This window comes from Lonchura striata, chromosome 25 (assembly GCF_046129695.1).
Source record: "Lonchura striata isolate bLonStr1 chromosome 25, bLonStr1.mat, whole genome shotgun sequence".
NCBI lineage: Eukaryota > Metazoa > Chordata > Aves > Passeriformes > Estrildidae > Lonchura > Lonchura striata.
The window spans coordinates 1,867,286-2,145,038 of NC_134627.1; the positions used below are offsets into that span (position 1 = coordinate 1,867,286).

At 54.7% G+C, this 277,753-nt stretch overlaps 10 protein-coding genes across 16 annotated transcripts; 6 read left to right on the forward strand and 4 right to left on the reverse strand.

Moving 5' to 3' along the window:
• Positions 1-6,792: 6,792 nt before the first annotated feature.
• Positions 6,793-21,582, forward strand: SMARCD2 (SWI/SNF related BAF chromatin remodeling complex subunit D2). 4 transcript variants are annotated; one of them, XM_021546956.3, is made up of 13 exons: positions 6,793-6,893; positions 13,335-13,519; positions 15,885-15,927; positions 16,387-16,509; positions 16,844-16,963; positions 17,474-17,569; positions 18,418-18,519; positions 18,972-19,133; positions 19,321-19,418; positions 19,766-19,901; positions 19,979-20,101; positions 20,439-20,540; positions 20,639-20,806. In XM_021546956.3, the coding sequence occupies exons 1-13, from the start codon at positions 6,867-6,869 to the stop codon at positions 20,690-20,692; spliced, it is 1,371 nt and encodes a 456-aa protein (XP_021402631.1). In that variant the 5' UTR covers positions 6,793-6,866; the 3' UTR covers positions 20,693-20,806. The 4 variants fall into 4 exon arrangements, with proteins under 4 accessions (XP_021402631.1, XP_077644380.1, XP_021402630.1 ...); XM_021546955.3 differs by having other exon boundaries at positions 6,841-6,893; positions 13,332-13,519; XM_077788254.1 differs by having other exon boundaries at positions 6,817-6,893; positions 20,439-21,582.
• Positions 21,136-25,040, reverse strand: PSMC5 (proteasome 26S subunit, ATPase 5). The gene is made up of 13 exons (XM_021546957.3): positions 24,908-25,040; positions 24,391-24,462; positions 23,842-23,911; positions 23,621-23,718; positions 23,322-23,378; positions 23,020-23,250; positions 22,805-22,931; positions 22,538-22,728; positions 22,363-22,461; positions 22,157-22,267; positions 21,996-22,082; positions 21,714-21,769; positions 21,136-21,240 (listed from the first exon to the last, which is right to left on the reverse strand). The coding sequence occupies exons 1-12, from the start codon at positions 24,944-24,946 to the stop codon at positions 21,716-21,718; spliced, it is 1,236 nt and encodes a 411-aa protein (XP_021402632.1). The 5' UTR covers positions 24,947-25,040; the 3' UTR covers positions 21,136-21,240; positions 21,714-21,715.
• A 13-nt stretch (positions 25,041-25,053) lies between these two features.
• Positions 25,054-32,935, forward strand: FTSJ3 (FtsJ RNA 2'-O-methyltransferase 3). Of its 2 annotated transcripts, XM_077788252.1 has the most exons (23): positions 25,054-25,090; positions 25,217-25,309; positions 26,347-26,473; positions 26,553-26,658; positions 26,808-26,854; positions 26,996-27,075; positions 27,175-27,274; positions 27,530-27,724; positions 27,987-28,102; positions 28,632-28,736; positions 28,813-28,913; positions 28,990-29,070; positions 29,181-29,333; positions 29,576-29,711; positions 29,789-29,985; positions 30,084-30,213; positions 30,360-30,453; positions 30,750-30,900; positions 30,989-31,065; positions 31,276-31,372; positions 31,465-31,648; positions 31,818-31,912; positions 32,103-32,935. In XM_077788252.1, the coding sequence occupies exons 3-23, from the start codon at positions 26,407-26,409 to the stop codon at positions 32,290-32,292; spliced, it is 2,502 nt and encodes an 833-aa protein (XP_077644378.1). In that variant the 5' UTR covers positions 25,054-25,090; positions 25,217-25,309; positions 26,347-26,406; the 3' UTR covers positions 32,293-32,935. The 2 variants fall into 2 exon arrangements, with proteins under 2 accessions (XP_077644378.1, XP_031362926.2); XM_031507066.2 differs by lacking the exon at positions 25,054-25,090 and having other exon boundaries at positions 25,297-25,351.
• Position 32,936: 1 nt separating this feature from the next.
• Positions 32,937-44,837, reverse strand: LOC110479568 (alpha-2-macroglobulin-like protein 1). Of its 3 annotated transcripts, XM_021546950.3 has the most exons (36): positions 44,649-44,837; positions 43,897-44,086; positions 43,447-43,609; positions 43,132-43,184; positions 42,539-42,559; positions 42,269-42,422; positions 42,064-42,148; positions 41,871-41,979; positions 41,675-41,789; positions 41,011-41,120; positions 40,715-40,879; positions 40,358-40,588; positions 39,982-40,039; positions 39,581-39,726; positions 39,238-39,387; positions 38,973-39,077; positions 38,660-38,747; positions 38,276-38,447; positions 37,910-38,135; positions 37,651-37,777; positions 37,299-37,420; positions 37,081-37,132; positions 36,813-36,887; positions 36,497-36,673; positions 36,297-36,378; positions 36,051-36,207; positions 35,869-35,943; positions 35,544-35,700; positions 35,229-35,446; positions 34,923-35,138; positions 34,728-34,846; positions 34,536-34,626; positions 34,327-34,395; positions 34,142-34,244; positions 33,955-33,996; positions 32,937-33,555 (listed from the first exon to the last, which is right to left on the reverse strand). In XM_021546950.3, the coding sequence occupies exons 1-36, from the start codon at positions 44,711-44,713 to the stop codon at positions 33,539-33,541; spliced, it is 4,305 nt and encodes a 1,434-aa protein (XP_021402625.2). In that variant the 5' UTR covers positions 44,714-44,837; the 3' UTR covers positions 32,937-33,538. The 3 variants fall into 3 exon arrangements, with proteins under 3 accessions (XP_021402625.2, XP_021402626.2, XP_021402627.2); XM_021546951.3 differs by lacking the exon at positions 34,923-35,138; XM_021546952.3 differs by lacking the exons at positions 32,937-33,555; positions 33,955-33,996; positions 34,923-35,138 and having other exon boundaries at positions 34,144-34,244; positions 34,728-34,811.
• Positions 44,838-48,372: 3,535 nt separating this feature from the next.
• LOC110479566 (1-acyl-sn-glycerol-3-phosphate acyltransferase alpha) lies at positions 48,373-53,922 on the reverse strand. The gene is made up of 6 exons (XM_021546949.2): positions 53,603-53,922; positions 50,996-51,129; positions 50,306-50,481; positions 49,275-49,370; positions 48,778-48,850; positions 48,373-48,596 (listed from the first exon to the last, which is right to left on the reverse strand). Exons 1-6 carry the CDS (start codon positions 53,920-53,922, stop codon positions 48,373-48,375), a joined length of 1,023 nt encoding a protein of 340 aa, XP_021402624.2.
• A 2,734-nt stretch (positions 53,923-56,656) lies between these two features.
• PRR29 (proline rich 29) lies at positions 56,657-57,923 on the reverse strand (the record flags this gene model as incomplete). Its single annotated transcript, XM_077788267.1, has 3 exons — positions 57,754-57,923; positions 56,946-57,073; positions 56,657-56,846 (listed from the first exon to the last, which is right to left on the reverse strand). Coding segments are annotated over exons 1-3 (429 nt in total), but the record flags the coding sequence as incomplete, so codon positions are not given.
• A 10,841-nt stretch (positions 57,924-68,764) lies between these two features.
• Positions 68,765-76,566, forward strand: LOC110479564 (vasoactive intestinal polypeptide receptor 1). Its single transcript, XM_021546947.2, has 12 exons — positions 68,765-68,954; positions 71,908-72,015; positions 72,799-72,908; positions 73,222-73,319; positions 73,733-73,865; positions 74,462-74,615; positions 75,085-75,145; positions 75,408-75,474; positions 75,578-75,669; positions 75,865-75,994; positions 76,256-76,297; positions 76,474-76,566. Exons 1-12 carry the CDS (start codon positions 68,765-68,767, stop codon positions 76,564-76,566), a joined length of 1,278 nt encoding a protein of 425 aa, XP_021402622.2.
• Positions 76,567-81,979: 5,413 nt separating this feature from the next.
• Positions 81,980-125,490, forward strand: SCN4A (sodium voltage-gated channel alpha subunit 4). Its single transcript, XM_021546946.2, has 26 exons — positions 81,980-82,057; positions 93,285-93,583; positions 93,867-93,985; positions 94,925-95,014; positions 95,646-95,774; positions 95,873-95,964; positions 97,468-97,773; positions 99,429-99,492; positions 99,950-100,091; positions 100,828-101,040; positions 103,248-103,403; positions 103,616-103,739; positions 104,859-105,097; positions 106,796-106,969; positions 107,242-107,598; positions 110,711-111,142; positions 115,344-115,482; positions 115,796-115,950; positions 117,073-117,246; positions 117,902-118,024; positions 118,257-118,535; positions 119,775-119,828; positions 121,258-121,395; positions 121,933-122,037; positions 122,709-122,979; positions 123,757-125,490. Exons 2-26 carry the CDS (start codon positions 93,320-93,322, stop codon positions 124,944-124,946), a joined length of 5,529 nt encoding a protein of 1,842 aa, XP_021402621.1. The 5' UTR covers positions 81,980-82,057; positions 93,285-93,319; the 3' UTR covers positions 124,947-125,490.
• Positions 125,491-129,523: 4,033 nt separating this feature from the next.
• On the forward strand, positions 129,524-134,557 carry CD79B (CD79b molecule). The gene is made up of 6 exons (XM_031507058.2): positions 129,524-129,664; positions 131,493-131,531; positions 132,843-133,151; positions 133,655-133,773; positions 134,047-134,088; positions 134,459-134,557. The coding sequence occupies exons 1-6, from the start codon at positions 129,598-129,600 to the stop codon at positions 134,555-134,557; spliced, it is 675 nt and encodes a 224-aa protein (XP_031362918.1). The 5' UTR covers positions 129,524-129,597.
• Positions 134,558-139,487: 4,930 nt separating this feature from the next.
• Positions 139,488-143,631, forward strand: LOC110479562 (somatotropin). The gene is made up of 5 exons (XM_021546944.2): positions 139,488-139,497; positions 140,365-140,528; positions 141,268-141,384; positions 141,724-141,885; positions 143,431-143,631. Exons 1-5 carry the CDS (start codon positions 139,488-139,490, stop codon positions 143,629-143,631), a joined length of 654 nt encoding a protein of 217 aa, XP_021402619.2.
• Positions 143,632-277,753: the final 134,122 nt, after the last annotated feature.

Consider the following 277,753-nt stretch of genomic DNA (forward strand, 5'->3'; position numbering starts at 1 on the left):
CCAATGGATCCAGCCCCTGATTCCCACTGGCTCCACCCCCTGATTCCCACTGGCTCCATCCCCTGATTCCCAATGGATCCAGGTCCTGATTCCCAATGGATCCAGCCCCTGATTCCCACTGGCTCCAGCCCCTGATTCCCAATGGATCCAGCCCCTGATTCCCAATGGCTCCAGGTCCTGATTCCCAATGGTCCAACCCCTGATTCCCAATGGATCCAACCCTGGCCGGGTTGGGAGTGAAGGGGATTTTGCTCTGCAGATGTTTGACCTCAAAGCCCACAAATCCCGAGGAGTTTGATTGGTTTTCTCTGGTCCCAGCCCCAGAAATCCCAGCTGTGCTCGGGCTCCCCTCAGTTAAGGGGATGCAGCTCCAGGGAAGGGCCCGGGATGGACACGGATTCCATGGGGTGGGGCGGGGGCAGTCCCGGGATGTGTCTGCTCTGCTCTGAGCCCAGAGGAAGGGGCAGAAGGGACTTCGTAGCTCCCGACCATTGTGGTGTTTCAGGGCCCTCTTGTGCCCAAATTTACAGAGAGGCTGAGCCCAGAATGCATCTCCTCGATGGTTTTGGGAAAAGGGAAGAAGCTTTTCCATTGAGACCAACCCCTCAGCGTGATCCTTAAACTCTGAAGATATAAAACCCCACAAAAAAAAAAAAAAAAAAATTGGTTTAATGCTTTAAACACTGGGAGCTCTGGGCACGAAGGGTCCCCCATGGCTGAGAGGGAAGAGGGGACTCGTGATGCCTCCCAGTGACAATCGGGGTATGGGAGGAAGCAACAGGGCTGGAATTGGTGCCAGGAATGTGCCAGGAGACCCAGCTGCCCTGGCAGAGTGGGTGCAGCGTCCTGGCACGGGGTACCCAGGATTTGGGGTTGGGCCATTAGCAGGTGATTGAAGGTTCTGCTTCTTTTCCCTTCAGAACCTCTTGGCTCAGCAGGAAAATCCATCCCAGTCCTGTTCCAGGGCACCAAACGTTGCCCACCCCAAGCCCCGACGCAGGGGATGGAGGGGACAGGGAGGGGCTGTCCCCCCTCTCCAGCCAACACAACCCAGCACACACGGATGGAGGCTGGGAGGCTCCAGAGCCACTCTGCAGGCTGCCAGGGCCCAAGGACAGCCCAGTGGGGAGAAGACAAACTCAGAGGGATTCAGGAGATGAATTCCCAACATCCCTCTGACTCTCCCTGACAGGAATTCCTTCCCTGCCCCAGGGAATAATTTAAAACCTGAGTTACCAGGGTGGCAACCCAAAGTTTTATCACATGCCTTGTGTGAGAACTGTGTCCCAGCCTGGACCAGCTGCAGCTGGGACAGACTGGGATAGACTGGGGTAGGTTGGATGGAGATTGTGCATCAGCCAGGCTGGGGATGGATGAAAAACAGGGAATTTCCTTCCCAAATGAGGAGCACACCTGCCCAGGAGAGGGGAGTGATGTGCTCTGAGCTTGGAATCAGCTCCACACCCCTGGGAGAATGGAATGTTTTGGGCTGGGAGAGCTTGAAACCCACCCAGTACCACCAGGGACACCTCCCGCTGCCCCAGGCTGCTCCAAGCCCTGTCCAGGGATCCAGGGGCAGCACAGCTGCTCCGGGAATTCCATCCCAGCCGCTTCCCACCTCTCTCATGGAGACACATCCAAGGCTTGCACTCATCCAGCTGCTCCAAGAAATGAAGCCTGCCATGGCATCTGCAGACCCAGGCTGTGGTGGTGGCTCCACAGTGTCCCTCACCCTCCCTCTGGAGCACAGCTTTGTCTGGAATCTCTGCAGGGCTCCGGCCCTTCCTTGGCAGCACCATCACCAAACCATCGTGGTCCTGCTGCTTTCCTCCTCCCCACCTGGGGCAGTTTTCCAGCCCTAGGAGTGTTTTTGTGGAATATCCCCTTCCACCCCAAGGTATGGAGTGGCCATGGGCACAGATTTAAATGAAAAATATGCACAGGATGTTCCTGGTTTTCCATCCAGAGGTGAAGATTCCCTGCTCCCTGCAGACAGCCAGGAGCAAGCACCTTCCCAGGCAAGCACTGAGCCTCACCTAGGCTGATTAACAGGGTCTGGTTAATTGGGTTTCAGCCAAATGATGGAGGAGAAGGAAGAGTAATCACCTTTAACCACCACAGTGCAGATCCTTTAGTCAGCATCCTCTGGGTTTATCCTGAGCTGGCACCTGCTGGCTGCTGGGAAAGTTCCTCAATTCCAGAGGAATTCCAGCAAAGCCATTCATTGCTGGGGTCTCCAAGTCTTGGAAAATGTCTCAGGAGGAGGGGACTGAAACCAGCACCTGAAGAAGGGAGAGGATGGAGCCTGGTGTTCCTGGGAGCTCCAGGGGCTGCAGGGAGGGAAAAGGGGAAGGAGGCTTTACTAAAACGTCTGATGAGCCCTGGAGGTGGAGTGGAGCAGGGAGGTGCTGCAGGCAGCACATCAAAAACACCCTGCTGAGGACTGGGAATACTTCCAGAGGTGTTTTCCTGCTGGGAAAATGGAGCTGTGGTTCCTTGAGAGCATTTGCCCCGGGCAGGGGAAGCTCCTGCTGGCAGCAGCACTTTGGGATGGAGCAGTTCCCACTCCAGCAGGGTGAGGAACACTGAGGAGAGAGGGAAAAAGGGGGAAAGAGCAACTTCCTGAAGGTCATTCAGCCAGGCAGGGATGGGAGGAGGACCTGATGTCCTGAGGTGTCCCCAGGCCTTGCGACTTTCCATGGGCTCAGGTAAGACAACAGGAATAACAACAGAGCTGGAAAAGCAATAAAGCCCTAATCCTCACAATCCCTGCCTGATTTCCCTGCAATCCCATCCCTTCTGCATCCCAGAGGGATGGCTGGGACCTGCCTGGAGACAGAAATCAGGCTCAGCTCAAGCCTTGTCCTTGCCCACCTGTTTTCCAGTTTATTTTGAATTGGAAACATTGCCTCCATTTCAGTAAAAGCAAAAAATCCATGAGGAGAGGCTTCTCCAGTTCAGATTTTTTCTTACCTATGAGTGGGAAAAGGAGCTCCAGATCCTGGAAAATTGTTTTCCTATGGGAAAGAGTGCCCAGCACAGTCCTCTCTGAAGGAAGATGGAAAATCATCTCAGTGACTGAAGAGCAGAGCCCTGGGTGTCCCCCAGGGAATGAACACTTGTCCCCACTGCTGTCCCACAGAGCCACCAGGAACGAGACTGGGACAAATCCCACTGAGAGCTTGAGCCCTGTAAGGGGGAAAGGAGCCTTTTCCAACCTTTAATACTCAGGAATTCTGCTCGGGGGAGGGCCTTCAGTGACACCCACGGGGTGAGGAGGCTCAGCTGTCACCTGTGCCCTGTGCCTGGGGTCTTGTGGTGAAGCCACTGCAGGGGAACGTCACTGTCACTCCTCCTGCCCATCCTTGTCCCTGGACAAACAGGGACTAGGCAGGACACAGACTGCCTCAAAATCCTGGAAACCTCCCCAAAACCATGGGAACACTTGCAACTACACCTGCAGTGAGGGTGTGATGCCAGCCTGGGATAGACCCAGCACGTGAGGAATTCCTGGGCACGGGGCGGGCTCTGAGCATCTCTGAGTGCCCTGTGGCAGCGCCCAGAAATTCCAGCCTTTCCCGGGATTTCCCTGAGGGTTATCAGCGGCTCAGATCGCCCCCGGACAGGGTTTGGTTCCCTTTATTGAGGTGTCAGCCCTTCCCAAGGGTTTTGGTGGTGCTTCAAGCGCGCTGTGGGAGCGTCCAGGTGTGGCTATAGAGCAGGAGGGTTTGGAAACACAGCCCTGAAGCGCCGTTCAGAGGATCCCTGCCCGGATTTACGGGAATTTGGGGAATTTTGGGCATTTCGGGGATTTTGTTCCGACAGCGGAGCGCGACCCTCCAGCGCCCCCTGGCGGCCACGCCGCGGAACAGCCGCGACCCCCGGGAACACCGGGAATACCGGGAACACCGGGAACAACGGGAACACCGGGAATATGGGGAATATGGGGAATATCGGGAACACCGGGAATATGGGGAATACCGGGAACAGCGGGAATACCGGGAACACTGGGAACACCTGGAATACCGGGAATACTGGTAATATGGGGAATATGGGGAATACTGGGAATACCGGGAACACCGGGAACACCGGGAACACCGGGAATACCGGGAACACCAGGAACACTGGAACACCAAGACCACCGGGAATACCGGGAACACCGAGAACATTGAGAACACTGGGAACACCAGGAATACCGGGAACACTGAGAACATTGAGAACACCGGGAACACCAAGAACACCGGGACTGCTGAGAACACCGGGAACAGTGAAACACCAGGAACACGGAGAATACTGGGACCACTGGGATCACCAGGATCGCTGAGAACATCAGGAACACCGGGAACACCGGGAACACTGAGACACCCACGGCCTCCTGACTCCCGGGACCACCACAACCCCCGAGATCCCCACGACCCCGAGACATTCCAAACTCAGTGTGCGACTGTGAGCCCCGAGATCGCCGTGAGCCCCGAATCACTGAGAGCCCCAAATCACTGAGAGCCCCGAGATCACTGAGATCCCTGAGATCACTGAGCCCCGAATCACTGAGAGCCCCAAATCACTGAGAGCCCCAAATCGCCGAGAGCCCCGAGATCTCTGCGTTGTGAGCCCCACAGTCCCCGGGGCTGCTGAGAGCCCAGGGACGCCCCCGAGCCCCGAGATCCCCGGACCGCCGAGCTTCCCGCAGGTGCCGCGCTGCCCGCAGCCGCCCCAGGTGTGCGGGACCCCCGGCTCCTTCGCCCAGAGCCGAGCGCCGCCCGTCCCGCGGGACCCCCGTGCCCACATCTTGCACCGGCACACACGCGTGTGCAAACACGCGAGGCACCAACATAGAGCCCCCACGTTAGGTGTGCAAACAAACACCCCCGCACACCTGTGTCACACACACACACCTGTGTCACACACACATCTGTGTCACACACACACCTGTCACTCACACACCTGTGTCACACACACACCCATGTCATACCGACACCTGTGTCAGACCTACACCTGTCACACACACACCTGTGTCACACACACACCTGCGCCATACCTACACCTGTGTCACACAGAAACACCTGTGTCACACACACACCTGCGCCATACCTACACCTGTGTCACACAGAAACACCTGTGTCACACACACACACCTGTGTCACACACATATCTGTGTCACACACACACCTGTGTCACACACACACCTGTGTCACACACACACACCTGTCACACACACACACCTGTCACACACACACCTGTGTCACACAGAAACACCTGTGTCACACACACACACCTGTGTCACACACACACCTGTATCACTCACACACCTGTGTCACTCACAAACGCCTGTATCAATGCACACACACACCCCCACTCGTGATGAACCTGCACACCTTCTTGGGTTCATGCTACAGACACACGTGTGTTCATACACAGGTGCTCACACACACCTACACACACACACAGATGTTCACGCCTGCACACACACTCACGTGCACACACACACACACACAGGTGCACAGTCACATACACACAGGTGCACACACACACAGAGGTGCACACACACACACACAGCTTTTCACACACACACATGTTCACACACACACAGCTGTTCACACAAACAGCTGTTCAAACACAGGTGCACACACACACACACATACAGCTGTTCACACACAAACACAGAGCTGTTTACACACACACACAGCTGTTCACACACACACACACAGCTGTTCACACACACACATATACAGCTGTTCACACACACACAGGTGCACACACACACACACAGAGCTGTTCACACACACATACACAGCTGTTCACACACACACAGGTGCACACACACACACACACACACACACACACAGCTGTTCACACACACACACACACACACACAGAGGTGCACACAGAGCTGTTCTCACATACACACACACACAGGTGCACACACAGACACGCTGTTCTCACACGCACACACGCACACACACACACACACAGGTGCACACACAGACACGCTGTTCTCACACACACACACGCACACACACACACACACAGGTGCACACACAGACACGCTGTTCTCACACACACACACACACGCACGCGCACACACACACGCTGTTCTCTCTCACACACACACATACACGAACACACACACGCTGCTCTCTCACACACACACGCACACACGCGCATACACACACTGTTCTCTCACACGCACACACACACACGAACACGCACACGCACACACACACACGCTGTTCTCTCACACACACACACACACACATGAACACACACATACATACACGCTGTTCTCTCTCACACTCACACACACACACGAACACACACACACACACACACACGCTGTTCTCACTCACACTCACACTCACACACACACACGCTGTTCTCTCTCTCTCTCACACACACACACACACGCACACGCACACGCACACACAGGTGCCCACGCGCGTGCGTTACGCACGCACGCACGCTGACGTCACTCACGCACGCTTACGTCACTCACGCACGTCCCGCCCGGGGCTGGGGGTGGAGCCTGTGCCGGAGTGGGCGGAGCTCCCGGGTGCGCGCGCGGCACGGGGGCGGGACCGGGGCGGGGCCGGGGCTGTCCGGGGGGCGGGGCCTGAGGCGGCGGGCGCGGAGCCGTTCCCGGTCCCGGTCCCGGTCCTGGTCCTGTTCCCGGTCCGGCGCCGCCGCTCGGAGCCGCCGCCGGGGCCTCCCCGCCCCGTCCCGTCCGCTGCGGCCCCGCCATGGCCGGGCGCGGCGCCTTCCCGCTGAGCCCGCTGCCGCCGTCCGCCGCCCCGCCGGCCCCGGGGCCCGGCACCGCCCTGCTGCGCGGCCCCAGCCCCGCGCCCGCCGCCGCCCCGGGCTACCGCGCCATGGGCCCGGCCGCCGCGCAGTACCAGGTGAGAGCCCGGGGCGGCGGGAGGGCGGCGGGGCCCGGGCGGGCCGGCGGGGCCTTCCCGGGGCAGGCGGCGGGCCCGGCCGGCATCGCCCGGAGCGGGCCCGGCAGCCCCGGGGCGGCCGCTCTGCGCCGCCGTTAGCCGGGGCTCCTCCCTCGTCCCGGCTCACACTTTGCGCCCTCCCAGCCCGCGGGAAGTTGGGCCGGGCCCGGCCCCGGCCCCTCCGAGCTCCGGGCCGGGCCGGGCCGGGGTCGCTGCCGGGGCCCGGGCCGGTCCCTCCGCAGCCGTCCCGGCCCGGCCCCGCGCGGAGCCGCCGGGAGCGCGTTCGTGCCCTGGCAGAGGCAGCGCGTGGTGCGCGGATGTAACCTCGGAGTATCCTCGGAGTATCCTCGGAGTGTCCTCCGGAAGGACCGGGGCTTGCTTAGTGGTGGGGGAGGAGAGCGGGCGCTCGGTAGCGTTGGGGAAAGTAAACCCAAACAACCAGCAGCCCTCCAAAAGAAATTAAATCACTCGTTTTTCAGCCTGGCATCTTTTACGAGTAAATTCAGGAAGTAAGAACTGTGTTTACAAGCGCCTGGAGGGACAGGACCCAGGGAATGGCTCCCACTGCCATTGGGCAGGGATGGATGGGAGATTGGGAATTGGGAATTGTTCCCTGGCAGGGTGGGCAGGCCCTGGCACAGGGTGTCCAGAGCAGCTGTGGTGCCCCTGGATCCCTGGCAGTGCCCAAGGCCAGGCTGGACAGGGCTGGAGCAGCCTGGGACAGTGGGAGGTGTCCCTGCCATGGCAGGGGTGGATTTAAGGTCCCTTCCCACCCAAACCACTGCATATTTCTCTATTATTCCAGCAGTTAGAAGTATATCCTGACACACTTTCCTGCTCCCCCTTGCACACTTGGCTTCTCAGTTCACTCCCAAGTTTGTGCTGATTATTTCGGGAATGAGTTTTCAGATATAAAGCTCAGTTTTCGAGGCAGGCTGGAAATGGAGGCGCCCAGTTGTGCAACACATTCTCCTGGGCCGCCGCTGCCTCCTCCAGAGCTGTGCCTGATTTGCATGATTTAAAACTCAGGAAATAAACCAAGCGCAGGGAAATTCCGGCTCCTTAACACAGGAGAAGGAAACAACTTCCTCCTGCAGCCTTCAAAACGCCAGAAAATGGTGTTGGAAGCTGAGCTGGCCGGGTGTGAGCCGCTGGTAACTCGAGGCGGGAGCACTGCCTGACCTTCCGTGTGCAGGGTGCAAAATCCAGCTGGGAGGCTGGAGCCAGCTGGAGCAGCCGGGTAAACAGGCTGGCAGATGCTGCTTCCCCAGGCTGGGCTGGCAGCAGGTGTCGGGGGCAGGGGGCGATGGCCCCGCGGTGCTGTGCTGGCCCCGCGGTGATGTCCCCACACACACAGCGGGATCCGCCCCGGGGCTGGTGTTGAGTGGCCTCTCCCTGAGCCCGGGAGAGGATCCAGGCGGGTCTGCCCTTTGTTTTGCAATTCCCAGGCTGAGGAAAACAACCCCTCCCATCTCTGCCATCCCCCCAGGGCTTGGTTCTGTCCCAGTTTTAGGAAGAGCTGTGTTGTTTGGGCACCAGGAGACAGAAAAGGCCGAGGCCAGGCCAGTGAGGGCTTAGGAGCTCTAATCTCGGGATTATTAAACATATGTTCGTCCTTTGGACATCCTTGTGTGCCTGCTGGGGATTTCCTGGCAGCCCAGGCAGGGAGTCCAGGGGGCTCCTTTGGTGGGAGCTGATGTTTCTGGAGCAGCCAGGGGCCAGTGCCATGCCTGGAGCAGGAAGGAGAGGCCTTTTCCAGGAGCAGGAGCATCAGGCGTGGTAGGGGGTGTGGGCAGATCCCCCACCCTGATCCCTCTCCCCAGGATGCCCAGGCTGAGCCCCAGCAGCCAGGTTTCATGGAAGTTCAGTGGGAAGGAGCCTTCCTGCTTTTTCAGGTGCTGGCTTCAGGTGTAGGAGAGTTTTTCCCATGTTTTGGGATTAACACCGTGGCCTGGAGCAGCGTGAATCAGTGTGGGATGAGACCTTGGAATTCAGCGCTCTGGCCCTGCTGATGCTTCCCTGGTGCAGAATTAGGTCCCCATTAAATGGATTTTATTGGCACGTGTTGGGAAGACAGAGCCTGGATTCCCTGGCCAGGAGGCTGCTGCAGGCTGAGAACTCCCAAGCCTGGAAGCAGCTCTGTGATCCTGTCCCTGGGCAGATGGCAGTGGGAAGGGAAGTTGGGCTTCATGGAGAAATCCTTGGAGCAGCTGAAGAAGTGTGGAATGTTGTGCCACGTGAAAGTGGCCTGGAGAGGGTGCAGTGTGGGAGAAATCCACCCCTTGGGGAGCAGGGAGAACAGTGTTCCTGCTCATGCAGTGGTGGGGACTGGCTTGGAGGGGGCCAGGGGCCAGCAGCCAGGCCTAGAGCTGTTCCATAAGGCTGCTTGTGCTGGATAACCCCACCCTTCCCCAGGGAGAGGCTTTCCAAGTCAGGTTTCATCAGAGCCCGAGCCTGGAGCTGCTTCCAGCCTGATCCAAAGCAGATGGACACTGTCCTTTGGAGCAGGGGAGGAGGGCAGAGCAGAGCCCAAGCACGCTCTGCTGCTCCTGGGAAACGTGACAGGGAAGGGGGAACAGCAACACCTCCAGCCCTGCTGCTCCCTCTGCTTCCACAGCGCCTTCCCGGGAACCCTCCAGAAAGTTTGGCCCTGCAGGAACACCACGGGCAGGGTTTGTGCCAAGCCCATCTCCCCAGGAGGAGCCTGGGATTGAACAGAAATTCCCTTTGTTCCTTGTTCCTGCCCCTGTGGGATCTGAGTCCCTGTGACCTCTCCTTTCCCTGCCCTGGAACATTCAGGGCTCCAGCTGCAGGGCTGTGGACGGGCAGGTTTGTCCAGCCCAGACAGCTCTGCTGCTGCTGGAGACATTCCAGGATGTGTGCTGGGTCTGCTGGGGGCTGTGCCTGTGCTGTGCCCTTCTCCCTTTGATTTACCACTTCCTCATGTCAGCTGTACAGCTGAGATCTGGCTCCTGGAGCTCCTCCTGTGTCAAACACAGAGCTTTTCCAAGTGTGGGGAATCTGGGGGCTTGCAGGGAGCTGCAGCAGAGTTTGCAGCAGCAGCAGCATCTCCATCCCAGCAGCACCTCCCAGCTGAAGGTCTGTGCCAGCACCAGCCCAGGCTCTCCCTGGCACCCTCCCAAGAGGGATTTGCTCACAGATAAAGAGGAACAAAGTGGAAAATCACTCTTCTGGGGTGTGCAGGGGGCTCATGATCCCAATCCACGCAAAGCCCTGGGCAGCAGAGCTCTCCTGGAGCCCAGCCTGATGTGGAGCTGGAGCCTTGTTTGAACAGGGATTGTTTCTCTATCCCGGTGGGAAGTGCTGCTGCCTGGGCACGAGGGGAGGAACTTGCAGGAAGAGCTCTTGGTGCTGGGCCAGGCTGTGCTGCAGAGCCTGGGGAGGATGGCCGTGGGCTCTGGCTGCCTGGTTCCCTGTCAGTGTGCAGAGCTGGATCCTGAGCAGGACAGGACCCGGTGGGGAGGAGCCTTGCCTTCCTCCCTGGCTGGGGAGGTGCAGGGAAGAGCCTGGAAGGGTCCTGGAAGGGACACGAAGAGGCTCTGGAACTGTTTGCAAAATTCCTGCTTTGCCTCAAGTTCTCTCTCCAGCCCAGCTTCTTCCTGCAGATCCATCCTGGGATTTATTGCTTCTCCTTCCTGCTACCAGCCCCTGATTTCTGGGCTGCCCTTCCTCGAGAAGGGGCCTTTGGCAGGCTCAGAGGCTCCTGCCATGCCAGCAAACATCCCTCAGGAGCCCTGCCAGCCTCCTGCTGGATTCAGCCAGGGCCGGTTCCGGGCAGAGCTGCCCCAGGCCCGTGGGCTGAGTGGTGCCCTGGGATGAACCCCGAGCACAGCCCCGTCCCTGGCAGGGAGCAGACACGAGCTGCTCACTGTCCCATTTCCAGAGGCTCTGCAGGGAGCACTGGATGGGATCCAGGCTGTTCCTCCTGCTGAGCTTGCAGGGTTTGCCCTTTATCTGCCCCTCTGAGGGGAGGGGACGGGGCGGGCCCTGGGGGTGGCACAGGGACTGGGGGTGCTGGGCAGGAATGAGCTCCTGCTTGGAGCTGGTTTAATCAAATTTCCTGAGTTTAAGCCCTCTGCATCCTGGGAATTTCCTGGCTTTCCAAGAGGGGCTGGAGACAGGCTTCACCCTGGGGCTGTGGTGCTGCTTTCTGACTCAGCTGAAGGTTTTAGGCTGGGCTTGTGTGAGAAGGGATTGGGAGTCTTTGGGGCAAGTCTGCTCCAGGTACTGGTTGAGCCAAGAGCCTTCTCTGTTATAAATTTGAAAATCCTGAGAGTAAACTGAGAGGAAAATTCCATGTGGAGGGTTCTGCCCTCCCCTTTTTGCTCATCCAGGCAATCCAGTGTGAGTCCTTGGTGGGCTGGAAGTCATTCCCTGGCAGCTGAGCTGTGGCTGATGGTTGTCAGATGGTTTGGGAGGTGATGGTGAAGTTAAGGTGTGACCAGTCTGTGTATCCTTGTGCTGAACCTCTCCCTGCCAATGGAATTGTCTCAGTAGAGCCCTGGAAAGAGCAGCTGGACACACAAGAGACCTTGCCCAGGATGTGGAGCTGTCAAAGACTCTCTGAAGCCTCCAAATCTCTCACTTCAGGGATAGATCTGAAATGTGCTCCATGGAGTGGCAGAGGGAGGGAGGAGAGACCTCAGGGCTGCTCTGACTGAAGGACAGGAGCTGGGCATGGCTGGGTCAGCTCCAAGCAAGCTCCTGACAGCATTCCCAGGGCAGGGAATGTCTCTGGAGCTGTGGAACCTCCCTGGCCTTCCAGGCACTGAAAAACACCCGGGGCAGGGTTTCCCTGAGAGCCTTTTCCTGCTCCTGGTGCTCCAGGGAATGCAGGCTCTGCTTCCAGCCTGGGCTCTGCACTCAGCTGCTCCAGGGGCCCAGGAATTTCAAATTAAAAGTTTCCCAGCTCTTCTGGGGGTTTTTCTGCTTTTCTGTGTGTCAGTACAGGTTTGGGTTCCACAGGGGTTCCACAGTCCTGCTGGAACTGAACTGCAGGCCAACATTTTCTGTGGTCTGTTGTGTTTCACAGGCTGTGGATCCACCCGGCCCTGCCACAACGGATTTCTTGATAAACCCAAAGAAACTGGGGCCTGGCCTTGTGGTTTTGGCAGAGAGAGGTGCTGCTGGCCCTACTCGCCCCCAGAGTCACGAGGAGCTGCACAAATGGGGCTGAGCAGGAGGAGAGGAACATCTGGGAGCAGGAAAATGGAGCCTCCTGCCCTGGGGAAGGGAGGGTCAGAGCCCTGGCTCTGGGCTCGCTGCTTCAAAGGCTCCGGAGCCTTGTGGTTGTGTGTGTTGTGTAACGGGCTCAGCCTGGCCTGGGGGTTTGAGCTTCCACGTGCAGCGCTAATCCTGGGGCCCTGCTGCTGCCCTGACCCTGCCTGGAACACTCCTCCTCTCGGGATCTGCTGCTGGCAGAGGCACCAGGGGCAGCTCAAACTCTTGGCTTTGTGTCTATCAGCTTTTCACAGAGGTGGGGGTGTTTTTTAGGGTTTTTTTTGGCTGCAGATCCATCAAACCAACCCCAGCTACAGCTCTGAGCTGTGGAGGGCAGGCCAGCTGCATCCCATATTCCCAACCCTGCATCCAGGGTTTGCTCCCAGATGTATCCCTGTGTGCAGGGAATGAGGTGTTTCCTTGGCTCCCTGCCCTGCAGGGCTGTGGGGATGTCCTGGCATGTCAGGAGCCTGCGGCAGGGCAGAAATGTTGCTCTGCTGGCTCTCCCAGCTCCCAGCTTGGCAGGGGGAGCTGAGGATCAGAGGATCCTGGGAAGCTGCTGGATCAGCCCCAAGGTGGAGCAGGGAGGAGCAGGAGGGGTGACTGCTGGGTCCTGGGGGGCACAACCTGGTGGCACCTGAGGCACCAGTGGGTGCTGCCAAATCAGTAGTCTGAGGGTCCAGAAGGGCTGCCAGGGCTGGGACCCCTCAGGGTTTTGTTGTGGCTCCCAAATTCCCTGTGTGTGTCCCTGGAAGGGGAAGGACGGGAGCTGGCTTCTGACAGGGAGGAGCTGCTGCTTCCTCCATCCCTCACCTCCTTCCTGCCTGGGGGAGGAAGTGGGATTGCCCTGCTCCCCCCTCCTGTGCTGCTTTCCAGAGAGGAGTCCACGAGGTCGCCAGGGTGGGGACATTGCCGGCAGTGTCCTCGTGCTGCTGCAGCTGGGGGTGGTGGGACAGGGCCACCAGCCTGGCTTTGGCTGCAGTGCTGCCAGGCCAGGCTTCCCTGCACTCCTTGGCTTCTCCTGTTCCCGCTTTCCCATCTCTTGCTGCAGCTGCTGCTGGCATTCCCTGCGCTGGCCCGGGATGCGCCCTTGGGAGGAGGGGGCTCCCGGGGGTGCAGCGTGGCCAGGCGCTGTCTAACCGCTGTCCTGTTGTCCAGCAGCGCCCCGGGATGCCCCCCGGGGGCAGGATGCCCATGGCAGGGCTGCAGGTGGGACCCCCGGGAGCCCCCCCGTACGGAGCAGCGACCCCGCTGCGGCCCGGCCTGCCCCAGGCCATGATGGATCCCTTCAGGAAGCGCCTGCTGACCCCCCAGGCACAGCCACCCATGGCCACCCCCCGCAGAGGGTAAGGCTGGCGTGTCCCATCCGCGAGGGATCCCCGCGGGAGGATGGGGGGGTCTTGCTGCCTGCTGGCTGCACTTTGGAACATCACAGAGTGGGGGTGGGGGGAAGGAAGGACCTCAGAGCCCACCCAGTCCCACCCCAGGGCACCTTCCACTCTACCAGGGATCAGCTCCTTGAACGTTCCCAGCACTACCACACTAATCCTTGCTGACAGGGAGCTGCATCCCTGCTTCTCAGTGCATCCAGGCTGTGTTTCACCTCCTGTTTTCCACCTGAGCTGAGCCAGGAGCTGCTTGGTTCAAAGCAGGCACAATAATTCATTCCCAACAGGATTTTCTGCTGGGAAACTTCTCCAGAGCAGAGGAGAGGAGAGCCCTGTTCTGGAAATACCTATACAAACAGAAATAATATCTAATATCAGTGAGATGTCACTGCAGATACAGAGCTGTAAAAAGATGGATATAATTCCATTCAGGACGGGGATCCCAGGGCTGTGTTCAGTCAGTGTTCGACTGTCTTTGAGACCCCAAAGCCTCTCCAGGACTCCATTCACATGTCACATCATGCAGAGAGCCACAGCTCCTGTCCTGCTGCAGAGGAGGGGACCAGCAGGGTTTTCCTCCAGCCTGGCACCTGCCAGAGCTTGGGAATGGGATGTTTTGGGATGGAGGCAGCGATTCCTCAGTTTGCAGCTTCCTCTCACTCTCTCCTCTGCACCAGGAACAAGAGAGCCTCGTGGGGTCCCCAGCAGCAGCTCCTGGGGGTCTTCTTCATCCTCTCAGGGGTCCCCGATGTCTCTGACAGGCACAGATGTGGCTGGAAGTGTGGGATGGGCCTGGCAGATTTTAGGGATGCTCCCTGGAGCTGCAGTCAAGGCAGGACTCTTTGTTTGGTCTCTGCCAGCAGCTCCTCACTGGTTCCCAGCCCTGCTGATCCCTCTCTGTGGGGGCTGTTTGGCTCCTAGAGTCTCCAGGCAGGATCCCTTTGTGCTCATGGATGCTCGGGTCCCATTCCCTTCCCTGGCAGCTCCATTGGCTTCCTGATCCCTCCTGGGCCATCCCAGCACTGCACAGCTGGAGCAAGCTGGGGGCTGGGGACAGGGAGCAGCCTGGCACCCACAGGGACATCAGAGCATCCCATCAGGACTGGGGACTGGGATCAGGGATCAGCCAGGCTCCTGGCTGGGCATTCCCTGCTCCCAGCCGCCAGATCAAGGGATTAGGAGCTTCCAGATGCTCTGGGGTGACCAGACCCTGTGGGCAGGGGGGTTGGATGAGGCAGGCATTGCTCCACAGCAGGGCTGTGACCTCTCCTGGAGTGTTCTTCTGGAGCTGCAGTGTCCCCCAGGCCCCTCCCATGTGATCCTGCTGCTCCAGGTGCAGCTGGAGAAACAGCAATTCCCTGTGCTGCTGGAGCCTGCCCCATCTCCCGGGCAGGAAAGCAGGAGAGCATTCCCTGCTGTGCCCAGGCTGAGCAGGAGCTGGCTGGGCACTGGGATGGGCTCAGGGTGATGGGAATCTGCAGTGGGCAGGGCTGGATCCAGCCGAGCTGGATTTTCCCAGGATTCCAGCCCCACCACAGTAGGGTTTGGTTTGAGCTGGGTTTGAGGGAGTTCCTGGCAGTGCCTTTGGTTTGGAGCACTGGGAGAATGGGCTGGCTGCTTTCAGAGGGGAAATTTGGGAATTCTGTGCTGCAGCACTGCCTTTGCCTTGTTAGCACCTTTGCTTTCTCCAGCATTTCCTGGATTTCCTTCCCTGGTGTCAGGCTGCAGCATCCAACACCTTCCCCCCAGGAGTATCCTGAGTGGGAATGTGAAATCCTCACTCCCGCAGCTCCCCAGAGTTACCAGACTAGCCCAGATCTGAGAGGGCTTTGGGGGGGATATTCCAGGGGCAAGGCAAAAGATTCCAAAAGAGGCTCTAACCCCTGATGTGGTCCAAGACTTTATTCCAGGGGAGAAAGAGGGAAAGAGGATGAAGAAGGAAGAGCAGAGCTTATCTAGAGTCCTGCTCAGGAAAAGATACTTGGCTCTGAGCCAGTTGGGTCAAGAAAGGAAGGAAGGGTTAAACTAACAAGGTCACAGCTACAGGGGTCTCTGGGGAGGGAAGAACCATTCCCCAGAGCAATCCAACAGGAATGGACCCCAGTCCCACCCCTGGCCCAGACCCCCCAACATCCCACCCTGGGCACCCCTGGCAGCGCTGTCCAAACCCTCCTGGAGCTCTGGCAGCCTCGGGGCTGTGCCCATTCCCTGGGGAGCCTGGGCAGTTCCAGCACCTCTGGGGGAAGAGCCTTTCCCAGTGTCCATCCCCAGTGGGCAGGCAGCAGGGTGTCCTCTGGGAGCTGTAATTTTTCCTGTTTCCCAGGGTGAAGAGGAGGAAGATGGCTGACAAGGTGCTGCCACAGAGGGTGAGTGTCACCTCAGCCTGGGGTACAGTGCTGAGCTGCTGCAGGGGATGGGGGTCCCCAAAAAGGGAGGATCTCCCCGAGTTCCCTCCTGCCCATTGGGAATTTCTGTTCAATCCCAAACCACCCTGGAATGTTTCTGTCTCTCCCTCTGGCACGGCAGGAGAGGGTTGGGGCGGGGTTGGACTCTGAGCAGGCAAGGAGCAGGAATGGGGTGGGATGGAGATCTCAGGAGGTCCCTAAGAGTCCCTCTTGAGATTCCAGGGTTCCGTTCCATGCAGGAATGCTGCTGGGAACAGCGATAGGCTCCAGATGGTTTGGGCAGAGCTTTGCAGGGCTCCAGGCTGGGTTTAAAATAAAAGCTGGATGCTGGACTTGTCACCTGGTATCTCCTGGCTGCTGAGGCTGTGGGAGGGATCCAGCCCATGCCAGCACCCTGGGATTGACCGTTCCTGTGTCCAGATCCGGGAGCTGGTCCCAGAATCCCAGGCCTACATGGACCTCCTGGCCTTCGAGCGCAAGCTGGACCAAACCATTGCTCGGAAGAGGATGGAGATCCAGGAGGCCATCAAGAAACCCCTGACAGTGAGCTGGGGGACTGGGAGGGGGGCTGGAAATCATGTAATCATGGGAAACTTAAGGTTGGAAAAATCCTCTGAGGTCATCCAGTCCAGCCATCACCCTAAGCTGTGTCCCCAGGTGGGATATCCACACCTTTCTGGGACACTTCAGGGACGGGGGATTCCACCTCTGCCCAGGGCAGCCCTTTCCAATGTTCTACAGCCCTTTCTGTGGATAAATGTTCCCTAATATCCAAGCTAAAATTCCCCTGAGGCCATTTCCTCTCATGCTGGCATGGAGATGGGTGCTGCAGTCCCCTCTCATTCCATCCATCCCTGTATCTGTTCCCATTCCACAGCAAAAGCGGAAGCTCAGGATTTACATCTCCAACACCTTCACCCCGGCCAAGGAGGAGGGAGAGGGGGGAGAGCGTGTGGCCTCCTGGGAGCTCCGTGTGGAGGGGAAACTGCTGGAGGATGTGAGGATCCAGTGGGGCTGGAGGGGTGGCAGGAGGAGCTCTGGTCCATCAGGAGCATCCAGAGGGAGGGAGGGAGGAGCTGGTCTGTCAGGATCCAGGAGGGAAGGAGTTATGGTGGGAGGAGGAGCTGGTCCATGAGGAGCATCCAGGAGGGATGAGGAGGTGGGAGGAGGAGCTGGTCCATCAGGATCATCCAGGATGGATGAAGATGTGGGAGAAGGAGCACTGGTCCATAACAATCCAAGATGGATGAGGAGGTGGTGGGAACACTGGTCCATCAGGATCCAGGAGGGAAGGAGTTATGGTGGGAGGAGGAGCTGGTCCATGAGGAGCATCCAGGAGGGATGAGGAGGTGGGAGGAGGAGCTGGTTCATCAGGATCACCCAGGAGGGATGAGGAGGTGCTGGGAACACTGGTGCTGTGCTGAAAGCTCAGCTGGGGCAGCACCTGCCCCGCTCTGGGGTCTGGGGCTGGATTTGGGATCAGGAATCTCTGCTGCCCTGTCTGCAGCCCAGCAAGCAGAAGAGGAAGTTCTCCTCCTTCTTCAAGAGCCTCGTGATCGAGCTGGACAAGGAGCTCTACGGGCCGGACAATCACCTGGTGGAGGTGAGGTGGGAGGGGATCCCAGAGGGGAATGGGGGCACAGCCCTGCTGCTCCCCCTCTGGATGCTCGGCTCCCAGGCCGGGGCCTGTCCTGCTGGGAGAGGGGCCTGAGCAGGTTTTTGGGGCTGGGGGCAGTGCCAGGCCCTCCATGGGGACCACACTCGTGCTTTCCCAGGTCAGCTTTGGGGATGCCTTTTCTCCCCTGGCAGAGCTCGGCTCCGAGCCCTCACAGCCCAGGTCCTGAGGCAGCGCTGGAGCTGTGGGGTGTGGGGAAGGGATGTGGCCCCAGAGGCAGCTTAGCTGCCCCCCAGCCTGGCACAGAGGGTCCCCACGGGGTGCTGATCCCACAGGAGGCTCACCCCCATGCCCTGTGGGAAGAGGGGTTTGCCCTCCTGCCTGTCACTGAGCTGGAGGGTCCTTGGGGGTTTAAGCCATGCCTGGCAGAGGGCTCAGACCTTTTTTGGGTGCTCCTGCTTGGAGCTCTCCCTGCACCCAGCTTATGTTTTTGCCCTGGGAGATTTTGTGGAGAGGCTGAATCCCCTTCCAGGGGAAGCTGGGAGCAGCTCTAATGCACATTCCTGCAGGATTGATCTGGGAGCTGTGGGAGCCCTGCACCCCAAGCACTCGGGGCTGGAACTGCCCCAGTCCATCCCAGGGCTGGAGCACAGCCCGGGATCGGATGGAGCGGGAGAGCTCTGAGCTGACCCCTGGGATCAGGAGCTGCCAGGGGTGCCCCAGGCTGGGTGGCTGTGCCAGCGCAGAGCCCCAGCCCAGCTCTGCAGACACAAGCCCTGCTGGCAGGGCTGGTTCCAAGGCCCTGTTCTCAGCAGTGTCCCCGTTGTCCCTCGCAGTGGCACCGGATGCCCACGACCCAGGAGACCGACGGCTTCCAGGTGAAGCGTCCCGGGGATGTCAATGTGAAGTGCACCCTGCTGCTCATGTTGGACCACCAGGTACGGCCTGGGGCCACCCAGGGGTGGGGGTGGGCTGGGACGGGGCTTCAGATGAGGGTTTGGGCATGTAGGGATTGAAAGGAGCACGGGGAGCTCCAGGCATGGACCTGCAGTGACACAGGGGCTGTGGGGGACTCCAGAGACCCCCCTCTCCCTCTCCTTTGGGCAGCAGGAGGAATTCCTGTGTGGAAAGGTAGTTAAAAACTGGGACAGGGCCTTGGATGAGGATTTGGGGCATGCAGGGATCGAAAGGTGCACAGGGAGCTCTGGGAAAGGAAGTTAAAAACTGGGACAAGCTGCCCAGAGTGCTGGAGTCCCCATCCCTCCAGGTGTCCCAGGAGCGCTCGGTGCTCTGGGCTGGGGACAGGACAGGGGTGGGTCAAGCTGGGCTCTGCTCTGGGGGGGTTTTCCGGCCTGGCTGCTCCCATGGCTGACCCCCGCTGTCCCCACAGCCCCCCCAGTACAAGCTGGACCCACGGCTGGCCCGGCTGCTGGGGGTGCACACCCAGACCAGGGCCAGCATCATGCAGGCCCTGTGGCTCTACATCAAACACAACAAACTGCAGGACAGCCACGAGAAGGAGTTCATCAACTGCAACCGCTACTTCCGCCAGGTACCTGCACATTCCCACCTCATCCAGCTGGGAAAAGCCTCTCACCAGCTCCCACAGCCCTTCCAGGCTCTGGTTGTGCCCTTCCCTGGGCTCTGGCTTGCACCAGCAGCTTGGGGATGCCCCACCTGGCTGCACAGGTGAGGGGAGACCCTGCCATGGGTGCCAAAGGCTCTGCTTCACCCCCTAGATCTTCAACTGTGTCCGCATGCGCTTCTCCGAGATCCCCATGAAGCTGGCAGGGCTCCTGCAGCACCCGGACCCCATCATCATCAACCACACCATCAGGTGGGGCACAGCATGGGCACGGCCCTGAGGGGCTCTGGGTGGACACTGGGTGGGCAAGGTGGGCAATGGTTCCAGGGCTGAAGGGGCTCCATGGGATGGGGAGTGTCCCCGGGACTGGGGGGGGCTCAGTGGGGTGGGGACTGAGCCAAGCAGTGTCCCCAGGGCTGGGGCGCTCCCTGGGCTGGGCCCACTTTGAGGTCTCCATCCTGAAGGACCAGCACAAGTCACCTGGGAGGGGAAGAACCACCAAATTCGAGGCTTCTTGGGGCACTGGTGTTGTTGTTGTGGGTCCATGCACCCCCAGCCAGGTGGGGGCTCAGCAGGTCCCCCCAACCCCATTCCCCCAGTGTGGATCCCAATGACCAGAAGAAGACGGCCTGCTATGACATCGACGTGGAGGTGGACGATCCCCTCAAAGCCCAGATGAGCAATTTCCTGGCCTCCACCACCAACCAGCAGGAAATTGCCTCCCTGGATGCCAAGGTGGGAGGGGACACTGCCGGGGGGCAGCCGTGTCCTGGGGGGGAGCAGAGCTCCTCTGACCCCTGTCACCTGCCTAGATCCATGAGACCATCGAGTCCATCAACCAGCTGAAGACACAGAGGGATTTCATGCTGAGCTTCAGCAACAACCCCCAGGATTTCATCCAGGAATGGATCAAATCCCAGAGGAGGGACCTCAAGGTACAGGGGAACAATTGCTAGGGAGGTTTAGGTTGGGTATTGGGAAAAGTTTCTTCCTGGAAGGGGTTGTCAGCACTGGCACAGCTGCTGAGGGGAGTGGTGGAGTCCCCATCCTTGGAGGGGTTCAGAACCATGGATGTAGCCCTTGGGGACATGGCTCAGTGGTTTGGGGTAAGGGTTGAAGGTCTCTTCCCAACCCTAACAATTCCATGATTCTGAAGCCCTGGGGCTGGGCAGAGTGGGGGGCTGGGAGGGGTCTGGGTCCCTCCTGGAGCTCACAGAGGGGTCTGGGTCCCTCTGCATCCCTCACCATGGTGCCCCCTCCCCGTTGGGTCAGATCATCACGGATGTGATCGGGAACCCCGAGGAGGAGCGGCGGGCCGAATTCTACCAACAGCCCTGGGCGCAGGAGGCCGTGGGCAGACACATCTTTGCCAAGGTGAGCTGGGGTGGGCACGGAGTTGGGATGGCTGTGGCAGAGCCCTGGGAGCCCGGGCAGCGTGCCCTGTCCCTCGCTGACCGCCGCGGTGCCCCCAGGTGCAGCAGCGCCGGCAGGAACTGGAACAAGTGCTCGGGATCCGCCTCACCTAAGGCGGGCGGGCCCGGCGGCGCTCCCGCCGCGCTGCCTGAGCCGCACGGTACCGACTGGAAGCCACAGCACTTGCACAGACCCGATGTGCCTGGAGGGACGGGAGCTCCCCGGGGCTCCTCGGGCCGAGCACAGCGGAGTCCCCGCTCCCCCAGGCCCCCGCAGCGCCTCCTCCGCTTTGCATCGCGCCCTCCCCGCGCAGCCCCGCGGGCTCCCCGCTCCCCTCCCGTTCCAAAATCCCCCCGGAGCCGGGGAGCGCTGCCCGTGCCCGTGGGGAGCAGCTGCCAGCCCCACCCCGAGCCCCGCAGGCCCCGCCCTGCCCCTCTTCAACCAAAGTTCATCATTCCAAACGCCAGCTCCCCCCGATGTTTTGCACTATTTTTGTGAACAGGTTTTATATAAAAAAAAAAACCAAAAAATACGAAAAAACAAAAAAAAGGCAGCGTTTTGTACAGTGGGTTTGTATTTGATTAATTAATTAATATATTGATTGAGTTCCTCTTCCTGCACTGGGCTCCTGCAGGGCCTCAGGGAGGCTCCCCGGGCTGCTCTGGGGATACGGAACCAAGAGCTGAGGTTCAGTTTGTGACAATCAGTTTATTCCTTACCCCACTCCCACTGTTTTACATAATTCCATCATTAACCACTTGTCTTGACGAGGTTTGGGGGCAGAGGCGCACCAAGAACTGGAGATACTGGGGAGGAGGGAGGGGACCATGGGGGCAGTGCCACCACTGCCACCCCCACTGAAGTGCCTTTGCCCCCCTGCAGGCTCTGAGGTGGGGGGGCGTTTACAGATTCCCAGGGTTGGGCTCAGGGGTTCCTGCTCTGCCTCTTGTGTAACCAGTTTTTGTCTATTTTGGATCTTTTCTAATAAAAGCAGTCAGCAGCAGCTCTGTGGGGTGTGTGCTGTGTCCTGCAGCCCCCACCCCATCCCCAAACCAGTCCCCAGCTCAGTGCCCGGGCCTGGCCACAGTAGCTCTTTATTAACAGCACCGAGGGAGGGAGCAGCTCCAGCCTCACCGTTACTTCCACAGCTTCTTGATAGACATGTTCTTCTCACTGTCCTTCTGCATCACCTGGGGGACAGGACAGGGATGGGTCCAACATTCATCGTCCAAATTGGGTGTTAATTACCCCAAAAACACCCCCAGACTGAGTGTCAGCCCTGCACAGGGAAGGTTTAGCAGCCTCTGCCATGTCACTCACACATTAACACCCCTTTGTTTGTGCTCCTGGCAAACGCCACCCAGGACACTGTGTGCCCCCATCAGCCCCCACTGTCACCTCTCCCCTGGCACCCACCTTGGCCACGGCCATCTCGAAGTCCTCCTGTGTGACGTGCACTCTCCTCTCCCTCAGTGCATACATCCCTGCCTCTGTGCACACACCCTGAGGGGACAGGAGGGGAACATCAGCCAGTGCCCCCCTTGGCAGCACCCCTGTCCCCAGAGCCCCCAGCTCACCTTCACCTCAGCCCCCGAGGCCCCCGGCATCAGCTCCGCGATTTTGCGCAGGTTGATGCCCCGGGTCAGGTTCATCTTCCGGGAGTGGATCTTGAGGATGTCCAGGCGGGCCTGGAGCAGGGCACAGGGAGGGTTGGAGCCCAGGAATGGCTCCCAGGGAGGGTAGGGACAGCAGGGACAGGGCCAGCTGGGGGTGGCTCTGGTACCTCCTCGTTGGGAGGGGGGAACTCAATTTTCCTGTCGATGCGGCCGGGGCGCAGCAGGGCAGAGTCCAGGATGTCGATCCTGTTGGTGGCCATGATCACCTGTGCAGGGGGACAGCTGTCACCACCCTGTGCACCGAGGGGCTGGCAGGACCCCGGGCAGGGCCGGCCCCTCTACCTTGATGTTCTTGGTGGCCTCGAAGCCGTCGAGCTGGTTGAGGAGCTCGAGCATGGTGCGCTGCACCTCGCTGTCGCCGCCAGAGCCGCCCTCCAGGCGGGAAGAGCCGATGGAGTCGATCTCGTCCATGAAGATGATGGAGGGCGCGTGCTCCCGCGCCATCACAAACAGCTCCCGTACCATGCGGGCCCCTGCGGGCAGCGGGCTCAGCCTGGCCCCGAGCCCAGCCGGCCCCGAGGAGCCCCGGAGCCACCCCCGCCCCGTTACCTTCCCCGATGAACTTCTGCACCAGCTCGGAGCCCGACACGCGGATGAAGGTGCAGTCGGTGTGGTGGGCCACGGCCCTGGCCAGCAGCGTCTTCCCCGTGCCGGGGGGGCCGTAGAGCAGCACCCCCTGCAATGGCCACGCCGCCCTCAGAGCCCGCCGGGGGACACGGCGCGGCCCTGGGGCTCCCCAGAGCTCCCCGAGCTCCTCCACTTGCCTTGGGCTGGGCGATGCCCAGTGCCTCGAAGAGCTCTGGGTGCTTCACGGGCAGCTCGATGACCTCTTTGATCTCCTTGATCTGCTTGTCCAGGCCCCCGATCATCTCGTAGGTGGAGTCTGGGACCTTCTCCACCATCATGAGGGACACAAGCGGGTCCACCTTGTTGGGCAGGATCTTGTGCAGGGTGTAGCTGTCATTGCGCAGGGCCACACGGCAGTTCGGGGTCACCTGTGGGGACAGCACGGGGGGCTAGGTGTCTCTGCCTGCCCTGGGGACCCCCACAGCCCCGGGGCACTCACATCATTGATGTCAATGTTCTTGTCCACATCCACCACAAACTTCCCCTCTGGGTGCACCTGTAAAGGAGCAAAGACCCCCGGGAATTCTTTCCCTGGGAATTCGCTGCTGAGGAACATCCCCATGGCCTGGGAGGAGCAGGAGCCAGGAGCTCCAACCCCACTGGCCACCCAGGGTAGCCCCAGGCCCAGCAGAGCCAAACCAAAGAGCTCCTCTGCACAAGGAGCTCCCACCCCACATCCCTGAGCTGTCCCACAGCCCCAGCCCAGCCCCGGCACCTGGGGGCAGCTCAGCCTCGTACCTTGACCAGCACCTTCTTCTTGTCCATGGCTCTCACCACCTCTCCCACATAGGATCCCTGCTCCTGCAGCAGCTGCAGCTCCTCCCGCAGCAGCCGCACTGGGGCAGGGACAGCTCAGCATCAGCCCTGGGCCTGAGGGCTGCCACACCCCCAGGCCCAGAGCCCCCAGAGCCCTCAGGCCCGGCCCAGCCCAGGAGAGCAGGAGTTGCTCCAGGCCGTACCCTTGGCGTTGAGCTCGTTCCTCTGCGCCTGCAGCCGCCGCAGGTTCTGGCTCTTCTCATTCACGATGAGCTGAAGGGAAAGGCTTTGCTGAGCGGCCTGGGGCTCAGCCACACCCAGCACATGGCTTCCAGCATGGAATTATAGAAGGGTTTGCATTGGAAAAGATTTCAGAGCTTGTCTCATCCCACCCCTGCCATAGCAGGGACACCTTCCACTATCCCAGGCTGTTCCACGTCCCCTCCAGCCTGGCCTTAGGCACTGCCAGGGCTCTGGGGGCACCACAGCTGCTCTGGGCACCCTGTGCCAGGGCCTGCCCACCCTCCCAGGGAACAATTCCATCTCAATATCCCACCCATCCCTGCCCTCTGGCAGCTGGGACAGGAGCAGCCCCTCAGCCAGGGCGCAGCAGCCCCAGCTCAGGGCACAGCCCCACCTCGTGTCCCCAGCGCCCCAGGGAGAGCCCTGCCTGCCCACAGCGCTGGGACAGGGGCCGGGACACGGCCACAGCATCCCGACAGCGGCCCGGTGTGCCCCGCGGCTGTGCTCACCTGCAGCTCCTCGATCTTGGACAGGTAATACTGCCGGAGCCCCGAGCCGCCCTTGCCGTCGTCCATCTCCATCTGGGGCAGCAGAGCTGAGCGACCGCCGGCACCCGCCGCGCCCCGCCGGGCCCGACTGCCCAGCACCACCGCGCCCGGGCCCCGGCTCCCCTTCCCCTCTCCCGGGTGTCCCTCCCCTCCCCGCACTGCCTGCCCGGCACCCCCCAGCCGAGTCCGGGTCCCCCGTGTCCCGTCCTGCCCACAGCAGCCCCGGCTCCCGCGCCCTGCGAGTGCCCCGGGCCCGGTCCCATCCGATCCTGACCCCGGTCCCGATCACATCCCGATCCCGATGCCGGTCCCGGTCCCGTCCCGCCGCTCAGGCTCCGCCGCCTTCCCCGAGACCCGCCGAGTCACGACGCTGCCGGGCCCGAGCAGCCGCGGCCGCAGCACACCGCTCGGGCAGCAGGACGCGCCCCCGTCCCTCCCCAGCCCCGCTGCTCCCCCGCCCAGTCACGGCCGGCCGCACCTGCTCGGGCCCGTCCAGCGCCATCTTCTCCGCCGGCATCGGCTCCGCCGGAGATGGCGCCGCGCCCCGCCGCCGGCCTGTGGCGTCACTTCCGGCTCCGGGAACACAGCGGGCGGCCCAGCGCGCATGCGCAGTGTGGGCCCCTCGTGTCGGCACCGCGCTGCCAGCTCGGAGCGGCCAGAGGTGCTGTGTCCGTGTGGGAAAGCGCCGGAGGGGAAGGACAGGCCCGTGACCGCATCACCGAGCGGGCCCGGTACTGTGCCCGCACCTCCGAGCTGTCCGCTATCCTTCTCCTTCTGCCGCCCGCAGGCTGCGGAGGAGGGCTGCGCCGCTCCTGAAATGTCGGCCAGGGCGGGAGGAAGCGGAAGCTAAGGGGTTCGCGCAGGGCACGCCGGGAAGGCGGTGCGGGCACGCGGCGGGACCGGGAGCAGGAACAGGAGCAGGGTCGGGATCGGGGCCTGGGGCTGGATCGGGGCCTGGGGCTGGATCAGGATCGGGGCCTGGGGCTGGATCGAGGTCTGGGGCTGGATCGGGGCCTGGGGCTGGATCAGGATCGGGGCCTGGGGCTGGATCGAGGTCTGGGGCTGGATCGGGGCCTGGGGCTGGATCAGGATCGGGGCCTGGGGCTGGATCGAGGTCTGGGGCTGGATCGGGGCCTGGGGCTGGATCAGGATCGGGGCCTGGGGCTGGATCGAGGTCTGGGGCTGGATCGGGGCCTGGGGCTGGATCGAGGTCTGGGTCTGGTGCTGGCTCGGGGTCTGGGTCTGGGGCTGGATCGGGGCCTGGGGCTGGGTTGGGGTCTGGGTCTGGGGCTGCATCGAGGTCTGGGGCTGGGGCTGCATCGGGTCCTGGGGCTGCATCGAGCTCTGGGTCTGGGGTTGGATCGGGGCCTGGGGCTGGATCGGGATTGGGGTCTGGGTCTGGGGTTGGATCGGGGCCTGGGGCTGTATCGCTGTCTGGGTGGCGGTCTGGGTCGGGGGCGGGGGCTGGGGCTGGGTCGGGGCCTGGGCCTGGGGCTGGGTCTGGACCGGGATCGGGATCTGGACCGGGGTCTGGGTTTGGGTCTGGGTCGGGGCCTGGGGTTGGATCGGGGCCTGGGTCTGGGTCGGGTCAGTGTCTGGGGGCGGTGGCTTGGGCTGGGGGAGGGGGTTCGGGGGTGTCAGGGCGAGGGGTGTGGAGCTCGGGTGATCCGAGGCCTCAGGGGGACAACGGGGCCGAAACGTGCCTCGGCTGGGCCTGAGGGGCAGGGCCGGGAGCAGTGAGGGGGCGCTGGGGGGCCCTGGGAGGGCAGTGAGGGAGGAACCGGAGGGGCACTGGGAGGGGTAAGGCAGGGAGAGAGCTGGAGGGACTCAGGGGGCAGCGACGGAGGCCGGTCTCCCCTGCAGTGCCTCGAGTGCCTCGGGGGCCCAGGCCACCCCTCAGCCCCGTTTCCCCCCCAGGCTTGAGCCCTTGGCTGGCAGCACATCCCAGCCCCCCCAAGGGGCCTCCCCGCCTCCACCATGGGCAAGAAAAGCAAACTGGGCAAGAGCCGGCGGGACAAGTTCTACCACCTGGCCAAGGAGACGGGTGAGGGCCGAGCCCAGTGCCGGGGGCAGGGGGCTGTGGTCCCGGGCACCCCCAGAACCACCCTCCTGCTGTCCCCCAGGCTTCCGCTCCCGCTCCTCCTTCAAGCTGCTGCAGCTCAATCGGAAGTTCCAGTTCCTGCAGAAGGCCCGGGCCTTGCTGGACCTGTGTGCGGCTCCCGGCGGCTGGTGAGTGGGGACAGCCACCCCCAGTGCCACCAGCCGCCGGGGGTCTGTGCTGTGGGACCCCTGTGCTGCACACCGAGCCCTGGGAGCGCAGTCCTGGCTGAGCTCCCCTGGGCTGCTGCTGCAGCTTTGCTCCTCTCTGTGCTTCCCAGGCTTCAGGTGGCTTCCAAGTTCATGCCGGTGTCCAGCCTGATCATCGGTGAGCACTGATCTGTCCCCACAGCTGGGACAGTCCCTGGGTGTGACAAAGGGCGTCCAGGGAGGAGGAGGGGCTGGGTGGGGAAGCCACTTGGCATGGGCTGGGTCCCTTTTGAGGGGATTTGCTGTGTTTCTTCAACAGGGGTGGACTTGGTGCCTATCAAGCCCATTCCCAACGTGGTGACGCTGCAGGAGGACATCACCACCGAGAAGTGCCGCCAGGTACTGGCCTGGGGCTGCAGGTGCCCTTGGTGGCAGGGGGGTCACAGGGGATGGGCTGGGGTCCTCAGAGAGGGACGAATGTGTGTCCCTGTCCCACAGGCCCTGCGCAAGGAGCTGCAGACGTGGAAGGTGGACGTGGTGCTGAACGATGGAGCGCCCAACGTGGGAGCCAGCTGGGTGCACGACGCCTACTCACAGGGTGGGGACACTGGGACAGCTCACTGCCCTTACAGGGTCCTAGGCTGCTGTGGGTTGGGAGGGACCTTAAAGCCCATTCAGTGCCAGCTCCAGCCCCGTGCTGGGACATCTTCCCCTGTCACAGGGTGCTCCAAGCCCCATCCAGCCAGGCCTTTGGGATGGGGCAGCCACGGCTTCTCTGGGAAACCCATTCCAGCCTGTCTCCACCCTCCCAGGGAAGGGTCATTCCCTCACTCCCTGCTCTCTCCTGCTGCAGCCAACCTGACCCTCATGGCCCTGAAGTTGGCCTGTGAGTTCCTGTGCAAGGGTGGCTGGTTCATCACCAAGGTTTTCCGCTCCCGGGATTACCAGTCCCTGCTGTGGATCTTCCAGCAGTTCTTCCAGAAGGTCCAGGCCACCAAGCCCCAGGCCTCCCGCAACGAGTCTGCCGAGATCTTTGTGGTGTGCCAGGGTGAGCATCCAGGGGCATCTGGAGTGGCTGGGGTGGGGCTGGGGGAATATGCTGTTGGCTGTAATTACTCCATCCCAGGAGGAATGTTTTTGATGGATCTGATTTCTCCTGGGACAGTGGAATGGCTCTGAGCCCTCTCCCCAGAGAAGTAGCTCTGATTCCTCCATTCCAGCAGGAGTGGTTCTGATTCCTTCATTCTGGCTGGCTCTGATCCCTCTGTCCCAGAGGAATGTTTCTCATGGCTCTCATCTCTTCATCCCAGGTTATCAGGCTCCAGACAAAATTGACAGCAAGTTTTTTGACCCCAAATACGCCTTTAAGGATGTGGAGGTTGCCACCAAGTCTGTCAGTGAGCTGGTCAGCAAAAAGAAGCCCAAGGTATGAGCAAGGCCAGATATAAAGGGGACTGGGCCTGAAGAGGTTGTGAGAATTAGGATTATTCAGGAGAATGCAAGATTTTGGGAGGGAAATTGTTGGAAAAACCAGATTGGGGGAGGTTTGGAGCCCTAAAGTCACTGAAGTGCTGAAGTGGTGACTGTGAGGCTGGAGCTGGGTGAGTTAAACCCTACAGGGGTTGAGCACCAGGTTTGTGCCTCTGAGGTGGATTTAGGACAGTCAGTCTGTGCCAGGTGGTCTTAGCTGAGCATGGAGCTGACACAAACCTGCCATTGTCAGCTCTGGTGTCTGAGGTGGGGCTGGGAGCTGCTGCTGGGCTGGGGCTGGCGACTTCTAGCTCAGGCTGAGGTGGGAAACAATTTCTGAAATACCCGAGAACAAGCCACAGGAAAACTTACGTGGCCACTGCAGCAAGGCACAATTTAGGTGACCCCATCCACATTCAGGGCTGGTGGTATCTGCCTGTATGCCTGTACCCTTCCCTGGCTGCCACAGCCCCTTTTCCCCCCAGGCTGAAGGCTACGCTGAGGGTGACACCACCCTGTACCACCGCTTCACTCTCATGGACTTCCTCAAGGCTCCCAACCCTGTGGACTTCCTCTCCAAGGCCAACGAGGTGACTGCATGGAAGGACTCTCTGTCCTGTGGAGGGGAGGCTGGGATTCAAATTTAAATCACTTTTCTTGTGCTAGATCACTCTGGGGGATGGGGAACTGGAGAATCACAGCTCCACCACGGAGGAGCTGCGCCAGTGCTGCAGGGACATCCGAGTGCTGGGCCGCAAGGAGCTCAGGTGCTGGGGGACACTGGGACAGCCACACCCCCAGCTGGCCCTGCTGGCTGTCCCTAACAGCTGCCACCCCACCCAGGGCCCTGCTCAACTGGAGGACAAAGCTGCGGCGGTTTCTGGCCAAGAAGCTGAAGGAGCAGGCGAAGGAGTTGGATATCAAGTAGGGCCAGGGAGCAGGGCTGACCCCGGGCTGGGGTGGGCTGTGTCCGGGCTGGAGGCTGGGGTGGGCTGTCCTTAGCACAGCTTCTCTGAGCTCCTTCCTTTTGGCAGCCTGAGCTCCGGTGAGGAGGAAGAGGGCAGGGAGGAGGAGAAGAAAGAGAAGATGGAGGCGAAAGCTGCAGCTGCTGAAGAGGCGAAGGAGCAAGAGGAGGTGGAGCTGGCCTTGGCAGAGATGAAGGCCAAGGAGCTGGCGGAGCTGAAGAGGTAGAAAGGAGAAGAGAAATAGGCTTGCAGTCATGGAGGCAGAGGGTGGTAGTGTCAGCCTGTCCCTCTGCTGAGGGGGCTTGGGGTCCTTGGGCTCCTCTGCTCCTCCAAGCAGGTGTTCCAGGCTGACCCAGCACTGGGGACCCCTCACAAGGGGTTGGCAGTGCTGTGGCAGGGGCTGAGCTTTTGGGGTGTTTGTGTGTGATGGGGACAGTGTGGTCTCATTCCTTTGCCTCCTCCAGGAAGAAGAAGAAGATCCTGAAGGAGCAGAGGAAGCAGCGGGAGCGTGTGGAGCTGCAGATGGACCTGCCTGGAGTGTCCATCGCTGACGATGGTGACACCAGCATGTTCTCCCTGAAGAGCATCCACAGGACCCCGGTGGGTGGGGACAGCGGGGTGAGACAGGGCCTGGCTTGTCACTTGTGTCACCTGTGTGACTCTGAGGTGTGTCACAGCTGCTGGATGAGCTGTCCCGCGGGGACATGGCCTCGGCCGATGCCCTGCTGGAGAACGGCCCTGGGGACGATGACATTTACGTGTCGGATCACGACGAAGAGGACGACGTGTCCCTGGCCAGCGACCTGGACCCGGAGGAGCTGCTGGAGATCGAGGCCCGGCAGCGGAAGCTGCAGCGGGAGCAGAGGGGGAAGAGGTGAGAGGGGAGAGGCTTCCTGGGCAGGGGCTGCCCTGGGAGCAGCTCCAGGACGCAGCCAGGGCTGGGGACACTGATCCTGCTGCTCTGGCTCTCAGGGCGAAGTTTAAGCAGAAGGAAGAGGAGGAGGATGATGATGAAGGGCAGGATGTGGAGAATCCCCTGCTGGTGCCCCTGGAGGAGAAGTCGGTGCTGGAGGAGCGACAAACCAGCCTGTGGTTTGGGAAGGTGAGTCCCACTTGTGGGACAGGAATGATGGAGCAGCCTCAGCCCCAGCAGCTTCTCCAGACTGTCCTGAGGCTGACCCTGCCCTCCCTGGGGCTGGCCCCTCCCCAGGCTGGCCCTGGGGCTGACCCCACTGTTCCCCATGCCAGGACGCCTTCGCTGGCATCGAGGATGATGCAGATGAGGAGCTGGAGCTGGGCCAGGCCCAGATGTTGGCTGAGAGGCAGCGTGAGGCTCAGAGAGGTGAGGGGACACAGAGGAACAGTCCCACAGTCTCCTGTGGGGCACTGGGTCCAGCGTCAATGGGGATGCTCCCTGAGCAGCAGCATGGAATGGTTTGGGTTGGAAAGTTGCTCAAAGAGCGTTCAATTCCAAGCTTGGCCATGGGCAGGAAGACCTGCCCCTAGACCAGAGAGTGTTCCCAGCCTGTGTTACTAACGAGCTGCCATTAGTGCAGTGTTAATGAGCAGGATCTCTAGAGGAGGATCTGCGGCAGGGTCTGCCTTTGCTGTGTCTCAGCCAGTGCTTCCCATTCCCAGACAAAACAACAAAGAAAGGGCAGAAGAAGAAGAAGGTGGCCCAGGAGGAGGTTCCAGCCGAGCCCACCCCTACAGCAGCTGCAGCTCCCGATGCCAGTGAAGCTCAGGAGGAGCAGAGCAGTGACGATGACAGCAGCAGTGAAGATGAGAGGTGAGGGCTGAGGGCGGTCTGGGTGTCCCTTCACCTCCACAGTCCTGGAGAGCTGAGGGACCCCAGCCCTGCCCACTCCTCTCCACAGGCCACTGGCACCGGTGGGGAGGAAGCGGGGCCGTGTCGAGCCCTGTGGCTTTGAGGTGGTGCCTATTGAGAACCCAGGTGAGTGGGGGGCCTTGGGGATCCCTCAGGAGGGACAGGAGACAGGGACAGACCTGCGGGTCCCTCGGGAAGGACAGGAGATGGGGGCAGGGACAGACCTGGAGGTCCCTCAGGAGGGACAGGAGATGGGGACAAGGATGGACCATGCTCCCTAGGGCTGCTCCCTGGCTCTTGGGCTGCAGCCAGGCCAAGCTGTCCCATGTCCCACAGTGAAAAGAGTCCTGGATGCAGAGGGCCTGGCCCTAGGCTCTGTCATTGCCACCTCCAAAAAGGCCCGGCGGGACCTCATCGACGACTCCTTCAACAGGTACCAGCTGGGGGCTGCAGGGTTTGCTCCTTGGCAGGGACAGGTGTGGTGGGGCCCCGTGTCCTGCTCACAGGTCACCTGGGCCCCTGCAGGTACTCCTACAATGAGGAGGAGGGGGAGCTGCCCGAGTGGTTCACGGAGGAGGAGCGGCAGCACCGGCGCCGGCAGCTGCCCGTGGACAAGCAGACGGTCGAGGCCTATCGGCAGCGCTGGAAGGAGATCAACGCCCGCCCCATCAAGAAGGTGGCGGAGGCCAAGGCCCGCAAGAAGCGGAGGGTGAGTGGGGGTGGGCTCCCAGGGGTGCCCTGACTCCTCTCCCAGGGCCTCAGCCCCCCTTTGACCACCCTGTCCCTTCTCCAATGCCCCTGTCCCAGCTCTGATACCCCATTCTTTTCTGATACCCTGTCCCTCCTCTGACCCGATGTGCCCCCCGGCTGTCCCTCAGATGCTGAAGAAGCTGGAGCAGATGAAGAAAAAGGCCGAGGCTGTGGTGAGCACCGTGGACATCTCGGAGCGGGAGAAGGTGGCCCAGCTGCGCCGGTGAGTGGCCAAGCCAGGATCCAGCTCATCCCTTTGTGGCTGGGCTGGCTGGTGGGACCGTGTCCCTGCAGCCACTGGGACAGCTCTTTGTTCCCAGCCAGGCTGATCCAGGGGTGGCACAGCTAGAAGAGGGGTGGGACCCGATGTTGTCCTGCCCAAACTCACTCTGATTTTTGTCCTTCTCTTGCAGCATCTACAAGAAGGCCGGGCTGGCCAAGGAGAAGCGCCAGGTCACCTACCTGGTGGCCAAGAAGGGTGTGGGACGCCGGGTACGGCGTCCCCCCGGCGTCAAGGGCCAGTTCAAGGTGGTCGACAGCCGCCTCAAGAAGGACGTGAGGGCTCAGAAGCGCAAAGAGCAGAAGAAAAAGCGCCACAAGTGAGGTGGGAGAGGCTCCATCCCCAGCTAGGGACTCGGCTTGGGGCACAGGGCTGGCTCCTGTGCTCCACTGCCACCTCAGGAGCCCTGGGGACAGGGTGGGGCTTGGCCACACCTTGCTTAGTCGTGCCTTGCTGTGACAGTGCCCTGTGCCCTCCCGTGGGGCACAGGGGAGGTCATCTGGCCCCAGAGCTGCAGCCCCAGCCCCTGGCCACAGCTCCAGGTGTCACCAGGTCTGCTGGGTGACTCCTCCTGGGGACATCACAGGAGCATCAAGTGAGCCCCAGCTGTCCCCAGGGAGGGTGTGGCTCTGGGGGACACCCCTGGGCCAGATTTGGTGTCTCTGCCTGGAGCAGCTGCTCAGGACAGTAGAGTTTAACCCATCTGAGGCTGCCCAGGGCTGTGTCACGCACCTGGGTGAGGTGAGGGACCCGTGCTGGCACTGCCATGTCCCCTTGTGGCATATCACAGGCAGAGAGGGCACTGCTGGGTGTGTTCTGCTCATGCCTCAAGAGTCTACCCAGCTTTGTCTGACAGGGATTGACTTTCCTGACCTTTATCTGCTGCCCCAAGCCACAGCAGCCACCCTGTCCACACCCCATTCTGGGGTGGGACCCTCAAGGAAAAGAAAGACCAAGCTTAAAGAAGTGCTTGACTGTATGGCTTTATTTAGACCCAGGGCAGGGCCTGGGGTCCACCAGGACCTAGCTTCTCTCCAAGAGGCACCTGACTGGTTTGTGCTGGGATGGCAGTGTCTCCAGGTCCCTCGTGGTGACACTGGCATCGTTGTCAGTGCTGGGGAGGGGGCTGGGGTGGCACTGTGGATCCCAGGAGGGGTGAGGGGTGGTGGGGACCCACCAGGGAAGCTCTGGCACGAGGGAGGAGCTCTGGGTCCCCTTCAGGTGATGTGGGGAGGGGAGAGGCCAGAGCTGGCACCCCAGAGCCCCTGTGCAGGGTTGGCAGGAGGTGGCCCGGGGGTGTCCCTGTGTCTGTGTCCTCACTGTGGCTGGCTGGAGAAGCCATGTGTGTCCTTGGGCCTGCAGGAGCCCCTTGGCTGCAGATCCTGGTGGGGAGCTGTGGCTCCATCCAGAGGGGCCCTGCTGGAGGCCAGTGCTGCTGGGAGGGTCTCTGGGCCACCTCCTGCCCCCATGGAGAGTCAGGACCATGGCCAGGGTGGGAGCAGAGACTTCAGCTCTCCCTGTCCTTGGCAGGTGCTGGGGCAGGGATGGGCTGCCAGGCTCCAGGCCGAGTTAGATGTTTTCCTTCTCTTCAAAAGGAAATATGGGGGTGCCATGAGAGGAGAGTCCCCAGCATCCCCCACCACTGCCCTTGCTTCCCTTGACCCTCTGGCTGAGCCCCATCCCCTGTGTGAGCCCAGAGCCCTACGTGGGGAACTCCAGGGGGTTCCTGGAGGAAGGCTGGGGCTGATGGGGGCTGAGCCCCCTCAAAGAGGCACAGCATCTCCTGCACACCTGGGCAGGCTGCCAGTGCCAGTCTCGGACCTCTGCCCCTGAGCTCTGGTCAGCAAATACCCAACAATCAGGGCAGGACTCTGGGATGGGCTCCTGTGCCCCCACTGCCTGCCCTGTTTCCCCTGGGGCCCTCCAGGTCCCCATCAGGGTCCCAAGGGTGGGGTGACCCCTGGCCTGGCAGGCTCAGCCCCTACCTGAGCTGGGGGGTGCAGTGTAGGCCACATCCACACGGTCACCTGCAATGGGAGAAGTGGTGACCAGGGGCTGGGAGGAGCTGCTCCCTTAACGAGCCAAAGCTCATCAGTGTGATCAGCCAGACCCCACTGAGCCCCTGGGGCTGCAGGGCTGGCACAGGGCCAGGGGACACCCTGCAGGGCTCACCTGTCTCATAGTAGTCATACAGGGACACGGTGGCCGGCTGGAGGTTGCTCACCAGGAAGTCCTGCTGGGCTCGGAAGGAAAAGGTCTGCTCCTCCTTGTTCAGCTGTGGAGACAGCCCGGGGGGGAGGTGTAGCCACCCACCATGGGGGAACCCCCCACATCCCCAGGCTCCTGCCCCATCTCACCTGGTCTAGGTAAATGGTCACCTGGTCAGGCTGCACCTCCACTTTCTTCACCAGGTTCTGCCTCTTCAGCTGCAGGGACATGGCTCAGGAGGGGCCATAGCTGCTCTGTGGGTGCCCAGCACCCCGAGCAGCTGTCCCTCTGTGTCCTGCAGCCCCAGGCAGGGACCTGTGGGATGGGGTATCCCAAAGGTGGGCAGGGGGCTCCTCACCTCCACCATGGATTTCTTGTCGGGGCTGTAGCCCGATGGCAGCTTGGCCTCGATGACAACCATGTTGGTGGCAGGGCGCTTCCCGCTGTACCTGCAAGGGCAGAGCCCCAGTGTGGGCTATGGGATTCCCTCTCTCCCTGGCTGCTGCTGTCCTCCCCCAACCCGGGGCAGCGGGACGGCCCCAGTCCCTACCGTGCCCAGAGGCGGAGCAGGAGCTGCGGGTTCGGTGAGCCCGGCAGCGGCTCTGCCTCCACGCGCAGCTCGAACGCCCCCGGGCTGGGAGGGGGAGGCACGTTATAGCGCAGGGTCACCTGGGGGACAGCACAGGGTGAGCCCAGCGAGGGCACCGGGACAGGGCCACGGACAGGGAGCCCGGGCTGTACCCACCTGCACCAGCGCACAGCCCTGCCCGCGGGCTCGCAGCCCGTAGGTGCCCGGCAGCTCGGGCAGGGCTGCCCGCTGCAGCACCAGCCGGTTGCTGCTGTCCAGCACAAAGTCCTGCACCGTCCCCATGGGCAATGTCACCGTCACTGTGATGTCCCCGTTGCTGCCATACGTCAGGGCAGCGTATTTGGCCAGCGCTTGCAGGGCCACTACAGTGTCCTGTGCATGGGGACGGCACCAGGGTCACCCCCAAGCATGGCTCCCAGGAGGGACCAGTTTAGAGCAGCCCCTGGAGCCCAGGGCCAGTACCTGTGTGGAGGCAAAGCCCCCATAGGGGTTCTGCTGCTTGCAGAGCCAGCGGACGATCTGGGATGCTGTCCCCAGGTCAGCAGGGGACACTGAGGGCTGGGACAGGTAGGCCAGCAGGACATAAGCTGTCATCTCCACCTCGGCTGGCGCAGCCGCGGCCCAGGACAGCTCTGAGGGCTTCTGAGCCTGCCCCCTCCTCTGCCAGTAGAGCAGCCCCTCTGCAGGAGAAGGGGCAGCAGCTCAGCCCCTGCTGCGGGCTGGGCTGGGGTCTCTCCCAGAGGTGGCACTGCCCCCAGTGCCCTGCCCGGGCAGTACCTGCGCTGACGCTGTGCTGGGCCAGGCGCTGCAGCTGCGCCTGCTGCTGCTCCCGCAGCCCCGCCAGCCCGAACACATAGGCGAGCAGGGCCTGTGTGTAGGGGTCGTCCGTGGGAGAAGCCTCCAGGCACTTGAGGGCTGAGCTCACCACCGGCTCCTGGCGTGGCAGCAGAGTCAGGAGCCAGCCCAGGGCATGCGACTCGCTCAGTGCTGCCCAGTACGGCCAGCTGTGCCCAGTTTGCACTGCGAGGTGGCCTGGAATGGCCTATCCCAGCAGCTGTCCCCATCCCACCAGTCCCTGCGGGGAAGAAGGGTCCATCCTCACCAGCGTGGGCAGTCCCAGCTCCAGCATCGCTGCAGTCACATATGCTGAGAGCGAGAGCTCATCCGAGACACCGCCCTGCACGGGGACAGGAGGACACGGGTCTGGCTGGGCTGTGACACCAACACAGGGACACCCCCACTGCCCAGACCACACTCTGGGTCCCCACCCCAGCCCTGCCCCACCTGCAGGGCGTTGTTGAAGAGTTTGCCCATGCTCTGAAAGCAGCCGCTCTTCTTCTGACGCTGCTGCAGCCACCGCAGCGCGTCCATGATGTGCCGCTCCTCAATGGCCACGTAGGCTCGGGCCTGCCCGAAGGACTTGAGGACAAATGCTGTCAGCCTGGAGCCAGGGAGACATCGGAGGGCTGCAGGTCAGCACCGGGTCCCTGGGTGGCAGGAGGAGCCCTGGATGCGGTGCAGAGCCCTCACCAGGTATTGCCCGTGGAATCGCTCTTCCCAAAGGCGCTGTAGGAGCCATCGTGGTGTTTGTACAGCAGCTCCCGCTGGTACCCTGCGGGAGGACATGGGGACAGAGCACTCTTTCTGTGCCCAGGGGAGCCGGGTGGCGTGAGGAGGGTGCTGTGGGACAGTGGTGCCCCCCCCAGGCAGGCAGTCGGGGTCCCACTGACCGCTCTGCAGGAACCCCTGTGCCTTGGTGCGGATGTCTGGCAGCAGCTGCCCAGTCTTCTCTAGGTACTGCTGGATGTAGATGTTGGGGGCAAAGCGAACCATGTTCTGCTCCCCACAGCCGTAGGGCATGGCCAGGAGACTGTCCAGGTTCTGCAGGGCATTGCCCAGGATGTCACCTGTGCCAGGGGGACACATCATCAGCTGTGCCCCTCCCACCAGCACCCGTCTGGGTGGTCTCACGTCCTGCTGAGCCTGGGGACCTCTGCACCCACCCTGTCCCCCGTGGTCCCCGGGCTCCCTTAGCCTGTCCCTTACCCATCACAGTGATGTGGGCTCTCTGAGAGCTCTCCAGGATGTTTGCAGGAATCTCCAAGGACACTTCTTCAGCACCTGTGGGGATAGAGGGTCATGACAGTGGGAGTGCCCGACTCTTCCCAGCCTGTCCCGTGGCAGCCTCATCCACCCTGTTCCTGCCCAGGTACCCTGACCCTGGCCTCCTCTGGACCGGTGGCCTTTGTGACCAGTGGCCCACACCCCTGGCCCACATCCCACAGCGCTGCCCAACACCCCTGGCCAGTCCTACCTTCCTGGCAGAGCAAGGAGCTGTGAGTCTTCTCCACCAGGATCCCCCCCGGCTGTGGGGAAGCAGAACCAGCGTCAGTCAAGAGTAGGGACCTGTCTGTCCCCCAGTCCCCTTGGTCACCCCTGCCTTCATGTCTGGGCGCTCTCCCACTGCCCCCGAGGGCTCTTTGCACCCTGCTCCCACATCCATCCCGTTTTCCCCCTCCACAGCCCTCTCACCTGCACCAGCAGGGGCTTTATCACGGTGTCCGCACGGCCCTGGGCTGGGACCAGGGGCAGCTCGTTGCCACAGGGCTCAGTGGAGCTGAGGGCCTCGGTGCTCACAGTGATGTTCACCTCCCCTGAAGGTGCAAACATGGCCCTCAGTCACCAGGGAACCCCCAAACCTGAGCACAGCCCCCTGGACTTGGGGTGGGGCTGGCTGGACTAGGCTGGGGGTCCCCAGGAAGGGTGAGAGTGGAGCGAGGTAGAACTCCAGAGGTGCTGTGGGGTTCCTGCCCTCCCTGCCCACCCAACCCCATCCCCTGAGGGGGTCCCTGGGCAGCAGGGTGGGGTGGTGACAGCTCTGTACCCAGGCTGGTGGCTCGCACACCCCACTGGAAAGTCTTGGATTCATCTGCACAGACACAGCTGCTGTAGGTGTCCCCAGCACTCAGTGACACCTCCAGCTCTGGCGACTCTGCCAGCGTCACCTGAACCTGCAAGGCACGGCCATGGTTCCATCAGCCCTGGAGCCGGGGTCACCTCCCGGCCTCACCTGAACCTGCCAGAGCACGGCACAGCTCCATCAGCCCCGCCACAGCCCGGGGTCCCTGCCCGTGCCCACTCACCCGCAGGCACTGGCGCAGGTAGTTGAAGACTGTGGCCCTGAGGGTGAAGGTCTCGTGGCGCACCACGGCGTAGGGCAGCGCCAGCTCCACGAAGAATGGCTGGAAGGCCGTGAGAGTGACAGCAGGGGACAGCCCCAGGCCCTGCGGGGCCGCACAGAACATCCCGGCCTCCCACTCCGTGATGGCGTCGGGCACTGTCACTGTCAGCTCGGCAGAGCCGCCCTCCCTGCATGGAGAACATCATGAGGCCACCCCACCATGGCTGGTGGCATTGCCTGAGTGGCACCGCTGTGACACTGCTGGTGCCGGCCCACGGGGAGAAGGAGTCCTGAGGTCCCCAACTCTCCTTGGGAGCTGTCCTCTCACCCCACAGGCACCAGGTCCCATAGCCACGTCTCTGGGAAGTAAGTCCGGGGTGCCTGGGATCCTTGATGTACATCAAGTACATCCTCGATGCCTGGGATGGCTTGGCTGTGTGCTGTCATAATTTCTGGATCAATATTGCTTCCTCCCACTATACGGGATGGGTAACGCTCTCCTGGAAAAGGCAGAGCAGAACCTGGAGGCCTCAGGTTTCAGCTGGACCTTGCCTGCAGCCAGCACAAGGGCGAGCAAAATCCTTTTCCATCCTCTTCCACCCTCTTTGGTGGCCCTTTGTGTTTTCTGGGTGGCTCCAAGTCCCCCCGAGAGCACAGCAGCCAGAACTGGCCACCAGCTCTTTGCTCTTTTCAGCACAAGGGCTGTGCTCACCTCTAGGAGTAATAATTTCAACAACAGTGGGCCTGGGCGGGCAATGGTCCCTGGTCTTGGCATTGGTGAAGAGCTTCAGTGCTGCAGCCTGTGAAAAAGCAGAGGGTGTCCAGCCCCCACAGCCAGCAGGTGGAATATCCCTATTCCAGCAGTGAGTACTCCCAGGGCTACGGAAAACAAGTGGAGAAGGAGCCTGGGCTCTGCAGGAAAGGGAAGTCCTTTGCCACGGTGTGGCTTTCCCAGCACTTGTGAGGAGCACGGGTGGCTCCTGGATGGGGAGGAACCGGGAGGCCCAGGTTGGCAGGGGCTTCACCTGGAATAATTTGTAGGTTTCCATCTTGGAGTGGTGCCGGTAAAAGCCACATGGTTCATCCTGGATGCTGCGGGGGTAGTTGAATTCAGGCAGTGCTTTGTAGACCTGGGAGTAAAAACATACAAACCCCTCATTTTCAGAGCACAGGGCTCTGCCCACCACAGCACTGGGTCCATCTGAGGGACACTTGAGCCAATATCATCCCACCCCCAGCCCAGGCTGCTCCTGGGGCTGCATGGGGACCCCAGGCAGGGCCAGCACTCACAGCCTCGGCGTTGAGCTCAGCCTCAGGCTTCAGAAGCAGCACGCTGCGATCCACGGCTCGGACAGCGCACAGGGAGCCCGGGGCAGCCCCCAGCTGCAGCCTGAGCCCTGCCCCAGGCAGCGCCCTGGCCTCGGAAAATGCCATCTTCACCTGCACGGGGACACCAGGGGACAGGGCCAGAGAGCATCACCTCCTGTGGAGGGCAGGACCGAGCCCCAGGTAGGGAAGGCTCTTCTCGGAGGGTTTGGGGAGCAGGGAAGGGGTTGGGAGACTGACACTGCGATGCCCCTGGAGTGGGATGGATCCCAAGGCAGGCAGCCATGGACAACCCAACTCCTCTCACCTGGTTGGGGAAGCACTTGGCCACGTGGAGCTCAGTGAAATCAGCCACCATCTCACCATTGGGCAGCACCACATAGACCAGAAGCCTGGCCATGGGTGCCAGCTCCTGCCCGATGGGCAGCTCCAGGGAGAGGGAGGCTCTCTGTCCTGACCGTGGAAAAGGGAGGGATGTTATTCAGAGAAACCAGAGAAACTGCGGCTGCTCCAGCTATGGAAGTGTCCAAGGCCAGGCTGGACAGCGCTTGGAACACCCTGGGAGAGTGCAAGGTGTCCCTACCAGGGCTGGGGGATGGAACGGGATGGGCTTGGAGGCCCCTTCTAACCCAAACCATTCCATGGTTCTGTGAGGAGCAGGCACAGGGAGCAGAGCCCTGCACAGCCTCTCCATGCCATGGGACGTACCGGGCTCTGCAGCGACCTCTTTCCTGAAGATGCTGGTAATGGTCCCCTTGGCCAGCACCTGCACAGGAGGGGGTGAAAACAAAACAGGTGCTGAGTGTGGAATCAAAGTGCCCTGGTGGAGCACGCACCCACAATGAGAGTTCTGGGATGATTTTTGACCATGCCCAGTCTCCAGTCCTGCAACAGCTCCCATCGGGGTGCAGGCTCAGCAGTGGCAGTAGCCACCTCCTCTGACATGTCCCTCGGTCTCTCCAGGGCAGATTGCTCATTGTCCTGTCCCTGGGGACAGCACCATGAACAGCATGTGTGGAGATGTGACCCTTCCCACACAACCCACCTGATTCCTGCTGCCCTCCCGCCCTGGGCTGGGGCTCACCATGAAAACCAGATCCAGGTTCTGCAGCTCACTGCCTAAAGCCTCCTTGCCAAAGATGGAATCCACATGGACCTGCAGGGATTGGCCGCAGGGCAGGTCCCGCTCTGGGTCACGGATGTGCAGGAAGCTCCCGCTCGTGGACCAGTAGGGCATGATTGTCAGAAAGGCACCTTGGGACCTGAGTCTTGCTGGGCGCTGCTCCTGCTTCTCAGCTGTCCTGCTGACTTTAGCCTGAGGTGGGAATCAGGGTGAATCCACCAGCAGCCCCCGAGGCTGGTGCAGTTGCAAGGCCCCACCACACTGGAGGAAGCAGCTCCGGGACCCCCAAGGAGGGGGGGACAAGGGTGGGGCACTCACATTTAAGGAGACCAAGTCACTCCAGCCAGAGGCGTCCAGCTGGAAGGAGGCTCTCCCTGAGCTGTCGGTCAGGAAGCTTTGTGTCCTCACTTTATCCTGGTTCCTGACTGAGAGCAGGACCTGCCTCTGGGGCAGCCCAGAGCCGTCGGCTCTCTGCAGCCAGATCTGTGCGGGAGGGAAGGGGGGATGCGCGACTGGGGCTGCAGCTGGGGCAGAACAGGGCTGGGGTGGGCAGGAGCAGGGCTGGGAGCAGCAGGGGCAGGCGAGCCCCATGGGGAGAGGGGATGCTCCGGTACCGTCCCGGTGTAGGGGAGGCCCTGCTTGTAGACGTGATCGGGGTTCTCAAAGGTGACCGTGACTGTTCTGGGGAAAACCTTGCAGCTCTTGGTGCTCTTCATCTCCAGCCCTGTGGAGAGCGAGCGGGGAGCTCAGGGTGTGCAGGACACAGCTTAGCTCCAGCCAGTGCCCCTGTCCCCATGCAGAAAAGGTCCCTGGACATTTGGGCTTTCCTTCTGCAGCTCCCAGCATGGTTTGCATCTCCTACAAGAGCAGCACAAGCCCCATGGAATATTTCAGACCTAAAGCCAGGGTGCAGCTGGGGGCAGACACTTCAGAAAAGGCTCCTCAAGCCCTACTCTCCTCTCTCCAGCCAGGCTGGGCACTCCCAGTGTGCTGAGTGAGGGATGAGCTGGGAGGCAAAGCCACCCCACCAACCTGGCTGATCCCAACCTCTCCGCACTGCCAGGACTCGGCTCCCAGCACTGCCAGAGCTGCTGGATCTTTGAATGGCGTTTTTCCTCTGCTTGGAATTCCAAGTCTTGCTAGGCTGACCTGTCTCACACCCGCACCCAAACCCCATCGCTGCATGTGCTTCCCTAAATCCCAGCAGCACTTTTGGGTGTTCCTGGGGAGCACTAATCCCTTGGGAGCACGTGAGGACGGGCACACCCCCATCCCCACCTGTCCCATCCTCCACCAGCGATGCCTCGACTTCGAGTTCCTTCCTAAACGACAAAGCCATCTTTTGTAAGGCGGCCAGTGAAACCTCTGTGGAAAAGCAGCCGTTCTTCTCCGTCTGGAAGGAAGATCAACCTCGTCAGCAGCATTCCTGGGAAGGAGCCACCCCAGTGACACCCCCAGTCCCAGCCACACTCACCTGCCCGGTAACCTGGGTGCAGGTCTTCTCCCCATGGCGAGGCCAGGGTTTCTGGCTGAGGCACAAGTCAGCCTGGACCTTGCCCTGGACAGGCTTCCCGTAGGTGTAGCTGTGTGGGGACAGGGAGAGGCTGTGCTGGGGTCCCCACCCTGCTGGACCCCCCCATCCCCCCCGTTCCCCGTTCCCATCTCACCGCCCGCAAATCTCCACCGGGAACTTTTCGTCCTGCTCCCACAGCACGCTGGGGAGATGAATGGTTACCTCGAACTTGGGCAGCACTAGGGGACAGGCACAAGGACGCAGGGTGGTCACTCCCAGGACAGTGACAACATCTGGGTGGCTGCAGGGGGTCGAGACCTGCTGCCCATGGTGGGTCCCACTTCCCAGTGCCCATGTACCATACTCCTCCACGCTGAAGGAATGGCTCTTCCCCTCCACGCTGATGGTGTAGGTGCCCAGGGCGGGCTCCGAGGCCAGCGGGAGGGACAAATCCACGATTCCCTGCCGAGGGCTCAGCTCCCGCCACTGTGCAATGCGATTCCCGCTGGGATCCTGACAGGACACGCGGGATCAGCGCCCGGGGGGCCAGCAAACAGCCCCTGGCTGTGCCCAGTGTCCCCTCTCCTGGCCCCCCGAGCCCACCCCACCCCCTGGGGTCCCAAACTGACCTTCAGGAACACCAGGGGCAGCTGGAAGGCAAAGAGAGGATGGTCAGAGGAGCAATTCCATTCCTTGGGGTCTCAGTGGGGTGGGCACAGCCGTGGGTGGGGCAGAGCGAGGGTGGGATGCTGTGAGCTTCCCAGCCCTCAGGATGTTTTGGGATGGATTTTGAGCCTGGCTCTGGCAGGGTTGAGCCGAGGGCACTGCCAGCATGGCACAGAGGGGTGGCATCTCCCAGTGCCTTAGGAAGGGTCCAGAACCCCTTTAATCTGGGAACATGCTGCACTTCCAGGGGCCCCAGTGATTGCTCAGGGGTGCCAGAGGCTGAGCCTGCCTGCCGGTATTGCTGGTGTCTGGTGCCTTGATGGATATCAGCACATTCCCCGCTTCCCACTCAGCAGGGCTGCATCCCTAACCGGGAGCTGGCGTGGGCACATTCCAGTGTCACGCGTGCCCTCTGCTTTCTCCTGATCCTGCACAGGGCATCCCTGCCCCGGGGCAGCATTCCGAGGGGAAAGGTGACTCCCACACCTCTCCCACGGCCGGCTGGGACACTGCAGGGAGCCCTTGGCACCTCCCCACGCCTCAGCTCTGCTCTCACCTTCTGCAGGCTGGGGGTCAGATCTTTATCCAAAGAGACAACTCGGAACTTCACTGGGAAAGGAAATGGAGATGGAGGAGCAGCTTCATCCGCAGGGAGGGGATTCCCCGTGGGAAGGTGGATGGAAACCCACCCTGAGCCCTGCACTGCCCCTCAGCAGCACGGCCCCCAGCGAGGCCTGGCACTGCCCTGTGCCCGTGCTGGGCATCCCAGGACATCCCGGGATAACCCCTCCGGTTTCCAGGCAGTGCAGGAGCAAGGCTCGGCCCCCTCACCCCTCTCCTCACACCCGGGGTGTCCCTCCTGCCCCCTCACCTTCCTGCCCAGGCTTGTAGACAGCCTTGTCCGTCTGGATGAAGATCCCGGGGCTCAGTGCTCTCAGCATCACCTTCTTTGACTCGGAGACATTCAGGGAATCTCCTTGGATGGAGACGTGCAGGGCCACGATTTCCTCCTTCCCTCTGGCAGGGGCTGGAGCCTGCAGGGGGATCAGCAGGCTCGGGGAGAGGACAAGGACGGTGCCCGGGGGACCCAGAGCACCCCCAGCCCCAGGAGCCCCCCACAGCCAGGGTCCCCCAGCACCCTGCAGCCTGCAGGCAGGATCATTCCAGCCGGGATAACCGGCTGAGCCTGGCTTTGTCAGTGCCAGGGGTGAGACCCTGCCACGAGATGGCGAAGTCACATCTGTCCCCAGTCCTGATGGAAATGGCCTGGAGGCCACCCAGGCCCACTGCCTGCTCCCGGCTGCTTTGGGGTGACACTCACCGGAAAGGTGACGTTCAGGTGCAGATGAGGCTCCAGGACCTTTCTCCTCAGCAGGGTGGTGGGAGGGGTCCTGCTGTCCCCCTGCAGCTGGACATGGACCTGGACGGGCCCCTGGAGGTCACTGAGGTGCACCCAGAGCGTGGCAGGGTGAGGGTGGTACAGCACGGCCGGGGACACCACCACGAAACTCCTGGCAGGGACAAGGGACAGGAGAGCCCTGGGGGTGAGGCACATCCAGCACGGCCCCACAGAGACCTGGAAAAGCCCCACGGAGCACAGGAACCCCTCCAGCCACCCCTCTCTGCTTCTGGGCTGCCCTGGGCTCCTCAGCTCAGCTCTGCAGGTGAGGGCACAACAGCTCCCGAGAGCCACCAGAGCCGCCAGGGCCACCGGGGCCACCAGGGCCACCAGGGCTGGGTCCTCAGTGCTCCTGGGCAGGGAGACTGAGCAGCTGGGACACCCTGGGCAGCAACCAGGGCACAGGAGGGATCGAATCCCACCAGGAACTGCAAGGAGCCACGGTTAAACCACCCCAGCAGGCACAGGACGGATTGAATCCCACCAGGAACTGCAAGGAGCCAAGGTTAAACCACCCCAGCAGGCACAGGAGGGATTGAATCCCACCAGGAACTGCAAGGAGCCAAGGTTAAACCACCCCAGCAGGCACAGGAGGGATTGAATCCCACCAGGAACTACAAGGAGCCACAGTTAAACCACCCCAGCAGACACAGCTGGACACAGAGGGGACTCACGGTGCTCCAGAGACCCCGGCTGAGAGGAGCAGGATGGTGAAGAGAGTGGGAAGGGCTGGAGACATCGTGTCCCCAGCTGGATGTGGATGTTGGGAACAGCCACAGCCTCCCCCTGCAGCTCTTGGATCACTCTGGATTTGTGTCTGACCCGCTGCAGGCTCTGAAATGGGGTCCTTGTGTCCCACCCACTGAGGAGAGAGGGGCTGGCAGAGGAGCCCTGGGCACCTGCAGATAAAGTCCAGGCAGTGTTTGCCCTCTGCCCACGGCCTCTGGGGGTCAGTGACTCCAGGGATGTTTGCAATACTGGGAAAGGTCCCTGGAGTTTCAGTCTGGGCCAGGACTCCACACAGATTTGCTGGGAAATGAAGTCAGAAGTCTGCAGGAGCACACAGAAATGAAAACAGGGAGCACAACCTGAGGAGGGGCTGGGAGCTGGGGGTGATTTCTCAGAAACGAGAAATGTAAAGGTATTTCAAGTTTAACCAGATTTGGGCAGATCACATGTCCCAAGTTTTTGGGACAGTGATCTGTTTGCCCAGTTCCTTTCAGTCTGAGCAGAGGAACAGGACAGTGTGGGGATGTGGAATTGCTCATCTGCTCCCATTCCACTCATGGGAGATGGACACCTGCCAGGGCAGGGCCAAGCTACTTCCTGTGGATTCCTCTCTTCTTTTTTCTGTTAAGGTTGGGATTAAATGCACAAGACAAAATTTTTTGTTCAAACCCAAATGTTTATTAGTTCTTATCTATGTTACAGTCTCACAAACCATGACTTCTACAGCACTTAACTCTAACAAGATGGAAATGAAGTTCTATCTCTCTTTCTACAAGGCCTTTTAAGGATAAAATGTCCAATTAAGAAATGACACCTAAGTTGTTTTCACTTTTAACCCAGTAACCAACCACCCATGCCCGCAATGTGGACTTTTTTATACAATTACACAAAACCACCCAAACCCATGGAGAAGAAGGTGAAGAAGAAGGAGAAGGACCAGCCTCCAGCCTAAAACGTCCATCTTGCTACGTATATATTACTGTATTCTAAACCCTTAAACTCTGAATTTCCCACCCTGTGATATCACACATTTCTATTCAAGATCCAATCCCAGTTCTACCATTCCATTTTGGAAGCTTTTCCACGGCCTCAGGTCAGTGCAGTGTTCTCCTGGGGGTCAGTGCCTGGCAGCACAGAAAGACTGAAATTCTCATTTTCCAGGGTTCCAAGAGCTTCCCTCTGTCCTCTTGGGACTGTGGGATGGTTGAGGAGCTCCACGACAGCCCCACAGTGTCCTGAGCACATCCCCTGTCTAGGGCCTTGCAGTTCCCTTCCCTTTGAGGCTGTGGGAGCCATGGAATCATGGAATGGTTTGGGTTGGAAGGGACCTTAAAGCACTTTCACCACTGCCATGGCAGGGACACCTCCCACTGTCCCAGGCTGCTCCAGCCCTGTCCAGCCTGGCCCTGGGCACTGCCAGGGCTCCAGGGGCACCACAGCTGCTCTGGGAATCTGTGCAGGGCCTTACAGGAAGCCATGGATGGGGCTGAGCTTTTCCATGGGGTCTCAGATGACCACGGCTCCGTGCCCACCTCCCCACCCTCTGGAGCAGCCCCAGTGGCTGTAGGTGGCCGGAGGGGGCTGGACCTGCCACCCCCAAGGACACGAAGCAGGACCACGGCCCAGGTTCATCTAGTCCTGCCAGGAAGTGGGCAGGGGTCAGTGCCCTGCCAGACAGCCCAGATGGACGAGGAGCTCACGGCTCCCACAGCACGGCCAAGGTCACCGTGCCCCCTGTCCCCATGTGCCACATCCGCAGGGCTGTGAAACCCCTCCTGGGATGGGGACCCAGCACTGCCCTGGGCAGCTCTGCCAGGGCTGGGTACCCAGAGCAGCCAGGCAGGGCAGGCCTCGGAGAACCAGAAAAAGCAAGGTGTTCTTAGAGCCCCCATGCCAAGGTTTTTTCCTCTCCTCAAGTTTTCTTCTCCCACTGACAGTGGAAAATCCAGGGAGGGCTCTGGCTGGGCCCCGGCCCTCCAGGCAGGACAAGGGTTTGTCCAGAGCAGCTGTGGTGCCCCTGGAGCCCTGGCAGTGCTCAAGGCCAGGTTGGAGGGTGCTTGGAGCACACTGGGACAGTGGAAGGTGTCCCTGCTCATGGCAGAACTGGATGGGCTTTATGGTTCCTCCCACCCGAACCATTCCATGATTCCATTGATGCTCAAACCCCCAAACCCAAACTTTGGGCAGGCAAACCACCCCCAGTGTGGGGGTGTGGTGGGACCCCCAGGCCAGCTCAGAGCTGACAGACTATGCCACATGTTGGGAATCCTGGGAAGCAGGAAAGGATTAAAGGGGTTTTCTGAGACATGGGACCTTCCTGTGCCCTTGGCCATGTCCATGTGACATCTCCTGATCCCATGGGTTGTTTCTCATGGGAAGCCTCTTTGCTGTTTGGTGTCGGATGATTGCAACAGATTTGAAGGATTTCCTCCATAATCAGCTCTCCTGAGAGCAGGACTGGTGCCAAACCGGAGCTCTGTGCCCGTGGTTTGCACCTTTTATCCCAGTATGGGAGGGGAAGCCTTGCCCTTCCTGCTCCCCACAAGGGGACAACCACACCCTGCCCTGTCCCTGCCCTGCTGCCACCCTGGGGTGCTGGCACAGGAGCTGCTCAGCTGGGTAGGAGCCAGGAGATCCCAAATCCCTGCCTGGCTGCAGGGAACCATCCAGCTGTCAGATGGGTCATGGTCCAGAGTCCATGGAGAGGAACCTCCAGGTGGGATTGTGTCCAGGTGGGTACGATCCAGGTATTGCTGGAAATTTGAGGCTTCAATGGGTGCTCTTCTTGTGCACTTACTGCACAGGGAGAGCTCTGCCTCAGGGGCAGACCCAGGCCTGGGTAACCCTCACCCTGCCGTGTGCTCCTCACACCATCCCTGGGGTGGAGATGATCCCTGCAGAGTGCTCTGTGCACAGGGTGTTCCATGTGCAGGGTGTTCCCTGTGCAGGGTGCTCTGTGTCCAGGGTGCTCCATGTCCAGGGTGCTTCGTGTGCAGGGTGCTCCGTGTGCAGGGTGTTCCCTGTGCAGGGTGCTCCGTGTGCAGAGTTGAAGTCTCCCTGGGAGATGGATTCCCCCTCAGCCCCCTCAGCACAGCCAGGACACAGCACCAGCTCCAGTCTCTTTAATGTCCCACCCTTGGCTCACAGCTCAGCACCAAGGATGCTCTTCTCCCCCCGTGGGATGCTCTCCCCACCTGGAAACCTCCCCTGGACCTTGTGTCCCCCCCAGGCCACACACTCTGGGCCCCTCCCCTGAGCTGGCTGCAGCCAAAGAGCATTTCCAGCTTGTAGGAGCCTCTGGAAGGAGAATCCATGGGGAACCCAACAATCAGGAGTGAAAAATGGGGCTGTGGACCCCCAGCCCTGTCTGGAGCATCCCTGCCCTGCCCAGCGAGCAGGCGGGAGCCATCCTGGGGGACAGCCACAGCTCCAGGTCTGGCAGAGGGACAGCCAGGGGATGCACAGTCACAACGAGGGGTTTTAGGGGGCACCTTACTCTGTTTTGGGGGGCACTTTGCTCTGTTTTGGGGATGCTACCTGGTCCCCATCCTGCCTTGCTCTGCTCCCCTTAGGACACCGTCCTGCTGGGGCGGTGGCAGGGCTGCAGGACACCTCCTCAGGGGACAAGGGACACCTCCCTAGTGTCCCCGAGGGACTCACTCCCTCTGCCTATTTCCTGCTCCTGGCTGTGTCCCCCTGGCCCTGGGGGCTGCCCCTGTCCTCCCCTGGCCCCAGCAGAGGCTGCTCCATGTCCTGGTCCCTGTGGTCACTCATGGACATCTCGGCCAGGGCCTCAGCCATGGCCTGGCGAACACTCTCAGTCAGTTTGGGGACATCCTTTGGGCTCAGGCCCAACGTTTCCACCCTGGGGAGGACTCGGATGGTGCAGGTCCCTGGGAGAGGAGGGAAAAGCCAGGGATGTGTTAGAGGATTCCACCAAGAACTGGGAATTCTCCCAGGCATCTTCCACCCCAGCTGCCTCTCCATCCCTTAGCGTCCCTCAGACACCCCCAGGCGCCCCATGCCCAGTGCCAGCCCTGCCCTCTGCTGTGGAAATTCCTGTCCATCCCTTACCAGAGGTGAATCTCTTCTCCTCGGGGCTGAAGAAGTCCCAGTACGGAGAGATCACAATGGGGACAATGGGAACCTGCAAGACATGGAAAGTCAGGGGGACCCCAGAGAGAGGTGAGACTCCTGCTCCTCCCTGTCCCTGCCTGGTGCTGCCTAGCACCATGGCTATCCCTGGGATCCAAATCCCTGCAGCCCTGGGGACCAAATCCCTGCATGCCCGGAGACCAAATCCCCCCATCCCTGGGGACCAAATCCTGCATCCCTGGGGACCAAATCCCCCCATCCCTGGGGACCAAATCCCCCCATCCCTGGGGACTAAATCCCTGCATCCCTGGGGAATAAACCTCCCCATCCCTGGGGATCAAACCCCCCATCCCTTTGCCCCAGGGTTCACACCCACCCCGCTCCATCCAGGGTGAGCCAAAGGGGAAGGAATGATTTTGGAAAAGGCCTCTAAGACCATTGAGTCCAACATTTGATTGAAATAAGGGTGCCCTTACCTGGGCCTGCACGGCCAGGTGGAAAGCCCCACGCTTGAAGGGCAGCATGGATTTGCCTGGGTTCCGGGTGCCCTCTGGGAAAACCCACACACTGAGCTGCAGGGGACAGGGACAGAGGTGACCCCGTGTCTTAGGTCACAAGATGTGTCTGGGGTGTGTATCCATTGCCACCTGTCAGAGCTGGGGCAGGTCCCTGCTGTTCTTTGGGCACTTTTCTTTATCTCTCCCACAGCCAATCCTCCCTCCAGGAGATCTCTGCTGTCCATGGCCACTGAGTGTCCCTGCCTGGCTGAGAAAATTCCATCATCCATGGGGAGATGCTCTGCCCAGGGGAGGAGCCAAGCATTCCTACTTGGACCCAATCTGACCTGGGAACAGCACAGCAGCCTCTGCCCCCTGCATTCCCAGAGGAGCAGCTTTCTTCCCCCTGCATTCCCAGAGGAGCAGCTTTCTTCCCACTGCATTCCCAGAGGAGCAGCTTCCTTCCCCCTGCATTCCCAGAGGAGCAGCTTCCTTCCCCTGCATTCCCAGAGGAGCAGCTTTCTTCCCACTGCATTCCCAGAGGAGCAGATTTCTTCCCCCTGCATTCCCAGAGGAGCCCAGGCCCATCTCCCCCAGCCCTGGAGCTCCAGAGGAAAACTCCCCCCTTGTGCAGATCCTGCTCCAGCAGAAGCACAGCTGGCACTGCAGGAGGGCTGAGCCCCCCTGGGATGGGGCTGAGCCACCTCCCTGACCCACAGGGGCTCAGCACCTGTTCTGACTCTGGCACTGTTGGTTTTCTTTTCTAGTACTATTGCATTTTTAATTTTCCTATTAAAGAACTGTTATTCCTATTCCCACATCTTTGCCTGAGAGCCCCTTAATTCCAAAATTATAACAATTTGGAGGGAGGGGGTTTGCATTTTCCATTTCAGGGGAGGCTCCTGCCTCCCTCAGCAGACACCTGGCTGTTCAGACCAAGACAGCCCGACCTCGGCCGGGTCAGTGGTGCCCACAGCCGCTCCCCCGTTCCCCCAGCCCGTTTCCCTCACGTTCTCCTGCCGCATGGCGCTGGCGGTGCGGGCGATGACCTCGATGGCCGCGTCCCGGCGGCAGCGGTCGATGAAGATGATGCCGCTGAGCCAGCAGGCCCAGCCCACCGTGCCCAGGTACAGCAGCTCCCGCTTGGCGATGGGCACGCAGCGCTCGGGAATCACCTCCACCATCCCTGGGGCACAGACAACGCCCGTTAACACCTTCCCAACCCCTGGCAGTGGCAGCAGAAAAATCACCTGGGAAAACTGCTCGTAAGCGGAACCCCAGGTTGGACAAACCAGCTGGATATCAGCAATAAATTTTGCAGCTCAGCCAGTCCTGAGAGGTGATAACTGCAGAGAGGAGCTCTCTGGAGAGGCCAAGTTACATCCGTGCACAGATTAACTGATAATTTATACCCTAATATAATTTATACTCTAATGAATCATTCATACCCTAATATAGGGCCAGGTTGGGGTTGTTTTAGCCTTGACTTAATGGACTTTAAGCTGTCCCCAGTCTCAGTACCACCCTGTGGCATCACCTCCCGTTGTCCCTCCTCTCCCTGCAGCACAGCCCTGTCCCAAAAGCTCTCCTGGTCCGCTCCCACCATGCCCGCCCTAATCCCGGTGCTGACTCCCCAGAGCGATCCTGGTGCGCCCTGGAGCCCCCAGAGGCGCCGGGACCCCCACGCCGCCCCCACGCACCCATGAGGTCCAGGGAAGCCTGGTGGTTGCAGACGATCACGAAGGGCCCCGGCAGCCGCAGCAGCTCGGAGTCCCTCACCCGCATCCTGATGCCGTAGAGGCGCTTGAGGGGCAGGAGCGCAGCCCGCAGGAGCCTGCCGGAGACAAGGGACGAGATAAGGGACGAGACAAGGGACGAGATGAAGCGGAGGGACCCTGTGGGAGCGGCTCTGTACCCGCCTGGGAGGGCTGGGTTAGGCTGGGCTGCGCTGCCGGGGCCGCGCTCAGGCTCAGCGGGGCTCGGAGCTCTCACACATTTGCGGCCGGTGAGGCTCGGAACTCGCCCGGCTCCCACCTGAGCTGGGCCCAGCTCCTGGCTCAGAGCAGAGGGAGCTGCTGAGGACGAGAGTGGCCAGCACGAGGTGGTGGCAGGGAAGAAATGGGACTTTGATGCCCAGGGATGATGGGAAAGCAAAAAGAGAAGGGGATGGAGATGGGGAAGTGATGCCATCAAGGCAGGACGGAATGAAATTACTCTACTTCAGAAGGTGAGAGAGTAGAACTTTGATTTATTTCAAATACACTGCTCTTTTTATAGAGAGCTTCAGTTTAGACCAATTCTCTTGATCCTGAAGTAAAAACATCTCTCACCATTGGTATGCAGTGAATAATGCTCAGTGGCAGAATTTATCTATAAACAATGTGAACAACAAGACAGATAAAGAATTATTTACATTATTTCCCAGTTTCTCAGGCTTCTGCCTGGTTAGAAACCTTTGTTTTCTCTCTGCCTGAACTGAGAATACCCACAGGGAAGGGGACAGGGATGGGATTTCACATCCCAGGGAGGACAATCTGTCTCTGCCCGGGGGAGGCTCCCCAGGGGCCCAGCTGGAAATCCAGATCCCAGAGGCAGATTCCAGCCGAGAGGAGCTGAGCTGGGCATGGATGAGCCCTGGGGATGGATGCCAGAGGGACAGGCAGATCCCCAGGGACGTGGGGGACCCCAGGCACTGCCCCTGCTCTGCTTTGTGGGTCAGGAGGAAGGGAAAACCAGCCCAATCCACAGCTATGGGGAATCACAAATCTCCACCAGATCCGCAGTGTCGGGAAGAGATGGATCTGAGCCAAAAAGTGGTGTCACATCCCGGGAGGGCTGGACAGGAGGAGGAATATCGGGATGGCAGCAGTGGGTGATGCTCAGTATGGGAATAATGAGAGGAGTGGAGGAAGGAGGGAGCACCAGGGATTCCAGCAGCCGTGCAGATAAAATCCTGGGACACGTCGGTGTTGGAATGGGGCACTGTCCAACCCACAGAGGGTCTGTGCCAGGGTCCCCACATCTGTCATTGCCCCCAGGGGACAGCGCAGGGCGCAGGGAAGGACTCAGCACCAGGCAGGGTGAGAGGAGAGAAGGAGGCACAGGGCCCGTGGTATCTCCCCCATCCCTCGGGAGCCGCAGGCTCGGAGATCCCTGAGGATCCGAGGAGAAACAGTGCCCCAAAGCCAGGACTAATGACAGAGAAGCGCCCGGTGGGACAAGATAAGGCAGCGCTGATAAGGCAGGTGAGTCACAGCCTCCCTCGGGGGTTTCCACTGAGCCGGAAGAGCAGCCCGGGATGCGCCCAGCGTTCCTGCCGGGAGGGACCCGGGAGAGGCTGCGGCACCTCCGGCACCACCGAACCTCGGACCGGCACCACCGAACCTCGGACCACGCTCCCGCCGCGGGCCGGGGTCCCTCGGCACAAATCCTCAGCGAGTTTCTCAAGCTGGGATATTTTCCCTGTGTAATTACATCCTCCTGGTGTGCTCATCCTGCCCGGGAATCCAGCAACGCGACTGCAACACCCTGAGAGCTCCCAAACCTTCCTCGGGTGTTGCACAGCGATGTTATCTCCCCGGTGTTATCTCCCTGCTTCCACCCTCGGGAGCAGAGTCAGGACGTGGCTGTGATCAGGACATGGCGTGATGGGGACAGGGCTGTGCCCCTGCCAGGTGATGGCACCAAGACATGCCAAAAACATAAAAACATGGAATAGTTTGTGTTGGAAAGGGCCTTAAACCCAGCCAGTATCACCCCCAGCCATGGGCAGGGACACCTCCCACTGTCCAGGGCTGCTCCAAGCCCCAACCAGCATGGCCTGGGACACTTCCAGAGAAGAGGCAGCCATGGAGGGCCTCTCCACCCTCAATCCCTCTGGCAAAGTGCTGTTCCTGGGTCTCTCATGGGCAAAACCAGAGCCAGCAACACAGAACTGGGCATGAATTTGCCCCCTGCCTTGACGGTACCTCCAAACCCCCCTGTTATCCACCCAAGTGATGACCCCAACATTGTCATGGCCAGGAATGATCCCATTTATGTTATTTCATACCTCAGAGACCACAGATCCCAACTCCAGCGTGGCCTGACCCTCCCTGGGTACAGCCAGAACCTCTCACACCACGAGCTGCACTTCACTGCCCCACGGATGTGACCACAGCCCTGGCCTTGGCCCCAGGGCTCCGCCGCCAGCTGTGGCCCAGCTGTGGCTCCAGCCAGGGCAGGGCAGAGCCTGTGGCCACAAACGACGGGATTTCCTCAGCTGAGCCGAGCCCCAGCCAGCTCTCCCCACCCCAGCCCGCACTCACCTCATGTTCTCCACGGAGCGTCCCCGGAGGGCGGCCACGGGGGACAGCAGGGTGGCCAAGGCCACGATCCAGCAGTTGAAAAAGGCCACCTTGCAGAGGAACTGGAAGGGGGGGCTGTGCCTGTAGAGCAGCAGCGCTGCCAGGGGCAGCAGCAGCAGCCCGTGCAGCAGCAGCAGCAGCAGCAGCGGGTCCATGGTGCTCCCCGAGCGCAGCCCGGGCCGGGAGCGGGGCAGGTGAAGCAGGAGGATCCTGCGTGGGCGGCCGGGGCTGGCCCTGGGAGGGTTCCCTGTGGATCCCGTCCCCAGGATGGAGTGGCTCATGGAACCAGGACACCCACCCGAGGGTGGAGAGTGGCTGTGAGTCACTCGGGGACCCTGAGTCACCCGAGCTGTCACCGCTGTCACCTCCTGGGCTATTGAAAGCCATTGCAGTGACTCCTGAGCGGTAAGCTCAGACCTGCTGCTCACAAGTGTCCCTGCCCCGGGAATCTCTCCTGGCCACGGGGCTGCCAGCCCTGGGAAAGGGAGTCTCAGCTGGTGGGGACAGCAGGAGCTGTCCTGGTCCATGGCCATCGCCCCAGCCGGGCTGGGCACAGTCACCTGCTGGCACCCAAACCTCACCCTGCAGAGCACCAGAGTATTGGAAGACATCTCCCACCTGGAATGACAGCAGGAATGTGGCACCACTGCTCCCCATCCCTTGCTCAGTTTGGGCAGCAGGAGCCCCTCTGTCCTTCCCCTCCCAAAGCCCAGCATCTGTCCCCAGGGCCCCACAGTGCCTGGGGTGCCAGGCTCTGCCACCCCCGGCTGCCAGCCCAGCCTGCGGGAGGTGCCAGCCCTTGACCCAGTTGGCAGCCAGGAGTTGTGTTGCATGAGGTGTTTTCACAAGTGTAATTAGCACAGGCTGTAATTAACCTCTCCTCCTGCTCTGGTGCCTTGCAGGATCCAGGCCAGCCCCCTGGAAACTCCTGGAACCAAGTCCTTGTCACAGCAGGGACACTGGGCTGGTGTCAGCCCCCAGCAGCCTCTCCCAGCCCCGCTGGTCCATGGCCCAGATCAGGGAATCCCAGAATTCCAGGAGGGTTTGGGTGGAAAGGACCTCACAGCCCATCCAGTGCCACCCCTGCCATGGCACGGACACCTTCCACCATCCCAGGGTGCTCCAAGCCCCATCCCAGCCGGCCTGGACACCTCCAGGGCTGGGGAAGGAGGGACACACCTGCATCCCTGCCCCCCTGCATCCCTGCATCCCTGCCCCCCTGCCCCCCTGCATCCCTCCCTCCCTGTGCTGCTGCCCAGAGCCCTCAGCTCAGCCCTGACCTCGGGCCAGGAGCTGGGAGCAGCGAGATCCCCTCGTGCCTCCCCACAGAGCCCCAGCGGGGTCTCGGGGGTCTCCCAGTCCCCCAGGCCCCTCCTGGGCAGGCGTCAGCTCTGCTGGGACCCTCCCAGCCTCAGCCCAGCCTCTGCACGGCTGCCCCGCTGTGCCCAGGGCTGCCCTTCCACGCCTGCCCCTGTCCCTGGAGGTGACAGAGATGTCCCCAGGCTCTGCCCGTGCTGGAGGGTGCCCCAGTTTGACCAGTAACCCCGGGGTTACATCCACCAGGAGTGTTGCAATGCCCATTGCTTCACCCTCCCATTCCTCTCATTGTTCTCATATTAAAGCAAAGATTGGGTCACATTTCGAGCCCACCCTTCCTGTCCAGCCCATTCCAGGTGACTCCTCACCTCCTCCTTCCCATCCTGTGTCCACGGGGGAATCTTTGGGCACCAGCCTGGTCTCCCATCAAACCCAGCTTTGCTTTTAGATGCTTCCTTCAGTCCCTCCCAGCTGGAGGAGCTGGGCCTTCCTGAGGGAATCCAGCATGATCCTCCTGCTCCACATTTGAGAGCTCCTCCAGGGGCCAGCCTGGGGAAGATCTGCCCATTCCAGAGCACAGGGAAGGTAAATCCTGCCTTCCACTGGGCAGAGGAGAGGCAGGACAGTCCAAGGAGGGGGTTTAAGGTGCCTTTCTGCATCCTCAGAGCTCCAGACCACTGGCCCCAAGGTCTCCTGCCAGGAGCTCTGCTCCAGGGAAAAGCCTGGAACCCACCTAGGGCACAGCAGGGCTGGCACCTCTCCATGGGGCTGGCGAGGTGGCACAGGCAGGGGACAGCTCCCAGCACCCAAAAGCCTTCACTCCCCACTTCCCCCTGCTTCCTGGAGTGCAGAGGGGCTGCTGAATCCTGGGAAACTCCAGGATTTCCCTCTCAGCCTGCTCTCCAGACCACATCCCCACCAAGACCCAGCTCTGCCTGTGCTCAGCCAGATCTCACCCTGGAGCTCCAGCACCCCCTCACCCCCGAGACCTGACAGACCCCCAGGACTCCTCTCAGCCCCCCCAGACCTGACAGACCCCCAGGACTCCTCTCAGCCCCCCCAGACCTGACAGACCCCCAGGACTCCTCTCAGGCCCCCAAGCACTGACAGACCCCCCAGCACCCCCAGGCACTGCCAGACCCCCTCCCCCCATGGCTCTGGGTGCCCCCAGCCCTGAGGGAGCCCCTGCACTCAGGCACGGAGCCACCAGCCCATGTAATTACAGATGCTTAATTAGCGACAGCAGGGCTCTCTCTTAACAAAGCAAATTAATTACAGGCAACGCTGCATTGAGAGCTGGAGGGACTAATGAAGGCTGGGAGCATCGTCTGTGCCCACCCCGGCACTCAGCACAGCCTGTGCCACCCCGGCCTGGTGGCTCGGTGGGGACACAGGGCCCGGCTGGCACCGGGGCTGTGACAGGGCGGTGGCACCCCTGCCCTGGCACCGCCATGAGCCACGGGAAGCGTGGAGCATCCATCCAGGACCGGGGGATCGAGGGAGGCAGAGCTCACAGCCCCCGCTCCTCCACACTGTAGTACTCTGTGGGACAAGGAGGGATGGGATGGGATGGGATGGGATGGGATGGGATGGGATGGGATGGGATGGGATGGGATGGGATGGGATGGGATGGGATGGGATGGGATGGGATGGGATGGGATGGGATGGGATGGGATGGGATGGGATGGGATGGGATGGGGTGGGGTGGGGTGGGGTGGGATGGAGACAGGGAGCAGGAAGCTCAGCCCGGGGTGATGGAAGCTTGAGGAAAGCTGCTCCAGTTGGGGCCCGTGGGGACAATGTCCCCAGGCTGTCCTTACCCGCTGCTGGGGGAACGCCGGGTCCCACTGTCCCGGTGGCACTGGGGGGCGGCGGCGGGGGCACAGCTCTGCTGGAGAGGGGCGAGGACAGGTCAGTGCCAGATGGATGGTGTCCCCTGGAGGTGCTGCCACACCGGGGTGGCACCGAGCCCCAGCCCGGCACTCACCGCCCGTCCCCAGGTGAGGAGCGCAGGAACCGCACGGGCGCCGGGCCGGGCGCGGGCCAGGGGATGTAGTGATGGTGGAAAACCATGGCCTCCTCTTCCTCCTCGCCCTGCGAAGGCCCCGCCAGCGCCTGCGGGGGGGACGCAGGCAGGGCTGGGCTGGGGGCTCCCAAAGCGCCGTTTGCCGGGATCGCCCTGGCCGCTCCGCTGGGTGGGCTCCGTCCCACACAACGCCGTGGGAACGCGGCTGCCGGGGACACGGCGGGGTGGCAGCCCCACAGATGGCACCGAATCCCCGTGGGAAGAGCCCTTTGATCTGTCTGAGAGCCGTTTGAGCAGGCAGGGTCCAGTCCTGACTGGCCCCGCACTGGTGGCACTGGGAGGGGGGGTGAGTGCCAGGAGCTGCCAGCTGGCCGCGAGCTCAGCAGCTGCCAGAGCCCAGCCCTGCCCCAAAAGCTGCATTGTTCCCCCCAGGGAGATGAAATGTTTGATACGCTTTTGGTTGGAGATGGATTTTTAAATGGCAGCCCCTGCAGAGCCTCCCTGCTGGGTTGGGCTGCGCTTCCAGAGGCTCCCGGCTCTCCCCAGCTGGGCTGAACCTCTGCCCAAGGCCGGGCTGGGGTCTGAGCTGTCAGAGCTGGGGCCCAAACCAAGCCCCAAAACCCCAAAGGGCTGCTCTGAGCTGGGCTGAGACCACCAGGCGCCGCTGGCAGAGGGGCCCCAGCAGCACGGGGTGATCCCGAGGAGCCCTGGGCACCTCCCTCTGCCCCTTCTTCGGCCCCTTTGCCCACCCAGACCCCCCGAGCCCCACCTGGGAGGGGGCTGGGGCTGGCCCCGCACCGAGGGGCGTCAGAGCTGCCACGGCCAGGCCATGCATCAACAGCTGGTGCATTTGGGAGGTTTGAATCAGCATCAGCTCCATCAAATCTGCTGGAGAATTGGAGATTCTGCATCAGAGAGAGAGCAGATGGAGGGCAGGAGGAGCAGAGCCTGGGATGGGTGCCTGGGATGGGGCGGCCCCACGGCTCCTCCCTGTTCCCAAGCAGTGGGAGCAACGCCAGACTTCCCCCACCCCGGTTTGGAAGCCTCATGTGGCGTTTAAAAATGATTTTGCTTGGATAAGGCTTGAAAATTACCATATTTGAGCCTTTTCTTCCTTTCAAACATCTGGGCTGCCTCACGAGGGGTGATTACTGGGGCTGGAGGCACCAGAATTTCCTCCCATTCTGGGGAGAATTTCTCCAACCCTGGACGTGCTCAGGGCTTTGGGCAGCAGCTGCCCTGGCAGCAGCTGGCAGGGGCAGCGTTCAGGGCACGCCAGGGTCAGCCCTGCTGTGTACACGGGGCTCAGAGCCCCCGAGGGGCAGGAGCTGGGGGTGAGCCCAGGGTCCCAACCCCACTCCTGGGAGCTGGATCTGGGTGAGGAGCAGGGTGGGGATGCTCAGTGCCTCCTCAGCTCCTGCCTGAGCAGCTGGGCCCAGGGCAGTGTCCCTGTCCCCTTGGCTGGAGGACACACTGAGGGTGGCTGCTGAGGCCCATGCACACAGAGGAAACCCCAAATCTGGCTCTGCACCCCCAAAAAACTTCCTGCAGGTGTGAAATTCCCATAGAAGATTCTTATAAACCTGCTGGATTCCCCTGAAATCCTAATGGCTTCATCCACCCAGAGCAGCTGTGGCTGCCCCTGGATCCCTGGAAATGCCCAAGGCCAGGTTGGACACTGGGCTTGGAGTCCCCTGGGGCAGTGGGAGGTGTCCCTGCCATGGCAGGGGTGGCACTGGGTGATCCTTACAGTCCCACCCAGTCCAAACCATTCTGGGATTCCCTGGTTCCATGCCCTGGAGTAAAGAAGGTTTTGCACCGTCCCATAGCCCATGTGTCAGATGCCCAAAGGCTCCAGAGCTGCCAGGACACCAGGAGGTGGCTGTCCCTCCCGGCCCCTCCTGGGACTCTGCTGTGGGGGCAGGGAGTGCCCCAGGGCTGCTGGCAGCTCCGAGTGGATCCCCCATCCCACAGGGGCCAGCCTGGCTCTCTCTGTTCTTTCCACACCGATTTGCAGCATCCTTTTCCCTCCCTGGATTTGTAAGGGCAGCTCCACCTTGCCCCTCCCCACAGCAAAAGGGACTTTGCCCGTGGTGTGTCCCCAGTGGTGACAGCTCTTTGTCCCTGGTCACCACAGCCCCTGGCCCTGCTGCCAGCCCCCCAGCCCAGGCTGCAGCCTGGGGGCACCAGGGTGGGTGCGGTCGCTCCGGGCAGTGGCACAGCCCAGGGTTCCAGTGCCACTCCATCCCACCTTGCAGTTCAAGGAGCCTGTCGAGCCCCGGCGCTCCCTGGGGATGCCAGCAGGAAATGGGGTTTTGGAGAACAAAAACAGGTGAATTTAGGGAAATAAAAAACCCAACCCAACCAACCAGATAAACAAACAAACAAAAACAAAACAAAACAAAACAAAAAAAAACCACAAAAAACCCCAAACTGTTCCCAGACTTGGTAAAACCCCCAGAATTCGCGCCCCGTGGGGCTGAACGTCCATCCAAGGGCGGGATGGACATTGCCGGGGGCAGCTCAGCCCCGCTGCCTCTCACCCTGGCAAAGGCTGGGGAGGAGCGGGGCAGCCCAGCCGGGTTCGGCGCTGCCCCCGCAGCTCTGCCCGCACGCACCTCCCCGGACGGGCGGGGGTCCCGGGGGGGCGGCCCCGGGCCCGGGCAGCGGCTGCAGGACCAGCACCGGCGGCGATCCCACGGCGCGGGGCTGGGAGGCAGCAGGAGAACGAGAAGCCGGGATTGCACATTCAGGGTCAATCCAGTCCTGGCATGGGGCACGAGGGGACAGAGGGGACACGGCCGGGGACAGGCGGGAGGGGGATAGTGATGGTGGCGGGGAGGAGAGGGGACCGGGCTGGTGGCAGGACACAGGGGACGGGGCTGGTGGCAGGACAGAGGGGACGGGGCTGGCGGCAGGACAGAGGGGACGGGAGGTGCTGCAGGGACAGAAGGGACAGGGCTGGTGGCCGGGGGGGTTGTGGCCCGAGGGGAGCAGGACGAGAGCCCCGGAGGAGGGAATGGTCGCTCTCCCCTGGTTTTTCCAGGGACACCGCCCTCCCGTCCTGAGTGACTTCCAGACCTGGAGAGTCCCCCCGCTCTGGGGACAGGTCCCTGGCACGGGTGGCATTCGGGCTCTGCAGGGCGCTTGCGAACCCCCACCCTTCGGGCGCCCCCGAGCCCAGCCCCTCTCCCATCTCCACCCTTATCCCATCCGTGCAGAGGCAGAAGCGCTCCGGGGCTCACCCTGGGTGGGACAAAGGGGGTCCCTGCCGGGGGGACCCCCCAGAGCCCGCGGGGGTCCCCGGCCGCGCCCCCCCGCATGGCTCCGGTGCGAGGGGAGCGGAGCTGCGATCCCGGGATCGTCTCCAGGGCTCCCGGGGAAACAAACCCTGCCCGGAGGGAGGCTCCGCGCCAGGAATGTGCCCGGGCTGCTCCTCCCGGCAGCAAATCCCCGGGAAAGGCCCCGGGGCTGCCGGCCTGGGCTGTCCGTGTGTCCCCGCGGGGCTGGCCCTGCCCCCGACCCTGAGCCGCGGTGAGGGGTGAAGGAGCCGCTAATGGCATCTGAGCCTCGGCAGGGAGTGGGAGGGACACTGGATTAATGCAGACTATGAAAGCTAGGGATGGGACCCCCAAAGTCTCCCCTAAGATTTGGGTGGCAACCCCAGAGACCTCCAAAATTCTCAGCTACAATTGGGGTTGGGAACCACAGAAACCTCCTCAAAATCTCCCTAAAATTGGGGATGGGGCGCCCAAAGTCTCCCCAAAATTAGGGATGGGGCACCCAAAGTCTCCCCAAAATTGGGGATGGGACCCCCAGAAACCCCTGTAAAATTTGGGATGGGATCCTTAAATATCTCCCCTAGTACTAGAGGATGGGACTCCTAGAAACCCCCAAAAGTCTCCCCAAAATTTGGGATGGTCCCCGGGATATCACCCAACCCCAGGGCTGCTCCCCAGGATGTCACAGCCTCGGTGCCACCTGGGGTCCCGGGGTGTCCTTGTCACCGTGCCAGCTCCCCGGGGCTGTGTCCCAGGGATGCAGTGACCACGGGAATGAGCAGGAAGTGCTGGCAGCAGAGCCTGGCTCCAGGCTGCTGCCGGAGCCTTCCCAAAATTTGGGATGCGACCTTCAGCAACCTCCCCCAAAACTGGATGAGAACCACAGAACGCCCCCAAAATCTGCCCAAAACTGGGGACAGGCACAAAACATCTTCCCTAAAATTTGGATAGGAACCCCAGAGACCTCCAAAAGCCTCCCCAAAATTGGGGGTGGAACCACAGAAGCCCCCAAAGCCTCGGCAGTGCTCGGGAGCCCCAGAGAGCCCCGGCGTGGGTCCTTCCCAGGCTGCTGCCGAGGGGGTTTGTGCCCAGCCGAGCGCAGCAGCTCCTGGCAGGGAGCTCAGCGTGTCCCCTCGTCCCAGGCAATCCTGGGAAAGGGGAGTCTGCAGGAAACACTGAATTCCAACAAAATGCACCCTGTGCCCCCACAGACCCCAGCCCCTGCCACCCCCAGCCTCAGGCCGCTCCCTGGATTTCCATGGATATCACATCCCAGATCTGCCGTGCCCCAGAGTTGACCTGGGAGATTTTCCCAGGGTTTCAGCCCGCGGTCAGCTCTGCTCGGGAGCAAATCTCTCCCAAAACTCTCGTTCTGCCCCAGAACATCCCAAATCCTCCCCCCAGCCCCCAAATCCCCCCCTCGAGCCCGAGCGCAGCCACCTCAGCTCACAGCCCTTGGCTCCAGTCTGGGCTATTTTCTGCTTGATTGGGTTTTTCTCTGTGTTCCTAATGTTTCCGACCCCCCTGGATTGCTTTTCTGCCTTTTGTTATAATCCTAAATTCCCATTATTTGCCATTTAATTGCTGTGCTGCTTCCTGCCCGTTTTGGCAGAGCCTGACTTGGCTGATCCCGATCTTATCTCCCCTTAGGAGGGATTCAAGCACCGGGATGGGGGTGAGGAGTCCAGGGCTGGGACATGAGGGGTGACAGGGACCTGCTCGGAATGTCCTCAGACCCCCCATGGCAGCCTGAGCCCCTCTGGGGGGACATTACTGACAGAGGGGAGGAGGAGGAGGAGGAGGGGGAGGGGGAGGGGGAGGAGGAGGGGGGGAGGAGGAGGAGGAGGAGGAGGAGGAGGAGGAGGGGGGCAGGGAATTTGGGAAGATTTCTTGAGCCAAAGCAAACACAAGCAAGGTTGGTCCCAAGTGTGTGATGCCGCAGGGCAGAGCTCAGGCCGGACTCAGCTCTGGGCTGTGCCTGGCCCCATCCTGTCCCCTGTCCCTTTTCAAGTCCCCCAGAACATCCCCTCAGCCCAGCTCCTACACCCGTTCAAAGGCCAGGGTCTCGGAATTAGGGCTGCCGCTTGGGTGGGGAGCCCCAGGGCAGGAACAGGAGCACTCCTGGCCCTTCGAAGGAGCAGGAGGAGCCATGGCAAGGGAACCTGAGTGGCAGGGCAGGAGCTGGCCAGGAAAGCAGAGCCTGGGCACAGGGACGTGCCAGTGTCCAGGTGGGATGGGGACAAAGGCAGCTGTGGCTGTGCTGTCCCCAGGTCACCTTCCCCAGGTGGGAATGATGCCCCAGCTGGAGGTGCCACCTCTGCTGTCCCCCTCATGTGACTCACCCACACTGGCAGAGGTGACAGTGACAGCCTTGGACTGGTTTGTGTTCCCGCCTCAGAGTGTCAGGGGGGACACACGAAACATCCACTGGGAAAACCCAGGAGGGATCAGAGGATTCTCCAGCTCTGATGAGGACAGATCCTGCTGTTCCCTGGAAAAGCCACCCAGTGCCAAGGGCACCCTGAGGGTGCCCAGCAGAGGATTTGCTGCCATTGGAAGCTCTGGAGCTCTTCTTTTACAGCAGCTCTGGGATTTCTTCTGGGAACCCTCAAAAACTCCCCCCTACCAGGATCTCCAGGATCCCAGCCCTGACCCTGCTCAGGCACAGGCTGAGTCCCAGGAGCTTTGGACCAGGAATTTTCCTTGTCAGGACCAAGGCCTTGGGATGAGGTCCTGGGGACCAGGAGGGACAGGGACCCTCTGCCACCCCTTGGGCCGTGTGGTGCTGCTGCAGCTCCTGGGATGGGATCAGTGGGTTCCAGCCCCTCTCTGTGGGGCATCTCCCAACTCTGGCAACAACGGAGCAGAGGCGGGGCATGGGGGCACCGGGGAGGGCAGGAACCGAGCCCTGAGTGGCCTGGAGGTGACAGCACATCCCTTGTGCCACTTCCCTTCCCGGGAGACCAAGTGGGGCCAGAGAGATTCCCAAAGTGAGGAAATCCCGGCAGGATCAGCAGCCTTGCCCAAGCCTCGGGGGAGATGAAGAAACACTGAAGGTGAGGCAACACATCCCCCCAACCCTGCTGCCTCCCAGGGCCTCCCAAAACCAGTCCCAGACCAGCTTGTCACTGCACATGGGGACAAACCCTGGCTGTGGGGTGAGTGGGAGCTGCTGTCCCCTGGGCTGTCCACCATCACGCTGTCACATTCAGGCACTCAAGACACACCTCTGGGGATGCTCTCTGTGTCTGGAACTGTGAATGGGTTTAAGCTCCTCATTTTGAACCATAACTACAAAAAAATCCCCTTTCCCTTTCCAGGAGGTCTCAAGCTGCCGGTGCTTTGATCGTCGTCGTCCCCAAGCTGTCACCCAGCCACCGAGGGCTCCTCTTCCTCAGAATTCCCCTTCCCAGACTTTCTCCTTCCAGGGAGGATAAGCCCAGGCAGAGGCGAGGGCACGGGGCAGGGACCCCATCGGGCACATCCCTGTGGGATGGAGGCGGCACAATCGGTGATCCCAGCCCTGCCCAAATGAGCGTTTGTCACCTGCAGGAGGAGTCTCCTCAGTGACTTTGCTTTGGAGCGGCTGAGTGACCCCGAATCGCGGCGAGATCGGTGGCAAGGCCGGGGCAGCCTCTGGGGACATTCCCCGGGGCCGCGGCGGGGACACAACCGCCGGTCCCCGCTGAAATGAGCAGGGTCTATGCCCTTATTAATGTTCAGTTTCTTATTGAAAAGATCAGCTGGTCAGGTGGCTTGACACGGAGCTCGCCCCCGCTGTTGTAGCTTCCCCAGCAGCCGAAGGGGGAGAAGGCATGCAGAGTCTGTCCCTGGAGGCTCTGTGGCACCCTGGTAGCTGGAGGTGAAGAGGTGTGCAGTCTGTATCTGCAGTCCCAATCAGCAGACTGTCCTCTCTCCTTTCCTCCTGGCACACTGGTAGCCAAAGGGTGAGGGGATGTGCAGAGCCTGTTGCCGAGATCCAGCAGCAGCTATCCCTCTCCTTCCCTCCTGGTAACACCAGGTAGAGCGTCTGATTCCTTGTGCCTGCTTTCCACAGCCCAGTCCAGTCTGGTCCTCTGCAGGCTCTGGTGACAGGTCAGACACAGACCAAGGATGGGCTTCCCTTTTCCCCAACCAGCACACCCATCCAGCCCCCTCCACTGTGCCCAGCCTTCCAGTTAGGGGTGTTTTCATCCCCAAAACCCCCTCCCATGATTTCACTGGTCTCCCTATTTTGCATCCCAGTCCTAGAATGGTAGTGAGGGTGGGGCAGTAGGTGATTCCCAGGAGCAATTAGCTAATTAACATTTCAATGTCAGTACTTAGCTCAAGCCAAGTGTCCCAGCCAGGCTGTCTTGATCATAACACCCCAGCCGTGTGCCCGAGGCAAATCCTCCTGTCCTGTCCTGTCCTGTCCTGTCCTGTCCTGTCACCACTGCCACTGCCACACGAATGGACATGGCCACCCCAAATGGGGCCCCTGGTGGGAGCCCAGCGCGGGCAGGGTTTGGGGCCGGGATTTGCAATCCAGAAGTTTGTCCTTTTTTCTGTCCCTCTTGCTGAAGGGCACAATGAGCCCAGGCCAGCGGGCCGGGCAGGTCACCCCTGCCGGGAGGAAGTCAGGCCACCAGGGCTGCCCCAAATCCTTCCCCTTCCCAGCTGTGGAGCAGCTCGGGAACGCGGGCTGGGAACCCCCGAAGGACCCCGGGGCTCTCCATCCTCCTGGGAAAGGGGAGAGGGGCTCCCAGCCATGCTGTCCCCATTTCCTCTGGCATCCCAACCAGCCCGGCCATCTCCCAGCCTGGGCACAGAGCCCGCGGCCCGTGTGCCACCAGACGGCACCAAATTGGCCTTTGGGGACACCCAGGGCACCAGAGCCGCCCCCCATCCCAAAGCAGCCCCCTGGGGCCGTGCCAAGGGGCCGCGGGGCTCTTCCAGCAGGGACGGTTTAATTCGGGCTTTAAGCTCCGTCCCAAGTGTTGATGTTACGGCTGCTGGAAGATGAAATGATTAATTTGGGTGGTTGTGTTTCAGACGTTAATGACCTGGTCCGGCCCCGGCAGCTTTGGTGTCAGCACCACCCCGGGCTCAGCCTTTGCTCTTTAGCACGGCCCGGGGGCCGGCTCTGCCACCCGCGGAACTTCCCAATGAGACCTCCCAAACTGGGGATGGGATCCCCAGAGACTCCCCCAAAACTGGGAATGAGACCCCTGAACATCTCCCCTAATTTTTTTTTTTTTTTCCTGTAAGGAGAGCTCAGGTGATGCTTGGGGGTCTGGATGCAAGGGCAGCCCCATCCCTGGGGGAGACTCAGGAATGCAGCTCCACGCGTTCCCTGCTCTGTGTCCATCCCAGGTTGTTCCTGGGGTCCCCCAAAACCTTCTCTGCTCTGGCACACACCAAAGCGCCGAAATCGCGCCCCCAGACCCAGGGCTGGGCAGAGCTGGGGTCAGTCTGCGGAGGGGATGGGGCTGTCACACCCCCCAGAGCCCACCCCAGCACTTCCTGGGCAGGGGCAACAGCGGGAGGGGCTCGGGGTGTCCCGGGGAGGGGAGGAGATGGGGCAGGGCTGGCACGGGGACGGCAGCGCTGCCGGTCACCCCGGGGCCAGCGGAGCCACCCCGGGGCCAGCGGAGCCACCCTGGGCAGGGCTGGAGGGGCCCTGTGCCCGCCGGGGGAGGTGACCCCCGGCACCCCGCACCCCGTCCCGGCTGCGCCCCCGCTCCCGCAGCCTTTCTCCAGCGGTTTTCCAGCCCGGCGGCACCCGAGGAGCCGGGAGGGGCTCGGTGTCCCCGCTGGGCACCCCGGGCCCGGCTGGGGGTCCCGAGGTGGTGCTGGGGGGCAGTGCCAGCCTGGGGTCCCTCCCGAGCCGCTCCATCCACCCCAGCGGAGGGAGGAGCCTCCCGGTGCCGGATCCCGAGCGGTGACATCCAGGCGGCGACAGGGACAGCCACAGCGGGGACACGGGCAGGGACACCGGGCGGCACCGAGAGCCGCGGCGGGGAAGCGTCCTGAGGGACGGGGGCAGGACAGCGCTGGGGCACCCCCGGAGCCCCGGCTCGTGGAGGAGCTGGGCTGTCCCCAGACCCTCGGGGACAGAACCGGGACCCCACTGGCTGCAGCCATGGGGCGACCCTGGCCCCGCTCGCTGCTGCTCCTGCTGCTCCTCCCCACGCTTCAGGTGAGTGGCCCTGGGGACAACGCGGGGACAGGCGGGGGGCACTGGCGGTCCCCCCATGCCAGCCACCTCCCACTGCTGGCAGCGGTGAAGGGTCCTCCTGCCCAGGGTGTGGGCTGCACATCCCATCCCATCCCATCCCATCCCATCCCATCCCATCCCATCCCATCCCATCCCATCCCATCCCATCCCATCCCATCCCATCCCATCCCATCCCATCCCATCCCATCCCCATCTCTCGTGCTCCTGACCCGGGGGATGCCCTGTGAGCCCCCCCGGGGACTTGCCCACAGCTCCTGGGGACAAGGAGGTGACAAGGGCGGTGCTGGGACCCCGCAGGACCGGTCAGTGCTCAGGGACCCCCCAGGCAGAGGTCCCAGGGGTGATCCCTTGGGAATGGATCCTCCACCCCACATCACCCAGCGTCCTACAGCCCTGGAGGAGCCTTGAGCTCCCTGGGGAGCGCCCACAGGCACAAGGGCTGGGGTGGTGGGGGGTGCAGGGACAGGGACAAGGACAGGGACAGGGACTGGACAGGGACGGGGATGGGAACAGGGACAGGGACAGGGACAGGGACAGGGACAGGGACAGGGACGGGGATGGGAACAGGGACAGGGACAGGGACAGGGACAGGGACAGGGACAGGGACAGGGACAGGGACAGCCGTGGGTGATCCCCATCCCAAGGCAGGGCCATGGGAATGGCTGGCACCAGATCCCTGTGGGAATGGGGGGCACTGGGGTGGTTGTGCTGCCAGAGAGAGTGAAACACCCCTGAGCTGCTCAGGTGCTCTGTGGAAAAGGGGAGGGAAAGGGAAAGGGGAAGGGGAAAGAGGGAAAAGGGAAAAAAGGGGGGAAAGGAAAAAAAGGGAAAAAGGGAAAAAAGGAAAAAAAGGGGGAAAAGGAAAGAAAGGGAAAAAAGGGAAAAAAAGGAAAGGGGAAGGGGAAGGGGAAGGGGAAGGGGAAGGGGAGCTGGGCAGTGGGAGCGCTGGAGGCTTGGAGGGTTTTAGAGACTGATGGCATCAAGACCCTTCCAACAGGGAAACTGAGGCACAGCAGGAATTCTCTGCCCTGCAGGTAGTTCAGAAGTGAGCCCTGCATATTCCTTGTTCCTGGGAACAGCATCCTGGCCCTACTGCCATAAATAAGAAATCAAACCCACAGCTCTGCAGCTAAAGAGGAGTGACACAAACTCTCCTGCCCCATCCATGTCCTCCATCACTGGCAGGATGGAGGAGGAGAATTCCTGGGCCTTCCCAGTTCTGTGCCAAGAGCCATACCCAAAATGCCTTTTCCAGGCTGGAAATTCCTTTGAAATCTTGTGTTCAGCAGGAAAAGGAAACAAAATCTCCTGGGGGAGGTGAAGGGACCCTGAGGAGCAGCTGCATGGGCAGGGCAGGGCTCAGCCCAAGGGGTGCTCCAACATCCCACACTTCCCTCTGTTGGGAAGTTCTGGGATCCACCCTTATCCCTCTGATTCTCCAGCTTTTAAATCTCTGGCCCCTCACCTAAAGCAATCAGCAACCCAACCCCAGGTTTGGGTCCCAGATCCCTGTCCCAGACAGCCCTGAACCTGGATGCTGCAGGGATGCTTGGGAATGGGCAGGGATACCTGGGAATGGGCACAGACATTTGGGAATGGGCAGGGACATCTAGGAATGGGCAGGGACACCTGGGAATGGATACAGACATTTGGGAATGGGCACAGACACCTGGGAATTGGCAGGGATACCTGGGAATTGGCAGGGATACCTGGGAATGGGCACGGACATTTGGGAATGGGCACAGACACCTGGGAATGGGCACAGACATTTGGGAATGGGCAGGGACGTCTAGGAATGGGCAGGGATACCTGGGAATGGGTAGGGACACTTGGGAATGGGCACAGACATTTGGGAATGGGCAGGGACACCTGGAAATGGGCACACACACCTGGGAATGGGCACAGACATTTGGGAATGGATACAGACATTTGGGAATGGGCACAGACACCTGGGAATGGGCAGGGATACCTGGGAATGCACAGGCAGAGTTCCTGGCCTGCTCCCAGTTCAGCCTCAGTCTCTCAGTTCTCCAGCTGGGAGCTGAGGAGGCAAATCCCAAAGCAGGGATTCCCAGATAATCCAATCCCTGCAGCCACCACGTCTCTCACATCTTTGGGACCTGGACATTCTCCCTGGTGTTCCATCAGCTCTGCTGGCAAAGGCCAGAGCTGGGAATGTGGGGTTGCTCTGCCCACATCCCACTGGGATAGTGGGAGGTGTCCGTGCCCATGGCAGGGGGGCGCCGGGGTGGGTTTGCAGCCCCTTCCAACCCAGCTCCATGACTCCATTTCCACAACTCCATGAAGCCAACTCCACAATTCCATGCTTCTCCTGCCTGCCCTCTCCTCTCCCCAAGGTGCAGGGGACTCATCCCGACTGCTCCGTGGTTCTCCACTTCCAGAAGCGAAAGGCGGAATGTCTGCAGAGGATGCGGAGCGAGAGGCACAGCCCGGGGCAGGCAGGGCAGGGTGAGCCTGGGCCCAGCTCCCCGGGAGCAGGGGGAAATTCCTGGATGGTCCCTGGAGGTGACCCATGGTAGGGGATTGCAGAGCACACATGGATTTGGGGTGTCCAGGGAAATGGAGAGCAGCACCAAGGCAAAGGTCAAGGAGAATCCCTGGAGAGCCCCAGAAATGCTGTTGGGATGGGATAGAGGGGATTGAGGGACACAAACAACAGCCAGAACTCAGCCCTGGCAGATTTAGAGAATCATGGAATGGTTGGGATTGGGAGGGACCTTAAATCCCACCCAGTGCCACCCCTGCCATGGCAGGGACCCCTCCCGCTGTCCCAGGCTGCTCCAGCCCTGTCCAGCCTGGCCTTGGGCACTGCCAGGGCTCCAGGGGCACCACAGCTGCTCTGGGCACCTGTGCCAGGGTCTCCCACCCTCCCAGGGAACAATTCCCAATTCCCAGTCTCCCACCCATCCCTGCCCTCTGGCAGTGGGAGCCACTCCCTGGGTCCTGTCCCTCCATCCCTTGTCCCCAGTCCCTCTCCAGCTCTCCTGGAGCCCCTTTGGGGGCTCTGAGCTCTCCCTGGAGCCTTCTCACCTCCCCAGGGAGGGATTCATGGAATATGGCAGTGCTGGATTGGTCCATGCCCCTGGCAGTGTCCCCTTCATCCCCTTGTACCAATGCCAGGGCTGTGGCCACCAGCACCAGGGTCACTCCATGGTGTCACCATCTCACATCTGCTCCCCTTCCTAATTCAGCAAATTTTACTGCCAAACATTTTTTGATCAACTCAATTTCCCCATATCTGGGATTTTAAACAAATTAACTGGTTGAAAAAACAATTTTCGAGTGCTGCTTTTAGACATCCCTTTTAAAATTGCATCTCAGTTTCCATCCAAAAGTGGAATGGCCCAAATCCCAGGCAAAAAATTGTCACCTGGAGAATAAGGAATTCATAATTCCAGGGGCTTCATCTCATAGCAGTGGAAAAATTAAGCAATAAATGCATATGGAGGTGCATAAATGCTTAAGTAACTCTGCAGAGATGTCATTTATCTTTCAGCTTAGCAGGGAAAAGCCAAATTGATTGGAAAAGGTCCATTTTGCAACCTGAATTGTGCCAACCAAAGGGAAGGAATCTCATGGCAGGAAAATATCCGAGAAGCGGGAACGCATAATTAAAATCTGGATTTAATCCTGGGTTCCTGCTGCCCCCGTCCATCTGAGCTGCATTCATCCCTTTCCCTGCATGCACCAGCGTGGGAAGCGTGACTCCAGGACAGGCTCAGATCCCATGGATGGACAGGGTGGGAGGGCTCTGGGATCTCCTTATTCCTGCCCAATCTCCCATCCAGCCCTGCCCTCTGGCAGTGGGAGCCATTCCCTGTGTGCTGTCGCTCCATCCCTGGAGCTTCTCCTCTCCAGGTGAGCACCCCCAGCTCTCCCAGCCTTTCCTCTTCCATTCCTTGCACCATTTCTGTGACATCCTCTGGACTATGGGGGCTACAGATTCCAGAGGAGTCCCTGGAGAGGCTCCAAAGGCTCCTTTGGAGCCAGGCTGGCAGAGCTGGGGGTGCTCACCTGCAGAGGAGAAGCTCCAGGGAGAGCTCAGAGCCCCTGGCAGGGCCTGAAGGGGCTCCAGGAGAGCTGGAGAGGGACTGGGGACAAGGGATGGAGGGACAGGACCCAGGGAATGGCTCCCACTGCCAGAGGGCAGGGATGGGTGGGAGATTGGGAATTGGGAATTGTTCCCTGGGAGGGTGGGCAGCCCTGGCACAGGTGCCCAGAGCAGCTGTGGTGCCCCTGGAGCCCTGGCAGTGCCCAAGGCCAGGCTGGACAGGGCTGGAGCAGCCTGGGACAGTGGGAGGTGTCCCTGCCATGGCAGGGGTGGCACTGGGTGGGATTTAGGGTCCCTTTCATCCAAACCATTCCAGGATTCCCTGCTCTCATGGCCCCAAGAAATGAAGTGACTGCTCCCAGTGCTGATCCCTATTCTGTGCTCTCCTCCCTGATCCTCCAGAGCAAAAGCCAAGCCCCACTTTGGCATTGTGGATGCAAATCCCTCCCTGCCAGGACTGACACCCCCAGGCTGAAATCAGGAAATTCATCAGACCTGTCCAGTTCCACATTCCCTGGCTGGGAATGGACATGGCTCCATGAATAATGTGCATCTGCAGGGTTAATGATGCAGCTGTGCTGGGACAGGAGCTGGCCTGGAATGGGATGTCCTTGTCCCATCCTGGGCTGCTGCATCACAAATTCCCCTAGCCCCAAGTCTGGGAAATTGGAGAATGATTTAAACAGGGATTCAGTGCTGGATAGGGAAGCAAAAGTCATTTAAGTTGGTGACTCGCAGCAAGCCTTGCATGATTTCCTTCTGTCCTTGGGGACACATCCCGAGCTGAGCCTCCCGGTGCAAATATCCAACATAAATCTGGGTTATTTTGGGAGCCATGGGTAAATCCCAGCCCTTCCCACACGCAGGGTGTTCCCACAGGAGGTCGGTCTGACGCAGCCCCAGGAGCTCCCAGGTCCCTCCCCGAACGGGGATCCCAGCGCCGGGAGAGGATCCCGAGGTTCCAGGGGCAGAGCCAGGATGCTCCCGGCTCCTGCGGGCACGGCCCGGCCCCGGATCGGGGACAGCGGTGCCGCGGGGCTGCGGGTCACCCGCGCGTCCCCTCCTGGTGTCACCGCCCTCCTCTCCTGGTGTCACCGCTGTCCCCTCCTGGTGTCACCCGCGCGTCCCCTCCTGGTGTCACCGCTGTCCTCTCCTGGTGTCACCGCCGTCCCCTCCTGGTGTCACCGCCCTCCTCTCCTGGTGTCACCGCCCTCCTCTCCTGGTGTCACCGCCTGGTGTCACCGCCGTCCTCTCCTGGTGTCACCGCCCTCCTCTCCTGGTGTCACCGCCCTCCTCTCCTGGTGTCACCGCCGTCCCCTCCTGGTGTCACCGCTGTCCTCTCCCTCCCAGGCTGCCCGACCGAGTGGGACGGGGTCAGCTGCTGGCCCGCCCTGCCCCCTGGCCAGTCCCGAGATGTCGCCTGTCCCGAGATCCTGAACGTCTTCAAGAAGTCCAAAGGTCTGAATCCAGCGGGGATCGCTCATCCCACGGACCCACCCACTCTCCCCGGGCCCCCAAGCCGCCGCAGCCCTTCCCTCCCACCCCACAGCTCCTGCCCCTCCAAACAAATGTCCTCGGTGTCAGCCCCGCTCCCGGCAGGGACGGGAAAAGCAGAGATTCAGGGAGCTGCCACAGCAGGACCCAAATCCCTTCATCCTCTCTGGGCGGAGCTCTTGGTGTCCTCATCCTCCACCCTGGTGACACCAGGGCAGTCCCCTTGCTCCTCCTTTCCCACACACCAGCCCAGTGATCCCGAGCTGCCTCTGTCTCTCCTGGAGGGTGGGAAGGAGAGCTCCCACCCAGAACATTCCAGCACTTCCTCAGACAGGAGTAATTTGGGAAATGCTTGCTTTGGGGCAGGAACAGCTCAGGAGAGGCTCGATGGAGCCCTCACAGGATGAATGAGCACTTTAATAACTTTAATTCCCAATTCTCTTCTGCTGGAGGGATCTGGGCTTGCTTTCACACCCTGTCCAAAGTTTTCCTGGCAGCTCCAGGCACGGGGCCAGAGGGGGCAATGGGATCCAGAAAGGATGGGGTGGCAATGGGATTTGGGATGGAGGGATGGGGTCTGGGAGGGAAGGGCATTGATAGGATGCAGAAGGAGCAATGGGGTCTGGGAGGGATGGGACAGCCCATGGGTACCATGCTGCTGTCCCTGTCTGTTCCAGGCCAGGCATTTTGGGGGTGCCATCAGAGGTGACACCTGTGGCTCCCCTGAGGTCCCTCCTTGTCCTGCAGGGCTGATCCAGAGGAATTGCACTGAGTGGGGCTGGAGCCCCCCCAGCCCCCCCTACCATAGTGCCTGCCAGCTGGAGACCCTTGGCAGCAACAATGACACCGAGGCCAAGGCACGTGGGACCCCTGGGGCTGTGGGGAACTGTCCCCATGTCTCCATGTCCCTGTGTCCCTGTGCTACCCTATCCCCATGTCCACATGGCCCCATGGCCGCATATCCCCATGTCCCCATGTCCCTATGGCCCCATGTCCCCATGTCCCCATGGCCCCATGTCCCCATGGCCCCATGTCCCCATGTCCCCACTGGGCAAAGAACCATGGAGATGCTCCCAGGTTACCCCATTGCCTCCCGGCTGTCCCTGCTTGTCCCACACCAGAACTTCCCAGTCCCTGTGCCCTCACTCCACTGGTGCTGTTCCCTTCCAGAGAGGCCATTTTGTCACCATAAAGGTGCTCTACACCTGTGGCTACTCCACGTCGCTGGCAGCACTGCTCCTGGCCATTGCCATCTTCTGCTGCTTCAGGTAGGGCTGGGAGCTGCTCCAGCTCCACGGGCTGGAGGGACAAGGGATAAATCCCAGCAGGAACGGCTGCCTCCAGCCTGGCCCCTCCTGGAGCAGCCAGGACCCATCCCAGGCATCAGGAAAACTGGGAAGGCAGGAGAGGAATGGCACCAGTATGCTTCCCTGGTGGCCCTCACGAGTTCTGGTTTTGCAGATGTCCCTGTGCTGCAGGTTTGGGCTCTCCACAGCTTTCTGGGATGTGCCCTTGTCCTTGAGCAGCTTCAAGCACAGCACAACCCTGCTTTTCCTGATTTTAGAGCAGGAAAGCTTCTCAAGGGGCTTTGAGACCATCACCAGCAGTGATCCCTGGGAAGGGGACACCAAAGCACCTCCTATGCCCCTGTTCCGGCCCAGCCCATCTTTCCCTCCTGCAGGAAGTTGCACTGCACCAGGAATTCCATCCACATCCACTTCTTCACCTCCTTCATCCTGCGGGGCACGGCCGTGTTCATCAAGGACCGCGTCCTCTTCTCAGACGAGTCCATTGACCACTGCACAATGTCCACGGTAAATCCCAAACCCCAGCCCCGGAGCGCGGCAGGGAGAGCAGCAGGAGCTCCTTGGGAAGGGGCTGCTGGGACCCGGGGGGGATTTATCACTGCAGAGAGGAGAGAGAGAGGCTGTGGGATGGAGGAAATTCTGTCCTGAGTGGCTCTGGGGAGGTTCAGCATTTCTGCATTTCCTTCTGTGCAGCGCACAAGTTCTGTCCTCAAAACTGCCACTGGCCTCAGGCTGTGTGTCCCCAGTGGAGCTAAAGCTCAGCACAGCCCACCAGCACCAGGTACTGCTCAGATCTGAGGTTTTCATTCCAATCAGGAACCCCTGAGTGCAGATACAACACTGAGAATACCACAGACACAACCACGGGGTTTTAAAAGATCCTGCAAAAACAGCCTGTGGTCACCTGCTCTGGGGCACAGGCAGAGCAGAACCTGGTGCAGGTGATGTGAGGGGCTGGGACAGAGTCCCTGGGGCTGCACTGAAAGGTCATCACTGGAAGGTCATCACACATGTCCCCAAGGGGGTGGATAGGAGGGTGACCATCGCCTGTGCCCCAGGACAGGGTGGGCTGCACCCTGAGTCGTCCCCTCCTCCCCTGGCAGGTGACCTGCAAAGCAGCCATCACCTTCTTCCAGTACTCCGTGCTGGCCAACTTCTACTGGCTGCTGGTGGAGGGGCTGTACCTGCAGACGCTGCTGCTGCTCACCTTCACCTGCGACAGGAGCTACACCTGGGGCTACGTCCTCATCGGCTGGGGTGAGCCTGGGCACAGCCCGCACGTCCCTGCACATCCCGGGCAGGAACCACCTGGGAATGGCCTGATCTGAGATCCATCTAGCCCCCAGCATGTCCCCACCCCAGCATCTCCTGCACGCCCTTGGTGGGCACCCTGCTCCTGCCAGACCCCAGAGCTGCGGGGGAAGCCTGGCCTCTTCAGGACACGTCCTCCCTCCTTCCCACACCCACCTGGAGCTGGGAACACCCATCCCAGGTGCCTGGGTGTGATGGAAGAGCGTGGGGGCAGGAGAGTGGCCAGGAGGTGACACAGACACAGCACCATCAGTGGGCACCACTTCCTTCTCCTGGAGAAGGTGGGAAGGTTGTCAGCTTCCTGCCACATCCAGAGCTGAGCTAGACACGTTTCTCGGGACAAGGGACAGAGGGTGGCACAGGGGCTTCCCAGAGCACTGAAGGGACCATCCCTGTCTGTGTCCTGTCCTTGCAGGCGTCCCCATGGTCACAGTTGTGGTGTGGGTGCTCACCAGGCTCCAGTATGACAACCATGGGTAAGAGCAGCTGTCCCTTGGCCTTGCCCAGGCCACCGCAGCCATGTGTCCCAGTCCAAGTGCTGGGAAATGAGCCTTTGGCATGGGAGGCTCAGGAGGGGAGGACCGGGCCAGCATTTTATTTAAATGTTGCTTCTGTTTTCTGGTGGATCCTGTGGCAGGAGGGGTGCAAAGGGGTCAGGGGCCAGGCCAAAGAAATATCAGGGGGACAGCAGGGCCACGCGGGTCCCAGTGGATGCCAGAGCCATCTCCTGTCCCATAGGTGCTGGGATGACTACTCCAGCCTGTACTGGTGGGTGATCAAGGCTCCCATCCTCCTGGCCATATTTGTGAGTGTGTCCCTGAGAGTCCCAGCCCAGAGCCAGAGTCCCACATGGCCAGGGGACCTGGCCAGGGGCTGTGCAGAGCCTGAGACATGGCCTTCTGGGACAGGTGAACTTCCTCATCTTCCTCAACGTCACCAGGATGTTGGCACAGAAGATCCGGTGCCCGGACCTCAGCAGAACCCACAAGCAGCAGTACATGTAAGGGCACAGGGCTGTGCCCACCCTGGGGTCTGGGGTCCCAGGGCAGAGGGACCCTCCCTGGAGGAGCACAGAGGACAGTGCTGGAGCCTCCAAGACCTGCCTTTCACAGAGAACTTGCTTGGGGTTAAGACCAAGGTTTTGGGGAGGTCTCATGGGGCAGCAGAGCACCCAGACCCCCCTCACTCTCCACAGGAGGTTGACCAAGTCCACGCTGCTGCTCATCCCCCTCTTCGGGGTGCACTACGTGGTGTTCGCGCTCTTCCCTGAGCACGTGGGTGTGGACGTCCGGCTCTACTTCGAGCTGGTGCTTGGCTCCTACCAGGTGAGATGGGCAGGGAAAGGTCCCCTGGCCCCTCCCCAAATCACACCAGGAGCCCCTGGAATGTGGGGCTTGGGCCTCTTTTGGGAGACGGTGCCCCCAGACACCTGGGGCAGGGCACAAGGGTTGGGCCTGGAGAACATGGCATTGATTTCCTCTGTGGTGGGTCAGAGGTGTGGGAGGAGGTAAAGGCAGGGAGAAGATGAGCACAGAGGGGTCCAGCCCCTTCCTCTGGGTGAAAATTGTTCTGCCTGTCCTCTCCAGGGCTTCCTGGTGGCTCTGCTCTACTGTTTCCTCAACGGAGAGGTGAGTGTGTGTCCCCACCCCAACCCTGGGCACCAGAGTGGGCACAGGGACACCCCAAGAGTGCCCCAAAGCCAGAGGTGGGCAGGGACAGTTCCCACCCCTTGCCCCCCCATTCCCATCCGCTGGGAGCTGCTCGGTGTCCCTCGGTGCCAGCACCTCCCGTGGTGTTGCTGCAGGTCCAGGCTGAGATCAGGAGGAACTGGGGCACGTGGCAAAGGTCCATGGAGAGCAACGTCTTCAACCTGGCCACCCAGGACTTCTCAGCGTGACCAGGACAGCGCTCCTGGAGTGGTGCTGCTGGAGGAGCACCTCCATGGCTGCGGCCCCAGAAAGACCCAAACTCTCTTGATTTTGGGGGTTCTGGGTCTGACACCCTCAGAGGGTGTTGGGAACTACCATGGGAGAGGCTCTGCCTGCTCCCTGCTGGTGGATCTTGCACCCTGTGGTAGCACTCACCCCCAGAGCTCTCACTGCTCACTGAGAAGCAGGCAAAGAGAAGGAAAGTTCTCCACTTTTCTGCCTGAAATTGGGAAGGAAACACAAAAATCCTTCACCCAAAGACAGCTGGTGGTTTTTGTTTGCATTGAAGGATAAGGAGCAGCACTGACACTGAAGGGATTCACTGATGGATGTTTTCCCTTTCCTTGGTTTAGAAAATCATTTCACTTCTGGGAAGATTCCTAAACACAGCCAGGAGCCCCCCTGGGGTTGGGGGAAGGATACAGAGAGAGGCAAAACCCCACAGCTCTACAAGAGATCCCCAATAGCCTCCAGACCCAGTTCCTCCCCAGTTCCCAAAATACTTCCCTTTCCCCATGTGGGTTGATTGGAGATGTTCCCTTGCCAGGAGAGTTCTCCCAGTCCTTTGCTCTGAGGAATGGGACTCACCTGGCTTCCCTGGGGGGGGGGGGGGTCGGTCTTTTTCCAGGAATAGGAGGGGTTTTGCCAATAAAATCTCATTCTCAAGTGCAGCCTCACTTTTCAGAGGGTTGGTTTGTTCCAGAAACCCAGAGAATTTGGGACTGGGGGTGCTGCAGGATGAAAACCCTGCCCATGATGGAATGCCTGGAAGTACCTCCCAGGAAATCTCTGCTTTTCCCCTGCCTGGTGAAGCTCACAGAGAGGAAATGAATGAGGAAGGTGAGGAAGAGCTCAAGGTGGGGGCACCACGAGCTGTCCCAGAGGTCCTGGGGTGCCCTGCCCCCTCTGGGTCACAGCTGTCCCCACCACCCCACAGCCTGTTCCACCACCATGAACATCCTTCATCCCCCAGACTGAGCTCCTGCCCTGGAAAATGGTGCCTCCAGGAGCAAGAGAGGCCCCAGATGCCCTTTTGCCAAACTTCCTGGCCTCTCCCATGCTCCTGAGACCGGAGCCACCCGATCCCAGCCTCGCTTCTCACTCTGCCTGGGTTGTCATTTCTCTGTGGTGCCACATGTCCTTCCCTAAATAAACCCCACTTGCTGGCCCCTGTCCAGACTGCAGGATCTCCAGAGATCCCATGGGAGGGCACTGAGAGGAAACAGAGCCCCAGAGCTGATTTAAGGTGAGATGGGAGATATATATTCCAATAAAAACCCTTCCAGAGCCAGTACATCCTGAATGATGAGGAACCCTCCAGAGGAGCTCAGGAACTGTTAAATAAATCCCTGTCTGCAGCCAGGAAGGGACCAGAGGTGAATAGAATCCCTCTCCATCATCAGTGAGGATGGGATGATTGCAGGGATGAGACAGGAGCAGATTGAGCAGGATTGAGGATGCTCAGTGGGAACACCTATTTTCAGAAAACTTTGAAAAACTCTGGAATTGCACTTCCATTTGCAGATGGCGTTTTGAGGTGATAAATGACCCCAAATGACCCTCTGGGGTTTGCTGGGCTTTGAACCCCATGGGACTTTGAGGCCCCTTCAGGACAGGAGGGGACTGGGAATCACCCTCAGCCTGCAGGAAAGGTTTTCCAAAGGCTCCCAGCACGGACTCCACCCTGCAGCTGCTAAAGATCGTGGAAAGGGATCTTAAAGTGTTGAAACAGACCTTAAAGCTCATGGCAGGGAAACCTCCCGCTGTCCCAGGCTGCTCCAAGCCCCCTCCAACCTGGCCTTGGGCACTTCCAGGGCTCCAGGGGCACCACAGCTGCTCTGGGTATCCTGTGCCAGGGCCTGCCCACCCTCGCAGGTGTTACAGTGAGCTCATGGACACTCTGTGCCCCCTTCCCCGGGACCCTGCGACTCTGATCAAGATAATCCTGGACCCCTCCTTTCTGCCCCAACGGGGTTGGCGGAGAGCCAGGGAAGCCCACCCTGTCCAAAGTCTATATAGACCCCAGACATTTCCTGTTCATCCTCTTTTGCCCCGCTCTCCCCTTGGACACCACAGAATAAAGAGAGCTGAACCAACATATCAGGGGTAAGAGCCTCTTTTGGAAATCTTTGTCATGTCCTGATATTCCTCCCCTCACAGCCTCGGACCTCTGGGCTAGCCTGATTATTTAGGGGGCTGTGTGAGGGGGAGAACGTAACGCAAGGAGGAATTTCTTCCGAAGACCGTCACCTTCTCAGGGATTTTTTCCACCCTGGACGATCCTGAGGCTGTGTTCGGGGGTTCTGGCTCTAATACCCGCATCCTGCCCCAGCACGGCCGCAGTGCCGCAGCCTGGCACGCCGCTCGCCCCGGTGTCCCCGCGGTGCCGCGTGTCCCCGCAGGCCCGGGCGCTGTCCGGGCACGGGGAGTTTAGCCCGGAGCCGGAGGGTGGCACTGCGGCCCCGCGGCAGCGGCGCGGGCAGCGCTGGAGCGCGGCGAGCCCGCGGGGCGCAGCGGGGCGACCGCGGCCACGGCCCGGCTCCGAGAGCCCCAGCCAGTGAGGAAAGGGTCACCCTGCTCGGGGCATAGAGCCGGGACAGCCCGGCAGCCCGGGCAGGTGCGGGTTAACCCGCGGCGGGGCGGGAGCGGGCCGAGCTGGGGCGCGGTGCCTGGGGCTGCTGCCCGTGCCCGCCTTCCCCGACCTCCGGACCTGCCAGGACGCCCTGCCTGGCACAGAGGGTGCCCTGGGCTTCCATCCGCTCCTTCATCCCGCCCCGGGATGCTCCCGGCTCTGCAGCTCGGGGAACTGGCCCTGCCCGGGTCTCCCCTTCCCCTGCCTGCGTAGGGACCGGCAGAGCCCCGGGGACACGGCAGGGACACCGCTGGCAGGAACTGGGGACAAGGGATGGAGGGACAGGACCCAGGCAATGGCTCCCACTGCCAGAGGGCAGGGATGGGTGGGAGATTGGGCAGGAATTGTTCCCTGGGAGGGTAGGCAGGCCCTGGCACAGGTGCCCAGAGCAGCTGTGCTGCCCCTGGATCCCTGGCAGTGCCCAAGGCCAATTTGGACAGGGCTGGGAGCAGCCTGGGACAGTGGAAAGTGTCCCTGCCATGGCGGGGGTGGGGGTGGGTGGTTTAAGGTCAGTCCCACTCCAAACCATTCCCTGATTCTGTGATCCTGTGGTGGATCCAGCACCACAAGCCAGGGCACCTCAGATGTCCAAAGCTGGACTAAGCATGGCCCTAATTCCACCCTGGAAACCCAAGGACACGTTTTTCCACCCTGATCAGTGTGGTCAGTACCTCTCGGTGCCCCAAGCTCCCATTCCCATTGGAATTTCCTCGGTTTTGCAGGCAGAACTGTGCCCATGTGCCCCGCTGGGGACCCTTGGTGTCTCCACATCGCACGGGGCAAGAGACACATCCAGGGTTTCCAGACTCACTCCAGGCCTGCTCATGGTCTGGGAGAAGCAAAAATGGACCTGTGCAGCTTGAAAAGTCTCTCTGTGGGTGACAAGGTTGGGCTTGGGGCAGCTGCTGGGAGCCACCAAACATCCCCTGAATTCCCCGCTGTGACCAACAGAGCAAATGGAAAGTCCCCACAGGCACAGCAGGAGGGTGTCCCTGTCCCTGCTGTCCCCACCAGCCAAACCCACTGACCCTGGGATGCACAGGGAATGCTCTGTGGCCCTGGATCATGGCTTTTGTTCTGCTGCTCAGCCCCCAGTGGGCTCCTGTTGGATTAAGTCTTTTTCTGAGTTGAGAGGAGTTTTAAAATCTTTTATTCTATTTTCAGTCTCTTGTGAATAGAGGTCAGAAGCTAACTGTCCACAGGCTCCCAGTGCCAGCCACGCCTGTAGCCACCCCTGGGAGCTGCTCTGGGCTCTTCCTTCCCTCCTCCTGCACCAGTTTTCCCTGGAGAGCTGAAACAGCTCCGGCTCTGCCTCATTCCCACAGCCTTGCACAGGACAGGAAAATCGTGGAGTCAGAAGCAGAACCAGTCCAAGGACCTTCACTTCCCAGCTCCCTGGTCAGGGCTGCAGGCCTGGCCATGGATGTGCTGATTGTGGAGGGTGCTGGAGGGGACAGGGGTGAGGGGCTGGGCAGGAAGGGGATTCCCATGGCATTCCAGGCTGGCAAAGTCAGGGGCTGCAGCTCCACTGAAGCCACCCAAACACCTGGAAGTTTCTCCAGGGTGTTTTGGGACTGGAAAAGCAGAAATTAATCACAGGAACAGTGGGTTTGGGGAGGTGATGAACCCCTCTGACCAGGCTGAGTGCTGGGGTGGCTGCTCCACCCCCAGCACAGCCCTGAGCACCCCAAAAGGGGTGACCCTGCAAGCTGAGTGCCCCTACACCCTCTCCTCCAGGCCCTGGGGGCACACCGGGCACCCCACGGACCCCAGAAGTGCCTGGGCTTGGCAGAAGAACCCAAAGACCCCATGAGGAAGCACAAAGAGGGGACAACCCCACTCAGGCAAATCCCTGTTTCTGCGTCACCCCGGTTGTGGCTCACGGGGTCCCCGTGGGCAGGACACGCGAGGGACATCCCCATCGGATGCTCCTGGGATGTTCTGGTGCAACAGGGTGCGAGGAGGGGACAAAAAAGTTACAGACACTCCTGGTTTGCCAGCAAGGGGAGGAGCGTGGCCGCTCCTGGGCTCTGAACAATGGGAACGACGCTCCCGGAGAGCCCCGGGCTCGGGCACAGCGCTGGCAGCGGCCTTGGCGCCGGCTGCCCCCCCGCCCTCGCAGTTGTCCCGCTGCTCTTTCCAGCGCCTGTCACTGCCGGGGAGGCGCTGGCCAGGGTCGCTCCCACCTCCCCCGCCGCTCCCCGGTCCCTTCGGCTGCCGAAGCGGGCGCGGAGCCGCCGCGCACCTGGGGCCGATGGGGCCGGAGGGGCCGGAGGGGCCGGAGGGGCCGGAGGAGCCGAGCCGGTGGGGCCGGAGGGGCCGGAGGGGCCGGAGGGGCCGGAGGGGCCGGAGGGGCCGATGGGGCCGGAGGGGCCGATGGGGCCGGAGGGGCCGATGGGGCCGGAGGAGCCGGAGGGGCCGATGGGGCCGGAGGGGCCGGAGGGGCCGATGGGGCCGGAGGAGCCGGAGGGGCCGATGGGGCCGGAGGGGCCGGAGGGGCCGATGGGGCCGGAGGGGCCGGAGGGGCCGATGGGGCCGGAGGAGCCGGAGGGGCCGGAGGGGCCGATGGGGCCGGAGGAGCCGGAGGAGCCGCGGCCGCCCCGGCCCCGCCGCCAGCCTGACTGGCGCGGCGCGGAGCGAGCGCCGCGGCCGAGACGGGCCGGGCTACCTGAAGGACCCCGCGTGTCCTCAGGTTTCACTCATGACCATCTGACAGCCGCGGCAGCTGCTCTGCCAACTCGCCGAGCCAAAGCCTCCAGGAGTCGAAGGAGAGGGAGGTTCTGGCCCTAAAAAGTCTCTCCTTGGGACTTCACACTCTCCACCCAACAGTGAGTACTGGGGTCAGCCCTGGGCTGCTGCCAGGCCGCCGGGCAGGGCTGCGGGGTCCGGGATGTGCCCGGCTTTGTCGCTGTCACCGTGCCCGGAGCGGTACCGGCAATGTCCCGGGATTTACGGTCCGAGCGCTGGAGGCGGGCGGGCCCAGGATGGACTCTGCTGGCTCTGGGGGGTGTTCAGGGCTGGAGGCACCTGCTGGACCCCCCTGCATGGAAAACTGTCCGGGACAGGGGACAAAGTCCCCACGAAGGTGCAGGCAGGGCACGGGGAGAGGGTGGCAGCAGCCAGCGGGGCCCTCAGTGGCCGCAGGGCTGTGTCGGGATGAGCGGGGACAGCCAGGGACGTGGCGGGCAGTGGGCTCCCGAGCCACCTTCCCCGTCACAGTGAAGGAGCCACGGGCAGAGCTCACAAGTCGCAAGGCTCTTTTCTCCTGGCTTCTCCTCCTGGAGGTCTAAATATAAACCCCGGCCTGGGCAAGCCAAGGTTGCAGGAAAGGTCTGCGAGTGCTCCCAGTGTCTCCTTTCGGGAGCAGCCCTGTCCCCGCAGAGCCCCCGTGCTCCGTGGGGCGGCAGGGGGGACCCGAGGGCAGAGGGGGCGGTGGGACCCCTGTGCCGTGGGGCAACATCGGGGTGGGGTGGCAGGGAAGGGGAGGCTGTCCCCACACTGGGGCTGTGGGCACACGGGCACAGCAAAAGGGTGCCAGGATGAGCCCAGGGTGGTGTTCAGAGCTGGATCCTCCATGGCAATCAGGCAGTGCCAGGCTGGGGTTCAGCTCGGGGTTTTGGGTGCTGTATCCCCCCTGTGCCAGCTCCCATCACCCGCTGCATGGGCAGGGCCCGCTCTGCACGCCCAGAGCCCTTTTGGGGCTTGTCCAGGGGCAGTCAGCCCCCATTCCCCCTTCCCCCACCCCCCATCCCCCATTCCCCATTCCCCATCCCTGCAGAGGGAAGTTTGCCGAGGAGCAGAAACATTTCCTGCCCTGCCCTCAGGGCACTCACTGATGGAGCTGTCAGGGATCAGCTCGCAGCAGAGGAGGGATGGAACTGCCGCTGCCAGCTAGGGACAACAATTCCACAAAGCCCTGGGGACAGCAGGACATCCCAGTCAGTCCTATTGTCCCGGGGAGACCCTGGATGGGTTGATGCAGCGCTGGAGCTGCCCCCTCTGGTTCTTTCCAGGAAAAATATTGGATTTATAATGGTTTGAGGGGGAAAGAGCATATTTACAGGAAGGGGTTAATGAACACAAAGTCTTGCCTTGACTCTGCTGTGCTAATATTTAAATAGCGTTTTGTATTTTCTGACATGCACAAAAGGGTCCAGTCCAGTTCAGCATTTTGCCTGGCTCTGTGGAGTCGCTTGGGCAGCTCCAGCTCAGCTCAGGGAAATTTACTGGATTTGGTGTAGGAGAATGAGTGGCCGAGCCATGAGGAGACGCCCAGCACCGTTTCTGTTTGCAGCAGGTTGGATTAATGAGGTGGATTCTGTGCAGGGCAGAAAGGGGAGAAGGTGGTGGAGGCTTTGGGAACTTGTGAGGGGAAAGATCCCAGTTTGGCTCAGGAGAGAGCAGGGAGGATGCTCAGCCTCCGTGCCTGTGCCTGTCCTGCTGTCTCCCTCCTGGGATCCATAAAATCCTGAGAACCTCTCATCTTTGGGTCTCCTTCTCAATTTCCAGGTGGATTTGAATGAGATCCCTCGGGCTGTGGGGCTCAGCTCTGTGACAGCTCCAAGTGCCCCGTGCTGGTCCTGCTTTGCAGGTGTCTGCTCCAGGGAATTGGCATCCAGAGGCTGCAAAGGGAAACGGGGCATCTTCCAGCCCTGGGAAGTTGCAGGGCTCCCAGTATTGCCAACCCCATGGGAGCAGCAGGTCTGGGACCTGCTCCTGGTGCTGTGCTGGGGATCCCTGCAGGAGCTGCTGTCTCTCCTGGCATCCCCCAGGGGTGGGGGCATCCCCCCGAGCCTGGGGGACAACAGGTCACTGCAGCCCCACGCCACTCTCCCTTCCCCCTCACTGTCCCCTCGCTGCCTTTCTGGCACGGCTCAGATCTTTTCCAAGCCTGACACGGGAGCTGCTGGCAGGGAGGAGCTGCAACTCTGGATGACACCCGAGTGCAGGGTGGGCAGTGGGCAAGAGCAGGGTCCCCACTTTAACCCTTCCCTGGCTGCTCAAGCCTCCAGCACTGCCAACTCCCCCCAAAATAACCCCGAGCCGCCACCCAGTTGTGGCGTGTGTGGGTGTCCCCTTTCCAGCAATGCCCTGTCCCGCAGCAGGGACAGCAGGAGTGGGGTTGGGGTGGCATCCCCGGCTCCAGGCAGGAACGGGTCAGTGCGTGGCTGCAGGATGGTGCAACCTCCTATTTCCATCTGTGGCCGGGGAGATCATCCCAGGATTTCACAGCTCCTGGGCTGTGTGTGCCGCCCCCACTGAGCACAGCAGGTACAGCCTCGGGGCACCGAGCCCCAGGAGCTGCAGGGCAGCAGCGATCCGGGAACCGCGGGGCATTCATTCCCACGGGTTTGATGCTGCTGCAGGAGCGGAGGTGCCTCTGCAGAGCTGGATTTTTGGAGCTGATGCCCCTGGAGGAGCCGTGCCCCCTTGGAAGTTCAGCACGGAGGATTTGGCTTTCCAAAGGAAGGCAGAGCCGTGATGGGCTCAGCTGAGCCTCTGAAAGGAGCCGGAGGAGGGAGCAGCTCCGTTTGTGGCAGGTGCAGAGCCCCCGGAGCAGTGCAGAGCCCACGGAAGGTGCTGCTGGAACGGGACACAATTCCAGTGGAACTGTGCATCCATCCTGCTCCACGGAAATCCCCAGTGCCAGCACAGCTGCGGGGTGTCCTTGTCCCGGTGCACACCAGGCTGCAGAGGTTTGGCTGCCAGGAAAAGGCTGGAGAGTGTGGAGGGCTCCTCTCTGCTCAAGACAGGCAAAAGGCAGGGAGCTGCTTTGTTCCCATAGCAGGGAATTCATTCTCCATGGGCTTAAAATCATGAAATCAGGAAATGGTTTGGGTTGGAGAGACCATAAAGCTCATTCCATTCCATGGCAGGGACACCTTCCACTGTCCCAGGCTGCTCCAACTCCATCCAGCCAGGCTGCTCCAGTGGCCTTGGGCACTGCCAGGGATCCAGGGGCAGCTACAGCTGTGCTGGGAATTCCATCACAGTCCCTCCCCATCCTCCCAGGGAGGAATTCCTTCCCAATCTCCCATCCATCCCTGCCCTCTGGCAGTGGGAGGCATTGCCTGTGTCCTGTCCCTCCATCTCTTGTTCCAAGTCCCTCCCCAGCCCTGGGTGACAAGCAGTGGCCTGGCTGAGGGACAGTGGTGGCACGTGAGGAGCAGGAGCTGCTGCTGCAGCATCTCAGTGTCCCTGCTTTGGCTGGGAAAAGGCGTCCAGCAGTGCTGGGCTGACTCTGGAATCATTTCCCGAGGACCTTCCCTCTGGCTGGGCTCGGGCACGTTCCAGGCAGCCCACGGTGACGGATGCACTTGGAAACATCCCACATTCCTGCTGGCACGGTTGGCTTGGGCCACGCTGCAGGCAGAGCACCAAACCCCACCCAGAGCAGGGCAAAGAGCCGCGGTGGTGACAGGAACCAGCCCTGGGGACGTGTCACTCAACGGAGCCAGCGCTGCCAGAGGGGTCTGAGCCACACGCCCCGCTGAGCGCTCAGAAACCTCTGCAATTCAAAGGGTAATGCTGGAGTGATGAAAAATTTCTTTTTTTTTCCTCACTCCAACTCTTCTGATCCCACCACCATTTTAAAATAGAATGGGAAAAGGCTTGTGGTCAATTAATTTTCTTAATTGTGTTTTTTTCTTGTGAAAATCACCCACCCTCTGCCTTTAAAGCAGCCTAAACCCAGTGAGTTCCCAGAACCACCGTGGTGCTGGAATTCCAGCATCCCACAGCAGCGTCCTAAGAGCCAGTTGTGTGTGAAAGGAAATTCTGGAGACTTCCTGTATCTTTCCAGATGGTTTTTGTAATGCAGTTACAGCACAGAATTAAGGGACCACAATTTCTCCAGGGATGGGAACATCAAACCATAAAATGGCACAGAAAGGAATGTAAATTTGTTTATAAAATGGTTGATTTTGTCTTGCACAATGGATGATGCTTATCCAGAGTCCTGAGAGAAATTCCCATAATCCTGAAAATTCCAAAGGCCTGCCCAGCCCCTGGGAAATCTGCAGGAGCTGAGGTGGATCGCTCCCACCTGCAGGGTGGAGTTCTTCACCCCCTGTTCTACTTGAGGATAAAAAAACCCAAACATTTCACATCAGATTTTTCAATCTTCTGATATTTTTTCCTAAAACTTGTGGGAAATACAGAAGGAACTAAACAAATAAACAGCCCATAGAACTTTTTTCAAGCTGTGGTACCCCTGGGACCACGCCAGGAGGATTTTGTGCAGCCATCAGATTTCCAACACAGCTCCTGTCACCCTGCAGGCTCCTGCTGCCTTGAATGGGTTTTGGAACAAATTTGTGTTTTCCTGGCAGCTTAATCCATGGAATCAGGGGGGTTTTAAAACCTGTTCAATGCATGCAGGGTTGGGGAGGGGGTTTCCTGGACACACAGCAGCTTTGGGAATGGCTCAGGGATCTGATAATCATGGTAGGGGCTGTGTCAGAAGTGACCTTAAAAACTATTTAATCCCACCCCTGCCATGGCAGGGACCCCTCCCACTGTCCCAGGAGCTCCCAGCCCTGTCCAGCCTGGCCTTGGGCACTGCCAGGGCTCCAGGGGCACCACAGCTGCTCTGGGCACCTGTGCCAGGGCCTGCCCACCCTGCCAGGGAACAATTCCCAATTCCCAATGTCCCATCCATTCCTGCCCTCTGGCAGTGGGAGCCATTCCCTGTGTCCTGTCCCTCCATCCCTTGTCCCCAGTCCCTCTCCAGCTCTCCTGGAGCCCCTTTGGGGGCTCTGAGCTCTCCCTGGAGCTTCTCCTCTCCAGGTGAGCACCCCCAGCTCTGCCAGCCTGGCTCCGAGGGGTTCCAGCCCTGGAGCAGCTCCGTGGCCTCCTCTGGACTCGTCCCCCTGCTCTGATGTCGGATGGATGCAGAATCCCCACCCTCCCTTTCCTGCTGCCCGGGAGTGCAGCCCGGGGCAGGGCTGGGAGGCAAAGCTGCTCCTGGGGCCGGGATGTGCAGGGGAGGGGGGTCCATGGCAGCGCCGGGGGCATCCCGAGCTCCCAGGCTGGGCTGTGACTCAGCCCCAAACCCTGCGGGAGCCGCCCCAGCCCGGCCGGGATGCTCGGGATGCAGGGAGGGGATTTCCTGCGGGGTGGAAGTGGCACCTGCCTGGTCCTGGGAGGCGCGGAGCAGGTCCTGCATGGCTGTGCTGGGCTGGTTTGGGCTCTCCCAGCCTCTGCCTTTAAAGCAGCCTAAAAAACCCAGCGAGTTTCCAGAACCACCGTGGTGCGTCCCACAGCAGCATTCTAAGAGAAATTTGCATGTGAAAGGAAATTCTGGAGATGTCCTGTATCTTTCCAGATGGTTTTTGTAATGCAGTTACAGCACAGAATTAAGGGACAACAATTTCTCCAGGGATGGAGCATCAAACCCTAAAATGGCACAGAAAGGAATGTAAATTTGTTTATAAAATGGTTGATTTTGTCTGGCACAACGGAGGGTGCTTATCCAGGCTCCCGAGAGAAACTCCCGTAATCCTGAAAATTCCAAAGTTCTGCTCAGCCCCTGGGAAATCCGCAGGAGCTGAGGTGGATCTCTGGTTTCCTGAGGGCTGGGTGCTAACACAGCTCCCGAGGGAGGCCACCCCCTCAGCTTGGCACAGCCTGTGCCCTCCCTGCCCTGGGCACACGAGTCCCTGGTCCCACACTAATCCCTGCTGCAGGGCCCCAGGCCGGCCGGCTGCTCCTGCTGAGTGAAGCTCATTTACACCTGCTCAGGGCCGTTCTGGCTGTTTGCTCTCCTGGGATCCTGTCCCTGCTGGTCTCTGTGGGGTTTTTCCAGAGTGTCCCAAGAGGATGAACCTTGCAGGGCAGGTTTGCAGGTGAACTCCTCTTAGAGCAGCTCAGGGCAGATCCTTGAGCTGTGTTTGAATGGTCAGGACATCCCAGAGCTGTTCCCTGTGTCCACAGGGCTGGCTTCTCTAAAATATCCAGTCTTATTTGCAGAGACATTCTTTAAAGCTTGTTTCTACTTTTATTTCTCTCTCAATAATATCTCTCCTATTCCATGACATTTCTAAGTCAGCATTTTTTATCTCAAAGTTTACATACAGATACATCTTTGTGACCTTTTTATCCAACCTGGAGAATTCTCTACAAATTCGTTTCCCACACCCCCCGGAGCAGCATCCCCCCGGCACACCCCCAGCTGTGCCCATCCTCAGCCACGCAGCCCCATGTGCCTGGGGGGGCTGCATCTCTCTGGCCTGGTTCCCTGGGAAACTCCAGGGCTGCAGGTGCCCCCCAGAGCACCAGAGGCTCCAGGTTCGCAGGTGATCCCCCAGAAAAATAAATTACTTAGGGAGGGAGAAGCTGGACCTGGGTCAGGCAGGTGGGGGGAGATCCCAAGGGCCTGTGTCTCCCAGAGGCAAGAATGTCCTCCCCCTCTCTTCCCCAGCCCATGGGAGGTTATTTTCTGGCCAGAATGAAGTGTCTGGATGAGGTGACTTTTCCAGCAGCCTCAGACAGGACCTGCCCCCCACTGTCCTGTTACACAGAACCCCACACAGCATCCCTGGAGCTCCCAAACCTGCCCTGTTCTTTTGGTGCCTGATTCCTCTGTGTGCCCTCAGCAGTAAAAATATCAGAGGGAACTGAATTTCTCTCCAAGGGTAGCCTGGGCACTCCTGAGCTGGGAGCTGCTCCCAGCTCCCTGCTGGCAAATCCTGGTGCAGGACCTGGGGGCTGAGGTGCTCATCCAGGACACGCCGTGGGCAGGGCCCCAGAGCTGCAGCTCACCTGTGTCACCTCACAGCAGCGGGCATGGCCAGGTGATGATTGGCATTGACTCCATGATTCACAGAAGGCTGATCAATCTCTTTATTATTATAGCATTATTAAGAAGCCCATTGCTTTTGGTACACCTGGACATAATTGGTCTTTTAAGTAAAGCACCATCACCACTGGCTAATTAAGAAACCACCTTTTGGTAAACAAATCTCCATAACACATTCCACAGGTTTACAATAATAGGTGCAGAAAGTGAAGATAATAATTATTTATCATTCTTTCCTCTGATCTTCTCACAGCCTTTCCCAGAAAGGCCTGGGAAAGGTCTGTGTCTCTCTGTGGCCACAGAGCTGCTGCCACAGTGTCACAGCAAAAAGGAGTCATTCTTAGCTGAGTGGCCAACATTTAAGAAGCAAATAAATCAGTGCTCTGTAGAGACATTTTAAGTAATTGATTTCCCAGCAGGAAAGATGATGGGGCAGGGATTTTCCTTAATCAGAGACTCTTGGAGGACTCAGGTGCTGGAGAGCTGGGCCAGAGGGGCCTCATGGGTGTTTTGTGCCAGACCTGTCCCTGGGCCTGGACTGCCTTTACCTGTGGAGGCACGAGGAGTCTGGTCTGGGTTATTCATAGCAGCTGCTAAAAACGGGCCAGGAATGGGCCAGGGGCTGCTCCTCCTGTTCCCATGGCCAGGGGCTGCTCCCAGGGTGACATCCTTCACCCGGGCTGGTGGGACCCGGCCCTGTGCCCCCCTGTGGGGCTGGGCTCACTGGGGACAGAGGGGTGCTGGGCTGAGCCCCAGCAGAGCCTGCGCTTGGCTTTGCTTCCAAGCCTGGGAGGCAAGCAGAGATGCTGGTGGCTTCTCAGCTGTGGTGTGTGGGATCTGGACGTGGGATTAGTCCTGCTCCTGCTCCCTGGGGCTATCCCATCCTCTCTAGGTGGCCCCAGAGGGCTGTGAGCAGCACCAGGAGCTGCAAAAGACCCCGAAAAGCCACAAAGAATTCCCATGCCAGGGGCAACACCCTTTTTGAGCCTCCCCGTGTGATCTCAGGCAGTGCTGCCCTGCCCCAACATCTCCCCCGGCGGCTGCCAGCCCGCTCCTGGTGCTGCCAGGCGCTGCTCCATCGGCCGGGAGCGGCTCGGTGCCTCCAGCCCAGCGGCAGGGGAGGGGACAGGGGCGGAGGAGGGGATGGGGCAAGAGAGGGGACAGGGGCAGGAGAGGGGATGGGGCAAGAGAGGGGACAGGGGCAGGAGAGGGGATGGGGCAAGAGAGGGGACAAGGGCAGGAACAGGGAACAGGGGCAGGAGAGGGGACAGGGGCAGAGGAAGGGATGGGGCAAGAGAGGGGACAGGGGCAGGAGAGGGGATGGGGCAAGAGAGGGGACAGGGGCAGGGGAGGGGACAGGGGAAAGAGAGGGGATGGGGGAAGGAGAAGGGACCGGGCAGGAGAGGGGATGGGGCAGGAGCAGGGCTGGGGCTGCTTGCGGCGGCTCCCCGGGGCAGGAATGAGCAGAGTCATGGGGCTGCAGAAACCTGAGCCCGGCGCTGATCGCTGGTGGCAGCTGGAGGCAGAGCCACCTCCGGCCGCGGGGACAGCGCCGGGGAGGCACGGCCCGGGCAGCACCCCGGGCACGGAGCGGGGGGCAGCGGCCCGGGCTGGTCCTGGCAGCTCTGCCAGTGCCGGTTTCCAGGGAAACTGAGGCTGCCCCGAGTGACGAGCTCCTCTGGGCCCTCAGAGCTGCCAGAGATGAGGTGGGAAGGTCAAGATGCACCAAGGGAAATAGAGGTTGGATATTAGGAAAAAGGTTTTTACAGAAAGGTGATAAAGTTCTGGGATGGCTGCCTGGGGAGGTGGTGGTCACCATCCCTGGGTGTGTTTAACAAAGCCTGGATGTGGCACTGGGTGCCAGGGTTTGGTTGAGGTACTGGGGCTGGGTTGAACTCGATGATCTTGGAGGTCTCTTCCAACCCAGTGGTTCTGTCATGCTGTGAATTCTGTGATGGGCACTGTGGGTCCTTCTGGAGCATGGGTGCAGCTCCTTCTGATGATCCTGATGGATCCATTCCCAGATGGAGGTGTTCTGTGATCCCCTGCACCAGTGCATTCCCACTAGGATTTAGGGTGATCAAACCAGCCACAGCCCTTTGCTTCTTGTTTTTTTTTGAGCTCCCTGTTATCAAGGGGAAGGTTCCAGAACTGCTCAAGTGGAGCAGGAACTGGGTGTAAGTCCAGAGTAATTCATGAGAAGCAGCACTGGTGGCACCTCTGCCCCCTGCCCAAGCATTGTCCCCTCTCAGAGACACCTGGGACCCAAAGTTCCCTTTTTGTTTGCTTTGATGAGGTCCCACCTCTGGGGTCCATCCCCCCACCCGTGGGGGAACCTGCTCTGGGCTCTGTTCTGCAGCAGCCAGGGCCACAAGCTGGGCTGGGACCAGACTCCACTTTGCAGTGATGGGACTCTGTGCCATTACACAACCCTGCTCAGGAAGGACAGAGCTCTCCCTGAAGCAGATGGAGTCAGAGAATCCTTCAGGATGGGAAAGCCCTCTGAGATCATCAAGCCCAACTGTTCCCCAGCCCTGCCAAGGCCACCACTGTCCCCTGTCCCCAAGTGCCACATCCACTGGGTTTTTAAACCCCTCCAGGGATGGGGACTCCATCCCTGCCCTAGGCAGCCTGTTCCAAAGTCTGGTCAACTTTTCAGTGAAGAAATTTTCCCAACACCCAATTTAAACCTGGCACAGTTATTCCCTCTCCTCCTGTCCCTGTTCCTGGAGCAGAGCCCGACCCCCCGGCTGTCCCCTCCTGGCAGGGGCTGTGCAGAGCCAGAAGGGCCCTGAGCCTCCTTTGCTCCAGGCTGAGCCCCCCACCCCCAGCTCCATTTCCAGTCTCTTTTCCCATCAGGACTGTAAATGTCCAGTTCTCCCTAATCCCAAAGGGCTGAGGGTTTCCAGCTCTCAGCACGGCAGAGCTGGGGCTCTGGGGAATATCGATCCTGAAGGTTTTTTGGGGAAGTTTGTGTTTGCCAGTGGGATGCTTGCTTTGGGAGGGTGAGGCACAGAGGCATCTCTGTCGCAGTGTCCATGAGAAGCAGGGTTGAGTTTTATGGAATGCTGGGCTCCTATCCCATACACTCTGGTGTTATGGGACATTGTCAAGGCACAAGAACTTCTGCGGTGTTGGGGGAACCTCTGCCAGCATCTCCACCTCTCCCAGGGCATGTCAGCCGCTTCCCCCAGGGGCAGCCACTCCTCCACAATTCCCTCTCTGCAACTCTTTTCATGCAGTAGAACATCCTTACCTCTCCTAACCCACCCTGTTCCTTCTGGGAAGTCATCTCTGTAACATCCAAAAGTGCTGTTACTGCTTCACTTTCTGGCACAGGAGAAGCCTGTGACCCTTCCTGGGAGCAGAGCCACTCAGCAGGGCAGGTTCCTCGTGCTTCCCATGGCTGGGAGCTGTGCCAGAGCCACAGCCCTGCAGGACCCAGCTCCTCTGGCTGAGGAACCTCCTGTCTGAGGGATCACAGGCCCCTTGCAGGAGCTGCAGGAGCAAAGCTGTTGATGCTCTGCCAAGGGGAGGCATCTGGAGCAGGGCTGCTGCTTCCAAAGGTGTTTGGTTGTGTTGAAACACCATGTTTGGGCTGTGAAATTGTGTGTGACATTGCCAGATGGTGACAGGGACACCAGGTTGTGACAGGGACACCAGGTGTCCCAGCCTCACAGTGCCTCCTGACCGGAGACGGAATCACAGAATCACAGAATCACAGAATTAATGAGGTTGGAAAAGACCTTTGAGATCTTCAAATCCAATCCATGGCCCAACACCCCCTTGTCACCCCGACCATGGCACTCAGTGCCACATCCAGGCTTTCCTTAAACACCTCCAGGGATGGTGACTCCACCACCTCCCTGGGCAGCCCTTTCCAGTGCCATATCTTTTTGGGAAAATTTTTCTCCTGATGTCCAGCATAAACTTCCTCTGGTGCAGCTTAAGGTTATGTCCCCTTGTCCTGTTGCTGCTCCTGGGAGCAGAGCCCAACTCGTTCCTGGCAGCACCCTCCTGTCAGGGAGTTGTGGAATTGTGTCCCTCTGAGCCTCCTCCAGGCTGATGTTTCCCAGCTCCAGATGGGAATGGGGGTCTGGGAGGAGCAGGAACACCCGGGGTGCTCCGTGATCCACGCGCGATAACCTTCCCTGTGGGCTCAGCATTTCTGCCATAAACGCATTTGGTAAAACCCCCCTGAGATCCAGGCGGCCCCGTGGTGTCCCCGGGTGGATCCCAGCCCCTTGTCCCCGCAGGCTGGGCGCGGCTGGCCCGGCAGCAGAATGAGAGGATGGCCAGCCTGCCGCACATCCCGGGCCCCGAGAACCTGCGCCCCTTCACCCCGGCCTCGCTGGCCGCCATCGAGCAGCGCATGGCCGAGGCCGAGGCGCTCCGGATAAAGCGGCAGCACGTGGAGATGCCTGAGGAAGAGGAGGTCAAGCCCAGCAGTGACCTGGAAGCCGGCAAGAACTTGCCCCTCATCTATGGTGACCCACCTGTGGAGCTCATCGGGACCCCCCTGGAGGACCTGGACCCTTTCTACAAGGACAAGAAGGTGAGGGCCAGAGCTTTGCCCGTGGTAGGCTTGGCCTTAGGTGTAAGTCCCAAGCAAAAGACCCAAGCAGGGACCTCCTGTGCTCTCCACAGTGCTTACCTGAGCTCATCCTGGTGATCCACCACCCCAGACTGCTGTAGTTGCTTCTCTTCCAAAGCAGAAAGCGTCTCCAAGCCTTTGGAGCTCCAAACATGCAGAGATCTCCCCTCCGAGGGCAGCCCTTGGTCCGTGCTGTTTTGGGGGTTGTAGAAGGACTAACCCCCCTCCCCACTTCTCTCCACAGACGTTCATAGTCCTCAACAAGGGCAAGTCCATCTTCCGCTTCTCGGCCACCCCTGCCCTCTACATGCTGGGGCCCTTCAACCCCATCCGCAGAGGAGCCATCAAAGTCCTCATCCATTCATATCCTTGATCTCTGGGATGCTGCTCCATGGCCAGGCCAGACCCCAGTGTTCAGCGTCCAAACTGCCCCAGGAGAGGGACAAGTGAAGGGGCTCATGATGGGGTGGTGTGGAAACCTCCAGGGCCCCAGCACAGCCAGGACCTGCTGTCCAGAGCTTTACTCCAAGGAGCAGGTTCTTGATGGGTTCCCTGGAGGCACCAAAATCTCTCTTCTGGCTGGAGAAGGGAGGAATCAGTTTGGATGGGGAAGGGAAGAAGCCCAAGAGGTGAAGCTTCCTAGGGAGAGGCTGAAGGGTTTTGAGGCCTGGAGACACTTGGGAAGGAAGGGAAATGTTCATGGGTCAGGAGATCTGGTCCCACTGGGAAGGGCGTGAGCAGGGGAGCTCCAAGGAGACTTTGGGAGAGGGAAGCAGAGGAACCAAGACAGAGAGAAAGGTGGGACAGGAGCCGAAGAGCACGAGGGGCATGGCAGGGTGGGTGGAAATGATTCCAGAAGAGCTCTGGAGGAAGTGGGGGTTCATGGCCATGGGGCAGGATGAAAAGAGGGAGGTTTTGCAGCAGAGAAAGCTCTAAGAGCTTTCTAGAAAGAGGCTGAAGGGTTTTGAGGTCTGGAGAGACTATGAAGGGAAGGGAAAGCTCTATCCAAAGGTGATGGAGAGGAAGGAGCACAGGGAACAGAAAGGGAGGCAGAGCCAGAACCACAGAGCTGGGAAGGGGATCAGAAAGGAAGGAAAGGGGCTGGGACCATGCATGGCAGCAGAGAGGAAAAGAGGGAAGTGTGAGCACAGGACTGAGTCAGGAGAGCAGCAGGAGGAGCAGGGCAGGGTGAGGGACCAAGGTGGCAGCCAGGACAAGAGGAACAGGGACATTTGGCTTCCTGACCGTGGGGAGGGGGGATCCATGCACCATCCAGAGCTTTCATCCTTGACCAGGTTTTAAATTATTCAGCATGTTCATCATGATCACCATTTTAACCAACTGCGTGTTTATGACGATGAGCAACCCTCCAGCATGGTCCAAGAACGTGGAGTGAGTCCTGAGACCTCCCCTGGCCATGGGGACAGCCCAGCTTGGCAGTGTCCCTCAGGAGGGACAAGACCAAGGCTGAGAGAGGGGGGTGGGGATCCAGGCACCCTTCAGCACAGGGGAGGTGTCACTGGCAGGTGCTGGCAGCCCTCAGAAGGGACGTCCACACTCTCTGTATGGCATTGAAGAGTGAGAATGTTTCAGAGCTACCCAAAATCTGGTGGGATCCCATGTCTGGAGAGCCTTGAAGAGCAGGTTGGGCTGGGCTGGGTCAGCACTGTCAGTCTGGAGAGGCTGAGCTGATCCACTTGTCCAGGGACCATGGATAACCCAGGGGAGAGGGGAAATCCAACATTTTCTGCTGTGATTCTGCACAGCCAGGTCTCAGCAGGGCTCTACAGAGAGTGTGGGGGGTGGGACATCAGCAGGGACAGAGGTGCTGCAGAATGGCCACCAGAGGGATTGGTACCTTGAGATGTCCCAGCCCACCTCACGAGGTGAGGAGAAAACTTCTCCCAGTGCTGAGAAAACCCCTCAGCCCCCAGCGTCAGCTCCTCAAGACATTCCCCCTGGGAGGGAGGGACAGAACCTTGGACCTGAGTAAGTGTGTCCTGAGTGACCAGTCCCGTTTCAGATACGCCTTCACTGGCATCTACACCTTCGAGTCTCTCATCAAGATCCTGTCAAGAGGTTTCTGCATCGATGACTTCACATTCCTGCGGGACCCCTGGAACTGGCTGGACTTCATGGTCATCTCCATGGCGTGAGTCCAGTGGGACGGGGAGGACAGGAGGGAAATTTCAAGGAACGAGGAGTGTTCTGGGCAGAGCCCCTGGAGCTCTTCCCTCTCCTGCCTCACAGCTACATCACCGAGTTCGTGGACCTGGGGAACATCTCCGCTCTCAGGACCTTCCGTGTGCTCCGTGCCTTGAAAACCATCACGGTGATACCAGGTGGGACTTAGAGAAGGGGCCTCCCCTCCATGCCTTCCCCTGAGCTCAGGTATTCCCACTGTTCCCAGCAATTCCTGGTTCTTTTGTCAGCTCCAAGAGAAAACAGAGGAAATGAGGTATTGCATAAATTTTCCATGTAAATTCAGCTTTTGGGCCAGGTCCTGCTGATTTTACATTTTGAAATCGGCTGCACTCATCAGGTTGTTTGGCAGCCCCTGAAGAGGCAGAGGTGATGTTTTTAAGGCTCCTTGAAGATGAATTAAGGGAATTTGTGCTCCCAGTGGATTTATGGGTTTGGTAAACCAAATCTCTCAATTTTTGAAGCTATGAACTCAGTTTTGTGCCCATTGTTGGCTGTCTGGTGCTGAGGCTGAGGCATTTAACAGGTATTGGTTTAACATCACCCAAGACATCCAGACTCATGTGAGGATCACCTTATCAAATCCCTCTGATTTCTGATTTCCAAATTTGATACCATTTCAACACCATGCTTTCAACACCTGCTGCAAGCACACAGAAATCAGAAGCGTGAGATTAAACTGAAAATGAGAATTCCTTGGGGTGAACAAATCCTTGTAGTGTCCCTGCAGGCTCCAGATCGTGAGGGTTCACATTTGAATGTTTTTTTTTCCTTCATCAGACTAAAAATTACATTGAGCAAAATGTAAACTGCTAGTTCTTTCTGGAATTACATTCCCAAGGGCTCTGCAGAAATAGCAGTGGCAAAAATAAACTGGTTTAGAACATCTGACCTTGGTCAGGCCCTTGGAGAACAGGATTTTACCTAAATAGTTTGGGGAATGAGGAGCTGGCAGGAGGACAGGTCTAAAAATCATTTCCTTGGAGAATTTCTCTATGTGAGAAAGCTCTGGGCTCAGAGAAGATCTAAAGATGGACATTGGGATGTCCCAGCATTGCCCATTGTCCATGTAGACCTTGGCTGACAGGAACCCCATCCTCCCTGGAAAAACCACGCTGAGGATCTGTGGGTGAGCCTCCCTGGGGAGGGAACGGTGATGCTGTGGGGAGAGATGAGTTGGGCACAGCTTGAAGGGATCAGGATGAGGGGTCTGGCAGGGCTCCCAACCACCCAGGGACAGCAGTCAGGCCACAGAGGCTTTTTGGGGGCTGGGTGAGATACACAGCATCGTACAGAGCAAAGAGCTTCTCCATGTCCAACTCTGAAGTGCTTCACTCCAGTGCTTTGGTACAAAAAAATGCCAAATTGTGGCATTTAGGGAAAAAAGAAAATTCAAAGTAATTGATGGCTGCCAGACAGGGGTGGGCTTTGGTTTGGATATCCCAAGGCTGGGATGAAGAAGTCACCAGCACCAGCCCAAGGGTGACAGTTGTGGGGGGCCCAGCCTTGTGTGGGGACAGAGCTGGGATGGGATGGGGGCCTGAACTCAGGGGTGGCACACGTCCCCACCACAGCCAGCACCTTTTGGGGACACTGCAAATTAACCAGTGAGCAACCAGCTCAGTGGTGATGCCTCCCCCCAGGGCTGAAGACGATTGTGGGGGCTCTGATCCAGTCAGTGAAGAAGCTCTCGGATGTGATGATCCTCACAGTTTTCTGCCTGAGCGTCTTTGCCCTCATCGGCCTCCAGCTCTTCATGGGCAACCTGCGGCAGAAGTGCGTGCGCTGGCCTCCCCCCAACAGCACCTTCCTGCAGGACCTGGGGCTGGACAACGACACCTCGGTCAACTCAACCTCCTACGACTTCATGGATGACTTCACTGGGAACTTCACCGGGAACTTCACCGGGAACAGCACCTTTGACTTTGAGGCCTACATCAGCGATGAAGGTAAAGCTCCTGCAGCCCCTTCTCCTCTGACCCCTCACCCCGCTTCGTTCCTCAGTTTTCTGCTCCTCCTGGCTGCTCCAAGGTTTGCTCACAGGGATCTTCCTGCCAAAGCTGGTGGGTGGAACAGGCCGTGCACCCTCACCAAATGGACAGATGGGATCAAATCCCCCTGGACAGGGACAATGAGGTCCACTTGGACAAGCTGAGCTCTTCCAGGAAGGTTTCACAACAAGAAGGTTTGGATGGACCAGTCTCCATCTCTCCCCAATGTGCCATAGGTGTGGTTACAGCAAGAAGACCAAACTCTTGAGGATCAGGTGGAACTTCGGGTGGAAAAGCAGAGGAAAAGATACAGCAATGACATTTTGAAGCCACTTTTCACTATATAGATCCTTTCCTAGGTACTACAGTGCCCAGTGAACCCTTTATGTAACACCACAAAAGCCACAGGATGGGAGGGAGAGAGAGAGGGAGAGGTGGAACCAGCACAGGTCCTCAGGAAGGTCTACCTTTCTCCTTTCCTACACCTTCTTTGAAAATTATGCCCGAAGTGTGGTGGGTTTTTTGTTTGTTCTTCAGTTTTGAGATTTTAAACTCCACAAGAATGTAAAAATCTAGCAAATCTGCCTGGTAGAGCCGCAGGGTGGCAGGGTGCCCCACAGGGATGCCCCACATCTCATTTAGGACACAGAATGAGTCCTGTGTCCAGCTCAGAAGCCTGGACTGGGTCTCAGCTGAGCTGCTTGGCCCAACAATCAGCTCCAGCATTCATTACAGGAAGGTTTTGTCAGGGCACAAGTTCCGTCCATGGGATCTGATGAGCTCTCAGCAAAGAGGAGCTGCCCAAGGCCACGAGTGCAGCAGAGCAGCTGCTGGGGCCGGCCCAAAACCCTGGAATTGCACAAACAGGGTATTTCCTCCCTGAGCCCCCGCAGGATAAAGAGAAGCCCCATGGCAAGAAAGCAGGCAGAGCCGGGGAGGATCCAGGAAGCCCCAGAATCCTGGGAGGGCTGTGCTGGGTGATGTTCAGGACTGGATCCAGCTGCCCTCTGCCACCTCCAGGTGTGGGTGTCTGCAGGTGCTGCTCTGTGTCCCTGGGCAGGTCACCTGGGGTGGCACTGCTTGGCAGCTCCTGTGGCTCTGGATCTGTACTGGAGCCCTAAGGAAGAGCTGCAAGGAACCCTGGGGTCCCCAACAGTGACGGGAGCAGCAGGAAAAGGTGCAGCCATGGAGCAGGAGCAGTTTCCCCAGGTTTTCCTGGGACATCTGCAGTGCCCCATGCTTGGTGCTTCCTGGAAATGCCCCAATTTCCCAGGAAAACAGGTCAGCCCTGATCCTTTGACCTCACATTAACCCATTTTCCAGGTGGCCTGACCCTGGCCAGATCCAGAGGGATTTCCAGGCTTGGGAGGGACCTGGCTGGATTTATGTAACAATCCCAGGAGCTCCCTGTGACAGAGGCAAGACAAACAACAAAATCAACAGAGAGTAGATAACCACGTGCCTGACACTGGGAGTCAACAAATTCTGCTGGGATTCAAGGAATTTCCCTGACAGCAAGTTGCACCCAAGAGTTTGAAAATCAATGTTTGTGCTTATTTATTTATTTATTTATTTATTCCTTTTTACTCCTTGCTCTTTCCCCACCTGCAAAGCCAATTTTTACTTCCTGGAGGGAGCCCTGGATGCCCTGCTCTGCGGGAACAGCAGCGACGCTGGGTGAGTGAGACCCCCTCCCTCTGGGACAGGGAGCTGGCACAGCTCGTGGGATTCCTGGTGCTTGGGATGGGACAGGGTTGGGGCTGGGAATGTGGCTCTGCAGGGGAACAGTCCAGGAATCCCAGTGGATCAGCTTGGGGAGCACCCTGAGGGTATCAGTTGGATCATGCCAATGGTACCAGCTCAAGGATCTCAGTCTGGGCATCACACCTGCATCAGCTTCAGCTGGAAACCGTTCAGGCATCCCAGATTTATCAGCTTGAGGGGTCCCAGTCTGAGCATCCTGTCTGTGCCAGCTTTGGGGGGCATCAGCTATCAGACAGGGGCAGGTGGTGTCAGCCCAGGCATCCCACCTGTGCCATCCTGGAGGGGAGGGTCCCCCCGCTACACCCCCTCTCTAGGGATGGGTTTGGCTGCGGGGCCCTGCCAGGGTCTCATCCCTGCTGCCCCCCGGCAGGAAGTGCCCCGAGGGCTACGAGTGCATGAAGGCCGGGAGGAACCCCAACTATGGCTACACCAGCTACGACACCTTCAGCTGGGCCTTCCTGGCCCTTTTCCGCCTCATGACCCAGGACTTCTGGGAGAACCTCTTCCAGCTGGTAGGCACTGCCCCTGCACCCCTGGGCAAGTGTTCTTGTGTCCGTGCTGCCCCTGAGATGGAAAGTCACTGACGGGAACCTTGTGGGTCCTTCTCCTGTGGTTTGTGGATTCAGCCAGGATCAGTGGGGATGGGGATGGTCCCATGCACTTCATGCACTCCTTTCCTAACATGGGAGTGCAGTGTATTTCCCAGGGTGCTGTCAGCTTGAGCGTGGAAATCAGGGATTTATAAGATTGTCCAGAGCATCTCTGGCTCGAGTTGAGGGAAAGGATAGGGAGAAGAAGCCAGGTCATTTGTCCCCTCGTTGAGTTTTCCTCTAGGGAGACACCACAAAACCTTGACTCCACAGACTGGCCAGGTAAAAGGGATCCTACACCTAAGGCTACCCCTGTCCTCTGGGAAGGTTTGCCCAGATGATCAGAGTCAGAAAAGGACCACGCTGTCCTGAAGGTGAGCCCTGAGACAGTGGGGGCTGAGCAAAGCGAGTCAGTGATGGAATATTGGTCCCACCTCCATCAGTCCCAGCCCCTGGGAGCCTTGGAAACCAAGGCTTCTCTCTGCCACCAGTCCCAGCCCAGTGCCAGGGCCTGCAGCAAGGTCCATTGGGCAATGACCAACCCTCGGAGAAGACAGAAGCAGAAATTTCCTTCCTACCACAACCAGGAGGGGCAGCGCCTTTTCTTGGGAGCGTCACCAAAGTGACATTGTGACACCCTTGCCACCACTTCCCACAGACACTGAGGGCAGCAGGGAAAACCTACATGATCTTCTTCGTGGTGGTGATCTTCCTGGGCTCCTTCTACCTCATCAACCTCATCCTGGCCGTGGTGGCCATGGCTTATGCTGAGCAGAACGACGCCACCATGCTGGAGGAGCAGCAGAAGGAGGAGGAATTCCAGCAGCTCATGGAGCAGCTGAAGAAGCAGCAAGAGGAGCAGGAAAGGCTGGTGAGTTGGAAGAGTGGAGGCCAAAATGAGAGGTCTTGGGGATAGGGAGAGGAAATGAAGGCAGCAACAAGCATGATGTAAAATCCAAATAAAAGCTCAATATGGTCCAAAACAGAAAAAATAAAAGAAAAAAATGGAGTGACTATTTTGGGCATCACATCTGAATCAAAAAACTGAGATATTATCATGGGTGGGGACAAAAAAGGATGAAAAGATCAAATTTCCACACCCAAATCCCAACCCAGAGTGCACTGGGAGGCAGCAGAGAGGAGCAGCACAGGGATGTTTGAGAGGAGGAGGAGGTGAGGGACGTGAAAGGCCTCAGAAGTTCCAGTGGATCTCCTGCAGCAGCCTGGCAGGAGCCTGACAGGAGCCCAGCTTGGTGTCACCAGGGCACACAGGAGGCACTCAGGGGCAGCTGCAGCACAGCTCAATGTGTCAGCAAACCCTTGGCTTTGGAGACACAACCAAGGGCTCGAGACAGCCTGGGCCACCAGGGAGGCCCTGGTGTCCTTATGGGAGCCAAGGAAACGGGAATGGTAGAAGTGTCCATGCTCATTGCAGGAGGGTTGGAAACTAATGGTCTTCCTGGTCCTTTCTAACCCAAACCACCCTGGGATTCAATGAACACCAGCTGGGAAGGGACCTCCAGGATCATCTGTTCCAGCCCTGCTTGGCCAAAGCACAACCAGGACAAGACATGTCCCGTTGTGGTGCCAAGTCCTTGGGAATGTTTTTCAGTACAACTTTCCTATAAAAACATGGCCAAAAGCCTCTGGTGCTGCAGCCCAGGCATTTTCCAGCTCTAACCATCCTTTTGGTCCATGTCAGCAGCATCTGCAGGAGACATCCCTGAAAATCTCCTTGTCTGGGCAAGACACCACCTCCTTCACATGTAGAGAGACACAAACCAATGTTTGACTCTCTCCAGAGCCTCTTATCCCTCTTCTCTTATCTGTCCAGAGCTACAGCATCCCCTGGGAAGTGGCTGTTCCTCTCTGGCTGCTGCTGTTTGCAGGAAGGGTCTGGGCCAGCCCTGCCTGAGGGTCAGGCTGGTGCTGAGGCCCCTTCCCTGAGCAAATCCACCAGAGAAGTGCCCAAAGGCTTTGTTAAAGGATGTCTCCCTTTAGAGTCACACAGAGAAATTAAAAAGACAGAGGGAATTAAGCTGATAGTGAGGGCAAAGCACCTACAAGAAATGGGGCCTTGGATCTATTTAATATCCCATGATTAAAGGTGGAAAATGTCCTGGACTTCAGCAATGTGCTGTGAGAACAGAGAATTTCCCACTTCGCTGTGGCATCATCAGTGCTATGAGAGGGTGTAATAAACTTCAAATTTTAATAGCACTGTTGAAAATAAAAAAATAAAGGACAAAAACCGATTTTTTTTTTTTTAATGTGTTAATACAAAATTTAGTTCAAATGCAAAAATCCTGGAGGCCACATTTCAGCAAGAGACTTGAGGATTTTTCTTCTTTGCCATTTTGGATGAGAGCTCACTGCAAAGGGCAAAGTTTCCTGCTTGAAGGACCAAGATTTGCTCAGTTTTGTCCTTAGGAATTATTCTCCCTGACCAAATCTGAACAGACCTAACTCAGCTGTGGAGAGCTGAGTGTAGGGGGTGTAAGAGAAAGGGAAAACTGTAACTTGTATAATTTTGTGTAAAACTGTAATTCTTTTTTATTTGTGATAATAGAAGTGGTTAGAGGTGGTGTTGTAGTGGGAGGTTGGTAGTTTCAATGGTTATGAAATGGTGTTTGTTGTAGGTATTGGGGATTGTTATTTTGTTGTATGGTAACTTTTTGTAGGGAAAAGGGAAAGGGAAAGGGAAAGGGAAAGGGAAAGGGAAAGGGAAAGGGAAAGGGAAAGGGAAAGGGAAAGGGAAAAAGGAAAAGGAAAAGGAAAAGGAAAAGGAAAAGGAAAAGGAAAAGGAAAAGGAAAAGGAAAAGGAAAAGGAAAAGGAAAAGGAAAAGGAAAAGGAAAAGGAAAAGCCTGGAAATCCAGGACAGCCTGGGTTGGAAGGGACATGAAAGCTCACCCAGTCCCCCCCTGGCACAGGACACTTCCCACTACCCCAGGTTGCTCCAAGTCTCCATCCACCAGTTCCAGGGAGGGAAGGAATTTTCCCAGCCCCTGGAGCCCTCAGCCACCCTGGGATGTCCCCACGGCTGTGGACACAGGGGTGACAGGGACGGGCTTGTGCAGTTGCAGGAGCGCTCGTCCAGCAGCAATTCCCTGCCCAGCAGCGTGGCCGGGAAGGGGCAGGACTCAGACCTCAACAGTGACCAGGACAAGGCCAAGGACTGCAACGGGCAGGTGGTGCCCAAGATCACCCTGCAGCGATCCGACACCGTGATTGATGTAGGTGCCAGCTCTGCCCCTGCCATCCCTGAGGGTGCCCAGCCTCCTGAGGCACCAGGCTTGTGCCCACCTCGCTGTGGGTTGGGTCCTACAAGCCTTTTTGGGGTGCCCACCTTGCACTCAGAGGTCTCTCCAGACCATTCCCTGTTTTCTCTCTGCTCTGTCTTTCAGAGCATGGAATAACTCTGTACCCCTCCCTCCTCTCCTCCCAGTTCAACCTCACCCATGAGCCGGAGAAGCCAGACCTCAACCACCTCACTGTGGGCAACCAAGATGGGCCAGGGCTGGAGAAGAGGGTGGGAAGTGCTATCAGTGTCATCTCCAACGCTGTGGAAGGTATGTCTCGTTGGGTGAGGGTCCTGGTCAGTGCTGCAGGGCCTGGGCTGGTGACAGTGGCTGTCCCAAATTCCCAGCCCCACACAAGGGATGACTCCAGCCCTGGGGTCTCCATATGGGGTCAGTGATGCTCAAGCCAGACTTTTCATCCCAGCTCACTGGGATGATGCCTGGAGGCAATAATCCATTATCTCACACAAATTAAAGGGATTGCAGTTGATTAGAGGAATTTCCAGAGCCAACTGGGAACTGCTGAGCAACTTCCCATGAGCTGCTGTGTCAGCTCCAGCAAAAAGCACCATGAACTCAGCAGTTCCTGTCTCCTCTCTCCCCGAGAACAGTCATGAAACCCTCTGGTCAGCCCAGAGCAGTCCCCTGGATGTCCTGGCAATCTCAGGGTGGCACGAACACCTCAAATCCCACCCAGGGGCTGGGAGCAGGACTGGATCCACAGTTCCCTGGCTGATCTGCCTTTCCAGCCCTCTCCAGTTTGGAGGGCCAGGTCTACATCATCTCTGTGCCTGGGCATGGGAAGGCTCTCCTTTTAGCCCCTGTATTTTTTGGGTGCCACAATACAAAAAAGGTCTTAAAAAGTGTCCAAAGGAGGGCGTAGAAAATGATGAAGGATGTGGAGGAGCCATATGAGGAGTGGCTCAGGTCACTTGATTGTTCATCTGGAGAAGAGGAGAAGAAGGTGAGACCTCAGCTCCTTCCATGGGGCAGCTCCGATCTCTGCTGCTTGTGACCAAGGACAGGACAAGGGGACGAGCTTGTGCCAGGGGAATTTTGGATGGGTCTCAGGGAAAAGTTCTTCCCCCAGAGGTGCTGGCACTGCCCAGGCTTCCTAGGGAATGGTCCCGGCCCCGAGGCTGCCAGAGCTCCAGGAGGGTTTGGACAGCGCTACCAGGGGTGCCCAGGGTGGGATGTTGGGGGCTTTGGGCAGGGCCAGGAGCTGGATCAATGATCCCTGTGGGTGGCTCCCAGCTCAGGATATTCCATGCTATTAAAATCATAGATCAGAGCTGGTCCAGGACCTCAGGGGAACTTCTCCTGAAGGTCAGCACTTGCCCACCCAGGTGAGGACAAGATAATCCCACACGTTTCCTTTCCCACCCTCAGAGCTGGAAGAAGCTCACCAGAAATGCCCACCCTGGTGGTACAAATTTGCCCACACATTCCTGGTCTGGAATTGCTGCCGTCCATGGGTGAAGCTGAAGGAGTTTGTCAAGCTGGTAGTGATGGACCCCTTTGTGGACCTGGGCATCACCATCTGCATCGTGCTCAACACTCTCTTCATGGCCATGGAGCACTACCCCATGACGGAAGAGTTCGAGAACGTGCTGACCGTGGGGAACCTGGTAGGGAGCTCCATCCCTCCCTTTCAAACCCCCACCCCGGAGGGCAGATCCCCTCTGCTGCTGTGTGACACATCCCAGGTGCTGACAGAGCACTGCAGGGCTCTGCCCACGGCATCCCTGCACAGGGCTGGGCCCTGGCATGGCCCAGACCCAAGGGCACTGATGGGATTGGGACCCACCATTCCCTGCTCCCCTCCTGCTGCATCCCTGCCAGGCTCGGTGCATCCTGAGCCACCCTCTGCATCACAGCCCTGGGTGACACCACAGTGTCCCCACTGAAATGCTGGGTGCCACGGGGCAGAGCAGGGCGTGTTCGATTGTGGGAGCAAACAGGTCCCCACTGAGCAGGAAGCAACAACACAGCATTAAAATTAATAATAATCAGGGATTTGTCCAGTGGAATCACTGCAAATCTTGGCTGTCCTGATTTTATAGGAGCATTTAGTGGCTGCTCCTGCTTGGAGCTGGTGACAAATGTCTCTGAGCTGGATGGATCTGCTGCGGGAGGCCCTGGCAGCGGTGGGCTGAGGAATGGGAGCGCTCCCATCTCCTGGGCTCCCCCTCTGCCCTGCGCCAGCACCTGCGGGGCTCTGGAAGCGCAGCCCTGGAGTGACAGACGCCGCTGCCCGGGCGGGCGGGACCGGCTCTGGTTTCATCCAGGAAATACAAGGGCATTAATGGGCTGGGGCTCAAGGCACGGCCGGGCTGAGGCGGCTCCAGAGCTTCCTTGGAGCCAGGAGCGGATCCTGGATGCGGGGGCAGCCCGGGGGATGATCTGCTGGGGAAGGGCCCGGTGGGGACGGGAGCAGGAGGAGCAGATCCCCCTGAGCCGGGGCTGCCCCGCATCCCCTGCCTGTGCCCTGGGTAGGAGCTGCCTGCCCCACCACACTATGTACGGGACAAGGGCAGGGATCAGCTGGGAGGAGCAGGACAAGGGATGTTTGTGGGCTGCCGTGCTGGGGACACGTGGGGACAATCCTCTGCGGTACTGAAGCAGGACAGGGGATGTTTGTGGCTTGCCATGCAAAGGACATATGGGGACAATCCCCTGGAATGCAGCTGCAGGAGCAGGACAGGAACATTTGTGGGCTGGCATGCAAGGGACATGTGGGGACACCCCCGGGATGCAGGAGCCTCCCTGCTGCTCCTCCCTGCTCCGTGGGGGATAGACCTGTCCCAACACCGTCCCCAGTCAGGGCAGATCTGTCACAGGCCCTCTGCACGTGCTGTGCCGTGGAATGGCAGCAGGGATGGTGACTGTCACCTGGCTGAGCCCTCTCTGCAGTGACACAATGCTGCACGTGCTGCTGTGGTCCCAGGAAAGGAGCAATGTGTAAAATCCAGCTCAGCTGTCACTGGGCTCAGGGAGGGACAGGGGCATCCCAGCAGCAGCCCAGTTCCCAGTGCTGGACACCTGTGATTTCCCAGTCATTCCAAAGGTGTCTTCTTGCCAAGGAAATTTTATTTTTAATTTTCAGCTGCCAGCACTCACCTTTGTGTCCCTCCAGAGGAATCGGTCACCAGTATTCCCAATCTGCCACACTGGGCAGCACCTGGGGAGCTTGTTCCCAACTGGGACTGGCCCTAACAGGGTGAAATGCTTTGGGAATACACCAAAAAAGAGGGATGCTGCCCACCCCACCCCACAGCTCAGCACTGGGTTTATGAACAAGTGGTCAAGGGTGCTGCTTCCCACAGGTCTTTACAGGGATCTTCACGGCAGAGATGGTCCTGAAGCTCATTGCTCTGGATCCCTATGAGTATTTCCAGCAGGGATGGAACATCTTTGACAGCTTCATCGTCACTCTGAGCCTGGTGGAGCTGGGCTTGGCCAATGTGCAGGGGCTCTCCGTGCTCCGCTCCTTCCGCCTGGTACGTGCCATGGACACCTGGGCGGTGACAGGGACAGGGTGGGGGTGGCTTGTCCAGCTCCTTCATGGTGGAGGCTCAGCTTGGGAGGGCCCAACCTGGTCCTGTTAAAGACAAGACTAAGTTCAATATTCGGGAAGTTGGAGTCAGAGCAGTTGCGGGTTTAACCCCTCCTGCCTTGGTCAAACAGCCCCGGAGGGTCAAATGGCAGTGGCACAGCCTTGCTGCGGCAATGACACCCCCAGCCACCCCCCTTTTCTCCTTGCCCCCCACAGCTGAGGGTTTTCAAACTGGCCAAGTCCTGGCCCACTCTCAACATGCTCATCAAGATCATCGGCAACTCCGTGGGTGCCCTGGGCAACCTCACGCTGGTTCTGGCCATCATCGTCTTCATCTTCGCCGTGGTGGGGATGCAGCTCTTCGGCAAGAGCTACATCGAGTGCGTGTGCAAGATCTCGGTGGACTGCACCCTGCCCCGCTGGCACATGAACGACTTCTTCCACTCCTTCCTCATCGTCTTCCGCATCCTCTGCGGGGAGTGGATCGAGACCATGTGGGACTGCATGGAGGTGGCCGGCCAGACCATGTGCCTCATCGTCTTCATGATGGTCATGGTCATCGGCAACCTCGTGGTGAGGCTGTGGGCCGGGGGCCCCTCCCTGGGGGACAGAGGGGGTGCTGGGGTGAGGCTGCCTCTCTCCAGCTCAGCTTTTCCACAGGGCTGTGCCTGTGGCAGGGTCTGCTTGGAGCTGCAGGGAGCACAGGGATTCTCTCCCCTCCCCAGGCCCTTCAGGTCAGCTGTGCCAGCTCTGTGTAAAACAGAGGGAGGAATGATTCCTGAGGGACCTCCAGCTGAAACCAGACCAGGAACTGGGGAGAAACTGAGGCACAGAAAACACAAATGGGCTTTAGGCAGAGGCAGGAGCCACTCTGGGATAAAACAGAGCTTAGCTTCAAGCTGCCTTCTGTCCTTCACTTGGCTTTTCCAGCTTTACTGCCCCATTTCCCACCCTCCTGATGAGGGATGGAGGCAGAGCACCATCCATCCATCCATCCATCCATCCATCCATCCATCCATCCATCCATCCATTCCACCCTTTGCTCCAGGTGCTTTTGGAAGCAGCCCCCCACCCTGCCCCCACAAGGCTTCTCCATATCCCCAACCTCCCCAGCCCCCACCGTGCTCCAGGTGGCATTTGGTGATGGCCAAACTTCTTCCCTGAGTTTGTGGGACCCCCTGCTCCCCTCACCCCCCTCCTACACCCCACCCTCCCCACTCCCCCCGGCTGCCTGTGCTGCCTGAGCCACAGGTTTGCGAGTTCCAGGCGAGCGTGAAATCCTTTCTAAACTTGGTAACCCCATCGCTGGCAGCTCTGGAGCTTGTTTTGCAGCCTGCGTGGGCCCTGCTCTCCCTTCTTGAGGAGCAAGGCAGGCGAGGGAAGCGCCGACTCGCTCCTATTACTTGCCGGGATTGTGTAATCCCTTTGGAATTTGCTTTGAAAAACTATCTGCCCCCGGGAGCTGCTGACCCCTCTCCCCGGGGAGGCTCTGAAAGGAGCTGCTCTGGGAGAAGCCCAGAGCAGCCCCCGGCTCGGGTCAGCTTGGAGTGTCCCAGTTTAAGGACAGAAAGTTGGGATTTGGGAGCCTCTTGGCTTCCCTGGCTCATGCCAGGGATTTGCGGCTTTGAAGGGAGAGCCCCTGGCTGCAGACCCTGCTCAGGGTGGTGCTGGGCAGATGAGGGGAGCAGCCCCGTGCCCCCCTGGCTGCCCATCTCCCACCAGCCAGCAAAGGCTTGTGATGCCACCTTTGCATCACCTCTGCTTGTGATCCCCTTTGCAGGGGATGGTGAGGCTGGGTCAGGCTGAAAATCACCCACAAGGGCACCTGTAAGAGCAGAAGGCTGTCCAGAACCATCCACAGGGAGTGCAGGAGTTTGGACTGGGAATTCCAGCTGTGACTCCCTGCAGAGCCCTCCCAAAAAGGGGTTCTGGAAGGTTTCCCTCTTCTGGAGCTCCTTTTTGGAACAGCACAGTCCACCCACCTCTCCAGGGGACTGCTCTGGAGAAGACACGGGGACAGCACAATTTCAGCTGGTGGGGTCAGTGACAGCCCTCCCTGAGGTGTGGAGGTGTGGGTGTCCCCATCCCAGAGGTGCCAGTGTCCCCATCCCAGAGGTGCAGGTGTCCCCTCCCAAAGGTGCACCCCAGCTCTTGGGGCAGATCTGCAGCTCCTGCATGGGCTCCATTTACAGCCCAGCAGAGAAACACGGAGCAAAAACACGGCCAGAGCCCTCTGTGCCCTCCTCCTCCTCTCTGCCAGGCTCTCCTGGCCATGCCTCAGGTATTTCCGAGCCCTGGAGCACGTCCCAGAGGCTCCCAAGTCTCCCCGTGCAGGGAGGTGTGTATTTCTCCGCTTCCCCTACACAGGAAGAAGGTGACCTGTCCTTTGCTCTTAATGACACTTTGAGCATTTCCTTTGGGGTTATTCAGGGAAAAGGGAGGAAGTCAGTCGGGTGACAAGGTAACGGAGTCCTGCCCAACAAAGCCAGAGCCAGCAGCACCCACTAACTGTAACTGGTACTTAATGGGGACATTCGACTGCTGGGCCCGCGGGGATTTATTTAAAGACGTGGTTTAAGGCACATGGCATGAGCCATGTGAAAACTGCAGTGTCCTTGGATAGCAGCTAATTCCCGTCTCAGATGCGCTGCTGGCACCGCACAGCACGGCACAAACACCGACAGCTGTGGGCTGGCTCCGTCCCTGCTCTGCCCGCGGGGGTGCCTATCCCACCCCTCTGCTCCCGAGCTGCTCCTGGCTCCTGGCAGGCAGCAACCCCAGCTGTGCCAGGAGAGGCTGTGGTGGGCTCCAGTCACGTTTTGGGATGGTGCAGTAGAAGGGGAAGCACACGAGCCCATGCTTGGAGTTACTCAGAGCGTTTACTGGCTCGTGCTGAGGTGAAAGCTCGCTCTGATGGAGCACAGCAGTGTCTGGGACACAGGGATGGGGCCACAGCTGGGTCCAGGCTCCTCCATGGCCCCAGGGGTGGGAGACCCTCAGGAGCTTGCTGGACATCTACCAAAGGCAGGGAAGAGGAGAGGAAGAGCTGCAGCTGAGAGCACAAGCAGGAGGTTTCATTCAGGGCAGAAGGGACATAATCACAGAACTGTGGAATCCCAGACTGGTTTGGGTTGGAAGGGACATTAAAGAGCACTCGGCCCCACCCTGTGATATGGCCAGGTGCACCTTCCACCATCCCAGGTTGCTCCAAGCCCCGTCCAGCCTGGCTTTGGACCCTTCCAGGGATGGAGCAGCCACAAGAGCTGAGTTGCATCCCTGGGGCTGGTGGGGAGAAGCACCAGAGACTTGGGGAGTCCTCACGGGATTCTCGGAACTCCAAGAAACCAAAGGAAGGGACACACTCACAGATCCACAGCAGAGCTTGAGAGGAGCTGAAACCATGATTGGCATCATTTGCAGAGGGATCTGCAGGACCATGGGAGCCCAGGGTGAGGTGGAAGGCATCAGAGCCCAGGGGGTTTGAGGAGGAGCATGTCCATGTCCTCCAGGGACTGGGACTGGCACCTCTGCAGTCCCCAGAGCTGGTGAGGGCAGGGCAGAGCCCATGAGATGCTCAGTGAAGAGGCTTCTCCACAGTCACCAGTGATCCCTGCAGCTCCAGAGTTAAATCCTGAGGCTCAGGACCTGCTGGACCTCAGGGCTGGCATTTGCTTTGTCCCCCCAGGTGCTAAACCTGTTCCTGGCTCTGCTGCTGAGCTCCTTCAGCGCCGACAGCCTGGCAGCGTCGGACGATGACGGGGAGATGAACAACCTGCAGATCGCCATCGGCCGCATCACCCGCGGCATCGCCTTCGCCAAGGCCTCACTCCTGGCGCTGCTGCGCCGGCTCTGGAAGGGCAAGAAGGTGGCACCAGAGGAAGAACAGGACCCCAGCAAGAGGGACAACTCTGTGCTCAACCACGTGGACACGGCCCTGGAGCCCAAGTCAGGGTACCTGGATGGCATCACGGGCAAGGAGCACATTTTCATGGATGAGCTGGACCACATGAATTTCATCAACAACCCCAACCTGACAGTGCAGGTCCCCATTGCCTCTGAGGAGTCTGACCTCTATGAGGAGACCAGCACCCAGTCTGACACCGAGGACACCACCAAGGTCAGGAAGGCGGATGGAAGGGGAGGGTTTCACCCCAAAACTGGCACTGGCCCGTTCTTGCTGTGCTGCCCAAGGAGTGATGTTGGTTTGGGTCACTTTCACCTTTCTCACAGGTCGTGGCATGGGCCAAACTTGGCATTGTCCAAGCTGGCATTTCCCAGTGTAAGCTGGAGTGGAGGGGAGGGTCCAAGCAGGGCTTTGGCTGGTTTGGGTCAGACTGTGGGGTTATTGCTGATGCCACAGCACCACAGGGGCAATGCAAGGGTCAGAGCGCCTGTTTGGGGTGAAAGATGTCCCAGAGGAACCCGATGCCAGGAAATCTGCTGATGGCACTATCATTGGATCCACTGCTAATGCCTCGGGAAGCATCACCCTGGGGCGGCCTGAACCAGATGGAGGAGCTTAGCAGGGGTGAACATGAAGGGAGGGGTGTGGGATCCAAAGCTGAGACAGCTGAGTCTCCAGGGGACTGCTGGGGTCCACTGGGAGGGTGGCAGGGGGACAAGAAACTTGGGAAGACCCAAGTGGACACAAAAGGGCATGGTGCAGTGGGAAATTACTGCTTACCCCCACAGCCCTGGGGACACAGGGGGCAGCTGGAGGTGCTGAGGAGGACAGGAGCAGGTGCATCAGCCTGGGAAGGGGTTTTGTTTGGACAATAGGACGGCTCTGAGCAGGGATTTGTCGTGACTGGATGGCAAACGTGTTCCAGGAGCTGAGAGAACTCTGGAAAGCGCCATCCCAACCAGCCCTGCCAGGTCCAGGAGGCATTTGGTGCTGCTGCACACCAGGATGGGATTGCACAGGGAGCCCCAGAAAGGCTGGAAAATGAAGCAGGGTTCCCAAAACTGCAGAGCCTCTCACCTCCCTCCCACCTGCAGGCTCCTCACAGCTCAGCACAGTGACAGGGACCCAGCTTGGCATGACATGGGGCAAGGAGAGGGGACAGTCACGATTATTTAGTGTTATCTGGGGCAATGGGGAGATTTCAGCATTTGGGGTGCAGAGGGGAACAGGAGGAAATGTGGGGCTGGCCACTGTCCCTGCCAAGCCCTACAGAGGGGACAAACTTGCGTGGAGCACCTTGGTCAAGGGAATGGGCCAGGGGGGTTTCTGCTCTCAGTTCCCTCAGGGTTGCCCCAGGAGGGCTGAGAGTTGGCATCCCCCCCCATGATTTCCCTACTCAGCCCCAGTGCCACAGCAGCAGTGCTCAGCACGCTGGGCACACTGCAGAGGTGATGCCAGTGCCAGCCTGGCCACGATGGGAGGGGACACAGGGGGTGCCTGAGGACCTCAGCTCCCTGTAAGCACAAAGTGCTTCCCAAGAGGTGGGAAAACCTTGGGGTGCAGCTATGGGACCCGTCCTGGCACAGCTCTGGGCTTTAGGGTGCGTTCAGCAGTGAGCACCCACTCCAAACTCTGCATGGAAAAACTCTGAGCTCAGCAAAGGCAAAGGGCAACTCTCAACCAGTTAATACCAGTTCAGCCCATCGGGGCTGTTGGGTTTGGTGCCTAAATTCAGTCAAAGCTGACTCAGGTGGGAGCCAAGGGGGTGCATTAAAAACAGGGGCCCTGCCCAGGCAGGGGGAATGATGGGCTGCAATTCATCATGAAATCACAAATTATTTGGGTTGGTGAGAGTCTCAAAGACCATTTAATTCCAATCTCCTGCCATGGCAGGGACACCTCCCACTGTCCCAGGCTGCTCCAGCCCTGTCCAGCCTGGCCTTGGGCACTGCCAGGGCTCCAGGGGCACCACAGCTGCTCTGGGCACCCTGTGCCAGGGCCTGCCCACCCTGCCAGGGAACAATTCCCAATTCCCAATCTCCCACCCATCCCTGCCCTCTGGCAGTGGGAGCCATTCCCTGTGTCCTGTCCCTCCATCCCTTGTCCCCAGTCCCTCTCCAGCTCTCCTGGAGCCCCTTTAGGCCCTGAAGGGGCTCAGCACTGTCCCAGACCCTCCCCTTCTCCAGGTGAGCACCCCCAGCTCTCCCAGCCCGCATTCACAGGGTGAATTGACAATTGTTTGATTTAGCACTCGGGGGCGGCAGGGCGGCAGCCCCGCGCTGTTCCCAGCGGGATCAGCTCCAGATGGAGCCAGAGCCCCGCACAGCGCCCGCTCCGGGACACTCCCACCGGGACCGAGCCGCGCTGGTAAATCCTCTCCCCTTCCAGAGCAGCACCCTTCCAAGGAAAAGCTCTTTTTCGGGGAAATGGCAGGGGCAGGATCATCGCAGCTACACTTCTGCATCTTGTGGTTGAGTTCCCTTTGCAGCTCGGAGCAGGGAGGAGGTGCCAGCCTGGGCTGTGGCTCTGCAGAAGCAGTGCAGGCTCAGGGCTCTTCCAGGGGCTTCTTCCGTGGGGATCCCACCCTGCTGGGCAGGGTGATGTGTCCTGAGATGCTCCAGGCTCTGGTGCAGCACAGGGGTGTTGTCAGTGGAGCTGAGGGAGCTGGGGGGGCTCAGCCTGGAGCAAAGGAGGCTCAGGGGGACCTTGTGGCTCTCACAGCTCCTGCCAGGAGGGGACAGCCGGGGGGTCGGGCTCTGCTCCAGGAACAGGGACAGGAGGAGAGGGAACGGCCCCAGGCTGGGCCTGAGGAGGTTTGATTGGAGATTAGGGAAAATTCCTGCATGGAAAGGGGTTTCCAGCTGCCCATGGCTGGGTGGAGTCCCCATCCCTGGAGGGGTTTAAAAGCCGTGTGGTTGTGGCACTTGGGGACATGGTGAGTGGTGGCCTCAGAAGGCTTTTGCCACCTGAACAGTTCTGTGGTTCTCAGGGCTGTGGGTTATGGGGCCATGGGGTGAGTCAGGTGTGCAGCACCAAGGATGGGAAAGCCCCAGGCAGGCTGGAGATGCTGTGCCAGGTGGGATGGGCATTGCTCTCCAAACCTGCTGGTTCCAGGTGTGGGAGGACTCAGGAGCCCCCAGGGATGGGTTTTATCCCTGTTCCCACCCAGCAGAACCTGCCCTGAGCTCCCCACAGAACTCCTGGGTTCCGTGAGCCATCCAAGGGCCTTTTGGGCCTTCCCCACATCTCCAGGGCAGCTGCACTGGTTTGTCCCCACCTTTACCCTTTCTAAGGCTGTCCTGGAGGCAGATGGCTCCTGTGGGGCCACAGCTTGCCTGGCTCCGTGCTGAGCCTCCCTAATCCCCCTGCCTTTCCCATCCCTCCCCCCAGCCTCATCTGAGGGTCCCTGTGGTCCTTGAGGGCCACCAGCTGAGAGCTGGTGCCACCCCTGCTGCTGTGTCCTCTCCTGCATGTCCCCAAAGGTCCCCCACAGCCACGTCTTCTCACAGAGATGAGGCTGTGGCTCCTGAAGCTGTGGGCAGTGATGGTGCCTCAGTTTACCCCAGGGGCTTTTCCCTGGTTTTTGGAGGATGGAGCAGCTTCTTTATGGATTACCAAAAATAGGAGCAGCCTGAGGGGAGGATTATCTCCTTCCCGTGTAAGCAAACACCTTCTTGTGCTGGAAATACGCATCCTGGATCCTCCAGCTCCTGCTGCTCCCAGGTAGGATAGGCAGGGCTGGGGATCTGCTCGTTCCTCAAGTGTTGCATGAGGTTCTCAGAAAGCCAAAAGAAAAGCAGAGGAAAAAGAGTCCCAGGGCTTGCCAAGGTTTTCTCTTGTTATCAGCCCCTCTGGCCTTGCTGAGTGTGTCTGGGAAGGCAGCCAAGCTGAGCTCTGGAGCAGGGTGGAGCTGGAGAGAGGTATTTGGGGTGCAGGTTTTGAACTTGGGTGAACCTCAGGCTGAGGGCACTTCAGCACGAGCTGAGCCAGATGAAGGTGAGAGCAGAGGCTGCTTGGGTTTCTGCACTAAAGGGGGGTTGGCAGAGCAAATCTGGGATGGGGACACACAGAGGAGGAGGACGAGGCAGCAAGAAAATCAGCCTGAGGTGGTGGCACAGGTGGATGGGAGATGGAGCTGCTGTGCTGAGAGGAAGGCTGGCATCGGGGAACCTTTTGTTCCTCTGAACCTGGATGAGAAGCAAAGCTCAAGTACCAAAAACCCTCCCAGGTTTGCATCCCTGGATGATTCAACAGCTTCTGGGCTGGGTGTCCATGGGAGGGGGACTCAGATCATCCTCCAAATAAGGGTGTCCCACCACCCATCTGACCCTGCCTGGGCTCTCTGGGACACGAGGAGCATGGCTGGAGACAGCCCAAGGCCAGGAGCCTGGCCTGAATTGCTGTCCCTCTGCAGGGAGTCCCTCTGAACCCCCTGTCCAGCGATGCCTCGTCCGTGTGCAGCACGGTGGATTACAAACCCCCCGCGCCAGAGGAGGAGGAAGTGGCAGAGGTGGCTGAGGAGAGCAACGAGCCCGAGGAGTGTTTCACTGAGGGTGAGGGACAGAGCAGGGCTGGAGACCCTGGGGACAGGGGAGATGGGTGTGGAGAGGGGAAAACGGGGGTGGAGGGGTCACTGCCAACCAGTTCTTGCAGCACAGGGACCTCCAGGCTCCCTGAGCTCAGCCCCGACTCCAAATCCTCCTGTCCCACCCCAGAGATGATCCCCATGGTGCTCCCCTCGTGCACCCCACCTAAGCCCAGCAGGATCCTGGTCTAGCTTTCACCAGGGAGGGTTTAAAATGCCAATAAAACTGGGAATAGTGGGAACACCCCGGCCAGGAGTGACCCCCAGCCCTGTGTCCCCAGGCTGTGTGAAGAGGTTCCCCTGCCTCTACGTGGACATCACCAGTGAGAAGGGGAAGATTTGGTGGAACCTCAGGAAAACCTGCTTCCGCATTGTGGAGCACGACTGGTTCGAGACCTTCATCGTCTTCATGATCCTCCTCAGCAGTGGGGCACTGGTAGGTGCCACCTTTCCCCTGCCCCGAGGGCTCTTCCCAGCCTGAGGGAGCACAGGGAGGAGACAGAGCCAATCTGGGCATCTCCTGTGCCAAATAATCCAGCTGTGGGCAGATGTTTGATTTCAACCCCCATTTGGCTCAGCTGTAATGTCCTCCAGGAGTCCTGGTCACCCTCCCCAGCATTCCTGGACCATCATCCACAGGCTGTGGTCCAGTGTCCATGGCTTGAGGGGATGCCACTGCCTACAGCCCCCACTCCTGCTCTTAATGCCAACTATGAACCATCTGAGCAATTTACTGAGCTTCGTGTGGTTCCTCATTTCACCACCACCAGCACTGGCTGTCAGGAGGTGCTGGACAAACAGTTCATGGTTTTTATTTTGCTGTTCAGCACCTCCATCAGTGCCTGGTGCCCCCTCTCAGAACCTGGCTGTTGTATTAAATCAAATTAATTATCAGAGTTGGCCTGGTGCTCTTCTCTGAGTGTTTGGGCTGGATTTAACCCAGGAAATACCAACTTCTCTGCAGGTTTGAAGGAGAACAGAGGGACTGAGAGGCTTTTCAGACACACTTTACATGTCTGCAGCTTGCTCTGAGGTGGTTGGGGATGTCTGAGGTTGTAGCTGGTGCAGGAATTGAAAGCTGTGCTACCCCAGCTGTGCAGCACCTGGTCACCACACCCATACCTCCAAGTGCTTACTCCAGACGTGGGTGTAGCACTCACCCAAACTCCTCAGGGCATTTTCAAAACTCCCAGAGCATCCCAAGGTGTGGGTTGGTGTCCTGGGGTTTGAGCTGAGACACCTGGGAATTGGATGCAGCTGGACTGTGGCTTCAGGGAAGCTCTGCTTTGGGTCCAGCCCCGCAAAGCCAACAAGGACCTGCAAACAGGAGCTGGACCCCACGTGGATCAGGTCCTCATGGACCAGCCATCCTTCAGCTCCCAGCTTCCCTAGCCCTGGAGAGCAGGGAGATACCAGCACATGTGTGCTCTGGGATGCCATGGAAGGATGGGACTGTCACAGAGCTCCGTGGGGCCCCATGGAAGGATGGGACTGTCACAGAGCTCCGTGGGGTCCCATGGAAGGATGGGACTGTCACAGAGCTCCGTGCCCCTTGCAGGCTTTCGAGGACATCTACATCGAGCAGCGCAAGGTGATCCGCACCATCCTGGAATATGCAGACAAGGTCTTCTCCTACATCTTCGTCATCGAGATGCTGCTCAAGTGGGTGGCCTATGGCTTCAAGGTGTACTTCACCAATGCCTGGTGCTGGCTGGATTTCCTCATTGTGGATGTACGTGATGAGCAGGGCCAAGCCAAGGGGCCTGGGGGCATTAGGGGCTGTTGTAAATGAACCCAGATTGTATTTTAGAGGATAAAGGGATGGCTGTGGAATGAGGGCTTATAGCATTTCTCAAAATAATGGTCCCCCACGGGAAGGAACACTTCATTCCCGATTGCAGGAACATTTCAAACCCTTCTGTTTTATACCCAAGCCAAGAACAGCCCCTGCAGTTCCACCAGGCCCAGTAGAGCTGTGAAGGGACACAGGGTCTCCCAAATGGTCTGTGACAGAGCAATCTGTCCTTTCTATGCCCCACGTCAATTCCACCCTCACACTCAAGAGGTGTCATCCTGCCCCTGGATCCCTGGAAGTGTCCAAGGCCAGGCTGGACGGGGCTTGGAGCAACCTGGGACAGTGAAAGGTGTCCTTGCCCATGCCAGGGGATGGCACTGGATGGGCTTTAAAGTCCTTTCCAGCCCAAACCATTCTGGGATTCTGTGACCCTTGAGGTGTCTGGTCACCAGGGACCCCAAGTACTCAAGGTCTGTGTCCCAAGGCTAGAGGATGACCACCAGCCTGAGGGACTGGGGAGAGAGGGCAGGGCAGGAGCTGCAGCTGTGTTTCCACCTGAGGTGTTGCTGATCACTTGGGCTGCTCCTTCCAGGTGTCCCTGGTCAGTCTGACAGCAAACTGGCTGGGATATTCCGAGCTGGGAGCCATCAAATCCCTGCGGACACTGAGGGCTCTGCGACCCCTGCGTGCTCTGTCCCGGTTTGAGGGCATGAGGGTAAGTGTGTCCCCATGTACTGCTGGCCCTGACAGGGACATGAGAGCCCTCAGCAGTCCTCTACATCACGGACATCCCAGTAGGTTTTCAGGGGCCTCCAGACTGGTGGGATCAATGCTAAGGTACCTTTGCTCCAGTCTGACCTCACTCAGTGCTGCTGGGGAGGGCAAGGTTGGGCATAGGGACATGAAGGTCCCATCCAGGTGCCCCAAGGGTTTTTCTCTCCTTGTAGGTGGTGGTGAATGCCCTGCTGGGTGCCATCCCCTCCATCATGAACGTCCTTCTGGTCTGCCTCATCTTCTGGCTGATCTTCAGCATCATGGGCGTGAACCTGTTTGCAGGGAAGTACTACAGGTGCGTCAACACCACCACCGGGGAGCTCTTCGACATCGACGTGGTCAACAACAAGAGCGACTGCATGGCCCTGCTCTACACCAACGAGGTCAGATGGGTCAACGTCAAGGTCAACTTTGACAACGTGGGCTTGGGATACCTGTCCTTGCTGCAGGTGGTACGTCACAACATCGGGTGTCACCGTCCAGGAGGGGTGGAGCAGGGTGGTGGGATGAGCATCAGGGCTGATGTGTGATGAGGTTTCTTAGCTGCTTCTTGGCTCCAAAGCTGGTTTTTAAACACCAAAAAAAAACCCCTTAGTAAAGGAGGGAAACTTCTAGCCAAGGAGGAAAAGGGACAGGGTAGAAGACGGGAGGGGAAGGTTTCACCAGGGAGCTGCTGCAGATGGGTGCAGCAGCACCAAGGCTGGTGCTGCAGAGCAGCTCCTGCCCAGCACGGGGAGTAGAGTCAGGAGGGGAGGCTCTATCGTACCCCTGCACCCCTTTGGAAAGTTCAGTCTGCTCCAGCTGTAGGTTGTGGGGCTTTGTGTGGGGCGGGTGACGATTGGAAAAAGGGCACACGTGTCCCCTGTGGGCAGTGGGCGAAGGCAGCTGGGTTCCACTGAACTCCCCACAGCTGGGCCAGGCAGCAAAGGGGAACTGCTCACCACAGCTTTGATAAAAATACAGATGTGGGCTCCATTGTGGGGCAGGCTGGGGCTACTCCCATCAGATCCAGGGGAACTGGCGGCTGCAGAATCGGAAAACAACCCCAGCTGATGACTCTGCTTCTAAAATCAGCTTCCTCTTCAGCCTTGTTGTTCCATCAGATTCAGGAAACAAAATGTGCAGACCTTTTGTTTAACAAATCAGCAGCAAAAGGCTGTAAGAGATGCAGTGGAGACCCTGTAAAAGACTTGGTGTGGTCCCCCCACCCTGCTGGGATGGGAATTCAGCAGAACCAGAGGTAGGATATGGAAGTCAGGGCTATGGAGGTGGCACAGTTTGGGACTGGAAAGGAGGCAGCTGGCCCTGGCACAGCTCTGCATTTGGGAAAATGACTTCAAAGAGAGTAGAAGGGAGAAAAGAGTCAATTCCTTCTTTTCCTTGTCTTGTTTGCAGTGGTGTTTTGGGAAGTCACTGGTAGCCTCAGCCCCAGAATGGTCTATGTATATTCATATGGGAATTTCCATATTTCTGGGACATCTTTCATGTGGATTCAACTCCCGTTCCTCTCCTGACATTCCCACAGAGAAGCCGGAGTGCTCAGACCTGAACTCCAGACATGAACCCATCACCTTCCCTTTTTCCCTAGCCACAAACAGGTCCCAGAAAATACATTCTCCTCCACTGCCACAGAATCACAGAATCCTTTGTGTTGGAACAGACTCCAGGTCTGACCATTCCTGTTCCCACAGGCAACCTTCAAAGGCTGGATGGACATCATGTATGCGGCCGTGGACTCACGTGAGGTGAGGGGACACACAGGCACACATTGCTGATTCCAGGGGTGGATTCCCCATGGCAGACTGGGAACAGGACCCAGAACTGAGGCTGAGATGGATCCTTGGCTGTGGCATCACCTCTGGCTCTGCCTTTTGGTGCTGGATCTCACCCACTACTTCAGCCAGGACATGGGTTACAGGAGAAACCTCCAAAATATATCAGATCATGGAACCCCAGCATGGTTTGTGTTGGAAGTGACCCTAAAGCCCATCCAGTGCCTCCCCCTGCCATGGGCAGTGACACCTTCCACTAGCCCAGGGTGCTCCAAGCTCTGTCCAACCCAGCCTTGGACACCTGGGCAGCCACAACCTCCTTCTCCCTGCTGAGGTGCACAGCCTCGAAGAGGGCAGCCATGTGTCCCTGTGCCACCCATGTCATTGTCACCTGCAGCCTGGCCCCACACTGGGCTCCCACCCCACCCCACAGCTGGGGCTGAATCTGTTCCACTCAGCTTCAGTTCCTGGGGCCAAAATCCCCATTCTGCCCCCACTGCTCCAGCCTGGAGGGTGCCCTCTTCTGCCTGCTGTGACATGACGTCCTCTGTGACCCCTCTAGCTGGGAAAGCTTACCCCATCCTGGAGAAAGTTCCTGGCTTGTGTTGAGCAATCAGTGGGTTATGAGAACAGAGCAGCCAGCATTCAACCATGGGGTTCAAAGAATTATTAAAAAACCCAAGTGTTTGAAGAGTGATGTGCAAAGGCTGTTCCTACTGTCATCCACCTCCAAAAGTGTCTCCACAGCAGAAGGGGTTTCCTACTGTTCTCCAATTACACTGGGGGTCACCCCACACACCTACAGGCCTCGAGGGCTGGTTTTCATTGCCTTTTTTTAGCACCCTTTCATCACCCTCTGAAACTCCCTCAGGCCTGGGGCAAAGACGGTTTGGGAGAAAATCTCCCCTGTCCTGCCAAGAGCTTTCCTCAAAATGGGGGAATCCAATGGGATCACCTTGGGGTGCCCCTGGTCAAACACAGAGCAGGATTAAGGGATGGTCCTTGGGATGAGGAGCATTGTCCAGGGTTGTAGTATCTGTCACCCAGCTGTGCTGGTGTGACAAATTAATTCACTTTTCCTTTCTCCTCTCAGAAATTTTTCAGCCCTTGTAGTGCTGATTATTGGGAAGGAAACAAATTTGTTCACTAATATCACTGCAAAGAACATCGTTTCCCAGTCCCCAGCCCATGCTGTGGGATCAGGGGGCAGTATGTCCTTGTCCCTCAGTCAGTGTCACATGGATGTCCCTTCCCTTGGCTGCTCCCGCTGGGAACACACAGTCAAAAGTTTCGGAGCAGGCACGCCCTGGCTCTTTCCAAACACCACAAGCCCTTGTCTGAGGGCTTGGGGACACCTTTTTGGGACAGGGTCAGTCTCACATTTCCTGTGTCTCCTGGCCAGATTGAAGAGCAGCCACAGTATGAGATCAACCTCTACATGTACATCTACTTCGTCATCTTCATCATCTTTGGTGCCTTCTTCACTCTGAACCTCTTCATAGGCGTCATCATCGACAACTTCAACCAGCAGAAGAAAAAGATGAGTATTTCCTGGCTCCTGAGGTGCTGTCCTGGGCTGGAGGGGGCCAGCACAGCAGTGGGGTGATGGGACCAGGGCCACCATGCGGGACTAGGATGGATCCAGGATTCTCATCCATTAGTGGCTTCCTGCACTGGGCAAAAGGCACGTGGAGCTTTGTGTCCTGGTCATAGCAGTTACAGAGGCCTTAATTTACAGGTGCAGAGGGAGGAAGCAAACGGAGGCTGTGTTGTCTCTTGCCTGGGCCATCACTTTTATTTTCTTTTCCTACCCTGGGATCATTTTCCCATGCACAAGGTTGAGACTCAACTTCTCCTTCCAAGCCAGTAGCTCAGGACTGCCAGCCCGGAGCAGGGGAGGAGGTTGGGCAGGGCCACGCACACTGGTGGTGCTGAGCAGGGTCTGCAGGACACAGAGAGGACACCTCGCTCCCAGCAGGATCTCTGAGGGGCTGGAGACAGTTGGTGGGAAGGGACATGGCCAGACACTTGGTGGGAAGAGAATTCCTGAGACTAACAGCAGTGATTCCCTTTATACTTTGGAGGCAAAGACATCTTCATGACAGAAGAGCAGAAGAAATACTACAACGCCATGAAGAAGCTGGGCTCCAAGAAACCCCAGAAGCCCATCCCCAGGCCAGCGGTATGTTGGGCTCATCCTCCCGGAGTGGAGCATGCAGGGAACTCTTCAAGCCACCAGCTGTCCCAGAGGGAATGAGAAGGGTCCAGGGAAGACTATTTGCCCCATTGTTACTCTTCAGACAGGACCTAGCCAAGAGCTGGGGCTTCAGAATAGGTTGACATCAGGCCACCTCCTTTGGGTCTGCCCTTTAGCCCTTGGTCTGCTAGCAATGGCAGTAATGGGGTTTCTTTTGCAGGAATTTGGGATTTTTCCTAGTTGGGTTCCCAGCTCCTCTCTGGAAGGGAGTTTGGCTCAGGGAAAGCTCATCTTTCAAGCCCCCAGAAGGGACTCTGGTGCAGCCAAAACATTCTCAGTTGTCATTTGAGTTTTGTAGCCCTGCAGAAGGGAGGTCCTTCCCATGTGTTCATTTGTGCCCTATTAGCTGTGGGTGTAATTAGCAAGTGGCTGTGTCCTGTGCCCGATTCTCCTGGCTGTGGCATTCCCAGGTGTGCTCCATCCTGAGAGGCACTGGGAATCCTCCCCCCATAACTTCTAGGGCTGTAAGAGGTTTCCCATACTTGTAAATATGGTTCCTTGTTCTCTTTCTGTTGTGTTTTTGTTTTGTTGTGTTTGTTCTGTGTTCTCACCTCTTCTCTGGTGCTCCATCATCACCCTTGTGTCCCTCATTGCAGAACAAATTCCAAGGGAAGGTGTTTGACTTTGTTACCAAACAAGTGTTTGACATCACCATCATGATCCTGATTTGCCTGAACATGGTGACCATGATGGTGGAAACAGATGACCAGAGCGAGCTCAAAACCTCTGTCCTCTACAAGATAAACCTGGTCTTCATCGTCATCTTCACCGGGGAGTGCGTGCTCAAGATGTTCGCCCTGCGCCACTACTTCTTCACTGTGGGCTGGAATATCTTCGACTTCGTGGTAGTTATCCTCTCCATCCTAGGTGAGTCCTGCTGCTCCCACCAGTCCCTCAGGGATCCCACAGGACAATGAAGAGTGGAAGTGGTCTCACCAATCCACACCCACCAGGTGTCACTGGACCCCACTTGCACCCATCCTTTGAGCAGGGCCAAGCCAGCAGGACCCAGGACATGACAGATGTGAGGCCACTCCAGGCCACTAGGCTGGGTGAGGGGCTGGGGATATCTCTGCTCCTCCTTTATCGTTGTAACTTGCCCCCAGGTGGGTAGTAATTAGTATAGACTATTATTCACAGAAGGTTGATTAGTAATAATCTTTATTTTAAGAATCTTATTGTTATTATAGATAGTTATGATACAGTTGGACTTAATTGGTCCTCTAATTCAAACACTATCACCATTGGCTAGTTAAGAAACCATCCTTGTGGTAAACAAATCTCCATAACACGTCCCACATGTTCACAATACCAGGTGCAGCAAGTGAAAGCAAGAATTATTTCTTATTCTTTTCTCTGATCTTCTCACAGCCTTTCCCAGAACAATGCCTGGGAAAGGTCTGTTTCTCTCTGTGGCCAGAGAGCTGCTGCCACACTCCTTGGTTTTATTTCCCTTGGTGTTCTCCTTCTCTGAAACAGAGCAGCCAGATTTTATCTCTTGGGTCTGTGCTCAGAGGTTATTTTTTAATGTTTTACCTGTCACTGGAGGACCCATCGAGGTGTCTGCCCAGATGGAGCCGAGCAGCTCCCCTTCGCCTCCCACTGGTGGCACAGCAAACCCATCTGTCCTTCATTCCTCTGCAGGTATCGTCCTCTCAGACATCATCGAGAAGTACTTTGTGTCCCCCACCCTCTTCAGGGTCATCCGGCTGGCGAGGATCGGCCGCGTGCTGCGGCTGATCCGGGGAGCCAAAGGCATCCGGACGCTCCTCTTTGCCCTGATGATGTCCCTGCCCGCCCTGTTCAACATCGGCCTCCTGCTCTTCCTCGTCATGTTCATCTACTCCATCTTCGGCATGTCCAACTTCGCCTACGTCAAGAAGGAGTCAGGCATTGATGACATCTTCAACTTCGAAACCTTTGGGAACAGCATCATCTGCCTCTTCCAGATCACCACGTCGGCGGGGTGGGATGGGCTCCTCAACCCCATCCTCAACAGCGGCCCCCCGGACTGCGACCCCGAGCTGGAGAACCCCGGGAGTTCGGTGAAAGGAGACTGTGGGAACCCCGCCATCGGCATCTTCTTCTTCTGCAGCTACATCATCATCTCCTTCCTCATCGTGGTGAACATGTACATCGCCATCATCCTGGAGAATTTCAGCGTGGCCACGGAGGAGAGCAGCGAGCCCCTCTGTGAAGATGATTTTGAAATGTTTTATGAAACTTGGGAGAAGTTTGACCCAGACGCCACCCAGTTCATTGCCTACAGCACCTTGTCTGACTTTGTGGACACCTTGCAGGAGCCACTCAGAGTTCCCAAGCCCAACAAGATCAAACTCATCACCATGGATCTACCAATGGTTGCTGGGGACAAAATCCACTGCCTGGACATCCTCTTTGCCCTGACTAAGGAAGTGCTGGGAGACTCGGGAGAGATGGATGCCCTGAAGGCCACCATGGAGGAGAAGTTCATGGCTGCCAACCCCTCGAAGGTTTCCTATGAACCCATCACCACCACCCTGAAGAGGAAACACGAGGAGGTGTGTGCTACCAAGATCCAGAGGGCTTTCCGGAGGTACCTCCTGAGGCGCTCGGTGAAGCAGGCGTCCTACATGTACAGGCACAGCCAGGACACCCTGGGCGAGGACGCGCCCGAGAAGGAAGGGCTGATAGCCACCAAAATGCAGGAGATCTATGGGAACAGTGGGACAGATGTGGAGACTGCCCCTGCCTTGGGCCTCAAGCCCATTCCCAGCTCAGAGACACCCCAGGATGCTCCTGAGGAAGCACAGGCGTGGGGTAAGGAACACGTGGTGAAAGAGTCGCTGGTGTAACACAAGGAGATTCCACCTCTGACCCAGCCTGAAGAGACTTCATTTGTATCTCCTGTTCAAAGCTCTTCCATGCACAGATCTCTAGATCTTAGATACTGAGCTAATTTCAGATATTTCAAGAAACCACCTTGAATTTCAAAACAGGATCTCCTCCTGATCCTGGGTTTTACCGCCCACTGCACTTGCAAAGAGTTAAATTCTTTTTCTTATGAGAACTCAAATGTGAAATCTGTTGTCGGTGAAAGAGAAACCAGTTAGTTTTGAAATAATCTCATCACGGTAACGATGGTTTTCAGGCGTGAACAGAAGAGTATGGTTGTCCTTTCACTTAAAGTAATTATTTATTAATGTTATTTCACAATTAAGAGATTTTCCTGTATTTTATTCTTCCAGAGTGCAGCCAGGCAACCAGTTGAGCCAAGTGAAATAATATTAAGAATAATTACAGAAAACAGAAGGTTTTGTGAACAAAAATCTCCAAAGTCTTAAAGTAGCACCTTTCTTTTGAACTTCTGAATAAGCTTGATGATTATTTTTTGTTACATACAAGAGAAAGTGCAATTATGTCTTAAAAATTGGTTAGCAAAGCCAAAGCAAAGCATCTGCAGATTTGTTCTCAGGGTTAAATATCATGTTTTCAAGGTCTCTGAATATGCATTGAAAGCAGAAATCATTCAGGTCTCTATAGACTGAATGTAAACACTATTTATAGTCAGGTTTTACTTAGTTTTCCCATTTCCATCCAGGTTTTGTGGCAGGAAAGCAGTGGGCAAAAGTAGAATTTGGAAAACATCCTCCAAGAATCCCTGGTCCTAAGGACAAAACTCTCCAGGATTTTTTCTATCCGTGTTGCAAGAGGAACCAATCCACTGGAGTGATCTAGGTTGGAAATCCAAATGTCCTCTTCATTAGTGTTAATTAATGAGATGCATGCCCAGGGATCGGAGCAGATGTTTGAATGATCCTTTCCATGAACTGCTTTAGGTGTGCCCTAAATCCCACCCAAACCCCAGGTGGCTGCATGTAATAAATGATCCCACTGGGGTGTGAATCCCAAAATCCTCATGCAGACATCCTCCCCTAGACTGGGGCTGCAGAGAGGCCCAGTAGCACATTCTGGATGGGCCAGGCAGGTCCTCACCAGGAAATCTCCAGGCAGAGGAGCATTTTTCCAGGGGGAAAAGGGATTTGCTGTTCTTCACACAGGTGAGCAAAAGGAAAGTAAATCAAGGAAAATGGCCTGGGCACAGCTGTGGCTGCCCCAGCCCTGGAAGTGTCCAAGGCCAGGTTGGACAGGGCTTGGAGCACCCTGGGATAGTGAAAGGTGTCCCTGCCCATGGCAGGGGTGGCACTGAGTGGGCTTTGAGGTCCTTCCAACCCAAACTATTCTGTGATTCTGTGAAAAATGGGCAAAAGGCCCTGAGTTCACCTCTGACCACCTTCTGCTTTCAAAAGGGAAAAAAACCCTCTTGAGATCAAAACAAACATGAACCAAAACCTCTTCCAGTTCAAACAAGGCCGTTCCTGAAGCCAAAGGCTCTGTCTTTTTGTACTCTGATGATTCTCTTCTCTTCCCGGGCTGCTTTGGGCACTGCCATCACAGGTGCCCCACGGCCAGGCCGGCCAGGAGCGGTGCTGAGCTTGGCTTGGGCCCATGAGCTGCCAGCCGGGTGGCAGAGCCGGGGACACTGGGCTTGTCCCGTGGCCGTGTGCCCTCATTTCCATGCCGATGCTCCCTGCAGCAGGAGCCGGAGCTGCTGTCCCGGCGTTTCCGTGGGAAGCACCCCTGGCATGGCAGTCCCTGCCCGGACCGTGGTTCACAATCGATGCTGCTTCTACGTTTGTGTCGTCGGGGGTGGGAAATGCCCCAGAGCAGGGTTTGTGTGAGCTAAAGCCGTTTTTCTTTGTACATTTCTTACAATAAACAACAGTAAATGATTCTGTTATTACAGTAGCAAGTGTGTTGGGGTTTCTTGGGCGAGGAATGTTTTTCCTGTGCCAGGAGGGATGAACACCCCCTCCCTTGGCTCCCTGTGCTCAGCCTCGGACCTGCCAACCTCAGGAGGATCTGGGGGTCTCATCCTGCACAGAAGCCCCCAGGGCTGTCCCCTGGGACCTCCAGCGCGCTCCCAGAGCTTCTGCCCTGCTCCTGATCCCATCCCCTGGAGTCCTCGGTGCCTGCCGCTGCCGGGAGCCACAGGAGACGCTGCTGTGGGCTCCACCAAGGACAGAGGAGGGTTGGGAGGAGGTTCAATCCACACAGGCTCCAACCCCACCCCAGCACCCACGAGGGAGCAGGCGAGCATCGCCGGGAGAGGACACGGGTGGGTGAGGGAGGGTCTGCGTCAGCGAGAGGAGCCGCCCCGGGCCCCGCTGTCGTCCCCGGGGCCCCGGCCCGGCTCGGCCGCTGTTCTCGCTGCCGCTGGAAAGGAACAGCTCGTCCCGGGGCTGGGCACGGCGAAACCCAAACCCCGCTGAGCAGGGAGGGGCTGGGGAAGGTGTGGAAGGTGCTGCTGCCCGCAGTGGCTCTGCTCTGGGAGCCAGAGTGGCCCAGGGAAAGAGGCACGGGGACATGGGACCCTCCCCGTGGGGCCACCAGGTTCCCCTACACCCCACGTCGTGGTCGCTGCAAGCACAAGGGTCTCCAGGGGACACCGAGCCCCTCAGTGCCTTTCAAGGGTGCCAAGGAGCCCTCGGGCAGCACAGGGGCTGATTTGGCCACTGGCACTGCAAACCCTATTCAGTTTGTGCCCCACTCCTGGTTTTCACAGGTCTTTCCCAGGCACCTCCAGCACCCCAGCTTCCATCTGCACCTCCAGAGCCCCAGAAAAACCCCTCCAATGCCTGCCAAGCATGTGGGCATCCCTTTCCCTTTGCCCTGCTGGGATATCAGGGCCAGGCTCTGCTTTTCCATCCAGACCCAGGGGTGATGGCAGCAGGGAATTGGCAGCAATGCCCCTATATACAGAACCAAGCGAAGGCACCTCTCCCATCATTCCCTCATGGAGCCACTGTTTCTCTGGAAAACTTTATTTCTCTTGCTTCCTGTCCCTTTGCATGCAAAGTGAGGCTGGGGCTGGTTCCCAGCACCCATCAGATGCTCAGAACAGGCAAAAAACCCACCCAGTTTGCAGAAGATGAAGGTCTGGGGAGGCCCCGGGCAGTGGCACCAGGCTCTAGGGACCAACACGACTGGCAGAAGTACCCAAAGGTGTTTTTCACTGGAGTTACACTTCAGTGCTCACCCACAGCTGCTAACGAGCAACAACCAGGGGGGCAGAGCCTGGGGGAAAGTGCCCTGCACCAGAGCTCACCTTGGGGGCCTCACTGTGCTTCCCTGGGGCCTGGCTGTCTCAAAGGTTCCTTGGAGAAGGATCTTGGAAGCAGAGAAGGGGTGGGCATGGCTGGTACCCAAGTGACTCCTTGTTTTGGCCATTTCCCCATCTCATCTTCTCTCTGGAAGTGCTCCAAAAATGTGTGGATGTGGCACTTGAGGGCAAGGGTTAGTGGTGGTCATGGTGCTGCTGCTGAGCTGATGATCCAAAGGTCTTTGCAAACCATGATGATTTTGTGATTGACTCATGCTTCTATGATTTTGAATTTCTGGACCCCCTGGAATGTAGGGGTGGGAGCTGAGGGACCGATCCCACTGCATCCCACAACAAGCAACCCCACAAACATCCCCTATTCTTATCCCATTCCCACTGCAACTCTTGGCTTCTGGGCCACCATCAGTCCCTGCCTATTCCCTTCAGGACCAAACACTCTGGGGGAATCTGTGGAGCTGGGGGGAACCCCTGGGGGTCACCCCCATCCTGTCCCCCAGAGATGTGGCCAGGCAGCACCAATCCCATTCCCTGGGCTCATCTCGTGCTCAGCCATGTTTGGCACCTCCTGCTTTGCAGATGAGCTCATCCCCAGCTCTGCTGCAGGTCCAGTCCTGACCACTTCCAGGGAATATTGGCACAGGGAGCCAGTGGGGGACACCAGGGTGGACAATGCCCAGGACTTAGAGATGGACAGTGCCCAGGGACACAGAGATGGACAATGCCCAGGAACAGGAGGATGGATGAAGCCCAGGGACAGGAGGATGGACAATTCCCAGGGACAGGAGGATGGACAATGCCCAGGGACAGGAGGATGGATGAAGCCCAGGGACAGGAGGATGGACAATGCCCAGGGACAGGAGGATGGACAATGCCCAGGGACAGGAGGATGGATGAAGCCCAGGGACAGGAGGATGGATGAAGCCCAGGGACAGGATGGTGGATGAAGCCCAGGGACAGGAGGATGGACAATGCCCAGGGACAGGAGGGTGGATGAAGCCCAGGGACAGGAGGGTGGATGAAGCCCAGGGACAGGAGGATGGACAATTCCCAGGGACAGGAGGATGGACGAAGCCCAGGGACAGGAGAGTGAACAATGCCCAGGGACCCGGGGCTCACAGGCACGGCAGCCCCAGCGTCTGCGCCGCATTCAAAACCAGCCCCGAGGGAAAGTCCCCCGCGGGGAGGATTTACATGAGCAGGAAAGGGGCCGAGCACAGAGCAGCAGCGTTGCCATTTTTAGGTACTGGGGCCAGGGTGGTGGGAGCAGCCGCTGTTTCTGCAGAAGCACAGGCTGGATGTTTTCCTGCCCTGGGCACTGAGGTATGGCTGGTCTGGGCACGAGGCTCTGGCTGCTCCTGGTGACCCTCTGGCTGCTGGCTCTGCTCACAGGTAGGCACCAAATGGGGTTTGCACTTCAGAGCAAGGAGCCAGGACAATGGCCTGGGCTGTGTCCCCTGCTTGGGGGCTCACCCCACCTCTGCCTCTCAGAGCAATAATTTTAAGTTTTGTGCTGGTCTCTCTCAGTCCTGCTCTGTGCTGGGAGCCTCTTAGGGAGCCCAGGAGGGCACACAGGACTCAGAGCCTGGTGCCTGCCTTGGGTTTGGGTTCTGCTTCCCTTGGGGTGTGCAGACAGAACACCCTGGGGCAGGCAGGTGGCTTTGGCCGAGCGGGTGCAGAGCCAGCCTGGCTGGGGCTGCAGGTGGCAGGAAAGAAGTGTCGTTGAGGTTTATTAGCCATTTATTACTCTCAGAGGCTTGGGAATGAGGCTGGCACATCGCCAAGGCTATGGCCTCTGCTCTGTAGGGTTCAGTGCCCAGGAGCAGAGGAGAAATGGGAGGAAAAAGGCTTTTGGGGTGATATATGGAGTCTGTGTGCACATCCCTGCGCTGATCCCCTTAGAGAAGCAGCAGCAAAAGCCAGGGCATGGCTCCTGTCCCTTCCCAGCTCCTCTTGCCTGGTGCAGGGACAGCTACAAGAACCTGCAGCAGATCCCACCTCAGAGGGAAATGTGTGCCCATGGGACAAAGGGCATTTAAAGGGCTCCTCTGGTGCCACACAAGTCCAGCATGGATTCAAGGCTGCAGGGTTTGAATTTGGCTCTCATGATGATTTTGGGGGAGGACAGAGGAAGTTCAGCCCACTTGTGGCTGCAGTGGAACCCCTGACTCGGAGGGGTGTGAGGGCTTTCAGGTTGGGCCCAGCCTGGTCTTCCTTTGGAAATACCAACAGGACCTGGGGAGCAAAGCCTTGGCACAAAGCTGTGCCAGGCACACAGCCAGTGCCCAGCCAGGACAAAGGGCATCTCATCCTGGAACAAAATGGAATGGGGCTGGAAGGGAGGATTTGCCTGCGGAGGTGTCGATGCTGAATGTGAACAGGGCAGCAGGGACCTGGAAGGGGCTCTGGGGCAATGAAAGCAGCCCCTGCCCAAGGCAGGAGGTCCCTGCAGGCTGGGCGTCTGCAGGAGGTGGCACAGAGCTCAGGCTGGGGAACTGAACCTTTCTTCTTTTTCTGTTCCTTCTTCTCCGTCTGGGGATGGGGAGGTTTGCAGCTGCCCTGCAGGGAGGTGCTGCAGCCCCACCTCTGTGCCTGCTCCTCCACAGGGTCTGGTGACTCTCCATCGAGAGGAGGGAACTGGGCACTCAAGCGGGGCAGTAAACAGGGCTGGGGCTTCCTGCCCAGCTGCAGCAAGAGGAACAAGGCCCAGCAGCACTGGAGCTGTGTGCAGGGCACCCGTGGGTGCTGGGGGGGTCCCCACCTCCCCTGCTTCCTGCACTGCAGGTCCCACAGCACCAGCCCACAGCCCAGGGGGCTTTGTGGCTACAGGATCTGGGAACACCCCTGGCCACCACAGGGCTCCAAGCCCAGGAAATTCCAGCAGGGAAGGGTTTCTGCTTGGTCCAGGGAGCGGGAATGCAGAGCTGGGAGTATCTGGAGCCTTCCTGAGAGGCACCAGCCTCGGAGACATTATAGAGAGCAGGTTTCGGTGGGGTATCAACCAGAAAACAACCTGGAAAACTTTCAGGAGACAGGATGGAAATCGAAAGGTTTGTACCCAAATCTTCAGTGCCCCAGGTCCTCTGAGCAGGGCTCTGTTGTTGCTCCTCAGAACTCCATCCCCTATGGAGTAGGCAGGAAGGGCCAGGGCACATCCATCCCACTGGGGACATCCTGGTGGGCTCCTGGCCACGATCTCAGCCCTTCTCCTGTCTTGCAGGTGGGATCTCAGCAGACAACAGCACCGGGAACAGCACAGGTACCCCCAGACCTGCTGGGCTCCTCCCCTGCGCGTGTCCCCCAGCGTCCTCCTGCCCCACAGAGCTGCTGTCCCACCCCCCACAGGCTTTTCCCCCCACAAAGGCCATTCCCAGGCTGTGACATCCCCCATGGCTCATCCCCAATCCTGCTCCTTCCTCTCTCTCTGCAAAGTTGGGTCTGCTTTGTCTTTTCTGAGCACCCACAGGTTTTCCCTTTGCATTTTCTGCATGACCAAATCTGGGGCCAGCACTGGCCTTGTGCCACAGCACTTGTGCCATTGTCCTTGTGCCATTCCCGCTGGTGGGGCCCTAAGGGTGACCTCTGCAACCCAAACAGGCTCCTAAAGTCACCACTCTGGGACTAAAACATGGCCAAAAAAATACAAAATAAAGCAAAAGGCAAAAAAAATGTGGAAGCAAAAGAGAAACCAGCTGGGATTTGACAGGCTGTAGTTTTGGAGCTGGGATTAACTAAATGTGCACATAGAGGGGTGGGAGCAGGACAGAAGTACTGGAGCACAGGTATCCCCACAGAAAATTGGAGTTTTCATTATGATGCCTTGTGAAGGCTGACCTAGAACAGAGACTAGACGGAGCTGAAGAATACAGGTAGATATTTATTGGAAGGCCTCAAGGGATGTACCTTGGGCAGCACAAGAGTCCAGGCAGGGTTACACCCCAGGTGAACCAAAATGGTCACAAATTTCCCCACCGATCACAGGGTCTCTCACTTTTGTAAGTTTGGGTCCATTTGCATATTGGAGTTCATTGTCCAATTCCAGCTTTAGCCCATGCAGTCCCGTCCTTCTTGTTTCTCTCTCTTCAGCCCATGTTGTTTGTGCGCTTGGGCTGAGATTTGGATCATTTGTCCCTGGTCCCCAGCTAGAGAGGGAATTGTTTTGTCTCCCTGCACTGTGCAGAGAGCTCACCATCCCCTCATGTGAAGGTCAGAAGTGCACACTAACGCAGCACAGAACCTGAAAAATAGAAAAGCTAAAACCTGAGGCCTCAGATCTCATAGAATCACAGAATATCCTGATTGGAAGGGACACCCAAGGATCATCCAGTCCCACCCCTGGCCCTGCCCAGACACCCCAGCAATCCCACCCTGGGCATCCCTGGGACAGGTGTCCGAACACTCCTGGAGCTGCTGCAGCCTCGGGGCTGGGACCATTCCCTGGGGTCTGCGATGTGGATAATTCAGCAAAACCAAGCTGGATGCTCACAAGCAGCATGAAAACGGGAAGCTGTTTGGGAGGTGCTGGGGGCTCCCAAGGGAGTGGCTGCAGTGACAGCCCTGTCCCCTGCAGGTGGCAGGTGCTCCCCGGTGTACCAGTACATGCGGTACGTGGCCGTCAGGAGGAACATGCCCATCTACCTCATCTGCTACTCCCAGGAGCCCCAGGCGATGCAGTGGTACAAGACAGCAAAGGACAGGGATGACATCTCTGGGCTGGATCAGAACACGGCCAGCTACCGCATCGAGAGGACAAACACCTCCATCAACTTCACCCTGGTCAGGGCCACCTCCAAGGACAGCGGGATCTACGTGTGTGACAGGAAGGGCCTGATGCAGAAGGAGAAGCTGCACTCATGTGGGACAGAGCTCCAGGTCATGGGTGAGTGGCAGCTCCCAGTCCTCCTGCACCCCAGGAGATGCTTTTTCTCCTCCTCTCCCATTTCCCCCTCCATATGAGCCCCACATGGTGCTCCCACACCTCTCCCTGTGCCAGTGGGACCCTCTCTGACCCAGCTGTGGGTCCTGTATGGTACCCCAGAGGTTCTGTTCCTCACTGCCAGCCCCACGGAGCAGGAAAACCTCCCTGGGTCTGCCCTGACATAGCCATCCTGCAAAAAACAGGGACATGGTCCTCTAATAAATCAGATTTGTCCTGCTCCTGGTGACTGCCGGGTGCTGCACAAGGTGTCCCATCCCAGAGCTGGTCCCTGATGCCAGCCCTGGGGGCAGCTGCAGTGCTTTGGTCTCTCCCAATGCAGAGGACAGGTCACCCTGGTCCCCACATCCCGCCTTGGTGACACACTGGCCATGGCGAGCTCATCCCTCCCCCTGCAGCCTGGCACAGAGGTGAGACTGGGGCTCTCCCTGTGCTGCTGCTCCCAGGTACCAGCAGCATCAGGCAGTACCAGAACAGGAACACGCTGAAAGATGCCATCATCATCATCCAGTCCATCCTGCTCGTCATCTTCATCAGCATCCCCATCCTCCTCTTCCTAGATAAGGCAAGTGACAGTGCCTCCAGCAGAGGGGATGTCCCCAGCTGGGCTCACAGCAGTGTCCTGCAGAGCATCCCAGGCAGGCCAGTCCTGGGTGTGGGATGGGTTTGGGGTTGTGGGTGGGAACCTGGATATCTGAAATGGGAACATACCCATCTCAAATTCTGTGTGGGGACTGCGTGGATGTGCCTGTGGAAGTGGTGGGACCTGGTCTGGGGGGCCAAGGCTGGGAACAGGGGATCCTGGCGGGTGCTGACCCCAGCCTGTGACTCTCCATAGGGTGAAGACAAGAAGAGCCCAGAGGAGGACCACACCTATGAGGTAATCATTGATAGCAGGACCTTCCTAACATCACCTGAGCCTTCACACAGGGGGTTGTGCCCCTGCTGGGGGTCTGCTGGGGGTCACCTTGTAGCCCCTTCCTTGGGAGGAGGATTAGGGCACCTTCCCCCCAAATGATGCATCAGCTGTGCTGAGCTGCCCCAGGAAGCATCTAGTGCACATCCAACATCCAACATCCAACATCCAACATCCAACATCCAACATCCAGCCATTCCCATCCTCTGTCCCTGTCAGAAGCTGCTCCAGGCTCATGGAGAACAGCCTGGGAGGGTCCCCAGCTGGATGTCCCAAGGGTTGTGCCATGGCTGGAACCTCCTGCCGTGTCCCACCTTCCTTTTTGTTGCTGCAGGGGCTGGAGGTGGAGCAGATGGCCACCTACGAGGACATCACTCCTTTCCGGGACGTGAAGGCCAAGTGGACGGTGGGGGAGCACCCAGGAGAAGAGTGAGGGGTCCTGTGCCCCCCACCAGGCCCTGCCAGCCCCTGTGGGGATGGATCCCCTGGAGCATGGCTCTGTCCAGATCCCGGGCTGCCAACACTGCACAGCCCAGCTCGGGGCTGGGAGCTGCTGCCCTGGGCTGCTCACGTGTCCAGGCTGTGTCCCCGAGGCTGCCCCACCCCACTGCCACTGTCCCCACCCCACTGACAGACCCCTAAAGCCTCTGTAGAAATTAGGAGCCACCTGTGATCCCCCAGTAGCAAACTGGTCGCCCAGCCCGGGCAGCCCCACACCCAGCACTGAGCTCCAGCCTGGTCAGTGCCAAGGAAGGACTGGGAATGAGGGCTCTGCTCCGGCCCCACCACCCCGGGAAGGACAGGACCTGGCACTGCAAGGACACTGCCAACAGCACCGTGTGGCTGTGGTGAGAAGCAGATTTTGGGCCACTCTTCAGCTGTAAAAGCCATGGCTGTGTCCACAGGCCCAGCTGGCAGAGGTCTGAGGTGGAGGATCCCCCCAAACCACCTCCTTTTCTCCAAAGACTATGGAAGAGCTGGGGGGAAGGGTCTCGCCCAAAGGCTTGCTGCTCCCCAAGCAAGAGCTGGCCCCTGTCAGAAGATCTTCCCCATGGTGAGGAACCTGTGTGACCTCAGAACATCTGGGAAATTATAAATTGTGGGACAAAAATCTCCAACTGCTTTTGAAGTCCTAATAAAGGTAATGGGTAAATCCTCATCCTGCTTCATCCTGCCATGCCCATTCCAGGGGTGTCCCATAACCCTGGTGCTGGTTTCCTGGGAATAATGAGCAGCTTTTTGTGTCCAGCTTAGCTGGAAACCAAATTTCACCTCCTCAAACTTCACCCAGAGGGCAGGCAGGAATGGAAAACCAAGAGCAGATGTGAAGTTACCTGTGGGGACCTCAACAGTGCCAAAACTTCAGCTTGGGATGTGACAGAGAGAATCACCAGGATTCAAAGCAGGAGAACAGGGCCCAGGACCAGCAGCCCCACTCTCAGCTAGATCTAGTCTTGAAGGAGAAGCTAAAAAACATCTGGATTTGTAATTAAATTATCTTGGCATGGCAGCAACAGCTGACGGTGGTGGGCTCAGGGCCAGCTGGGCACCCAAACCAGGGCTGGGGGGGCACAGTGGGCATGGGGGCTTGGCTGGATGAGGGTGACAAAGACATTGTGGCTCAAACTGTCCCCTCTCAGAGAGCCCAAGGCCTCTGTGTCCTGGTGTTTCATGACATTTTGGGCTCCAAGCAGCTCCTGCAACTGCTTTGCACCCCAACAACAGCCAGAGAAGGATAAAATTCTAAGCAAAAAAGATTTTATAGAAGTAACAGGATGGTTCTTTACCAGTAAAGCACCTCAGTGGAAAACTGGAATTCAGTTTAAACAGCATATAAACCAGCATTTTGGAATTGATTTTTATTAGTTAAATAAAACTACCCCAAATTAGTTCTGCCACATATATATAAAAGTTATTTAAACATATTTTACTTATAAAATTGGTTAATTAAAAAAGGAGCATTCACAGGGAGAGAAAATAACTGACTGTTCTTGGTTTCCATGTTTGCCAAGATTTTAGGACTTGCAGAGCTCACCCCTCCATTCCTTGTTTTCAGTTTCCAAATGGAAGATGGAAGTTTTTTTCTGGCCTTCCAGGCTCCAGATTCCTCAAATCTCTGTAAACAACTCACTCAAGTGACTGAACAGAATATAAAAATATAAAGAATTAGAATTAGAATTGGAATTAGAATTAGAATTAGAAAAAAAAAAATCTGCTGTTTGCACTTGGTGAGAAACCACTTGTGTCAAAAGCAGTTTTTGTGACCCCAGCCCTGCTCTGCTGCTCCCTTAGCCCAGGGTTTTGGCCTCCTTTAAAATGCCAGAAGTAAATAAATATTTCTGTAGTGTTGTTGGTTTATTTGAAATGCTTGAAGTAGTTTCTAAGAAGCCTGGAGATGGGGGTTTGTTTCATTCTATATTCAGAGTGGTCTGTGTTTAAAACACATTTAATGTTAATAAATATATCAGTCTATGCAGCCCAGGCTCTGTATTTTGTCCTGATTTCTGTCATTGAATCATGGAATCACACAGGTTGGAAAAGCCCTGTAGGATCATTGTGTCCACCTGCACTGCCAAGGCCACCGCTAACCCCTGTCCCAAGTGCCACATCCACACAGCTTTTAAATCCTTCCAGGGATGGGGACTCCACCACTGCCCTGGGCAGGAATTTTCCCCAGTATCCAACCTCAACCTCCCCTGGCACAGTTTGAGGCATCCTCCTGTCCTTGGAAGAAGAGACCGACCCTCACCTGCCTACAACCCCCTCCCAGGTAATAGTAGGGAGGGAAAATCCCTGTTTTTCATCAAGATGCTCAGGCAGACAGGCAGGGTTGCCTGGAGAGCTGAACCTGGGGGTGCAGCCTCATCTTCCCACAGGAGTTCAGTGAAACCCAGCAGTTCCAGCTCTGGTAAATAATCCTCATAAATCTGAAATCTGAATTTCTCCTTGGAGCAGTGAGTTCGGAGAGATAATCCCCCACACCCCAAACATTCTGCAGAGCTGGGCTGTGGCTCAGCAACAGCTCCTCGGTCAGGATTCCCCAGGCTGAGATCACCAGGACCTCGGGAGCACACCCAGGAAAAGCTGTTCCACTTGTTTAAAAGCTCAGGGAAAGGTGGGTGGACACGGAGCCATCCTGAAGAGAATGCAGGGTTTTTTTTCTTTTCCAAGGAATGTGGAAATCATGGAGTGTGACGCTGCCTTAGATGGGATGCTGTGGGTTGGGAAGGCAGGAATGGCAGAGACGGAAAATGGCCCGGCTGAGGTTTGGGAGCCGCTCATGCAACCGCGGCTCTGCCCGGCCCGGCGCTCGTCGTGCGCCGCTTCTGCCTCATTGACTGCGCGGCCAGCCCGGGGACAGAGGGACAGAGGGACAGAGGGACAGAGGGACAGAGGCGGCCCGGCCAGCCCGGGGACAGAGGGACAGAGGGACAGAGTGACAGAGGGACAGAGGCGGCCCGGCCAGCCCGGGGACAGAGGGACAGAGGGACAGAGTGACAGAGGGACAGAGGCGGCCCGGCCAGCCCGGGGACAGAGGGACAGAGGGACAGAGGCGGCCCGGCCAGCCCGGGGACAGAGGGACAGAGGGACAGAGGGACAGAGGCGGCCCGGCCAGCCCGGCCAGCCCGGCTCCTCCTGCCGGACCCTGCGGGATCCTGCGCGATCCTGCGGATCCAGCTCCGCTCTCCCCCCCGGAGCCGCTGCGCTCACAGCGGCGTCAGCCGGGGCTGGGCTGGGCTGGGCAGCGGCGGCTCGCTCAGCCCTGACGGATTTCAACACGACCTGGAGTGGAAAACATAAAAACACGCCCAGATGTTGCCGCCGTGGGGTGACGGGACACCTGATAGCGGCAGGACCCGCTGTTCCCTCTGCTGCCAGGACTGACATTTCCCTGTGACACCACCGCGTCTCCAGCAGCAACACCCGGGGGCTTCTCGGAACAGCCCTGCTCTCCCTCATGTTTATCGAGCAGCTCTCCTCTCTCTGCTCCCGCAGCTCCAGCGGCTCCGGGGGTGATGCTGCTGCTTGGAAACCAGAACCACACACAGCAAACGGGGGCGTGCCGGGGCGAGCCAAATCACCCCCGGACACATGATGCCCCTGAACACCAGACAAAGGCCAAACCAGACTGGTTTGGAGTGATGGGGGCTTTATGTGGAGTAAAAGTCCATTAAATACCCCCTGGAGCTGCCCATCCACGTTCTGTCTTGTTTTCCTCAAAAACAGGGATGGCTGGGCTGTGTCCTCTCTTCAAGGCCAGGCTGGACAGGACTTGGAGCACCCTGGGACAGTGGAAGATGTCTGCCCATGGCAGGGGTGGCACTGGATGCGCTTTAAGGTCTCTTCCAACCCACACCACTCCATGATTCTCTGGCTCCCTTCCCCATCTCCTCTTCCCCATCCCTCCTATCCCCTTTTCCTCTCCTTAATCTCACAGTATTTCATGTTTGCATCTCAGGCAGGAGCAGAAAGATGCTCATGACCAGGTTTTCCCACAGTCTTGTCCAGCTGAGGAAATTCCCAGAGCTCTGGATTTGCAGTGGGCAGGTTGGAATCCAAACCAGCACCATGGCAGGACAGCTCCTTGTCTCCCTTGTGACAAACCAGCTCAGCAAAAGTGTTTGCTGGACTTTTGACATTTTGGGAGAAATTTTAATTCCTTGGCAGAAATAGGATTCATCTGACAACATCCAGCCAGCTCTATCCTCACAAAAGATAGAGAGGAAAACATCATAGAATTATGGAATCCTTTAGGTTGGAAAAGGTTTCTAAGATCATCAGTCCAACCATTCCTCCAGCACCACCAAGACCACCACTAACCCCTGTCCCCAAGTGCCACATCCACAGAGCTTTAAATCCCTGGTCACCCCTTTCAGGCAGAACTTTTCCTTAATATCCAACCTAAACCTCTCCTGGTGCCAATCGCCACATGCTTTAAGCCAGAAATATCCTGAGCTGGCCAGTCAGCCCTGTGGGCCAAGGCTGCAGAGCCAGGCAGGAACATGAGGAGGGCACAAACAATCCCACCACGATCTGATTTGGGTCTTGCTGTGATGAGGAAATTTTTAATTACAATAAACAGGAGAATATGGTGAAATCACAGAGCACTGGTCTCATCCCAAGACAAACAAAGCTCCTCAAGCTGCACATCTGTGAAAATGCCTGTGATGAGGTAGCACCACCGTGAACACTTATGTATTTATGCAGGGAGAAGGTGCAAAGCTGTTGTTGTGATCATGGACACACAGATCCATTTTAAACAGACCCCTTGCTATATAAGTGGGGGCTCCACAGTTTTCTTCACCAGGTGAAAGAAGGAAACATTCCCAACCAAGCCACACCTGAGCAACTCACCAGCAAAAATGGCTCCAGGTACATTTTATTTCAGTTTTAAAGGACTTACAGTGCTGGGTGTGTAGGGTGATAGGAGATTATGATGATGATGGGGTGGTTCTGTGGTTCTGTGGGCTACACACACTCCTTGCCATTCCTAAATAAAAATATGGCTATTTCTAAATCCATGAAAAAGAAAACCTTGACTCTAATCTACTAATTAATCTTTAACCTAAAGTGGGCAAGGACAGTGTTGTGAGCTTAAACTACAAGATCAAGCCAGTTATAATAGTTACTATTACCATAAATGTTGGCATGGATAATAAAACTCATATTCAACATTTCAGACAGGGATGAGAATGATGTCCAATAATGTCCAAGTCCTACAGGCTCCAGGGCATTCCTCCACCTAAGGGTCTTTGTTTCAGCTGGGCTTTGAAACCTGTGTGAGCACAGGTGGACACTTGTGTTGGATGTCATGGCTGAAAACTTTTAGGCTTGACCAAGATCACCAAATCTTAAAGGGACCAAAAGCAGCTGGTCACAGCACAGGTGATGCCACCAGCTCTTGTCCCAACAAGGGCAGGGACAAGGCCTAGGGGAAAACATGAGTATGTCAGGGAAAACCACAGGGACACCCCTTAGTTTTCATGAAGCAACCACAATTCCAGCCAGGAAAACACTGCTGGTCTCACTGGGAGCAGCCTCAGCCCCAAGGGCAGGTCCAGTGGAAGAGTCCCCCTCGATTTCAGGGAGGGCTGAGCCCACCCACTGTCCAACAAGGCACCACAGAAGGTAAGTGTGGATCCAGCATGGGCAGAACAGGCTGAAAACAAATTCCCAGGTGCCACCTCCTCCTCAGCACAGTCCCCAAGGACTCCCAACACCTTCCTCTCCACTTTGCAGGGTCCTGGGTCTCTCCTCTGGCCATTGCTGTGATCACCGTGGGACTACAGTGGCCACAGGCAGCTGCCACCTTCCCGGCCATGCCCCTGTCCAGCCTGTTTGCCAACGCTGTGCTGAGGGCTCAGCACCTTCACCTCCTGGCTGCCGAGACCTACAAGGAGTTTGTGAGTGGAGTGCTGTGGCTTGAGGGCACCTTCTTGTGTTTCCTTGATGGCTCCAGGACTGTAGAACTTCCCAGACAATTCCCAGCTGTTGGGAAGCTCTCAGGGAGGAGAAGGAACCTTAACAGGATAGGGCAGGTTATGTCCCACCAGCCTGGACACTGTCACCGCTCTGTCTACTCTCTGATGCCTGATGCCTCTTGGGGCCATTTCCACCTGTGTCCAGACCCCCTGCACAGGGGTAGCTGGCAGGTGGCACAGATATTTTGAAGGATTTCTCTGTGTTGGTCACCTTTGTCCCTGGGAGGGTCTGCATGCTTAAACCCCGCAAGTGTCTGCTGCTACCCAGGTGCTGGCACAGGCTGTCCCTTTGGCACGGGCTGTCCCTGGGGATCATCTCCTCCTTGGGAGAACCTGTCCCAGGTGTGTTCTGTTCCTCCTCCTCCTCCTGCAGTTTGCCTGGAGCAGTGTCTGCCCACCCTTGTGACAACCCTCTGGTGACACTGAGTTATCTGCTGTCCTTACTGAAGAGCAGCACCTTGCCCTAGGGACAGGGAGACCTTTAGGGTGTTGTGCCAACACTCAAACTCCTGTTTCCCAGCTCTCCACCCTGTCCAGAGGTACCTCCAGTCTCCCATTTATTCCTTGCAAAGAGGACTGGTGCAGAACAGCTCAGGAATTCTCTGTGCTCTTCTCCAGTCCATGGGCAGCAGATCTGAGTGTATCTGGGATGTCTCCACAGGAACGCAGCTACATCCCAGAGGATCAAAGGCACACCAACAAAAACTCCCAGGTAGCCTACTGCTACTCAGAAACCATCCCTGCTCCCACGGGGAAGGAGGATGCACAGCAGAAATCGGTGAGTTCTGACCTGGGGCAGGCACAGACCTGTCTGTAGAGTCCCCACTGCAGGATCAGAGGGTTTCCACCTGTGAGACCCTTGGTGTTTTCACCCTCCTCTCTCTTTGCTGTTTAAATACTGCAGAATCTTCTGGGTTACACTATAAATCATATTCCCAGCTCCAGCATGAGAGCACTGCTGTCTGCACAGGACCTGGAGCTGGGTGGTGCCCTCAGCCTGCAAACTGGAGCTGCAGGAGCAGTGTCCCTCTCTGGGTCACTCCAGGCTGCTCCAGAGGGAGCAGGACACTCCACCAAACATCTACTGAGCTTTGTCCCTTTCCTGCCTCAATTTCAGGACATGGAGCTTCTCCGGTTTTCCCTGGTTCTCATCCAGTCCTGGCTGACCCCAGTGCAGTACCTGAGCAAGGTGTTCACAAACAACTTGGTTTTTGGCACCTCAGACAGGGTGTATGAAAAGCTAAAGGACCTGGAAGAAGGGATCCAAGCTCTGATGAGGGTAAGTCCCAGCATGACTTTGGAATAACAGAGATCTCCCAGGCATGGGGCACTCTCAGGGATCCACAGACCATGAGAAATCTCCCTGCCTTCCACAGGGACTTTGGACTTTACTTCCCTTTAGATAACAAGATCATGACCCCCCACAAGATCATGACAGGTCCCATCACTGAGGTGGGTAAGAACACAGGACAGGTGTTACCAGCACTGCCACCACCCCTCAGGGAACAGATTCCACCCGGAATCACAACATTCCAATCCAAAATCTTTCCAAACCCAGCACCAAGGAATTCCCAGTTGCTGAAATTAATGGGACAAACAACAGCACAATGTTTGTTATGTCTCCAAGCAAAGTACTTTTAAATGGGCAAATTTTGCAAGGTTTGAAACCTCACAACATTTTATAAACACATTTTTGTGCAGGGAAGAACTCACTCTGATGTTTTTCTCTTCCATTAATACAACACTCAAAGCTGAGAGCTGGAGGGTATTCTCTCCAAGGAAGATCCCAGAGAATCCCAGAATGGTTTGGGTGGGAAACGACCTCAAAGCCCATCCAGTGCCACCCCTGCCGTGGCAGGGACACCTTCCACTGTCCCAGGCTGCTCCAAGCTCTGTCCAACCTGGCCTTGGACACTTCCAGGGATCCAGGGACAGACACAGCTGCTCTGGGCGCCTGTGCCAGGGCCTGACAACCTCAAAGGGAAGAATTTCTTCCTGAGACTTAACCTGAATGTCCCCTCTTTTAGTTTAAAACCATTCTCCCTTGTCAGTCTCCCTCTCTTTTAAAGCCCCTTTTAAGGTCTTAATTTTGGGTTTGTTGTTTTAAATTAAATTGCCCATTATCTGCCAGGTCACCCTTCAATTATGCTTATTCTATAAGTTTATTTGCCAACATCACCCTGAAGCTGTAGCTGTGAGAAATGAATCTGGGCCATTATTTACATCTTCTAGCAGTTAAACAGCTCTGCAAGTCAGAATCTGTGAGCACACTCAGAGCTTCTGTGCTGGAGGAAGAAGGCAAAGGAATCAGGACTACTGCAGATGTTGCTCTGCATTCTATGTGTGTTTGGGCATTGGGAAGCCATATACAGAAATGACACAAATAATCCTTTTTCACCAATTTATGACACTTTTTACTCCACCAAAATCATTCTGATGCTGAGCACAGCAGGGGGAGTGCCTGAGTACAGATCTCCAGATGGAGATGTGGGGTTGGATCAGAGCTTTCGGAAGGTGGGGGAAGATGCAGTTCCTCATCCCTTTGGCTGGACGGGCTGCAGAGTGCCCCTGTGATTCTGCCTTTATTTTAAGCCCCCGGGACACCCCTGCCTCCCCGCAGCCCCGTGTGTGTCACTGGCACACTCAGTGCAGCATCACCCCGCGGCACCACCTCCGCCTGGTGCGTTCTGCCACAAACACGCCCAAAAACACGTCTGAAATCCCATTTAAGAGCGAGGGGGAATCCCCCTGACCTGTCCCAGGGCTCGGCAGGAGCTTTGTCCCTGGGAGACGGCCCTCGCGGAATGTCCCCGTTGTCCCGCAGGAGCTGGAGGAGCGGAGCCCGCGGGGTCCGCAGGTGCTCAAACTCACCTACGAGAAATTCGAGCTCCACCTGCGCAGCGAGGAGGCGCTAGTCAAGAACTACGGGCTGCTGTCGTGCTTCAAAAAGGACCTGCACAAGGTGGAGACCTACCTGAAGGTGATGAGATGCCGGCGCTACGGAGAGGGGAACTGTGCCCTCTGAGCCCGCCCCGCTCCTGGGAGAAGAAACTGGAGAATAAAACTCGCTACTGCCGACACGAGTCTGGCTTTTGGGGCGCACGGGATGTGCGGGCTGGGAGGGGCGAGATGCCGCAGGGGGATGAGGGTTTGGGGCTGGGAGGTATATTTTGGGGCTGGGAGGGGGGACTTAGGTCTGAGAATTTGCTTGAATTTGCAGCTGGGGGGAATTTAGGGCGGAATTGGGACCGGGGGATGAGGAATTGGGGCTGTGAGGTTGGATTTGGGGATAGACTTGGGGCTACAAGGTGCATATGGGGTGTGGCACAACTGGGGATGAGGGGGGTGGATTTGTAGCTTTGGGGGAGATTTAGGGGTAGATTTGGGACTGGATTTGGAGATGGAGGATAAGGATTTGGGGCTGTGACTGTGGATTTGGGACTGAGGGTGATTTGAGAGTGGATTTGGGGCTGAAAAGCAATTTGGGGCTGGGGGTGGATTTGGGGCTGGAAGGATGAATTAGGGCTTGGATTTAGGGTTGGGCAGAATTGGGACTGAGGGGAGTGAATTTGTGGCTTGGGAGGGATTTGGGGGTAGATTTGGGACTGACCAGCAGATTTGGGGCTGGGGAAATAGATTTGGGGTCTGAGGAAGTAGATTTGGGGTCTGAGGATGGTGGGGCTGGGGGGGTGAATTTGGAAGGAGCTGAGTCCAAGGTGGTCCTGGTTGGTGGTGCTCACGAGGTGGATGCTGGTGTCAACCTTGGCACAAGCCAGCCCTGAGCATGTCACTGCGTTTGGGAACACCACGGCTTCCCTGGGGAGGCTCAGTTTTGTGCTCAGAGCCCACTCACCTCAGCAGGTTCGGGCACTTCTTAACACAAACCTCACGGCAAAGGGGAAAAAGCTGACCTCAAGGGAAGCCCTTGCCCTGCAGGGTCATGCTTTGTTATTGAAGCAGATGAAATGAGGGTACAGAGAGGTGTCCCCAAACCCCCTCGGTTCTTTTAACTCCTTCCCAGTGATCAGCTCCATCCCTGTTTGTCCTTGTGGTGCCATTCCCTGAGACCCTGATGTGCTTCTGTTCGTCCCACAAAAAGGAGGGTTTGCATTTTCTTGTCTGTTTGGAAGGAGCCAAGTCCAGGGTAGTCTTGGCTTCTCTGGAGCTGCTCCTGCCATGAGCCAGGCCTGGGCACTGCCAGGGAATAGTCCTAGTCCCCAGGCTGCCAGAGCTCCTAGGGATACCCAGGGCGGGATTGTTGAGGTGTCTGTGCAAGGCCAGGGGTGGGACTGGATGAGCCTTGGGGATCCCTCCCAACTCTGGCTATTCTGTGGTTCTGACTTGTCCTGCAGTTTGCCTGGGGTGGTGTCTGACCACCCTTGTGACACCCTGTTCCTTGTGGTGGCATTGAGTCACCTGCTGTCCCCGGGCATGGATCCTTCTAAAGAGCAGCATCAAAACTGGAGCATTTTGGGGTGTGACACAATCAATGCCCATCAGATTTTTTTGTCTGTCAGTTGAGAAGATGGAATTTCTGCTGGTTTGCTGTCTCTCCACACTCCCCCTCACAGCCCCTGCTCTCCAGCCCCTTCCAAAGCCACAGACAGCTGACCTGACCAGTACTGCCCCCAAGAGAAGTGAGCAGCAGAATCAAACAGAAAGCTCTGTTCCTGCAGAATCATCCCTCAGCTCCCTGCCTGCTCACTTCCCTTGGGGCACTCGCCCTCCACAAGGCACCGTCCAGCCTGATGGAAAGGAGAACAGACAGGGATTTGGAAGGACTTGCTCGGGATGAGAGTGGCTGGGTGTCCTTCTGGCTCACTGCCTCATGATGTCAGTCAGTCCTTCCAAAGCAGAAACATTTCCAAGTTGTAAACTCTGGGGAAGCTGCCCCTTATAGATGACAAAAATATATGCATAAGGATGAAACTAAAACATGTTGTAGAGAGGAATTTATACTTGATTTCTCTCCCAAGCCAATGAATCATCTTTTGAACAGTTTGACCTCAAAGGAGAAGTTTTGTTTGATCTCAGTTTTAATGATGCAGTTCTGTCTTCATCATTTCCAAAAGTTTTGTAGTGTTTTATTAGGGATGAAAGTTTAATGTTATGAGACACCATGTGCGTCACATCCAATGTCTGCTTCTCCTCCAAATACGTAACAGCAATAAAAAAGGGCAATAAACCCAAATGCTACTAAAATTAATCCCTAAAATAAATGCTCGTTTTGGAAAGGAGGTGTTTTCCTGTCAACTTATTGAGGTCAGCTATATCTGGAACCAGCAGAGCTGCAGGATTACTTAGACAGAGTATCAGATGTGTGAAGCACTTCCAGAACAACAAAAGGAATGAGCCCTCCCTGCAGGACCCCACATAAAGCTCAAAGTTGTTCTAATGTGTTATTTGGTTTGTCCCTGTTTTTCCCCCCTTTATGATTTCATCCCAAATTGTCTCCCCCTCCCTAAATGTCAATCCCATCCCCACTCCTCCAAAATCCCTAGAAATTTCCTTGTCAATCCCCATATCCCCTCCCTGGCACCTTGTCTGTCACTCGACTCTCCAGCCCCTCTCTCTAGAAGCTTCCACAAAGGGTGCCGAGCGATTGGCCAAGGGCCAGGGGTCCCCCTTCCTCAGCTCCCCAATATGTTGTCCTGCTTGTCAAGTACTTCATGTCCCACTCCCCTCTGTCCCCCCGTTGGTGGATAGCCAAACCCCTCCCTTGTTTCCACCCCCTAAGAATAGGCGCTGCTCCGGTGTCCTCAGGGGTTTTCCAGAGTTGTATCCTTTGAGGCTAGGAGCTCCCCAGAGCTACCAATAAACCTTGCATTTAAACAGCCTGGATTGTCTCCTCCTGGTTCCCTCACCATCGCTGAGAGTGCCTTCCGAGGAAAGAGCTCATAACCCTTAGCTGCCCCTCTGCACTCCTGAGCACGGAAGGGTGGCCCCTGCAGCCGCTGTGCCGGAGCTAGCAGGGAAGCACCAAGAAGGCTCTTGGTGGACACTGCAGCACACAGTTGCTTTGAGAAAACTGGAGGTGGAAGGTGTTTTACCAGCAGGAGTAGCTGTGGGACTCATTTGCACAGGCACAGGAAAAGTATGTCTCTAAGAAGAAAAAAAATAAGCCTTGTAGTAAATGTGTTGAGCCACAAGAGACTTGTGAACCACAGGTGTTGAACCCCAAGTAGCTGAGGCATTAACATTACATAAAACAAAGGTTCTTTCTACTTTCAAACATGTTTTCTATTAAACTGAATAAGGTTTTGTAAGCTGGTAATGAATGAACAAACATCTGAGGCAGGTCAAGGAATGGGTAGGGGCACCAAGCTCACCAAATCATGAAGGGAGGGGGAATGTCTTATTTCATAACAAACTCCTGCCCAGGTATTTTGACCTCCCTTTCAAAAAAAAAAAAAAAAGCTCAAGGATAAGCCACAGGAATTATATGAGATCCCTCATGAAATGAGAGAAATGTAGCCTGTGTAACAAAAAAGAGAGCAAAGGGGTGATTTGCTGCAGGAGAAATCTGAGCTGAGCTTGAACCACAAAGGCAAAGATAAAGCAAAATCCAGTGTCTGGACACAGAACTTGGAGAACTGCAAGTAGGAAGATGTGGTGATTCACAAGGGGAGAGAGCAACCAGGGAACCTGGCCTCTGTGAAGGTAAATCCCTACTGGTGCAGTTTCTATATTCTACTGGCTTACAAATGCATCAAAATATGAGACTATCACCATCCCCAGCAGTGTGACCAGAGAGTGAGGGGGGAATTCTGCCCTACTCATGTGAGACCCCACCTGCAGAGCTGCCTCCAGCCCTGGGGTCCCCACCACAGGAAGGACGTGGAGCTGCTGGAGTGAGTCCAGAGGAGGCCATGGAGCTGCTCATGGGCTGGAGCCCCTCTGCTCTGGAGCCAGGCTGGGACAGCTGGGGTTATTCACCTGGAGAGGAGGAGGATCCAAGGAGACTTCAGAGCTCCTTGCAGGGCCTAAAGGGGCTTCAGGAGAGGAGAGGGATTTGAGACAACGGATGGAGGGACAGGACAAAGGGGAGAGGCTTCACAGGGTTAGATGGGATATTGGGAAGGAATTCCTCCCTGTGAGGGTGGGGTGGCTCTGAGCAGTTGGGGTAGGGCAGGCTCCAGTCATGGTAACAGAATCACAGTGTCAGTGAGGTCAGAAAAGCCCTCCCAGATGAAGTCCAACCTGTGCCAAATCCCCACCTTGTCTCCCAGCCCAGAGTACTGAGTGCCATGGCCAGCTGTGTCTCAAGTACCTCCTCAGACAGTGACTCCATCACTTGGGCAGTCTATTCCAATGTTTAATGCTTCCCTCTGTGAAGAAATTCTTCCTAAAGCCCAACGTAAACCTCTCTGGCACAACTCAAAGCCATTTTCTCTCCTCCTGTCCCTGTTCTCTGAGAGGAGAGCCAGACTGCCCTCCAGGCTGCCCCTCATGTCAGGGAGAGCCAGACAGTCCCCCCTGAGCCTCCTTTTGTTCAGACTGAACAATACAGCAAAAGAGAAGAGAAACTGCTTTTACAAATACATCAGCAAAAAGGGCAGTAACAAGGAAATTTTTAATTAAATGGGGTTTGCATCATCAGTGGGGTTTGAACCACCAGCTCCATCCCAGGGGTTTAATCCTTGCCAGGTTAAATGTGAATCCTGCTTCTGGCACCAAACATATGAGCACACACACATACACACAAAAACATATTCACAGCCCTGAACATATACAGATATTTGTCCCTGCGCACACGACAATCTATTTGCAAAAAACCAGCATTTATTAGGAAATAACCTCCAAGGAAAAAACTGTGAAGGAAGTAATATTCAATGAGAGTCAAAGAAATAGCAGTAAGGAAATAGCCTCAAGGTAAGAACTAGGATCCAAGGAAAAACACAGGGGAATAACAGTCAGGAATTAGAATCAAAGGGAAGTTTCAGTTATTCCTATATAGGTTGTCTAGGTTCGACAAGACAGGAATCTGCGAAGGAGGGCTAAAGCCTCCTGTGCAATGGAGAAGGTAAACGCCCTCCCTCAGAATTACTAGGAGTTTTAAATCAAAAGGCTCTCAGGCAAAGAGATGGGAATGGGAGTAACAATTCTTTACTAGGAGAAAACTAGACAGCAATTTAAAAAGGCAAATGCAATCGGTACAAACAAAACCAGTGAAAAAAGTCCAGAACCTGAGGATTCGGGGTGCCAGTAGCAGTCCTGCTGGGACGATTGCTCCCCTTGCAGTGATTGATGAATTGCAGCTGCAGTGGTGATCTTTAGAAGGGCATAGTTTTCCTCTGAAGATCTGGTGGCAGTGGGGCCGGTCTTCCTCTGCGCCGGGGTTGCCTCCGAGCTCCGCCGCCGTCGCCTCAGCGCGCCGGCTGCTTCACTGTGAGTGCCGCCGAAGAGAGCTGCTTCTCTGGCAATCCCCCAAAGTAAAGAGCTGCCCTGTCCCCAAAAAGGTACCCCCTTATATCCAATAAAAGAGTGCTTGGCTTCCCCCTCTGGGTGGAACATCTCACAATAGGATGGTGTTATGTTACCAGCCCTGCATTGAATCAGTCAATGGCCCACTAACAAACCATTACCTCTTAGGAGCAAAACCGGTTCTTGGAAAAGATAACAAACCTGCCCAACAGGTTTGCCTTCAACAGATGGCAAATAGAATACAAGCTTATCTTACAACCCAGGACATTATCCACCCCTTATTCTATTTCCATCTGCACACCATGAAATCTTACACCCAGTTCTCACTTAAGACCAAGTTTCCCTGTGGTACACAGCGGGTCTCCCCATCTTTCTGCATTACCCACCAAGTGTAACCAGGTCCTTGAGCAAAGACAATCCCACGAATGGGTTGGTCTTTGCCTGAGGTGGGATTAATCCAAACAGTTTTCCCTAAAATACCTTTCATATGTACTACAGGGACCTTATCTCCATCTACTGTGTGTAAGGGTTCTGACTGGGCAGGGCCAGCTCGATTGACAGACCCTCGGGTGTTGGCCATCCAGGTTGCTTTTGCCAGGTTAATTTCCCAGTTTCTAAATGTTCCCCCACCAAGTGCCTTTAGGGTCGTCTTAAGGAGTCCGTTGCACCGTTCAACTTTGCCGGCAGCTGGAGCATGATAGGGAATATGATATATCCATTCGATACCATGTTCTCTGGCCCAGGTGTTGATAAGGCTGTTCTTGAAATGGGTGCCGTTGTCAGACTCAATTCTCTCAGGGGTGCCGTGTCTCCACAGGACTTGCTTTTCCAAGCCTAAGATGGTGTTCCGGGCAGTGGCATGGGGTACAGGGAAAGTCTCCAGCCATCCAGTGGTGGCTTCCACCATGGTCAGCACGTAGTGCTTGCCTTGGCGTGTCTGGGGCAGTGTGATATAGTCAATCTGCCAGGCCTCCCCATACTTGTACTTGGACCACTGCCCACCATACCATAGGGGCTTCACTCTCTTGGCCTGTTTGATGGCAGCACACGTCTCACAGTCATGGATAACCTGGGAAACACTGTCCATGGTTAGATCCACCCCTCGGTCTCGTGCCCACTTGTAGGTGGCATCTCTGCCCTGATGACCTGAGGCATCATGAGCCCATTGAGCCAGGAACAACTCCCCCTTATGGTGCCAATCTAAGTCTATCTTTGACACCTCTATTTTTGCTGCCTGATCTACCTGCTCGTTGTTTCGGTGCTCCTCATTAGCCCGACTTTTGGGGACATGGGCATCTACATGACGGACTTTCACTGTCAGCTTTTCCACCCGAGAGGCAATGTCTTTCCATATATCAGCAGCCCAGATTGGCTTTCCTCTACGTTGCCAGTTGGCCTTCCTCCACCTTCCCAGCCAGCCCCACAGAGCATTGGCTACCATCCATGAATCAGTATAAAGGTAGAGCTTTGGCCACTTCTCCCTTTCAGCAATGTCCAGAGCTAGCTGAACGGCCTTGAGTTCAGCGAGTTGGCTTGATCCACCTTCTCCTTCGGTAGCTTGTGCAACTTGGCGTGTGGGGCTCCATACGGCTGCTTTCCACTTCCGGTTCATCCCTACAATGCGACAGGAACTGTCAGTGAAAAGAGCGTAGCAGGTGTCCTCTGCTAGTAGTTGGTTGTATGGTGGAGCCTCTTCAGCCCTTGTCACTTGTACCTGCTCCTCATCATCAGTGAGACCAAAGTTTTCACCTTCTGGCCAGTTCGTAATTATCTCCAAATCCCAGGGCGATTCAGGTTTCCAATACGGGCGCGTTGAGTGATGAGGGCAATCCATTTGCTCCATGTGGCGTCAGTGGCATGGTGGGTAGTAGGAACCTTTCCTTTAAACATCCACCCCAGCACCGGTAGTTGGGGTGCCAGGAGGAGTTGTGCTTCTGTGCCAATTACGTCCGAGGCGGCTTGAACTCCTTCAAAGGCAGCCAAGATTTCCTTCTCTGTGGGAGTGTAGTTGGCTTCAGACCCTCTGTAACTTCGGCTCCAGAATCCCAGTGGTCGGCCTCAAGTCTCCCCAGGCACTTTCTGCCAAAGGCTCCAGGACAAGCCATGGTTCCCGGCTGCAGAGTAGAACACATTCTTGACCTCTGGTCCCGTCCTGACCGGGCCAAGGGCTACAGCATGAGCGATCTCCTGCTTGATCTGGGTGAAGGCTTGTTGCTGCTCAGGGCCCCAGTGGAAATCATTCTTCTTTCGGGTAACCAGATAAAGAGGGCTCACAATCTGGCTATACTCAGGATTGTGCATTCTTCAGAAACCTATGGCACCCAGGAAAGCTTGTGTTTCCTTTTTGCTGGTTGGTGGGGACATAGCTATGATCTTGTTGATGACCTCAGTGGGAATCTGGCGCCGTCCATCTTGCCATTTCACTCCCAGGAACTGGATTTCTCGGGCAGGTCCCTTGACTTTGCTCTTCTTGATGGCAAAGCCAGCTTCTAGTAGTATCTGGATGATCCTCTCACCTTTCTCAAACACTTCTGCCGCTGTGCTCCCCCACACAATGATGTCATCAATGTATTGCAGGTGTTCTGGAGCCTCACCCTTTTCTAGTGCAGCCTGGATCAGTCCATGGCAGATGGTGGGGCTGTGTTTCCACCCCTGGGGCAGTCAGTTCCAGGTGTACTGCACGCCCCTCCAGGTGAAAGCAAACTGAGGCCTGCATCCTGCTGCCAGAGGAATGGAGAAAAACGCATTAGCAATATCAATGGTGCCATACCACTTTGCTGCCTTGCACTCCAGCTCGTACTGGAGTTCCAGCATATCCGGCACAGCAGCGCTCAGTGGTGGAGTCACTTCATTTAAGCCACGATAGTCCACAGTCAATCTCCATTCTTTGTCAGATTTGCGCACAGGCCAGATGGGGCTGTTGAAGGGTGAGTGGGTTTTGCTGACCACCCCTTGGCTATCCAGCTCCCAAATCATTTTGTGGATGGGGATCACGGCATCTCGATCCGTCCGATACTGCCGGCGGTGCACTGTCGAGGTCGCAATTGGCACGCGTTGTTCTTCCACCCTTAGGAGTCCTACTGCAGAGGGGTTTTCTGACAGTCCAGGCAAGGCGTTCAATTGCTTAATGTCTTCTGCCTCTACAGCGGCTATTCCAAAAGCCCACCTGAGTCCCTTTGGGTCTTTGTAATAGCCGTTCCAGAGGAAGTCTATGCCTAGGATACACGGAGCATCTGGGCCAGTCACTATAGGAGGTTTCTTCCACTCCTTCCCAGTCAGGCTCACCTCAGCTTCCACCAGAGTCAATTGTTGTGATCCCCCTGTCACACCAGCAATGGAAACAGGCTCTGCCCCCACATGTCCCGATGGTATCAGAGTACACTGTGCACCAGTATCAACTAAAGCATCGTATTTTTGCGGCTCTGATGTGCCAGGCCATCGGATCCACACTGTCCAGAAGATCCGGTTTTCCCGTGCCTCTCCCTGGCTAGAGACAGGGCCCCTCTAACACTGGTTATCATTCCTTTCCTGGGCATACATACTAGAGGTCCCTTCAAGGGGGTCTGACAGATCGTACCCACAAGCTTGGTCACGGGAGGTTGAGGCTACCTTCACTTTGGTGGACCTCCCCCGGTTAGAGTTTCCCTCCTTGAGTTGACGAACCCGTGCTGCCAGGACAGAAGTGGGTTTCCCATCCCACCTCCCCATGTCTTCCCCATGGTCACGCAGGAAGAACCACAGATTAGCCCTTGGGGTGTACCCTCTCTCTCTAGCTGGGGATTGTTGGGCGCTGATTCTGGGGCCTGTGACTCTCACGGGTGCTGTATTAACCTTCCTTATCTCCTCCCTCATCTCCTCTTTAAACTCCTTAATCATGGCTGAGATATGAGCCTGCATTGGGTGTCCTGGGTTGTAAGATAAGCTTGTATTCCATTTGCCATCTGTCGAAGGCGAACCGGTTGGACAGGTTTTTGTTATCTCTCTCAGAGACAATGGTTTGTTTATACACCTTTGACTGATTCAATGAAGGACTGAAAAAATGTAACACCGTGAGGGGTCCCACCCAGAGGGGAGAAGCAGCTCTCTCACTCTTCGCGGGATTCCGAGAGAAGCAGCTCGCTCTCTTCTTCGCGGGACTCCGAGAGAAGCAGCTCTCTCTCTCGCTCTCTCTTCGGCGGCACTCGCAGCGAAGCAGCCGGCGCGCGCTGAGCCGACGGCGGCGGAGCTCGGAGGCAACCCCGGCGCAGAGGAAGACCGGCCCCCACTGCCACCAGATCTTCAGAGGAAAATTATACCCTTCTAAAGATCACCACTTCAGCTGCAACTCATCAACTATTGCAAGGGAAAACAATTGTCCCAGAAAAACTGATACTGGCATTCCTCAGGTTCTAGACTTTTTCTTTCACTGGTTTTGTTTGTACCGATTGCATTTGCCTTTTTAAATTGTTGTCTAGTTTTCTCCTAGTAAAGAATTGTTACTCCCACTCCCATATCTTTGCCTGAGAGCCTTTTAATTTAAAGATCCTCGTAATTCAGAGGGAGGGGGGTTTGCCGTTCTCCATTGCACAGGAGGCTTTGCCCTCTTTCACAGACTCCTGTCTTGTCTAACCAAGACAGAATTTGGCGCATCAACGTGAGGCCCGAGGGCATTGAGAGGGAAAAAGGATTAACAGTTCTTAAGTAATTTGGTTTTGTTGTGTGTAAAAACATCTTCAGCATCACCATGTGGTCTAGTTTACCTTGGTTTGGGTGGCATGTGATCGTAGCTATACTTTTCCCATTTGCAGACCCTTATCTAAAAATGGGTCCTATGACTAAGGCTACGGTGTCTGTTATCAAGTTTGGCTTCTGGGTTAATTGGGTGAGGAATTCATGGATCTTTAATTTCCTCTGGAAGGCAGGTACATGGATTCATAGCTATCACACACTAACTGTATGTTTTTGGAGTTACTTTAATAACGGTACCTACTGCGAGGAAATAGCACCTGGGCAAACTTTCTCTCAACCTTTTAACCATCTTTTTGGGTCTGCTCCACCAGTTCTCAAAGGGTTAAGATCCTTTATAAGTGCTAATGATACCATACAATGGGTGGTGTTGCTGATAGTCCTGTTATATTTAGCATTCAGAGATAAGGGAAGATTAACCTGGATAACTACCCTCACACCTACACCACAGACTCGAGATGCTGCTGCTCCAGAGCCTGACCCTGCCCCACAGCCCACCTCAGAAATGAACCGCCCAGATTGGGTGAGGGTTCTGGTTAAGGAGATACGAGAGATGCTGAAGGAGTGCATTTCCCCAGCTGGTGAGAAACCGGCCCTTTGCCTTGAGGAGGGACAGTCTAATAGTACAGCTGTGGAACCCACAGATGTTACAACTGTCCAGGTTCCAGCTGAACCACAAGGGCAGTCACGGTCAGCAGCAGTTGCCCCGGTAGAAACAAGGAAGTCTAAGGTGAAAGCAGAGCACCCTGCAGATAGGGACAGGAATGGAGGAACCTCACAACCCACAGGGGAGCCAGAGATTGCTATCATCACCGAGTCCCTGACGTACGAAAGTCTTCGCAATCTGCATAAAGACATTGTGCGACGAGGGCGTGAGGCTTATGCTACCTGGCTACTCCGGGTTTGGGATCTTATGGGTACAGGCGTGCAGCTGGACGGTGGTGAGGCAAGGAACTTGGGACCCTTGACCCAGGACTCGGGTATAAATCAGGTTTTTGTAAGGGAACCAGGGTCCCTTTCTCTCTGGGAGCGGCTCTTAATGAGTGTCAGGGAGAGGTTTATCCACAGAGAGAGAATGCAAGAGCACCATCATAGAATGCGCTGGAAGACCCTCGAGGAAGGGATCCAACAGCTGAGGGAAGTGGCAGTATTGGAGGTACTCTTTGGGAGGGATGGACGACACAATAATGACCCTGACAAGGTCAGGTGTACGGGACAAATGCTGTGGAGTCTGGCAAATCTTGGGCCATCTCAATACGCCACCTTCATTGCGACGATCAATGCTGACACCCACCGGGAGACAATAGGTTCTGTTGCCAACAAACTTAGGAATTATGAGAGTATGATTAATGGCCCAATGCAGGCTCATATCTCAGCTGTGATTAAGGAGTTTAAAGAGGAGATGAGGGAGGAGATAAGGAAGGTTAATAAAGCACCCGTGAGAGTCACAGGCCCCAGAATCAGCACCCAACAATCCCCAGCTAGAGAGAGAGGGTACACCCCAAGGGCTAATCTGTGGTTCTTCCTGCGTGACCATGGGGAAGACATGGGGAGGTGGGATGGGAAACCCACTTCTGTCCTGGCAGCACGGGTCCGTCAACTCAAGGAGGGAAACTCTAACCGGGGGAGTTCCACCAAAGTGAAGGTAGCCTCAACCTCCCGTGACCAAGCTTGTGGGTACGATCTGTCAGACCCCCTTGAAGGGACCTCTAGTATGTATGCCCAGGGAAGGAATGATAACCAGTGTTAGAGGGGCCCTGTCTCTAGCCAGGGAGAGGCACGGGAAAACCGGATCTTCTGGACAGTGTGGATCCGATGGCCTGGCACATCAGAGCCACAAAAATATGATGCTTTAGTTGATACTGGTGCACAGTGTACTCTGATACCATCGGGACATGTGGGGGCAGAGCCTGTTTCCATTGCTGGTGTGACAGGGGGATCACAACAATTGACTCTGGTGGAAGCTGAGGTGAGCCTGACTGGGAAGGAGTGGAAGAAACACCCTATAGTGACTGGCCCAGATGCTCCGTGTATCCTAGGCATAGACTTCCTCCGGAACGGCTATTACAAAGACCCAAAGGGACTCAGGTGGGCTTTTGGAATAGCCGCTGTAGAGGCAGAAGACATTAAGCAATTGAACACCTTGCCTGGACTGTCAGAAAACCCCTCTGTAGTAGGACTCCTAAGGGTGGAAGAACAACGCGTGCCAATTGCGACCTCGACAGTGCACCGCCGGCAGTATCGGACGGATCGAGATGCCGTGATCCCCATCCACAAAATGATTCGGGAGCTGGAGAGCCAAGGGGTGGTCAGCAAAACCCACTCACCCTTCAACAGCCCCATCTGGCCTGTGCGCAAATCTGACAAAGAATGGAGATTGACTGTGGACTATCGTGGCTTAAATGAAGTGACTCCACCGCTGAGCGCTGCTGTGCCGGACATGCTGGAACTCCAGTACGAGCTGGAGTCCAAGGCAGCAAAGTGGTATGCCACCATTGATATTGCTAATGCGTTTTTCTCCATTCCTCTGGCAGCAGAATGCAGGCCTCAGTTCGCTTTCACCTGGAGGGGCGTGCAGTACACCTGGAACCGACTGCCCCAGGGGTGGAAACACAGCCCCACCATCTGCCATGGACTGATCCAGGCTGCACTAGAAAAGGGTGAGGCTCCAGAACACCTGCAATACATTGATGACATCATTGTGTGGGGGAGCACAGCGGCAGAAGTGTTTGAGAAAGGTGAGAGGATCATCCAGATACTACTAGAAGCTGGCTTTGCCATCAAGAAGAGCAAAGTCAAGGGACCTGCCCGAGAGATCCAGTTCCTGGGAGTGAAATGGCAAGATGGACGGCGCCAGATTCCCACTGAGGTCATCAACAAGATCACAGCTATGTCCCCACCAACCAGCAAAAAGGAAACACAAGCTTTCCTGGGTGCCATAGGTTTCTGGAGAATGCACATTCCTGAGTATAGCCAGATTGTGAGCCCTCTTTATCTGGTTACCCGAAAGAAGAATGATTTCCACTGGGGCCCTGAGCAGCAACAAGCCTTCACCCAGATCAAGCAGGAGATCGCTCATGCTGTAGCCCTTGGCCCAGTCAGAACGGGACCAGAGGTCAAGAATGTGCTCTACTCTGCAGCCGGGAACCATGGGTTGTCTTGGAGCCTTTGGCAGAAAGTGCCTGGGGAGACTCGAGGCCGACCACTGGGATTCTGGAGCCGAAGTTACAGAGGGTCTGAAGCCAACTACACTCCCACAGAGAAGGAAATCTTGGCTGCCTTTGAAGGAGTTCAAGCCGCCTCGGAAGTAATTGGCACAGAAACACAACTCCTCCTGGCACCCCGACTACCGGTGCTGGGGTGGATGTTTAAAGGAAAGGTTCCTACTACCCACCATGCCACTGACGCCACATGGAGCAAATGGATTGCCCTCATCACTCAACGCGCCCGTATTGGAAACCTGAATCGCCCTGGGATTTTGGAGATAATTACGAACTGGCCAGAAGGTGAAAACTTTGGTCTCACTGATGATGAGGAGCAGGTACAAGTGGCAAGGGCTGAAGAAGCTCCACCATACAACCAACTACCAGCAGAGGAGACCTGCTACGCTCTTTTCACTGACGGTTCCTGTCGCATCGTAGGGATGAACCGGAAGTGGAAAGCAGCCGTATGGAGCCCCACACGCCAAGTTGCACAAGCTACCGAAGGAGAAGGTGGATCGAGCCAACTCGCTGAACTCAAGGCCGTTCAGCTGGCTCTGGACATTGCTGAAAGGGAGAAGTGGCCAAAGCTCTACCTTTATACTGATTCATGGATGGTAGCCAATGCTCTGTGGGGCTGGCTGGGAAGGTGGAGGAAGGCCAACTGGCAACGTAGAGGAAAGCCAATCTGGGCTGCTGATATATGGAAAGACATTGCCTCTCGGGTGGAAAAGCTGACGGTGAAAGTCCGTCATGTAGATGCCCATGTCCCCAAAAGTCGGGCTAATGAGGAGCACCGGAACAACGAGCAGGTAGATCAGGCAGCAAAAATAGAGGTGTCAAAGATAGACTTAGATTGGCACCATAAGGGGGAGTTGTTCCTGGCTCGATGGGCTCATGATACCTCAGGTCATCAGGGCAGAGATGCCACCTACAAGTGGGCACGAGACCGAGGGGTGGATCTAACCATGGACAGTGTTTCCCAGGTTATCCATGACTGTGAGACGTGTGCTGCCATCAAACAGGCCAAGAGAGTGAAGCCCCTATGGTATGGTGGGCGGTGGTCCAAGTACAAGTATGGGGAGGCCTGGCAGATTGACTACATCACACTGCCCCAGACACGCCAAGGCAAGCGCTACGTGCTGACCATGGTAGAAGCCACCACTGGATGGCTGGAGACTTTCCCTGTACCTCATGCCACTGCCCGGAACACCATCTTAGGCTTGGAAAAACAAGTCCTGTGGAGACACGGCACCCCTGGGAGAATTGAGTCTGACAACGGCACCCATTTCAAGAACAGCCTTATCAACACCTGGGCCAGAGAACATGGTATCGAATGGATATATCATATTCCCTATCATGCTCCAGCTGCCGGCAAAGTTGAACGGTGCAACGGACTCCTTAAGACGACCCTAAAGGCACTCGGTGGGGGAACATTTAGAAACTGGGAAATTAACCTGGCAAAAGCAACCTGGATAGTCAACACCCGGGGGTCTGTCAATCGAGCTGGCCCTGCCCAGTCAGAACCCTTACACGCAGTAGATGGAGATAAGGTCCCTGTAGTACATATGAAAGGTATTTTAGGGAAAACTGTTTGGATTAATCCCACCTCAGGCAAAGACCAACCCATTCGTGGGATTGTCTTTGCTCAAGGACCTGGTTACACTTGGTGGGTAATGCAGGAAGATGGGGAGACCCGCTGTGTACCACAGGGAAACTTGGTCTTAAGAGAGAACTGGGTGTAAGATTTCATGGTGTGCAGATGGAAATAGAATAAGGGGTGGATAATGTCCTGGGTTGTAAGATAAGCTTGTATTCCATTTGCCATCTGTCGAAGGCGAACCGGTTGGACAGGTTTTTGTTATCTCTCTCAGAGACAATGGTTTGTTTATACACCTTTGACTGATTCAATGAAGGACTGAAAAAATGTAACACCGTGAGGGGTCCCACCCAGAGGGGAGAAGCAGCTCTCTCACTCTTCGCGGGATTCCGAGAGAAGCAGCTCGCTCTCTTCTTCGCGGGACTCCGAGAGAAGCAGCTCTCTCTCTCGCTCTCTCTTCGGCGGCACTCGCAGCGAAGCAGCCGGCGCGCGCTGAGCCGACGGCGGCGGAGCTCGGAGGCAACCCCGGCGCAGAGGAAGACCGGCCCCCACTGCCACCAGATCTTCAGAGGAAAATTATACCCTTCTAAAGATCACCACTTCAGCTGCAACTCATCAACTATTGCAAGGGAAAACAATTGTCCCAGAAAAACTGATACTGGCATTCCTCAGGTTCTAGACTTTTTCTTTCACTGGTTTTGTTTGTACCGATTGCATTTGCCTTTTTAAATTGTTGTCTAGTTTTCTCCTAGTAAAGAATTGTTACTCCCACTCCCATATCTTTGCCTGAGAGCCTTTTAATTTAAAGATCCTCGTAATTCAGAGGGAGGGGGGTTTGCCGTTCTCCATTGCACAGGAGGCTTTGCCCTCTTTCACAGACTCCTGTCTTGTCTAACCAAGACATTGGGCCATTAATCATACTCTCATAATTCCTAAGTTTGTTGGCAACAGAGCCCACTGTCTCCCGGTGAGTGTCAGCATTGATTGTTGCAATGAAGGTGGTGTATTGAGATGGCCCAAGATTTGCCAGACTCCACAGCATTTGTCCTGTACACCTGACCTTGTCAGGGTCATTATTGTGTCGTCCATCCCTCCCAAAGAGTACCTCCAATACTGCCACTTCCCTCAGCTGTTGGATCCCTTCCTCGAGGGTCTTCCAGCGCATTCTATGATGGTGCTCCTGCATTCTCTCTCTGTGGACAAACCTCTCCCTGACACTCATTAAGAGCCGCTCCCAGAGAGAAAGGGACCCTGGTTCCCTTACAAAAACCTGATTTATACCTGAGTCCTGGGTCAAGGGTCCCAAGTTCCTTGCCTCACCACCGTCCAGCTGCACGCCTGTACCCATAAGATCCCAAACCCGGAGTAGCCAGGTAGCATAAGCCTCACGCCCTCATCGCACAATGTCTTTATGCAGATTACGAAGACTTTCGTACGTCAGGGACTCGGTGATGATAGCAATCTCTGGCTCCCCTGTGGGTTGTGAGGTTCCTCCATTCCTGTCCCTATCTGCAGGGTGCTCTGCTTTCACCTTAGACTTCCTTGTTTCTACCGGGGCCACTGCTGCTGACCGTGACTGCCTTTGTGGTTCAGCTGGAACCTGGACAGTTGTAACATCTGTGGGTTCCACAGCTGTACTATTAGACTGTCCCTCCTCAAGGCAAAGGGCCGGTTTCTCACCAGCTGGGGAAATGCACTCCTTCAGCATCTCTCGTATCTCCTTAACCAGAACCCTCACCCAATCTGGGCGGTTCATTTCTGAGGTGGGCTGTGGGGCAGGGTCAGGCTCTGGAGCAGCAGCATCTCGAGTCTGTGGTGTAGGTGTGAGGGTAGTTATCCAGGTCATTCTTCCCTTATCTCTGAATGCTAAATATAACAGGACTATCAGCAACACCACCCATTGTATGGTATCATTAGCACTTAGAAAGGATCTTAACCCTTTGAGAACTGGTGGAGCAGACCCAAAAAGATGGTTAAAAGGTTGGGAGAAAGTTTGCCCAGGCGCTATTTCCTCGCAGTAGGTACCGTTATTAAAGTAACCCCAAAAACATACAGTTAACGTGTGATAGCTATGAATCCATGTACCTGCCTTCCAGAGGAAATTAAAGATCCATGAATTCCTCACCCAATTAACCCAGAAGCCAAACTTGATAACAGACACCATAGCCTTAGTTATAGGACCCTTTTTTAGATAAGGGTCTGCAAATGGGAAAAGTATAGCTACGATCACATGCCACCCAAACCAAGGTCAACTAGACCACATGGTGATGCTGAAGATGTTTTTACACGCAACAAAAAAACAAATTACTTAAGAACTGTTAATCCTTTTTCCCTCTCAATGCCCTCGATCGTTGGGCGCCAAAATCTGTCTAGGTTCGACAAGACAGGAATCTGCGAAGGAGGGCTAAAGCCTCCTGTGCAATGGAGAAGGTAAACGCCCTCCCTCAGAATTACTAGGAGTTTTAAATCAAAAGGCTCTCAGGCAAAGAGATGGGAATGGGAGTAACAATTCTTTACTAGGAGAAAACTAGACAACAATTTAAAAAGGCAAATGCAATCGGTACAAACAAAACCAGTGAAAAAGTCCAGAACCTGAGGATTCGGGGTGCCAGTAGCAGTCCTGCTGGGACGATTGCTCCCCTTGCAGTGATTGATGAATTGCAGCTGCAGTGGTGATCTTTAGAAGGGCATAGTTTTCCTCTGAAGATCTGGTGGCAGTGGGGCCGGTCTTCCTCTGCGCCGGGGTTGCCTCCGAGCTCCGCCGCCGTCGCCTCAGCGCGCTCCGGCTGCTTCGCTGCGAGATCCCGCCGAAGAGAGCTGCTTGTCTGGCAATCCCCCAAAGTAAAGAGCTGCCCTGTCCCCAAAAAGGTACCCCCTTATATCCAATAAAAGAGTGCTTGGCTTCCCCCTCTGGGTGGAACATCTCACAATAGGATGGTGTTACGTTACCAGCCCTGCATTGAATCAGTTAATGGCCCACTAACAAACCATTACCTCTTAGGAGCAAAACCGGTTCTTGGAAAAGATAACAAACCTGCCCAACAGGTTTGCCTTCAACAGATGGCAAATAGAATACAAGCTTATCTTACAACCCAGGACAAGGTGCAGGAGCTGGAGAAGTGTTTGCATCTGTCCTCTTCCCCTCACTCAATTTCTTCACATTGCATCTCTTCCTGCGAGACATCTGTGTTCTCCTTCTGCATTTGTTCCTGCAATTCTTCTTTTTAGTAAGGACCACAGAGTCACGGAGCCCCCAGAGTCACTGGCGATGGAAAAGACCTCCGCCTTCAGCGCGTCCATCCTGTGCCCGATCCCCACCTTGGCGGCCAGGCCAGAGCTCTCAGTGCCACCTCCAGCCGCTTCCTTGGAGCCCTCCTGGCCCGGCGAGTCCACCACCTCCTTGGGCAGCCCCTTCTGAGGCCTGACCACCCTTTCCATGAGGAAGTTGCCCGTGTGCCCCAAGATGAGCTGGTGAGGAAGCAGAGCCACTGAGCAGGAAACTTTGCCTGGGACTCGGGGAAAACACACCATTTACAGCTCTGGAAGAAGGGCAGCACCACAGGAGGATTGCAGGGATGTCATTGGGGCACGCAGGGAGAAAGGTAGAAAAGTAAAGGCCCAGCTGGAACTGAATTTGGCCAATTCCATGAAGGAGAACAGAAACTGCTTTTACAAAGACATCGGCAACACCGGGAGGAACAAGGACAAACTTGGTTTTTATTGAATGCAGGTAGGACATTGCCACAACAGATGAGGAAAACCCTCATCCCTGATGCCTCCTCTCGGGGTCCAGAGATTGTGGCCACTCGCAGCACCTTTCTCTGCAGAGAGGGATAAATGTGCTGGCTCTTGGGATGCACTGCAATCACTGGGCACAGGTACCTTATCCTGGGGAGACGGCATTCCCTCACTCTTGCTGCTTCTCTGGGGCACTTCTCACTCAAGTAACAGCAAAGACATAACAGGAAAAGCACCCAGGGAAAGCCTCAGCAATTCCTTTGTTTGCACAGGAGGTGGAGGTGAATGGTTTGTGTCCCAGTTGCTGTGTCACCTTCTTAAATTCTTTTCCCCATCACCTGAATTCTTTGTATTATAAGTTTTTCCTGAAATTCTTCTTCTTTATTAGGGGCATTCATCTGGTATTGAGGCACAGGAGGACTCATCCTGAGAAGGACACATGCAGCAATCCTTGCAGCTCTCCTACCTTGTCTGTGAGTTCCCGGAGTTCCTTGCCCCTCCTCAAGGCCATGTGTCTGGACACATTCTCTTGCAGAGGACACCAGGCCATGCCATCAGAAGTTCCCTGGGTCTCTTGCCTGTCACTGAACACCTTTAGAAGCAGCCCAATCTTTGAGACCATCATGGCACAGGCCTGCTTGAGCTGGGGCAGGCTGCAGTCCTTCCTTAGAGCTCGCTCCACGTGGGCCATGAACATCTGTAGGCTTTTGTCCGGCACCAGCAAGTGCAGGAGACGATCAACCATGGTTTCCAAGAGTTTTCCTGGAACTGCCGCAAGGTCTGGACTTTGGGGGCTCCAAGGTTTATTGAGGAGCATGTAGTCTTCCTCCTCTGTGGTGTCAGGGATGATCAGGAGGTGCCTGTCTAGAGAGAAATGCTCCTCTTTAGCCGTAGCTCCTCCTCTGCTGCTCGCAGCGGGGCGACTCTGAACCAACGGGTCAGAGAGAAAATCCAGGTTCCTGTTTAGACCCTGCTCAACTCTGAGCTCTTCCTCTGCTTTCACAGGTCTCAACACCTGGTAGAAAAGCTGATTATGTCCAACCTAATGCTGGCTGTCCTGCTTCTTTGGCTGCTTGCGAGAATTGACATAGTTCTACCTTAGAGCTTGAACTTCCTCCTTATGTCTGTGTATGTCATGAGTGGGGTTCAATCCACCAACTCCATCCCAGAGCTTCAGTGATTGTCACTTCAAATGTGAATCCTGCTTCTGGCACCAGGTACACAAGCACAACCCTGCACAACTGTATGCAGCACCACAGAAATGGGCACAGCCCAGCAAACACATGGACACTTCCAGGACCTTCTGGCTATACAAAATCAGCATTTATTGGGAAAGCATTCCCAGCTGGGAACAGACTCAACAGCTGCACATGGGGCTGTGCAGGGGGACCCTGTCATGTGTGCAGGGTGCCTCCAGGATGTCATGGCCCCAGAAAGGCTGTGGCTTCAGAGGTTGGGCTGCAGTGAGTGCTTGGGACACCCGGGCCTTCCTGGATCCTCCCTGTCCCAGTCCCCAGGGGACTTTGGGGTGTCCTAAGCATGGCACCCACCAGCAGCATCTTCCTTTACAGAGAGTGGTCATGGAGTCAGCAGTTGAGATCTTGGGGTGCTGGATGCAGGGCAGGGCCCAGGCAGGAGCATCTTGTCTTTGAGTAGCAGCATTTCCTTAGGCTTCTTCCATCTGGAATGACAACAAGGAAACAACATCTGAGGAAATAAAGGCAAGAAAATACTTGAAGAGACAGCAGTAAGGAAATAGCCACCAAGTCAAGAACTAGGATCCAAGGAAGTACATAAGAAAATAGCATCCAAGGAAAGTTTTAGCGGTTCTTGCATCAGGAGTCAGAGAACAAGTGCTGCCATCTTACTTTCATGTTGTCCCACATCTTGAAAATATTCTCTCCCTCACTTAAGTTCTTCACATTCTGTCTCTTCCTGCGAGACATCTGTGTTCTCTTTCTGCATTTGTTTCTTCAATTCTTCTTCTTCTTTGTCAAGGATGTCCATGATGTATTGAACCAAAAGCAATTCAGCTTCGCTGAGTTCAGGCAAGTCCTGGAAATTGTCATGGAAGGGAAGGATTTGGAGAGGTGAGGAAGAGCTGGAGGTGCAGGCAGAGGAACAGAACAAGCATCTGCTCCCTGCCCTTACCTGCTCTACACCCTCTGCATCCCTGAATTTGTTCTTCCTCCATCTCTGTTGCAGTTTTACAGACAACCTGAAAACCAAAGAAAATAAGAAGGGAGGTTTGGCCAGGGCAGGCTGCAGCAGGTGCAGCACACCTCCCTGCTTGGGGACATTTCAGCTGAGCCCAAGGAAGAAGGGGGCTCCAGAAAGGACATCCCTGGCTGGCCCAGCATGTGCACCCAATCTGGGGGAGCATCACTGGTGCATACAGGGCTGGTTGGGCTGGGAGCCCCTGGCCATGCCCAGCGCTGTCGCTCAGGAGCCGCTTTCCCGGGGCTCCCCCAAATGCGACGTCTTGGAAACACAGCCGGGGGAGTCCCGGGCAGCGGCACCTGCGCGGCTGCGGGGCTCCAGGAGGAGTTGCTCTGCGCAGGAAAGACTCTTGGTGGCACAGCAGTGGCATGGGCAGGGAGCACTTACCTTCTCAGCCACAATTTCCTTCTGAGTAGCTGCTGGCAAACAGGTGCAGCACATCGGGAACACACCTTGGAAAGGAGACAGACTTTTAACACCAAAGTTTTCTTGTCATACTCTACAGAATGTGGGAGACCAAAAGATCCTTCATCCAACCCAGCCTTTTCTACACACGTGCATGTCTGTGACAGCAACAATGATTTTAAAAAGACCCTGTCCTTACTTCCTAATTTCCTGTTCCTCTCTGCAGGAACTCCAAGAGCTGTTCTAAACTCCCAGAGCTCCCAATCTCATTGCTGTGGCTGAAGGCAGGAGAGCAAAGCAGAGCTGAGGAGAGCTGGGAGAGAAGGCAGGAAAAGCTTCCCCCAAGCAGGCTGGGCCCTGCTGAGCTGGGTGCTGTGGATGCTACCACAAGTTCCAGGCTTGGAAAAACTTCTCCTGTGCTACCCAGCAATACAGGGGCATCTGGGCACTGCAGCTACAAGACAGACAGCTGTGTGTCAAACAAGATATTGACTTACGTGGAAGATACCCCTGAGTATCAGTAAAATGACTGCGATGACAGACAGCAATACAATGAACGTGATCGTCTCATCCATGGTCTCTGGCTTTGGCTGTGAGAAAAGGAAGGAAGATCATGGTGGGGAGCAAGAGAATTAGTCCTGCGATTCTCCCTTGCCCAGAAGGACACATGCAGCAGTGCCTGCAGCTCTCCTACCTTCTCTGTGGTCTCTTGATCCTCCTCCAGAGCTGTGCGCCTGTAGATGTTCTCTTGCAGACGACACTGACCCATGACATCAGAGGCTCCCTGGTTCTCTTGCCTCAGACTGAGCACCTTTAGAAGCAGGCCGATCTCTGAGACCATCTTGGCACAAGCCTGCTTGAGCTGGGGCAGGCTGCAGTCCATCCTTAGAGCTCGCTCCATGTGGGCCATGAACATCTGTAGACTTTTGTCCGGCACCAGCAAGTGCAGGAGACGATCAACCATGGTTTCCAAGAGTTCTCCTGGAACTGCCGCAAGGTCTGGACTCTGGGGGCTCCAAGGTTTATTGGGGAACCTGAATCCTTCTACCTGTTGCTTCCAGAGTGTGTCTGTGGTGTCGGAGGTGACCAGGAGGTGCCCGTCTTTAGAGGAATGCTCCTCTTCAGCCGTGGCTCCTCCTCTGCTGCTCGCAGCGGGGCGGCTCTGAACCAACGGGTCAGAGAGAAAATCCAGGTTCTTGTTTAGACGCTGTTCATCTTTGCTGGCGGTGGCTCTGGGCTCTTCCTCTGCTGTCACAGGGCTCAACACTTGGTAGAAAAGCTGATTATGTCCAACCCAATACTGGCTGTCCCGCTCCTTTGGCTGTTTGTGAGAATTGACATACTTCTGCCTTGGAGCTGGATCTTCGTCCTTATCTCTGTGGTGTCCAAAAATGGAGTCATCATCAATAGGATTTAACCCACCAGCAGCATCCCAGGGGTTTATGGCTTGCCGGTTCAAATGTGACTTCTGCTGCTTGTGATCCCAGCTTGAGGGTGCCTTTTCCACCACATGCTTCAGCCAGGCAGCCTGGGGCTGGTGTGGGACAATGCTTTCCACAGTCTTGATGCTTTCAGCCTTGTGCACCTTCTTCTTGACCTTAGCCCTCAGGTCATCAGCACTTCTTTGGCCTTCGTGCCCCAAGAGATGCTGAGGGGGATATGAATTTGGTCTGGAACTGTCCAGGCTGCTGACATCGCCCTCCGTGCTCAGGGCCAGGGCAACCACAAGTGTCACCGTTCCATCATCTCCCAGTGAAGGCTCCTTGGGCTTGAGGCTCAACATTGGGCTGCTGTTCAGCTCTCTGCCTTGTTCCATGTCCATTGTTTCTTCCCGTGCCTGTAGCGCAGTTGTGTGAGCTAGAGAACACCGAGAGGGCAGATCAGCGGCTGGGCACAAGCACAGGCTCAGAGGCTACCTGGAGCAACGGGAGCTGATCTCAAGGCCAGGGAGTGCAAAAGCAGAGTGGGGGGAAGTGTTGTGGAGAGGACAAGAGCCCTTTGATCCATCCCATTTTCCCCTTGGGGCAGAGCAGAGAGCTGGTTCTTTCCTGGTGTCTCCTGGGGTTCTGTTTGGACAGGAAGGAAACACACCTGGGGAATGGGTTGGTTGTCACAGAGCTTCCCACAGCTCCAGAAGAGCAGGCTTGGGTTGCTCTGCAGGAGCCAGTGAAGAGCCAGAGAGCCCAGAGGAAAGATCAGCACTGCAACAGGGGCACAGACTGGCAGGGGAAGAAAGCCCAGGGACTCCTTTGCTCCGGGGCCCTTCCCAAGAGCAGCAGCTCAAGGCAAAACTTCCTCAGGGGCACCAGAGCTCTGGAACTGTGCTATGGGCTGAGCCAGGGAGAGAAGTGAGCTCCCTGGGGACCTTGGAAACCTGGCTGTCTCTGTTTGCCTGGCCCTGCTGTGGACAGGATGTTCTGTGCCCTGTGCCCAGCTAGAGCAGGACGGAGCTTTGCTCCCCGTGCACAGGCCAAGGCAGGGATGACGGTGCTTGGTGTTCAGGCTGCGGAGCGCATCACGGGCCCTGCCCTTTGTCCTGCAGTGGCCGGTGGCGTGGCAGAGAAAGCAGGCTGTTAGGGGGATCACCAGATCTCCTTATGGGCAGACATTGCCTTCCAGCACCAGGGAAGGGCGCGGGGCATTCCTGCTTTCCTTGCCCGGGGGGCATGGTGTGGATAGGGAAGTCCTAGGTTTGGTGGGCCCCGTGAGCTCTTCTTTCTCCAGGCAGTATGTGACACACAAGACGTGTACAATCACCAGGAACTTCCCATGCCAAGGTGTTTTGTCCAAGACCTGTACTCCAAGGGGAGATCAGGATCCCCCTGCAGCACAGGGCAGTGCTGCAGCATCTCCCCAGGCTCAGGGGAAATGGCACTTTGAGCTCCCCCAGCCCTTTCCGGACACCAACCGCACTGCAGGGCGCTGGTGCTGCACAGCTTCTGGCACAGGAAATGGATGGTCCTGCAGCGGCTCTCGGTCCGGAGACGCTCCTGGCACAGGCAGCAGGCCGCCTCCTTGGGCACTTGGCTAAAGACAAGAGGGGATATTGCAGGAACACCTGGCCACCCAGTCCATGGCTCCATCAGAGCCCAACTCAGGGAACGCACGGATACCACGCATGGGGGTTGTGCTTCACTGTGTGCCACAGCTCTGGGAAAGGCCCCTGACTCCCCATGCAAAACTTTGAAAAGGGGATTTTAACCTGGAAAGTAGAAGTGCTCCCAAAATACCACGTGACACAGAAATGCACCCGCCTGAAGTTCAAACTCCCCTGTGAGAAACCTGCAGCAAGTCACCCGAAAGGTGAAATTCTGCCTCTGAGCTGGTGAGTTTTGGCACGTTCCCAGAAGGAACAGCAAGTCTGGAGCTTACTGGGCTTGTTCTGGTTTTGTGGCACACAGATTGGTTTCCCAAGTAGAGCCCTTGTCCCAGCACTCGGGGCCTGCTGGTGGCTGGGGCTCAGTGGCACACACTCACAGGGTTTCCAAGCTCACTGTGGACTGCAGCAGCAGCAGCAGCGTCTGTGGGGTCACTTGGGTGGCACTCAGGTCTCTGCAAGCATTGGAAAGAGCTCATGAAATTCGGCGGTGACACTGCCAGAACTCTGCTCTGAGAGCAGAGGGCCCAGGGCCCTGATGATGGTGGTGCTGCTGGCAGAGGCATCCACTTGTGCCTGCTCCAAGAGAAGCCATTCTGGAGCCCAGCTTCCCTCTGCCTCGCCCTGCTCTAAGCCAGCCGGTCGGAATCAGGAGGGCAATCCTGCAGCTCTTGTGGCAGACAGATGCCACCGGAAAGGATTGCCCCTCTCCCGACTCTCCTGCTGCTCTCCCCTGAGGGCACCTGAGTCCCTGAAGGAGGCAGGAGCCTGGAGCTGCTGGCACGAGTGCAGTTTATTCCCAGAGCCCTGCGGCCTCTCCACCTGGCCCCAGACCTGGATGGGCCCTCATCCCTGAAAGTTTGTGTCCCAGTTCCTGGGTTGCTTTGCAGCTGGGGACACACCAGCACAGCTTGGCCTTTGCCTTGCTCTGCTGGAGCTGGGCTACTTGTGTCTCCAGCAGACTCGGGCTGCGCAAGGGGGAGATTTGCTCAGGCACTTGCACTGCTCTCCTGAGAACAGGGCACTCGAGAGAGACACAGGTCTTTTTGGATCTGCTCCAGATGAGCCAATACTTACAGAGAGCTCACAGAGGGCAGCTTGAAGAAGGCAGCGTCATCAATGACAGCCAGCGGGTTGTGGCTGAGGATCCTGAGAAACAACAGAGCTCTGTCAGGCGAGGATGGCGAGGATGTGAGCTGCGTGTGCCGGGCTCGTGGGGACGGCCTGGCCGCTTTCAAGGAAGCCTTGCAGGAGGTGAGCAGGGCAGGGGAAAGGGCCATTGCAGCTGCACACTCCTGGTGCTCCCTGGCTGACATCCACGCTCAGAATCAGGACTTTCCATGGGGTAAGTTTGCTTTTGCCTACAGACCCGGCAGAGGCCCTGCAGAGACTCGCCCTGACGGGCCTTTAGGCCTGCTGCCACTTACAGCTCCTGGAGGAACTGCATCCCATGCCAGGCCTGGAAAGTGCCGCTGCGGATCCGTGTGAGGCCATTCCCGGAGAGGTTTCTGGGGAAAGAGGAGGTCACACACAGGAATCGGGCCTGCCCTACAGAAAGAGGGGGCAAAGCGGGATCTCTTTGCAGGAAAGGTGCAAATGCAAGGTGGAAGCGGGAGGAAACTGCTGCTTTCTCAGTGTTTGTAGCCTGCCCAGGAGAGGAATCAAAGGGCACGCGTGCTGAACTCTCTTTCTGTTCCATGATGCAGCCGAGGCTGCGAGAACTGGCTGCTCTGATGGCTGCGTGTGGACAAGCCCCCTGGGCTCTGTCCTCTGGCGTGGCCTTCCAGCCATCGGCATTGACCTCTGCAGCTCAGCTGGGCTCTGGGCAGGGCAGATTTAGGGACTGTGGGGAAAAGAACAGGAGCATTTTCCTGCACAGCAAGGGTGCCCAGTGCAAAGGCTGAGCTGAAGAGACTAGAAAGAAACTTGATCACTCACAGAAACTTCAGGAAAGGCAGTGGCTCAAAAGCCCGTTCCTCAATGGACAGGATCTCGTTGCAGGACAAATCCCTGTTCCAGTTAGAACAACAAATGTCACTTCCATTTGCCCTGTCGCTTTTACTTGCCTCTGCAGCCCACATCCCAGGAGGGACAAAGGGCACGTGCCCGCGGCCTGAGCAGCAGGGCCCCAGCGAGCCCCTCGCCGCCGTGGGCAGGGCACGGTGCTTACAGGTGCTTCAGCAGGAACAGCCCTTCCAGGGAATGTCTCTTCACAGCCCGCAGCTCATTGTCCCTGAGCACTCTGCAAGGAGACACAGGGACATTGTGGCAGCGGCCACTGGCCAGCAGCAAATGGGATCGTCCTGGGAAAATCTCCTGTTTCAGCAGCGCGACTGAAGCATCGCTCTGGGTCACTGCAGGGATCGTCCCCACTCCTGGCCAGAGCAGGCCCTTGCTCCTGGCCGGCTGAAGCTGACCACAGCTTGATCCCAGGGCAGACAGACACGGGGATGGTGCCCTAGGGGGGATGGTGCCCTGGGCTGCAGCAATTCTTGCCCTGCTGGGAAGCTGTGGTGATTCACACCCCTCCTTGCAGAGCAGCCTAGCTTTGAATTCCAAGGGAAATGGGTGGTGTGGGGGCTGCTGCTCCAGCCCTGGAACAAAGGATGCAAAATCCCCAAACTCCTGCCATTTGAAATGCTGCAGGGCACTTACAACTTCTCAGTCCATGGGTAGTCCTTCCAGGCTTGCTTTCCAACAGCAGCGATGGAGTTCCCAGTGAAATCTCTGCAAAGAGACAAAAGACCCGGCCCCCCCTCAGGAAAACCCATTTCCCTGCCATTCGCCTGCTGAGCTGGAAGCGGGCTTTGCCTGGAGAAGGCACAGTGTGCCCAGCCTGGCTTCACCCTCATGCCGAGCTCAGGCCCCCCCATCTCTGGCCAGGGAGTGCCCCAGCTGTCCCGGGTGGGCTTTGCAGACACAGGGAGCTGAGGAGGGGCAGCCGCAGGGCTCGGTGGGGCCGCGGGACTCACAGCACAGTCAGGGCTCGGCGGCGGCTGGCCGGGGGCACGGTGGCCAGGCCGGCGTGGCCGCAGTTCAGCTGCCCACGGCCTGGGCAGCGGCACGGCTCTGGGCAGAGCTTCTTGGCCGCTCCCGGCGAGGGGGCTACTGCCAGCAGCAGGGCCAGCAGGAGCAGAGCGCGCACGAGGCGCATCACCAGGTCCATGGCGAGGCAGGACTGGCTGCAGTCACCTGGGATGCAGGCATGAGCTGGAGCCGTGGCAGTTCCTGTGTCACAGTGGTGCTGTCGATGTCACAGTGCTCCTTCTCATGTCACTGTAGCATTGCTTGTGTCACCGTGGTGGTGCTTCAGAGCTCACAGCAAACGGCAGTTCAGGCCATGATGTCACCAAATGACTCTGTCTCAGAGCCGTCAATCTGCGGAATCATGGAACGCATTGGCTTGGAAGGGGCCTTGAGCTCCATCCAGTGCCACCACTGCCATGGCAGGGAAACCTGCCGCTGGCCCAGGCTGCTCCAAGCCCCCTCCAACCTGGCCTTGGGCACTTCCAGGCCTCCAGGGGCACCACAGCTGCTCTGGGCACCCTGTGCCAGGGACTCCCTGCCCTCACGGGGAAGAATTTCTCCTGAACACACGATCTAAGCCTGCTCTGGGACACTGTGGAGCCATTCCCACTTGCATTGGCTTTGTGTGGCCAGGTGTTGGCATGGGTTTGGGGCTGCAGGTGCTGTTGAAATTTCTTTTGCTTCTCATTATACTGCTCTGATTTTCTTGGCAATAAATGCACTGAATATCGCCAAGTTCTGTCTGTTGTGTACATGCTGGTGACCGAGGAGGGATCCCTCCCTCTCTTGCAGTAAAGAGATGAGCCTTTCTCTTATGAACAAGTCCATCGTTTAACGAGAGTCTCTAAGGTAGAGGCGAGGTGCAGGGGTACGCTTAGGGGGTTGGATCACTAGGAGAGGCCCCAAGGAGAAGGCAAGGATCCAAACCCCAGTATCAGACGGTCCTAGGGGTGCAGGTCTAGGACGTTGATGCAGAAAGCTGTGAATGTAGTGACTTTACCCAGGTAAAGGAGAGTGTGAGTAGTCCCATCCCATAACCTACTCCTTGGAGTGAAAGAGGAAGTGTGAAAGGGATCAATAGGAGCTTGAGTTATATTAAGGGGGGGGGGGGGAAAGGCTTGCATTAAATTTATATATTTTGTTAGGAAAACACTTTAAGCTGTTTGTAGATTTGTGTTGCCCGTCTGTAGATTTCCGTTCGGGTAGGGGCACCTTTGGGGTTTGAGTTATTTAAGGATGGGTCAGTGTTTTGGTAAAGAAGGAGGTCCCCTAAAAGGGAAAAAGTAGGTGAAAATATCCCCTTAGACAGTCCACTAGGACAGTTATTAGACCATTGGGAGTCTCAGAAAGCCACTAAAACCCTTGACTATATTAAAATGGTTTATTATTGTACTGAAGTTTAGCCAATGGTAAAATTACAAGGCAAGTGGCCCTGGTATGGAACTCATGATCCATGGATCTGTTCCCAATTAAACCACTATTTAAGAACACAAGAGACTCCTGATATAGAGCAATTAACATATATTGCCTGCTGGCAGACGGGGAACATGAGTAAAGGAAGTGTGAGGATCTGTAAATTAAAGAATAAAGAGGAAGATAAGGAGGAAAGTGAGGAAAGCAGCCGTCAAGACCTGGGATCCCCTAGATCACCTACCACCTCTTCTTCCTCCCAGCCCTGAACCCTAATCCCTTACCTGCTCCCCCAGCAGTGATCCCACTACCACCCCCTCCTAATGTCTCTATACAGGACCCCAATCCTGTACTTACTTTCCCAGCACCAATCCCAGCTCCTTCCTCAACCTCTCTCACCCCCCAACTCCTTTGCTGACTTTTCCAGCAACCAATTTGGCTTCTCCCCAAAATTTTCTCTCTTCTCCAACACATCTCTGATTCCACGTACTCCTGGTGTTTCTAACCCTAAACCAGAACCTTCATCTATCCCTATAGTGACTCTTCCAAACTTCCCTAGCCCTGTACCACCCCAAAATCTAGCCTCAGACCCCAGTCCTATGAATTTATCCCCTTCTCCCTCACCTGCGTCTATCCCCTTACCACCTCCTAATTGGGATCAGAGTTCATCCCCTTCTACCAGTCACCAACAAGACTCTAGAGTCCAGATGACTCCCCCCCCACACACACTGACAACAGCGTTTAGGGCCCCTGCTATAACACTAGGTCAAGGACAACAAAACCTGAAAAAATGATGCCCCTCAGGGAGGTTCCCATGGGTGGAATGTTGGGAGGGGTAGGATTTGTAAATGTACCACTCACAGCCTCGGAAGTTCGGAACTTTAAGAAGGAGTTAGGAAATTTGGTGGTAGATCCAGTGGGCATTTCAAATCAGGTAGATAGTTCCTTGGACCTAACATTTACACCTGGGGGGAACTAAACTCCATCCTTAATATCTTGTTTTGTCCTGAGGAGGTCAGGATGATCAGGGCAGCAGGAATATGGATCTGGGAGAGGGAAAATAGGATAGGGCCTCCTGGAGACCTAAAGATGCCTCTGGTAGATCCTGGGTGGCATCCAAATCGAGAAGAAGGCAGAAGGAATAGGAGAGACTACGGGTCTCTGGTGATTAAAGGTATAAAGGAGTCTGTTCCCTGAAGTAGTAACACCAAACTTGCCTTTGAGGGTACCCGAGAAAAATATGAGACCCCAGCGAGTTGGCTTAATAGATTAAGGAGGAATTTTCAGTTATACTCTAACATAGATCCTGACAGCCCAGAGGGTCAAGTACTTTAAAAGGTACAATTTGTTACGAAATCTTGGCCGGACATTAGGAAAAAGTTAGAAAAGATTGAGGACTGGCAAGAAAAAGGTATAAATGAGTTGTTAAAGGAGGCTTTGAAGGTGTACTTAAGGAGAGAAGAGGAGAAAACCAGAGCGAAAGCTAGGATAATGGTAGCTGTTGCTCAAGAAAGTTTCAGGGCCGGTAGTGAACAACCAGAAAGATCTCCAGGAATAAATCAAGCAATACCCGCACCCTCGGGAGGGGGATATTGGGAAAAATCTGGACTTAGAAATGATGGGGAGAGACCAAGAAGGATAGAAGGAACACCTAATGATAGGGCATGTTACTACTGTGGAGAGGTCGGACATTTCAGGAGAGATTGCAAGAAGATATGGATAGATGAAACAATTGCCCAGGAGCAGGAGGCCTTAGAAGGTGTCCTGAAGGGTGATGATTAGGGGTGTCAGGGGCTCTGTCTGTTGAGGGATCCAATGAAAAATCATGAAGAGCCCCTAGGAAATTTTAATGTGGGTCCCCAAGATGAAAACTTTGAATTCCTTGTAGATACAGGAGCTGATAGATCAAGTATTAATAAATTACCAATGGGAATGACCATTGGGAATAAAACCTGTGAAATACTAGGGGCAGAAGGGAAACTATTTAGAGCTCCAATTGTAGAGAATGTAAAAATAGAAGGAAATTCTAGGCAATGCATTGTAGATATAATTTATTTGCCTAACTCGGAAACCAACCTGTTAGGAAGAGACTTACAAGTCCTGTTGGGAGTGGGGCTTATACTGGAGAATGGGAAAATGGTGGTCAGATTTATGAGATGAACTCAAAGGGATTTAGAAGAGATTCATCCCGAGGTGTGGGCAGAAGGAGGAAAATATGGATATTTAGATATTCCACCAACAAAGGTAGAAGTGCACAAAGACACTCCTCCCATACGAGTGAAGCAGTATCCGATATCATCAGAAGGAAGGAAGGGACTGGTACCTGTGATTGAACACCTATTAAGGGAAGGTATTTTAGAGCCGTGTATGTCCCCACATAACACCTCCATATTAGCTATTAAGAAGGCTGAGGGAAAATATAGACTGGTTCAGGATCTAAGAGAAGTGAATAAGAGAACTATTGCAAGACACCCAGTGGTGCCTAGTCCATATACACTGTTGAGTCAGATCCAAGAGACCACACCTCATTTACAATCCTAGACTTATAAAATGCTTTTTGGCCATACCCTTTGGCAGAGGAGTGCCGGGATTGGTTTGCATTTGAGTGGGAACATCCAGATAGGAACCGGAAAATGCAGCTAAGGTGGACACGCTTACCTCAAGGATTTACTGAATCTCCTAACCTGTTTGGGCAGACCCTAGAAGAATTGTTAGATCAATTCCATCCTAAAGAAGAAATAAAAATATTGCAATACATTTATGATCTAATTATATCTGGGAAACGAGAAAGTGAAGTCAAAAGTGTTAGTATACAACTATTAAATTTCTTAGGGGCTGAAGGTATAGAAAGATAAATTGCAATTTGTAGAACCAGAAGTCACTTATCTCGGGCACGTGATTGGAAGAGGGTATAAAAAACTGAGCTCTGAGAGAATAACAGGAATCCGGTCTATTTCAACCCCTAAAACAAAGAGAGACGTAAGAAAGCTCCTGGGACTATTTGGATATTGCAAATTGTGGATAGATAATTACACACAGAGTGTAAAATTTTTGTACAATAAATTGGTGGACCAAGTGTTGTGGTTTGACATGGAAAAAGAATTTTCTCGGAAGGAAGAGGTCAATTTGGATATTGACCAATTGAAGGGATGGACACGCCTCTGAGAACACAGAGGGGTTAAAAGCAGAATTCCAAGGAGAACTCACTCTCTTTGGTTCCAGTCAGCGTGCAGTGCAGGCTCTCCCCTGCCCGGCCCGTGGCCTGACTGAGGTAAGGCCGAAGGGTGGAGGGACTGGAACCCCCTGCAATGGAAGGGTGGAGAAATCTGCCATGTCTCCATTCCCCCACTAGAGCCAAGAGAGAAAGAGAGAGAGAGAGAGAGAGAGAGAGAGAGAGAGAGAGAGAGAGAGAGAAAGAGACAGCGGCAGTTTTGTCAGCAGCACACCGCAGGGAAGGAGAAGAGCGGGGGGGCGGCAAGGTGCCCAGCCACCTGTGGGAGCTGCAGCCTGGGCCCAGAGCCATCCTTGGGAGTCAGGACTTTTAACCCTTCCTTGAGAAATTAAAGTGTTGTGAAATATTACTCCTCCACGGTTTGAAAGAGAGGAAGAGAGACAGCTTGGACCCTGGGATGTTGGAAGGGGAAATTCTAGGAGATGATGGAGTGGCTTTTTGGCTGGACTTTTTCTTGGTAGCCACAGACTGAACAGATCTTCTCCTCCAAGAGGGACTGTATTTTAGGAGGATGCTGGTGAGCCAAGAGGCCTGCTTCAGCTGGGAAAAGACAGAAGTGGAGCGAAGAGAAAAAAGTTAGGGAGGTTTGTGGTGGTGCCCCCTGTCTTCAGAGAAGGAGAAGAAAAGAAGATATCTGTTCTTGGACCCTCGGGGAAAACGGGGAGACGGTGGTCCCAAAAATGAAAAACTGAACTGTTGTTTTTTCCCCTCTTGGCAGGGCACCCTTGAAAGGAAAAATCCTAAAAGCTGTCTGTCCATCCCTGCATTGGTGGTGAGAGCACTGTGCATGGAAAGGAGAGGGTCCCCAAGGCAAACTTTTTCTCCAGGCGGTGCCATGTGTGACATGGAAACACAGGATGTGGCAGCTGTGTTTCTTGGGGGGTCTGTGGCACGGGAGGGACTCCTCGGTTCCCTCGACGGACTGAGTATCGATTGTCTGGAGGGTGGAAACCTGATTGGGGTCCAGGTTGTGTCTCACTGTGGTTTGATGGAGTTGGGTGGTGGGAGGAGGAATGCTTTGAAAGGTTTTAATTTAGAATTTTGTCTGGTTTTGTTCCTTTATTTTTTCTTTTATAGTAATATAGTAGTAGCAGTTTAATAAAGTTTTTTCCCTTGTTATTAAGTTTGGGCCTGCTTTTGCTCTGTTCTCGATCCCATTTCTCAGCATTCAGTTGAGAAGTTGCATTTTCCTGGGGGCGCTGGCATTGTGTCAGTGTCAAACCATGACACCAAGAAGCAATTAAACGGGCGGCAGATGATGACCAGCAATTACAAGATCTAAAAAATCAATTATCTTCAGCCCCAGTACTAAGTTTGCCTGATCTTAGAAAGGAATTTGATCTCTTTGTAAGTGCAGAGGAAGGAATTGCCTGGGGAGTTTTTACCCAGGAATGGGGAGGGTCTTGAAAACCTGTGGCATTTTTATCAAAATTACTAGACCCTGTAACTAGGGGCTGGCCCACCTGTCTGCAGGCAATTGCAGGAGCAGTGGTTCTAGTTGAAGAAGCTCAGAAATTAGCATTGCAGGGAAAGATTAAAGTGCACACACCACGCGATATTAGAACAGTTCTCAGCCAAAGGGCACAGCAATGGCTTATGACTCTAGGATCTTAAGAGATGAGATTATATTAATAGACACTAACAATTTAGACCTTGCTACCTCTGAATGTCTTAATCCTGCCCAATTCCTTTCTGGGGAACCAGAGGACAACTTAGAACACAAGTGTCTTGAGTTAATAAATATGCAAACAAAAGTGAGGGAAGATCTTGGACATATGCCTTTACCCTATGGGAGGGTGTTGTTCATAGAAGGGTCCTCCAGAGTGATTGCTGGAAAAAAGGCTTCTGGGTATGCAATAATAGATGGCAAAGATATGGAAGTTTTAGAAAAAGGAAAACTGGCTCCAAACTGGTTCAGCCCAGTGCTGTGAAGTCTATGCATTAAAGAGGGGACTAGATCTATTAGAGAAAGATTATGGCACTATTTATACAGATTCCCAATATGCATTTGGCATAGTCCATACATTTGGTAAGATCTGGGAGGAATGGGGATATCTAAATTCTAAAGGCAAAAATTTGGTACACAAAGAGCTAATAAAGTTAGTACTGAAATCCTTGCAGAAGCCAACAGAAATAGCAATAGTGCACATAAAAGGACACCAGGAAGGAGACACCTTAGAAATAAAAGGGAATAAACGTGCTGACCAAGCAGCTAAGGAGGCAGCTCTAGAGTCAGGGGAGCCAACTAAGATTTTCAAGCTCGAAAAGAAAACCGGACAGAAAGAAGATGAAGTAAGGCCAATATTCAGTGAAAAAGAACAAAAAGCAATAGAAGAACTTGAGCTACACCAAGGGGAACGTGGAGAATGGTTAACCCAAGATGGAAGGATGTCTCTAAACCAAGCATTGGCACGGAAAATACTAACAGAAATACATGAACTAACACATTGGGGAACTCAAGGACTATGCGACCATTTCCTCAGAGAAAATATTTGTATCGGAGTGTACGATCTGGCCAAATCAATAATTAAAGACTGCGTAATTTGTCAAAAGATAAACCAAAAGGTAATGAGAAAAGTAGAACCTGGATGGAGAGAATTGCCTCTAAGACCATTCCAAAATATTCAAATAGACTTCACTGAGATGCCGCCGGTACAGGGATATAAACATCTATTGGTAATAGTAGATCACCTCACCCATTGGGTAGAGGCTTTTCCTACCAAAAAGGAGACTGCAGAAGTGGTCACAAAAATAATCCTGGAAGATATCCTTCCCCAGTATGGTTTAGTCAGCACTATTGATTCTGATAGAGGACCTCACTTTGCTGCTCAGGCCTTACAGTGGGTAACTGAAGCTTTGGGAATGAAATGGAGACTGCACACTCCATGGCATCCCCAGAGCTCAGGCAGAGTTGAAAGAATGAATCAGACACTCAAAAATGTGTTAACAAAATTAATAGCTGAAACCAAATTAAATTGGCTCAAGTGTTACGTATTAGAACAAGGCCTAGAGCAGACATAGGGGTTTCCCCCTACGAGATGACGTTTGGGCTTCCCTTCTGAAAGTAGAACCAAAGATTGCTTTGTAAGTGGTTATAAGCTGTTAAGAGATTTACTGTGACTAATGTTGTAAGTGTTAAGAATTGTTCCCAGTTAAAAAAACATACAAGTGTTAAAGAACTGAAATCCCCCATATAGAAAATCAGAAGAAATTTCTCCTACTGAGCCTTCCTAAAAAGGTGATAAAAATGAACAAATAGAGAGTGAGACAGTTCATGGTGAGAGACTCTACTAAATCCCTAGGAAGACCTCAGATCCAAGAGGCAAGACCAGGGGGAGCCAGCATGGGGAAAACAGCCCCTACCTGACTCTTGGGAAAGCTAGTGCTACTGCTGCTGATGAGTGGTACCCTCAGCAGAGAGAGGAACCCTGCACCAAATGCTATCATCCCATCTATGATGGAGATGACCTGAGGTCCCTATTTAGAGTTCACACTAGTATAAACCCAGGCTGTTTCAATCACTCTCAATTAATCACCTGTCAGGAGGACGGGAAAGTTTATTGTACTACCAGAAATACAGCCTCTTAGGCAGCGCCTGCTTGGGAAGTGCCCAGTAGGAGAACCCTGGTTCTGTTTTGAGCACAAGGGACTGAAAGACCTAATAAAGGGAAAACAATGAATGTGGAAAGAAGATAGTTCTGACATCCCCTTAGGGAAGAACCTATTCATTGATTTGGTTGAAAAGATTAGTAGAGAGTTAAAATTAACTGAATGCTGGGTTTGTGGAAGTAACCAAATGACGGAAATTTGTCCTTGGGAGGGGATTAGTTTAAGCCCACTAGAAATTTTAAGATGGAAGCAAACTAAACCACAATATGAACTTTTGGCATCAAGGGGGAGGAAAAATGGGATCTAAAATCAAAAGTAACAGGTGAAGAATGTATACTGAGAACCAGAAGGAGATATAACATCCCTGAAGGAAAAATGGCATGTAAGAGATATCTAATAGTAAAGAATTTAGAGACTGAATGGATCCCAAGAGAGCCCCATACATACTGGGCCATTGGGAGAACAGAAAAGGGATGCATATATCACGAAGGATATCAGCTCCACAAGTGCACAGAAAAATGGATAAACGCCTTCTGGGGAATTAAAGAACTGTCAACATTTTGGGAATTCCCCACTGAAAGTAGGGATGGGTTCTGGCAAGTCCCAGGGTATCTATTTTGGATCTGTGGACACACAGCATATACAAGACTCCCAGGGGACTGGGCAGGGAGTTGTACCATCGGAGTCATCAAACCAGCCTTTTTCCTCTTACCTAAGAAATCAGGAGCACATCTAGGAGTCCCAGTGTATGATGACTTGAGAAAAGACAAAAGAAAGAAAAGGGATATAATTGATATGGGAGGTACACAAACATGGAAAAATAAAATATGGACTGCAGAGGAAATCATCCAAACTTATGGGCCAGCTACATGGGCTCAGGATGGATCCTGGGCCTACCGTACTCCTATTTATATGTTAAATAGAATAATCAGGTTCCAAGCAGTGCTGGAAAAAGTTTCCAATCGAACAGCATTAGCATTTGAACATGTAAGTGACCAACTATCCCAAACAAGAACAGTGATCTATCAAATTAGATTGGCTGTAGATTACCTCTTGGCAGATGAGGGCGGAATATGTGGGAGATTCAACTCTTCAGAGTGCTGCTTGGAGATTGATGATAAAAGTGCAGAGATTAAGAACACCTCTAAAGAAATCTGAAAATGGGCTTATGTAGGGAGTCAAGAGTGGACACCTTTGATAAGTAGTAACTGGTGGGATTAGTTCTGGTCATTTAAAGGAACATGGTGGAAAAAAGTCTGTGTTTAACACTGTCTGTTCTACAACTGGATTGCTGTTTTTGCCCTGTCTGTTCCCCTGTTTAGTTCGAATTTTAACTTCCACAGCCCAAGCAAGTATCAAACTTCCCAAGGCGGCTAACCAGAAGCAAATAAAAATTATGTTAATGCAAAGCCAGAAGCAGAAACATGAGAATGCAAAAGAAATATACAGTGAATACCAAAGGCTCAGGAAATTTTATTTCCAAGAGCCAGAAACAGCAAATTGATGCGGGCATCCACCCGATCAAAGAAATAGAGGAGGGACTTGTTATGAACAAGTTCATCGGTTAATGAGATTAAAGTAGTTAATGCATTTACAGTTAAATGCTAAACCCTTGTTTACCCCTACTGTTGACTACCTTACATACACCCTGGTTGCGTCCCTCGGGTATTCATTCCGCTGCTTTACAAAATTGTGAAAACTGCATTGACTTGTTTTTTCATCAAAAGTATGAAATTCAGATAAAAGGGCGGGGAGGGGGTCGGGGCATGGAATTTGCAGGCTTGGGCAAGGCTGGTAGCCGCAAGCAAAGATTGTGACAGATCTTGCAGGACTGGCTGGAACTGATAACCGCAGTTGAAGGAGACCCATCACCCCCACTTGTGCTGGATAAAAAGGAACTGAAGAGAAGGAAAGGTTGTCAGCTTTTGGCGGAACACAGTCTCCCCAGCTGCACCCAGCGCTGTTTGCTTGCTATCGCTTGCTGTAATTAATAAAATTATTAATTGATCTTAAAAGGCTAAATCAAATTGTTCGCCTCAATTTATAACAAATTTGGTGCTGTGACTCGGATCGGAACACCCAGAGAGGAGGTCTCCTGAGGAGGCGCCCCACTGCCTTTGCTTTAACAGTGGCCTTACGGGGACACTCCTCCCCGGACTCCAACCGACGAACCTAAAATCCGATAGCAAGCAAGGAACTGCCGGCTACCCCCTTAATCTTTGTGCACGAAGCCCCAGGCGAAGGCACCGGACGGTGTAAGTATTTTCCGAAGGACCTGGTGTCTGGAGAAGGCCTGTTCTGGGAGAACGGGACCGCTTGGTCGGGGGTCGGGGATCCTGGAGTGTGACGAGTGTGGTGTATGAGAGGGGAGCCAGCAGCTCAGACTCCCCAAGCAAGTGCGGAGCTCATAGTAGTGCGGTTCCCATATCCGGCAACGGACTGGGCCACGAATTGAGGGAAGCAAGTGTGTGTGTGAGAGAAGGCACTCCAGAAGATGGGTCAGAGGAAAAGCAAGCCTGCTGAACCCATGGGTGGGGGAATCCCTGTAAAACTTCCCCATATTCCAGAGGATAGTCCATTAGGCTTAATGATTAAATATTGGAATGCCTTTCCTTCTAGGAAGGGAAAAGATAAAGTAAAAATGGCTCATTACTGCATGGAAGTTTGAGAAGGGAAACAAATAAGAGGAGATGCAATCCATGTTAAGGATTTTGTTTTTTGCAGAAGAAAGGAGAATGATTAAGGAAATGGGAATGAGAATCTGGGATGATGAACATCAACAGAGACCATTAGCAGATATTAAATGGCCCCTATAGAATCCCCAGTGGAATAATCAAAACCCGTCACACTGTACCCATATGGGCGATTTGCGAAATATAATAATACAGGGAATAAGGAAGGCTGTCCCTCGTGGACAAAATGTACAAAAGGCATTCAAGGAACAACAAAAGAAGGATGAAGATCCAACTGAGTGGTTGGAGAGGCTGAGAAAAGCCTTTCAATTATATTCAGGAGTGGACCCTAACACTCCTGAAGGAGAGACACTGTTGAAAGTTCATTTTGTGGTAAACTCGTGGGTGGATATTCGAAAGAAGTTGGAAAAGTTAGAAGGGTGGCAAGCAAGGGGGCTGGATGAGTTACTGCGGGAGGCTCAGAAGGTTTATGTTAGGAGGGAGGATGAGAACTGCAAAAAGCAGTCTAAGATTATGTTAGCAGCTGTAAGGGAAGGACAGAGGCAATCTCCCCAAAGAAGGGGTGGTGGTCACCCAGGAGGTTTGAGGGGAGCTGGTCGACAGGTGCATGAAGGAAGACAAGGTGGAGGAGATAGGATTGTTTGCTTTTACTGTGGGAAAAAGGGACATATGAAGCAGGAATGTCGACAAAGGATGGCTGATGAAAAGCAGTTTAAGGAAGATTAGGGGTGTCAGGGGCTCCATCTGCTGGGGACAAGAGAAAGAACAGAGCCCCTGGTAAAATTAAAAATAGGTCCCCAGCAGCAAGAATATGAGTTCCTTGTGGACTCAGGGGCGGAAAGATCGACCGTCCAGACCCTTCCCCAAGGGTGTAAGATTTCATCTGAAATAATACAGGTGATTGGAGCTGTGGAGTTGCGTTATTTGTATGTTTTATTATCCCTGTATTATGTATTGGTTTATTCCTTTGTACCCCCGTGTGCAACTTGGTTTATCCCCAGTTTTCCCGCCTTGTCCTCCCTTCCCGCCTTCCCAGTATCTATCCATCACCCTGAAAGAGGCATTTTACCCCCCCCGGGTGCCTTGTCTATCACTCGGTGCCCCTTCCCATCCATCCAGAAGCTTCTACTCAGGGCACCGGGTGATTGGGCGAGGACCTGGGGCTCCCCCCATATCTTTCCCCCATTGGACCCCACCATATCCCCCCATCCCGGAGCCACCCCCTATCCCTATCCCCATTGGTCGTTGGATACCCCTCCCTTACAGTTTATAAGCCAGTGCAAGCACCTTGTGCTTGTTCCTGTTGGCTGGCACCGTTCTAGGATATTTGGCCCCGTTGGGCTACAATAAACTCGGACTTAGCCCCCAGCAGGATCCGCTCTTCATTTACCACCGCGAGGCTTGCTAGCACTGCCCGGAACCCACAAAGGCACTCTCCAAACCCCAGCTGGGAGCAGCGGAGGGTGCCTCCATCGCCCGCCCTCGCCCCACGAGACCTAGCCGGGGCTGAGAGAAAAGGGATTTGGGGCGGGAGCGCGGCATGGAGCCAAACGGGAACCCTTTGGAGTACCTGTAATCAAGAATGTACTCTTAGAAAGTAACTCCAAATTAGGAATTGGGTCATTTTTATTAGTACCAGAAGCAGATTATAATTTACTGGGAAGGGATTTGATGATTGAATTGGGAATAGGGATAGAGATTAATAAGGGAGAACTGACAGTAAAATTGTATCTTCTCCGGGCTGAGGATGAAAAAAAGATTAATCCAGAGGTTTGGTACACCCCTGATAGTGTAGGAAAATTAAGTATTGAACCCTTTGAAGTAACTATTAGGAACCTGGAGATACCTGTCAGAATTAGGCAATATCCTATATCTAAGGAGGGGAGGCAAGGACTGAAACCAGAAATAGAAAGGCTTTTAAAAAAAAAAAAAAAAAAAAGAAGACTTTTAGAACCATGTATGTCCCCTCTTAATACCCCCATTTTACAATGGATTGAAAATTTTAGTAGAAAAGTTAATTTTTTATATGAAAAATTAACTAATGATGGGTTATTGAAATGGAGCACCGATGATGAAGATCAATTAGAGGCATTAAAAACTGAACTAGTCAATGCTCCAGTCCTTAGCATTCCAGATTTGAAGAGATCATTTTACTTATTTATTAATGTAAATGAGGGAGTAGCATATAGTGTATTAGCTCAGGATTGGGCTGGAAAAAACCAAAAAATAACAAAAAAACCCCAAAACAAACAAACAAACAAAACAACAAAAAAACCCCAAGCTTACAGGCGATAGTGGCCGCTGCTCTCCTGGTAGAGGAAGCTGGGAAGATAACCTTTAGAAGTGAGATAAAAATCTTATCTCCCTATAACATTCATGGAGTTTTGCAACAGAAGGCCAACTAATAGATAACAGATGCCAGATTCCTAAAGTATGAAGGCATCCTAGTCTCCTCTCCTAAGTTAAGAAACAATGGGCCTGAAAAATCCAGCCCAGTTTTTTTTTTTTTGTATATAAAGAACCAATTACAGAACTAACACATGATTACCTCCAACAGATAGAGGAACAAACAAAAATAAGGCCAGGTCTTGAGGAAGAAAAACTAAAAGAAGAGGCTCAATTATATGTAGATAAGTTCTCTCAAGTTCTGAAAAAAAAAAAAAAAAAAAAAATCCGGGTATGCTATAATAGATAAGAAAACATTTAAGACAGTAGAATCTAGTCCCCTTAGCCCCAGCTGGTCAGCCCAAGCATGCAAATTATATGATGTGCTTAAAGCTCTAAATTTATTGAAAGGAAAAAGTGGGACTATTTTTACTACATCTAAATATGCCTATGAAGTAGTTCATACTTTTAGTAAAATCTGAGCAGAAAGAAGACCACAAGAACTGCAATACGGATGGCCGAGAAAGAGTGGACGTATGCCAGTCGAGTTAAAAGTCCAGCCACCATGGATGACCAGTGGAAAGTAGACAGCCAGCCTGGGAATTTGAAGGTTACCATTAAGAAAAATCGATGAACTCTGTGTGCATCATTTAAGTCGATCGCAAAGAAGAACAAAAAGGGATATAATTACCTACTTATTAGTAATTATTTAGTAGTTTATAATAAGGTAGATTATAATTATTATCCTTTCATATGTGTTAGTAATTATTTTAACGATTATTTGATAATTTGTAATAAGGTAGATTGTGATTGTTGTCTTTTTAAGTGCTTTACATGTAAAATTTGCCAAGAACGGTGGCAGGTCCATTGCCAAGGGGGGAAGCCACCAACTGGGGTCTGAACAGAAAGTGTGTTAAAATCAAGAAAATTGAAAAATCAGTAGATTTGTTTGGAGTCTGAGGACTGGTAAAAAAATACACACCAAAGGAGTGCATCAGGAAACTTTTGTTTCCATATTAACGATCCCACTCCATTTGTTGCCCGAATTCTAAAAAGGTGTTGTCAGAGGGAACTAAAGGGGGTCCCGTGCGACCCACCCCCGGTCAAGGATAAAAATTGGGAACAGTACAAGGTTAGGCAGGAGCAGGGGAAGGGACGCCCAGGCGAGTACCGCTGCTGCCGAGAAGATGGTTCACCTCGCGGCTTGAAGCAACCGGGTCGGCGAGCGAGGCAGAGGGGAAAAAGCCAGGTCCCCCCGCAATGGAATAATGCTGAAATGCTCCAACTATTGCCAACCGAGTACTAGGCTCCCCCAGACGACCAGTCTGATTGCCTCTGAAACACCAGAAAGGCAAGAAACTCAAGAGGGAAAAACGAGATATTATGCAATAAAAACAAGGTCAGGACCCCACCCTTATTGGCAAATTATTAATATGTTAATGCTTTGTACTGTATACCGAAGAGAGGGTTCCCCAGCTTTGCACCAACCCTTTAAGTAGACAATAACTGGAGTAAATAGTAGAGTAATTCAGAGTCAGATAACATCCAGACCCCCTAGTTTTACCCACGGTTATGCAAACTAGCCCCTGTAGAGCCCTGTTTTAATAAGGTAAGATTTTATATGTGTCCAGCATCAAACCCAGGAAAAAGGTATTGCAATTACCCTAGGGAATATTTCTGTAAGTACTGAGAGTGTTAAACAATAGCCTCAGACTGGCAAACAGCAGGAGATAAAATTAGAATAGTAAAAAGAAAATTGAAGGCAGCACACCTGATGCTGATCAAAGCCAAATATGAAACTCTCCCTAGAAATCCTGAAATAGGAGAGACTTTGATTCTAGCCCACCAAGAAGTAAAACGATTTGATGAACAAAATGATAAAAGAGAAAATGGGCAAATGTGAAAAACTGCATTGACTTGTTTGTTCATCAAAAGTATGAAATTAGGATAAAAGGGTGGGGAGGGGGTTGGGGCATGGAATTTGCAGGCTTGGGCAAGGCTGGTAGCCGCAAGCAAAGATTGTGAAAGATCTTGCAGGACTGGCTGGAACTGATAACCGCAGTGGAAGGAGACCCATCACCCCCACTTGTGCTGGATAAAAAGGGACTGAAGAAAAGGAAAGGTTGTCAGCTTTTGGCGGAACACAGTCTCCCCAGCTGCACCCAGCGCTGTTTGCTTGCTATCGCTTGCTGTAATTAATGTTATAAGTTGAGGCGAATAATTTGATTCAGCCTTTTAAGATCAATTAATAATTTTATTAATTACAGCAAGCGATAGCAAGCAAAACAGCGCTGGGTTCAGCTGGGAGCCTGGCTCCACCAAAAGCTGACAACCTTTCCTTCTCTTCAGTCCCTTTTTATCTTGCATGAGTGGGGGTGGTGAGTCTCGTTCCACCGTGGTTATCAGTCCCAAAAACAAAGGATTTCACAAGTGGGGTGGTATGTCTCCTTCTACTTCGGTTTATCAGTTTTCAGCAACAATGGGTTTCCACTGTGGTTATCAGTTCCAGCCAGTCCTGCAAAATCTTTTACAATCTTTGTTTGTGGTTACCAGTCAAGCTTGCAAATTCCATGTCCCGACTTCCCCCCTTTTATCCTAATTTCATACTTTTGATGAACAAACAAGTCAATGCAGTTTCTCACAGTCCCCCATTTCATATTTTATCATTTTGTTCATCAAATCGTTTTATTTCTTGGTGGGCTAGAATTAAAGTCTCTTTTACTTCAGGATCTCTAGGGAGAGTTTCATATTTGGCATTGATTAGCATCAGGTGTGCTGCTTCCAATCTTTTTTTTACTATTTCAATTACCTTGTTGAATATACATGGGCCAAATGTTAATCCTAACACTAATAATATTAAAGGACCCGCAATTGTAGATAGCAAGGTAGTTAACCAAGGAGAGTGATTAAACCAGGTCTCATACCAGCTTTGCTGGGCCTCTCTTTCCCTTTTCCTTTTCTTAAGTCCTGCTTTCAGTTTTGTCATAGTGTCTCGTACTACCCCAGTGTGATCTGCATACACGACATTCTTCCCGGAGAGCTGCACACAGTCCTCCCTGTTGTAAGAATAGAAGATCTAGTCCTCTTCTATTCTGCAGAACTACTTCTAATAAGGACCTTACTGACTTTTTTAATGCTGATATTGATTGTTCTATACGTTCTAAATCTTCGTCTACAGCAATCCTCAGGGAATTAAACTCCTTTGTTTGTTTTACTAGGGAGGCTACTCCCGTACCAATACCTGCTCCCCCTGCAAGCATTAAAACTGCCACTGTAAGTGCGGTTAAAGGCTCTCGTTTTTGTATGTGGTGTTCTGTGATGTTTTGTACATTATACATATATTCGTTGGGGTGATAGATCCTAGCTGTTAAATCCCCAACTATTACAGGATTAGGGCCTACTGCCTGTGTGTCTGCTGGTACAGGCCCTTTCTTTATGGTAAATACGCTCCCTCTGTCTTTTCCAGGTTCCCAATACCGAAAGCCCCATGATCTTCCCACCATCCATCCTGGGTCTGTGGGCTCAGTTATGTTTAAATGCACAAATTGGCAACTCCCTTTCCACCCGCCCAAGAAGGCGCCACTAGAATCCTTTTGTGGAGGGGTACACCCATAGGGTCCCCATGATACTTTAAGAAATTTATCTCCTGCTGCTTGCCAGTCTGAGGCTATTGTTTCACACCCCCAGTACCCACAGAAATATTCTCCAGGGTAATTGCAATACCCCTTTCTTCGGTTGGATGCTGGACACATGTAAAATCTTGCGGTATTAAAATAGGGCTCTACAGGGGCTAGTTCACATAACTGTGGGGTAAAACTAGGGGGTCCGGATGTTATCTGACTCTGAATTACCCTGCCATCTATTCCGGTTAGCGTCCACTTAAAGGGCTGGTGCAGAGCCGGGGAACTCTCCCCCTTATGTATGATATAAAGCTTTAAAATACTTATAATTTGCCAATAAGGGTGGGGTCCTGACCTTGTTTTTGTGGCATAATATCCTGTTTTCCCTTTTTGGGTTTGTTGCCTTTCTGGTGTTTCAGAGGCAATCAGACCGGTCATCTGGGGGAGCTTAGTACTCAGCTGGCAATAGTTGGAGCATTTCAGCATTATTCCATGGGGGGGGCACATGGCTTTTTCCCCTCTGCCTCGCTCGCCGACCCGGTTGCTTCGAGCTGCGAGGTAAATTATCTTCTCGGCAGCAGTGGTACTCGCCTGGGTGTCCCTTCCCCTGCTCCTGCCTAACTTTGTACTGTTCCCTATTTTTATCTTTGACCGGGGGTGGGTGGCATGGGACCCCCTTTAGTTCCCTCTGACAATACCTTTTTAGAATTTGGGCAACAAATGGAGTAGGTTTGTTAATATGGAAACAAAAGTTTCCTGATGCACTCCTGTGGTGTGTATATATATATATATATATATATATATATATTTTTTTTTTTTTTTTTTTACCAGTCCTCAGACTCCAAACAAATCTACTGATTTTTCAATTTTCTTGATTTTACCACAATTTCTGTTCAGACCCCAGTTGGTGGCTTCCCCCCTTGGCAATGGACCTGCCACCGTTCTTGGCAAATTTTACATGTAAAGCACTTAAAAGGACAACAATTACAATTTACCTTATCACAAATTATTAAATGATCATTAAAATAATTACTAACACATATAAAAGGATAATAATTATAATTTACCTTATTATAAACTACTAAATAATTACTAATAAGTAGGTAATTATATTCCTTTTTGTTCTCCTTTGCGATCGACTTAAATGATGTACACAGAGTTCATCGATTTTTCTTAATGGTAACCTTTAAATTCCCAGGCTGGCTGTCTACTTTCCACTGGTCATCCGTGGTGGCTGGACTTTTAACTCGACTGGCTTGCGTACACTCTTTTTTGGCCATCTGTATTGCAGTTTTTGTAGTCTTCTTTTCTTCTCAAATTTTACTAAAAGTATGAACTACTTTATGGGCATATTTAGAATTAGTAAAAATAGTCTCACTTTTTCCTTTCAATAAATTTAGAGCTTTAAGCACAGCATATAATTTGCATGCTTGGGCCGACCAGCTGGGGCTAAGGGGACTAGATTCTACTGTCTTAAATGTTTTTCTCATCTATTGTAGCATACCCGGATTTTTTTTTTTTTTTTTTTTTTTTTTTTTTTTTTTTTTTTCAGAACTTGAGAGAACTTATCCACATATAATTGAGTCCCTTCTTTTAGTTTTTCTTCCTCAAGATCTGGCTTTATTTTTGTTTGTTCTTTTATTTGTTGGAGGTAATCATGTGTTAGTTCTGTAATTGGTTCTTTATATAAAAAAAAAAAACTGGGCTGGGTTTTTCAGGCCCATTGTTTCTTAACTTAGGAGAGGAGACTAGGATGTCTTCATACTTTAGAATCTGGCATCCGTTATCTATTTGTCGGCCTGCTGTTGCAAAACTCCATGAATGTTATAGGGAGATAAGATTTTTAGCTTACTTCTAAAGGTTATCTTCTCAGCTTCCTCTACTAGGAGAGCAGTGGCTACTATCGCCTGTAAGCTTGTTTTTTTTTTGTTGTTTTTTTTTTTTTTTTTTTTTTTAAAGCCTTTCTATTTTTGGTTTCAGTCCTTGCCTCCCCTCCTTAGATATTGGATATTGTCTAATTCTGACAGGTATCTCTGGGTTCTTAATAGTTACTTCAAAGGGTTTAATACTTAATTTTCCTATACTATCAGGGGTGTATCAAACTTCTGGATTAATCTTTTTTTTTTTTTTTTTCATCTTCAGCCCGGAGAGGACACAATTTTACTGTCAGTTCTCCCTTATTAATCTTTATCTCTGTTTCTAATTCAATCATTAGATCCCTTCCCAGTAAATTATAATCTGCTTCTGGTACTAATAAAAACGACCCAATTCTTAATTTGGAGTTACTTTTTAAGAGTACATCCTTGATTATAGGTACTCAAAAGGGTTCCCCTTTTGCTCCAATCACTTGTATTATTTCAGATGAAATCTTACACCCTAGGGGAAGAGTCTGGATAGTCGATCTTTCTGCCCCTGAGTCCACAAGGAACTCATATTCTTGCTGCTGGGGAGTTATTTTTTTAATTTTACCAGGGGCTCTGTTCTTTCTTTTGTCCCCAGCAGATAGAGCCCCTGACCCCTAATCTTCCTTAAACTGCTCTTTATCAGCCATCCTTTGTCAGCATTCCTGCTTCATATGTCCCTTTTTCCCACAGTAAAAGCAAACAATCCTATCTCCTCCACCTTGTCTTCCTTCATGCACCTGTCGACCAGCTCCCCTCAAACCTCCTGGGTGACCACCACCCCTTCTTTGGGGAGATTGCCTCTGTCCTTCCCTTACAGCTGCTAACATAGTTCTCATCCTCCCTCCTAACATAAACCTTCTGAGCCTCCCGCAGTAACTCATCCAGCCCCCTCACTTGCCATCCTTCTAACTTTTCCAACTTCTTTCAAATATCCACCCACGAATTTACTACAAAATGAACTTTCAACAATGTCTCTCCTTCAGGAGTGTTAGGGTCCACCCCTGAATATAACTGAAAGGCTTTTATCAGCCTCTCCAACCACTCAGTTGGATCTTCATCCTTCTTTTGTTGTTCCTTGAATGCCTTTTGTACATTCTGTCCACAAGGGACAGCCTTCCTTATTCCCTGTATTATTATATTTCGCAAATTGCCTATATGGGTACCGTGTAACGGGTCTTGATTATTACACTGGGGATTATGTAGGGGCCATTTAATATTTGCTAATGGTCCCTGTTGATGTTCATCATCCCAGATTCTCATGCCCGTTTCTCTAATCATTCTCCTTTCTTCTGCAGAAAACAAAATCTCTAACATGGATTGCATCTCCTCTTATTTGTTTCCTCCCTGCAAACTTCTATGCAGTAATGAGCCATTTCTACTTTATATTTTCCCTTCCTAGAAGGAAAGGCATTCCAATATTTAATCATTAAGCCTAATGGACTATCCTCTGAAATATGGGGAAGTTTTACAGGGATTCCCCCACCCATGGGTTCAGCAGGCTTGCTTTTCCTCTGACCCATCTTCTGGAGTGCCTTCTCTCACACACACACTTGCTTCCCTCAATTCGTGGCCCAGTCCGTCGCCGGATATGGGAACCGCACTACTATGAGCTCCGCACTTGCTTGGGGAGTCCGAGCTGCTGGCTCCCCTCTCATACACCACACTCGTCACACTCCAGGAACCCCACCCCCGACCAGGCGGTCCCGTTCTCCCAGAACAGGCCTCCTCTGGACACCCGGTCCTTCGGAAAATACTTACACCATCCGGTGTCTTCGCCTGGGGCTTCGTGCACAAAGATTAAGGGGGTAGCCGGCAGTTCCTTACTTGCTATCGGATTTTAGGTTCGTCGGTCGGAGTCCAGGGAGGAGTGTCCCCGTAAGGCCACTGTTAAAGCAAAGGCAGTGGGGCGCCTCCTTAGGAGACCTCCTCTCCAGGTGTTCCGATCCGAGTCATGGCACCAAATTTGTTATAAGTTGAGGCGAATAATTTGATTCAGCCTTTTAAGATCAATTAATAATTTTATTAATTACAGCAAGCGATAGCAAGCAAAACAGCGCTGGGTTCAGCTGGGAGCCTGGCTCCGCCAAAAGCTGACAACCTTTCCTTCTCTTCAGTCCCTTTTTATCTTGCATGAGTGGGGGTGGTGAGTCTCGTTCCACCGTGGTTATCAGTCCCAAAAACAAAGGATTTCACAAGTGGGGTGGTATGTCTCCTTCTACTTCGGTTTATCAGTTTTCAGCAACAATGGGTTTCCACTGTGGTTATCAGTTCCAGCCAGTCCTGCAAAATCTTTTACAATCTTTGTGGTTACAAGTCAAGCTTGCAAATTCCATGTCCCGACTTCCCCCCTTTTATCCTAATTTCATACTTTTGATGAACAAACAAGTCAATGCAGTTTCTCACAATTAATAAAATTATTAATTGATCTTAAAAGGCTGAATCAAATTGTTCGCCTCAATTTATTACAAAATGACAACCGCAATATTCCCAGGAAATATGCAAATCAGGAAGAGTGAAAGGAAATCCAACAAAAGACCCTAGAAACAATGAGCCAACATAAAATTTGAGCATCTAATCAGCTAGACCGACAGGCAAGAAGTCCCTCTACCCTACCAACATGAATTTGACCGTCACTATAACCGAGTAGAACTGAATCAGAGTGAGGACCCCAGCCGACAAGCCAAAACACATCTTCCTACGCCCACCCATGAGGACAGAAGCCCCAGTTCTGCTGGGAAGCAAAACTGTTCACCTCCTTCTCTACGGCGCCAAAAGCAGCAGCGGCAGTGTGCGACACCTCAGGACCTAAACAAAGCTGATTACTTTAAAAAAGGCACTGCAAAAGAAGCTGCTCTCCTTGCCCATTTATTTCACTTTCTCTGGCTTTTCTCTCCGCTCTCCCCTTGCGCAGAGCGCTGACGGCGCCTTCGGTGCCGGGCAGTCGGCATCCAGCCAGGGCCAAAGCCCGGCCCCCGGCGCTGGGAGAGCGCGGGGAGCTTCCCGAAAGCTGGGCCATGCCGGAATGTCCGCCATGAGAGCCTGAGGGAGCCGCAGCGCCAATGGCGGGAAGCGCTGCGAGCCTGAGGGGCGGCAGCTCCGCCTCAGCGCGCCCGCAGCGGCAGCGGCGGCGGCCGGGCCGAGCCCGCTGCGAGCCCCGCTGCAGCCCAGCCCCTGAGGCGAAGCGCTCTGGCCCCCGGGCTCTGGAGCCGGCAGCGCCGGGACACCGACGGCAGAGCTCCTGCCGCGGCCGGAGCGCCACGTCGGCGCCGGCAGACACCGAGGGGCAGCGAGCGCCATGCGAAGGAAGCCGCGGGCAGCTTTGGGAAGGCCGGCACAGCCCCGCAAGCAGCGCCCAGAGAGGCTGCTCCGCCCGGCCGGGAGGCGCGGCCGCTCCGCCGCACAGGCAGCTCCGGCCGCGGGCAGCGGCACCGCCGGCGGCACCCCCGGCCCGAGGGGAAACGCGCGGCCCAGCAGCTCGGGCCGGGGCGGCTCCGGCGCCGCTTGGGGCAAGGCGGCCTCCCGGCCTGGCCACGGAGTCACGGAGCCCCCAGAGTCACTGGCGATGGAAAAGACCTCCGCCTTCAGCGCGTCCATCCTGTGCCCGATCCCCACCTTGGCCGCCAGGCCAGAGCACCTCCAGCCGCTTCCTTGGAGCCCTCCTGGCCCGGCGAGTCCACCACCTCCTTGGGCAGCCCCTTCCGAGGCCTGACCACCCTTTCCATGAGGAAGTTGCCCGTGTGCCCCAAGACGAGCTGGTGAGGAAGCAGAGCCGCTGAGCAGGAAGCTTTGCCTGGGACTCGGGGAAAACACACCATTTACAGCTCTGGAAGAAGGGCAGCACCACAGGAGGATTGCAGGGATGTCATTGGGGCACGCAGGGAGAAAGGTAGAAAAGTAAAGGCCCAGCTGGAACTGAATTTGGCCAATTCCATGAAGGAGAACAGAAACTGCTTTTACAAAGACATCGGCAACACCGGGAGGAACAAGGACAAACTTGGTTTTTATTGAATGCAGGGAGGACATTGCCACATGGGATGAGGAAAACTCTGAGGTACTGATGCATCTTCTGGGTGTCCAGAGCTTGTGCTTGCCTGCAGCACCCTCTGGCCATCCCTCAGTATGAAATTAACAGCATGAAAATAACAGACAAGGAAAAAGCATCCAAGGGAACTACAACAGCCAACGAAACAGCATGCAAGGAGAGCCTCGGCTAAAATGGGAGGTGCAAAATTGCTGGCATCCCATTAACTTCTTCAAAGTCTTCCTCCTTACATCTTCACACTTCTTCTGTGTCTTCCTGGGAAGTTTTCCTCTGGTACTCATAGGCATCCCTGAGGCGTTGAATCCATAGCAATTCAGATTTCCTAAATGGGGAGCAGCACTGGGAAGAGCCATGAATAGCAGGGAAACAAGAGCAACACTCGGAGGGGCTCCCTGCCCTTTCCTGCTCTGCAATCTGTGCCTCCTTCATATCCTTCCTCCCTCTCTGTGGAAGTTTTACACAGAACCTGAAAAAATCAGAAAGGGAAATTTGGGAGAAAAAGAGAAAGCAGCTGCTGATGGAGGCTGTGCGCAACAGGGCTGCCTGTGCTCTGCCCTGTCTGGGAAGCCGCTGCTGGAGGAGTTGGGAAGGGCCATTTCCAGCGCTGCAAAGCAATGGCGTGAGCGAGGTGAATGGGAAGAAAAAGGCTTCTGGACATCCCATCCCCAGAGGGCCCTGCTCCTGCTCTGTAAGCAGGGAGGTTTGGCAGGGAGGGCTGCAGCAGGCGCCAGCACCTCTTCCTGCTCAGGGGTGTGTCGGCAGAGCCTAAGTTAGAAGATGGGGAGCCCCAGCAGGGATGGCAATGGCTGGCAATGCAGGGAATGAGCCCTGCATGCAAAAGGCAACTGGAGAGGATGGGAGTGAGTTCCTCACCAGCCACTGTGGGGAGGGAGCAGGGAAAAACAGGGCAGAGGCATCAGCAGAGGAGACCGTTCTGGGAACACAGAGGTATTGCTGGTGATCACAGAAATTTGGGAGTGCACCAGAGCCCAAGGCATCCATCCCAGTGCCGGTGTGGGAAGGGCTGGTTGGGCTGGGAGCCCCTGGCCGTGCCCAGCGCTGTCGCTCAGGAGCCGCTTTCCCGGGGCTCCCCCAAACGCGACGTCTTGGAAACACAGCCGGGGGAGTCCCGGGCAGCGGCACCTGCGCGGCTGCGGGGCTCCAGGAGGAGTTGCTCTGTGCAGGAAAGACTCTTGGTGGCACAGCAGTGGCACGGGCAGGGAGCACTTACCTTCTCAGCCATGATTCCCTGGCGTGGCTGGGTGGGGAATCAGGTTCACTACGTCGGGAGCGCTTCTGGGGATGGAAAATGGAAGATTTCTAGAATCAGTTTTCCTGTAAAACTCTTCCAGACAGGAGAGAACAAAAGCTCTCATTGCTGTGTGGCTGAAGGCAGGAGAGCAAAGCAGAGCTGGGGAGAGCTGGGAGAGAAGGCAGGAAAAGCTTCCCCCAGGCAGGCTGGGCCCTGCTGAGCTGGGTGCTGTGGATGCTGCCACAAGCTCCAGGCTTGGAAAAACATTTCCTGTGCTACCCAGCAATACAGGGGCATCTGGGCACTGCAGCTACAAGACAGGCAGCTGTGTGTCAAACAAGATATTGACTTACGTGGAAGACACACGTCAGTATCAGCAAAGCGAAGATGAAGAAAAACAGGAAAACCACAAACATGATCACGTACACCACAGCCTCTAGTTCCTGCCGTGGAGAAAGGAAGGAAGATCATGTGGGTAAGAGGATTCCTTCCATTCTCCTTCCTTCCATTCTCCCTTGCCTAGAAGGACACACGCAGCAGCGCCTGCAGCTCTCCTACCTTCTCCGTGAGTTTCTTGCCCTTCCCCAAGGCCATGTGAATTATCATGTTCTCTTGCAGATGACACTGGTCCTTGGGATCAAAGGCTCCCTGGTTCTCTTTTCTCTCACTGAGCATGTTTAGAAGCAGACTGGTCTTCAAGACCATCTTGGTACAGGCCTGCTTGAGCTGGGGCAGGCTGCAGTCCTTCCTTAGAGCTCGCTCCACGTGGGCCATGAATGTCCGCAGGCCTTTGTGTGCCTCCAGCAACTGCCAGTGCTGATCAACACTTGTTTCCAGGTCTTTTGGAACTGGCACGAGGTCTGGACTTTGGGGGCTCCAAGGTTTATTGAGGAGCATGTAGTCTTCCTCCTCTGTGGTGTCAGGGATGATCAGGAGGTGCCTGTCTAGAGAGGAATGCTCCTCTTCAGCCGTGGCTCCTCCTCTGCTGCTCGCAGCGGGGCGGCTCTGAACCAAGGGGTCAGAGAGAAAATCCAGGTTCCTGTTTAGACCCTGGTCAGCTATGGACCTTCGCTCCACTTTCACAGGTCTCCAAACCTCGTAGAAAAGTGGATTATATCCAGCCCGATACTGGCTGTCCTTCTCCTTGTGCCATTTGTGTGTCCTGACGTAGTGCTTCTTGGGAGCTGGACCTTCCTCCTCATCTGTGTCTTGTGCAGTGATGAAGGCATCGTCAGCACGTTTTAATGCACCAGCTGCAGGCCAGGGGTTTAATCCTTCCGAGTATGAAAGTGACTCCATCTCTTGATCCCAGCTTGAGGGTGTCTTTTCCACCACATGCTTCAGCCAGGCAGGCTGGGGCTGGTGTGGGACAATGCTTTCCACAGTCTTGATGCTTTCAGCCTTGTGCACCTTCTTCTTGAGCTTGGCCCTCAGGTCATCAGCACTTCTTTGGCCTTCGTGCCCCAAGAGATGCTGAGGGGGATATGAATTTGGTCTGGAACTGTCCAGGCTGCTGACATCGCCCTCCGTGCTCAGGGCCAGGGCAACCACAAGTGTCACCGTTCCATCATCTCCCAGTGAAGGCTCCTTGGGCTTGCGGCTCAACACTGGGCTGCTGTTCAGCTCTCTGCCTTGTTCCATGTCCATTGGTTCTTCCCGTGCCTGTAGCGCAGTTGTGTGTGCTAGAGAACACCGAGAGGGCAGATCAGCGGCTGGGCACAAGCACAGGCTCAGAGGCTACCTGGAGCAACGGGAGCTGATCTCAAGGCCAGGGAGTGCAAAAGCAGAGTGGGGGGAAGTGTTGTGGAGAGGACAAGAGCCCTTTGATCCATCCCATTTTCCCCTTGGGGCAGAGCAGAGAGCTGGTTCTTTCCTGGTGTCTCCTGGGGTTCTGTTTGGACGGGAAGGAAACATCCCTGGGGAATGGGTTGGTTGTCACAGAGCTTCCCACAGCTCCAGAAGAGCAGGCTTGGGTTGCTCTGCAGGAGCCAGTGAAGAGCCAGAGAGCCCAGAGGAAAGATCAGCACTGCAACAGGGGCACAGACTGGCAGGGGAAGAAAGCCCAGGGACTCCTTTGCTCCGGGGCCCTTCCCAAGAGCAGCAGCTCAAGGCAAAACTTCCTCAGGGGCACCAGAGCTCTGGAACTGTGCTATGGGCTGAGCCAGGGAGAGAAGTGAGCTCCCTGGGGACCTTGGAAACCTGGCTGTCTCTGTTTGCCTGGCCCGGCTGTGGACAGGATGTTCTGTGCCCTGTGCCCAGCTAGAGCAGGACGGAGCTTTGCTCCCCGTGCACAGGCCAAGGCGGGGATGACAATGCTTGGTGTTCAGGCTGCGGAGCGCATCACGGGCCCTGCCCTTTGTCCTGCAGTGGCCGGTGGCGTGGCAGAGAAAGCAGGCTGTTAGGGGGATCACCAGATCTCCTTATGGGCAGACATTGCCTTCCAGCACCAGGGAAGGGCGCGGGGCATTCCTGCTTTCCTTGCCCGGGGGGCATGGTGTGGATAGGGAAGTCCTAGGTTTGGTGGGCCCCGTGAGCTCTTCTTTCTCCAGGCAGTATGTGACACACAAGATGTGTACAATCACCAGGAACTTCCCATGCCGAGGTGTTTTGTCCAAGACCTGTACTCCAAGGGGAGATCAGGACCCCCCTGCAGCACAGGGCAGTGCTGCAGCATCTCCCCAGGCTCAGGGGAAATGGCACTTTGAGCTCCCCCAGCCCTTCCGGACACCAACCGCACTGCAGGGCGCTGGTGCTGCACAGCTTCTGGCACAGGAACTGGATGGTCCTGCAGCGGCTCTCGGTCCGGGGACGCTCCTGGCACAGGCAGCAGGCCGCCTCCTTGGGCACATGGCTAAAGACAAGAGGGGATATTGCAGGAACACCTGGCCACCCAGTCCATGGCTCCATCAGAGCCCAACTCAGGGAACGCACGGATACCACGCATGGGGGTTGTGCTTCACTGTGTGCCACAGCTCTGGGAAAGGCCCCTGACTCCCCATGCAAAACTTTGAAAAGGGGATTTTAACCTGGAAAGTAGAAGTGCTCCCAAAATACCACGTGACACAGAAATGCACCCGCCTGAAGTTCAAACTCCCCTGTGAGAAACCTGCAGCAAGTCACCCGAAAGGTGAAATTCTGCCTCTGAGCTGGTGAGTTTTGGCACGTTCCCAGAAGGAACAGCAAGTCTGGAGCTTACTGGGCTTGTTCTGGTTTTGTGGCACACAGATTGGTTTCCCAAATAGAGCCCTTGTCCCAGCACTCGGGGCCTGCTGGTGGCTGGGGCTCAGTGGCACACACTCACAGGGTTTCCAAGCTCACTGTGGACTGCAGCAGCAGCAGCAGCGTCTGTGGGGTCACTTGGGTGGCACTCAGGTCTCTGCAAGCATTGGAAAGAGCTCATGAAATTCGGCGGTGACACTGCCAGAACTCTGCTCTGAGAGCAGAGGGCCCAGGGCCCTGATGATGGTGGTGCTGCTGGCAGAGGCATCCACTTGTGCCTGCTCCAAGAGAAACCATTCTGGAGCCCAGCTTCCCTCTGCCTCGCCCTGCTCTAAGCCAGCCGGTCGGAATCAGGAGGGCAATCCTGCAGCTCTCGTGGCAGACAGATGCCACCGGAAAGGATTGCCCCTCTCCCGACTCTCCTGCTGCTCTCCCCTGAGGGCACCTGAGTCCCTGAAGGAGGCAGGAGCCTGGAGCTGCTGGCACGAGTGCAGTTTATTCCCAGAGCCCTGCGGCCTCTCCACCTGGCCCCAGACCTGGATGGGCCCTCATCCCTGAAAGTTTGTGTCCCAGTTCCTGGGTTGCTTTGCAGCTGGGGACACACCAGCACTACTTGGCCTTTGTTTTGCTCTGCTGGAGCCCGGCTATTTGTGTCTCCAGCAGACTCGGGCTGCGCAAGGGGGAGATTTGCTCAGGCACTTGCACTGCTTTCCTGAGAACGGGGCACTCGAGAGAGACGCAGGTCTTTTTGGATCTGCTCCAGATGAGCCAATACTTACAGAGAGCTCACAGAGGGCAGCTTGAAGAAGGCAGCGTCATCAATGACAGCCAGCGGGTTGTGGCTGAGGATCCTGAGAAACAACAGAGCTCTGTCAGGCGAGGATGGCGAGGATGTGAGCTGCGTGTGCCGGGCTCGTGGGGACGGCCTGGCCGCTTTCAAGGAAGCCTTGCAGGAGGTGAGCAGGGCAGGGGAAAGGGCCATTGCAGCTGCACACTCCTGGTGTTCCCTGGCTGACATCCACGCTCAGAATCAGGACTTTCCATGGGGTAAGTTTGCTTTTGCCTACAGACCCGGCAGAGGCCCTGCAGAGACTCGCGCTGACGGGCCTTTAGGCCTGCTGCCACTTACAGCTCCTGGAGGAACTGCATCCCATGCCAGGCCTGGAAAGTGCCGCTGCGGATCCGTGTGAGGCCATTCCCGGAGAGGTTTCTGGGGAAAGAAGAGGTCACACACAGGAATCGGGCCTGCCCTACAGAAAGAGGGGGCAAAGCGGGATCTCTTTGCAGGAAAGGTGCAAATGCAAGGTGGAAGCGGGAGGAAACTGCTGCTTTCTCAGTGTTTGTAGCCTGCCCAGGAGAGGAATCAAAGGGCACGCGTGCTGAACTCTCTTTCTGTTCCATGATGCAGCCGAGGCTGCGAGAACTGGCTGCTCTGATGGCTGCGTGTGGACAAGCCCCCTGGGGTCTGTCCTCTGGCGTGGCCTTCCAGCCATCGGCATTGACCTCTGCAGCTCAGCTGGGCTCTGGGCAGGGCAGATTTAGGGACTGTGGGGAAAAGAACAGGAGCATTTTCCTGCACAGCAAGGGTGCCCAGTGCAAAGGCTGAGCTGAAGAGACTAGAAAGAAACTTGATCACTCACAGAAACTTCAGGAAAGGCAGTGGCTCAAAAGCCCGTTCCTCAATGGACAGGATCTCGTTGCAGGACAAATCCCTGTTCCAGTTAGAACAACAAATGTCACTTCCATTTGCCCTGTCGCTTTTACTTGCCTCTGCAGCCCACATCCCAGGAGGGACAAAGGGCACGTGCCCGCGGCCTGAGCAGCAGGGCCCCAGCGAGCCCCCCGCCGCCGTGGGCAGGGCACGGTGCTTACAGGTGCTTCAGCAGGAACAGCCCTTCCAGGGAATGTCTCTTCACAGCCCGCAGCTCATTGTCCCTGAGCACTCTGCAAGGAGACACAGGGACATTGTGGCAGCGGCCACTGGCCAGCAGCAAATGGGATCGTCCTGGGAAAATCTCCTGTTTCAGCAGCGCGACTGAAGCATCGCTCTGGGTCACTGCAGGGATCGTCCCCACTCCTGGCCAGAGCAGGCCCTTGCTCCTGGCTGGCTGAAGCTGACCACAGCTTGATCCCAGGGCAGACAGACACGGGGATGGTGCCCTGGGCTGCAGCAATTCCTGCCCTGCTGGGAAGCTGTGGTGATTCACACCCCTCCTTGCAGAGCAGCCTAGCTTTGAATTCCAAGGGAAGTGGGTGGTGTGGGGGCTGCTGCTCCAGCCCCAGACCAAAGGATGCAAAATCCCCAAACTCCTGCCATTTGAAATGCTGCAGGGCACTTACAAGGTCTCAGTCCATGGGTAGTCCTTCCAGGCTTGCTTTCCAACAGCAGCGATGGAGTTCCCAGTGAAATCTCTGCAAAGAGACAAAAGACCCGGTCCCCCCTCAGGAAAACCCATTTCCCTGCCATTCGCCTGCTGAGCTGGAAGCGGGCTTTGCCTGGAGAAGGCACAGTGTGCCCAGCCTGGCTTCACCCTCATGCCGAGCTCAGGCCCCCCCATCTCCGGCCAGGGAGTGCCCCGGCTGTCCCGGGTGGGCTTTGCAGACACAGGGAGCTGAGGAGGGGCAGCCACAGGGCTCGGTGGGGCCGCGGGACTCACAGCACAGTCAGGGCTCGGCGGCGGCTGGCCGGGGGCACGGTGGCCAGGCCAGCGTGGCCGCAGTTCAGCTGCCCACGGCCTGGGCAGCGGCACGGCTCTGGGCAGAGCTTCTTGGCTGCTCCCGGCGAGGGGGCTACTGCCAGCAGCAGGGCCAGCAGGAGCAGAGCGCGCACGAGACGCATCACCAGGTCCATGGCGAGGCAGGACTGGCTGCAGTCACCTGGGATGCAGGCCTGAGCTGGAGCTGTGGCAGTTCCTGTGTCACAGTGGTGCTGTCGATGTCACAGTGCTCCTTCTCATGTCACTGTAGCATTGCTTGTGTCACCGTGGTGGTGCTTCAGAGCTCGCAGCAAACGGCAGTTCAGGCCATGATGTCACCAAATGACTCTGTCTCAGAGCCGTCAATCTGCGGAATCATGGAACGCATTGGCTTGGAAGGGGCCTTGAGCTCCATCCAGTGCCACCACTGCCATGGCAGGGAAACCTCCCGCTGTCCCAGGCTGCTCCAAGCCCCCTCCAACCTGGCCTTGGGCACTTCCAGGCCTCCAGGGGCACCACAGCTGCTCTGGGCACCCTGTGCCAGGGACTCCCTGCCCTCACGGGGAAGAATTTCTCCTGAACACACGATCTAAGCCTGCTCTGTGGCACTGTGGAGCCATTCCCACTTACATTGGCTTTGTGTGGCCAGGTGTTGGCATGGGTTTGGGGCTGCAGGTGCTGTTGAAATTTCTTTTGCTTCTCATTATCCTGCTCTAATTTTCTTGGCAATAAATGCACTGAATATCCCCAAGTTCTGTCTGTTGTGTCCATGCTGGTGACCGGGGAGGGATCTCTCCCTCTCTTGCAGTAAAGAGATGAGCCTTTCTCTTATGAACAAGTCCATCGTTTAACGAGAGTCTCTAAGGTAGAGGCGAGGTGCAGGGGTACGCTTAGGGGGTTGGATCACTAGGAGAGGCCCCAAGGGGATGGTAAGGAGCCAAACCCCAGTATCAGACGGTCCTAGGGGTGCAGGTCTAGGACGTTGATGCAGAAAGCTGTGAATGTAGTGAGTTTACTCAGGTAAAGGAGAGTGTGAGTAGTCCCATCCCATAACCTACTCCTTGGAGTGAAAGAGGAAGTGTGAAAGGGATCAATAGGAGCTTGAGTTATATTAAGGGGGGGGAAAAAGGCTTGCATTAAAGTTATATATTTTGTTAGGAAAACACTTTAAGCTGTTTGTAGGTTTGTGTTGCCCGTCTGTAGATTTCCGTTCGGGTAGGGGCACCTTTGGGGTTTGAGTTATTTATTTAAGGATGGGTCAGTGTTTTGGTAAAGGAGGTCCCCTAAAAGGGAAAAAGTAGGTGAAAAGTATCCCCCTAGACAGTCCACTAGGACAGTTATTAGACCATTGGGAGTCTCAGAAAGCCACTAAAACCCTTGACTATATTAAAATGGTTTATTATTGTACTGAAGTTTAGCCAAAGCTAAAATTACAAGGCAAGTAGCCCTTGTATGGAACTCATGATCCATGGATCTGTTCCCAATTAAACCACTATTTAAGAACACAAGAGACTCCTGATATAGAGCAATTAACATATACTGCCTGCTGGCAGACGGGGAACATGAGTAAAGGAAGTGTGAGGATCTGTAAATTAAAGAATAAAGAGGAAGATAAGGAGGAAAGTGAGGGGGGACAAGCAGCCATCAAGACCTGGGATCCCCTAGATCACCTACCACCTCCTCTTCCTCCCATTTACCCAGCCCTGAACCCTAATCCCTTACCTGCTCCCCCAGCAGTGATCCCACTACCACCCCCTCCTAATGTCTCTATACAGGATCCAGTGGGCATTTCAAATCAGGTAGATAGTTCCTTGGACCTAACATTTACACCTGGGGGGAACTAAACTCCATCCTTAATATCTTGTTTTGTCCTGAGGAGGTCAGGATGATCAGGGCAGCAGGAATATGGATCTGGGAGAGGGAAAATAGGATAGGGCCTCCTGGAGACCTAAAGATGCCTCTGGTAGATCCTGGGTGGCATCCAAATCGAGAAGAAGGCAGAAGGAATAGGAGAGACTACGGGTCTCTGGTGATTAAAGGTATAAAGGAGTCTGTTCCCTGAAGTAGTAACACCAAACTTGCCTTTGAGGGTACCCGAGAAAAATATGAGACCCCAGCGAGTTGGCTTAATAGATTAAGGAGGAATTTTCAGTTATACTCTAACATAGATCCTGACAGCCCAGAGGGTCAAGTACTTTAAAAGGTACAATTTGTTACGAAATCTTGGCCGGACATTAGGAAAAAGTTAGAAAAGATTGAGGACTGGCAAGAAAAAGGTATAAATGAGTTGTTAAAGGAGGCTTTGAAGGTGTACTTAAGGAGAGAAGAGGAGAAAACCAGAGCGAAAGCTAGGATAATGGTAGCTGTTGCTCAAGAAAGTTTCAGGGCCGGTAGTGAACAACCAGAAAGATCTCCAGGAATAAATCAAGCAATACCCGCACCCTCGGGAGGGGGATATTGGGAAAAATCTGGACTTAGAAATGATGGGGAGAGACCAAGAAGGATAGAAGGAACACCTAATGATAGGGCATGTTACTACTGTGGAGAGGTCGGACATTTCAGGAGAGATTGCAAGAAGATATGGATAGATGAAACAATTGCCCAGGAGCAGGAGGCCTTAGAAGGTGTCCTGAAGGGTGATGATTAGGGGTGTCAGGGGCTCTGTCTGTTGAGGGATCCAATGAAAAATCATGAAGAGCCCCTAGGAAATTTTAATGTGGGTCCCCAAGATGAAAACTTTGAATTCCTTGTAGATACAGGAGCTGATAGATCAAGTATTAATAAATTACCAATGGGAATGACCATTGGGAATAAAACCTGTGAAATACTAGGGGCAGAAGGGAAACTATTTAGAGCTCCAATTGTAGAGAATGTAAAAATAGAAGGAAATTCTAGGCAATGCATTGTAGATATAATTTATTTGCCTAACTCGGAAACCAACCTGTTAGGAAGAGACTTACAAGTCCTGTTGGGAGTGGGGCTTATACTGGAGAATGGGAAAATGGTGGTCAGATTTATGAGATGAACTCAAAGGGATTTAGAAGAGATTCATCCCGAGGTGTGGGCAGAAGGAGGAAAATATGGATATTTAGATATTCCACCAACAAAGGTAGAAGTGCACAAAGACACTCCTCCCATACGAGTGAAGCAGTATCCGATATCATCAGAAGGAAGGAAGGGACTGGTACCTGTGATTGAACACCTATTAAGGGAAGGTATTTTAGAGCCGTGTATGTCCCCACATAACACCTCCATATTAGCTATTAAGAAGGCTGAGGGAAAATATAGACTGGTTCAGGATCTAAGAGAAGTGAATAAGAGAACTATTGCAAGACACCCAGTGGTGCCTAGTCCATATACACTGTTGAGTCAGATCCAAGAGACCACACCTCATTTACAATCCTAGACTTATAAAATGCTTTTTGGCCATACCCTTTGGCAGAGGAGTGCCGGGATTGGTTTGCATTTGAGTGGGAACATCCAGATAGGAACCGGAAAATGCAGCTAAGGTGGACACGCTTACCTCAAGGATTTACTGAATCTCCTAACCTGTTTGGGCAGACCCTAGAAGAATTGTTAGATCAATTCCATCCTAAAGAAGAAATAAAAATATTGCAATACATTTATGATCTAATTATATCTGGGAAACGAGAAAGTGAAGTCAAAAGTGTTAGTATACAACTATTAAATTACTTAGGGGCTGAAGGTATAGAAAGATAAATTGCAATTTGTAGAACCAGAAGTCACTTATCTCGGGCACGTGATTGGAAGAGGGTATAAAAAACTGAGCTCTGAGAGAATAACAGGAATCCGGTCTATTTCAACCCCTAAAACAAAGAGAGACGTAAGAAAGCTCCTGGGACTATTTGGATATTGCAAATTGTGGATAGATAATTACACACAGAGTGTAAAATTTTTGTACAATAAATTGGTGGACCAAGTGTTGTGGTTTGACATGGAAAAAGAATTTTCTCGGAAGGAAGAGGTCAATTTGGATATTGACCAATTGAAGGGATGGACACGCCTCTGAGAACACAGAGGGGTTAAAAGCAGAATTCCAAGGAGAACTCACTCTCTTTGGTTCCAGTCAGCGTGCAGTGCAGGCTCTCCCCTGCCCGGCCCGTGGCCTGACTGAGGTAAGGCCGAAGGGTGGAGGGACTGGAACCCCCTGCAATGGAAGGGTGGAGAAATCTGCCATGTCTCCATTCCCCCACTAGAGCCAAGAGAGAAAGAGAGAGAGAGAGAGAGAGAGAGAGAGAGAGAGAGAGAGAGAGAGAGAGAGAGAGAGAGAAAGAGACAGCGGCAGTTTTGTCAGCAGCACACCGCAGGGAAGGAGAAGAGCGGGGGGGCGGCAAGGTGCCCAGCCACCTGTGGGAGCTGCAGCCTGGGCCCAGAGCCATCCTTGGGAGTCAGGACTTTTAACCCTTCCTTGAGAAATTAAAGTGTTGTGAAATATTACTCCTCCACGGTTTGAAAGAGAGGAAGAGAGACAGCTTGGACCCTGGGATGTTGGAAGGGGAAATTCTAGGAGATGATGGAGTGGCTTTTTGGCTGGACTTTTTCTTGGTAGCCACAGACTGAACAGATCTTCTCCTCCAAGAGGGACTGTATTTTAGGAGGATGCTGGTGAGCCAAGAGGCCTGCTTCAGCTGGGAAAAGACAGAAGTGGAGCGAAGAGAAAAAAGTTAGGGAGGTTTGTGGTGGTGCCCCCTGTCTTCAGAGAAGGAGAAGAAAAGAAGATATCTGTTCTTGGACCCTCGGGGAAAACGGGGAGACGGTGGTCCCAAAAATGAAAAACTGAACTGTTGTTTTTTCCCCTCTTGGCAGGGCACCCTTGAAAGGAAAAATCCTAAAAGCTGTCTGTCCATCCCTGCATTGGTGGTGAGAGCACTGTGCATGGAAAGGAGAGGGTCCCCAAGGCAAACTTTTTCTCCAGGCGGTGCCATGTGTGACATGGAAACACAGGATGTGGCAGCTGTGTTTCTTGGGGGGTCTGTGGCACGGGAGGGACTCCTCGGTTCCCTCGACGGACTGAGTATCGATTGTCTGGAGGGTGGAAACCTGATTGGGGTCCAGGTTGTGTCTCACTGTGGTTTGATGGAGTTGGGTGGTGGGAGGAGGAATGCTTTGAAAGGTTTTAATTTAGAATTTTGTCTGGTTTTGTTCCTTTATTTTTTCTTTTATAGTAATATAGTAGTAGCAGTTTAATAAAGTTTTTTCCCTTGTTATTAAGTTTGGGCCTGCTTTTGCTCTGTTCTCGATCCCATTTCTCAGCATTCAGTTGAGAAGTTGCATTTTCCTGGGGGCGCTGGCATTGTGTCAGTGTCAAACCATGACACCAAGAAGCAATTAAACGGGCGGCAGATGATTACCAGCAATTACAAGATCTAAAAAATCAATTATCTTCAGCCCCAGTACTAAGTTTGCCTGATCTTAGAAAGGAATTTGATCTCTTTGTAAGTGCAGAGGAAGGAATTGCCTGGGGAGTTTTTACCCAGGAATGGGGAGGGTCTTGAAAACCTGTGGCATTTTTATCAAAATTACTAGACCCTGTAACTAGGGGCTGGCCCACCTGTCTGCAGGCAATTGCAGGAGCAGTGGTTCTAGTTGAAGAAGCTCAGAAATTAGCATTGCAGGGAAAGATTAAAGTGCACACACCACGCGATATTAGAACAGTTCTCAGCCAAAGGGCACAGCAATGGCTTATGACTCTAGGATCTTAAGAGATGAGATTATATTAATAGACACTAACAATTTAGACCTTGCTACCTCTGAATGTCTTAATCCTGCCCAATTCCTTTCTGGGGAACCAGAGGACAACTTAGAACACGAGTGTCTTGAGTTAATAAATATGCAAACAAAAGTGAGGGAAGATCTTGGACATATGCCTTTACCCTATGGGAGGGTGTTGTTCATAGAAGGGTCCTCCAGAGTGATTGCTGGAAAAAAGGCTTCTGGGTATGCAATAATAGATGGCAAAGATATGGAAGTTTTAGAAAAAGGAAAACTGGCTCCAAACTGGTTCAGCCCAGTGCTGTGAAGTCTATGCATTAAAGAGGGGACTAGATCTATTAGAGAAAGATTATGGCACTATTTATACAGATTCCCAATATGCATTTGGCATAGTCCATACATTTGGTAAGATCTGGGAGGAATGGGGATATCTAAATTCTAAAGGCAAAAATTTGGTACACAAAGAGCTAATAAAGTTAGTACTGAAATCCTTGCAGAAGCCAACAGAAATAGCAATAGTGCACATAAAAGGACACCAGGAAGGAGACACCTTAGAAATAAAAGGGAATAAACGTGCTGACCAAGCAGCTAAGGAGGCAGCTCTAGAGTCAGGGGAGCCAACTAAGATTTTCAAGCTCGAAAAGAAAACCGGACAGAAAGAAGATGAAGTAAGGCCAATATTCAGTGAAAAAGAACAAAAAGCAATAGAAGAACTTGAGCTACACCAAGGGGAACGTGGAGAATGGTTAACCCAAGATGGAAGGATGTCTCTAAACCAAGCATTGGCACGGAAAATACTAACAGAAATACATGAACTAACACATTGGGGAACTCAAGGACTATGCGACCATTTCCTCAGAGAAAATATTTGTATCGGAGTGTACGATCTGGCCAAATCAATAATTAAAGACTGCGTAATTTGTCAAAAGATAAACCAAAAGGTAATGAGAAAAGTAGAACCTGGAGGGAGAGAATTGCCTCTAAGACCATTCCAAAATATTCAAATAGACTTCACTGAGATGCCGCCGGTACAGGGATATAAACATCTATTGGTAATAGTAGATCACCTCACCCATTGGGTAGAGGCTTTTCCTACCAAAAAGGAGACTGCAGAAGTGGTCACAAAAATAATCCTGGAAGATATCCTTCCCCAGTATGGTTTAGTCAGCACTATTGATTCTGATAGAGGACCTCACTTTGCTGCTCAGGCCTTACAGTGGGTAACTGAAGCTTTGGGAATGAAATGGAGACTGCACACTCCATGGCATCCCCAGAGCTCAGGCAGAGTTGAAAGAATGAATCAGACACTCAAAAATGTGTTAACAAAATTAATAGCTGAAACCAAATTAAATTGGCTCAAGTGTTACGTATTAGAACAAGGCCTAGAGCAGACATAGGGGTTTCCCCCTACGAGATGACGTTTGGGCTTCCCTTCTGAAAGTAGAACCAAAGATTGCTTTGTAAGTGGTTATAAGCTGTTAAGAGATTTACTGTGACTAATGTTGTAAGTGTTAAGAATTGTTCCCAGTTAAAAAAACATACAAGTGTTAAAGAACTGAAATCCCCCATATAGAAAATCAGAAGAAATTTCTCCTACTGAGCCTTCCTAAAAAGGTGATAAAAATGAACAAATAGAGAGTGAGACAGTTCATGGTGAGAGACTCTACTAAATCCCTAGGAAGACCTCAGATCCAAGAGGCAAGACCAGGGGGAGCCAGCATGGGGAAAACAGCCCCTACCTGACTCTTGGGAAAGCTAGTGCTACTGCTGCTGATGAGTGGTACCCTCAGCAGAGAGAGGAACCCTGCACCAAATGCTATCATCCCATCTATGATGGAGATGACCTGAGGTCCCTATTTAGAGTTCACACTAGTATAAACCCAGGCTGTTTCAATCACTCTCAATTAATCACCTGTCAGGAGGACGGGAAAGTTTATTGTACTACCAGAAATACAGCCTCTTAGGCAGCGCCTGCTTGGGAAGTGCCCAGTAGGAGAACCCTGGTTCTGTTTTGAGCACAAGGGACTGAAAGACCTAATAAAGGGAAAACAATGAATGTGGAAAGAAGATAGTTCTGACATCCCCTTAGGGAAGAACCTATTCATTGATTTGGTTGAAAAGATTAGTAGAGAGTTAAAATTAACTGAATGCTGGGTTTGTGGAAGTAACCAAATGACGGAAATTTGTCCTTGGGAGGGGATTAGTTTAAGCCCACTAGAAATTTTAAGATGGAAGCAAACTAAACCACAATATGAACTTTTGGCATCAAGGGGGAGGAAAAATGGGATCTAAAATCAAAAGTAACAGGTGAAGAATGTATACTGAGAACCAGAAGGAGATATAACATCCCTGAAGGAAAAATGGCATGTAAGAGATATCTAATAGTAAAGAATTTAGAGACTGAATGGATCCCAAGAGAGCCCCATACATACTGGGCCATTGGGAGAACAGAAAAGGGATGCATATATCACGAAGGATATCAGCTCCACAAGTGCACAGAAAAATGGATAAACGCCTTCTGGGGAATTAAAGAACTGTCAACATTTTGGGAATTCCCCACTGAAAGTAGGGATGGGTTCTGGCAAGTCCCAGGGTATCTATTTTGGATCTGTGGACACACAGCATATACAAGACTCCCAGGGGACTGGGCAGGGAGTTGTACCATCGGAGTCATCAAACCAGCCTTTTTCCTCTTACCTAAGAAATCAGGAGCACATCTAGGAGTCCCAGTGTATGATGACTTGAGAAAAGACAAAAGAAAGAAAAGGGATATAATTGATATGGGAGGTACACAAACATGGAAAAATAAAATATGGACTGCAGAGGAAATAATCCAAACTTATGGGCCAGCTACATGGGCTCAGGATGGATCCTGGGCCTACCGTACTCCTATTTATATGTTAAATAGAATAATCAGGTTCCAAGCAGTGCTGGAAAAAGTTTCCAATCGAACAGCATTAGCATTTGAACATGTAAGTGACCAACTATCCCAAACAAGAACAGTGATCTATCAAATTAGATTGGCTGTAGATTACCTCTTGGCAGATGAGGGCGGAATATGTGGGAGATTCAACTCTTCAGAGTGCTGCTTGGAGATTGATGATAAAAGTGCAGAGATTAAGAACACCTCTAAAGAAATCTGAAAATGGGCTTATGTAGGGAGTCAAGAGTGGACACCTTTGATAAATAGTAACTGGTGGGATTAGTTCTGGTCATTTAAAGGAACATGGTGGAAAAAAGTCTGTGTTTAACACTGTCTGTTCTACAACTGGATTGCTGTTTTTGCCCTGTCTGTTCCCCTGTTTAGTTCGAATTTTAACTTCCACAGCCCAAGCAAGTATCAAACTTCCCAAGGCGACTAACCAGAAGCAAATAAAAATTATGTTAATGCAAAGCCAGAAGCAGAAACATGAGAATGCAAAAGAAATATACAGTGAATACCAAAGGCTCAGGAAATTTTATTTCCAAGAGCCAGAAACAGCAAATTGATGCGGGCATCCACCCGATCAAAGAAATAGAGGAGGGACTTGTTATGAACAAGTTCATCGGTTAATGAGATTAAAGTAGTTAATGCATTTACAGTTAAATGCTAAACCCTTGTTTACCCCTACTGTTGACTACCTTACATACACCCTGGTTGCGTCCCTCGGGTATTCATTCCGCTGCTTTACAAAATTGTGAAAACTGCATTGACTTGTTTTTTCATCAAAAGTATGAAATTCAGATAAAAGGGCGGGGAGGGGGTCGGGGCATGGAATTTGCAGGCTTGGGCAATGTGGGAACTCAAAATGCCTCTCAGACATTTTTAGAGGCTCCAGGCCGTGGTCAGACGCAGTCTGGACCCCAGCAGGCAGCTGGATTTAGCTGTGATTTCGAGTTTGAACCATGGAATGAATTACCAACTTTGAAGGTAGAACAAGCAGTCACAAAGTGCTAGATAGTATAGTAAATGTAGTCACAAAGTAGAGGGAAATATTTTTTGGTAGTGTACAGGGGGGGGTTTAGTGCATGTACAGGGGGGTTTTTACTTTGTACATGGGGGTCAGAAGTTCTAAGATGGAGGAAAGTGGGCTGAACCCATCCTTCTTCTTTCTTCTTCCTTGCCTCCATGTTCTTGGTGATGTTGGTACTCACAGATTGGTTTAGAATAGAAAAACACTTGGTAACGTAGGTAATAGGTATTGGGGAATAATTGTAAACATGTTATACGTAATGTATCTTATAAAAGATAGCAGCAGCCCTGGGCGGGGAGAGAAGAGAAGAAGACACCAGACAGTCAGGGTGTCAGGAGTGTGTGCCTCTCTGCCTGGGCCACTGACCAAAGGGCCGCAGCCCGAGAACTTAATCTGTTAGATAACTAGCAATAAAACATCTTGAGACCGAACAAGAAGAGACTGTGGAGTTTTCCTTTGGGAACGCGGGTTGGAGGAGTAGCTCTACCACCACACAGGAACCCCAGCCAAACCCGGGGTTCCGACAACTGGCGTCCCTGGGTGGGCATCAGCAAGAAGACCAAAAAGAAACATCAAACAACCTCCAACCTGCATCAGCAGAGAAAAGAAAAAAAAAAAAAAAGAGAGAAGAGCAGAGCACACACTCGCCGCAAATTCCAAGACGAGAGGGAGCGGACAGCTAGAGATAAGAACCTGACCTTCACCGAAACAACTCGTCTCGGGGACTTTCCAGGGAGGAGACGACCCAGAAGCGCGCCTGGGATCTCTCACCTGTGACCTGCTGGACGGTGATCAGTGCCATCTCCGGACTGACCTCGAGCCGACACAGCTTTTGGTGAGAACGGTCAAAATTAAGAACATGGGGGGGGAATTCTCCCAAGAGGAAAAAGAAATAGTATCTGCTTTCCAGGGCATCATCTCTGCCCATCCGGTAGAGATTGCTCAAAAGGAGTTGAAAGATTTATTATTATGGGTGCGGTGTAACTTCCCACACTCAGATCCAGATTTGTTGTATGAGCCAAATTTTTGGCAGGAAATTAACAAGCAATTATATTATCAGGGTATAAAAAATAATAAGCTTGCCGCAAAACTTTTATCTTCAGCAAGAACAGTTTTAGAGTCACTCTCACAACGCGGCAGCTCAAGCCAGGCAGCCACGGCTCCTGGTGACAAACAGGAGGGGGGACAGTCCGGCCAGCAGCTTGGGACAGATCCTCTCACCACAGATACAGGACAGGCAGGAATGCTTTCTGTGGAAAATCAGGGAGATGATACCCCATCGCGTCCCGTGTCCCCGGGTTCTCACTGTTCCTCAGTTTCCCAAGAGTCCCTAAGCTCCTCCGACGCAGAAATTCCCCAGACGGAGGCGGGCGAGCCAGGCACAGCCGCGACCCTCAGTGGGAGGAAGGCATTGCCCAAGTCCAAACCCACGGTGGGGGGGGCAGCGGCGGCGGCAGCAGCTCCGGTGGGGGAAGGTGCGAACGTGAGTGCAGAGCAGGGGGAGGAGGGAGAGGAAAGCGCCTCCACATCTGCGCAGGCTGGGAGTTCAAAACAGCCCGCGCAGAAGGCGAGGCCGGGGAGGGCGGCGGGGGCGGGACGGATCGGGGGGAGAGCGGCGGGTGCGGGACGGATCGGGGCGAAAGCGGGGGGTGCGAGTGCGACGGTGGTACGCTCGGAGTGCCCGGTGACGCGTTCAATGTCGAGAATCCGTGAGGCCGCAGAAGCGGCCGCCCAAAGGGCGTGGGAACTTAGCTCCCTGACCGCGGCAGCCAGGGCTGCTGAGGAAGCGGCAGAGAGACAGCGGGAGGCGTTCCTCGCTGCAGCTCAGGCGGCGGGCATGCGCGCGAAGGTCGAGCAAAACCCGACAGCCACGGTTGGAGGGGATTTCTCACATTTCGAACGCGCGGGACGGGCACACAGGGGGCGGAGCCGGCGCGCACAGGCTGTGGGTGCTGGCATGGAGCCAGGAGACGGGCAAAGTGAGACGGAAACATCAGGGTTGGAATGGGAACAGGAGGGTGATTGCATCAGCCTTGGGGGGGACGGCAGTGGCTCTGATTCAGAGGCGGTGCGGGGCGGAGCGAGGCCAAAGCATAGCCAGGGTCGGAGCAGGAGCGTTCACTCCCCTGAGATGACGCAGGCAGGGATGGGGCGTGGCCAGGAGGTAAACATTCCTCAGGGCACCGTTCCATCACAGTTCCCATGGCAACAGACAGCCCAAGCCCACGGCCAATCCCTGTCTGCTTCTGACATGACCAAATTAGAACAGTTGTTACAACAAGAGTCAGTTTCATCAACTGCAGGGATTGCAAACGTGAATCAGTTGTTAGGAGAAATGCTCAAAGGTTTATCGGGAATTAGTGCGGGATTTGCAAATGTAAATCAGTTGACAGAGGAGGTGTTAAAATGTTTGTCAGAAGTGCAAATTGAAGAGCAGAGTGCGGTTCCGACCTCAGCTGGTCAGGCGGCATCGCCATCTAGCGGCGGAACCACAACATTGCAACAGGCTTCGCAGAACTTATCAGGTCGAGGCACTGCGCCACCCAGTGGTGGGACTGTAACATTGCAGGACTTTTTTCCAGTTTCTTATAAGAAAAAATCCAGGGTGAAAAAAGTCACATCTGCACGGCAGCAGGAACCTCCACTGACACCGGAACAGTGCGGGACTCAGGACACTTCTGCTGAGGCGCAGCAACGGGAGGAAACGATACGCATCACTGCTTCGGAGGGTGTCCCAGCTTGGACAATTCCAAAATCAAGGTCTGCCAAACTTTCGGGGCAGGGAGAGTCAATTTTAATATCAAAGGGGGTTGTTGAATTTCTTTTACGATATTTAAGCACAGCCTTGGAGTCACAGCCAGAACTGTTGGTTCATCTTCCAAAAATTTTCCAAATAATGCAAGGCAGTCGTGTGTTCTCCTCCACAGCAGATGCTTCACTTTTCTCCAGAGGCTTCCAGCCTTTGTCTTCACAGATGCTGCAGACGCCATTGGTATCGGTGAGTGCTGCTGCACCAGAACTGCAGCCACAACAGATGACTCCACTCTACAGGCAAGTACCCACTGAATTTACAGCTTTGCAGAGCGCAAAAGTGGACTGGCAGGACATTCTAGCAGAATTGGAGAAAGAGAAAGGTTTATTGCAGGGCTCGGGAAATATAATGATGCCAGTGAACTATGACGCTCAGGGCCAAAACCCGAGATGGGAACGCCTGGACTGTGGAGCAATCAAAGATTTAGCTAAGGCCATTCGGGACAATGGGTTGTCATCACCATATTTCAAGCAAATGTTAAAAAGTATTTTTGGAATGTATGATTTAACACCGTATGATCTTAAATATCTTGCGACATCAGTTCTTGCAGACACCCAAGCTCTCGTGTGGCAGAAGGCGTGGAGGAGATCCCTGGAGGAGCTGAGAGCCAGATACCAGGGCGGGCCGAATGCGAACCTCACCATGGCGCAGCTTGCTGGTGATCCTCCTGAGGACGATCCAACTCAACAGGCGGTGAGGCTCCCGCGTCACGTGCTCAGCGACATCAAAGAGGCAGCACGGAGGGCGATTCTTTAAATTGCTCCAGCGGGGGTCCAGGACACAATCTACACCGAGATCAAACAAGGTCCTGCAGAGCCGTTTTCTTCATTCGTGGATCGTCTTTCTCAGGCGGTGGAGCGACAGGTGAGCGAGGAGGGAGCGAAACCACATCTGGTCAAAAGCCTCGCGTTCTCCAATGCCAATCCGGAGTGCAGACGGATCATCAGCATGATGCCGCACCAGGCCACCTTGGCAGACATGATCGAGGCGTGCAGCAAGGTGGGGACACCACAACATGTTGCTTCCATCATGGAGGAACACTTGGGGGATCAAATTGAAAAACGTGTCAGGGAAGCTCTTGCAAATTATACAAAGGGCAACCCTAATGCAGAGAGACGATGCTTTGGGTGTGGGGCACAAGGACATATTAAAAGGAACTGCCCACAACTTTCAAAGCCCAACAAGCCACCAAACCTTTGCCCTCGGTGCAGGAGAGGGAAACATCTCGCAAGTGAGTGTCACTCACAGACAGATGTGGATGGGAAACTTCTTCCTATTCCGGGAAATGGAAAAAAGAGCGCGAATCAACGCCAGCGCGCTCAGACACAAATCCTGGCAGTGACACAAAACCAGCAGGGACAATCCTCGGGGAGCAACAAACAGAACCCCTCAGCAGAGCAATCTCCAAAATCCCCAGCGACCCAGACTTGGTACCACCCGGATTCCAATGCGTCTTGGCAACCTCCAAACTGACGTGTCTTTTGGACAATAGCCATGCAGTGATACCTACAGGTGTCACAGGGACTTCTTGGAAAAGACAGGACTTTTTAATAATGGCCAGGGACAGGAGCAGTATCCTTGGACTTGTTGTTTATCCATCTTTGATTTCAGCAAACCGTAATGAGGAGCTGATGGTCACGGCAAAAGCCTTGCGACCACCTCTGACAATTCCACAAAACACACCGATTGCTCGAGCTATGGCTCTGCCATCTCATCCAGAAAGGCAAGCCATGCCAGTGTTCAACAAACGGGACTCTTTTCCTGGTGATCAAGCAGAAGTGCATGCATCTTGGGTGAAACATTTGAGCCGGGATCGGCCCATTGTTACTTGTCAGTTGACTTGTAACGAAAAGACAATTGCTATTACAGGGATGCTTGACACAGGAGCAGATGTTACAGTCATTTCAAACATTTTTTGGCCTCGGGAATGGGACTTGGTTGCACCTTTGGGTTCTCTCACAGGCATAGGGGGGAGTTCCTTGTGCATGCAGAGTGAGAACGCAATTGTTGTCACAGGTCCGGGAAAAAAGACAGCAGTTATCCATCCTTTCATCGTGCAAAAGCCCATCACAGTATGGGGAAGGGACCTTTTGGCACAATGGGGACTGAAATTAGAATTGGATTTTTAACAGGGGTCACTGTGGCACTCGCCACTTTGAAACTGACCTGGAAAACAAATGATCCTGTTTGGGTGGATCAGTGGCCCCTGGAGCAGAAAAAATTGAGTGCATTGAAAAAGTTGGTCCAAGAACAGCTGCAGAAGGGACACATCAAACCAACAAACAGCCCATGGAATTCCCCAGTGTTTGTCATTCACAAGAAAACTTCAGGGTCTTGGAGACTGCTTCATGATCTCAGGAAAATCAACGAGGTCATCGAGGACATGGGGCCACTGCAGCTTGGGCTTCCATCTCTCTCGATGATCCCAAGGGACTGGTCGCTTGTGATCATTGATCTCAAGGACTGTTTTTTCAGCATTCCACTTCATCCAGATGATGCTCCACGCTTTGCATTTTCTGTCCCAAGCATCAACAGAGAAGAACCTTTGCAGAGATACCACTGGACGGTTCTTCCTCAGGGACTCAAAAACTCTCCAAGCATTTGCCAATGGTACGTGGCCCAAGCCTTGCATCCAGCACGAGAAAAACATCCAAAAGCAAAAATTATCCATTATATGGATGATTTGCTCATTGCAGCGCCAACAAAACAAGAGGTGCAAGAAGTTCGTGACTGTGTGATTGCACAGGTGCAAAAAGCAGGACTGGAAATTAGTACACCAAAAATACAGGAAATTGCACCTTGGAAATACCTGGGGTGGAAGATCACGAAACAAACAATAAGGCCACAGAAACTGGAAATCAACACAAAGGTCACCAATCTCCAGGATTTGCAACAGCTTTTGGGGGAGATCAATTGGATGAGACCAATCCTGGGAATCACCAATGATGACATCTCGTCGTTGCTTGATCTTTTGAGAGGGGACAATAACATCAAATCTCCCAGAACTCTGATGCCTGAAGCAAAAAAGGATCTTGAAAAGATCACAGACATGATTCAGCAGAGACAAGCACATCGCTTTGTAGAATCATTGCCTTTTCATTTAGCAGTGTTGGGGGAAACAGCACAGTTATATGGGTTGATTTTCCAATGGGATTTGTCTCAAATGGACCCTCTTTTGTTGATAGAGTGGGTTTTCTTAGCTTACAGGCCCTCAAAAACAATTCTTACGGATCTAGAAATGGTAGCACAGATTATCATTAAGGCGAGAACCAGGTTGTTGACAATGTCAGGCAGAGATTTCTCAGTTATTCATGTTCCTTTGAAAAAAGTATATTTTGAATGGGCGATGCAGAAATCAAAGGATTTTGCAATTGCTTTGTTAGGTTATCGAGGAATTTGTACTGTTCATTTTCCAGCTCACAGGATGCTGAATGCGAAAGTAAGTCTCAGAGAAAAGCCAAAAATAAGCCAGGAACCAGTGGATGGGGTGACAGTGTTCACCGATGGTTCAGGAAAAACTCATAAATCAGTAGTTACATGGCAAAATTCTAAAACAGGGGAGTGGGAATCAGATATAAAAATGGTACAAGGTTCGCCACAAATTGTGGAATTGGCAGCAGTTGTCAGGGTTTTTCAATTGTTTCAGGAACCTCTCAATCTGGTCACAGATTCAGCATATGTTGCAAATGTGGTCAAACGGTTGGAGGGATCACTTTTGAAACACACTGACAATGAAATTCTATATTCATATCTGTCATGCATGAGAACAATTTTGGAAAATAGAGAACACAAATATTTTGTTACACATATCAGGGCACACTCATCACTCCCAGGGTTCTTAGCAGAGGGAAATGCTCAAGCAGACAAACTCACAATGACCATATCTCAGACATTGCCGGATATTTTTGAGCAGGCAAAATTGAGCCATGCATTTTTCCATCAGAATGCACAGGCATTGATGGAATCCTTTCGCCTCTCCAAAAGTCAGGCGAGGGAGATCATCAATGCTTGTCCAGACTGTCAGCTTGTGCAGCCTCCTGCGTCTACAGGAGCTGTCAATCCAAGGGGATTGCAGAGTCTTCAGCTCTGGCAGGCTGATGTCACAAAATACCCATCTTTTGGGAGGCTCAAAAATATCCATGTTTCAGTTGACACATTTTCAGGGGCAATTTTTGCATCATTACATACAGGGGAAACCGCAGAACATGCCTGCAGACACTTTTTGCAAGCTTTCGCATCACTCGGGGTGCCACAAGAAATAAAAACAGATAATGGTCCGACTTATACAGGCAAAGTGCTTGACAAATTTTTGAAAAAATGGGGAGTGAAACACATTTTTGGTATTCCTTATTCTCCCTCAAGTCAAGCAATCATTGAAAGAACACATCACACCCTGAAATCCCTTTTGGATAAACAGAAAAGGGGAGAGGCAGGTTCAACACCTTATATGCGGCTGAACAAAGCTCTGTATGTATTGAATTTTTTAAATGGTTCTTTCTCAGAGCCCACACCACCAATTGTTAGACATTTTACAAACAGTACACAAGCAAAGTTAAGGGAAAATCCTTTGGTTTTGATCAGAAATCCGGAATCAGGACAAATTGAAGGTCCATTTACATTAATAACTTGGGGCAAGGGTTTTGCTTGTGTTTCCACAGAGCGAGGACCGAAGTGGGTGTCGGCGAGGCACGTGAAACCTTTCCGGGTGCAGACGCAGGTGGACGTGGACCCGAGGAGCAAAGAAGAGAGCACGCAGACGGAGGCAGACAAGGACGCTGCAGACGTCTCGTCAGACAACAATTAATTATTCAGAGACTTGGGGTTTTTCGGGGAAATTAAGTGTCATTTGAATATTGCTGCATTGCAGGGTTTTTCACAAAGGTTGGGGACATGGACATGGAGTTTAGACAGGTAGTGTTCATGTGTCTCATTCTCTTGTCCATTGCTTTGGACAATGAGACAGACTTTCCCATGAAACAACCAAGGGAAAATGTGTGGGAAACTTTGGCAAAGGCAGCGGGTCTGGACAGTATTTGTCTGACTCATTCAAAGCCAGGGAAACCATTTTCATCATGTTTGGTAGGTGTACCAGTGAAGGAGTGGCCAATTCCAAAAAATATCCCTCTAAAGGTTTTAAAAACCTTTTCAGATCCTATGGAAGGGTGGCATGTTTGGACACCATACCTTCCTGTGGCTCACCTGGAACCTCCAGAGCTAGACATTTTTGGGTCAACAAAAATGAAATATTGCATCAAATTTGATCCAGTGGGAGTGGCAAAGACAGATAATCATACAATAGATGTCACTCCAAATCTATCTTTTTATAAAAATGCATCATCTTGGTGCAATTACACCAAGGTGACAAGCAAAGCATCCCTTCAACACCCAGTCACTTTACCGAAGGGAGTGTTTTTGATTTGCGGGGACAGAGTTTGGCCTGCTATCCCTGCAAAAATCAAGGGCGGTCCATGCAGCATTGGGGAACTCTCATTGATTGCACCTGATTTGAAAACTTTAAAGGAGCAGACACGCAGGGAAGAAAGATCCCTTGATCAATACAGTCCAAATTGTGATGATGATGTTTATACCTGGGACAAGGCTCGGAGAATTGCAGTTGCAATTTTCTCGCCCCAAACAGCATCGGGGGTGGCCTTGACACAATTGGACCACATAGCTTGCTGGTTGAGCAAACACAGTCGTGCCATTTCGTCTGCACTGAGTGACATGTTAACAGACATCAGCAGTGCAAGACAGGCAGTGCTTCAAAACAGGGCGGCAATTGATTATTTGCTGCTATCACATGGGCACGGATGTGAAGAATTTGAGGGGATGTGCTGCATGAACTTGTCAGATCATTCAAAATCCATTCATGAAAATATAAAACAAATAGAAAGTAGTATCACCAAGCTGAAAAAAGTAACAGGGTCCTGGTGGGACGATTTCTTTAACCTTTTTGATCTCTCACCAGTGTGGAAAGAAATTTTGAAAGTAATATCATATATTCTTATAGGGCTTGTAGTTCTTCTGCTTGTCATGCCATGCATTTTCATGTGTATTCGAAGGGCCTTGAACAAAGTAGCAAAGCAGGTGTTTTTGGTTCAAACAGGGAGGGGAGATGTGGGAACTCAAAATGCCTCTCAGACATTTTTAGAGGCTCCAGGCCGTGGTCAGACGCAGTCTGGACCCCAGCAGGCAGCTGGATTTAGCTGTGATTTCGAGTTTGAACCATGGAATGAATTACCAACTTTAAAGGTAGAACAAGCAGTCACAAAGTGCTAGATAGTATAGTAAATGTAGTCACAAAGTAGAGGGAAATATTTTTTGGTAGTGTACAGGGGGGAGTTTAGTGCATGTACAGGGGGGTTTTTACTTTGTACATGGGGGTCAGAAGTTCTAAGATGGAGGAAAGTGGGCTGAACCCATCCTTCTTCTTTCTTCTTCCTTGCCTCCATGTTCTTGGTGATGTTGGCACTCACAGATTGGTTTAGAATAGAAAAACACTTGGTAACGTAGGTAATAGGTATTGGGGAATAATTGTAAACATGTTATACGTAATATATCTTATAAAAGATAGCAGCAGCCCTGGGCGGGGAGAGAAGAGAAGAAGACACCAGACAGTCAGGGTGTCAGGAGTGTGTGCCTCTCTGCCTGGGCCGCTGACCAAAGGGCCGCAGCCCGAGAACTTAATCTGTTAGATAACTAGCAATAAAACATCTTGAGACCGAACAAGAAGAGACTGTGGAGTTTTCCTTTGGGAACGCGGGTTGGAGGAGAAGCTCTACCAACACACGAGAACCCCAGCCAAACCCGGGGTTACGACAGGGCAAGGCTGGTTGCCGCAAGCAAAGATTGTGACAGATCTTGCAGGACTGGCTGGAACTGATAACCGCAGTGGAAGGAGACCCATCACCCCCACTTGTGCTGGATAAAAAGGAACTGAAGAGAAGGAAGGTTGTCAGCTTTTGGCGGAACACAGTCTCCCCAGCTGCACCCAGCGCTGTTTGCTTGCTATCGCTTGCTGTAATTAATAAAATTATTAATTGATCTTAAAAGGCTAAATCAAATTGTTCGCCTCAATTTATTACAAATTTGGTGCCATGACTCGGATCAGAACACCCAGAGAGGAGGTCTCCTGAGGAGGCGCCCCACTGCCTTTGCTTTAACAGTGGCCTTACGGGGACACTCCTCCCCGGACTCCGACCGACAAACCTAAAATCCGATAGCAAGCAAGGAACTGCCGGCTACCCCCTTAATCTTTGTGCACCAAGCCCCAGGCGAAGGCACCGGATGATGTAAGTATTTTCTGAAGGACCTGGTGTCTGGAGAAGGCCTGTTCTGGGAGAACGGGACCGCTTGGTCGGGGGTCGGGGATCCTGGAGTGTGACGAGTGTGGTGTATGAGAGGGGGGCCAGCAGCTCAGACTCCCCAAGCAAGTGCGGACCTCATAGTAGTGCGGTTCCCATATCCGGCGACGGACTGGGCCACGAATTGAGGGAAGCAAGTGTGTGTGTGAGAGAAGGTACTCCAGAAGATGGGTCAGAGGAAAAGCAAGCCTGCTGAACCCATGGGTGGGGGAATCCCTGTAAAACTTCCCCATATTTCAGAGGATAGTCCATTAGGCTTAATGATTAAATATTGGAATGCCTTTCTGTGGGAACTCAAAATGCCTCTCAGACATTTTTAGAGGCTCCAGGCCGTGGTCAGACGCAGTCTGGACCCCAGCAGGCAGCTGGATTTAGCTGTGATTTCAAGTTTGAACCATGGAATGAATTACCAACTTTAAAGGTAGAACAAGCAGTCACAAAGTGCTAGATAGTATAGTAAATGTAGTCACAAAGTAGAGGGAAATATTTTTTGGTAGTGTACAGGGGGGTTTTAGTGCATGTACAGGGGGGTTTTTACTTTGTACATGGGGGTCAGAAGTTCTAAGATGGAGGAAAGTGGGCTGAACCCATCCTTCTTTCTTCTTCCTTGCCTCCATGTTCTTGGTGATGTTGGCACTCACAGATTGGTTTAGAATAGAAAAACACTTGGTAACGTAGGTAATAGGTATTGGGGAATAATTGTAAACATGTTATACGTAATATATCTTATAAAAGATAGCAGCAGCCCTGGGCGGGGAGAGAGGAGAAGAAGACACCAGACAGTCAGGGTGTCAGGAGTGTGTGCCTCTCTGCCTGGGCCGCTGACCAAAGGGCCGCAGCCCGAGAACTTAATCTGTTAGATAACTAGCAATAAAACATCTTGAGACCGAACAAGAAGAGACTGTGGAGTTTTCCTTTGGGAACGCGGGTTGGAGGAGAAGCTCTACCACCACACAGGAACCCCAGCCAAACCCGGGGTTCCGACAACTGGCGTCCCTGGGTGGGCATCAGCAAGAAGACCAAAAAGAAACATCAAACAACCTCCAACCTGCATCAGCGGAGAAAAGAAAAAAAAAAAAAAAGAGAGAAGAGCAGAGCACACACTCGCCGCAAATTCCAAGACGAGAGGGAGCGGACAGCTAGAGATAAGAACCTGACCTTCACCGAAACAACTCGTCTTGGGGACTTTCCAGGGAGGAGACGACCCAGAAGCGCGCCTGGGATCTCTCACCTGTGACCTGCTGGACGGTGATCAGTGCCATCTCCGGACTGACCTCGAGCCGACACAGCTTTTGGTGAGAACGGTCAAAATTAAGAACATGGGGGGGGAATTCTCCCAAGAGGAAAAAGAAATAGTATCTGCTTTCCAGGGCATCATCTCTGCCCATCCGGTAGAGATTGCTCAAAAGGAGTTGAAAGATTTATTATTATGGGTGCGGTGTAACTTCCCACACTCAGATCCAGATTTGTTGTATGAGCCAAATTTTTGGCAGGAAATTAACAAGCAATTATATTATCAGGGTATAAAAAATAATAAGCTTGCCGCAAAACTTTTATCTTCAGCAAGAACAGTTTTAGAGTCACTCTCACAACGCGGCAGCTCAAGCCAGGCAGCTACGGCTCCTGGTGACAAACAGGAGGGGGGACAGTCCGGCCAGCAGCTTGGGACAGACCCTCTCCCCACAAGCACAGGACAAGCGGGAATGCTTTCTGTGGAAAATCAGGGAGATGATACCCCATCGCGTCCCGTGTCCCCGGGTTCTCACTGTTCCTCAGTTTCCCAAGAGTCCCTAAGCTCCTCCGACGCAGAAATTCCCCAGACGGAGGCGGGCGAGCCAGGCACAGCCGCGACCCTCAGTAGGAGGAAGGCATTGCCCGAGTCCAAACCCACGGTGGGGGGGGCAGCGGCGGCGGCAGCAGCTCCGGTGGGGGAAGGTGCGAACGTGAGTGCAGAGCAGGGGGAGGAGGGAGAGGAAAGCGCCTCCACATCTGCGCAGGCTGGGAGTTCAAAACAGCCCGCGCAGAAGGCGAGGCCAGGGAGAGCGGCGGGGGCGGGACGGATCGGGGCGAAAGCGGGGGGTGCGAGTGCGACGGTGGTACGCTCGGAGCGCCAGGTGACGCGTTCAATGTCGAGAATCCGTGAGGCCGCAGAAGCGGCCGCCCAAAGGGCGTGGGAACTTAGCTCCCTGACCGCGGCAGCCAGGGCTGCTGAGGAAGCGGCAGAGAGACAGCGGGAGGCGTTCCTCACTGCAGCTGAGATGGCGGGCACATGCGTGAAGGTCGAGCAAAACCCGACAGCCACGGGTGGAGGGGATTTCTCACATTTCGAACGCGCGGGACGGGCACACAGGGGGCGGAGCCGACGCGCGCAGGCTGTGGGTGCTGGCATGGAGTCAGGAGACGGGCAAAGTGAGACGGAAACATCAGGGTTGGAATGGGAACAGGAAGGTGATTGCGTCAGCCTTGGGGGGGACGGCAGTGGCTCTGATTCGGAGACGGTGCTTTGGGTGTTTGGCACAAGGACATATTAAAAGGAACTGCCCACAACTTTCAAAGCCCAACAAGCCACCAGACCTTTGCCCTCGGTGCAGGAGAGGGAAACATCTCGCAAGTGAGTGTCACTCACAGACAGATGTGGATGGGAAACTTCTTCCTATTCCGGGAAACGGAAAAAAGAGCGCGAATCAACGCCAGCGCGCTCAGACACAAATCCTGGCAGTGACACAAAACCAGCAGGGACAATCCTCGGGGGCAACAAACAGAACCTCTCAGCAGAGCAATCTCCAAAATCCCCAGCGACCCAGACTTGGTACCACCCGGATTCCAATGCGTCTTGGCAACCTCCAAACTGACGTGTCTTTTGGACAATAGCCATGCAGTGATACCTACAGGTGTCACAGGGACTTCTTGGAAAAGACAGGACTTTTTAATAATGGCCAGGGACAGGAGCAGTATCCTTGGACTTGTTGTTTATCCATCTTTGATTTCAGCAAACTGTAATGAGGAGCTGATGGTCACGGCAAAAGCCTTGCGACCACCTCTGACAATTCCACAAAACACACCGATTGCTCGAGCTATGGCTTTGCCATCTCATCCAGAAAGGCAAGCCATGCCAGTGTTCAACAAACGGGACTCTTTTCCTGGTGATCAAGCAGAAGTGCATGCATCTTGGGTGAAACATTTGAGCCGGGATCGGCCCATTGTTACTTGTCAGTTGACTTGTAACGAAAAGACAATTGCTATTACAGGGATGCTTGACACAGGAGCTGATGTTACAGTTATTTCATACATTTTTTGGCCTCGGGAATGGGACTTGGTTGCACCTTTGGGTTCTCTCACAGGCATAGGGGGGAGTTCCCTGTGCATGCAGAGTGAGAACGCAATTGTTGTCACAGGTCCGGGAAAAAAGACAGCAGTTATCCGTCCTTTCATCGTCCAAAAGCCCATCACGGTATGGGGAAGGGACCTTTTGGCACAATGGGGACTGAAATTAGAATTGGATTTTTAACAGGGGTCACTGTGGCACTCGCCACTTTGAAACTGACCTGGAAAACAAATGATCCTGTTTGGGTGGATCAGTGGCCCCTGGAGCAGAAAAAATTGAGTGCATTGAAAAAGTTGGTCCAAGAACAGCTGCAGAAGGGACACATCAAACCAACAAACAGCCCATGGAATTCCCCAGTGTTTGTCATTCACAAGAAAACTTCAGGGTCTTGGAGACTGCTTCATGATCTCAGGAAAATCAACGAGGTCATCGAGGACATGGGGCCACTGCAGCTTGGGCTTCCATCTCTCTCGATGATCCCAAGGGACTGGTCGCTTGTGATCATTGCAGAGATACCACTGGACGGTTCTTCCTCAGGGACTCAAAAACTCTCCAAGCATTTGCCAATGGTATGTGGCCCAAGCCTTGCATCCAGCACGAGAAAAACATCCAAAAGCAAAAATTATCCATTATATGGATGATTTGCTCATTGCAGCGCCAACAAAACAGGAGGTGCAAGAAGTTCGTGACTGTGTGATTGCGCAGGTGCAAAAAGCAGGACTGGAAATTAGTACACCAAAAATACAGGAAATTTCACCTTGGAAATACCTGGGGTGGAAGATCACGAAACAAACAATAAGGCCACAGAAACTGGAAATCAATACAAAGGTCACCAATCTCCAGGATTTGCAACAACTTTTGGGGGAGATCAACTGGATGAGACCGATCCTGGGAATCACCAATGACGACATTTCGTCGTTGCTTGATCTTTTGAGAGGGGACAATAACATCAAATCTCCCAGAACTCTGATGCCTGAAGCAAAAAAGGATCTTGAAAAGATCACAGACATGATTCAGCAGAGACAAGCACATCGCTTTGTAGAATCATTGCCTTTTCATTTAGCAGTGTTGGGGGAAACAGCACAGTTATATGGGTTGATTTTCCAATGGGATTTGTCTCAAATGGACCCTCTTTTGTTGATAGAGTGGGTTTTCTTAGCTTACAGGCCCTCAAAAACAATTCTTACGGATCTAGAAATGGTAGCACAGATTATCATTAAGGCAAGAACCAGGTTGTTGACAATGTCAGGCAGAGATTTCTCAGTTATTCATGTTCCTTTGAAAAAAGTATATTTTGAATGGGCGATGCAAAAATCACAGGATTTTGCAATTGCTTTGTTAGGTTATCCAGGAATTTGTACTGTTCATTTTCCAGCTCACAGGATACTGAATGCGAAAGTAAGTCTCAGAGAAAAGCCAAAAATAAGCCAGGAACCAGTGGATGGGGTGACAGTGTTCACCGATGGTTCAGGAAAAACTCATAAATCAGTAGTTACATGGCAAAATTCTAAAACAGGGGAGTGGGAATCAGACATAAAAATGATACAGGGTTCGCCACAAATTGTGGAATTGGCAGCAGTTGTCAGGGTTTTTCAATTGTTTCGGGAACCTCTCAATCTGGTCACAGATTCAGCATATGTTGCAAATGTGGTCAGACGGTTGGAGGGATCACTTTTGAAACACACTGACAATGAAATTTTATATTCATATCTGTCATGCATGAGAACAATTTTGGAAAATAGAGAACACAAATATTTTGTTACACATATAAGGGCACACTCATCACTCCCAGGGTTCTTAGCAGAGGGAAATGCTCAAGCAGACAAACTCACAATGACCATATCTCAGACATTGCCGGATATTTTTGAGCAGGCAAAATTGAGCCATGCATTTTTCCATCAGAATGCACAGGCATTGATGGAATCCTTTCGCCTCTCCAAAAGTCAGGCGAGGGAGATCATCAATGCTTGTCCAGACTGTCAGCTTGTGCAGCCTCCTGCGTCTACAGGAGCTGTCAATCCAAGGGGATTGCAGAGTCTTCAGCTCTGGCAGGCTGATGTCACAAAATACCCATCTTTTGGGAGGCTCAAAAATATCCATGTTTCAGTTGACACATTTTCAGGGGCAATTTTTGCATCATTACATACAGGGGAAACCGCAGAACATGCCTGCAGACACTTTTTGCAAGCTTTCGCATCACTCGGGGTGCCACAAGAAATAAAAACAGATAATGGTCCGACTTATACAGGCAAAGTGCTTGACAAATTTTTGAAAAAATGGGGAGTGAAACACATTTTTGGTATTCCTTATTCTCCCTCAAGTCAAGCAATCATTGAAAGAACACATCACACCCTGAAATCCCTTTTGGATAAACAGAAAAGGGGAGAGGCAGGTTCAACACCTTATATGCAGCTGAACAAAGCTCTGTATGTATTGAATTTTTTAAATGGTTCTTTCTCAGAGCCCACACCACCAATTGTTAGACATTTTACAAACAGTACACAAGCAAAGTTAAGGGAAAATCCTTTGGTTTTGATTAGAAATCCGGAATCAGGACAAATTGAAGGTCCATTTACATTAATAACTTGGGGCAAGGGTTTTGCTTGTGTTTCCACAGAGCGAGGACCGAAGTGGGTGTCGGCGAGGCACGTGAAACCTTTCCGGGTGCAGACGCAGGTGGACGTGGACCCGAGGAGCAAAGAAGAGAGCACGCAGACGGAGGCAGACAAGGACGCTGCAGACGTCTCGTCAGACAATTAATTATTCAGAGACTTGGGGTTTTTCGGGGAAATTAAGTGTCATTTAAATATTGCTGCATTTCCGGGTTTTTCACAAAGGTTGGGGACATGGACATGGATTTTAGACAGGTAGTGTTCATGTGTCTCATTTTTTTGTCCGTTGCTTTGGACAATGAGACAGACTTTCCCATGAAACAACCAAGGGAAAATGTGTGGGAAACTTTGGCGAAGGCAGCGGGTCTGGACAGTATTTGTCTGACTCATTCAAAGCCAGGGAAACCATTTTCAACATGTTTGGTAGGTGTGCCAGTGAAGGAGTGGCCAATTCCAAAAAATATCCCTCCAAAGGTTTTGAAAACCTTTTCGGATCCTGTGGAAGGGTGGCATGTTTGGACACCATACCTTCCTGTGGCTCACCTGGAACCTCCAGAGCTAGACATTTTTGGGTCAACAAAAATGAAATATTGCATCAAATTTGATCCAGTGGGAGTGGCAAAGACAGATAATCATACAATAGATGTCACTCCAAATCTATCTTTTTATAAAAATGCATCATCTTGGTGCAATTACACCAAGGTGACAAGCAAAGCATCCCTTCAACACCCAGTCACTTTACCGAAGGGAGTGTTTTTGATTTGCGGGGACAGAGTTTGGCCTGCTATCCCTGCAAAAATCAAGGGCGGTCCATGCAGCATTGGGGAACTCTCATTGATTGCACCTGATTTGAAAACTTTAAAGGAGCAGACACGCAGGGAAGAAAGATCCCTTGATCAATACAGTCCAAATTGTGATGATGATGTTTATACCTGGGACAAGGCTCGGAGAATTGCAGTTGCAATTTTCTCGCCCCAAACAGCATCGGGGGTGGCCTTGACACAATTGGACCACATAGCTTGCTGGTTGAGCAAACACAGTCGTGCCATTTCGTCTGCACTGAGTGACATGCTAACAGACATCAGCAGTGCAAGACAGGCAGTGCTTCAAAACAGAGCGACAATTGATTATTTGCTGCTGTCACATGGGCACGGATGTGAAGAATTTGAGGGGATGTGCTGCATGAACTTGTCAGATCATTCAAAATCCATTCATGAAAATATAAAACAAATAGAAAGTAGTATCACCAAGCTGAAAAAAGTAACAGGGTCCTGGTGGGACGATTTCTTTAACCTTTTTGATCTCTCACCAGTGTGGAAAGAAATTTTGAAAGTAATATCATATATTCTTATAGGGCTTGTAGTTCTTCTGCTTGTCATGCCATGCATTTTCATGTGTATTCGAAGGGCCTTGAACAAAGTAGCAAAGCAGGTGTTTTTGGTTCAAACAGGGAGGGGAGATGTGGGAACTCAAAATGCCTCTCAGACATTTTTAGAGGCTCCAGGCCGTGGTCAGACGCAGTCTGGACCCCAGCAGGCAGCTGGATTTAGCTGTGATTTCGAGTTTGAACCATGGAATGAATTACCAACTTTGAAGGTAGAACAAGCAGTCACAAAGTGCTAGATAGTATAGTAAATGTAGTCACAAAGTAGAGGGAAATATTTTTTGGTAGTGTACAGGGGGGTTTTAGTGCATGTACAGGGGGGTTTTTACTTTGTACATGGGGGTCAGAAGTTCTAAGATGGAGGAAAGTGGGCTGAACCCATCCTTCTTCTTTCTTCTTCCTTGCCTCCATGTTCTTGGTGATGTTGGCACTCACAGATTGGTTTAGAATAGAAAAACACTTGGTAACGTAGGTAATAGGTATTGGGGAATAATTGTAAACATGTTATACGTAATATATCTTATAAAAGATAGCAGCAGCCCTGGGCGGGGAGAGAAGAGAAGAAGACACCAGACAGTCAGGGTGTCAGGAGTGTGTGCCTCTCTGCCTGGGCCGCTGACCAAAGGGCCGCAGCCCGAGAACCTAATCTGTTAGATAACTAGCAATAAAACATCTTGAGACTGAACAAGAAGAGACTGTGGAGTTTTCCTTTGGGAACGCGGCTTGGAGGAGAAGCTCTACCACACAGGAACCCCAGCCAAACCCGGGGTTCCGACACCTTTCCTTCTAGGAAGGGAAAAGATAAAGTGAAAATGGCTCATTACTGCATGGAAGTTTGAGAAGGGAAACAAATAAGAGGAGATGCAATCCATGTTAAGGATTTTGTTTTTTGCAGAAGAAAGGAGAATGATTAAGGAAATGGGAATGAGAATCTGGGATGATGAACATCAACAGAGACCATTAGCAGATATTAAATGGCCCCTATAGAATCCCCAGTGGAATAATCAAAACCCGTCACACTGTACCCATATGGGCGATTTGCGAAATATAATAATACAGGGAATAAGGAAGGCTGTCCCTCGTGCACAAAATGTACAAAAGGCATTCAAGGAACAACAAAAGAAGGATGAAGATCCAACTGAGTGGTTGGAGAGGCTGAGAAAAGCCTTTCAATTATATTCAGGAGTGGACCCTAACACTCCTGAAGGAGAGGCACTGTTGAAAGTTCATTTTGTGGTAAACTCGTGGGTGGATATTCGAAAGAAGTTGGAAAAGTTAGAAGGGTGGCAAGCAAGGGGGCTGGATGAGTTACTGTTGTGGCGCGGCATGCGTTATCTCGCTGCGGGACTCCGAGCCGTGCCAGGCTGGGCGGTGAGGGAAGAGAACGGGCGGCCGCTTCCCCCTGCAAGCTCTGCAGTTCAGTTCGTGGCGCGCGGGGACAGACGAGGGTGGCATGGGACTTGGGGGTGAACGAGATGGTTTTATTCAGTGAGCCCCAAGACCCCCTCGGGGGCGGGAGCAGAGGTTTTATACAGAACTCAGGAGGAGGGGTGTAGGAACAGTAACCACTAAGGGAATAGCAGGGGAGGAGTTTAGGGCAGAACTAACATGACAGGGAAGGTTCCAGGGAAAGGGGCAGGGAAAGGGAGGATTGGCAACTTGGAGATGAGGGGGTTTTTAGGGATGGGGGGGGGGGAAACAGATATTAAACAAATATCAAATGAAAGAAAAACACACCACCGCAAGTTACTGTGGGAGGCTCAGAAGGTTTATGTTAGGAGGGAGGATGAGAACTACAAAAAGCAGTCTAAGATTATGTTAGCAGTTGTAAGGGAAGGACAGAGGCAATCTCCCCAAAGAAGGGGTGGTGGTCACCCAGGAGGTTTGAGGGGAGCTGGTCGACAGGTGCATGAAGGAAGACAAGGTGGAGGAGATAGGATTGTTTGCTTTTACTGGGGGAAAAAGGGACATACGAAACGGGAATGTCGACAAAGGATGGCTGATGAAAAGCAGTTTAAGGAAGATTAGGGGTGTCAGGGGCTCTATCTGCTGGGGACAAGAGAAAGAACAGAGCCCCTGTTAAATTAAAAATAGGTCCCCAGCAGCAAGAATATGAGTTCCTTATGGACTCAGGGGCAGAAAGATCGACCGTCCAGACCCTTCCCCAAGGGTGTAAGATTTCATCTGAAATAATACAGGTGATTGGAGCCAAAGGGGAACCCTTTGGAGTACCTGTAATCAAGGATGTACTCTTAGAAAGTAACTCCAAATTAGGAATTGGGTCATTTTTATTAGTACCAGAAGCAGATTATAATTTACTGGGAAGGAATTTGATGATTGAATTGGGAATAGGGATAGAGATTAATAAGGGAGAACTGACAGTAAAATTGTATCTTCTCCGGGCTGAGGATGAAAAAAAGATTAATCCAGAGGTTTGGTACACCCCTGATAGTGTAGGAAAATTAAGTATTGAACCCTTTGAAGTAACTATTAGGAACCTGGAGATACCTGTCAGAATTAGGCAATATCCTATATCTAAGGAGGGGAGGCAAGGACTGAAACCAGAAATAGAAAGGCTTTTAAAAAAAAAAAAAAAAAAAAAAAGAAGACTTTTAGAACCATGTATGTCCCCTCTTAATACCCCCATTTTACAATGGATTGAAAATTTTAGTAGAAAAGTTAATTTTTTATATGAAAAATTAACTAATGATGGGTTATTGAAACGGAACACCAAAGATGAAGATCAATTAGAGGCATTAAAAACTGAACTAGTCAATGCTCCAGTCCTTAGCATTCCAGATTTGAAGAGATCATTTTACTTATTTATTAATGTAAATGAGGGAGTAGCATATAGTGTATTAGCTCAGGATTGGGCTGGAAAAAAACAAAAAATAACAAAAAAACCCCAAAAAAACAAACAAACAAAACAACAAAAAAACCCCAAGCTTACAGGCGATAGTGGCCGCTGCTCTCCTGGTAGAGGTAGCTGGGAAGATAACCTTTAGAAGTGAGATAAAAATCTTATCTCCCTATAACATTCATGGAGTTTTGCAACAGAAGGCCAACTAATAGATAACAGATGCCAGATTCCTAAAGTATGAAGGCATCCTAGTCTCCTCTCCTAAGTTAAGAAGCAATGGGCCTGAAAAACCCAGCCCAGTTTTTTTTTTTTGTATATAAAGAACCAATTACAGAACTAACACATGATTACCTCCAACAGATAGAGGAACAAACAAAAATAAGGCCAGGTCTAGAGGAAGAAAAACTAAAAGAAGAGGCTCAATTATATGTAGATAAGTTCTCTCAAGTTCTGAAAAAAAAAAAAAAAAAAAAAATCCGGGTATGCTATAATAGATAAGAAAACATTTAAGACAGTAGAATCTAGTCCCCTTAGCCCCAGCTGGTCAGCCCAAGCATGCAAATTATATGCTGTGCTTAAATCTCTAAATTTATTGAAAGGAAAAAGTGGGACTATTTTTACTACTTCTAAATATGCCTATGAAGTAGTTCATACTTTTAGTAAAATCTGAGCAGAAAGAAGACCACAAGAACTGCGATACGGACGGCCGAGAAAGAGTGGACGCATGCCAGTCGAGTTAAAAGTCCAGCCACCATGGATGACCAGTGGAAAGTAGACAGCCAGCCTGGGAATTTGAAGGTTACCATTAAGAAAAATCGATGAACTCTGTGTGCATCATTTAAGTCGATCGCAAAGAAGAACAAAAAGGGATATAATTACCTACTTATTAGTAATTATTTAGTAGTTTATAATAAAGTAGATTATAATTATTATCCTTTCATATGTGTTAGTAATTATTTTAGCGATTATTGGATAATTTGTAATAAGGTAGATTGTGATTGTTGGCTTTTTAAGTGCTTGTCTTGGTTCGACAAGACAGAAGTCTGTGAAAGAGGGCAAAGCCTCCTGTGCAATGGAGAACGGCAAACCCCCCTCCCTCTGAATTACCAGGATCTTTAAATTAAAAGGCTCTCAGGCAAAGATGTGGGAACGGGAATAACAATTCTTTACTAGGAGAAAACTAGACAACAATTTAAAAAGGCAAATGCAATCGGTACAAACAAAACCAGTGAAAAAGTCCAGAACCTGAGGAGTCGGGGTGCCAGTAGCAGTTCTGCTGGGACAATTGCTCCCCTTGCAATGGTTGATGAATTGCAGCTGAAGTGGTGATCTTTAGAAGGGTATAGTTTTCCTCTGAAGATCTGGTGGCAGTGGGGCCGATCTTCCTCTGCGCCGGGGTTGCCTCCGAGCTCCACCGCCGCCGCCTCAGCGCGCTCTGGCTGCTTCGCTGCGAGAGCCGCTGAAGAGAGCTGCTTCCCTGGGAATCCCGCGAAGAGAGAGAGAGACAGCTGCCTCTCTCCCCAAAAGCTACCCCTTTAAACAATAATAGAGTGCTTGGCTTCCCCCTCTGGGTGGGACCCCTCACAATAGGATGGTGTTACATTTACCAGCCCGGCAGTGAGTCAGTCAATAGTGTATAAACAAACCATTGCCTCTACGGGGCAAACCATTGTCTCTGAGAGAGATAACAAAACCTGCCCAACAGGTTTGCCTTCAACAGATGGCAAATAGAATACAAGCTTATTTTACAACCCAGGACATTATCCACCCCTTATTCTATTTCCATCTGCACACCATGAAATCTTACACCCAGTTCTCACTTAAGACTAAGTTTCCCTGTGGTACACAGAGGGTCTCCCCATCTTTCTGCATTACCCACCAAGTGTAACCAGGTCCTTGAGCAAAGACAATCCCACAAATGGGTTGGTCTTTTCCTGAGGTGGGATTAATCCAAACTGTTTTCCCTAAAATACCTTTCATATGTACTACAGGGACCTTATCTCCATCTACTGCGTGTAAGGGTTCTGACTGGGCAGGGCCAGCTCGATTGACAGACCCTCGGGTGTTGACCATCCAGGTTGCTTTTGCCAGGTTAATTTCCCAGTTTCTAAATGTTCCCCCACCAAGTGCCTTTAGGGTAGTCTTAAGGAGTCCGTTGCACCGTTCAACTTTGCCGGCAGCTGGAGCATGATAGGGAATATGATATATCCATTCAATACCATGTTCTCTGGCCCAGGTGTTGATAAGGCTGTTCTTGAAATGGGTACCGTTGTCAGACTCAATTCTCTCAGGGGTGCCGTGTCTCCACAGGACTTGCTTTTCCAAGCCTAAGATGGTGTTCCGGGCAGTGGCATGAGGTACAGGGAAAGTCTCCAGCCATCCAGTGGTGGCTTCCACCATGGTCAGCACGTAGCGCTTGCCTTGGCGTGTCTGGGGCAGTGTGATGTAGTCAATCTGCCAGGCCTCCCCATACTTGTACTTGGACCACCGCCCACCATACCATAGGGGCTTCACTCTCTTGGCCTGTTTGATGGCAGCACACGTCTCACAGTCATGGATAACCTGGGAAACACTGTCCATGGTTAGATCCACCCCTCGGTCTCGTGCCCACTTGTAGGTGGCATCTCTGCCCTGATGACCTGAGGCATCATGAGCCCATCAAGCCAGGAACAACTCCCCCTTATGGTGCCAATCTAAGTCTATCTTTGACACCTCTATTTTTGCTGCCTGATCTACCTGCTCGTTGTTTCGGTGCTCCTCATTAGCCCGACTTTTGGGGACATGGGCATCTACATGACGGACTTTCACCGTCAGCTTTTCCACCCGAGAGGCAATGTCTTTCCATATATCAGCAGCCCAGATTGGCTTTCCTCTACGTTGCCAGTTGGCCTTCCTCCACCTTTCCAGCCAGCCCCACAGAGCATTGGCTACCATCCATGAATCAGTATAAAGGTAGAGCTTTGGCCACTTCTCCCTTTCAGCAATGTCCAGAGCCAGCTGAACGGCCTTGAGCTCAGCGAGCTGGCTTGATCCACCTTCTCCTTCGGTAGCTTGTGCAACTTGGCGTGTGGGGCTCCATACGGCTGCTTTCCACTTCCGGTTCATCCCTACAATGCGACAGGAACCGTCAGTGAAAAGAGCGTAGCAGGTCTCTTCTGCTGGTAGTTGGTTGTATGGTGGAGCTTCTTCAGCCCTTGCCACTTGTACCTGCTCCTCATCATCAGTGAGACCAAAGTTTTCACCTTCTGGCCAGTTCGTAATTATCTCCAAAATCCCAGGGCGATTCAGGTTTCCAATACGGGCGCGTTGAGTGATGAGGGCAATCCATTTGCTCCATGTGGCGTCAGTGGCATGGTGGGTAGTAGGAACCTTTCCTTTAAACATCCACCCCAGCACTGGTAGCCGGGGTGCCAGAAGGAGTTGTGCTTCTGTGCCAATTACCTCCGAGGCGGCTTGAACTCCTTCAAAGGCAGCCAAGATTTCCTTCTCTGTGGGAGTGTAGTTGGCTTCAGACCCTCTGTAACTTCGGCTCCAGAATCCCAGTGGTCGGCCTCGAGTCTCCCCAGGCACTTTCTGCCAAAGGCTCCAGGACAACCCATGGTTCCCGGCTGCAGAGTAGAGCACATTCTTGACCTCTGGTCCCGTTCTGACTGGGCCAAGTGCTACAGCATGAGCGATCTCCTGCTTGATCTGGGTGAAGGCTTGTTGCTGCTCAGGGCCCCAGTGGAAATCATTCTTCTTTCGGGTAACCAGATAAAGAGGGCTCACAATCTGGCTATACTCAGGATTGTGCATTCTTCAGAAACCTATGGCACCCAGGAAAGCTTGTGTTTCCTTTTTGCTGGTTGGTGAGGACATAGCTGTGATCTTGTTGATGACCTCAGTGGGAATCTGGCGCCGTCCATCTTGCCATTTCACTCCCAGGAACTGGATCTCTCGGGCAGGTCCCTTGACTTTGCTCTTCTTGATGGCAAAGCCAGCTTCTAGTAGTATCTGGATGATCCTCTCACCTTTCTCAAACACCTCTGCCGCTGTGCTCCCCCACACAATGATGTCATCAATGTATTGCAGGTGTTCTGGAGCCTCACCCTTTTCTAGTGCAGCCTGGATCAGTCCATGGCAGATGGTGGGGCTGTGTTTCCACCCCTGGGGCAGTCGGTTCCAGGTGTACTGCACGCCCCTCCAGGTGAAAGCAAACTGAGGCCTGCATTCTGCTGCCAGAGGAATGGAGAAAAACGCATTAGCAATATCAATGGTGGCATACCACTTTGCTGCCTTGGACTCCAGCTCGTACTGGAGTTCCAGCATGTCCGGCACAGCAGCGCTCAGTGGTGGAGTCACTTCATTTAAGCCACGATAGTCCACAGTCAATCTCCATTCTTTGTCAGATTTGCGCACAGGCCAGATGGGGCTGTTGAAGGGTGAGTGGGTTTTGCTGACCACCCCTTGGCTCTCCAGCTCCCGAATCATTTTGTGGATGGGGATCACGGCATCTCGATCCGTCCGATACTGCCGGCGGTGCACTGTCGAGGTCGCAATTGGCACGCGTTGTTCTTCCACCCTTAGGAGTCCTACTGCAGAGGGGTTTTCTGACAGTCCAGGCAAGGTGTTCAATTGCTTAATGTCTTCTGCCTCTACAGCGGCTATTCCAAAAGCCCACCTGAGTCCCTTTGGGTCTTTGTAATAGCCGTTCCGGAGGAAGTCTATGCCTAGGATACACGGAGCATCTGGGCCAGTCACTATAGGATGTTTCTTCCACTCCTTCCCAGTCAGGCTCACCTCGGCTTCCACCAGAGTCAATTGTTGTGATCCCCCTGTCACACCAGCAATGGAAACAGGCTCTGCCCCCACATGTCCCGATGGTATCAGAGTATACTGTGCACCAGTATCAACTAAAGCATCGTATTTTTGTGGCTCTGATGTGCCAGGCCATCGGATCCACACTGTCCAGAAGATCCGGTTTTCCCGTGCCTCTCCCTGGCTAGAGACAGGGCCCCTCTAACACTGGTTATCATTCCTTCCCTGGGCATACATACTAGAGGTCCCTTCAAGGGGGTCTGACAGATCGTACCCACAAGCTTGGTCACGGGAGGTTGAGGCTACCTTCACTTTGGTGGACCTCCCCCGGTTAGAGTTTCCCTCCTTAAGTTGACGGACCCGTGCTGCCAGGACAGAAGTGGGTTTCCCATCCCACCTCCCCATGTCTTCCCCATGGTCACGCAGGAAGAACCACAGATTAGCCCTTGGGGTGTACCCTCTCTCTCTAGCTGGGGATTGTTGGGCGCTGATTCTGGGGCCTGTGACTCTCACGGGTGCTGTATTAACCTTCCTTATCTCCTCCCTCATCTCCTCTTTAAACTCCTTAATCACGGCTGAGATATGAGCCTGCATTGGGCCATTAATCATACTCTCATAATTCCTAAGTTTGTTGGCAACAGAACCTATTGTCTCCCGGTGGGCGTCAGCATTGATTGTTGCAATGAAGGTGGTGTATTGAGATGGCCCAAGATTTGCCAGACTCCACAGCATTTGTCCCGTACACCTGACCTTGTCAGGGTCATTATTGTGTCGTCCATCCCTCCCAAAGAGTACCTCCAATACTGCCACTTCCCTCAGCTGTTGGATCCCTTCCTCGAGGGTCTTCCAGCGCATTCTATAATGGTGCTCTTGCATTCTCTCTCTGTGGACAAACCTCTCCCTGACACTCATTAAGAGCCGCTCCCAGAGAGAAAGGGACCCTGGTTCCCTTACAAAAACCTGATTTATACCCGAGTCCTGGGTCAAGGGTCCCAAGTTCCTTGCCTCACCACCGTCCAGCTGCACGCCTGTACCCATAAGATCCCAAACCCGGAGTAGCCAGGTAGCATAAGCCTCACGCCCTCATCGTACAATGTCTTTATGCAGATTACGAAGACTTTCGTACGTCAGGGACTCGGTAATGATAGCAATCTCTGGGTCCCCTGTGGGTTGTGAGGTTCCTCCATTCCTGTCCCTATCTGCAGGGTGCTCTGCTTTCACCTTAGACTTCCTTGTTTCTACCGGGGCCACTGCTGCTGACTGTGACTGCCTTTGTGGTTCAGCTGGAACCTGGACAGTTGTAACATCTGTGGGTTCCACAGCTGTATTATTAGACTGTCCTTCCTCAAGGCAAAGGGCCGGTTTCTCACCAGCTGGGGAAATGCACTCCTTCAGCATCTCTCGTATCTCCTTAACCAGAACCCTCACCCAATCTGGGCGGTTCATTTCTGAGGTGGGCTGTGGGGCAGGGTCAGGCTCTGGAGCAGCAGCATCTCAAGTCTGTGGTGTAGGTGGGAGGGTAGTTATCCAGGTTAATCTTCCCTTATCTCTGAATGCTAAATATAACAGGACTATCAGCAACACCACCCATTGTATGGTATCATTAGGACTTAGAAAGGATCTTAACCCTTTGAGAACTGGTGGAGCAGACCCAAAAAGATGGTTAAAAGGTTGGGAGAAAGTTTCCCCAGGTGCTATTTCCTCACAGTAGATACCGTTATTAAAGTAACCCCAAAAACATACAGTTAACGTGTGATAGCTATGAATCCATGTACCTGCCTTCCAGAGGAAATTAAAGATCCATGAATTCCTCACCCAATTAACCCAGAAGCCAAACTTGATAACAGACACCGTAGCCTTAGTTATAGGACCCATTTTTGGATAAGGGTCTGCAAATGGGAAAAGTATAGCTACGATCACATGCCACCCAAACCAAGGTCAACTAGACCACATGGTGATGCTGAAGATGTTTTTACACACAACAAAAAACCAAATTACTTAAGAACTGTTAATCCTTTTTCCCTCTCAATGCCCTCGGGCCTCACGTTGATGCGCCAAAATCTGTCTTGGTTCGACAAGACAGGAGTCTGTGAAAGAGGGCAAAGCCTCCTGTGCAATGGAGAACGGCAAACCCCCCTCCCTCTGAATTACCAGGATCTTTAAATTAAAAGGCTCTCAGGCAAAGATGTGGGAACGGGAATAACAATTCTTTACTAGGAGAAAACTAGACAACAATTTAAAAAGGCAAATGCAATCGGTACAAACAAAACCAGTGAAAAAGTCCAGAACCTGAGGAGTCGGGGTGCCAGTAGCAGTTCTGCTGGGACAATTGCTCCCCTTGCAATGGTTGATGAATTGCAGCTGAAGTGGTGATCTTTAGAAGGGTATAGTTTTCCTCTGAAGATCTGGTGGCAGTGGGGCCAATCTTCCTCTGTGCCGGGGTTGCCTCCGAGCTCCACCGCCGCCGCCTCAGCGTGCTCTGGCTGCTTCGCTGCGAGAGCCGCCGAAGAGAGCTGCTTCCCTGGGAATCCCGCGAAGAGAGAGAGAGCCAGCTGCCTCTCTCCCCAAAAGCTACCCCTTTAAACAATAATAGAGTGCTTGGCTTCCCCCTCTGGGTGGGACCCCTCACAATAGGATGGTGTTACATTTACCAGCCCGGCAGTGAGTCAGTCAATAGTGTATAAACAAACCATTGCCTCTACGGGGCAAACCATTGTCTCTGAGAGAGATAACAAAACCTGCCCAACAGGTTTGCCTTCAACAGATGGCAAATAGAATACAAACTTATTTTACAACCCAGGACAGTGCTTTACATGTAAAATTTGCCAAGAACGGTGGCAGGTCCATTGCCAAGGGGGGAAGCCACCAACGGGGGTCTGAACAGAAAGTGTGTTAAAATCAAGAAAATTGAAAAATCAGTAGATTTGTTTGGAGTCTGAGGACTGGCAAAAAAATACACACCAAAGGAGTGCATCAGGAAACTTTTGTTTCCATATTAACGAACCCACTCCATTTGTTGCCCAAATTCTAAAAAGGTGTTGTCAGAGGGAACTAAAGGGGGTCCCGTGCGACCCACCCCCGGTCAAGGATAAAAATTGGGAACAGTACAAGGTTAGGCAGGAGCAGGGGAAGGGACGCCCAGGCGAGTACCGCTGCTGCCGAGAAGATGGTTCACCTCGCGGCTCGAAGCAACCGGGTCGGCGAGCGAGGCAGAGGGGAAAAAGCCAGGTCCCCCCGCAATGGAATAATGCTGAAATGCTCCAACTATTGCCAACCGAGTACTAGGCTCCCCCAGACGACCAGTCTGATTGCCTCTGAAACACCAGAAAGGCAAGAAACTCAAGAGGGAAAAACGAGATATTATGCAATAAAAACAAGGTCAGGACCCCACCCTTATTGGCAAATTATTAATATGTTAATGCTTTGTACTGTATACCAAAGAGAGGGTTCCCCAGCTTTGCACCAACCCTTTAAGTAGACAATAACTGGAGTAAATAGTAGAGTAATTCAGAGTCAGATAACATCCAGACCCCCTAGTTTTACCCACGGTTATGCAAACTAGCCCCTGTAGAGCCCTGTTTTAATAAGGTAAGATTTTATATGTGTCCAGCATCAAACCCAGGAAAAAGGTATTGCAATTACCCTAGGGAATATTTCTGTAAGTACTGAGAGTGTTAAACAATAGCCTCAGACTGGCAAACAGCAGGAGATAAAATTAGAATAGTAAAAAGAAAATTGAAGGCAGCACACCTGATGCTGATCAAAGCCAAATATGAAACTCTCCCTAGAAATCCTGAAATAGGAGAGACTTTGATTCTAGCCCACCAAGAAGTAAAACGATTTGATGAACAAAATGATAAAAGAGAAAATGGGCAAATGTGAAAAACTGCATTGACTTGTTTGTTCATCAAAAGTATGAAATTAGGATAAAAGGGTGGGGAGGGGGTTGGGGCATGGAATTTGCAGGCTTGGGCAAGGCTGGTAGCCGCAAGCAAAGATTGTGAAAGATCTTGCAGGACTGGCTGGAACTGATAACCGCAGTGGAAGGAGACCCATCACCCCCACTTGTGCTGGATAAAAAGGGACTGAAGAAAAGGAAAGGTTGTCAGCTTTTGGCGGAACACAGTCTCCCCAGCTGCACCCAGCGCTGTTTGCTTGCTATCGCTTGCTGTAATTAATAAAATTATTAACTGATCTTAAAAGGCTGAATCAAATTGTTCGCCTCAATTTATTACAAAATGACAACCGCAATATTCCCAGGAAATATGCAAATCAGGAAGAGTGAAAGGAAATCCAACAAAAGACCCTAGAAACAATGAGCCAACATAAAATTTGAGCATCTAATCAGCTAGACCGACAGGCAAGAAGTCCCTCTACCCTACCAACATGAATTTGACCGTCACTATAACCGAGTAGAACTGAATCAGAGTGAGGACCCCAGCCGACAAGCCAAAACACATCTTCCTACGCCCACCCATGAGGACAGAAGCCCCAGTTCTGCTGGGAAGCAAAACTGTTCACCTCCTTCTCTACGGCGCCAAAAGCAGCAGCGGCAGTGTGCGCGACCCCTCAGGACCTAAACAAAGCTGATTACTTTAAAAAAGGCACTGCAAAAGAAGCTGCTCTCCTTGCCCATTTATTTCACTTTCTCTGGCTTTTCTCTCCGCTCTCCCCTTGCGCAGAGCGCTGACGGCGCCTTCGGTGCCGGGCAGTCGGCATCCGGCCAGGGCCAAAGCCCGGCCCCCGGCGCTGGGAGAGCGCGGGGAGCTTCCCGAAAGCCGGGCCATGCCGGAATGTCCGCCAGGAGAGCCTGAGGGAGCCGCAGCGCCAATGGCGGGAAGCGCTGCGAGCCTGAGGGGCGGCAGCTCCGCCTCAGCGCGCCCGCCGCGGTAGCGGCGGCGGCAGGGCCGAGCTCGCTGCGAGCCCCGCTGCAGCCCAGCCCCTGAGGCGAAGCGCTCCGGCCCCCGGGCTCTGGAGCCGGCAGCGCCGGGACACCGACGGCAGAGCTCCTGCCGCGGCCGGAGCGCCATGTCGGCGCCGGCAGACACTGAGGGGCAGCGAGCGCCGTGCGAAGGAAGCCGCGGGCAGCTTTGGGAAGGCCGGCACAGCCCCGCAAGCAGCGCCCAGAGAGTTGTGTCTGCCCGGCCGGGAGGCGCGGCTGCTCCGCCGCACAGGCAGCTCCGGCCGCAGGCAGCGGCACTGCCGGCGGCACCCCCGGCCTGAGGGGAAACGCGCGGCCCAGCAGCTCGGGCCGGGGCGGCTCCGGCACCGCTTGGGGCAAGGCGGCCTCCCGGCCCGGCCACCGAGTCACGGAGCCCCCAGAGTCACTGGCGATGGAAAACACCTCCGCCTTCAGCGCGTCCATCCTGTGCCTGATCCCCACCTTGGCAGCCAGGCCAGAGCACTCAGTGCCACCTCCAGCCGCTTCCTTGGAGCCCTCCTGGCCCGGCGAGTCCACCACCTCCTTGGGCAGCCCCTTCCGAGGCCTGACCACCCTTTCCATGAGGAAGTTGCCCGTGTGCCCCAAGACGAGCTGGTGAGGAAGCAGAGCCGCTGAGCAGGAAGCTTTGCCTGGGACTCGGGGAAAACACACCATTTACAGCTCTGGAAGAAGGGCAGCACCACAGGAGGATTGCAGGGATGTCATTGGGGCACGCAGGGAGAAAGGTAGAAAAGTAAAGGCCCAGCTGGAACTGAATTTGGCCAATTCCATGAAGGAGAACAGAAACTGCTTTTACAAAGACATCGGCAACACCGGGAGGAACAAGGACAAACTTGGTTTTTATTGAATGCAGGGAGGACATTGCCACATGGGATGAGGAAAACCCTGAGGTACTGATGCCTCCTCTGGGTGTCCAGAGCTTGTGCTTGCCTGCAGCACCCTCTGGCCTTCCCTCAGTATGAAATTAACAGCATGAAAATAACAGAAAAGGAAAAGGATTCTAAGGGAATAAGAACAGCCAACGAAACAGCATGCAAGGAGAGCCTCGGCTAAAATGGGAGGTGCAAAATTGCTGGCATCCCATTAACTTCTTCAAAGTCTTCCTCCTTACTTCTTCACACTTCTTCTGTGTCTTCCTGGGATGTTTTCCTCTGGTACTCATAGGCATCCCTGAGGCGTTGAATCCATAGCAATTCAGATTTCCTAAATGGGGAGCAGCACTGGGAAGAGCCATGAATAGCAGGGAAACAGGAGCAACACTCAGAGGGGCTCCCTGCCCTTTCCTGCTCTGCAATCTGTGCCTCCTTCATATCCTTCCTCCCTCTCTGTGGAAGTTTTACACAGAACCTGAAAAAATCAGAAAGGGAAATTTGGGAGAAAAAGAGAAAGCAGCTGCTGATGGAGGCTGTGCGCAACAGGGCTGCCTGTGCTCTGCCCTGTCTGGGAAGCCGCTGCTGGAGGAGTTGGGAAGGGCCATTTCCAGCGCTGCAAAGCAATGGTGTGAGCGAGGTGAATGGGGAGAAAAAGGCTTCTGGACATCCCATCCCCAGAGGGCCCTGCTCCTGCTCTGTAAGCAGGGAGGTTTGGCAGGGAGGGCTGCAGCAGGCGCCAGCACCTCTTCCTGCTCAGGGGTGTGTCGGCAGAGCCTAAGTTAGAAGATGGGGAGCCCCAGCAGGGATGGCAAAGGCTGGCAATGCAGGGAATGAGCCCTGCATGCAAAAGGCAACTGGAGAGGATGGGAGTGAGTTCCTCACCAGCCACTGTGGGGAGGGAGCAGGGAAAAACAGGGCAGAGGCATCAGCAGAGGAGACCGTTCTGGGAACACAGAGGTATTGCTGGTGATCACAGAAATTTGGGAGTGCACCAGAGCCCAAGGCATCCATCCCAGCGCCGGTGTGGGAAGGGCTGGTTGGGCTGGGAGCCCCTGGCCGTGCCCAGCGCTGTCGCTCAGGAGCCGCTTTCCCGGGGCTCCCCCAAACGCGACGTCTTGGAAACACAGCCGGGGGAGTCCCAGGCAGCGGCACCTGCGCGGCTGCGGGGCTCCAGGAGGAGTTGCTCTGTGCAGGAAAGACTCTTGGTGGCACAGCAGTGGCACGGGCAGGGAGCACTTACCTTCTCAGCCACGATTCCCTGGCGTGGCCGGGTGGGGAATCAGGTTCACTACGTCGGGAGCACTTCTGGGGATGGAAAATGGAAGATTTCTAGAATCAGTTTTCCTGTAAAACTCTTCCAGACAGGAGAGAACAAAAGCTCTCATTGCTGTGTGGCTGAAGGCAGGAGAGCAAAGCAGAGCCGGGGAGAGCTGGGAGAGAAGGCAGGAAAAGCTTCCCCCAGGCAGGCTGGGCCCTGCTGAGCTGGGTGCTGTGGATGCTGCCACAAGCTCCAGGCTTGGAAAAACATCTCCTGTGCTACCCAGCAATACAGGGGCATCTGGGCACTGCAGCTACAAGACAGACAACTGTGTGTCAAACAAGATATTGACTTACGTGGAAGACACACGTCAGTATCAGCAAAGCGAAGACGAAGAAAAACAGGAAAACCACAAACATGATCACGTACACCACAGCCTCTAGTTCCTGCTGTGGGGAAAGGAAGGAAGATCATGTGGGTAAGAGGATTCCTTCCATTCTCCTTCCTTCCATTCTCCCCTGCCTAGAAGGACACATGCAGCAGTGCCTGCAGCTCTCCTACCTTCTCCGTGAGTTTCTTGCCCTTCCCCAAGGCCATGTGAATTATCATGCTCTCTTGCAGACGACACTGGTCCGTGGGATCATAGGCTCCCTGGTTCTCCTTTCTCTCACTGAGCACGTTTAGAAGCAGCCTGGTCTTCAAGACCATCTTGGTACAGGCCTGCTTGAGCTGGGGCAGGCTGCAGTCCTTCCTTAGAGCTCGCTCCACGTGGGCCATGAATGTCCGCAGGCCTTTGTGTGCCTCCAGCAACTGCCAGTGCTGATCAACACTGGTTTCCAGTTCTTCTGGAACTGGCACCAGGTCTGGACTTTGGGGGCTCCAAGGTTTATTGAGGAGCATGTAGTCTTCCTCTGTGGTGTCAGGGATGATCAGGAGGTGCCTGTATAGAGAGGAATGCTCCTCTTCAGCCGTGGCTCCTCCTCTGCTGCTCGCAGCGGGGCGGCTCTGAACCAACGGGTCAGAGAGAAAATCCAGGTTCCTGTTTAGACCCTGGTCAGCTATGGACCTTCGCTCCACTTTCACAGGTCTCCAAACCTCGTAGAAAAGCGGATTATATCCAACCCGATACTGGCTGTCCTTCTCCTTGTGCCATTTGTGTGTCCTGACGTAGTGCTTCTTGGGAGCTGGACCTTCCTCCTCATCTGTGTCTTGTGCAGTGATGAAGGCATCGTCAGCACGTTTTAATGCACCAGCTGCAGGCCAGGGGTTTAATCCTTCCGAGTATGAAAGTGACTCCATCTCTTGATCCCAGCTTGAGGGTGTCTTTTCCACCACATGCTTCAGCCAGGCAGGCTGGGGCTGGTGTGGGACAATGCTTTCCACAGTCTTGATGCTTTCAGCCTTGTGCACCTTCTTCTTGAGCTTGGCCCTCAGGTCATCAGCACTTCTTTGGCCTTCGTGCCCCAAGAGATGCTGAGGGGGATATGAATTTGGTCTGGAACTGTCCAGGCTGCTGACATCGCCCTCCGTGCTCAGGGCCAGGGCAACCACAAGTGTCACCGTTCCATCATCTCCCAGTGAAGGCTCCTTGGGCTTGCGGCTCAACACTGGGCTGCTGTTCAGCTCTCTGCCTTCTTCCATGACCATTGTTTCTTCCCGTGCCTGTAGCACAGTTGTGTGAGCTAGAGAACACCGAGAGGGCAGATCAGCGGCTGGGCACAAGCACAGGCTCAGAGGCTACCTGGAGCAGCAGGAGCTGATCTCAAGGCCAGGGAGTGCAAAAGCAGAGTGGGGGGAAGCATTGTGGAGAGGACAAGAGCCCTTTGATCCATCCCATTTTCCCCTTGGGGCAGAGCAGAGAGCTGGTTCTTTCCTGGTGTCTCCTGGAGATCTGTTTGGAGGGGAAGGAAACATCCCTGGGGAATGGGTTGGTTGTCACAGAGCTTCCCACAGCTCCAGAAGAGCAGGCTTGGGTTGCTCTGCAGGAGCCAGTGAAGAGCCAGAGAGCCCAGAGGAAAGATCAGCACTGCAACAGGGGCACAGACTGGCAGGGGAAGAAAGCCCAGGGACTCCTTTGCTCCGGGGCCCTTCCCAAGAGCAGCAGCTCAAAGAAAAATTTCCTCAGGGGCACCAGAGCTCTGGAACTGTGCTATGGGCTGAGCCAGGGAGAGAAGTGAGCTCCCTGGGGACCTTGGAAACCTGGCTGTCTCTGTTTGCCTGGCCCTGCTGTGGACAGGATGTTCTGTGCCCTGTGCCCAGCTTGAGCAGGACGGAGCTTTGCTCCCCGTGCACAGGCCAAGGCGGGGATGACGGTGCTTGGTGTTCAGGCTGTGGAGCGCATCACGGGCCCTGCCCTTTGTCCTGCAGTGGCCGGTGGCGTGGCAGAGAAAGCAGGCTGTTAGGGGGATCACCAGATCTCCTTATGGGCAGACATTGCCTTCCAGCACCAGGGAAGGGCGCGGGGCATTCCTGCTTTCCTTGCCCGGGGGGCATGGTGTGGATAGGGAAGTCCTAGGTTTGGTGAGCCCCGTGAGCTCTTCTTTCTCCAGGCAGTATGTGACACACAAGACGTGTACAATCACCAGGAACTTCCCATGCCAAGGTGTTTTGTCCAAGACCTGTACTCCAAGGGGAGATCAGGACCCCCCTGCAGCACAGGGCAGTGCTGCAGCATCTCCCCAGGCTCAGGGGAAATGGCACTTTGAGCTCCCCCAGCCCTTCCGGACACCAACCGCACTGCGGGGCGCTGGTGCTGCACAGCTTCTGGCACAGGAACTGGATGGTCCTGCAGCGGCTCTCGGTCCGGGGACGCTCCTGGCACAGGCAGCAGGCCGCCTCCTTGGGCACTTGGCTAAAGACAAGAGGGGATATTGCAGGAACACCTGGCCACCCAGTCCATGGCTCCATCAGAGCCCAACTCAGGGAACGCACGGATACCACGCATGGGGGTTGTGCTTCACTGTGTGCCACAGCTCTGGGAAAGGCCCCTGACTCCCCATGCAAAACTTTGAAAAGGGGATTTTAACCTGGAAAGTAGAAGTGCTCCCAAAATACCACGTGACACAGAAATGCACCCGCCTGAAGTTCAAACTCCCCTGTGAGAAACCTGCAGCAAGTCACCCGAAAGGTGAAATTCTGCCTCTGAGCTGGTGAGTTTTGGCACGTTCCCAGAAGGAACAGCAAGTCTGGAGCTTACTGGGCTTGTTCTGGTTTTGTGGCACACAGATTGCTTTCCCAAGTAGAGCCCTTGTCCCAGCACTCGGGGCCTGCTGGTGGCTGGGGCTCAGTGGCACACACTCACAGGTTTTCCAAGCTCACTGTGGACTGCAGCAGCAGCAGCAGCGTCTGTGGGGTCACTTGGGTGGCACTCAGGTCTCTGCAAGCATTGGAAAGAGCTCATGAAATTCGGCGGTGACATTGCCAGAACTCTGCTCTGAGAGCAGAGGGCCCAGGGCCCTGATGATGGTGGTGCTGCTGGCAGAGGCATCCACTTGTGCCTGCTCCAAGAGAAGCCATTCTGGAGCCCAGCTTCCCTCTGCCTCACCCTGCTCTAAGCCAGCCGGTCGGAATCAGGAGGGCAATCCTGCAGCTCTCGTGGCAGACAGATGCCACCGGAAAGGATTGCCCCTCTCCCGACTCTCCTGCTGCTCTCCCCTGAGGGCACCTGAGTCCCTGAAGGAGGCAGGAGCCTGGAGCTGCTGGCACGAGTGCAGTTTATTCCCAGAGCCCTGCGGCCTCTCCACCTGGCCCCAGACCTGGATGGGCCCTCATCCCTGAAAGTTTGTGTCCCAGTTCCTGGGTTGCTTTGCAGCTGGGGACACACCAGCACAGCTTGGCCTTTGCCTTGCTCTGCTGGAGCCAGGCTACTTGTGTCTCCAGCAGACTCGGGCTGCACAAGGGGGAGATTTGCTCAGGCACTTGCACTGCTCTCCTGAGAACGGGGCACTCAAGAGAGACACAGGTCTTTTTGGATCTGCTCCAGATGAGCCAATACTTACAGAGAGCTCACAGAGGGCAGCTTGAAGAAGGCAGCGTCATCAATGACAGCCAGCGGGTTGTGGCTGAGGATCCTGAGAAACAACAGAGCTCTGTCAGGCGAGGATGGCGAGGATGTGAGCTGCGTGTGCCGGGCTCGTGGGGACGGCCTGGCCGCTTTCAAGGAAGCCTTGCAGGAGGTGAGCAGGGCAGGGGAAAGGGCCATTGCAGCTGCACACTCCTGGTGCTCCCTGGCTGACATCCACGCTCAGAATCAGGACTTTCCATGGGGCAAGTCTGCTTTTGCCCACAGACCCTGCATAGGCCCTGCAGAGACTCGCCCTGACGGGCCTTTAGGCCTGCTGCCACTTACAGCTCCTGGAGGAACTGCATCCCATGCCAGGCCTGGAAAGTGCCGCTGCGGATCCATGTGAGGCCATTCCCGGAGAGGTTTCTGGGGAAAGAGGAGGTCACACACAGGAATCGGGCCTGCCCTACAGAAAGAGGGGGCAAAGCGGGATCTCTTTGCAGGAAAGGTGCAAATGCAAGGTGGAAGCGGGAGGAAACTGCTGCTTTCTCAGTGTTTGTAGCCTGCCCAGGAGGGGAAGCAAAGGGCACGCGTGCTGAACTCTCTTTCTGTTCCACGATGCAGCCGAGGCTGCGAGAACTGGCTGCTCTGATGGCTGCGTGTGGACAAGCCCCCTGGGCTCTGTCCTCTGGCGTGGCCTTCCAGCCATCGGCATTGACCTCTGCAGCTCAGCTGGGCTCTGGGCAGGGCAGATTTAGGGACTGTGGGGAAAAGAACAGGAGCATTTTCCTGCACAGCAAGGGTGCCCAGTGCAAAGGCTGAGCTGAAGAGACTAGAAAGAAACTTGATCACTCACAGAAACTTCAGGAAAGGCAGTGGCTCAAAAGCCCGTTCCTCAATGGACAGGATCTCGTTGCAGGACAAATCCCTGTTCCAGTTAGAACAACAAATGTCACTTCCATTTGCCCTGTCGCTTTTACTTGCCTCTGCAGCCCACATCCCAGGAGGGACAAAGGGCACATGCCCGCGGCCTGAGCAGCAGGGCCCCAGCGAGCCCCCCGCCGCCGTGGGCAGGGCACGGTGCTTACAGGTGCTTCAGCAGGAACAGCCCTTCCAGGGAATGTCTCTTCACAGCCCGCAGCTCATTGTCCCTGAGCACTCTGCAAGGAGACACAGGGACATTGTGGCAGTGGCCACTGGCCAGCAGCAAATGGGATCGTCCTGGGAAAATCTCCTGTTTCAGCAGCGCGACTGAAGCATCGCTCTGGGTCACTGCAGGGATCGTCCCCACTCCTGGCCAGAGCAGGCCCTTGCTCCTGGCTGGCTGAAGCTGACCACAGCTTGATCCCAGGGCAGACAGACACGGGGATGGTGCCCTGGGGGGGATGGTGCCCTGGGCTGCAGCAATTCTTGCCCTGCTGGGAAGCTGTGGTGATTCACACCCTTCCTTGCAGAGCAGCCTAGCTTTGAATTCCAAGGGAAGTGGGTGGTGTGGGGGCTGCTGCTCCAGCCCCAGACCAAAGGATGCAAAATCCCCAAACTCCTGCCATTTGAAATGCTGCAGGGCACTTACAAGGTCTCAGTCCATGGGTAGTCCTTCCAGGCTTGCTTTCCAACAGCAGCGATGGAGTTCCCAGTGAAATCTCTGCAAAGAGACAAAAGACCCGGTCCCCCCTCAGGAAAACCCATTTCCCTGCCATTCGCCTGCTGAGCTGGAAGCGGGCTTTGCCTGGAGAAGGCACAGTGTGCCCAGCCTGGCTTCACCCTCATGCCGAGCTCAGGCCCCCCCATCTCTGGCCGGGAGTGCCCCGGCTGTCCTGGGTGGGCTTTGCAGACACAGGGAGCTGAGGAGGGGCAGCCGCAGGGCTCGGTGGGGCCGCGGGACTCACAGCACAGTCAGGCTTTGGCGGCGGCTGGCCGGGGGCACGGTGGCCAGGCCGGCGTGGCCGCAGTTCAGCTGCCCACGGCCTGGGCAGCGGCACGGCTCTGGGCAGAGCTTCTTGGCCGCTCCCGGCGAGGGGGCTACTTCCAGCAGCAGGGCCAGCAGGAGCAGAGCGCGCACGAGACGCATCACCAGGTCCATGGCGAGGCAGGACTGGCTGCAGTCACCTGGGATGCAGGCCTGAGCTGGAGCCGTGGCAGTTCCTGTGTCACAGTGGTGCTGTTGATGTCACAGTGCTCCTTCTCATGTCACTGTAGCATTGCTTGTGTCACCGTGGTGGTGCTTCAGAGCTCGCAGCAAACGGCAGTTCAGGCCATGATGTCACCAAATGACTCTGTCTCAGAGCCGTCAATCTGCGGAATCATGGAACACATTGGCTTGGAAGGGGCCTTGAGCTCCATCCAGTGCCACCACTGCCATGGCAGGGAAACCTCCCGCTGTCCCAGGCTGCTCCAAGCCCCCTCCAACCTGGCCTTGGGCACTTCCAGGCCTCCAGGGGCACCAAAGCTGCTCTGGGCACCCTGTGCCAGGGACTCCCTGCCCTCACGGGGAAGAATTTCTGCTGAACACACGATCTAAGCCTGCTCTGGGGCACTGTGGAGCCATTCCCACTTGCATTGGCTTTGTCTGGCCAGGTGTTGGCATGGGTTTGGGGCTGCAGGTGCTGTTGAAATTTCTTTTGCTTCTCATTATCCTGCTCTGATTTTCTTGGCAATAAATGCACTGAATATCGCCAAGTTCTGTCTGTTGTGTCCATGCTGGTGACCGGGGAGGGATCTCTCCCTCTCTTGCAGTAAAGTGATGAGCCTTTCGCTGGCTTTTCTCTCCGCTCTCCCCTTGCGCAGAGCGCTGACGGCGCCTTCGGTGCCGGGCAGCCGGCATCCAGCCAGGGCCAAAGCCCGGCCCCCGGCGCTGGGAGAGCGCGGGGAGCTTCCCGAAAGTCGGGCCATGCCGGAATGTCTGCCGGGAGAGCCTGAGGGAGGCGCAGCGCCAATGGCGGGAAGCGCTGCGAGCCTGAGGGTCGGCAGCTCCGCCTCAGCGCACCCGCGGCGGCAGCGGCGGCGGCCGGGCCAAGCCCGCCTTGAACCCCGCTGCAGCCCAGCCCCTGAGGCGAAGCGCTCCGGCCCCCAGGCTCTGGAGCCAGCAGCGCCAGGACACCGACGGCAGAGCTCCTGCCGCGGCCGGAGCGCCCCGTCGGCGCCGGCAGACACCGAGGGGCAGCGAGCGCCGTGCGAATGAAGCCGCGGGCAGCTTTGGGAAGGCCGGCACAGCCCCGCAAGCAGCGCCCAGAGAGGCGCCCCCGCCCGGCCGGGAGGCGCAGCCGCTCCGCCGCACAGGCAGCTCCGGCCGCGGGCAGCGGCACCGCCGGCGGCACCCCCGGCCCGAGGGGAAACGCGTGGCCCAGCAGCTTGGGCCGGGGCGGCTCCGGCGCCTCTTGGGGCAAGGCGGCCTCCCGGCCTGGCCACGGAGTCAAGGAGCCCCCAGAGTCACTGGCAATGGAAAAGACCTCCGCCTTCAGCGCGTCCATCCTGTGCCCGATCCCCACCTTGGCGGCCAGGCCAGAGCACTCAGTGCCACCTCCAGCCGCTTCCTTGGAGCCCTCCTGGCCCGGCGAGTCCACCACCTCCTTGGGCAGCCCCTTCCGAGGCCTGACCACCCTTTCCATGAGGAAGTTGCCCGTGTGCCCCAAGACGAGCTGGTGAGGAAGCAGAGCCGCTGAGCAGGAAGCTTTCCCTGGGACTCGGGGAAAACACACCATTTACAGCTCTGGAAGAAGGGCAGCACCACCGGAGTATGGCTTGTGTTATAAGTTGAGGTGAGTAATTTGATTCAGCCTGTTAAGATCAATTAATAATTTTATTAAATACAGCAAGCTATAGCAAGCAAACCAGCGCTGGTTTGAGCTGGGAGCCTGGCTCCGCCAAAAGCTGACAACCTTTCCTTCTCTTCAGTCCCTTTTTATCTTGCATGAGTGGGGGTGGTGAGTCTCGTTCCACCATGGTTATCAGTCCCAAAAACAATGGATTTCACAAGTGGGGTGCTGTGTCTCCTTCCACTGCGGTTTAACAGTTTTCAGCAACAATGGGTTTCCACTGCGGTTATCAGTTCCAGCCAGTCCTGCAAAATCTTTCACAATCTCTTTTTGTGGTTACCAGTCAAGCCTGCAAATTCCATGTCCCGACTTCCCCCCCTTTTATCCTAATTTCATACTTTTGATGAACAAACAAGTCAATGTAGTTTCTCACAGTCCCCCATTTCATATTTTATCATTTTGTTCATCAAATCGTTTTATTTCTTGGTGGGCTAGAATTAAAGTCTCTTTTACTTCAGGATCTCTAGGGAGAGTTTCATATTTGGCATTGATTAGCATCAGGTGTGCTGCTTCCAATCTTTTTTTTACTATTTCAATTACCTTGTTGAATATACATGGGCCAAATGTTAATCCTAACACTAATAATATTAAAGGACCCGCAATTGTAGATAGCAAGGTAGTTAACCAAGGGGAGTGATTAAACCAGGTCTCATACCAGCTCTGCTGGGCCTCCCTTTCCCTTTTCCTTTTCTCAAGTCCTGCTTTCAGTTTTGTCATAGTGTCTCGTACCACCCCAGTGTGATCTGCATAGACACAACATTCTTCCCGGAGAGCCGCACACAGTCCTCCCTGTTGTAAGAATAGAAGATCTAGTCCTCTTCTATTCTGCAGAACTACTTCCGATAAGGACCTTACTGACTTTTCCAATGCTGATATTGATTGTTTTATATGTTCCAAATCTTCGTCTACAGCAATCCTCAGGGAATTAAACTCCTTTGTTTGTTTTACTAGGGAGGCTACTCCCGTACCGATACCTGCTCCCCCTGCAAGCATTAAAACTGCCACTGTAAGTGCGGTCAAAGGCTCTCGTTTTTGTATGTGGTGTTCTGGGATGTTTTATACATTATACATATATTCGTTGGGGTGATAGATAATTTTGGGAATCACAGCCACCTGTATACAATAGTCAGAGGTTTCGTCAAATATTTCTAAGGAAATACAGGGGGTGAATCCTCCTTTTGAGCAGATCCACTTGGTGTTTTTAGCGGGAACTAGCCATTTAGCTGGAGTATCTTCCCGTTTAGCTTTAGTAACAGTCTCACATAAATATTCCAGGTGTGTGGGTACTCTGCCAATACATCGTCCCCTCCCTGTTATTGAAGCCAAAGTCATTCCTTTACCCCGGGAATCTTTCCAATTACATTGCGGGGGATTGCTACCATTAAGACATCTCGCTTTTTCAGATATCCCTACAGCTTCGTAAAATGGAGGCCTAACATCAAAGCAGAGCCAACAGTGTTCTGTTAATTCTGGCTGAGTAGCATTTAAGACTTTATATACTCCCTCCATTAATTTCCAGAGAGTGTTAAAAACCGGGAATCCCCACTTGGCGGTGTTGTAGGAGTTGTAGTTTGGTTATCTGTTATCAGGTTCCTAGCTGTTAAATCCCCAACTATTACAGGATTAGGGCCCACTGCCTGTGTGTCTGCTGGTACAGGCCCTTTCTTTATGGTAAATACGCTCCCTCTGTCTTTTCCAGGTTCCCAATACCGAAAGCCCCATGATCTTCCCACCATCCATCCTGGGTCTGTGGGCTCAGTTATGTTTAAATGCACAAATTGGCAACTCCCTTTCCACCCGCCCAAGAAGGCGCCACTAGAATCCTTTTGTGGAGGGGTACACCCATAGGGTCCCCATGATACTTTAAGAAATTTATCTCCTGCTGCTTGCCAGTCTGAGGCTATTGTTTCACACCCCCAGTACCCACAGAAATATTCTCCAGGGTAATTGCAATACCCCTTTCCTGGGTTCGATGCTGGACACATGTAAAATCCTGCGGTATTAAAACAGGGCTCTACAGGGGCTAGTTCACATAACTGTGGGGTAAAAATAGGGGGTCCGGATGTTATCTGACTCTGAATTACCCTGCCATCTATTCCGGTTAGCGTCCACTTAAAGGGCTGGTGCAGAGCCGGGGAACCCTCCCCTTTATGTATGATACAAAGCATTAAAATACTTATAATCTGCCAATAAGGGTGGGGTCCTAACCTTGTTTTTACTGCATAATATCCTGTTTTCCCTTTTTGGGTTTGTTGCCTTTTTGGTGTTTCAGAGGCAATCAGACGGGTCGTCCAGGGGAACCTAGTACTCGGTTGGCAATAGTTGGAGCATTTCAGCATTATTCCATTGCGGGGGGACCTGGCTTTTTCCCCTCTGCCTCGCTCGCCGACCCGGTTGCTTCGAGCCGCGAGGTGAACCATCTTCTCGGCAGCAGCGGTACTCGCCTGGGCGTCCCTTCCCCTGCTCCTGCCTAACCTTGTACTGTTCCCAATTTTTATCCTTGACCGGGGGTGGGTCGCACGGGACCCTCTTTAGTTCCCTCCGACAACACCCTTTTATAATTTGGGCAACAAATGGAGTGGGTTCGTTAGTATGGAAACAAAAGTTTCCTGGATGCACTCCTTTTGTGTATATTTTCCACCAATCCTCAGACTCGAAACGAACCCACTGATTTTCCAATTCCCCTAATTTTAACACAATTTTGGTTAACTTTCATTCAGCCTTATAGCATTCTGTACAGACCCCAGTTGGCGGCCTCCCCTTTTGGCAATGGACCCACCACCGTTCTTGGCAAACTTTACACGCAAAGCACACAAAAGGATAACAATCACAATCTACCTTATTACAAATCATCAAATAATCACTAACAAGCAGGTAATCATATCCCTTTTGTTCCCCTTTGTGATCAACTTGAATGGTACACACAGAGTTCATCGGTTTTTCTTAATGGTAACCTTCAAATCCCCAGGCAGGCTGGTTACTTTCCACTGGTCATCTGTGGTGATCGGACCTTTAACTCGACTGGCATGTGTCCACCCCTTCTCGGTTGTCCGTATTGCAGTTCCTGCGGTAAGCAGAACAACAAAGGGGCCTTCCCAACGTGGGGTTAAAGAATTTTCTTTCCAGGATTTAATAAGCACATTGTCCCCTGGTTTGATTTTATGTATTGTAATGTCTAAAGGTGGCCTCTGTGTCAACATCCCTTTTTCCCTCAATTCCTGCCTTCGGCTCATAATTTGTATGATATAATGCTTAATCTGGGAATCCTTCAAGCATGGATGGTCTGTAGGGGCTTCCATATCATAAGGCATTCCAAATAGCATTTCAAATGGGGAGATTCCTACATCAGTTCGGGGTTGAGTTCGAATATTTAATAAAGCCAGAGGCAAACATTTTACCCATGACATCTTGGTTTCTATCATCAACTTCGTCAGTTGTTTTTTTATTTCCCCATTCATCCTTTCCACTCTCCCCGAGCTCTGTGGATGCCAAGCAGTGTGATATTTCCACTGGGTTCCTAAGGCCGTTAAAACATCTTTTGCGATTTTAGAAGTGAAATGAGGTCCCCTATCTGAGTCTAAATATTCAATTAATCCATATCGGGGAATAAGTTGTTCTAGTAACACTTTTACTACGGTATTTGAGGTGGCTCGGGCAGTAGGATAGGCTTCCACGTAATGGGTCAAATGGTCTACCAGTACCAATAAATATTTATACCTCCCCGCCTTTGGTAATTCTGTAAAATCTACTTGTATGTGTGAGAAGGGTCTTTGTGCTAGCTCCCTGCCGCCCATTGGTCTTTCTCTCAGTTGTTGTTTATTCACTTTTTGACAAGTTAAACACTGTTGAGTTACCTGTTTTGCAAGGTTATAGACTCCTATACACATACATTTTATAGCAAATTGATCAACCAAGGCTTGTGTACCCCAATGGGTTTTCTCATGGATTGCTTGTAGGACCCTCATTGCCATCCCTTTTGGGAGTACTTCCCGCCCATCGGGCAATACCCATTTGCCTTCCTCTTTTTCTCTTATCCCCATCTGGCCTAATTTCTCCTTTTCTTGCACAGTGAAGGCTAGTATGTAATCAATAGGTCCATGAAACCAGCAATGTTTCTTTCGAGGGGTATCACAGGCACATTTTATTGAGTCTATCCCATAGTATTTCCAGCAAACCCAACACGGTGGATCTTCTAAGTCAGCTCCACAAGTGGAGCAATCCTCTCTCCTTGTGACAAGCCCTGTCCATGGCTTTAAATTCATCAGGGCCGCTCGTTTCGCTTCCTGGTCCGCCAAATTGTTTCCTTGTATCGAATTTCCAATCCCTGCTTGATGTCCTTTTACATGGACAATGGCTATTTTCTCTGGCCCTCTCAAAGCTTGTAATACCTGCCAAATCAATTCTTTATGTACCAGCCCCTTTCCCTGTGAGTTAATAAGTCCCCTTTCTTCCCAGATTTTTCCAAAAGTATGAACTACTCCATAGGCATATTTAGAATCAGTGAAAATAGTCCCACTTTTTCCTTCCAATAATTTTAGAGCCCTAAGCATCGCATATAATTCGCATGCTTGGGCTGACCAGCTGGGGCTAAGGGGACCCGATTCTGCTGTCTTAAATGTTTTCCCATCTATTATAGCATACCCGGATTTCCTTTTCCCTTCCAGAACTCGAGAGGACCCATCTACATACAATCAAGTCCCTTCCTCGAGCTCTTCTTCCTCAAGATCCGGCCTTATTTTTGTTTGTTCCTCTATTTGTTGAAGGCAATCATGTGTTAGTTCTGTAATTAGTTCTCCATATAAAAACTGGGCCGGGTTTTGCAGGCTCGTTGTTTCTATACTTAACTTAGGAGAAGAGACTAGGATGCCTTCATACCTTAGAAGTCTGGCATCCATTATCCATTTATCAGCCTTCTGTTGCAAAACTCCACGAATGTTATGGGGAGATAAGACTTTTAGCTCACTTCCAAAGGTTATCTTCCCAGCTTCCTCTACCAGGAGAGCAGCAGCCACTATAGCCTGTAAGCATGTGGGCCACCCCCGGCTAACGGGATCCAGGAGTTTGGAGAGGTATGCTACTGGTTTCTTTTTCCCAGCCCAATCCTGAGCTAATACACCATATGCTACTCCCTCATTTGCACAAATAAATAAGTAAAATGATCTCTTTAAATCTGGAATGCTAAGGACTGGAGCATTGACTAGTTCAGTTTTTAATGCTTCTAATTGATCTTCATCATTGGTGCTCCATTTCAATAACCCATCATTAGTTAATTTTTCATATAAAAATTTGACTTTTCCACTAAAATTTTCGATCCATTGTCGGCAATACCCGAAGAGTCCCAGTAACTGTCGGACTTGTCTTTTGTTCTGTGGGGCCTGTAGGGAAAGTATTCCTTGGATTCTATCAGTGTCCAATTTCTTGGTTCCCCTTGTTAACCAGTGCCCGAGATATTTGACCTCTTCTTCTACAAATTGCAATTTTGACTTAGAGACTTTAAGTCCCTTAAGGCTTAAATAATTTAGGAGTTTTATACTTTCTTCCCTTACCTTTTTTTCCTCTTTCCCTGCAATTAATAAATCATCCACATATTGTAGTAACACCATCCCTTCCCCTAAAGAGTAACCTTCCAGTACTTGTTCCAAAGCTTGTCCAAACAGATTTGGGGATTCTGTAAATCCCTGGGGAAGGACTGTCCACCTCAATTGTTGTTTTCTATGTGTATCTGGATCCTCCCATTCAAAGGCAAAATAATCTCTAGAAGTTTCCTTAAGGGGACAAGCCCAGAAGGCATCTTTGAGATCTATTACACTATACCACTGGTTTTCTGGGCCAAGTTGACTTAAAAGGGTATGTGGGTTAGCTACCACGGGGAACCTTTCAACGGTTCTTTTGTTAATTTCCCGTAAATCATGTACTAACCTATAACTACCATTGGGTTTCTTTACTGGTAAAATGGGGGTATTAAAAGGGGACATACATGGCTCTAAAAGTCCCTTTTCTAAAAGCCTTTCTATTTCCGGTTTCAGTCCTTGCCTCCCCTCCTTAGATATAGGATATTGCCTAATTCTGACAGGTATCTCTGGGTTCCTAATAGTTACTTCAAAGGGTTCAATATTCAATTTTCCTACACTATCAGGGGTGTACCAAACCTCTGGATTAATCTTTTTCTCATCCTCAGCCCGGAGAGGACACAATTTTACTGTCAGTTCTCCCTCACTAATCTCTATCCCTATCCCCAATTCAATCATCAAATTCCTTCCCAGTAAATTATAATCTGCTTCTGGTACTAATAAAAATGACCCAATTCCTAATTTGGAGTTACTTTCTAAGAGTACATCCTTGATTATAGGTACTCCAAAGGGTTCCCCTTTGGCTCCATGTTGCAGAGGATAGATAGATACGATTGTTATTTTAGCTAGCTGGATGTCACTTCTACCCTTGGATGAATCCTGGAGTGAAATGGACTGTTCCATCCCACCCTGCAAAAGATTGTGGTTCATCCCGCACCTCTGTACCTGCCCCTAAAACAGAGTCTGTAACCCCATTGGCCCATGCCTTGTCCCAGCCCACCTGGGAGCCCCTGAAAAGGGGGCTCCGAGCGGCCATGCGGCCTCTTGGATTTCCTCCCTCTCTTGGGCTTCCTCCCTCCTCCCCTCTTGGACTCCCTCCCTCCCTGGGGCTTCCCCTCTCCTAAACCCTCCGTTTCTCTCTCCCCTCCCCCGTCCTCCTAAGCCCAGCCACGTGCTACGCCTGAGAGCACGAGGCTTGGGCATTCCTGAATCTTTGAATAAACCTCTCTCCCCAAGAGCAAGCATCAGAGATCTCTGCCTCCCTACACCCCCACCGTGCAAAGGAGCGTACTCTTCCCACAACTGGCGCCCAACGTGAAAGAAAAAGGAATCCACGAATCTCGACACCTCCATGCACGGTAATTACCTGTGATAGCCTCCTCTTCGCTCTGAGCACAGGCTGTCGTTGCTAAGCAACGTAGAAGCCTTATCTCTTTAAAGTTTGCCGAGGCATTTTACCCTCGAGCACCATCGCCTGTGAATAGCCGGCTTTTGGAGCTCTTGGGACTGCCCGAGCAAGGAGCTGTGAGCTGGTGGCACGTGGCCACGTTAAGAGAGCGCACCGAGCACTGCCTAGCACTGCCTGCGCTGGAAGCCCCGAGGGGGGAGGTCTGAAGGTCCCGAGCATGGAAAAGCCGTCCGGAGAGACGCCCAGAGCTCTGAGGGGACCTGTGCAGAGTCCTGAGGAGAGGATCTCTGCTTTTGCGAACTCGAGGTGAGCTACACAGGTCTAAAATATGGGACAATCCCACTCTAACCAAGATAGAGATCTCTACAAACAATTAAACCATCTTTTACGTAGTCATAATAATACTTTGCCTAAGAAAGAGTTAAAATCCCTTTTAGAATGGGTCCTGCCCCACTTCCCTCATGCGGATCGATCAGCCGCCTTTACCAAAGAATTCTGGGACTCAGTAGGTGATAAGCTTTTTATTGAGATTTACAGGAGAGACGCCGTTGCTTGCAAGTTACTCCCAGCTTTTAGAGCTGTGGCCGAATTGTTCGTTCCACGAAAGCCAGCCCCGGCCATGTGGCCGGCCCACGTGGCTGCTGACGACCGCGCCGCGATCCCCATCTGCCCCGCCCCTCCCCCACCCGCCGTGGCTCCAGCTGCAGCCGCCCCCCTGAGTGACGCGGTTCCCGCCGCCCCCGCCCCGGCCCCTGCGACCCCCCACCCAACCCCCGCGCCGCGCCGCCTGCCGCCGGCCCCCACGGCCGCTTCCACCCCTGCCGCTTCCGCCGCGACCGCGAGCCCACCCCCAACCGCTGCGGCTGTGCCGGCCTCCGCTGCCGCTTCCACCGCCACCACGACCCTATTCCCAACCGACGCGGCCGCCCCCGCCCCTCCCGCCCTCGCCCCTCCCAACTCCACCGTGACCCCACCCCCGGCCCCCGCGGCCGCCGCGCCCCCCCCACTGGCCGCAGGGCTCGTGCCCGCCCTGGCTCCCCCCGAAAACCCTCTAATAGCAGCGGCTGTTGCTACTTTCGCTAGCTCCTTACAAAGCGCCTTCGCCGCGCTTCTACAAACGCTCAATCCAGCGCTCGCCGCCGCCGCTGCCTTGCTGCCGCTGCCCGTGCCAGGAGAGCACGTGGCCACGCCCCCAATCCCGGACGTGCGACAGGAAGCACCGGGAAGCCCGGTGCGCCCACCCCAGCCCGAGCCCCGGCCGTGGGGGGACACCCCGGGTCCCCGTGCCGCGACCCCGTCACCCCCCACCCCCCGGCAACCCCCCCGTGGCGCGGGCCTAACATCAGACGGCTCCGGCGGGGCGGCAGACGCGGCCGCCATCTTGGTTCGGCCGGCGGAACACGTGACGCGCCCCGCGCATGCGCGGTTCGCGGTGCCCCTGGTCCGGCCAGTTCCTGCCGCCTCTGCCGCGCCGCCGATGGAGCCTGCTGATCCCCACGCCGCCCGTGCCGCGATGTGCGATCAACCAGAACCCCCGAGCTCAGCAGCGGCACCGGCAGGACCCCCGGAGCCGCCAGAAGGAGTTCCACTGCCGCTGCCGGGGAATTTCGAGTCGCTTCCGGGTTTGCAGCTAAAGCCCTCCGTGCCGAGTGCCCGCCCGGAACTCTGGCCAGCCGCGCAACAAGTAGTTCTCGTCACCCCACCGCCGCCCCTGCAGCCCCTGGATGCCCCCGCTTCCTCTCCTAGGCTGCATCCACATTCCACAGCTGCAGCCTCAGCTTGGAGAGATCCCTCCGCATCCTCAGGTTTCTCCCATGAGCCTTTGCTGACAGTCTCCACTCCTGCCCCTCTGCCCCAGCTGTTGGCAGCTGCTGCATCTAATTCACAGCTCAGCATGCAGCCAGGGAAAGAGGAACAGCACCTGGCAGCTGTTTTGACGAGTACAGGATCCACAGAGAACTGTGCTAGCCCTACCAATACCACCCCTGCTGCCTCAGTTTCCCAGGATGCTCAGGGGAGCATTGATGGCCTCCAACTGATGGACAGGCATATATCCAAGCCTCATAGTCCCAGAGAGTGGGCAGCTGTCCCATCTCTGGATGAGAGAGAATTCCTAGTAGCGGCAGGAGATAGTAGCTTCCCTTTCTCCTATGGTTACCAGCTGTTGGGGGGTACCATAGAAAAGACATCTAAAGCCCTAGAAAGCAGCTTATTAAAACAGAAGAGGGGAATATATAAGGCCACACCCCAAAATAGGTTCAGCAAAGCCCCATATGCATACAATTTTTCAAATTGCTGTATAGGACAGCCTGACATCCCCATTTACAGACACTTTCTAAACAACAAAAAAGTAAAAATAAAAGTCTTGATCAAGACCTCAGTCACAGGACAAATAGAAAGCCCATGCAACCTTGTAACATGGGAGAGAGGGTTTGCTTGTGTCTCTACAGGTGAAGGACTCAGATGGATCCCGGCAAAGAATGTAAAGCCTTACCATACACCGAAATCTAGCAGTGCCCTCACAAATGGCAATGACTTTGCAGGTGCAAACCAAGAAGCAAGCGCTCAGATTTGAACTGTGCTAAGACGAGATGAAAACTACCTGCCAGAAACAATTCAAGACTATGGACATTTGTTTTCACATGCATGTTGCTTTTGTACCCTTGTTGTTACATTTGTTCTCTTATTTCAAATTTTTGTATTGAAGTTACACCTATAGGTTAACCAAAGACAAATGCCTGGGTTACTCTGGCCAAGACTGCAAGCTCTGATACCATATCTCTAACTGATACAAAGCTCTAATAGACTTTTTCAACCTAGTCAATTATAGAACCTTCCCCAAAAGGTTTTAATAACACTACCTCAGTTAAATTCTTCCATTAGACTAAAGCAGTCAAAAGGTTAAAATGCACAATCAGTAAAGAAATAAATGCCACCTCGATTACAATTAGCAATCTAGCTAAACAGTTTATCTGAAGGTTTGAGCTCTGCATCTTGGCTGAAGGAACTCTGTAAAGTAAGCTTGATTGTTTTTAGAGTATTAAGTGTAGTTTCATTACCAATAGGTTATATACCCCAAGTTGTGCAAAAATAGTAATTAAGTCAGTATTTACCTTCTAAAAAGTTTAACGAAAAGGGGCAATTGTTGCAGAGGATAGATAGATACGATTGTTATTTTAGCTAGCCGGATGTCACTTCTACCCTTGGATGAATCCTGGAGTGAAATGGACTGTTCCATCCCACCCTGCAAAAGATTGTGGTTCATCCCGCACCTCTGTACCTGCCCCTAAAACAGAGTCTGTAACCCCATTGGCCCATGCCTTGTCCCAGCCCACCTGGGAGCCCCTGAAAAGGGGGCTCCGAGCGGCCATGCGGCCTCTTGGATTTCCTCCCTCTCTTGGGCTTCCTCCCTCCTCCCCTCTTGGACTCCCTCCCTCCCTGGGGCTTCCCCTCTCCTAAACCCTCCGTTTCTCTCTCCCCTCCCCCGTCCTCCTAAGCCCAGCCACGTGCTACGCCTGAGAGCACGAGGCTTGGGCATTCCTGAATCTTTGAATAAACCTCTCTCCCCAAGAGCAAGCGTCAGAGATCTCTGCCTCCCTACACCCCCACCGTGCAAAGGAGCGTACTCTTCCCACAGCTCCAATCACCTGTATTATTTCAGATGAAATCTTACACCCTTGGGGAAGGGGCTGGACGGTCGATCTTTCGGCCCCTGAGTCCACAAGGAACTCATATTCTTACTGCTGGGGACCTATTTTTAATTTTACCAGGGGCTCTGTTCTTTCTCTTGTCCCCAGCAGATGGAGCCCCTGACACCCCTAATCTTCCTTAAACTGCTTTTCATCAGCCATCCTTTGTCGACATTCCTGCTTCATATGTCCCTTTTTCCCACAGTGAAAACAAACAATCCTATCTCCTCCACCTTGTCTTCCTTCATGCACCTGTCGACCAGCTCCCCTCAAACCTCCTGGGTGACCACCACCCCTTCTTTGGGGAGATTGCCTCTGTCCTTCCCTTACAGCTGCTAACATAATCTTAGACTGCTTCTTGTAGTTCTCATCCTCCCTCCTAACATAAACCTTCTGAGCCTCCCACAGTAACTCATCCAGCCCCCTTGCTTGCCACCCTTCTAACTTTTCCAACTTCTTTTGAATATCCACCCACGAATTTACCACAAAATGAACTTTCAACAATGTCTCTCCTTCAGGAGTGTTAGGGTCCACCCCTGAATATAACTGAAAGGCTTTTCTCAGCCTCTCCAACCACTCAGTTGGATCTTCATCCTTCTTTTGTTGTTCCTTGAATGCCTTTTGTACATTCTGTCCACGAGGGACAGCCTTCCTTATTCCCTGTATTATTATATTTCGCAAATTGCCCATATGGGTACGGTGTAACGGGTCTTGATTATTCCACTGGGGATTATGTAGGGGCCATTTAATATCTGCTAATGGTCCCTGTTGATGTTCATCATCACAGATTCTCATGCCCATTTCTCTAATCATTCTTCTTTCTTCTGCAGAAAACAAAATCCCTAACATGGATTGCATCTCCTCCCAAGTATAAATATTAGGTCCCAAAAATTGATCCAACCGCTCTGCCACCCCTAAAGGATCTTCTAACAAATGTCCCATTTCCTTTTAAAATTCCCTAACATCCCCTGAGTTTAATGGAACGGATATATATCCTATTCCCAGAATCTGGGCAGGCTGTCCTGGTTGCGCAGCATTCGGGTTAGGCACCATTCCCATTCCATGCTCTCTAAGGGGAAATATACCCAATTCCTGCTTTCCCTTTTGTCGGGTCTGGCTTCGGGTTACTCGCCGAGAACCCTCAGGGATATTTTCCTCCAGCCTTTCACCTTCCGGTCCCTCATCCTCCGATAATTCTTGGGTGGGTGCCGAGGGACCCGGGTGGTCGATTAGCGAAGGTTCCGGGAGGGGGGGGGTCTAAAAGCTGTGGCGGTGGAGGTCGCAATGGAAGAGGTGGGGGTGGTGGCGGTATGTATGGAGGGGGAATGCCTGGAAGTAATTCAATTTCTTTTGACCTCTTTTTCTTCCTCTCGGTATTGAGAGCAAATAATTTTGCCCTTCTCTCTCCTCTTATCCAGAGGGCTGCATATTCACTTTCTTCTAGATTAAAGGGTTCTTTTGAATTAACGTAAATATTTAGGGCCTGACAGATCCAATCCTCAGAAGACCCAAATACTGGCCAATATAACTGATCCCCTCTTATTTGTTTTCCCCCCCAAACTTCCATGCAGTAATGAGCCATTTTCACTTTATCTTTTCCTTTCCTAGAAGGAAAGGCATTCCAATATTTAATCATTAAGCCTAATGGACTATCCTCTGAAATATGGGGAAGTTTTACAGGGATTCCCCCACCCATGGGTTCAGCAGGCTTGCTTTTCCTCTGACCCATCTTCTGGAGTGCCTTCTCTCACACACACACTTGCTTCCCTCAATTCGTGGCCCAGTCCGTCGCCGGATATGGGAACCGCACTACTATGAGGTCCGCACTTGCTTGGGGAGTCTGAGCTGCTGGCTCCCCTCTCATACACCACACTCGTCACACTCCAGGATCCCCGACCCCCGACCAGGCGGTCCCGTTCTCCCAGAACAGGCCTCCTCCGGACACCAGGTCCTTCGGAAAATACTTACACCGTCCGGTGCCTTCGCCTGGGGCTTGGTGCACAAAGATTAAGGGGGTAGCCGGCAGTTCCTTGCTTGCTATCGGATTTTAGGTTCGTCGGTCGGAGTCCGGGGAGGAGTGTCCCCGTAAGATCACTGTTAAAGCAAAGGCAGTGGGGCACCTCCTTAGGAGACCTCCTCTCCAGGTGTTCCGATCCGAGTCACGGCACCAAATTTGTTATAAGTTGAGGCGAATAATTTGATTCAGCCTGTTAAGATCAATTAATAATTTTATTAATTACAGCAAGCGATAGCAAGCAAAACAGCGCTGGGTTCAGCTGGGAGCCTGGCTCCGCCAAAAGCTGATAACCTTTCCTTCTCTTCAGTCCCTTTTTATCATGCATGAGTGGGGGTGGTGAGTCTCGTTCCACCGTGGTTATCAGTCCCAAAAACAATGGATTTCACAAGTGGGATGCTGTGTCTCCTTCCACTGTGGTTTATCAGTTTTCAGCAACAATGGGTTTCCACTGCGGTTATCAGTTCCAGCCAGTCCTGCAAAATCTTTCACAATCTTTGTTTGTGGTTACCAGTCAAGCCTGCAAATTCCATGTCCCGACTTCCCCCCCCCTTTATCCTAATTTCATACTTTTGATGAACAAACAAGTCAATGCAGTTTCTCACAGCAGGGATGTCATTGGGGCACGCAGGGAGAAAGGTAGAAAAGTAAAGGCCCAGCTGGAACTGAATTTGGCCAATTCCATGAAGGAGAACAGAAACTGCTTTTACAAAGACATCGGCAACACTGGGAGGAACAAGGACAAACTTGGTTTTTATTGAATGCAGGGAGGACATTGCCACATGGGATGAGGAAAACCCAGAGATACTGATGCCTCCTCTGGGTGTCCAGAGCTTGTGCTTGCCTGAAGCACCCTCTGGCCTTCCCTCAGTATGAAAAGAACAGCATGAAAATAACAGACAAGGAAAAAGAATCTAAGGGAATAAGAACAGCCAACGAAACAGCATGCAAGGAGAGCCTCAGATAAAATGGGAGGTGAAAAATTGCAGGCATCGCATTAACTTCTTCAAAGTCTTCCTCCTTACTTCTTCACACTTCTTCTGTGTCTTCCTGGGAAGTTTTCCTCTGGTACTCATAAGCATCCCTGAGACGTTGAATCCATAGCAATTCAGATTTCCTAAATGGGGAGCAACACTGGGAAGAGCCATGAATAGGAGGGAAACAGGAGCAACACTCGGAGGGGCTCCCTGCCCTTTCCTGCTCTACAATCTGTGCCTCCTTCATATCCTTCCTCCCTCTCTGTGGAAGTTTTACACAGAACCTGAAAAAATCAGAAAGGGAAATTTGGGAGAAAAAGAGAAAGCAGCTGCTGATGGAGGCTGTGCGCAACAGGGCTGCCAGTTCTCTGCCCTGTCTGGGAAGCCGCTGCTGGAGGAGTTGGGAAGGGCCATTTCCAGCACTGCAAAGCAATGACGTGAGCGAGGTGAATGGGGAGAAAAAGGCTTCTGGACATCCCATCCCCAGAGGGCCCTGCTCCTGCTCTGTAAGCAGGGAGGTTTGGCAGGGAGGGCTGCAGCAGGCGCCAGCACCTCTTCCTGCTCAGGGGTGTGTCGGCAGAGCCTAAGGAAGAAGATGGGGAGCCCCAGCAGGGATGGCAATGGCTGGCAATGCAGGGAATGAGCCCTGCATGCAAAAGGCAACTGGAGAGGATGGGAGTGAGTTCCTCACCAGCCACTGTGGGGAGGGAGCAGGGAAAAACAGGGCAGAGGCATCAGCAGAGGAGACCGTTCTGGGAACACAGAGGTATTGCTGGTGCTCACAGAAATTTGGGAGTGCACCGGAGCCCAAGGCATCCATCCCAGCACCGGTGCGGGAAGGGCTGGTTGGGCTGGGAGCCCCTGGCCGTGCCCAGCGCTGTCGCTTAGGAGCCGCTTTCCCGGGGCTCCCCCAAACGCGACGTCTTGGAAACACAGCCGGGGGAGTCCCGGGCAGCGGCACCTGCGCGGCTGCGGGGCTCCAGGAGGAGTTGCTCTGCGCAGGAAAGACTCTTGGTGGCACAGCAGTGGCATGGGCAGGGAGCACTTACCTTCTCAGCCACGATTCCCTGGCGTGGCCGGGTGGGGAATCAGGTTCACTACGTCGGGAGCGCTTCTGGGGATGGAAAATGGAAGATTTCTAGAATCAGTTTTCCTGTAAAACTCTTCCAGACAGGAGAGAACAAAAGCTCTCATTGCTGTGTGGCTGAAGGCAGGAGAGCAAAGCAGAGCCGGGGAGAGCTGGGAGAGAAGGCAGGAAAAGCTTCCCCCAGGCAGGCTGGGCCCTGCTGAGCTGGGTGCTGTGGATGCTGCCACAAGCTCCAGGCTTGGAAAAACATCTCCTGTGCTACCCAGCAATACAGGGGCATCTGGGCACTGCAGCTACAAGACAGACAGCTGTGTGTCAAACAAGATATTGACTTACGTGGAAGACACACGTCAGTATCAGCAAAGCGAAGACGAAGAAAAACAGCAAAACCACAAACGTGCTCACGTACACCACAGCCTCTAGTTTCTGCTGTGAGGAAAGGAAGGAAGATCACGGGGGTAAGAGGATTCCTTCCATTCTCCTTCCTTCCATTCTCCCTTGCTTAGAAGGACACACGCAGCAGCGCCTGCAGCTCTCCTACCTTCTCCGTGAGTTTCTTGCCCTTCCCCAAGGCCATGTGAATTATCATGCTCTCTTGCAGATAACACTGGTCCGTGGGATCATAGGCTCCCTGGTTCTCCTTTCTCTCACTGAGCACGTTTAGAAGCAGCCTGGTCTTCAAGACCATCTTGGTACAGGCCTGCTTGAGCTGGGGCAGGCTGCAGTCCTTCCTTAGAGCTCGCTCCACGTGGGCCATGAATGTCCGCAGGCCTTTGTGTGCCTCCAGCAACTGCCAGTGCTGATCAACACTGGTTTCCAGTTCTTCTGGGACTGGCACCAGGTCTGGACTTTGGGGGCTCCAAGGTTTATTGAGGAGCATGTAGTCTTCCTCCTCTGTGGTGTCAGGGATGATCAGGAGGTGCCTGTCTAGAGAGGAATGCTCCTCTTCAGCCGTGGCTCCTCCTCTGCTGCTCGCAGCGGGGCGGCTCTGAACCAACGGGTCAGAGAGAAAATCCAGGTTCCTGTTTAGACCCTGGTCAGCTATGGACCTTCGCTCCACTTTCACAGGTCTCCAAACCTCGTAGAAAAGCGGATTATATCCAGCCCGATACTGGCTGTCCTTCTCCTTGTGCCATTTGTGTGTCCTGACGTAGTGCTTCTGGGGAGCTGGAGCTTCCTCCTCATCTGTGTCTTGTGCAGTGATGAAGGCATCGTCAGCACGTTTTAATGCACCAGCTGCAGGCCAGGGGTTTAATCCTTCCGAGTATGAAAGTGACTCCATCTCTTGATCCCAGCTTGAGGGTGTCTTTTCCACCACATGCTTCAGCCAGGCAGGCTGGGGCTGGTGTGGGACAATGCTTTCCACAGTCTTGATGCTTTCAGCCTTGTGCACCTTCTTCTTGAGCTTGGCCCTCAGGTCATCAGCACTTCTTTGGCCTTCGTGCCCCAAGAGATGCTGAGGGGGATATGAATTTGGTCTGGAACTGTCCAGGCTGCTGACATCGCCCTCCGTGCTCAGGGCCAGGGCAACCACAAGTGTCACCGTTCCATCATCTCCCAGTGAAGGCTCCTTGGGCTTGCGGCTCAACACTGGGCTGCTGTACAGCTCTCTGCCTTGTTCCATGTCCATTGTTTCTTCCTGTGCCTGTAGCGCAGCTGTGTGAGCTAGAGAACACCGAGAGGGCAGATCAGCGGCTGGGCACAAGCACAGGCTCAGAGGCTACCTGGAGCAACGGGAGCTGATCTCAAGGCCAGGGAGTGCAAAAGCAGAGTGGGGGGAAGTGTTGTGGAGAGGACAAGAGCCCTTCGATCCATCCCATTTTCCCCTTGGGGCAGAGCAGAGAGCTGGTTCTTTCCTGGTGTCTCCTGGGGTTCTGTTTGGAGGGGAAGGAAACATCCCTGGGGAATGGGTTGGTTGTCACAGAGCTTCCCACAGCTCCAGAAGAGCAGGCTTGGGTTGCTCTGCAGGAGCCAGTGAAGAGCCAGAGAGCCCAGAGGAAAGATCAGCACTGCAACAGGGGCACAGACTGGCAGGGGAAGAAAGCCCAGGGACTCCTTTGCTCCGGGGCCCTTCCCAAGAGCAGCAGCTCAAGGAAAAACTTCCTCAGGGGCACCAGAGCTCTGGAACTGTGCTATGGGCTGAGCCAGGGAGAGAAGTGAGCTCCCTGGGGACCTTGGAAACCTGGCTGTCTCTGTTTGCCTGGCCCTGCTGCGGACAGGATGTTCTGTGCCCTGTGCCCAGCTAGAGCAGGACGGAGCTTTGCTCCCCGTGCACAGGCCAAGGCGGGGATGACGGTGCTTGGTGTTCAGGCTGCGGAGCGCATCACGGGCCCTGCCCTTTGTCCTGCAGTGGCTGGTGGGGTGGCAGAGAAAGAAGGCTGTTAGGGGGATCACCAGATCTCCTTATGGGCAGACATTGCCTTCCAGCACCAGGGAAGGGCGCGGGGCATTCCTGCTTTCCTTGCCCGGGGGGCATGGTGTGGATAGGGAAGTCCTAGGTTTGGTGGGCCCCGTGAGCTCTTCTTTCTCCAGGCAGTATGTGACACACAAGACGTGTACAATCACCAGGAACTTCCCATGCCAAGGTGTTTTGTCCAAGACCTGTACTCCAAGGGGAGATCAGGACCCCCCTGCAGCACAGGGCAGTGCTGCAGCATCTCCCCAGGCTCAGGGGAAATGGCACTTTGAGCTCCCCCAGCCCTTCCGGACACCAACCGCACTGCGGGGCGCTGGTGCTGCACAGCTTCTGGCACAGGAACTGGATGGTCCTGCAGCGGCTCTCGGTCCGGGGACGCTCCTGGCACAGGCAGCAGGCCGCCTCCTTGGGCACTTGGCTAAAGACAAGAGGGGATATTGCAGGAACACCTGGCCACCCAGTCCATGGCTCCATCAGAGCCCAACTCAGGGAACGCACGGATACCGCGCATGGGGGTTGTGCTTCACTGTGTGCCACAGCTCTGGGAAAGGCCCCTGACTCCCCATGCAAAACTTTGAAAAGGGGATTTTAACCTGGAAAGTAGAAGTGCTCCCAAAATACCACGTGACACAGAAATGCACCCGCCTGAAGTTCAAACTCCCCTGTGAGAAACCTGCAGCAAGTCACCCAAAAGGTGAAATTCTGCCTCTGAGCTGGTGAGTTTTGGCACGTTCCCAGAAGGAACAGCAAGTCTGGAGCTTACTGGGCTTGTTCTGGTTTTGTGGCACACAGATTGGTTTCCCAAGTAGAGCCCTTGTCCCAGCACTCGGGGCCTGCTGGTGGCCGGGGCTCAGTGGCACACACTCACAGGGTTTCCAAGCTCACTGTGGACTGCAGCAGCAGCAGCAGCGTCTGTGGGGTCACTTGGGTGGCACTCAGGTCTCTGCAAGCATTGGAAAGAGCTCATGAAATTCGGCGGTGACACTGCCAGAACTCTGCTCTGAGAGCAGAGGGCCCAGGGCCCTGATGATGGTGGTGCTGCTGGCAGAGGCATCCACTTGTGCCTGCTCCAAGAGAAGCCATTCTGGAGCCCAGCTTCCCTCTGCCTCACCCTGCTCTAAGCCAGCCGGTCGGAATCAGGAGGGCAATCCTGCAGCTCTCGTGGCAGACAGATGCCACCAGAAAGGATTGCCCCTCTCCCGACTCTCCTGCTGCTCTCCCCTGAGGGCACCTGAGTCCCTGAAGGAGGCAGGAGCCTGGAGCTGCTGGCACGAGTGCAGTTCATCCCCAGAGCCCTGCGGCCTCTCCACCTGGCCCCAGACCTGGATGGGCCCTCATCCCTAAAAGTTTGTGTCCCAGTTCCTGGGTTGCTTTGCAGCTGGGGACACACCAGCGCTACTTGGCCTTTGCCTTGCTATGCTGGAGCCGGGCTACTTGTGTCTCCAGCAGACTCGGGCTGCGCAAGGGGGAGATTTGCTCAGGCACTTGCACTGCTTTCCTGAGAACGGGCCACTCCAGAGAGACACAGGTCTTTTTGGATCTGCTCCAGATGAGCCAATACTTACAGAGAGCTCACAGAGGGCAGCTTGAAGAAGGCAGCGTCATCAATGACAGCCAGCGGGTTGTGGCTGAGGATCCTGAGAAACAACAGAGCTCTGTCAGGCGAGGATGGCGAGGATGTGAGCTGCGTGTGCCGGGCTCGTGGGGACGGCCTGGCCGCTTTCAAGGAAGCCTTGCAGGAGGTGAGCAGGGCAGGGGAAAGGGCCATTGCAGCTGCACACTCCTGGTGCTCCCTGGCTGACATCCACGCTCAGAATCAGGACTTTCCATGGGGCAAGTCTGCTTTTGCCCACAGACCCGGCAGAGGCCCTGCAGAGACTCGCCCTGACGGGCCTTTAGGCCTGCTGCCACTTACAGCTCCTGGAGGAACTGCATCCCATGCCAGGCCTGGAAAGTGCCGCTGCGGATCCGTGTGAGGCCATTCCCGGAGAGGTTTCTGGGGAAAGAGGAGGTCACACACAGGAATCGGGCCTGCCCTACAGAAAGAGGGGGCAAAGCGGGATCTCTTTGCAGGAAAGGTGCAAATGCAAGGTGGAAGCGGGAGGAAACTGCTGCTTTCTCAGTGTTTGTAGCCTGCCCAGGAGAGGAAGCAAAGGGCACGCGTGCTGAACTCTCTTTCTGTTCCACGATGCAGCCGAGGCTGCGAGAACTGGCTGCTCTGATGGCTGCGTGTGGACAAGCCCCCTGGGCTCTGTCCTCTGGCGTGGCCTTCCAGCCATCGGCATTGACCTCTGCAGCTCAGCTGGGCTCTGGGCAGGGCAGATTTAGGGACTGTGGGGAAAAGAACAGGAGCATTTTCCTGCACAGCAAGGGTGCCCAGTGCAAAGGCTGAGCTGAAGAGACTAGAAAGAAACTTGATCACTCACAGAAACTTCAGGAAAGGCAGTGGCTCAAAAGCCCGTTCCTCAATGGACAGGATCTCGTTGCAGGACAAATCCCTGTTCCAGTTAGAACAACAAATGTCACTTCCATTTTCCCTGTCGCTTTTACTTGCCTCTGCAGCCCACATCCCAGGAGGGACAAAGGGCACGTGCCCGTGGCCTGAGCAGCAGGGCCCCAGCGAGCCCCCCACCGCCGTGGGCAGGGCACTGTGCTTACAAGTGCTTCAGCAGGAACAGCCCTTCCAGGGAATGTCTCTTCACAGCCCGCAGCTCATTGTCCCTGAGTACTCTGCAAGGAGACACAGGGACATTGTGGCAGCGGCCACTGGCCAGCAGCAAATGGGATCGTCCTGGGAAAATCTCCTGTTTCAGCAGCGCGACTGAAGCATCGCTCTGGGTCACTGCAGGGATCGTCCCCACTCCTGGCCAGAGCAGGCCCTTGCTCCTGGCCGGCTGAAGCTGACCACAGCTTGATCCCAGGGCAGACAGACACGGGGATGGTGCCCTGGGGGGGATGGTGCCCTGGGCTGCAGCAATTCTTGCCCTGCTGGGAAGCTGTGGTGATTCACACCCCTCCTTGCAGAGCAGCCTAGCTTTGAATTCCAAGGGAAATGGATGGTGTGGGGGCTGCTGCTCCAGCCCTGGAACAAAGGATGCAAAATCCCCAAACTCCTGCCATTTGAAATGCTGCAGGGCACTTACAAGGTCTCAGTCCATGGGTAGTCCTTCCAGGCTTGCTTTCCAACAGTAGCAATGGAGTTCCCAGTGAAATCTCTGCAAAGAGACAAAAGACCCGGTCCCCCCTCAGGAAAACCCATTTCCCTGCCATTCGCCTGCTGAGCTGGAAGCGGGCTTTGCCTGGAGAAGGCACAGTGTGCCCAGCCTGGCTTCACCCTCATGCCGAGCTCAGGCCCCCCCATCTCTGGCCAGGGAGTGCCCCGGCTGTCCCGGGTGGGCTTTGCAGACACAGGGAGCTGAGGAGGGGCAGCCGCAGGGCTCGGTGGGGCCGCGGGACTCACAGCACAGCCAGGGCTCGGCGGCGGCTGGCCGGGGGCACGGTGGCCAGGCCGGCGTGGCCGCAGTTCAGCTGCCCACGGCCTGGGCAGCGGCACGGCTCTGGGCAGAGCTTCTTGGCCGCTCCCAGCGAGGCGGCTACTGCCAGCAGCAGGGCCAGCAGGAGCAGAGCACGCACGAGACGCATCACCAGGTCCATGGCGAGGCAGGACTGGCTGCAGTCACCTGGGATGCAGGCATGAGCTGGAGCCGTGGCAGTTCCTGTGTCACAGTGGTGCTGTCGATGTCACAGTGCTCCTTCTCATGTCACTGTAGCATTGCTTGTGTCACCGTGGTGGTGCTTCAGAGCTCGCAGCAAACGGCAGTTCAGGCCATGATGTCACCAAATGACTCTGTCTCAGAGCCGTCAATCTGCGGAATCATGGAACGCATTGGCTTGGAAGGGGCCTTGTGCTCCATCCAGTGCCACCACTGCCATGGCAGGGAAACCTCCCGCTGTCCCAGGCTGCTCCAAGCCCCCTCCAACCTGGCCTTGGGCACTTCCAGGCCTCCAGGGGCACCACAGCTGCTCTGGGCACCCTGTGCCAGGGTCTCCCTGCCCTCACGGGGAAGAATTTCTCCTGAACACACGATCTAAGCCTGCTCTGGGGCACTGTGGAGCCATTCCCACTTGCATTGGCTTTGTGTGGCCAGGTGTTGGCATGGGTTTGGGGCTGCAGGTGCTGTTGAAATTTCTTTTGATTCTCATTATCCTGCTCTGATTTTCTTGGCAATAAATGCACTGAATATCGCCAAGTTCTGTCTGTTGTGTCCATGCTGGTGACCGGGGAGGGATCTCTCCCTCTCTTGCAGTAAAGTGATGAGCCTTTCGCTGGCTTTTCTCTCCGCTCTCCCCTTGCGCAGAGCGCTGACGGCGCCTTCGGTGCCGGGCAGCCGGCATCCAGCCAGGGCCAAAGCCCAGCCCTCGGTGCTGGGAGAGTGCGGGGAGCTTCCCAAAAGCCGGGCCATGCCGGAATGTCCGCAGGGAGAGCCTGAGGGAGCCGCAGCGCCAATGGCGGGAAGCGCTGCGAGCCTGAGGGGTGGCAGCTCCGCCTCAGCGCGCCCGCGGCGGTAGCGGCGGCGGCCGGGCCAAGCCCGCTGCGAGCCCCGCTGCAGCCCAGCCCCTGAGGTGAAGCGCTCCGGCCCCCGGGCTCTGGAGCCGGCAGCGCCGGGACACCGACGGCAGAGCTCCCGCCACGGCCGGAGCGCCACGTCGGTGCTGGCAGACACCGAGGGGCAGCGAGCGCCGTGCGAAGGAAGCCGCGGGCAGCTTTGGGAAGGCCGGCACAGCCCCGCAAGCAGCGCCCAGAGAGTTGTGTCTGCCCGGCCGGGAGGCGCGGCCGCTCCGCTGCACAGGCAGCTCCGGCCGCGGGCAGCGGCACCGCCGGCGGCACCCCCGGCCCGAGGGGAAACGCGCGGCCCAGCAGCTCGGGCCGGGGCGGCTCCGGTGCCGCTTGGGGCAAGGCGGCCTCCCGACCTGGCCACCGAGTCACGGAGCCCCCAGAGTCACTGGCGATGGAAAACACCTCCGCCTTCAGCACGTCCATCCTGTGCCTGATCCCCACCTTGGCGGCCAGGCCAGAGCTCTCAGTGCCACCTCCAGCCGCTTCCTTGGACCCCTCCTGGCCCGGCGAGTCCACCACCTCCTTGGGCAGCCCCTTCCGAGGCCTGACCACCCTTTCCATGAGGAAGTTGCCCGTGTGCCCCAAGACGAGCTGGTGAGGAAGCAGAGCCACTGAGCAGGAAGCTTTGCCTGGGACTCGGGGAAAACACACCATTTACAGCTCTGGAAGAAGGGCAGCACCACAGGAGGATGGCAGGGATGTCATTGGGGCACGCAGGGAGAAAGGCAGAAAAGTAAAGGCCCAACTGGAACTGAATTTGGCCAATTCCATGAAGGAGAACAGAAACTGCTTTTACAAAGACATCGGCAACACCGGGAGGAACAAGGACAAACTTGGTTTTTATTGAATGCAGGGAGGACATTGCCACATGGGATGAGGAAAGCCCTGAGGTACTGATGCCTCCTCTGGGTGTCCAGAGCTTGTGCTTGCCTGCAGCACCCTCTGCCCTTCCTTCAGGATGAAAAGAACAGCATGAAAATAACAGACAAGGAAAAAGCATCCAAGGGAACTACAACAGCCAATGAAACAGCATGCAAGGAGAGCCTCGGCTAAAATGGGAGGTGCAAAATTGCTGGCATCCCATTAACTTCTTCAAAGTCTTCCTCCTTACTTCTTGGCACTTAGACTTCTGTGTCTTCCTGGGATGCTTATCTCTGGTACTCATAGGCATCCCTGAGGCGTTGAATCTCTAGCAATTCAGACTTCCTAAACGGGGAGCAGCACTGGGAAGTGCCATGAATTGGAGTGAAATAAATGGGCAAGGAGAGCAGCTCCTTTTGAAGTGCCTTTATTAAAGTGATCAGCTCTGGGTGGGGCCCGAGGGGTGGCGCACACTGCCGCTGTTCCCTTTGGCGACACAGAGGAGGAGGTGAACACTTTTGCTTCCCAGCAGAACCGACCGGGGCTTCCATCCTCACAGACATGCCTAGGAAGATGTCTTTTGGCTCGTCGGCTGGGGTCCTCACTCTGACTCAGTTCTTCTTAGGTTATGGTGCCACTTAAAACCACGTTGGTAGGGTAGAGGGACTTCTTGCTGGTAGGTCCAGTTGCTTAGTTGTTCAAATTTTAGGTTGGCTCGTTGTTTCTAGGGTCTTTTGTTGGATTTTCTTGCACCTTTCCTTGAGTTGCATACTTCCCGGGAATGTTCTGTTCCGGTCACCATTTTGTGGAGCAGCGGAGGAAATACCCGATGGATGCAACAAAGGTTACAGGGACAGTAAAGGGGTACAACTAAGGTGTAAGTAAGGGACTTAACAGCGGGGGTAAACAAGGCTTTAACATGTAACAGCGATTTAATTAACACTAATTAACCTTAAGTGCATTAACCACTCTAACCATATTAAATGACAAATTTGTCCATAACAGGAGGAAAACAGGAGCAACACTCAGAGGGGCTCCCTGCCCTTTCCTGCTCTACAATCTGTGCCTCCTTCATATCCTTCCTCCCTCTCTGTGGAAGTTTTACACAGAACCTGAAAAAATCAGAAAGGGAAATTTGGGAGAAAAAGAGAAAGCAGCTGCTGATGGAGGCTGTGCGCAACAGGGCTGCCTGTGCTCTGCCCTTTCTGGGAAGCCGCTGCTGGAAGAGTTGGGAAGGGCCATTTCCAGCGCTGCAAAGCAATGGCGTGAGCGAGGTGAATGGGGAGAAAAAGGCTTCTGGACATCCCATCCCCAGAGGGCCCTGCTCCTGTTCTGTAAGCAGGGAGGTTTGGCAGGGAGGCTGCAGCAGGCGCCAGCACCTCTTCCTGCTCAGGGGTGTGTCGGCAGAGCCTAAGTTAGAAGATGGGGAGCCCCAGCAGGGATGGCAATGGCTGGCAATGCAGGGAATGAGCCCTGCATGCAAAAGGCAACTGGAGAGGATGGGAGTGAGTTCCTCACCAGCCACCGTGGGGAGAGAGCAGGGAAAAACAGGGCAGAGGCATCAGCAGAGGAGACCGTTCTGGGAACACAGAGTATTGCTGGTGCTCACAGAAATTTGGGAGTGCACCAGAGCCCAAGGCATCCATCCCAGTGCCGGTGTGGGAAGGGCTGGTTGGGCTGGGAGCCCCTGGCCGTGCCCAGCGCTGTCGCTCAGGAGCCGCTTTCCCGGGGCTCCCCCAAACGCGACGTCTTGGAAACACAGCCGGGGGAGTCCCAGGCAGCGGCACCTGCGCGGCTGCGGGGCTCCAGGAGGAGTTGCTCTGCGCAGGAAAGACTCTTGGTGGCACAGCAGTGGCATGGGCAGGGAGCACTTCTCAGCCACGATTCCCTGGCGTGGCCGGGTGGGGAATCAGGTTCACTACGTCGGGAGCGCTTCTGGGGATGGAAAATGGAAGATTTCTAGAATCAGATTTCCTGTAAAACTCTTCCAGGCAGGAGAGAACAAAAGCTCTCATTGCTGTGTGGCTGAAGGCAGGAGAGCAAAGCAGAGCCGGGGAGAGCTGGGAGAGAAGGCAGGAAAAGCTTCCCCCAGGCAGGCTGGGCCCTGCTGAGCTGGGTGCTGTGGACGCTGCCACAAGCTCCAGGCTTGGAAAAACATCTCCTGTGCTACCCAGCAATACAGGGGCATCTGGGCACTGCAGCTACAAGACAGACAACTGTGTGTCAAACAAGATATTGACTTACGTGGAAGACACACGTCAGTATCAGCAAAGCGAAGACGAAGAAAAACAGCAAAACCACAAACGTGCTCACGTACACCACAGCCTCTAGTTTCTGCTGTGAGGAAAGGAAGGAAGATCACGGGGGTAAGAGGATTCCTTCCATTCTCCTTCCTTCCATTCTCCCTTGCCTAGAAGGACACACGCAGCAGCGCCTGCAGCTCTCCTACCTTCTCCGTGACTTTCTTGCCCTTCCCCAAGGCCATGTGAATTATCATGTTCTCTTGCAGACGACACTGGTCCGTGGGATCATAGGCTCCCTGGTTCTCCTTTCTCTCACTGAGCACGTTTAGAAGCAGCCTGGTCTTCAAGACCATCTTGGTACAGGCCTGCTTGAGCTGGGGCAGGCTGCAGTCCTTCCTTAGAGCTCGCTCCACGTGGGCCATGAATGTCCGCAGGCCTTTGTGTGCCTCCAGCAACTGCCAGTGCTGATCAACACTGGTTTCCAGTTCTTCTGGGACTGGCACCAGGTCTGGACTTTGGGGGCTCCAAGGTTTATTGAGGAGCATGTAGTCTTCCTCCTCTGTGGTGTCAGGGATGAACAGGAGGTGCCTGTCTAGAGAGGAATGCTCCTTTTCAGCCGTGGCTCCTCCTCTGCTCCTCGCAGAGGGGCGGCTCTGAACCAACGGGTCAGAGAGAAAATCCAGGTTCCTGTTTAGACCCTGGTCAGCTATGGACCTTCGCTCCACTTTCACAGGTCTCCAAACCTCGTAGAAAAGCGGATTATATCCAGCCCGATACTGGCTGTCCTTCTCCTTGTGCCATTTGTGTGTCCTGACGTAGTGCTTCTTGGGAGCTGGACCTTCCTCCTCATCTGTGTCTTGTGCAGTGATGAAGGCATCGTCAGCACGTTTTAATGCACCAGCTACATCCCAGGGGTTTAATCCTTCCGAGTATGAAAGTGACTCCATCTCTTGATCCCAGCTTGAGGGTGTCTTTTCCACCACATGCTTCAGCCAGGCAGGCTGGGGCTGGTGTGGGACAATGCTTTCCACAGTCTTGATGCTTTCAGCCTTGTGCACCTTCTTCTTGAGCTTGGCCCTCAGGTCATCAGCACTTCTTTGGCCTTCGTGCCCCAAGAGATGCTGAGGGGGATATGAATTTGGTCTGGAACTGTCCAGGCTGCTGACATCGCCCTCCGTGCTCAGGGCCAGGGCAACCACAAGTGTCACCGTTCCATCACCTCCCAGTGAAGGCTCCTTGGGCTTGCAGCTCAACACTGGGCTGCTGTTCAGCTCTCTGCCTTGTTCCATGTCCATTGTTTCTTCCTGTGCCTGTAGCGCAGCTGTGTGAGCTAGAGAACACCGAGAGGGCAGATCAGCGGCTGGGCACAAGCACAGGCTCAGAGGCTACCTGGAGCAACGGGAGCTGATCTCAAGGCCAGGGAGTGCAAAAGCAGAGTGGGGGGAAGTGTTGTGGAGAGGACAAGAGCCCTTCGATCCATCCCATTTTCCCCTTGGGGCAGAGCAGAGAGCTGGTTCTTTCCTGGTGTCTCCTGGGGTTCTGTTTGGACGGGAAGGAAACATCCCTGGGGAATGGGTTGGTTGTCACAGAGTATGGAGAGTTTTGTGGAAGAATGGCTTCGTGAGAAAGGACATGACTACGTGCAGTTAGTGAAGCAGTAGCTGAAAATTGCACAGTGCAGCAATATCAGATGTAGCAATAATATCTTATGTCCTTGGCTAAGCTGGTTCCCAACAGTAGAAAGTTCAGAAAAAAGATAAATGTAAGGGAAAACAAAGCAAGCTTAGAAAGCTCCAAAGGCGGGGTTGACCTGTTTTCCATACACCAATGATGAGCTTAAATTTTGCAATATGCATGAGCTTCATTATAACGGGTATAACTATACATGTGTGATTGAAATAAACTGAGACTTGTTGACATTATAGAATGGACTTGTCTCCTGTCATTTTTTCCACAAAATGGTGACCCGATCGACGTGATAGGCGCCACGGTGGAGTGACGAAAAAGGGTTCGGGTCCTGATGCAGCCAGGACGGC

Excerpts from the sequence above, each read along its gene's own strand:
- SMARCD2 (XM_077788253.1), top strand. The coding sequence starts at position 6,867 with ATGGGCCCGGCCGCCGCGCAGTACCAG. Across the intron at positions 15,928-16,386 it reads ACAAGGTGCTGCCACAGAGG|ATCCGGGAGCTGGTCCCAGA; the intron begins GTGAGTGTCACC and ends TCCTGTGTCCAG. Across the intron at positions 19,902-19,978 it reads TTGCCTCCCTGGATGCCAAG|ATCCATGAGACCATCGAGTC; the intron begins GTGGGAGGGGAC and ends TCACCTGCCTAG.
- PSMC5 (XM_021546957.3), bottom strand. The coding sequence starts at position 24,946 with ATGCCGGCGGAGAAGATGGCGCTGGACGGGCCCGAGCAG. Across the intron at positions 23,379-23,620 it reads AGAAGAAGGTGCTGGTCAAG|GTGCACCCAGAGGGGAAGTT; the intron begins GTACGAGGCTGA and ends GCTCCTTTACAG. Across the intron at positions 22,083-22,156 it reads CCTCGGGGGCTGAGGTGAAG|GGTGTGTGCACAGAGGCAGG; the intron begins GTGAGCTGGGGG and ends CTGTCCCCTCAG.
- FTSJ3 (XM_077788252.1), top strand. The coding sequence starts at position 26,407 with ATGGGCAAGAAAAGCAAACTGGGCAAGAGCCGGCGGGACAAGTTCTAC. Across the intron at positions 28,103-28,631 it reads TCAGCAAAAAGAAGCCCAAG|GCTGAAGGCTACGCTGAGGG; the intron begins GTATGAGCAAGG and ends TTTTCCCCCCAG. Across the intron at positions 30,901-30,988 it reads AGCAGCAGTGAAGATGAGAG|GCCACTGGCACCGGTGGGGA; the intron begins GTGAGGGCTGAG and ends TCCTCTCCACAG.
- LOC110479568 (XM_021546950.3), bottom strand. The coding sequence starts at position 44,713 with ATGTCTCCAGCCCTTCCCACTCTCTTCACCATCCTGCTCCTCTCAGCC. Across the intron at positions 37,778-37,909 it reads ACCTGCGCCAGTGCCTGCGG|GTTCAGGTGACGCTGGCAGA; the intron begins GTGAGTGGGCAC and ends CGTGCCTTGCAG. Across the intron at positions 36,674-36,812 it reads AGCCCACATCACTGTGATGG|GTGACATCCTGGGCAATGCC; the intron begins GTAAGGGACAGG and ends CCCCTGGCACAG.
- LOC110479566 (XM_021546949.2), bottom strand. The coding sequence starts at position 53,922 with ATGAGCCACTCCATCCTGGGGACGGGATCCACAGGGAACCCTCCCAGG. Across the intron at positions 50,482-50,995 it reads GGCTTCCCTGGACCTCATGG|GGATGGTGGAGGTGATTCCC; the intron begins GTGCGTGGGGGC and ends TCTGTGCCCCAG. Across the intron at positions 48,597-48,777 it reads GGAGAAGAGATTCACCTCTG|GGACCTGCACCATCCGAGTC; the intron begins GTAAGGGATGGA and ends CTCCTCTCCCAG.
- LOC110479564 (XM_021546947.2), top strand. The coding sequence starts at position 68,765 with ATGACTCCATTTCCACAACTCCATGAAGCCAACTCCACAATTCCATGC. Across the intron at positions 72,909-73,221 it reads ACAATGACACCGAGGCCAAG|AGAGGCCATTTTGTCACCAT; the intron begins GCACGTGGGACC and ends GTTCCCTTCCAG. Across the intron at positions 73,866-74,461 it reads ACCACTGCACAATGTCCACG|GTGACCTGCAAAGCAGCCAT; the intron begins GTAAATCCCAAA and ends CTCCCCTGGCAG.
- SCN4A (XM_021546946.2), top strand. The coding sequence starts at position 93,320 with ATGGCCAGCCTGCCGCACATCCCGGGCCCCGAGAACCTGCGCCCCTTC. Across the intron at positions 93,584-93,866 it reads CTTTCTACAAGGACAAGAAG|ACGTTCATAGTCCTCAACAA; the intron begins GTGAGGGCCAGA and ends TTCTCTCCACAG. Across the intron at positions 121,396-121,932 it reads TCAACCAGCAGAAGAAAAAG|TTTGGAGGCAAAGACATCTT; the intron begins ATGAGTATTTCC and ends TTCCCTTTATAC.
- CD79B (XM_031507058.2), top strand. The coding sequence starts at position 129,598 with ATGGCTGGTCTGGGCACGAGGCTCTGGCTGCTCCTGGTGACCCTCTGG. Across the intron at positions 129,665-131,492 it reads GCTGCTGGCTCTGCTCACAG|GTGGGATCTCAGCAGACAAC; the intron begins GTAGGCACCAAA and ends CCTGTCTTGCAG. Across the intron at positions 133,152-133,654 it reads GACAGAGCTCCAGGTCATGG|GTACCAGCAGCATCAGGCAG; the intron begins GTGAGTGGCAGC and ends TGCTGCTCCCAG.
- LOC110479562 (XM_021546944.2), top strand. Across the intron at positions 140,529-141,267 it reads CCGAGACCTACAAGGAGTTT|GAACGCAGCTACATCCCAGA; the intron begins GTGAGTGGAGTG and ends ATGTCTCCACAG. Across the intron at positions 141,886-143,430 it reads GGATCCAAGCTCTGATGAGG|GAGCTGGAGGAGCGGAGCCC; the intron begins GTAAGTCCCAGC and ends GTTGTCCCGCAG.